The sequence below is a fragment of the Diabrotica virgifera genome, chromosome 7 (genome assembly GCF_917563875.1).
Source record: "Diabrotica virgifera virgifera chromosome 7, PGI_DIABVI_V3a".
Classification (NCBI taxonomy): Eukaryota; Metazoa; Arthropoda; class Insecta; order Coleoptera; family Chrysomelidae; genus Diabrotica; species Diabrotica virgifera.
This window is the reverse complement of record NC_065449.1, coordinates 80,597,178-80,885,535: the sequence shown is the minus strand read 5'-3', so window position 1 is coordinate 80,885,535 and position 288,358 is coordinate 80,597,178. Positions and strand designations below refer to the sequence as shown.

General features: G+C 33.1%; 5 protein-coding genes across 6 annotated transcripts; 3 read left to right on the top strand and 2 right to left on the bottom strand.

Moving 5' to 3' along the window:
* The first annotated feature begins 4,989 nt into the window (after positions 1-4,989).
* Positions 4,990-28,381, top strand: LOC126888193 (V-type proton ATPase subunit e 2-like). The gene is made up of 4 exons (XM_050656247.1): positions 4,990-5,285; positions 5,341-5,388; positions 10,048-10,135; positions 28,125-28,381. The coding sequence occupies exons 1-4, from the start codon at positions 5,188-5,190 to the stop codon at positions 28,149-28,151; spliced, it is 261 nt and encodes an 86-aa protein (XP_050512204.1). The 5' UTR covers positions 4,990-5,187; the 3' UTR covers positions 28,152-28,381.
* Positions 28,382-38,442: 10,061 nt separating this feature from the next.
* Positions 38,443-124,873, top strand: LOC126888190 (protein Spindly-like). The gene is made up of 9 exons (XM_050656243.1): positions 38,443-38,606; positions 53,112-53,354; positions 60,206-60,475; positions 84,242-84,435; positions 93,696-93,881; positions 103,482-103,610; positions 106,148-106,517; positions 114,755-114,901; positions 124,106-124,873. Exons 2-9 carry the CDS (start codon positions 53,136-53,138, stop codon positions 124,208-124,210), a joined length of 1,620 nt encoding a protein of 539 aa, XP_050512200.1. The 5' UTR covers positions 38,443-38,606; positions 53,112-53,135; the 3' UTR covers positions 124,211-124,873.
* A 14,277-nt stretch (positions 124,874-139,150) lies between these two features.
* LOC126888189 (3,6-anhydro-alpha-L-galactose dehydrogenase-like) lies at positions 139,151-182,535 on the bottom strand. Its single transcript, XM_050656242.1, has 11 exons — positions 182,311-182,535; positions 178,051-178,268; positions 177,670-177,839; positions 168,961-169,117; positions 162,195-162,349; positions 157,414-157,511; positions 150,911-151,345; positions 148,456-148,555; positions 144,993-145,194; positions 140,994-141,460; positions 139,151-139,959 (listed from the first exon to the last, which is right to left on the bottom strand). Exons 1-11 carry the CDS (start codon positions 182,398-182,400, stop codon positions 139,634-139,636), a joined length of 2,418 nt encoding a protein of 805 aa, XP_050512199.1. The 5' UTR covers positions 182,401-182,535; the 3' UTR covers positions 139,151-139,633.
* A 320-nt stretch (positions 182,536-182,855) lies between these two features.
* Positions 182,856-264,793, top strand: LOC126888191 (cytochrome c oxidase assembly protein COX15 homolog). Of its 2 annotated transcripts, XM_050656245.1 has the most exons (8): positions 182,856-183,087; positions 183,155-183,284; positions 192,027-192,159; positions 243,558-243,744; positions 249,913-250,180; positions 251,823-252,091; positions 258,876-259,012; positions 264,675-264,793. In XM_050656245.1, exons 1-7 carry the CDS (start codon positions 182,932-182,934, stop codon positions 259,005-259,007), a joined length of 1,275 nt encoding a protein of 424 aa, XP_050512202.1. In that variant the 5' UTR covers positions 182,856-182,931; the 3' UTR covers positions 259,008-259,012; positions 264,675-264,793. The 2 variants fall into 2 exon arrangements, with proteins under 2 accessions (XP_050512202.1, XP_050512201.1); XM_050656244.1 differs by lacking the exon at positions 264,675-264,793 and having other exon boundaries at positions 258,876-259,060.
* On the bottom strand, positions 195,026-235,622 carry LOC126888192 (tektin-1). Its single transcript, XM_050656246.1, has 5 exons — positions 235,225-235,622; positions 206,241-206,474; positions 197,583-197,784; positions 197,013-197,277; positions 195,026-195,435 (listed from the first exon to the last, which is right to left on the bottom strand). Exons 1-5 carry the CDS (start codon positions 235,528-235,530, stop codon positions 195,174-195,176), a joined length of 1,269 nt encoding a protein of 422 aa, XP_050512203.1. The 5' UTR covers positions 235,531-235,622; the 3' UTR covers positions 195,026-195,173.
* Positions 264,794-288,358: the final 23,565 nt, after the last annotated feature.

Here is a 288,358-nt window from a genome sequence, read left to right as displayed (position 1 = left end):
TTAGACATTGTGGGTAGCAGTGATATTGGTCTATAGGAAGAGGTTATATGTGGTGGTTTGCCTGGTTTTGGTATCATTACTATTTCCGCCACTTTCCACAATGAAGGAATATATTTTAATCTGATCGCAGCATTAATTAAATAGGTCAACTTGACAATTGCTTTTCTTGGGAGCTGTTTTAATATTTGTCCTGTTATTAAATCAAAGCCAGGAGCTTTTCTCGGGTTTAAATTATACTTGATTTCTTTTATTACTTCTTCTACAGTTACTGGCATTATGTTCTCTTCTTCTTGCAAATGGTTGCTCTGTAATGCTTCTTCTTCTTGTTGTTGTTGATGCGGTTGAAATATTTTTTCTAGATGTGTAGCAAAGCATTCTGCTTTTTGTTCGCTGCTTCTAGCCCAAGTGCCGTCTTCTTTTTTTATGGGTGGTATTTGCATCATTGGTCTTTTTAATCCATTGGTTGCCTTCCATAGTGAGTATTCTGTGGATCTTTCATTCGTTAGGTTGTTTAAGTATGTCCTAATGGATTCTTCTTTAAATTCTTTTATCTCTCTTTTTAGTTGTTGGGTGAGATTATTTAATATTTGCCTTCAATTTTAAGAGAGGAGACTATGTTGCTCTTAATATGTATCTTGCTAGTATCTCCTGGGAGAATTTTTTAGGTATTTGCAGTGATATTAACGAGGCCACGGAACTGTTCTACTCCATATTGCAGTTTGGCATCCATTGTTCAATACCACGTGTAAGATTAAAAAATCCCAAATTTCCTCGTTGGATGACTAATGACCTAAAATCATTAATATTTAGGAAAAAAATTGCTCGTAAGATATATAAACAAACAAATTCTTGGGACGATTATCTACTTTTCTCTTCCTTGAGAACCAAATGCAAAGAATTAAGCAGGTCATGTCATGATATTTATATAAGTCAAACTGAATCTAGAATTAGTTCAAACGTAAAGCACTTTTGGAAGTTTGTTAACAGCAGACGCAAAAATAATGGTCTACCAAACACTATGTTTCTTGGAAACACAGTGCTTAATAATGGTGCGGATATTGTTAATAATTTTGCGCAATGGTTTCAAAATATTTACAGAGTAAATGATGATTTAATACAGCCCACCTTAGAATATGAAAAAACAGTGAATCTGAATTCTTGTAATGTATCTATTGAAATCATATTTGAAAAATTAGCCAATTTAGACATTTTTAAAGGCTCTGGACCAGATGGAATTCCACCCATACTATTAAAAAATTGTAGATGTACTTTAACCCGTCCCTTATATTTTCTGTTTTCTCATTCACTTGATTCAGGTATTTGTCCAAGTTTGTGGAAATCTAGTTTTATTGTTCCTATTCATAAATCAGGTGACAGGAGTAATATAGCTAACTACAGACCAATAAGCATTCTTTCTTCTATTCCTAAAATTCTAGAGAGTATAATATGCGACTCTATTAAAACACCGTTATGCAATGTACTAATTGAAGAGCAACATGGTTTTCTTTCAGCTAGATCAACTTCTACAAATCTTTTACTTGTCACGCAATACATATCTGATGCTTTGGAAAGGAGACTACAGGTGGATGCTATTTATACAGATTTCTCCAAAGCTTTTGACACTGTGAATCATAAATTGTTGTGTAACAAGCTTAAAGCTATTGGATTTACGGGCAATCTGTATAATTGGTTATGTAGTTACCTAACTAGCAGAATACAACTTGTTAAAATTAAACACTTTCAATCTAGTGAAATTTCCGTAACATCTGGTGTTCCACAAGGAAGCCACTTAGGGCCTTTCCTTTTTTAATATCTTTGTTAATGACATTAAATCTCAAATTAACTCTAAATTTCTGCTAGGTATTTGCTGATGATTTAAAAATCTATAGAATTATCGAATCCGTCTCAGATTGTGAAAAACTTCAAGATGATATTAACAAAATTATGGCATGGTGCAATTGGAACCAAATGAGCATTAATGTTGGAAAATGTCACTTTATTAGTTTCTGTAGAAGAATTAACAACCTCTTTTATAATTACAAATTAGCTGAAGAACCACTGAAGGCTGTATCAACTGTAAGAGATCTAGGTGTTCAATTAGATTCCAAACTAAATTTTTGCGCTCATTTTGATTATGTGAATAACCAGGCATTTAAAATGTTAGACTTCATTATTAGAACTTCTAGATGTTTGCATAACATTAGTTCCATCAGACTGATTTACATTTCCCTAGTTAGATCTGTTCTTGAGTATTGCTCAGTTGTTTGGTCACCCACTTATGAAGTCCATATAGCCAAGCTTGAAAAAGTCCAAAATAAATTCATTAGGTACTTAAGTTTTAAATTACACAAACCTTTAAGTGACCATTCCTACTCAGAAATTAGAAATAAATTAAACCTTCCTAGGCTATCTTCCAGACGGATGTATGCTGATGTTTTGTTTCTTCATAAAATACTGAATTCAAAAATTAATTGCAATGATTTACTGTCTCTAATTGACTTTAATGTTCCCTCTAGAGTTACTAGAACATCCCAAAATTTTGCAATTAAATTTCATCGCTGCAACTTTGGTAGGCATTCTCCGCTGAGTAGAATCATTCTAAATGGAAATAGAATAGACCTGGATTTGTTGCTGTGGGCTTCGGAAAATGTTTGTAGACAGTGTTTAAAAAAATTTTGTAATCTTATGTGATTTATATTTGTTATTTACTTTGTATTATTTTAATATTTGTTTTTTCTATATAGCCACATCGCCAATTTTTGTCATACATATTTAATTTACTATATCTTTATATTTATTGTATCACTAGATAATTATAATATTTTGTGTATATATTAAATTGGGTGGTATCCCGTTAATAAATAAATAAATAAATAAATAAAAAAATTTAAAATTCTGGTGCAGCTATTTCTATTAAATAATTAATATATTTATTTTTAAACTCCAGATTTAGCCATATGCGGATCCAGATTTTTAATATTATTATTAAATTATATTTAGGAACCGGAAAATTATGTAGTGCCTCGGGCCCGATTTGAAGTAGAATAGGCTCTGTCTCCCGAAGTTATATTTTGTTGCTACCTGTTGATCGCTACTGTTTACTGTTAAGATTATATACCGATGAAAATAAAACTTTATTTACAATACATGGAATAAATTTTGGAGCTAACTTAACAGAAAAGTTCTCTGCAGCTTTTGAAACATATGTTTTTTGCTTCCAGACTGTGTCGCCAATCTACATAGAATCTGCTATATTTATTCCATTTTGGCAACAGTGAAAATAGTATCTGAAAATTGCACAAGTAATTGTGATGTAAGCAAATCAGCTAGGCAAGGGATATCCCATGAAAGAAGGACTTACATGGCCTAGACACAGCATAGAAAACGTCTAGTTTATTATGCTGTGGCCTAGATGTAAAGTTACTTTAGAGCCCCGCAGACTTTTTATCGGCCGGTAGTTTGGTCGGCTTCTTAATCAGTACAGAGAGGTATGCATATGCGCACATTACACCGATTCAGTATCGGCCGATAAAAAAGTTTGATGGGCTTCCCAATTGCCTTCAAACTAATTTGTCGGCCGACGGTTTAATCAGTGTTAGCTAACTAGGGCTTGCGCACACACGACGATTGCTTATCGGCCGATAGCTCAATTCTCTAGTTTTGGTGTCCAATACTCGCGCCGTGTGAATATTTTTTGAATATTTTTCGAAAAAAAATGGCATCGTCTAATTCAAAATCGTTAATTGTAGAAGCCTGCATGGTCCAATTAGCATGACTAGTTCATTGAAGCTGGCTATGATCAGTGGTGTCATGGTGCCGGAACGCCGTTTCGGCACTGGTTAAGAAAAGAAAAAAAATAAATAGAGAATTTAGGTTTTGTAAATAAAACACGGATTATAGAAAACGCTCTCTATATTTCGATACAGTACAAGCAAATGCATACACATTTTGAAATATGCAGACGTAACTTATATTAAAAACATGTAATATTTTACTTAAAAAGTTAAGAAAAGTGCGTTCCGGCACTGCTAATTTTGCCATGACAAAACTGGCTATGATCATCCGATAAAAAGCAAAAAAATTTTTGGATTATCAAGTAATTTAGAATAGGTACATTGTATCGAATTTTCCACTATATCTGTCACTGAGAATTCAGCATCATCAACCGCTACTCCATCCATCGCCAGAAGGAAGCCTCCGTTAGGTGAATCCATTTTTCCATTTATTTCACGCGCATCCAATCGTGACCAGCCATTTACTTGATTCCATCAGTCCATCTTATTTGAGGTCTGCCTCTACTTCTTTTGCTTGTCCTTGTGCGCCATTCAAGAATTCGCTTCGTTAAACGGTTGTCTTCGATTCTTCCTATGTGTCCTGCCCAGTTCCATTTTAACATGGCAATCTTCTGGATCACATCTGCTGTTATTTTTTACCGTTTTCTTATTTCTTCCACTGTGAATTGGATGCACTCAATACTCTCGGAATCACTTCTTGGTTTTCCTACTCCGTTGTATGAGAGCGATAGTAACATTTCTGGATAATTTTTGCATTGTGCGACTACTCAGTTCAACAGTCAAATACGAACTTATTAGTACTAAATCGTTTGAGAATAGCGGTCGGCTGTTGCTACTTAGTGTGCGCCCTATTCACCAAACCGACCGTTTAGTTGGCTCGGTATACGCACTAACAGCCCAACCCGACTAAACGACTAAACTATCGGCCGATAAACAGTCTGCAGTATGCGGGGGCCTTTAGGAAATTATTAAAACTCTGGTATTACTAATAACAGTAGAATAATGAACTGTAAATTGCCTACATTTGGCGTATCTCAGTGGTAATGCAATTCATCATCAACAAATTTGGACTATTCATATAGGGTGCATAATTTTATAGGGTAAATTATGGTAAATTTTTAAATCTCCAACATCCCTTCGACATTTTGCTTATCAAAAAAATTGTTTTTGGCTTTTAAGCCACAGAATAAGTTTTATGTCTCTGAATGAGTTTAAATGTTACCAACTGCGCACTAGTTACACTTCATTCAAGGAGTGGTTAGATTGTATGCACTGAATTTCTGAAGTCATATGATTTTGACAGATTTTAGTTTACTCTACTTGTAAAGTGAAAATCTATTCACGTGAATTATTTTACACTTACACCCTTCAAAAACTCATTTATAAACTAAAAATGGGTGCATCTGTAATTCCTTTCATAGTTTTCACTGTATTATGGGGAGGAGTTGGAGCTGTTCTACCCATTTTTGTACCTAAAGGACCCAATAGAGGGTAAGGAATATAGTTTCTGTTTGACCAAGTTTAATTCTTTTTATTTTTGTTTTAGAATTATCCAAGTTATTCTTATGATAACAGGTGTGTCGTGCTGGTTGTTGTAAGTATTTGTATCTAGTCCTTTTATATAAAATCAGCTTTTTAAATGATATTTCTCATGGCCCTTATTATTCTTTGTGACTCCCATTTAATCCCTACACTAACAGAGCTATTTAATAATTGTTTCCATAATAGCAAGATCCCCAAAGACTGGAACGAAAGTCTAGTAATACTCTTACATAAAAAAGGGGACAAATGTGACCTACAGAATTTTAGACCTATATTGTTGCTCAGTCAAGTATACAAACTGTTTATGAGAATTATTAACAACCGGTTGACCTACAAAATGGACACTTACCAACTGGTGGAACAGGCTGGCTTCCGCAAAGGATATAGTACACCAGACCTTCTGCTGACAATGAGAACATTGATAGAGAAGGCAAATGAATACCAACTAAACGTATTTCTTGCCTTCGTAGACTATGAAAAGGCGTTTGATAGTATAGAGATGTGGGCCATAGAACAAGCTACAGTAGACTCCTTCTATAACAATTATAACTCCTTCAATTATATCAGACAGCAATAATATTGAAATGTTTTGATGCCTCTTGCGTAGTTTATTAGGGGTCGATGGTGAACAATGAGATGTCGCCATCGTAAATTGTAAATTTTGTACAATATTCAATATCGGTTGATACACAGGAAGAAGTTTATAGCAGGCGGCGAAGCACATTACAGCACTTGTCTGGATAATAACACAGATGTTGGGAATTTATATGTACAGGCAGTTGGGGTGTTTATTTATAGCCATTACTGCCCTAAAAACAGGTAAAAAACATATTCTTTGGTTTCATTTTTCCTTGTTATAACCAAGAATTTCATAGGACACCTAATGTACCTCTTTATAAGCGAAACCTCGTAATATCCGTATTTATTATAGAGGGAGTTTGTTATAGAGTATTAATAATTGTAGAATAGATTCGAGATATAGACAACTAATACATAATAATATATATAAAAATGCAACTATGATAGTCCAACTAGATGAAAATACAAATCTCATCCCCATTAAGAGAGGCGTGAGACAAGGAGACGTAATATCGCCAAAGCTTTTCAACCTAGCCCTAGAAGACGTCTTCAAAACGACAAATTGGTCAACCTATAGCATTAACGTTAATGGCAAGAAGCTAACCACCTCAGATTCACTGACGACATTGTGATTATAGCGAGCTCATTTGAGGAACTGCAAATTATGATGGAGGAACTCGCAGGCAGCTCCCAATAAGTTGGCCTAAAAATGAACATGGGAAAAACAAAAATAATGACAAACACAGATGACCCCAGACATATAACTATAAATGGCAGTGAGATAGAAAAAGTCCAGGAATATATCATCATCATCAGTGACCGCTGACAGCCCATGGAGGGCCATGGTCGCCCGTTGGGGTTTCTAGGCTCTAAAGTTTTACATGGTGTGGAGGCCAGCTACATGCATAACTCCTCAAAAGTTCTAAACGATATTTATCTAAAATATTACTTTCTTGTTTCTTTTTTTTTTTGAGGAGGTCTTTTCGGCCTTATGTGTGTTTTTCTTGTTTGACTATAGCTGCCCAGGTTTTTCTTTCCTTTGCTTGTTTTTCCCATTCTCGTATTCCTAGGTCTTTCAGATCCTGGTTAATACCATCAATCCATCTCTTTCTAGGCCTACCTCTCGGTCTCTTCCCATTTAATTCTTTTCTAAGTACTTTTTTTGTATTTCTCTTATCATGCATCCTTTCTATGTGTCCTAACCAACTCAGTCGTTTACTTCGTATTTCTTTTATTATAGTCGGTCTGTTAAACACTCTATTTATTTCGTGGTTCATTCTTATACGCTTCTCCATTCTCCTGTATAGGTCCATATATTTTCCTTAAGATTTTTCTTTCCCGTCTAAGAAGTTGTTCCTCTTGTTCACTAGTCAAGGTCCATGTTTCTGATGCATACATTACTACAGGTCTCATTACTGTTGTGTATATTTTTACTTTTGAATTAATAGATACTGATTTTGACTTTATGATATTTTGTAGGCTGTATAAGCATTTGTTTCCAAGCGAAATTCTTGCTGTTTCCTCATCACTGTTTTTATTTCCTTCTGTTATTGTTGATCCTAAATATTTGAAATGGTCCACTCTTTCAAATATTTGCCCGCTCAGAGATATGTTGCCTTTAGTTTGTACCTTTTCCCGAGTTGTTATCATGTACTTTGACTTTGAGACATTAACTTCTAGACTCATAGTCTGTGCGGCTTCTTTAAAATATGTATAAGTTTTTTCTAGGTCGTTTAATGTCCAGCTGATTATGTCTATATCATCTGCGTAGGCAATTACCTGATTGAGCTTTGTAAATATTGTACCATCCCTATCTATAGGAGTTTTCCTGATTACTTGTTCCAACGCAAGGTTAAAAAGTGTTGTTGACAGTGCATCCCCTTGTGTTAGACCTTCATTAATGTTAAATTCATCGGACAGTTGATTTTGGATCCTTACTTTTGCTTTGGTGTTGGTTAGGCATAGTTTTACTAATCTGATTAGTTTTTTTGGTACATTTAACTCTTGCATTGCGCTATATAATTCCTTTCTAATTATTGAGTCATACGCTTGTTTGAAATCTACAAATAGATGATGTAGTTCGGTATTCCGCTCGTAGAATTTTTCCAGCGTTTGTCTTACTGTAAATATTATTTGGTCTATAGTTGACCTACCTTTCCTGAAACCTCCTTGGTAATCCCCTGTTGTTTGTTCCATTATATTATTTAGTCTTCCTTCCAATATTTTGCTAAATATTTTATATCCAACGTTTAGTAGTGATATTCCCCAGTGATTATTGCAATCTAACTTATCTCCCTTTTTATGTATAGGGCATATCACTGCAATTTGCCATTGCTCCGGCATTATTTCTGTGGTCCACATTTCTAGTATTAACTTTGATATTTCACTCTGTATTCTATGTCCTCCATATTTTAACATTTCTACAGTTATTGTATCGCATCCTGGGGCCTTGTTATTTTTCATTTTTTTTATTACCTTTTTTATTTCTGCTTCTGTTGGAGCATATTGGTCTACTTCAGCCTCTCCTACTAATCTTAGCTCTTCTATTTCGTAACGTTGATTTTGTTTATTCAACAGTTCAATAAAATGTTCTCTCCACCGTTTTAACACTCCTTTTTCGTCTGTTATTAAGTCCCCATTTTTGTCTTTGCATAATTTTGTTCTTGGTTGGAAACCTTTTTTTTTTTCAAGATTTATTTCCTTATAAAATAGTTTTATTTCATGTTTTTGTTCATGTTCTTCTAGCCTTTCAATCTTATCTTTATTGTGTTTCCTCTTTTTAAATCTTAGATGTTTTTTTAATTGTCGTCTTCTTGTAGTATATTCCTCTTTGGTTTCTTCCGTACTGTTATTCAGCATTTTAAGCCTAGCTTGGTTTTTTTGTTCCATTAGTCTCTGACAGTCTTTGTCATACCATCTTTTTTGGCTAGGTTCTTTGCTTTCCCCCACTACTTCTTTTGCAGCTGTTATCACTGCTTCTTTTAAGACCCTCCATTTATCTTCGATATTTCTGACCTGATTTTCATTTACTTGATTATATTGTTCAATTATGTTTTCTATTTTCGTTTCATATCTTGCTCTCTTTTCCTCATTAGAGGCCAATATATCTGAAGCGTATTTGATCTTTTTTTCACCTTTCTCTGTTTCTTTGGCGGTAATTTTTTGTTTATATTTAATTAGCACAAGGTGGTGATCGGAGCTGCTGTTTGCCCCTCTATGACTTCTCACATCTGAAATGTCTGAAGCATGTCTTACTTCTATTAAGAAGTGGTCGATCTGGTTTCTTGTTTTCATATCGGGAGAAACCCATGTTTCTTTGTGGATATTTTTATGTGGAAATTTTGTACTGCTTATCACCATTTTTTTGTCTGTTGCAAAATCAGTGATTCTTTGCCCGTTGTCATTACTTATTTCGTGCAGGCTATGTGCATCTATTGTTCCCTGGTATAATTCCTCTCTTCCTATTTTTGTGTTTAAATCTCCTAAAATTATTTTAACGCTATCATTGTTTATATTTGACACTTCTTGGTCTAATCTGGCATAAAAATTTTCTTTTTCTTCTGCTTCTTTGTCCTCTGTAGGTGCGTGCACATTAATGAAATTAATATCAAAAAACTTACCTTTCATTTTCAGAATAGCTATCCTTTCATTTATGTTAGTAAAGCTTTTTACCGCATGCTTGTATCTTTCACTTATTATGAAGCCCATCCCACCTTGTCCACCTCTTGAATTACCATGACATATTAGATATTTTCCATATTCCCAGATATCTTCGTTGTAATGAACGCAACCTGTATCAGCAGCCAGATGGCCGGTACAGTGTTCGAGGAAGCATAGGAAACAATATATTAAAGAATCAGCTGTCTTAAAATACTTTCTCGAAAACGTTGCTAGCTCTTAGACCATTATGATGTATCTTTCCTCCTCTATTACATCGGACTGAGAGCGTTTTTTTAGTATTTTTTGTGGTTTAAAGGGACGGTACTGGTCGGGTAACTATGTTAATACCATAAAAACTGAATTTCGATTTTTTTTGGACTAAAAGCGTTTTCCGCGTGACCCTTCAATTATTATTAGTGTTTTATGCTGTTAAAACTTTGCTACATCTTTATCTAATCAACTTGTTTTTTAGCTGGCTGTGTTGTTACGTAGCTCAAATGAATCCTCTGATCGGTCCTAAACTAGAACAAAACATCGTGCTGATTATGGCAAAACAATGGGTAAGTATTTTTTTAATAAATGCCAATGGAACTTTATTATTTTTATTTTTTTAACTTGTTTCCTGTAACTTTTTTTAATACTCTTGTCTTACTTATGCTTTGATATTTGCACTCGTTCTTCTATACAGTGATGGGCACGCTAATAACCGGCAAAATAACGCAAAATATCGAAAACATATTAAGTTGTGAGATAAACAGAAATGAAACTAGTGGAGGTGTTTTTTTAAATCCAAAACGTTCGTCCCTTATAATAATTAAATGTTCCGATTATATTTCTGGTCGTAATATTTTGTAACAAACAAAACTAAAACCTATAATTTTTTAATATTTTAGATTCATAACAAAGAAGAAAGAAGAAAACTTAAAAATAAACAAAACTTTTAGTAATAAAAGTAAGAGTAACTAAAACCTATTTTTATAAACAATTTAAACATGCTTATTAATAATACTTAATTATTTGTCTTGACACGTGATCAATTTCAGTTTGAAACTAAATAAACTGATTATGAGCTATACAAGAACACAAATAATACCTTAGAATTTCCAATTAAATACGATGAAAATGGAATTAATATAATCCCCAAAACAACCTTTTTTTTTTGAATTTTTATTTTATATAATCGACTTTTATCTAGGAGTTTTAAGTGAATGTGAATGAATTTGTAAATCATATTTTCGAAATATCCTAGCGGTTTTGTTGTCGATGTCAGGTAGAGCCTGGGTCGTGACGTCAGACCCGTGTAAGCGTCTCTGAAGAAATTTGAATTTTATAGCATTTTCAAAGCCGCCTAATAAGCGTATGAGTTAAAAATATTTGTTTTTTTTTGCATGCATGCGTTTTCAGATCACGTTACCTAATATTTTTTAATATTATTTTAACATTTAAAAACATATGCAAGTTCCCTATTCCTCGTGAATTTCCTGTAAACCAAAACCGGCCTCTTTCATGTCTACAATGCGTCCTTTTCGAAGTCACTTAAATGACGAAATTTCCGACGACCGCAAACTTCTGGCATTTTAACTTTTTGGGTAAATCAAAAACAATCCAAAATGACTAAAAATTACAAATAAACTAAAGTTAAATATACAGAAATAAACATCTTTTTTGTTCGAAAAAGCAAAAGAAAAAAAATTAAGATAAAAGCAAAGATAGTGAGGTAAAAACTTGATCACATATACCGGGTGGTGAATCGTCAAATGGGCCATAGGTAGGCTTACCATAATTACGAAGAGCCAAACCGAGACGCAGAAGAGCAAGATGCTCATTTTCGTTTTCCTTTTCGTTTAATTTGTGTTTTTCATATTTGAAATGCAGTCACTGCATTGAAATAAATGACTTGTTAATAGGTAATTCTTTCTGGTATCAACCGAGAAACGAAAAATATACATACGTAGCAGAAGAAAGAAATGCGAGAAGCATAATTGACTACATAGTATATCCTCGAGACGCAGAACTAACGAGACAGAATATAAAAACAGAGAGCGAAACCGAACTCGGTACCCAACATAGACTAGTGACAGCAGAGATAAACATGAAACTAATGGAAATAATAGAGAGTCCTCAATATACAAGAATAGCAATATATAAGATGAAAAATATGGAAATGAGGAAGTTGTACCAAAGAGAGACAGATAAAATACTGGAACAGTATGAAAACAATGAGGAAATATGGAATATGGAAGAGAGATGGAAAAAATTGAGAGACACGTTATGGAACACTGCGAAACAAGTATGTGGAATAAGAAAGAATAGTAAGAATAATAAAAGAACTGGATGGTGGAATAAGGAGATAAAACAAGCTGTAAAAAGGAAGAAAGAAATGTGGAAGCGATACATAAACACAAATGAAGAGCAAGACAGAGACGAATACAGAAGACAGAGAAATATAGTGAAAGAACTAGTAAAAGATGCGAAGAAGAAGAGCTGGAAGGAATTCGGTGAAGAATTGAACGAAGGTTTTGGGAATAACAATAAACAGTTTTGGAATAAAATAAGAAGCATGAAAGGAACAAAAAGGAAACAAATAAGAGGAATTAGAAATGAGCGAAATGAATTGAAAACAAACATACAAGACATACTAACCATATGGAATAAGCACTATAAAGAAAAATTCGAGGCAAGCAACCAACAAGATGAGGAGAGAGGACAGCAGGCAAGAGAAGTGGATAGAGACAATCGAGTAGACGAAATTCATATCAAAGATATTGAAGAAGGATTGGCAAGAATAAAGATTGGAAAAGCGGGAGGTGCCGATGACATAGATACGGAGATGATGAAGTACGTGGGAGAACGAGGCAAGCTTTGGCTGCTGGAAATAATGAGGGAAGCATGGAGAACAGAAAAGATACCGGAAGACTGAGAAGAAAATTTATTGATACCAATACACAAGAAAGGAGATGAAGCGGAATGTGATAACTATAGGGCTATATGCTTATCATCAGTGGCATATAAAGTCTACACCGGGATAATAGAAAGGAAGCTCAGGAAAGAACTGGAAGGAAAACTAGAAGAAGAACAAGCGGCATTTAGGAAGGAAAGAGGAACAACAGATAATATATACATACTGAGAAATATAATTGAAAGGAATAACGAAATAGGAGAAGACTTATATATTACGTTTATAGATATTAAAGCTGCTTTTGATTCTATAAATAGAGAAGTAATATGGTCAGTAATGGAAGATCTGCAAATCCCGCAAAAGATAGTAAGCGTGGTAAAAAGTATGTATAGAAACGTACTTGCTAAAGTACAAATAAATGGAAACAGATCGCCAAAAATAAACCTAAGGAGAGGAATAAAACAGGGGGACAGTCTCAGCCCAGTTTTGTTTATATTAGTAATGGATAGAGTAATGAAGAGCGCCAAAAGAAGGTCAAGGCAATTACAGTCAATAATAGGGTACAGGAATTTAGTACCAGTGAGAATGGAGGGATTACTATATGCAGATGACTTGGTAATAATAGCAGACAATAAAGAGAAAATGCAAAATCTAATCAATATATGGGTGGAGGAAATAGAAAATTTGAAAATGGAGGTAAATGTAAAGAAAACTAAGACCATGATAGTAACCCAAAAGAAAAGGGAAGAAATAAACCAAACGATATTTAGGTGCAAAAACGAAATAATAGAAACAGTTTCGACGTTTGAATACCTTGGAGTAATAATATCATAGGATGGAAAGATAGATCAAGAAATCTCATACAGAGCGAAAAAAGCAAATCAGATCTACTATGCACTAAATAAAACAATATTTGGAAAGGAAGAAATAGATAAAGAAATAAAACTGAAGGTATACAACGCAATCTCTGTGCCAACTTTAATATATGCAAGTGAGACATGGGTAAACAATGCAAAAATAGACAGTACAATAAACGCAGCGGAGATGAAGCAGCTAAGAAAAATAGCAGGAAAAACGAAATTGGACAGAATAAGAAATGAAGATATTAGACAAAGACTGAAACAGGAATCGATAATAACCAAGATACAAAAAAGAAAATTAAAATGGTATGGACACATTAACAGAATGGACCAGGAAAGACTACCAAAGCAGGTGATGGAATCGAAAAGATATGGAAAAAGAAGGAAAGGGAGGCCAAGGAAGAGATGGATCGATCAGATTATAGAAATTGGACAGGAAAAAGGAAAAACACATCAACAAATGAAAGAGTTAGCAAAGGACCGCAAGAAATGGAAGAGATGGATAGAAGATGAATAAAACCTCCGACGCCCCTAAGGAGCATAAGGAGTTTCGAGAAAGAAGAAGAAGAAATGCAGGCACAATTATTAAGAACTGAAAACATATTAATATATGAGAATATATTTTTTATTGAAAAGAAAAAGAGACAGCACTATTAATACAAACAACACTAAAATTTTTCCCAGTTTTAATATTCGCTCACGCTTGCTTAATATTTTTCACTGGAGTGCACTTTTGCAGAATATTTTTGTCGTGCTTAATTTTGTCATTAAATTCACTGCATGACATGTTCAAGTTGAATTTACATGTAAGCAAGGCATCCACAATGGATTCTTCCATCCTCTCCCGATCGTCAGATCACATTTTTTTCATCCGTGAAATGCATTTTTTCCGCTAGTACTGAAGTACCGGGTAGCAAACATAGCAAACTCCACTTTTTTTAATTTGGCACCCCAATAGGCTGCTTGTGAAAATAGGTGAATACCTGGACCTATTTCTCGGAGTAACTAGCTTCATAAATAGCAGATATTAATCGAAAAAGCTAACGAATATCATATCCCGCTATACATGGCATTTATTGACTTCGAAAAAGCATTTGATAGTGTGGAACACTGGGCAGTAAAGAATTCCCTACAAAACAGCAGAATAGACTACAGATATACCGACTTAATTACAAATATATATGATAAGGCAACAACAACTATCAAGCTAATGAAACAAACGGAGCCTATTAAAATAAACCGAGGAGTAAGACAAGGAGATACCATCTCGCCCAAGCTATTCAACCAAGCGCTAGAAGATGTGTTCAAACAACTGCACTGGGATGGTTTGGGTATAAACATAAACGGGCAATATCTGAATCACTTACGATATGCTGATGGTATTGTATTAATAGCAGAAAGAAGTGAAGAATTACAAAAAATGATGGAAGAACTAGATAGAGAATCGACAAAGATAGGACTGAAGATGAATTACAGTAAAACAAAAACCATGACCAATCAACAAGAAGAACTAGTAATTACAGTGGCACAAACAAGAATAGAACAAGTAAAAGAATATATATATCTAGGACAAATCACTAGATTAAATAAAGAAAATCAGACCGAAGAAATAAAGAGAAGAATAAGGTTGGCCTGGGCATCATTCGGAAAACTGTCTTATATTCTAAAGAACAGAAAATACCCGCAATACCTAAAAACAAAAGTCTTCAATCAATGTATACTCCCTGTTTTAATATATGGCTCTCAGACATGGACGTTTACAAAAGAGAATATGGAAAAAATAGCAAAGACAGAAAGAGCCATGGAAAGACAAATGCTGAACATTAAATTATCAGACAGGAAAAGAAACGAATAGATCCGTAACAAAACAAAAGTGAAAGACGTCTCTACCCAAGTAGCAAAGCTTAAATGGAAGTTCGCCGGACACACCCTACGGCAGAAGGATGAAAGATGGACTAAGATGGTAATACATTGGAGACCATGGAACCACAAACGAAAAAGGGGAAGGCCACAGATGCGATGGTCAGATGACCTGAAGAAACACACTGGGTCAAAATGGATGCAAATTGCCCAAGATAGAGAGGCATGGAAGAAGGAAGAGGAGGCCTATATCCAAGGATGGATGTTTAGGGCTGATTAGATAGATAGAACTAGCTTCATTAGAATTTTGGAAGAATCGTTTTGCCAATAACACCTCATCAAATAGCTCACTAATATTTGGGTTTTCGATTGAGGTTTTTGTATTTTATTTATATTTTCTGCTGCTTTTTCGATTTCACTCCAGTTAATAGGGGAGTGCAATTAGAACGAAAAGATGCAGAAAAAAAAGATTGTTTCGGAAAAATTCAAACAAGCTTATATTTTTCTAAAACTTTTTTTGTTAGTTTATATACATGTTAAAACAATAACAATAACAATTGTTTTGTATAAATAATTTTAAACATAGTTAAATTCATCATTTTACTTTGATCAAATATGTTTCTATTTTGTTTTTGATTATGCTGAATCCGAATATGGCATTGCAATTTGAAAATTCTTATACAAAAGCTCTTATACAGTATGTCTGCGTAGCTAGGAACCACATAGAAAACTTTTTTATTATCAATTTTACGAAAAAAAGTTATTCTTCATAAAATGATCTGAATAGTCAAAAATCTAAAACTCGACCATCAGATATCAAATTTTATCAATTTTATACGAGTTATGTCAAAAATATGAATTTCGTTAAAGAGTAAAGTACCTTTATATTCCAGAATATCAAAAAATGCTATTATGAAAAGTTGTTTGAAATTAAAAACTACGTTTAAATATACAATTACATCATTGTAATCGAAAAAAAAAAAAATCAATTTTTTCTCAAATTACGGATACTCATCATCATTTTATTACGATTATGATAACTATTTTATTATCACTTTTACGAAAAAAAAATTATTCTTCATAAAATCCCATTGGTCTAAAATCTAAGATACAACCATCAGATATCAAACTTTTTAAATTGTATACGAGGTATGTAAAAAATATGAATTTTCTTAAGAGTTAAGTGCCTTTATTATTAACAATATTTTAATTAGAAGGATGTAATTGAAGACTAAAACAAATTTTTTAAATCCAAACAACTTTTCTTTATAACAATTTTCGATATTGTGAAATGTAACGGTACTTTACTCTTGAGTGAAATTCATATTTTTTGACATACCTCGTATAAAATTAATTAAATTTGATATTTGATGATTGCATCTTAGATTATATACGATGCAGAATATTTTATATAGAATAACTTTTTTTCGTAAAACTGATAATAAAAAAAGAATGTGTGTGTACTATGTACGCACGTAAGAAGATATTCTTCTATTATATAATAGGTAATTTAAACGAAGTAAATATACTTAAAAGGTTATTTGTATTTTATTTAAAAATCAAACTAACTTTCTTATCTACCACTTTCAAAAAATTTTTATTAAAACAACCAAAAATAAAAAAATATATGAATCGCCGGGGAATTGAACCCGCAACCTTCCAATCTCAGTGCTAACGCATTTCTAACTACTCCATCGAGGCACTAGAAATAAATATGTAAGTTTCGGATATAATTACACAACACAACAATTATAATAAATAATACATTTCCTAAAACCACTAATATATTCTTTTAATGACTTATTTGCACGGTTACAGATACATACATACCTATCTTGAAAGATTAGCAATGAACTACATACTGTCAGAACTACATACTGTCAGTGTGCGCAGGCGCGCGGTAAATGTACAATTTTACCCTCAATCGATTCGCCGCTAAAGAAGAATATCTTCAAAAAGTTATCAATAGGTTCCAAGTTACGCAGACATACTGTATAAGAGCAAAAAATTTTTTTGCTGAACATTTATTATTGTTAAACTTATTATTAAATGTATTTTAGGTAAGTTTTACAAAAAAAAGTTTTGATCACTTTGTATAAACATTTTTTTAGCTGGTAATTTTCGGTTTTTGTATTACATTTTTGTTATCTTTCTTAATTTTCTCAAATATAAATAGTCTATTTCATTTCTGAAGTAAAATAATTTAGTGCATTTTAAAGATTACATCCTAATCTTTAAAAAAGCATTTATAAAACTGTAATAGATCTGTTCAAACTTGAGTAATACCGTCTTAAAGTGGTGGTAATTCTATAAAACTACGAAGATTTCAAAAATTACATTTTTTGAGACGTCATATCATTTGAATTAAATTTTTGAGATTTTTTTTGAATGAAACATCATTTAGTAAGATTCTTGAAAGGCAAGTTTTGCAAAATTGAGGGTTTTATAAGAAAAATTGTATTAGTTACACATTTTTAAATCATTTTTAAACAAAATTTATGTAAGGCTCACTTTCCGCCCCCACCGTACTTATGCCCATACATTTTATATCTTTTTATTATAACCATAATATAGCTTAATTATTCTTCTTTCATGTACAATTTGTAAAATTTCATTTGATCCGTTAGTTAACGAATTACATTAAAATAACTCAACCATGCACTTCGCCGTACGCTAGTTTACAGTGCGCCAATGTTTGTGAGAAGGGTAACTTTAGCGTCATAAATAAAAAATTATAGAAGATACAGATTTAATTTTAGAAAATTCTTTATATAAGGTTTTTTTTTTTGTAAAATTTTGTTTAATAAAAAATGAAGCACCCACTTCTCGAGTAGAACTGTTTGATATGTTGTTTATTAAACATTTCTTAATGAAATTACAAAAAGTTCTATCTTGTTTCATTTTTTCCGAAGTGAAAATCTATATGCACTCCCCTATAATTCTAAAGCGCTCATAAAACACACATACAAGAGTTGTTTAGCTGCTTGTGGAAGAAATTTGTTTCGCTTCCTGTTTTGAAGATTAGTTTTTAAATTTGTCAAGTCCATATCTGCATCTGTCGCAGTTGAGTTAGTCTTCTCCATATACTCAATGGTTTTGTTGAATACATTTAACTGTCTGAGGACAAACCAAAAGTAAAGTTCTCCAATTTCTGTTGTGAAGAACTGTCGAAATGCGAGAGAGCAGGTTACCTGAGCAAGAAAATTACATTTCAGACGTTTCTCCGGCGACTGATCGAAAATCACTTTACAGATGCTCTCTCAGATAATAGTTATTTATCGCCAACCGTCACTGAAGTCATTCATTATTGTACTCATTTGCCCTCATTTGCGGCAGTAAAGTAGCACTTTATTGTACTGAAAGAAGAATTTTACTTTATTTGCCGCGATTAATCAAATTAACCGAGATTGAATGTAAATGGTCGATGCCAGTAATCGAATAGCGAGTATTTGAGTGGACTTTAATTTATTTACTTTAATTATTAAAAATATTGAACGCAATTTGCTATATTATCAATTAAATTTATGTCGAAAAGTGAAATTCTGTAGTATTTTGTAATTATATTCATATAAAATAAATTAAAACTTTACCTATTTAGTAATTATTCAATATTGATAATTATCGATTAAATATCGAAAGCGGCCATCTTGCAAGTTATCTGTCATCACTGTCATGTGATTATTTATTAAGACGTCTAAAATTTGAAAAGTTCTTAAATTGTAAATTGCAAGTAAGTGTTAAAACCAATATCAAATTATGTTGGCAAATATTATTTACATCAATAAAACATATCTTAACCGATTGTCAAATATACCAGCAAACGAGAAGTAAACTCAACCTTCCCAGGGACATATCTGAGCTTCTTAGAGACAATACAATAAACAATATCATAATACAGTTTTTAACGGAAATAGTCATAAAAGACATTTAATTGTATCACAAATTTTTCAGGTATACTTTTTGTTAGTACATTATGTCTATTTACTTAATATCATAATCTCTTTTTATTTTTAATATGTATTTTCCATTGTTGTCGTTTATAACCCCAGTTGGTGGGGTATATGTTGGTGATAAAATTTTGTATGCACCACGTCAGTAAAGACTCCTTATCGAACTCGTCTGTTACTCGCCTCGCTCGCTACGCTTGCTCTTCTCATAAAATCAGACTCGTTCGATAAAGAGTGACTTTACTGACTTGGTACATAAATAACTATTATGTACCAAGTCAGTAAGGTGACTCTTTATCGAACGAGTCTGATATTATGAGCCGAGCGAGCGTAGCGAGCAAGGCGAATAACAGACGAATCTTTACTGACGTGGTGCATACAAAATTTTATCGCCAATCATAAAAAACATTAACACTTACTTAACACTTACTTAATTATATCCTTCTAATGAAAAAAGAGTGTGTGTACTTAGTCCTTATAATAGTCTAAGTATGTCAATAACCATTAATATTAAACAAAAAAGTTTTCCTTACGGGGGATTCGAACCAAGTACTGACACGTCCGTAACTAGATACACATACCGCTAGCCTACGCAACCACTTGCTAGACACGGCCGATATTAGGTATAAAAAAGAACAAATAGGCAAGTAAAAAATGTAAATAAAATAATTGACATCAAATGAAAAGACATTATACATAAATCATGGTAGATTCAAGGATATGAAAAAGAACTTTACGTACAATATAATATGTAATAGTAATTTTATTTTTGTTGAATTACCTTCATCATTAAAAATAATGGTTATCAGGTGCATTTAATAAGAAATTTAGCACTTCTTCTTGCGGCAGGGTTTTTGATTTTTTGGGAATGTAATTCCTTCCTTTTTGTTTCAAAAAAGCTGTAAGTTTTTTATAATTGCTTATATCTATGTCTTTATTTGTGGTCAAAGTTGCCTTTAACAATGAATAATAGGACCACATAGTCGATGGAGAATATTCTTTAGGCAATTCAGAGAAATATGCTAGTAAAACACTTTCACTATAATTTGTAATACAATTTTTTTCACGCCATGCTTCAAATATGTCATATTGCCTATTGTATTTTTCGATGGATTTTGCTGGGAGAAGCTCTGAAACTGCCTCTAACGATTTCTTGCGTACTTCAGGTGGCGTTCATGTAATTTCTTCCATTTCCAAAGCAGCACTACTGTACTATAATTTGATATTCGTTTTAACACTTTTATTACAATAAATACAATTTTCAATTTAAATTTTTTAAATATGACAGTGATGAAAGGTGACTTCTGCATGCCGCTTTCGATTTTTAATCGATAGATAGTTATCAATATTGAATAATTACTAAATCGGTAAAATTTTGATTAATTTTATATGAATATAATTGCAAAATACTACAGAATTTCACTTTTTGGCATAAATTTAATTAAAAATAACGTAAATTGTGTGCAATATTTTCAATAATTAAAGTAAATAAATTTTAAGTTTACTCAAATAAATAATCGATTACTGCCATCGACCACTTACATTCAATCTCGGTTAATTTGATTAATCGCGGCAGGTAAAGTAAAATTTTTCTTTCAGTAGAATAAAGTGTTACTTTACTGCCGCAAATGGCGTCAAATGAGTACAATAATGAATGACTTTAGTGACGGTTGGCGATAAAATAAGTTGTACAAAGTACCTACATAACAACTATCGGGGACAATTTAACATCATGTCTGTTTGATGTATCTGCTGAAATGCTCAAAAAATTGCATCCTTTTAGCTCGTTGTGTAGTAGTGTAGTTCATCTCTTAATATATCGGTGCGATCACTCCCGTGATGATAGCTTCGCACTTGGTACGCGCAGACCCTAAATTGAACTCAAACAGCTTCGATATTAATTTTGAGGCGCAATCAGATGTTTTAAACTTATATCGTGCATTGCTGTATGCAATGCAAAAGTAGCTTCTTTAGCAGTAATGGAAAGTTCAATTTCTGCGGGTTCGGCATTTTTGAAAAATGATGTTATGGTAGATGAGCTTGCAATGGCACTTGCGCTGCCCTTGTGTTTCGAGCACTTTAGATGGTTCTTGATCAATGGCCAGGGTGCCGGTGTTGTTCAAGTTTGACCGGGACGCTAATGCAAACCTGCCGGGACAGGGATCTTAAACCGGGACCGTCCCGGTCAAACCTGGACGTAAGCCTAGCCATGTTGAATGTTACTGTTAAACCAAGTTGAATGTTACTGAAAATATCAATTTTGGAACCCCAAAAAGATGCAAAAAATTGTGCCACTTCTATCCCCGGGATTCCCCGCAAAACCCCCATAAGAATTTGTAAAAATGGCAAAAATCGGTCAATTTCTATTTATTTAACAGCTGTAAAGAAACTGGCTCCATTTGGCAACAAAAGACAAAAATTGCATACGAAAGCTGTCCTTTTTACCTTTAAAATGCATTTCGATTTTTGTCGATAGGACACTCTGACCAAAAGATATCGAATTTTTACCGTCGAGTTGATATACATTTTATTTAAAAAATTGATTTCGAGTGCGTAAATGTGTATTGTCTCGACGGTAAAAATTCGATATCTTTTGATTGGAGTGTCCTATCGACAAAAATCAAAATGAGTTTTAAGGCCATGGGTACATAATTCGCAAATATTTTACGGCTATCCCTACCTTTTCTGTCTTTATATGGCAAATTACGTGTAGTAAAATTCACACTGGTATGGATATGTACATATTACTAGAATGTCATTCTACTTGACAATGTCATAACTAGCTTAAAGAGATGGCTTTTGAATGTTCTTGGATAACTGTTATTTTTTGTATAATTGCAAATTATTAATTCAGTTAATAAATGTGATAATTTTTTCACTAGCTATATATTCAGTGATTGTAATAATTTATATGTACCTACAACAAAAACTAATACTCAATCGAGAAAAGAGGAAAAGTGTTGAAAGTGATTTTTTAATATACGGAATAACTTTTAACGGAAAATTTTTTAATAAATGGAACGCTTACAATTTTAAACATCTTTAACAACAAAATACTTGGATCACAGAATATATCTTGATGTATTCTCTGCTTCTATCTTCCATAAATAATACACAATACATAACTTTTTATAAATATCAATTATTTATCAAATACACTATATATCAATATTATTTAATCAACAACTCAAAATATTCCCGATTCATGTCAAATAATTATTTAAAATTGTCACTGATTGTCAGTGTCTGACTGACAATATTCTATTCGACTGAGTGCGTTGTATGACAAAGATAGATTTGGAAAATTACCACGGACATTGTGTTCATTTTTTTCGAATCCTGAAAAAAACCAATAAATATTTTTGAAAAATCTAAACGCAGAATGAAAGACTACATTATTACCGAGGGCCGAAAGTTCCTTAGAATAAATAAAAAGTTTATTTTGAATGAGATATTTGAAATTAAAAATAACACTAAATTTTCTCTTAAGTTTTTCACCCCTGTAACTTATTAAAATAAACATTATAGAAGTTCTCAGGGACTTTCGGCCCTCGCTAATAACGCAATCTTTCATTCTGCGTTTAAATTTTTTAAAAATACTTTATTTATTTATTTATTTATTACGGGATGTCCCCATTTTTACAAATAACAAAAATAAAGTATCCTAACCATAACACAAATACTAAACTAAGTATTAAATAATTAATAAATATTGTTAAACAAATGATTATAATTTAAGTAAATTAAACTTCCTGAAAATATTATTAAAATGAAAATCTCTGACATTTAAAATCAAATGAAATGAAGACTCCAAGGTAAAGGTCACTTATCTTCGATTCCTTACATACTCAGTCAGGCAGTGCTTAAATCTTACAAATCTTGTATCCACCAGATCATAAGATTGACTAAAGTCATTTCCCAGTGTCTGAATCCTGTTAATTGGAGAGAATTTGCCATAGTTGGTGTGATAGTGTTTTATAGAAAATACGGGCATGTCTCTAAGAATTCTAGTGCTACATCTAAAGTTGATAAGACTTAATAAATCAGAACACTCAGTGGTATGATCAAGTAGTTTATAGAGAAAAATTAAATCACATTTAGTTCTATAGTCTTCTAAGGAACTGATATTTAGCCTTGACCTTAATTCTACCGAAGACATGTTCTTTAAATTTAATCTATAAGCACAAATCCGGAGAAACTTATTTTGAATTTTTTCAAGGGTGTAAATATGGTTAAAATAGTATGGTGACCATACTATAGAAGCATAAGACAGGATGCTACGGACGAAAGTAAGATATAAAATTCTATATGTAGGTACAGAAAGATCTCGAGAGTTTCTTGTGATAAAACCTAGATTACGGTATGCTTTATTTGATAAATTGTTAATGTGTGGGATAAATGACAAGGAACTGTCAAATAACACCCCCAAATCTTTTATTTCAGTCACTCTTGATAGAACGCTTGTATTAATGTGATAGTCAAACACAACATTATTTTTAGATTTGCTAAAGGATATAATAACAAAACACTTATCTTTATTTAACTGGAGACAATTGGAAAGAGACCAATTGTATAGAGAAGTCAAGTCTTCCTGGATCCTTAGACAATCAGACAGATTTGAAACTTTGAAATATAGCTTAAGGTCTTCGGCAAATAGAAAAAACTGACAAACTTTTATTACCTCAGAAATATCATTAATAAACAAGTTAAAGAGAAGAGGACCCACATGTGAGCCTTGTGGGACCCCTGAACTGACCAAGATAGGAATCGAAAGTGAACCCTTTATAAAAACAAACTGAACTCTTTCATCAAGATAACTACTCAACCATGAAAGAAACCATTCAGGAAAACCAATACATCTTAATTTAAAGATGAGTAAAGAATGGATCACTGTGTCAAAGGCCTTCGAGAAATCAGTATAAATAGAGTCCACTTGGTACCCATCTTCGAAAGCCCTGACAATGTAATCATGATATAAGACAAGATTCGTAGACGTAGATTTGCCCTGCCTAAATCCATGTTGCTCATTAATCAAGAGATTTCTACAGTGCCAAGTAAGATATTTGTTTAAAATTAATTCAAAAAGTTTGGGGATGGCAGATAACATAACAACAGGCCTATAATTTTTTATATTGTCTCTGTCACCGTTTTTAAATACCGAAGTTATATAACTGTCACGCCACTTACTAGAGAAGGTATGTAGTCTCAAAGATAAATTAAATAATACATGTAAAGGTTTAGATAAACTGTACACACATCTTTTTAAAAAATATGTTGGAATGTTATCAGGGCCATAACTAAGTTTATCCTTAAGACCATTTATAGACTCAAAAGACTTCAGAAAGTGAAAATTGAATAAACGGAATGTCGACTGAATTTTTTAATTTAAAATCGTAGTTACTTAAATTAACTTTGTCTGAGCGATAGACACTGGAGAAATGGCTCGCAAACAAGTTTGCTATTTCCTCACTTGATTCTGCTGACAAGTCATTAAAATGCATAACACTTGGAATTCCATGGCTTTTATTCAATGAGTTAACATGATTCCAAAATTGTTTTGAATCTAAGTGAATAGATTCCTCAATGTTGGAGATATAAGATCTATAGGATTGATTTGTTAATGTTTTGCATTGTGTTCTAAGATCTGAAAATAAGGTATAATCAGCAGCAGACTGAGTGTGTTTGAATCTAGTATGAGCAGTTTTTTTTTAAATACCAAATTTTTTTAAATCTGGAGAAAACCAACGAGGAAATTTTGAAGGTTTATATATTTTTCTCGGAACAAAAAGTGATGTTGCCTCAGAGACTACTTCATAGAAATTATTTACTGAGATATTAATATTTGCATCATCAAAAACAATATTCCAGTCAACAGAAGAAAAATAATTATTTAGACCCACAAAATTTGCATTACGATAGTCAAAATATGTAGTATTATAATCTAATTGTTTAACATTACCACTAAAACTAAGATCACAAGTAATTGCCACATGATGAAAATTATTGGGAAGCAAAATGTCAACTGCTTCATAGACATTACAGTTTCTGAAAATCTTCAATACTGTGGAAAATGAGATCCAAAAATACTCCACGTTGATTTGGTATGATATTTGATTGCCTCAGGTTTAGGTAAGAGAAGCATTCACATATCAGCTTTGCTGGATAGTTTTGTGGGCAGTCAACGAGCAAGCCCTCTTCATTTGAGTGAGCCCAAGAAGCCAGTGGTAAATTGTAGTCGCCAAATAAATATACCGGTATGTCTGGCCTGTTGTTTCTAATAGTTTCAACTGCTGAGCATTGACCAAGGTAGATATCTTCTGATGAGTTCGGAGGAATGTATACTCCACCCAAGACAACTGATGCACTTTCACAATCCACTTGAACAAACAGATGCTCAACATTATCAATGTCAGATTTGATTTGTTTAGCTTTAAAATGGTTTCGTAACAAAATTAAAACTCCTCCTCCACGCTGCTTAGTACTAGTTCTTAAGTTACGATCCAATCTGAAAACGTGGTAGCCAGAGTTTAACAATTCATTATCCAAATAATCTTGATTTAGCCAAGTTTCTACTAGAATGATGACATCGTAGTTGCATTGAGAGATGGAGGTTCGAAGTTCATCTAGACGAGTACGTATTCCTCCAAGATTCTGATAATATATAGACATGGGGTTTATTGCGTTTGGTTTTTTGAAGGTTTTTTAGCAACTGTCGGAAGTCCATTTATAAATTTAATAGTTAAGTCAGATTCTCCCTTCTGTTCACGAGCACGCAACTCTGCCAAAACAGTTTTAAACTGTTCCTGTTGAAGTTTCGTTCTATCATAGCCTATTTTTATGCCATCCTCAATGCGATTGCGGTTATTAATTGCGTTTTTGACTATATGGCGGTTTTTGGTTATAACTTTTATTGGACTGTTTTTGCCATCAGATGTCTGCCCCACACGTAATATCTTCACCACATCGTTCTGAACAAGACCAATATTGTTGAAGATAGGAGTAAGTGCACTGTTATCAGCATTTATTCTTTCTTGAATATTATTACTTGGTGATTCAGGGATGCCATACACCATCAAATTATTAGCACGATCCTCAACCTCATGCAATAATGTTTCCACATTAGTTGTACCACCAACACACTGCTGTTGCTTAATTGCGTCTAGCTCCTCCTTTAAGGACTTGATTTGCTCCTCTAGTTGAATGAACTTGTTAGTTAAAACAGGTATTTTTTTGAAGGAAAGCACACAGTCTTCGCAGAAGAACAAAATTATCCGTTTTTGAACAACAATGGCTCTTTGCTCACTTGCACAAAGTCCTGAGCATTTCTCCTCCAAGTGGAAAACCGCACGGCAGCTATCACATCTAGGAGCTTTCTCCATTTGCTCGTCATTGATTGGTTTTGCACATTTATTACAAGATTTCATTTTCATAAAATAACCTCAAAAATTTTGATTCAAAAAAATGAAGTCCCAATGATAATATATGTCAAACTAACAACTTTGATCCAAAGAACTTTATCAATCTTCACTTTTTAGTATGAAAATAGTTATTTTTAATCACTTATTTTAGTTACATTAGGGAAATTAAATCACAAGCATAACAAACACATGTGGTCAACTTTGAGGTTAGTCTAAGTCGAAGTAAGGTTTTTTTAAGTTTTCTCAGGATTCGAAAAAAATGAATCCCCATTTGAATAGCATTGCAGCCGAAAAAACGTACCGATCCTCTTAATGGTGAAGAGGACAGCTTTCGTATCCAATTTTTGTATTTTGTTGCAAATGAAGTCAATTTCTATGCAGCTATTAAATAAATGAAAATTGCGCGATTTTTTGAATTTTTTATGATTTTTATGGGGTGATTTTAGGGGAAGCCCGGGGGTAGGAGTGGAAAACTTTTGCATCTTTTTGGGGGTTCGAAAATTGATATTCTCAGCAAAATTCAACTTGTTCGTATAATTTTTAGAGGTTAAATCTCTCGCGATTGGACTAATACTAATATTATTCTGGGAAATGTATTATATTTTTGCAAAATTTTGGAATATGTTTAATTCGTAGAACAAATGTAACATTTGTTTTTAATAGGGATTTCAGTTCTCTACAAATAATTTTTCATGACTTTTGATGTACAATAATTAGGGAAGCAGGAACTCTACAATTTAGAATTTTCCATTGATTTTCCTATGGCCCGTTTGATGTTTCACCACCCGGTATACAGGGTGTTTGGTAGGTCGATGGAAATTTTTTAAGGGATAATAGGGGACGCCATTTGCAACATTTTTTGCTAATAATGTATCGCTCAAACTGTTAAGGTTTCCGAAATAAAGTTAAATTTGTCAATATTCGACAACCGCCTATTTCACGTTTAAAAATTATCTAGGCGTACTACCTCTCTGTTTTACGAATGGAATAAAAATGCAATCCTACAACACTGACTCTTCGCATACAATTTCCATCAGCTATCGTCATTCTCCGAACGCATAACAAACAAAAAACAATCTACCTGCTATGAAGTGGTTTATTTTGGTTTATAAACATGGGCATTTATACACAAAGGTGCGTTTTACTGTTTTGACATCCGAATTGTGTTTGGAGTTGCATTAACAACGAGGGGTTTTTGCAATCTGAGCAAGTAATACGTAAGGCATTTTGTATGCCAGGGAAGTATCTCGCTTAGATAATTATTTTTAAAAATAAAATAGACGAGCAGCCTTATTTTCGAATATTGACAAATTAACTTTATTTCGGAAACCTTAACAGTTTGAGCGATACATTATTAGCAAAAAATGTTGCAAATGGCGTCCCCTATTATCGCTTAAAAAATTTCCATCGACCTACCAAACACCCTGTATACTTACAAAGAAATACTTTTGAACCAAATAAATAACCTGATACAAAATGTTGCATTTTTTTGGCCATCAGTGTACTATAATATGTTCTATTCTTATTTTCAGTTACTAAATAAATTGCATTTTTTTAAATTTCAGAAATATGCATTACCATCGTCAGCTTGAATGAAGGTGTGAGTGACCATTCCATCTGGATAGTGTGTAGAAATTTCAAATTGCACAGCTATTGCATTGTATTATATTTATTATTAATTTCCTTTTTGTGATCATCCAATATCTGTATGTAGTATGTTTTAAAGTGATGTGTATAATATTGATTATTGTTTATATACTATCATCAAAACCAACCATTAATTGTAAAAAAAATATTGTTGAATTAAATTAATTTGTCAGTTCTTTGTGTTTTGTAATTTTTTAAGATAGACAAAAAGTTCCAGTACAATAAACTACACTTGAGAGCAAAATAATCGACTCACTCGCTGAATTGTACACGTTAGATGTCCCGAATTTCCTAAACCTGTTGTCCGATTTGAGTGATTTTTTTAGTACATATGTTATAGCCTTATTATTTAAGAAAATCGATGTAATAATAATGTTGCTAGACAGGTAAATGTCATTTTATACCGGGTGTAACAATCATACTGTGTTTTTTCTTAAAGTTCGAAACACCCTGTGGAATATTCTAGCAATTTAGCATATAGAAAATATTTAAATTAAAACTCAATTGTAGCCTTAGTCTTTCTTAACATTTTATTTTTTTATTCATTCAGGTTCTAGGAGGTGGCAAACGCTGTCGTAGTCTTCTGCCAATTATGTCCCACAAATGTTCGATCCGGTTAAGATCTGGACTATGCAATGGCCAATCCAAAGTCCGAAGATTTACCTGTTGTAAATATTCGGTTACAGTTCATGAACGTCAGATTTGTCGTTTATTAGCAAAAAATTAGCTCCAATATAAGGAGCCGATGGCATGGTAGCTAAGTCCTTCGCTATGTAAGATCACTGCTTGAACATCTTGAACATGCTTGATCACTAATTGAATAACATTTTTTGGAAGAATTTTTAAAAGATAAATTTTGAAAAATTAGTGGAGCATGCATTATAACCCTCTAGTGCCCTAGTCCGCCTCAAGGCGGACCGTAATAAAAGTTTCCAGGCTTACTATTTAAGTATTTTATAGCTGCAATACTCAAACCAGCCTCTGGACTAGATCGGATAATCATCCAGCTTTTAAAAGTTTGGGCGATCAGACAGATTTTTACCCTATAATTTTCAGTTTAGCGTGATATTTGGTAGTGGTACTAAAGAAACTCGGGCACTAGAAGGTTAATGCTATCGACTCGTTCAGGAGCTCATTTGATAGATATTTCTAAGTACTTTGACAAATGTTTAATAAGTTTTTGTTATAAATTGCATCATTGTCCAGTTATTTAAGCTTGTATACTTAGATTTGCCGAAAAAATATACATTCAATTAGCTATAACTCAATTTTAGTTAACATTAAAAGGTTTTCTAGTAAGGACTTTATTTCATTTTTTATTAGCTTCAATTTTGGTAATAATTTTTTTTGTAAAAACTTATAGTTTTTGAGTTATCTGTGAAAAATCGGTTAAGGACATGCATTTTTCTCACGAAAAATTAAAATCTTTGATCTTTAATAACTTAAAAAGTTTTGATATATTTTAATAACTTTATAGAACAAATTTTGATTAGCATTTGTCGCTCTATCGACTTTATCGACCGGTATTATTTTTAATAAAATAATTTTCACCCCCGAAAAGGGGTGGCATCCACCCCAGGGTAAAAGCGCAAGTTGGCACCACGTCACCTTTGTTCCTTGAGATATCCTCTAACGACTCACCAATTTTCTTACTATAAGTCGAGCATGCAACACATGAGGTATTTATGTTATCCATATACAACATTTCCATTAGGAGAAGATCCATAAAAAATGTTAACAAGCACACTGATATGAGAGGTCTATTGGGACCGTGCAAGTTCGGCAAAGCGACCTCTATTTCTACGCTATGTACTTTTATTCGCACTTTTAATTATATTGGCCAATTATATTAGTCCTGGTTGTTGGATAATTGTCAAGGCCATAGTCCAAAAAAATAATAAGAAGAAAAAATAAGATGCAGGTTATGTTATGCAAATTTAAACAATTGTATGTTGTAAATAAAATTAGTTATTAAAATGCAGTACTGCAAGCAAAATACAATTAATTAAATCTACCTTTATATAATAATTGCATATCATATCAATATTGTGGAGCAATATATAATTTTTCTGCTTCAATGACAGAAGGTATGAAATAAACGTCAATTTGACCAATTTCAATTGACAATATGAATTATTTAAGATAGCTGCAATATTTCTCCGCGACTCGCGCACGGTCGTTTCTCGTTTCCCTGCATTTTTAGTAAATAACTGTACTAATTTTAATGTGGTATCAACCCCTAAGTGATTTTTTACCGCTATTTCGCGATTTATTAGTTTTAAATTTAAAAAGTTTAAAATAAATAAATTTTATTCGCTACACTTATTTGAAAAATCAAGACCGGTGCTGCAACATCTATTTAAGCAAAGCCGGATCTGACCCCTTGCCCGAAAAAATGGCGCAAGGTCACAGAATCTTTGTCTTCTTCTTCTCCTTTAGTTTATTGACCTCCACCTACGTGGGTATTTGGCCAGCTCATCGTCGCGGAATAACGAAAAAATCCCTTATTTATTTACAATTTGGAGTTAGAACATTGTACAATTTTCTTCTTCTTCTTCTTTAGTTAACTGGCAATTTTGGTTGGTGTGGGACAAACATGACAAGATAAAAAAACTTCACGCTAGGTGCAACTGTCTATTAATACACAATCTTCTTTTTCTTCTTTGATTTAGTAGAAATTTTGAGTTGGCATGGGACAAATACAACAACTAAACTTTTTTTTCAACGACATTTAACTTTTTTCTCTCTTACCGACCTATCTCCTTGTCTTCATGTCTTTTAAAAACATTCGAAAGAATAATTAAAAATAGATTTGAACATTGGTTAGAACACGATGGTATACTTCCAAGATCCCAATAAGGTTTTCGCAAGTTAGTGCCCGTATTCATAGTCGGTACTCAAGTCTGAGTCGATGCTTAAGGTCGACCTTAAACAAATTCTTATACAAATTTGTATACAAATTTTTTCAAGGTCGACCTTAAGCATCGACTCATACTTGAGTACCGACTATGAATACGGGGCTTAGTCTACTCAAGATGCAACTGCAGCTCTAGTTACGTCAATTCAACTTAACTTTACAAGAAATAAGTCTACAGCAGCTGCGTTCCTTGACATTTCCGCTGCTTTTGATAATGTTAATTTAGACATTCTTTACAAAAAAATGTTGTATATTGGAATCCCTAATTCATTTACTCTCTTTTTAAAATCTTTATATTCCAACAGATTAACTTATTTAAAAATTAATAATGATGAATTTTCATATCCTCGACTAACTAATATTGGATTGCCACAGGGGAGTATTTTAAGCCCGATTTTATACATCCTGTACAACATAGATCTTTAAGTTAGTATACCCAACAATACAAAAATTCCTCAATATGCTGATGATGTTGTTTTATATACAGAAGGAAAATTGTTAAGTAGATGTGAGGATAATTTAAAAGTCGCATTAGAAATCGTAAATCAGTGCTACGAAGAAGTAGGATTATCAATTTCTGACACAAAAACTGAGGTGTGTTACTTTACAAAAAAGCGTAGAGTTCCACAAGGCAATCTTAACGTTGGAAAATTTAATTTTCCAATTAAAAGCTGTGTTAAGTATCTTGGTACCTATCTAAACAGGAAATTGTCTTGGAAAGATCACATTCATCATATTGTTAAAAAATCAGAAAACTCAATAAATATTTTAAGAGCTTTCTGTAAAACAAATTGGGGAGCAGACCCAAATATTGCTTTGATGTTTTACCGTAACATGATCAGACCCATTCTCGACTATAGCTGTCATTTATTTGGATCAGCGACCAATACACTTCTAAATAAACTTGAAATTCAAAAAAATAAATGCTTAAGATTATGCCTAGGTTATTTAAAATCCACTCCAGTCCAAATAATGGAAAATGAAGCAGTGGGACCTCCATTGCATTTACGCCGCCAATTTCTCAGTGATAAATTTACAACTCGAATTCTGTCCAAAAAATGTAAATACCTTCAAGATCTACATGAGCTATCCGTTTTAGACCTCACTCATAGGTACTGGAGAACTAAAAAATCTATACCTTTGGTAGAAAGTTATCTAAGTACGGTAAAGTAGAGTAAAGTTATCTATAAAAGCCAAATTCCGCCTTACTACAGTGCAATGACAAAAACATTATTTTCTAACAAGGTTAAAACATGTTATTTAAACTCACATTTACCGCCAAATATGTTTGATATACTTATTAGAGAAAAATGGTCAAATTTTCAGTACATATTTACCGATGGGTCAAAAGACGCAAATGGAACGGGCTGTGCAGTATTCCACGAAAATAAAAATTACCATCATCAATATAGCCTACCCATTGAATGCTCAATATACACAGCAGAAATGATAGCAGTAATGTTTGCTGTTCAGTATGTACTACTGAATCCAACTAGTAATTATGTTATATTTACTGACAGTAAAAGCGTGGTGGACAGATTAAGTAACATTCAAACAGTCAAACACATAAACCACATTGAATTGAATATACTTAAAACTCTGTTTGAAATTACACAATTAGGAGTAAATGTAACAATTGCTTGGATTAAGGGTCATTCGGGAATAAAAGGCAATGAAATAGTTGACAATTTTGCTAAATCAGCTTATGTAATCGGAGAAAAAATAAACAAAAATTTAATTCCAGCTTCAGATATTGATACTTTTAGCAGACAAAAACTTAAAATTAATTGGCAATTGCATTACAGAGAATGTAATACTGGCTCAAATTTTGCTCATTGTAACCCTAGGATATTCTCAAAAAGATGGTTTTACACAGAATATAACAGACATTTTATAAAGACCATTAATCGGCTGAGAGCCAATCATGCTCTTACGCCATATTACATGCATGGAATCGGCTTGTCAGATACTCCCAATTGTACTTGTGGCAAAATCGGAGATCTAACACATGTCATATTAGAATGTCATTTAAACATAAATAACATAAACGACCTTTATAAGGAATTAAAAGATTTAAAATGTTTTTCCCAATAAACCTTAATACTTTAATATTTACAAATGATATGGAAATTCTTCATCTCATTTATAAACATGTTAAATTATGTAAATACAAGTTGTAAACGTAATATAATAGGCATAATTTGTTAATGTGGTTTGAAAAAATTAAAAAAAGATAATATATAAAAAAACACATAATAAAATAATAACAAAAAAATAATAAATAAAAAAAAAGAAACAAAAATAAAAAAGAATAAAAAAAAAGAAGTAAAAAAAAGTGTTTCGCACAAATTAAAATATATATTAAAAAAACAGTAAAATAATTAAAAAAAAGCTACACAATGTACCAATGTATCTATAAAAATAATATTGTAGAATGTACTTATGTTTATAAGAAATTTATGACTATGAATCTGCAATCAATCACAAACAAGTCTGGCTAATTGGCTCTGCCAAAGCCATTTAAAAAAAAAAACTTTTTTCTCTCAGGGGCAACTGCCGACTACTACACAATCTTATTCTTCTACTTCTTTTTTAGTTCACTGGCAATTTTGAGTTGGCATGGGACAAATACAACAAAGACACAAACTTTTTGCTTTTAGGGTCAACTACCGACCATTACACAATCTTATTCTTCTACTTTTTTGAGTTTACTGGCAATTTTGAATTTGCATGGGACAAATACAACAAAGACACAAACTTTTGCACTGAGGAGCAACTATGCCGACCACTACACAATCTTATTCTTCTCCTTTTTTTGAGTTTACTGGCAATTTTGAGTTGGCAAGGGACAAATACAACAAAGACACAAACTTTTGCACTCAGGAGCAACTGCCGACCATTACACAATCTTATTCTTCTCCTTTTTTTGAGTTTGCTGGCAATTTTGAGTTGGCATGGGAAAATACAACAAAGACACAAACTTTTTTCTCAGGGGTAACTGCCGACCATTATACAATCTTATTCTTCTATGTCTTTTTTAGTTTATACACACACACACACATGCTCGTATCAACCCCAGCCCCGGGGAACATGTGTGTTCCAATGGAAAAGTGGAACCCACATGTCCGAAGATCAAACCGGTCACACCCCGTAATGGAGTGGTACCTATCTGACCCCCAAGCTATACCTCCACCCCTCCCCATCGAAGGACATACCGAATGGGGAGGCGTTGATCTTAATGTTACTTTGGATGCCCTGGGTAATGGGACATCCTTTGTATTACTTCATGTGGTTAAGCCACCTGGTTTTAGGGGTAGCTAGAAGAGCTTCTCTCCCTATTAATGACTAAGTTAATTTTTTACTTTACTTTGGACTTGTGTCCTAAAAAAAATGTGTTCCGAACATCAAGGCACCAATCTAAATCGGTGTCTTGCTGTCCAGACCGTGTGTGCTCGGTCACTCAGCCGGCGAATTGGCAAAATAAATTTTGTTCTCCTCGACGGCTGAGCGCCCGAAAGGTGTGGCCATCAAGCCCACGTCTGTCGGTACGTGACCTTGATGCTCACATTCCGCGGCTATGGTCCATTTGACCTACCTGAAGGGTACTTAGTGCCTGAAGGGCGACATTTGTGTTTCGATATTCTGTGGTTATCTCAATTTTTCATTCTTAAGGGTTTCCTCTATATCCAGCTAACTGCTGTCTAGGCCGTCTATGTACCGTTCTTTGGTTTTCGTCGTAGTTAGTCAATTCTCTAGGATGGTTTCTGATATTATTAAATATTTCATGTGCTCTTTCGTCTATCATTCTCAGGACTTTCTTTTGTTGCATATGTCCAAATACGTATCTTAATGGGACATATGTAGGTATATTCAGAGCTTCCCTGATCATGTGATTTTGGATGGTTTGTATTTTTTTCTTGTTGGTTTTACACGTGTGCCCCCATGCGGCTGAGGCGTATGTTAGTGTTGGCAAAATTATACAATTGGCCATCCTAATCTTTGTCTTAAATCTCAGTTTACTCTTTCGACCTATTAGCGATGACAGTTGACTCCTAAGGGCTTTAGCTTTGTTGACCGTTTGTTTTACGTGTTCTGTAAAGGTCAGCCTTTTGTCCAACATTACGCCTAGGTATTTGGCTTGATTTGACCATTCAATTTGGATATCAAATAGGGATAGTACCTCATTTGGTCTGCCTCTTCTTTTTTGGTACATAACGGCCTGTGATTTGTCAGGATTGACAGCTATTTTCCACTGCACACACCATTCTTGTAGTTCGTCAAGAGCTCTTTGTAGATGTCTTGTTGCAAAATCTGGGTGGGTACTGCTAAAAGCTATCGCTGTATCATCTGCGTATAGACTTAGCAACGATCTGGGTTCAGTTGGGATGTCTGCCGTATATATGGTATATAGATATGGCAACAACACTGCCCCCTGTGGCACACCAGCCTCCATAGTCCCAACTTCGGACAGGGTTGGCCCTATCCGAACTCTGAACCTCCTGTTGGCTAGGTATGACGAGAGAAGACACGTCATCGCCTCACTATAACCATATTGGTTCATTTTATACAGCAGGCCGTCGTGCCAGACCCTGTCAAATGCTTTACTGACGTCTAGAAAGGCGGCCGCTGTATATTTCTTTTCGTTGAACCCTTTCGTGATATATTCTGTTAACCTCTTCACTTGAAGTTCACACGAGTGCTCGGATCTGAATCCGAACTGTGCTTCAGGTATTGTTCCGATTGCTTCAGATTCTTCTTTTAGCCTAACTAATATGACCCGCTCTGCGATTTTGCTTAATGCTGATAATAAGCTTATCGGTCGATAATTCTGTGGAAATATACCATTTTTTCCTGGTTTTTCAATCATGATTACGTGAGCCTCTTTCCATCTGTCAGGAAAATGTCTTAGTCTTAAGATGTTGTTTATTAAATTTGTTATGTACACTATTGCTTTTCCTGGCAGATTTTTCAGAGCTCTGTTTGTAATCTTGTCCGGTCCTGGAGCTTTTTTAGCATTAGTACGCCTGATCAGCTGTCTGACCTCTTCAGGGGAGGTGTATGTAATACATATAATGCCCTTTCTTCTTTTTAGAATTCTACATCTTCGTTCGACTTCTTCTGTGAAGTCTAGATCTTCATCGGGATGATAGTTTTCCCTACATTCTCTTTCTAGCGTGTTTTTCATTACTTCCGCTTTGTCTTCTTCTGTGTACACAATTCCATTTTCACCGTGTAAAGGAGGGATTGGTTTTTTATCTTTTCTTAGTATTTTAGATAGCTTCCAGAACGCGGATTTATTTGGGTTTAGTTGCTGGATATAGTTGTCCCAGTTTTCATTTCGATGATCGTCTAATTGTTTTTTGACTTCCCTATTCAGTTCATTAGCAATTCTTTTGTCCTCTGGGTTTCTTGTTCTGTTGGCTCTTCTTCTTTTCCTGTTTTTCTCGTTTATCAGTTCTTTCAGCTCATTTCTGATTTCCCTGAATCTTCCTTTTGTTGTTGGAGTTTTTTCTTCTGTGGTGCTGGCCTCGATAGCGTTTTGTATCGTTTTTTTCTAGATGTTTAACGCATTCCTCTAGTTCTTCTTTTGTATTTATTGTTGGTATTGCACCAATAGTTTCACTTACTATTCTTTTGTAGTTTGGCCAATTTGTTCGTTTTTTCTTATAGGTTTGCAAGTTTATAGGCAATTTTGAGTTGGCATGGGAAAAATACAACAAAGACACAAACTTTTTCTCAGGGATAACTGCCGACCATTATCCAATCTTATTCTTCTATGTCTTTGTGAGTTGGCATGCGCATGAGATATGGGATAAATACAACAAATAAAAGACAGATCACAGAATCTGTCTGACAGCTAAACAATGTAAATTTATTAAAGTGAACCTTCGGGGTGTTTGGTGCCTATATGCACTCCGAGTAGAGTAGGCCCGATAGTAACTCGGATAGAGTACTCGTAAATATAAAGGTGATTTAGGGCCGTTTACACCGACTAGGCTAGCTTAAGATTAAGACCCTCTTAAAGTAAATATTTTTGTTTCACCCTATGTCAAACTCAATTTAAACATGATTTAAACCTCACTTAGGCCCGGTACTTTATGTCTCCGTTAACAGCCGGTTAGTAAACCGGGGTTTAATCGGGACAGAAATATATGCATAACATAGACATAAACGCAATTATACTTATTATTATATTCATAAATAATTATAATAATAATTATAATTCGATGGCTTAGTGTGAAAACCTCGTATCTCATTTTTTTTTCGAAAATGACATTTTGGTGGTTTTAGTTTGAAAACCTTGTATCTCACGATTTACAACTGTTAAAATAAATCCAAATATACTAGACTATTTTCTACAGCCGAAAAAAGAAACCACGTATATCAATTGCTCTCTTGATTTAGTGTGAATACCACGTATATTTATAACCAAGACTTTAGTATCTAATTTGGAGTATTTGTTTGAGAGATTCGACTTGGAAAAATGTTTTTTGTAAACAGTAAAAGGTAGTCCTGCGTACAGAAACATTTTATGAACCTTAAATCAAAAGATTTGTACTGTATCAACCTAGTATTTGGAGGTGTGCAATAAGCTATGAAAAATGAAAACCTTGTAAATAATAATAAACACAACCTCATTTAAGATGAAAAACACGTATATCAAGATATACGAGGTTATCATAGTTACTTGGGCAAAGGCTCTATGTACTGCAAGGATATTTACATGTTTTTCATAGTTAATATTTGTATTTCCAACTTAATAGCAACATTTAACACTTCTAGCTCTAGGCCAATATCAGATATTTGTCTCAATGTGCTCGAATTAAAAATATGTAGCAGTAATTTTTGTTTTTAGGCTATATTATGCAGAAAATAAGTTTTTTGCCTCTCCTGTAAAATTGTAATTTAATGAGATACGAGGTTTTCACACTAAGCCATCGAATTGCTTTTATTACAACGCAAGAGGCCCTATGAGGTACTTTTCTGTCCCGATTAAACCCCGGTTAGCTAACCGAGGTTTAACCGGGACATAAAGTACCGGCCCTTAATTTAAGTTTTCTTAAGCCGCCGAATTTGGCGGCTTAAATTAAGTGAGGTTTAAATCGAGTTTGACATACGGTGCAGCGAATATATTTACTTTAAACGGGCCTTAATCTTAAGCTAGCCTTAATATAGTCGGTGCAAACGGCCCTTAAGTTATACTGTACCACCCATATGATTTATCTGAACAGGTATGAAAATCAGAGACCACTGTAAAGAAGAAAGTGACATGTAAATTGTCATTCATTCGTTGACAACTATTGACAGTGACAGTTAATTACTAACGATCTTTTTTAATTTAAAGTTTGAAAGTTTGTGTTGTATTGTTTTTAAAAAAGATCTGTAAATTGTTAGGTATTTTTCACATTTTATCTTACGAGTGTACTGTTCTTCGAGCTTTTCATAATAAACGAACATAAAGCGAATTTAAAAGTAAGCCAAGGTAGGTACAATTTAATTTACTTGCACGTTTTTTTTTTCAAATTTTACTGCTTACTTTTTTCAAACCTATTTTAATTAATTATTTCTATTTTTTGATAATTATATCAGTTTGGTGTTGGTATTTGTTGGAAGTAAGTTTTTTTCTTTTGATCAAAGTAAGTATGTATGTTTTTGTATTTTACTTGTATTAAAGTTACCTACGTCTATTTCGCAACCACAGTAATTCCTTTTTGTTGTGGTTCTTTCCAAAATTTCAATCTCCAGTTCTAGTATGTCTCCATTTTTTGAAAATCACCTAATTCATAATTTCAATACCTATTATTAGGATATTTTAGTAGCAATCTGATTCTCGAAGCGTGAACATATACCCTCATTCAAAGCGCTAGAGAACTTTCTTATCGTAAAACTACCCAATTCACTATTAATTATCTTATCAGCATCAAAAAATTGTTTAAGTGAAAAGTAACAAAAACTAAGTGATTAGTGAAACAAACAAAAGAAATATGTTCCCTTTGGGGAACTTATTAGAATTTGATAATAATGCCAACTTATCAACATATGAATACTATACAGGATGTCCCAACAATAAATAACCAGGACCAGTCAAGCCCAACAGCAGTAAAGCCGCAAGTACCATTTATGTATTTTAATCGAACACCATGTAACCAGATAACAAATCAAATGTCATGCCCAAACCAAATACCTATTCCAACCCAAATAGCTATACCAGACCAAGTACAATTTCCTAGGCAAACAACTACACAAAACACTCATTACCCTATTCAGTCACAATACACAACAGTATCCACAAACCCTCAATGCTCACTCTCATCACAAAACACCAATAACTACACATAGCGATAGTGACATAGAACTTAACGAAACAGAAAACCAAAATAAACATTCTTGGCAAGAAGTTCGTAAGAGAAAAAGTGTGAAAAGACAAACAACTTCAGAAATTCCCAACCAAATCCAAACACAAAACAGATTTGATTCCCTCTCAAAAGAAAATCTAGATGAACAAACAGACAATTTATCAAATACACAAAACACAAACATTTATTACCAAAAAAGACCCAGCTCCTCCATCAATCACTACAACTGCAGCAGAAACCTATTTTCTACACCAAAACCATTTCAAATAATACAGTAAAAATTAACCCTACAAACTCAAACACCTACAGGAAACTCATTCAGCAGAGAGGGCCTATAGAGTTGCTATAAGAGGATTACACCATTTGATACCCACAGGAGATATCTGGTATGAATTAAATAATAAGGGTTTTAAAGTTCTCAATATAATTAATATTGTCCTGAAGCTATTTTCTTGTGGCATTTTTGTACTTAAAATTAATGTTAGACATAGAGCTAGCAAAGAACCAGCCTTTATTCTTTGTCGATAGTCCTACAAAACTGCAAAATAACAGTAGAACCACCTAGAATAAAAAATACAATAATACAATGCACAAGGTGTCAAAAATACAGGCACTCAAAAAGTTACTGCCTGAGCCCATTCACCTGTGTTAAATGCGGTGGATCACATGACATAAAAACCTGCAAATAAGCACGCGACACACCAGCAACATGTGCCTTATGTAATGGCAGTCATCCAGCAAACTATAAAGGATGTGCTATACAGTAAGAGCCACCATACTAGATACGTGGGTAGGTACCTAATTGCTATGCTTATGGTCTAATTCGGTCCGTTCTCAGATGTGACTTTCATCCCTGTCATGTTACTGACAAGAAACTATTCATAATAATTGTTTTTCGATACAAAAAATACATTAGTTACAGTAGAACCTCGATTATCCGTCAGGGCACAGGACCAAGGGTATGACGGATAATCGAAAAGACGGTTAACAGAACATTAAAAAAAGTTTAAAATTGATATCACAACTCTCAAATTGTATTTGTATGTTTTGTTTGATAATATAAGAGGAATTTGTGTTCGTGTTATTTTTAAATGTGGTTTAAAATATTCTGAAATCTTTGTTTGTTTAACTGATGCTTCACATTTTGCAAGGGCTGAATTTCTTAACCTGCGTAAGATCATGCAATCTACCTTATTGGATTCTTCTTGTCGAGAATACCACTCGATGAATGGTTGTATGTGCGATGCAGCTTCTCTAGCTTCTTTAGGCAAATCTTTGTCAGTTGCAAAAGCTTCATCGACAACGCCACTGTCAAATTCCAAGTTTGTGTCAGCTTCTAAACCTGTTTCGTCAGCCTCTGTTTTGCAATTTCAACGATTTCATCATCCGTCAGCAATCGATAGCCGTTTGCTTTCTCGTCACAAATTAACCATTGGTTTATGTCATCTTTAGGCAATGAAAACAAAACAGTTGATTCAGCCATAACTTCATTTGTTACCGCAACCACACTGTACATTTCAGCGAATTTCGTTTGGCTTATCGCAATGCTAAAAAAAAATTAATTGACGACTCAATTTTTTGCTTATGTACTCAATACAACTTATGTACGGACCCTGACGGTTAACAGAGGTGACGGTTAATGGAGAGATGGATAATCGAGGTTCCACTGTAATAGTATTATTACTCTGTTTTAAAATAACTTTATTCAAACACCAAGAATATTACAATACTTTAAGGCTATGGGAACATAATTCGCAAATATTTTACGGCTATCCCTACCTTTTCTGTCTTTACATGGCAAATTACGTGTAGTAAAATTCACACTGGTATGGATATGTACATATTACTAGAATGTCATTCTACTTGACAATGTCATAACTAGCTTAAAGAGATGGCTTTTGAATGTTCTTGGATAACTGTTATTTTTTGTATAATTGCAAATTATTAATTCAGTTAATAAATGTGATAATTTTTTCACTAGTTATGTATCCAGTGATTGTAATAATTTATATGTACCTACAACAAAAACTAATACTCAATCGAGAAAAGATGAAAAGTGTTAAAGTGATTTTTTAATAATATATTGTTACTATAGAACGCTTAAAATTTTGAACATCTTTAACAACAAAATACTTGGATCACAGAATATATCTTTATGTATTCTCTGCTTCTATCTTCCATAAATAATACACAATAAATAACTTTTTATAAAGTTCACCTCTTAAATCAATTATTTATCAAATACACTATATATCAATATTATTTAATCAACAACTAAAAATATTCCCGATTCATGTCAAATAATTATTTAAAATTGTCACTGATTGTCAGTGTCTGACTGACAATATTCTATTCGACTAAGTGCGTTGTATGACAAAGATAGATTTTGAAAATATTACCACAGACATTGTGTTCATTTTTTTCGAATCCTGAAAAAACCAATAAATATTTTTGAAACATCTAAACGCAGAATGAAAGAATAAATTATTACCGAGGGCCGAAAGTCCCTTAGAATAAATAAAAAGTTTATTTTGGATGAGATATTTGAAATTAAAAATAACACTAAATTTTCTCTTAGTTTTTCACCCCTGTAACTTATTAAAATAAACATTATAGAAGTTCTCATTATTTTTACTAGACTGCGTTCAGAATGCAAAAAAGTTCGGGAGGTTTGTTGGTCTCAGTATATCTCATTGATGGATATAGAATTCAAATCAAATCCTAGATACTTTTGGAGGTACATAAAGGACTTAAAGACCAACCATTCTCTTCCCCAAACAATAATATACGGCGAGGATAGAGCAAATGATGGGCAAGAGATTGTTGATTTGTTCAAAAAGTACTTCTAAACAGTGTACACCCCAAGTAACCCAGAGAACAAACTAGACCTTGGTACACCCACAAATATTTACCAAAACTATAAGTTTTCGGGTATTTCTACAAAAGAAATATATGAAAAAATATCTCTTTTACCTAGTAAAAATACCCTTGGTCCCGACGGTGTAAGTAGCCTGTTAAAATATTGTGTATGTACCCTTGTGGTTCCACTAAGTTTATTATTTAATAAGTCTTTAAGATCCTCAATTTTTCCTGAAAAATGGAAGGATAGTTTTATCACGCCCATCTTTAAAAGTGGGAACAAAAACGATGTTACGAACTACAGGAGTGTATGCATTCAATCATCACTTCCAAAATTGTTTGACAGTATTATCAGCGACCAATTAAACTGGATGTGTCGTGGGCTAATAAATAAGAATCAGCATGGCTTCTGTTCAGGTCGTTCAACTCTAACTAATCTGTTACCGTATCAATCAAAAATAATTAAAGCTATGGAAGAATTCAAGCAAGTTGATGCAGTTTACACAGATTTTTCAAAGGCTTTCGATCAAGTAGACCATAATATGTTTCTCAGGAGATTATTTGATATAGGGTTTGATGTTACGGCTGTAGGTTGGATCAAAAGTTTATTGTCAGAGCGTAGACAGATGGTCAAAATAGGTGCTTTTAAATCGGATGCAATATGTGTAACTTCTGGTGTTCCCCAAGGGGGGCACTGTTCCCCAATGTTTTTCAATCTGTTTGTGGACTCAATTTTTGATTGTTTTGAAAACAGTGAAGGTCTCGCTTTTGCTGATGATTTCAAAGCCTACAGAATAATGAATTGCCAAACTGATCAACAACTGCTGCAGGACGATCTTGACAGATTAACGCGGTGGTGTCACATTAATAAATTAAACCTAAATATATCAAAATGTTGTCTAATTAGTTTTTTTAAGGGTTCCAGAAAATATGACACTTCTTACGAACTGTGTGGGCAACCATTAAAAACTGTATCAAAAATAAAAGACTTGAGAGTAATTTTCGACAAAAATTTAACATTTGTCGATCATATTAACTCTGTCACAATACAGTCATCCAAAATGTTGGGTTTCATCGTGAGAAATTGTAGACATTTTTCTGTTGACACTGTCAGAAGCCTTTACTCTTCATTAGTCAGATCTAAACTTGAGTATGGATCAGTGGTGTGGTCTCCTTACCAAGCTGTCCATAAATATACTGTAGAAAAGGTTCAGCATAAGTTTCTACGATTTTGTGGATTCAAATTATATATTGGGATCTCTGATCATAATTATTCAATTCTGGAAAAACAACTGAATTTGAAAACACTTTCAGAAAGGAGAATCTGTGCTGGATTAAATTTTTTGCATAAAATTGTTACAGGGAAAATTGATAGTGCTGAATTGTTGGAGTCGGTTAACATTGAGATTGTCACACGAAATAGGAGACATAACTACTCTTCTTTTCATATACCCTATCATCGAACAAATTATGGTATGAATTTGCCTATAGAAAGATACTCGAGATATGTTAACCAACTTCATGTGGAAATATTTGATATGTCTGAGAGTGGGTTCAGGGCTCAATTTAATAGAATCAATTTCATAGAATAATTAATACTTTAGTTTAGTGTAAAACTTTAATTATAAATTTAGGGTTGTAATGTTAATTGTTGGTTGTTTGAACATTGTTGCAGGTTGAATTATTTTTGTTGTTTTTTGATTATATTTTTTTCTCAATCTATTACATACATCTTACATTTTACTATTTGTTAATTGTAACTGTTAATGGGGTTTTCCCGTAATATTAATAAATAAATAAATAAATAAATAAATAAGTTCTCAGGGACTTTCGGCACTCGCTAATAATGTAGTCTTTCATTCTGCGTTTAAATTTTTAAAAAGTACTTATTAGTTTTCTCAGGATTCGAAAAAAATGAATCCCCATTTGAATAGCATTGCAGCCGAAAAAACGTACCGATCCTCTTAAAACTTTTACAACTTTAACAAAATGACAGCTCTAAACGTCAAAATCATATCAGCTGTATTTAATACAGCTGATCTATTATTTTTTAACTTTCTACGTTAATATTCAGTTTTTATACATTTTCTGACATTCTGAATGTCACTAGACATAAAAATAAACATTGCAACAAGTTAATAGTCCTGTCGCCAGGGGGGGTACAACGGCCTCCTGTATTCAGATGGACTTACCCAAGTTTTTTTTATGTATTTTGACCTGTAGAACACGAATTTTTTGGGTAACAGTTGATCCGGATGTCGATAAGATTGTTATAAACCAAGAAGTTGAGGAATCACATAACAGCGATTTCTCGCAAAACAAAACATTTTTTTGTATTTTTTGGGCCATTCTAACCAAAAAATGTTCCTACAAATTTTTTCGTAGGATGCATAGTTTTCGAGATAAACGCGGTTGAACTTTCAAAAAATCGAAAAATTGCAATTTTTGAACCCGAATAACTTTTGATTAAAAAATAAAATAGCAATTCTGCTTACCGCATTTGAAAGTTCAAGTCAAATTATATCGGTTTTAATTATTTGTATTGCTAAAAATTTATTATTTTATTGGTAAAAAAAGCTACAAACACCTAGTGTTTGAGTGATGTTTTCAATGATTTCTCATTTAAAATCGAACGAGTAGGTAGAATAGGTAAAAGTGCAAACGGGTCTATTTCTACGTAGCATGCATTAAAACGCATGTATTAGGCACGGGAAACACTATGTGTTTATACCTTTTTTTAACAATCAAAAAATAAATTTTTAGCAATACAAATATTCAAAACAGATATAATTTGACTCAAACTTTTAAAGGCGGTAAGCAGAATTGCTATTTTATTTTTTATTCAAAGGTTATTCGGGTTCAAAAATTGCAATTTTTCGATTTTTTGAAAGTTCAACCGCGTTTATCTCGAAAACTATGCATCCTACGAAAAAATTTGTAGGAACATTTTTTGGTTAGAATGGCCCAAAAAATACAAAAAAATGTTTTGTTTTGCGAGAAATCGCTGTTATGTAATTCCTCAACTTCTTTGTTTATAACAATCTTATCGACATCCGGATCAACTGTTACCCAAAAAATTCGTGTTCTACGGGCCAAAATACATAAAAAAAACTTGGGTAAGTCCATCTGAATTAAGAAGGCCGTTGTACCCCCCCTGGCGACAGGACTATAAGGGTCCAGGACAGTAATAGCTCAATGTTCCTATGTGTCTAGTATTTTGGCGCTTACTGTATATAAAGAACTAGTAAATTCGAAAAACAAAAATATAACAAGCAGCATTCCTATACCTAGAGTTGCTAGCCTAAATACCTAAATAATAATAACACTAATGCTCACCACATACATCAATCACATGTAACTTAAATATTCTCAAGTTGCAGAAACTAATACTTCTTCACAAGACAACAACAATAATTCAGACCTTTCAAAAAACTTACAGAATTTCTCAACGAATTTAAAAATATGTTTCCACAATTGATAAACCAAAACAGCATGATACTAAGCATGCTTACAACAGTGATAAATACACTCACCGATACACAAAAAACGGGCTTTGCCAAAAAATGGGTCATTTTTAATGTCTTGTATTTAGTAAACCTGATGTCTGATTTAAGTAATTTTTTTAATATGTTATAGCCTTATTCTTTAACAATATCGCTGTAATAATATTGTTGCTAGAGAGGTACATTGTCATTGTATACAGGGTGTACGAATCAAACTGTGTTTTTCTCTCAAATTCTGGAACATCCTGTGGAATGTTCTAGCTTTTATAAAATACTGAAATTAAAACCCAACTATAGCCTCAGGTTTTCTTAACATTCTGTTATTTGATTCATTCACTTATGTTGGATAATGAAAAAGGTAGGTACTTTAACAACTACCCCTGTTTTTCGTCAATACAGGGTGTTTTTAAATAAGTACGGCAAACTTTAAGGGGTAATTCTGCATGATAAAATAATGACAGTTTGCTTTATAAACGTATGCTCGCAAATGCTTCGTTTCCGAGATAGGGGGTGTTGAAATTGTTCTTACAAACTGACGATTTATTTATTGCTCTAAAACGGCTTGTGATATGCAAATGAAATTTGGTAGATTTTAAGAGGTAGTTATTGCGCATATGCACGCCAATGGTGAATATATAATTCTTAATTATATGCCAAAAATGGGCAATAACTGCCTCTTAAAATCTACCTTTCAACAACCCTTATCTCGGAAACGAAGCATTTGCGGGCATACGTTTATAAAGCAAACTGACATTATTTTATCATGCAGAATTACCCCTTAAAGTTTGCCGTACTTATTCAAAAACACCCTGTATTGACGAAAAACAGGGGTAGTCGTTAAAGTGCCTAACTTTTTTATTATCCAACATAAGCGAATGAATCAAAAAACAGAATGTTAAGAAAGCCTGAGGCTATAGTTGGGTTTTAATTTCAGTATTTTATAAAAGCTAGAACATTCCACAGGGTGTTCCAAAGTTTGAGAAAAAAACACAGTTCGATTCGTACACCCTGTATACAATGACAATGTACCTGTCTAGCAACAATATTATTACAGCGATATTGTTAAAGAATAAGTCGGCGCACACAGTGGAGGCGGTTTCCGCTTACGGTTAAACCGCGCGGACCCGCTTTTAAACGTTTTCAAAAAGAATGCACGTCTTTAAATGTACACGAACATAGTAAAAGCAGGTCCGCGCGGGCCAACCGCTTTAACCCGCCTGACCGCTTTTACTAGAATGAGAATTTAGTTTTTTCCGCGCGGTTTTAATGTTTACTCGAATGAGAATTTAGTTTATTCCCTCTTTTATAATAAGAATTAATAGTTTTCCATGGATTAATTTTATAAATTGTACATTATAATAAACAAAAGTAATAAAGTCAATCTTATTTAGACCATAATTTTGTGTGACTTAGGTATTTCTAAAATCATTCCAGTATTAACTAGCTATTAGCTAAATAAGTACTTGAAAAATAAATTTACAACAAAACTACTTACCTCAATGTTATAACAAGCCTTTGTTCCGGAAGGATAACCTGCTTATGTAAATTACACCAGTTTTTAATTAAACGATACTCCTTCTTCTTCTTAAAGTGCCTATCCATTCCGGATGTTGGCGATCATCATGGCTATCTTGACTTTGTTTACCGCAGCGCGGAACAGTTCAGTGGTAGTGGTGTTATACCACTTTCGTAAATTTTGAAGCCAGGAAAGGCGTCTTCTTCCCGGTCCTCTTTTACCATTTACCTTCGCTTGGAGAATCAGTTGGAGAAGGCCGTAACGTTCTTGATTTCTCATTACATGTCCTAGATATTCTAAATTTTTTGTTTTGATGGTTATGAGAATTTCACACTCTTTCTCCATTCTACGCAGGAATTCCACATTAGTAATTCGGTCAATCCAGGATATACGTAAGATGCGCCGATTCATTGATGCAACAGTTAGTGTCCACGCTTCCATTCCGTAAAGCAGAACTGTGAATATGTAGCATTTCAACAGACGGTATTTTGTTTTTAATGATATGTCTCGACTGTTGAAAATGGGTCTCATTCTAACGTATGCTGCTTTCGCTTTTATTATTCGCTGTTTAATTTCTGTTGAGTAGTCCCATTGGTTATTTAAATTCGTACCCAGATATGTATATTGCTCAACTCCTTCGATATTCTGTTGGTTGACTAAGTTGAGCGTTTAATATTGGTTTTAACGATACTCCACTTTCTCCAAAATATATTTAAAAGTCTCTTGAGTCATTCTCATATACTGGAAGAATCGTTTAATTTTTGAAATAGATGATGATATTCTTGATAAATTAATCTTTCTCGATTAATAGGATGTACATCAACTCTCTTTCTTTTCAGTTTAGTCAAAACAGAATCTAAAGCAATTATATCGTCATCGGAAGACGACATTTTGCTGCAAGTAGTAGACGCAACTGCCAAATTTGAATGATATCTCTCGCTTTTACCCGTCTTCACTGTGTTACCATACACGCGCGCGAGAACCGCGCGGTTTGCCCGTAAGCAGGAACCCGCTTCCACTATGTGTGCCGCCTAAGGCTATATTAAAAAAATTACTCAAATCGGACATCAGGTTTAGGAAATACAAGACATTTAAAATGACCCATTTTTTGGGGTGCCCGTTTTTTGTGCCGGTGAGTTTAGAATGTCATAATGGCTAATTCACTTAGGATAGCAGAGTGGAACGCAAATGGTCTAACAAACCATGTGCAAGAAATTATACCATTTCTAAAATTAAACAAAATAGACATCCTACTTATCTCTGAGAGTCACACAACTGGGAGGTCTTTTATAAAAATTCTACACTACTCTGTCTATTATGCAAACCATTCAGATGGAACAGCCCATGCTGGTTCAGGTATAATAATTCGTACAGCTATAAAACACTACGAACTTGCTCCATATATCACCAACAAAATTCAAAGTACTATTATAAAAGTACATGCGCTCACCAATCCATTAACAATAGCTTCTATCTACAGCCCACCACGCCACACCATCAATCTGGAGGAATACAGAGAGTTTTTTGAACAACTTGGCTCACATTTCCTAGTGGCAGGGGACTGGAATGCAAAACATACAACCTAGGAAGCAAGACTGATATCTTCAAAAGGCAGAAACCTATTAAAGATCATACAAGATAATAACCTGAAATACCTAACAACTGGTACCCCCACATATTGACCCACTGATAACAAAATTTCTCATCTGTTAGACTTCGCTGTAACTAAGGGAATACCTTAAATACACAGTGACATCACCCCCAGTTTTGATCTACATTTGGACCACAGTCCCATCTTGATTACATTAAGTAATAATATAATTTGGAAAACTCTTGCACTAAGGCTATGTTCCAGTAACACGAATTGGGTTCAATTCAAAGAAGAAATCAATGAAAAAAATATCTCTAGACATTCGTCTCAAACACAAAAACAATATTGAAGAAGCTGTAAAATATCTAATGGAACAAATACAACAGGCCGCTTGGAAAGCTACTCCTGTAAAGGAAAAAACCATTGATGAAAGTTATAGTATACCTCTCCACATCAGAATATTAGTAGAAGAGAGAAGAAGAGCCCGTTGCAAATGGCAAAGAACAAGAAAAGCGATAGATATAACAAATCTAAACAGGCTCACACACAGACTTCATTTGGCCAAACAGCCAAAAACGAATCCTTTGAAAGATATGTCACAAACCTTTCTCTTGACGACAACTCTCTTTCTAAAGCCACAAAGGAATTCAAAAAACCGATAGTAATGAAATCACCAATTAGGAAAAATGACGGAACCTGGGCTTGATCAAATATAGAAAAATCCAACAGATTGCAGAACATCTATCAACCGTCTGCTCCACCCCACAGGTCAACGATATTAACGAGGAGAAAATTAGAGACTTCCTTAATGCACCCTGTGAGTTATCAGTACCACTAAAATACTTCTCACCAAACGAAGTCTGTAACAAAATCAACCTGCTTAACCCTCATAAAGCTCCAGGATTTGACCTTATAACTGGCGAAATCTTAAAAAATCTCCCAAGGAAAGGTGTTGTCTTAATAACCATTATTTTTAATAGCCTCCTGAGGCTATGCTATTATCGAGTGCAATGGAAGTATGCACAAATTATAAGGATACCTAAACCTGGTAAACCTCTAACTGAAACCAGTTTGTACAGACCAATAAGTCTCCTTCGGACTTTATCAAAAGTCTTCGAAAGTTTAATCTTTAACAGAATAGAAACAACAATACCTATAGAAAACCTGATCCCAGATCCTCAGTTTGGTTTTCGCTCAAATCACTCAACCATACAACTGTGCCATAGATTAGTCAACAAAATAAAAGAGAGCCTAGAAGGGAAACAAATCTGTCTACCAGCATTTCTCGATATACAGCACACATTTGATAGAGTGTGGCACGAGGGTCTTCTCTTCAAAATAAAAACTCAGCTAACTGACCAAATCTATCTCCTCCTTAAATCATACTTGTCCGACAGATACTTCCAAGTTAAATATGAAGGTATTCTATCCAACTACCACCAAATAAAATCCGGAGTACCTCAAGGCAATGTACCTACATGGCCCATTCCTTTACCAAATCTTCACTGCTGATATTCCTATTAGCGAAAATACACTAATGGCAACATTTGCGGATGACACTGGTATACTAGCAGCAGACATCAACGAAATATTAGCATTTAACAAATTGCAAAATCATCTCAATGAACTAGAAGGCTGGCTTCGATGCTGGAAAATAAACACCAACACAAACAAATCTTGTCAAATAAATTTCACAAATCGAAGAATTAGATCCACAACTACACCTAAATAATTCACCTATGCCAATAAAAGCAGAAGTAAAGTACCTGGGCCTTCATCTAGATGAAAAACTTACTTGGAAATCACATATTGCAGCCAAACGGCGACACCTTGACCTAAAAGTTAAAAATATGAGCTGGATAATCAACAGAAAATCACAACTTTCATTAGAAAACAAACTGACCATCTATAAAACAATACTCAAACCAGTGTGGACATACGTAATCGAGCTGTGGGGCTGTAGGAAACCATCCAACACCAAAATACTACAGACATTCCAGTCACGTATGTTAGCTAAAGCCCCATGATACGTGTCAAACCAAACCTTTCATGCAGACCTCAATATTCCCTTCATCAATGATGTGATTGCTGACCACTCCAGAAGATACATGAATTGCAGCGCAGACCATCAAAACCATCTCATAGACGAATTATTCAACCCTCCAATGATTCACATACGCCTAAAAAGACTTTGGCCAGAAGACCTAGCTGCTAGGTAAATTCCAGAGAGTCGTCAATGGACGACACCTGCCACAAGCCAAGAACCTACATCATAATACTTACTTATTACTTTATTGAAGTAGATTGTAAATTAGCAATGAATAAATAAATAAATAAACCTAGGTTATTGGGTATTCTACATGTAACCCATCTACCAAGAGAAATGTATAGAGGAATTAGAGATGCAATCTTACAAAAATCTCTGGTATTGCCTTGTTATATATTAGATCTATATGCAGATTGAAGGACATATTTCTCTGAAAAACCCCATACCTAGTTCCCTCAATAAAAATATCCTTTAATTGTAATTAAAAACCATAGGCTCAAGAAGTTAATAAAACAGGATCATTTGACAGTTTTCATGATTACTGTGGTGTCAGGGTTTAGCCATTTTACACGATGCAACTAATTACGCAATTAATTGCACAATTTCTTGCAGCAATAGAAATTGCATCGTGTCATACGAAAATTGCACAGAAAAGCAGCAACTTCTTGCAGCAATTTCTTGCTGCAACTAGTTGCAGCTAAACAGAACATGTCCTAATTTTCATGCAATTTTTTTCTACAATTTGGTTATATTTTTAGTTACTTTTAAGGCTACACTGTTTGTTTTTACTCTTTTTTTTACTACATTGACATTCTGTCATCCTAAATTTCAAACTAAACTAGTTTTTAACAAAACTAGAGGAACTTTTTACCAATTTCACGCTGCACAGATAACATTATTCTGGTGGATAACTTTAATTATGCAACATAGGGATTAAAAAAACTATTTTCTATTTGTATTTCTTACAACTTATTTCCTTTTGTAAACGAATAATGTACTATAGGTATACTTGCATTAGGTATTAATTGATTTTGTTATAATACATATTATTATAATTTTCTCGAATTATAATCTAACATAATCTAATATCTGATAACTATACTCAAAAATTACATTTGTTATTTATTTTGTCAAAGTTTCTATCTATTTCATGTTCATGTCAGTTTATGCAATTGTTTGCAGGGTGTAATCACTTTATTGCAGAAAGTTAGTTGCCACTTATTGCAGAAGTTCTTGCGCAAGAAATTGTGCAATTAATTGCACAATTACTTGCATCGTGTAAAGTGGCTATAAAAGTTCTTAAGTCAAGTTTTGGCAATTGGCAAGTTCTATGGCCTTGACAATTATCCAGCAACCAGGACTAATGTAATTGGCCAATATAATTAAAAGTGCGAAAATTTTTGCTGAGCTATGAAACCAGGTGTCGCTTTTCCGAACTTGCACGGTCCCAATTGGCAGTTACAACGTTGTTCCAACATAGCATTCAATTGCTACCTGAATAATTGGGTCGTTATTACATTTTTCAAGAGCAATCATGAGTATTGTCCTTTTCATGAGCATTTTTCAGTGCGTAACAAATGATAGGAAAAAGGGTAAGTCCGTGATAATACACATTTATGACATTTATTCTAACATGACATTTTAGTTAAATCTGACAGTTGTCACATTTTATTTTCAATTTGGAATAAAAACAAATCAAATGTGTTTCTTGCATTTATAAAATGGTATTTTCTTTGATCTGTATAGTCTTATAAATTATACAGATTATATTTGTAATATTATTATCTGATTAAAAAATATATTTTTTTTATTATGGCGCCATCTATCGACAACTAGAATAACTAGAATAAATGTAAATGCCTGTAATCACGGACGTGCCTTTTTTTCTGTCACATACAATTTAATGCGTTAGAAAGAAATCGAAAAACTGTGACGCACTGAAAGATGATCATGAGAAAAAGAATATATGAGCTTACAAACTCTCCATACTCAAGGACTATGTATTCTTAAAATAGTATCCTTAGCACTGCAATTTAAGGCGTTTAGAGATTTTTTGTTTTGTACTTAAGTATTTACCAAACAAAGGATTCTTTAATGTAGTTGTTTTCATCGTAGGTAATACAATCTTCCTATTAGAAAATGGAATATGACTCTGATACATTTGAACAAATAAAGAATGAAAATGTTGTACTTAAACAAGATTTGGAAATCCTAAATCAAGAATTACATGAATGTAAGAAAAATGTTAGACTTTTACAAGCAGTTCAGGTTGAATGTCAAAATGAAATTGATATACTGCAATCAGAAGAAATTAAACAAAAGCAGAAATACCAAGAAATAATTAAGCAGTTGGAACAGGTGAGTAGAAGTGTATAGTCAGTAGTAAGTAATTTCAGTCAGGTTCGTTCCTAGAGTATCTGCCGCCCGGGTGCGAGAGTAATTTGGCCGCCCTCCCCAAAAGTCAATACGCATATGTAAATCAAAAAGTTAACGTCTGAGTTTTCGTCTTTCAGAATTCGTTAAACTTCAAAGAGTTCGATGTGTTCGGCTTGCAGTGAGAATGGAGGCCGAAAGATTGCCGAAAACAGCCTAGATACTAAAATGCAGGGCGAGAGACCAAAGGAAAGGCCAAGCAAAAGGTGGGAGGATGCAGATGCGCAAAATTTCCTATACCTGAGAACCTGGAAAATATCGGCACGGGACCGACAGAGAGAGAGAGAGAGAGAGAGAGAGAGAGAGAGAGAGAGAGAGAGAGAGAGAGAGAGAGAGAGAGAGAGAAAGTGAGATATTATATTTGGTATTGTACCCTCGGAGATCGCTGGGAAAATTTACACTCAAAATAACAAAATTCAGTTTGGCAACACTGTGTGAATGTTGATAGTAACATAAAAATGAGATTTTTCAGCCAAATAATGTTTCAAAATATGATGTGCAAAATAATTTTTTATTGGGTTCTGTTAATAAGCTTGCTTTTTTTGTCATTAACCTTCCGATGACCGACCTTTTTTTGTTACAAGGGTGACCAACGGGGGTAAAAAATGACCCCAGGTCAAAAATGACCTGGACTGAATATTTTCAGCATTTAAATCTTCATCTAACAATACATCCTCGTTTTCTGATACTATTTCATCTTCTATATCATCATAAAAATCGCTAGCAGTAACAATTTCCTGTAACTCAGCCTCAGTAAGATATTTGCGGGCCATATTTTATATGTACAAAAAATACTAAGAAACTATAATAATATACGCCAGGAAATAATAATAATGACTAACTGTAGCAGACAGGAATGTCATGATTCGTACATAACAGGCACCACAGTCTAAAAATAGATTTTGATAACGCGCAGTGTAAAACTACTTGGAATTCCACATAATAGACGGTATTTTACTAAACATCAACTTCAGAATATATTTTTTATTCGTAAAATATAGGGAATTTTTTTTATTTCAAAATATGAGGATATCTAGAATGATATTAAAGTCAAATAAAAAATAATGAGTTAAAAATTGAAAATACTTTTGAATTTATTAAAGAAAAACATACGCTGGGGTCCAAATTTACCTCCCTTGGTCATCCGAAGGTTAAAGTGGAAAAAACTTTAAATCTCACTCATTAAATCATTATCGTCCAGTTATCGTCTTAATTATTTTAACTGTACTAATATCCGTCGACTAATTCTAAATGATTAATGGGTTGTTAAAACATTTTATCTGTAGCGGCTTCTGGAATGTCTTAAAAATATCGAAGATCCCACCGATCTTCGCTTCGATCATAACTTCATGATTCATGAAACGGTTTTCAGAAAAACTGTTTACCTTATTGTCAATTCTTCACTCCAAAAATTGCATAAGCTCCTTTGCGTAAGTTTTCTATGATTTCTCGGGCTTTCACTTTCCTGTCATTATTTTTGCTCGTATATTTATTTCAGGTGGTGTTAAATCTTCAATATCCCTATCTAGTGGAGTCACTGAAGGTGGCTATGAGCTATTACCTCCGATTTCGTTGAACCTCCATCGATTTGCATGAAAATTGGTGAGTGGTTAGAGGATATCTCGAGGAACAAAGTTGACATAGTGCCAACTTGCGCTTTTACCCTGGGGGTGGATGACACCCCTTCTCGGGGGTGAAAATTATTTTAATAAAAATAACCCCATAATTCGATAGAGGGACAAATTTCAAGCAAATCTTATTAATAAAGTTATTAAAATAAATCAAAACTTTTTGAATTATTAAAGATCAAAGGTTTTAATTTTTCTTGAGAAAAATGCATGTTTTTAACCAATTTTTCATCGATAACTCAAAAAGTGTAAGTTTTTACAAAAAAGTTATTATTATCAAAATTGAAGCTAATAAAAAACGAAATAAACCCCTTACTAGAAAAACCTTTTATCGTTAACTAAAAGTGAGTTATAGGTAATTGAATGTATATTTTTTTCGGCGAGTAAAAAACTCTCAAGTATTCAAGCTGAAATAACGGGAAATTGATGCATTTTATAACATAAACTTATTAAACATTTGTTAAAGTACTTAAGAATATCTATTAAATGAGCCCCCAAACATGTTGATAGCGTTAAAATTTATGTTCCAAAATTTTTTCAAAATTTATCTTTTAAAAATTTTTCCAAAAAATGTTTTTATTATTATTTTTTTAATAATTAAGTTCGTGTTTACGATATCAGGTTAATCTAAAAACTGTTTGAAAGTTAATTCCAAGTGCTATTTAAGCACGTTGAACCTAATCTTTTAAACCCCTTACTTTTTTAAAAATAAAAGGTTAAATGACCTCGATTGCATGGTTCCCGCAGCAAAATTTAAGATTTAAACGTTTCTATCTCGGTTAATTTTCACCCTATAGAAATAGTAAACAGGTAAAATATTTGGCACAGAAAAAACTAAAATTTGGTTATATATAATTTTTTACGTATATTGAGTATTTTTGGAGTTACATATTATCAAAAGAATATGAGAATTACAATAATTTTAAAAATTATGATTTTTTTTAAATTATATCTTTTTTTTTTCAAAAATATGCATTCTAAACAGGTCAAAATCATCGAACACATTACTTATGCTAATATAAAGAAGTTCTTGTAAGGATTACTATAAATCTTAATTTTTGTGAAAATGGCGTATATTTTATTTTTCACTTTTTCCTAAAAAATTCGAAACGGTTCTTTTATTTTCATTATAACTTACTTAATTTTGACCCTATTACCTTGTTCTGAAGCTCATTTGATAGGTATTCCGAAGTACTTTGACAAATGTTTAGCAAGAATATTTTATACATTGCATCGTTTTCCCGTTATTTAAGCTTGAATACTTCGATTTGAATACTCGTCGAAAAAAATACACATTCAATTGCCAGTAACTCACTTTGAACTAAAATTAGTTTAGTTTTTTATGTGAGGAATGTATTCAATTTTTTATTATCTTCAATTTCAGTAATAATAACTTTTTTGTAAAAGATTTTGATTTATACGTGAAAAACCGATTTAAAACATGCATTTTTTACGAAAAAATAAAATCTTTGGTCTTTAATAACACACAAAAAGTATTGATTTATTTTAACTTTATATAACAAATTTTGCTTATAATTTTTCCCTCTATCGACGTATGGTATTATTTTTATTAAAATAATTTTCATCCCCGAGAAGGGGTGGCATCCACCCCCAGGGTAAAAGCGCAAGTTGGCATCATGTCACCTTTGTTCCTTGAGGTATCCTCTAATTACTCACCAATGTTCATGAAAATCGATGGAGGTTCAACGAAATCGGAGGTGAAAACCTCCAGTGACTGCACTAATCGTCTTCAAACTTTTTTTTAAGATTTAATCTTGAATGGAATTTACATGAATAGATTCGTCTGGAAATTTCAATAATTTCATATCAGTGCGCCAACTCTGAATTTTGATTAATAACGGCGTAAATTGTAATCAACGTGTATGGAAGTCACATTTTTGGAGTCCATAAAACTGTCATTCATAAATATTATTAGTCTAGTCCTAGTCGGTATTGAAAACATCTTAACACAGCGTGAGCTAAGACCAGTTAGATCGGCTAACCCTTATTTTGCAGTAACTCACTGGTCGCACCTTACTTTGGTACGACTGAGAAATTATAACTACTTTATTATCTATATGATAAGAGTAAGATAACGGAGAATTCTTAAATTCCCGTGGACTGGCCGGGTCACAAATGTCCTTAGAAGAATGGGGAAGAACCGGGAGGTACCGACCACTATCAAATGTCGAAAGTTGGAATCCAGATATGACCTTATAATAACCTTAGAACCTGGTTCAACACTATCTGTGCAGCTTTTTCGCGTTGCTGCAGATAAAATAAAGATTGCCATGATGATGGCCAACATTTGTCACGGATATGCACATCTAGAAGATGAAGAAGAAGAGTAAGCCTCTGCTTAATACCTGCAGAATGATTTATGAACGGCCAATACACAAATTTTCTTTTCTCTCTAACTTGTAGGTACAGTTGAGTCCCCGAGTCTTTACCCGTGCGTCATCATTTAAAGCATACGAAATAAGTCGGAAATTTACTAAACGCAACAGAAAGTGGGTATTATTCCAATCACGGGTTATAGTATAGTATAAAATTTGACGTTATCAAATAAATAGAATGTCAAATTTAAGTTTTGCTTTAAAATTTTGGTGCATAATTACAGCTAGATTTGAAGTAGCTTAATAAATTCTTTTGTTATCATTGATTAATAAATAAATAAACAATTTATAAAAAAATCGATAACATATTTTATTTTTGTTATTTTATTCACTTTGGCGGAACGTTAAACACAAGCATTATTTGTACGTTGTCAAAATTTATCGTAAAATAACATAAACTTATTAAATTTCTAAGTCAAATATAAAATTAGTTGTGAAAACAACTGTTTGTATACTATAAAAAACTTCAAAATGCAAAAATTCGACAAAATAACAGCAAAAAATTCAACAAACTGACAGCCACAAAAGTAAACAAACCAAAACGTCGGAAATTGTACTTAAAATATGTGAAAGCATCCCCAATCGTCTTTCTTTGTACCTATCTCTTTTCAATGCACTGAGTCTAGATCGTTCATAAAAATAACATGTGTTTTTACTTAATAACAGGCGGCAGCTGGTTTGTCATTAGTTTCATGCGTGGAAGAGAATGATGCTAGATAAAAAGTATGTGTTTTATCTCGCCAGGTATTAATGACGCACGGGTAAAGACTCGCGGACTCAACTGTATGGTGCTTCTCAGGGGCTTTTTCAGTGCGTCACAAGTGACAGATAAAAGGCACATCTGTGATTATACACATTTACAACATTTATTCTAGTTGTTGATAGATGGCGCTATAATCGGAAACAAATTATTTATTATAATAATTATTTATTAATTATAATATATAAAATCAAATCAATCGTGTTTATTGCATTTATAAAAAGGTATGTTCTTTGATTTGTATAGTCGTATAAATTGTACAGATTATAGTAGTATAGATAATACGTAAATCATTTTTTTATTATAGCACCATCTGTCAACAACTAGAATAAATGTTATAAATGAGTATAATCACCGACGTATATTTTTTCTGTCACGTCCAACTTAATGCGTTAGAAAGAAATCGAAAAACTGTGGCGCACTGAAAAAAGCCTCTGAGAAGCACCATACAAACCCACTTGATTTTAGATTTATTTATATCAATTTACGCCGTTATTATATTGACATTATATTTTCCATAAGATGCGTGTGCGGTGTCCTTTGTCAGTCTATTTAAATATTGTGAACTGTCAAAGTGTATGCATTTGACTTCACATTGCTCATTGTGTATGTACCACCTTCAATACACAACGTCATCTTGCGATTCTATTCGCAAAATTAAATTAAAACAGAGGGCGCTCAAAATTTCAAAGATGGACGACAACGCTAGGAAAACAATTCATTTTGTCATTTGAATTCACAGTTCTAAAACGTTAAATTAAAATCATTTACAGGAGTGTTTTGCCAAAGTAACCACTAAGTTTTGCAACTAAAACATCTTATAAGTTAAAGACGATTCAAAATTATGTTTAATCTGTATGCATTCATTAAAATTTGATGCTAACTACTGATTTGTTTTTACCTTTTTTTCATAAAAAAATCTGGCCCCCGATAATCACACAGCGTTCTAAAAATTATTAATCTATCTTAGGATTTCTAATTTTGTTTTTAATTTAATTAATAGGTGCACTACAGTTTATTTTACACCGACAGATAACAATTTTTAATTAAATAAAAACTGGAAACTTGGAAACTAAGTAGGTGAATTTATTTTATAATAATTGTGTTCTGGAAATTACGAAGTGGTCGGGATATTTTTCATAACAATGTACATTATATGTACAGAATATATACTACATTTTATTCATTTATTTAATTTTGCAGTCGCTTAAACATTAAAGAATACTACGTTTAGTACAAACGTTAAATTAACAAAATGTGTGATTTGGCATTGGTTAATTTAGGTCATTACGTAGAGTATAATAGGAATGAATACTGAGGAACACTGCAATAGTTTTTTTAAGTCGAAATTATTGTTAATTACAACATAAACTGACCGCAAATATGTACACAAGTTAATGGCAAAGTTAATGTTTTCCTTGAGTTGATGCTTTTCAATTTCGCCACCAGGCGTCGCCCACTTTGCGGTTCCTCGCCAATTGGTTAACAATCTGTATCATAATGAAGGGGGCGACGCAAAACATCAACAACTTTGAACTGTGAAACGTCACTTATAATAAATATAATGGCATGGCATCATTAATTCAATTTCTAAATATAATCTATATATTTATTTGTAATAATATTATGTATACGAGTTGCTGTGTATAGGGTCGTATCCACCTTGGTGCCTATGCATTTTGGATGTACATATCAAAGTTGAGCGTGAAGTTAGGCTTGTTGATGTCAATTGAGATTTTGGGGTCAACCCCATAATGAAAATCAGGGCCCGGATTACGTACACTCGATACGCATCGTATCCGCCATGTTTTACTGTAGCGCCTTATGGGAAAACATGGCGGATACGATGCGTATCGAGTGTACGTAATCCGGGCCCTGTATGATACAGGCCCTTAATGAAGCCCTTTATGATACAGGTAATATTGAAATTGTATTTGATATATTAAAGTATGACAGTAGAAAAAATATATTATCATTTTGTTTTATGTTCAGAGTATTCATAACATGCGTGCTAGTCACAATGATGAGAAATTGGCGTTTGAAAACGTTATCATGAAAATGGAAGAAAAAAATGAGCGGATGCAAGCAGAACTAGAGGTTTTTAAAGAAACTGGTATTAATACAACTAATTTCGTTGGAGATACCAGTTTACTAATTAAAGAGATCCTTTATGATCCACCAGAGATCTATGAAAACCAAGAGTTAAAAAAGACTTTAAGCCATTTACAAGAAACAAATGAAATGTTACAAAAAAAGACGGAGGTAAGTATTATTGTAAAATAATATTCTCAAATATAGACCAGGGCGCATCTGTAAAAATATTAGTACATTTGGACGTTGAGAGGTGACTCAAATTTTTGTGCAGAAATTGCTTGAAAATAAATCAAATAATAATAATTGAGTTATCCTCCCTCTCAAAAAGGTCCGGAACATTGTTTAAATAATCAAAATGTCAAAAAATTAAGGAAAAATTCGATTTTTTTCTTGGTTTTTTCATTATAACTTTAAAAGTACAGTGGAACCTTGATAAGTCGGCCTCCGATAACCCGAAACTCCGGCTAACCCGGACCGATTTTCATCAGACAAAACAAACATTTTTTCACTTTGACTGAGTTTTTTACCAAGAAATAAACAATAGGTACTGTATACAAATGTACGTAATTTAGATGTAGGAACTGTGCATTTGTATTATTGTATTTCATGTTTTTGCAATTATAATAGAGTTTATCTGTAAGTATACCGTTCTCTATTAATTTTTACCATATTCTCCGGCTAACCCGGATTTTCGATAACCCGGATCGGTCGCGGTTCCGATTAATCCAACTTATCAAAGTGCCACTGTATTCATTTCCGAGAAAAGTTGTACTGACATAAAAGTTGCATAATTAAATTTCCTAGAATATAGAATTGGTTAAAAATTTAAAAAATAGTCACACTTGTTGCAAAATAGCAATAATTGCGAAAAAACCATACAAAAACAAGTATTCGCAATTTACGTTTTTCAACCATTTATGCTACACTTAGGACCTTCATATTTCACCCAGAAAAACTTTATGATACAGCAAAATAATATTGTAAATTTCATTAAGATCGGTTCAATAGATTTTGCAAAATAAATTTTGCTATCCAGCTTTCGTAAAAAAAATTCAGTTTTTCAAAATGTTACAGGACTGAAATTAAAGCAGATAGCAAGTTGAAATTTTATTTGCATGTAGAAGTCTACTGTACCTTTCATTTTCAATGTTGCAAAATTAAAATCAATTAACACCATGGCGTCAGGAATTTTTTTAAATAAACATTAATTATTGTTGCTACGCGCAGGACAGCGGATAGTTTGCTCTGATTGGGCATTCCAATGACCTTTGATAATGATTGATACATTTTAATTTTTATTAAATTTCGATATAAATAAATTTGTTTATTGCAAAATAAAAACACATACTCTATCCTTTGAAATAACACTTTTATTAGCAAAAACTTTCTTTGTTCATATATTTTAACTTAAAAAATAAAAGTTTATTATTTTTAAACATATGCAATTGTTTAAACAATATTTCACAAACAATAATAAAATAAGTTTGATTTTTGTGGAATTAAAATATTAAAATACAACAAAATATAGAGTAAGAAAATAATATATTAGATAAAGTTTGGAAGAAATTTTGGTGGAAATCAACTTGTGTGAATCGAACACCGCTGTCCTGCGCGTAGCACCAAAAATTATTGTTTATTTAAAAAATTTCCCGACACCGTGGTAATTAATCGATTTTAATTTTGCAAATTGCAAATGAAAGGTACAGTACACTTCTATAAACAAAAAAAATTAAACTTGCTATCTGCTTTATTTTTAGTCCTGTAACATTTTGAAAAAATAATTTTTTTTTGCGAAAGCTGGATTGCAAAATTTATTTTGCAAAATCTATTGAACCGATCTTAATGAAATTAACAGCATTGTTTTACTGTATCATAAAGTTTTTCTGGGTGAAATATGAAGGTCCTAAGTGTAGCATAAATGGTTCAAAAACGTAAAATGCGAATGCTTGTTTTTGTATGGTTTGTTCACAATTGTTGCTATTTTTCAACTAGGGTGACTATTTTTTAAATTTTTAACCAATTCTATATTGTAGGAAATTTAATTGAGCAACTTTTATGTGAGTACAACTTTTCTCGGAAATGAATACTTTTAAAGTTATAATCAAAAAATCAAGAAAAAAATAAAATTTTTCCTTAATTTTTTGACATTTTGATTATTTAAACAATGTTCCGGACCTTTTTGAGAGGGAGGATAACTCAAATATTATTATTTGATTTATTTTCAAGCAATTTCTGCAAAAAAATTTGAGTCACCTCTCAACGTCCATCTCAAAACAGATGCAAATATAAATAGATGCTTTTCAAATATGTAAGCTACATCAAGCACACATCAAAAATGTCTGAGCAACACAAAGTTTTTTTCTCATATATATTCATCAATTTTGATTGGATTTGACATACCGTTGGAATACCTGGTTAGTCAGTAATGAATTGATCCTAATTTCAGTGTAATACGACAAGAATAACAAACCGCTAAACGCCGTAAAAATGAGTGGCGCATACAATATTCCAGCTACAAAAGAGCTGATATAACTATTATGTGGCGCGAAAATGTATTTTCATTTTGATGGAAAATAAAATTCTAGTTTTATTTTGAAACATTTTTTCCATGATATTTGCTTAATTTGAAGTAAAACGCGCCACAAAAGAGTAACTTTGATAGTTTGCATTTTGAGGCTCTTTTGTGGCGCGTTTTACTTCAAATTTAGCAAATATTATGAAAAAATCTTTCAAAATAAAACTAGAATTTTATTTTCCATCAAAATGAAAATACATTTTCGCGCCACGTAATATTCATATCAGCTTTTTTGTAGCTGGAATATTGTATGCGCCACTCATTTTTACGGCATTTAGCGGTTTTTTTATTCTTGTATCTAGTGTTGCCCAAAATCGGTCTTGGTCTTGCAGTCTTGGTCTTGTTCTTGCGTTTTCGCAAGACCAAGACCGCCTTATTTTAGCAAGAACAAGACTTAGCCTGCGAGACTCTTGCATCTTGCAGTTAGAACTGAGGGTCGTTTTAGGGAGTATGTATATTAGTTCGGCTATATTCTTACATACTTTATGAGAAACAAAAAAAAAAATTGTAACAAAAATTTTGAAAATTGGACTTATGTTCACTACGAACAATACCATAAACATACATAGCGAGTCAAAATATCCATTTAAAGAACACTTGACACATTTGACACGTACTCAAGCCATTATTACAATGTAAAAATAAAATATTTTGTACTTTCCTTCCCATCAGACGACTTCTCTGAAATTAGTTGTCCGGCTTATAGGTCTGGATCCCGCGTATGAAAAAAAAGTTGATTAATAGCAAGCTGAAAATTTGTTAATAGCTTAAGGGTGTCTAGTCAGACAAACTTTGATATATGGGAACACTGGAACAGAGGAAGTTTTAATTGTGGAACAGTTTAAAAATTTCGAACGGTCAGACCACGAAAACGTCACATGTATTTTGTCCGACAGAACTTCCAATTGATTTTTTACCCTTTCATTAAACTCTCATGCAAAAATCAGGCTGCTATTTATCACCAAATGGGCATGATAATGAGTGGAACACGTAGAACATGTCAAATGACAGGAATTATAACAGGTGATAAATAGCAGTCTAATTTTTGCATGAGTTTAATGAAAGGGTAACAAATAAATTAGAAGCTCTGTCGGACAAAATACATGTGACGTTTTCGTGGTCTGACCGTTCCAAATTTTTAACCTGTTCCACAATTAAAACTTCCCCTGTTCAAGTGTTCCCATATATCAAAGTTTCTCCGACTAGACACCCTTAAACTCTTAACAAATTTTCAGCTTGCTATTAATCAACTTTTTTTTCATACGCGGGATCCAGACCTATTATGAGAATAGTCGCCTTCTAATCATAACATAACATTCTTGCTTTGCGACGCCGATAGTAATATCAAATATCGTATCCAAACTTTTTAAAAATATGTCACCTTGCTGATAAAAAATATACCTAAAAAGTAATTAATTTTTGTCATTATTATTTTTCTAGGAATTTAAACACCACAAATTTAATCTTATCGGTATATAGAATAGTAAGACTATTATGTATTGCTTTTGCTGAATGTGCTATGACTATGACCTATGCTATGAGATCACTAGGTTACAGAAAATTTGCCGAAACAGCACGACTATTATTTAAAAGTATGATAACGAGACAAAGGAACAGTGTAAATAAAATACCGAAATTAACGATATACACTTCTCCAAAAAATTTACTCACCACCTTAAAAACAGGTCATTGTTAATGTCTTGAATTTTCTAAGCCTGTTGTTCGATTTAAGTGATTTTTTTAATATGTTGTCTTATTTTTATAAATATCGCTGTAATATTATTGTTGCTAGACAGGTCAATTATTATTGTCACTGTAGACCAGGTGTACCAATAAAAGTGTGTTTTTTTCACAGAGTGAAATCACTCTGTGAAATATTCTAGCATTTATAAAATACTGAAATTACAACGATAACCACATATTTTCGCTTATATTGGACATTACATTCGCTTATATTGGATAATAATACACTACTACTACTATTACTATCGGTTTACAGCGTTCTTCGACGCCTTACGACTCCTAACCGCCATTCTTCTCCGATTAACCATAGACCTGGAGGGATTTCTCTTTCCTCTAGTTCTTTTTCAATTCCCTCCCTCCAGCTTCTTCTCGGCCTTCCTCCTATATTCTTCTCCCTTGTGGTGTCCATGCCAAAATCTGCTTAGGGATCCTGTCATCTGGCAATCTCTGTACATGGCCGTACCATACTAGTTGTTTTGTTTTTATGTCATCAATTATTGTATGTGTGACTCTCATCATTTCTCGTATTCTCTCATTTGGTATCCGATCTCTTCTTGATTTGCCTGCTGCTCTTCTCCAGAAGTCCATTTCTGTTACTAGTAGCATTTTCTCCGTTCTTTGTTTCAGTGGCCAAACTTCACTGCCATATGTAATTATACTTTTAAGTATGCTATTGTATATGAGCTGTTTGTTCACTTTAGATATTGTCTGGTCCCACAGAATGCCGTTCATCATGGATATGGCTTTTCTACACTGTATTAATATAATAAAATATATAAGTTTCTAATAAACTTTAGTTAGTTAGAACATAGGCACGGATCACTTAGATCATGGGTTCAAACTCCACCCGGTATCAGTTGTCTAGATCAGTAATTCTCAATCTTTTTGAGTCATGAACCACAAAATACTTTTTATATTTTTGTTACCAACTAACTGAAATAGGTATCTAGCTAGGTAATCTAATTAAGTATAATAATAATTGTGGTGCTGATTTTAGCTGTGTTTGCGTTTTGTGTATCACCGCAAATAATGATATGTACCACCAGTGGTACATGCACCCAAAATTGAGAACCGCTGGTCTAGATATTTATTAATTTGGCTGATCTTTACTATGGCTATGATATTCTAGCTTAAAATGTACATCTCTGTCACGTTGTTCAAATATATGCAATAGGCTAATAGGCAACTGCGAGACTTGCAAGACTCTTGCTGCAAGACCAAGACCGGGAGCGCAATACCAAGACCAAGACCAGGTGTACTGGCGCAAGACCAAGACTGTCTAAGTCTCGTCTTGGTCTTGCATTTGGGCAACACTACTTGTATCAGGAGTTCTTCAAAGTTTTTTATAAATTAAATGTATGAAGTTGAATGTAATTTTCTCGATTACACGTTTAGCGTTATAAAATGTCGCATTCTCTCCCAAGTGATCTAGTAGTTACGATACCAGACTTATGATGAGACAATCCGAGTTCATATCCCAGCCATCCTAATAATTGTGGCAGGCAAATTAACTCGGATTGCCCGATCAATCTTAGCATCGTAACCACTACAACCACATAAACCATTTCGGCGATAATGGTTAAATGGATTATACTTTTGGAGCTCGATTACTTCTGAACGGCATAACCGATTTTGATCATTAATCATGATTGAATGAAGTAAAAGACAGACGTACTCTCAATCATTTATTGTAACTTCCGACGACCGGTTTCGCTTTTTAAAGTATGTAGAGAATCTTCAGGTCAACGGTTACAAGTCACTAAATGATTCGGATACAAGGAGCTACTACCTCAGTATTCATTAACAGGCACAGATTTGGTGGTTGTCTTCCAACAACTATCTCTTCACCCTCAAGAATTCCCAATTCCCATAAACTTGTTTACCTTTGCAACATTCTCCGTCTATTCCACCATATCCCGTTAGCACAACTTAAGCAAAAACATCATGTCAATGAATACTGAGGTAGTAGCTCCTTGTATCCGAATCATTTAGTGACTTGTAACCGTTGACCTGAAGATGCTCTACATACTCTTAAAGAGCGAAACCGGTCGTCGGAAGTTACAATAAATGATTGACAGTACGTCTGTCTTTTACTTAATTTAAAATGAACTCTCACATGCAACCCATTCAACATTAATCGTGAGTTTGAAACGTATTGACAAGTAGTATCTGATGCATCCAAGGTCAAGTATGATAACTGAAGGTATTGTAGGAATTATTGAACTTGAAAAACTGTTTTCCCCATAAGAAATAGATTTGATCATACTTATGAAGCCTATAACTTAAAAATTCGAATTTTCCCAGATATGAGATATAGGGTAAGGAAAGGTATATTGGTGATACAAGTAATTTGGTGATAATTTTTAATCAGATTACCACACAGTTCCCTATGCAAGAACATTCATGACACAGAGCTAGTAAGTTGTTACGAGTGTAAGCAGGACAAAAATATATTACGATTTCGCTATGCGTGCACCCGCTTTTAGTAAACAGACTATTTTGACCGTTGCGTTGTACGACAGTCGACAATGGAGCCATTTCTTATTGAATGCGAGAGACGGTTCCATATTTTTTGGAATTATTGCTGTTTTCTTTATAAAACTTTATAAAACCATTCAATAAACTAATTATTAATAAAAATTCATTGAATTCACGATTTAGCCAAGGTATGTTAAATTCCTTAAATTGCGGTTATTTCACTAACCACTATTACCAATACACCTTACCGTGTCACCAACTTACCTAACATAAGTTTGTATGTCAATTTGAGATTTACTATCGTTATTATTCATTTTTTGTTAAATTAACTCTTCTAAACATTGACTTCAAATAATAAGTAACATAATAAAGCAAAACTTGTTTGTTGCTTAGTTGTCAAATTCCTATATTATTAGTATTTTTCGTATTTATCACCAACATACCTTTCCTTACGCTATACCGTTAGAAGCGTCTAGAGTCCTCCTACAAACGCTCAGTTATTGGCGTAATTCGTAGGTTGAAATTTTGAGTAATTGTCAAAAAACCAAAATTTTCAAAGTTTACTTTTTCAGTTTTAGGCTATACTGAGCCGTGTGTATGTCTGATCCTAACCGCTTAGGCACCATTTGAAAGCTAATGTATTTGCGGTTTTCCTGTCTCTCCTTGAACCTAAGATATATACGCCCAAAAGATATGCAATTTTGTATCTACCAAGCCCTATAGCTGGCTTATGGGTGGTCAAAAGTCATAAACTACACCGGTTCTGAATCGGCCCTAACCCCCTCTTGAAACACAGAAAAAAAATTCAGATCGGTGTAACTTTTCCACATACATACATACATACATATCCACAAACATTTTCCCCTTTTTAAATAAAAATTGAGTCATATGTAGTTCTGAGCTCGGTAACTTTTGAATGGTATAACCGATTTTCAAAATTAGACATGCGTTGGAAAGTAATGATCAGTACTATCAGAAGCCGCAAAGGCCGGACTGAAATTATTGAAATTTTTGGGAGTTTTGGGGACGAGAACGAAAAACAGACCCTAAATGGGAAGGGCCGTAAAATCCACACCCTTGGACCAAAATAGAGATTTGACATATGGATGGGCGAGTCTTTTCCTAAACTTTAAGATGGGATTTGGTCCGATTTATAATTCAGTCAGATTTAGAAAATCGAAAATTTCGTGTATATACACACTGACGAGAACTGCCGTTCTCTGGTAATTTCTCTATGATGAAATAATCAAACAAAAGTTAAGAAGTGTACTAATTTAATGGAAATTTTTAACGTAAATGTCAATATGAAATATAAAAACCTAACAACAAATGTATTTAATAAAATCTGCGTTTCCTTCAGCAGCATTAATTACAGCTTGACATCGCCTTGCCATGCTTAAAATTACATACAGTCGGAAAAATGAAAGAATACCCATGAACGATCACATCAATCACTTATTTTGTATTTGCTGTCGTTTTCTATAAATGACAAACGTTCGTTATAAAAAAGACAGCAAATACAAAATAAGTGATTGATGTGATCGTTCATGGGTATTCTTTCATTTTTCCGACTGTAATAAGTTTTGTTTTAAGACATAGGATCCATTCCTGTGTAAGATGATATTGAAGAGCTTGTTTAATATGAACGTTGTGCAGATTCAGCAATCAGGTTCTGTAGCATCTTCTATACATGGTCGATGGGATTAAGATCTGGTGATTGAGCTGGCCATTGTAAAAGTGTAATATCCTCGTTATGAAACAAATCTCTTACTGTTGCTGCAGTATGTGACCCTGTATTATCATGCATGTAACATAAATCATGACCTGTAGCAGTGGCAAATGGAAGAACAATAGGTTCTAAGATACTGTCACGGTCCCAGGCCGGTCCTGTCAACGCCAGAACTCTCTGGCGCCGAAGTGTCTGAAACCCTGTTCGTCGGCGAGACAGCTATTTACGTATCGGCATATCTAGAAGATCACCGAATACACCTTTTTTTATTGCTTTGTAAATAATACATGTCTTTCGATTTTTTCTGGAAATCGGTAGAATAATTTTTATAACTATATAAAGAGACATTTTTGAAATTAGAGTTAGTTATAAATTTGTAGTCGTCGGTCGAGTAACATTTTCGATGTTCGGACGCGAAATAAATGTAAATGTAAATTGTACATATTAGACATTTAGATAAATTGTTGTTTTAGTGTAATCTTTAATAAAGCCGTGGTTATTTTGTAACGAATAAAAATAATGCAGTATTTTAATGTTAAGTTTGTAAATTAGTGTTATTAAAGGATATAAATTCAGTGTTCTTTATTTCTTTAAGTGTAAGTTATTAAAAATAAATAAAGTCAATTAAATTAAACTTAGTGCCTAAAAACATAAATAATAAAATAGTAGAGTCAACCACGTAAAAAGACAATTACGTCACAATACAATCAACATATTAATATGAATTCAAAGTGTCTTCCATAAAAACGGGAACAGTTCGATGATGAAAAAATATTCCAGCCCACATCATAATTTGTAGACCACTGTTTTAACTAACACCTCCATGTCTGTCAGTGACATTACCATAGGCGTAGCGTGACCTAATAATTTGGGGGGGCACGGGGTCTACGGGGGGGCGGGAGTGGTGGTCCCGTGGAAACTTTTTTGAAAACTACCACTTAAGAACTAAAGTAAAGTATATGTGTATTTTTGTTAAACATTGGTTTTAATCAATTTTTACTATATTGATGGATTGTAAAAAGACTCAATTTCAAAATATACAAGTATATTCTATTCTAGACATAACTGCATGGACATTTATAACACAAAAACAAATTTGTGTACAAGACAAAGTTTTAAGGTGAACAGAACTACAGTAATGGTTTTCAACGAACCAATTTTCGTTAGTTCTAATGAAGCATTAGCCTCCTATCGGCTAGATTTGAAAATCTGTCAACTAACAGATCTAGTTTTTTATCTTTCATGTATTCAGACGTCAATTCTTGCTCAATAGACATCAGGGCAAGCCCACTTAAGCGGTCTTCTGTCATGGTGCTTCGAAGAAATGTCTTTAGCCTTCGTAGTGTAGAAAACGATCTTTCTGCGCTTGCTGTTGTGATAGGCCACGAAAGTGATATTTCTAGTAGCTGCCAAACATCTGGTGCACTGGCTTGAAGATCATTCTCAATAAAAAAATCAGCCAACTCTTGGAACGTTACTCTTGTGGTTGCTTTGTCTGTTTTGACAAAATTGTTCTTTGCATAACAGTGAAAAAACTAAGGATGTGCAGAGAAACTTAAAGACAAGTTATAAAACTTTTGGATTGCCATAACAGCGTTGTTGTCAATTTCGGTCCAATTAAATAGTAACTGGGCAATGCAGTTGATTTTATCATAATCGTTCTTGGAAAAACGAGATTGCAAGTTTACAATTACTGTGTCTAAAGCAGCAAAGTAAATGTCAGTCTTGAACATCTGTTCAGGTGATTGATGAAATGCAGCGTCTGAAGAGCTACTACTAGCTTCAAGTTTTTTCGGAATCTTCCGTTTGCGTGGTAGTGAAGGCCTTTCAACTGACAAACCTTTCATACCATATTTGTTACACTGTTCTTCTGACTCATTCCACATCTGAATAAAGCCATCATCATTTCTGTCCAGTTTTAAACAGTCAATGACTGATTCAACTTTTGCAAAAACCTTAGAAATGTCAAGAGATTCACTCTGCAATTCTTTGGAGAGTATATCAGTCTGACTCAAAACGCTGTGCAATAGTTTTAAACTGAATACAAATTCAAATGTGCTGATTTGTTTGGCTAGACCTTCAGCTTCGGCTGCAATTTTACGATTTGATACATCGTTTGCAATAACTTCCAAAGTTTCGTACACTTCAGGGAGCTGCTCTAGAATTACATGGATTGCTTTGTGTCGAACTGTCCATCTAGTTCGAGACAAGCTCACCAGTCTTTTCATTTTTGTTTCTCCGCTTTGCTTACATATTGATTCAAATATTGAAAACCTGTTAGCTGATGCATTAATTAAGTTATACAGGTTATTTACTATGGATAAGCAATTCCGAAGCTGTCTTATTTCTTCACAAAATCTCTGAACAGCCAGATCAAGCAAGTGGGCATGGCAGTGTGTGTACAAAGCTTTAGGCTCTTCTTCTTGGAACCTTGAGGCAACACCTTTGAATTTGCCGCTCATGTTACTAGCTCCATCATATGCCTGGCCGTGCATTTTATTTAAGCTTATACCCAACTGCTGCAGATACTGTTTAATAGTGTGATGTAAATTTTCACCAGTAGTGTCTGACACATCAACGAAGCCCAAAAACCTTTCATTGATTTTAATGTGTCCATCTATTTTAGTAATGTATCGAATGCAAATGCTAAGCTGTTCACGGGTTGAAATATCCGTAGTTTCATCACAAATAATTGAGTAGGCCAAAGCCTCACTCACCTCTTGGACAATTTGTTGAAGCATTTCACTTTTTATGCAATCTATTATCTCATTTTGTACCTGGGCACTTTTGTATGAATGGACTGGGGATTTAATTAATGTTTGGATTCCTTCCTCCATTTTCGGTAGATCTCAGTTCTAGCAGTTCTATAAAGTTCCCCCTGTTAAATGAAGCAGTACTCTCATCATGTCCTCTTAAGGCAAGATTCTGTTTTCCAAGGAATAGGATGTTTTCAATTATGAATTTTAAATACCTCCTATTCATCTCAACCATTTTAGTATGTGCCGAGGACAACGAATCTGCTACCGTGCTTCCTGCTTTTCTATACTCATTGAGAAACTTTAGATTTTTGATGCATTTCACTCTTCTCATGTTTCCTGAATTTTTCCAAAGCTTTCTTCCAATTGTTCATGCCCAGTTTAGTGAATGACTCCTCCCCGCGACCAGACTTATGTTGACAAAATAGTCGGCATGGGTAACAAAATGCAGCGTCTGTAATGGGGCTATATTCGACCCAATTAAATTCACTGTACCAGGATTCTTTGAACTGCCTCGATTTGGATTGAATCTTGCTTACCTTAAAACAATCAACAGGCTGAAATGCTCCTTTTGCAATATCTGCACTTTGTACTCCCAATGAAGGATCTCTACTTTCGCCCTGGAATGTAGCATCACGATCTGGGCGTAAAAAAGATGGCGATTCATCACCAACGCTACCTCCAGTGCTACTTCCCGCTAAATGTCTATCTTCATTTACACTTTCACTTGAATTTCCAAGTTTTTTAAAGAATGTTAGTACAGAGGACTGTTTCTTAGACATGATAACAAACGAACATCCGCAAAAATTACACAAACAATAGCAGCTCAGCTAGTAACAATAAGCTTATTGAACGAATAAAACGTGGCGACCACCTACACAACACAACACACGCGCACTGAGCTGGTATGATATCCCTTCGCCAGGCGTCGGCTGGGCTCGGGTGCATTCGATCGGCTGCTCCAGCTCGGGCGCAACCGGCCAGAGTCGGCTCACCGGCACTTGTAAATTTAGTTGTAACACGCGCATACTTTACACACACAGAATCAAATTAGATGCATACAGAAAAATAGACTAACGGGGGATCTATATTAGTTATTCATTCGTAACTTTTAGTGTATACATATACGTAAATTAAAGATAATTTATATTATTTTTTTCTTTTTTTGCATAATGTTGGGAGGGCACGTGCCCCCCCGGCCCGACGCCACTGGACATTACCAAATTGTTCATTTCGACACCACAATCGCGAAATAATGCTTCGAGACACGTAAAAATAAACGTACAAGATCAGCTAGTAAAAGACCAGACTAAATCATATTCACAGCATTTAGGGGAGTGCAATTAGAACGAAAACATGCATTGTTTCGGAAAAATTCAAACAAGCTTATATTTTCCTAAAACTTTTTTTGTTAGTTTATATACATATTAAAGTAAAAAGTTCTACTCGCAGATTTTACCGCAGAATAACAATTGTTTTGTATAAATAATTTTAAAAATATCGATAAATTCATTATTTTACTTTGATCAAATATGTTTCTATTTTGTTTTTGATTATGCTGAATCCGAATATGGCATTGCAATTTGAAAATTCTTATACAGAAGCTCTTATACAGTGTGTCTGCGTAGCTTGGACCACATGGAAAACTTTTTTATTATCAATTTTACAAAAAAAAGTTATTCTTAATAAAATGCTCTGGATAGTCAAATATCTAAAACTCAACCATCAGATATCAAATTTTATCAATTTTATACGAGTTATGTCAAAAGTATGAATTTCGTTAAAGAGTAAAGTACCTTTATATTTCAAAATATCAAAAAATGCTATTATGAAAAGTTGTTTGAAATTAGAAACTATGTCTAAATATACAATTAAGTACATCATTCAAATCGAAAAAAAAATCAATATTTTCTCAAATTACGGATACTTATCATCATTTTATTACAATTATGATAAGTATTTTATTATCACTTTTACGAAAAAAAGTTATTCTTCATAAAATGCTCTCCTTGGTCTAAAATCTAAGATACAATCATCAGATATCAAACTTTTTTAATTTTATACGAGGTATGTAAAAAATATGAATTTTTCTTAAGAGTTAAGGGCCTTTATTATTCACAATATTTTAGTTAGAAGGATGTTATTGAATACTAAAACACATTTTTTTAATTCCAAACAACTTTTCTTAACAATTTTCGATATTGTGAAATGTAAAGGTACTTTACTCTTGAGTGAAATTCATATTTTTTGACATACCTCGTATAACATTAATTAAAATTGATATTTGATGATTGCGTCTTAGATTATATAAGATGCAGAGCATTTTATAAAGAATAAGTTTTTTTCGTAAAACTGATAATAAAAAAGTTATGAATAGGTTCCAAGTTAGACAGACATACTGTATAAGAGCTAAAAAAAATTTTTTTGCTGAACATTTATTATTGTTGAAGCTTATTATTAACTATATTTTAGGTAAGTTTTACAGAAAAAAGTTTTGATCACTTTGTATAAACATTTTTTTAGCTGGTAATTTTCGGTTTTTGTATTACATTTTTGTTATCTTTCTTAAAAAGAAAGTTTATTTCATTTTTATTGTAAAATAATTTAGTGCATTTTAAAGATTATGTCCTAATCTTTAAAAAAGCACTTATAAAACTGTAATAGATATGTTCAAACTTGAGTAATACGATCTTAAGATGTTGGTAATTCTATAAAACTACGAAGATTTAAAAAATTACAATTTTTGAGACGTCATATCATTTGAATTAAATTTTTGAGATTTTTTTTAATGAAACATCATTTAGCAAGATGCTTGAAAGGTAAGTTGTGCAAAATTGAGAGTTTTATAAGAAAAAGTGTATTAGTTACACATTTTTAAATCATTTTTAAACAAAATTCATGTAAGGCTCACTTTCCGCCTACACCGTACTTATGCCCATACATTTTATTTCTTTCTATTATAACCACAAGATAGCTTAATTATTCTTCTTTCATGTTCAATTTGTAAAATTTTATTTGATCAATTAGTTAAAGAATTACATTAAAATAACTCAGCCGTGCACATCGCCGTATGTTAGTTTACAGTGCGCCAATGTTTGTGATAAGGGTGACTTTAGCGTTATAAATAAAAAATTATAGAAGATACAGATTTAATTTTAGAAAATTCTTTATATAAAGTTTTTTTTGTAAATTTTTCTGAATTTTTCAATGATTAAGTCAGTTTTTTTCTAAAATTTATATTTTCGTAGTTATTTAAAAAAACATCTAATTTCGTAGTTCATTTGTTTAATAGGTGCCACTAAATATTATAAATAATCTACCCAACAGAAACAAAGAAATATTAAATTACAACAACTTAAAATTTGACATTAAAGATTTTGATTGGACTGAATATTATAACTTAAAAGATATTAATGATTTAACGGAATACTTAATAAAGATATTAACGTCTTACATAAATAAACATACTGACACCATTAAAATAAAACGTTATAATTTTAAAAGAAAAAATGGATTACAGCAGGATTAGTAAACTCCATCAATAAAAAAAATAAACTATACAAACAACATATAAATATGCCAGGTAACAAAGAGATAAAGGAAACTTATATCAGATACCGTAAACACTTGAATATAGTTATTAAAGCTGCAAAGAAAGATTATTTCAGACAAGAAATTATTAAAAATAATAAATGTTCCAAAAATCTGTGGAAAATAGTTAATAACTGTAATAACGAACAAAATAATACCAAAAAGTTCAAAGAAATAGTTACTGAAAGTAACCAATCTCTTACGAACATTGATGAGATAGCTGAAGAATTTAATGATTATTTTTCCACAGTCGGAGAAAAATACGCGCAAAAAATAATAAAACCTTTATCTCAACCTCCAAAAAGATGTACTACATTGAATTCCTTCTTTTTAGCAGATGTTAATGAAAATTACATTAAAATTATAATAAACTCACTGAAATCCAACAAAGCGCCAGGAATGGATAACATAAAATCAGAAGTACTAAAAGAACTGGGGCATATTTTAACTCGCCCCATTACACATTTAGTAAATAGCATTTTTGCTGTAGGAAAATGGCCCGAACAGTTAAAGCAAACCGTAGTTGTCCCCATACACAAGAAAGGTGATCCTAAATTAACAAAAAACTATAGACCAATTTCCATAATTAGTTCACTTTGTAAGATTTTAGAAAAAGCTTTAAAGAACCAGCTAGTAAAATACCTAGAAAAATTCAAATTAATATCAAATAAACAGTATGGTTTCAGAGAAGGGTTCTCCACGGAAAATGCCATATCATATCTATCAAATAAAATATATAACTTAGTTGATAACAACATACCAACGGCTTGTGTATTCCTAGACTTGGCAAAGGCTTTTGATACAGTAAGTCACACACAATTACTAGATACTCTGATAGACACAGGTATAAGAGGGAAAGCATATAATTTGATGGACAGTTATTTAAAGGACAGGCAACAAGTAGTGAGAATAGAAGGGACACAAAGTAGTACAAGGAACATTAACTTTGGTATACCACAGGGAACGGTATTAGGACCAATTTTATTTATTATATATATAAATAACATACTGACTTTCCAAACTAAAGGCGACATTTTAAGCTTTGCAGACGACACTGCGATCCTATACTCTGCTGACACTTGGACCAATTTAAAGCTTAAAATGGAAAGGGACCTAGGAAATATTATAGATATATTCAGTCATAAAATACTCACGGTAAATATTGAAAAAACACTGTATGTCCCATTTACCAGTTATAAAAGTGGCTTACCCGATTATAACTCGTTAATTATAGGAAATCTGATGATTAACAGTGCAAGTAGTACAAAGTATTTAGGAATTCAGATTGATTCATATCTTCGCTGGGATAAGCACATAAATCAAACTTGCAAAACTTTAAGATGTCTTTTATATAAATTTAGATATCTACAAAGTATATTAGATATTCATCATTTAAAAATTATTTATTTCTCCTTAGTAGAGTCACGTCTAAGGTATGGAATTCTTAGTTGGGGTGGCATTGCAAATACGCACCTAAAGCAAATGAACATTATACAAAGAAAAATATTAAAAATTATTTACAATAAAAAACTAGGGCACAGTACTGACGATCTGTTTATTGAAGCTCAAGTGTTAGATATAAGGCAATTGTTTGTACTTGCAATGTTCACTAATCTATATAAAAATAAACAGTTACTTGTACCACTAGAACACACATACGATACCAGAAGTAGATCTCAGTCCTTTATTAGAACAAACTTAACAAAGAAAGTAGTTGAACAAAGAAACTTTGAATACCTTCAAATAAAAATATATAATTTGCTTCCTCAAACATACAAAACCTACTTAATTACTATAAATTCCTTTAAATTAATAAAGTGCATATTTCAGACGTATCTAAAAATAAATAATAGAAAAATGTTTAACCATCTTTTTGAATAAATAAATAAATAATATAAACCTGTAAACCTATAATTAAACACAAAAAAAAATAAATAAAAAATAAACGCTCAAAAATTGATGAACTTCATACCATGTTCTTTTTGTTTATATTAATTTGTATTGTTCTTGCATGTAAAAATTTTACTTCTTAAAAATAATTATTATTATATCCAACATAATAAAATAATTGTTATGTTGTATATCTAACACAACTATACTAAAATGGCCCATGCACAACTTAATTGTTTTAATGGGTTCTATGGTTTGTTTGCGTTGAATACATAACAACATATCTAAAACACATAGATATTATATTGCATCATAATAATTATATATTTTTTTTATATGTGTATATTTTTCAAGTGAATAAACGTTATTATTATTATTATTATTATTAATAAAAAATGAAGCACCCACTTCTCGAGTAGAACTTTTTGATATGTTGTTTATTAAACATTTCTTAATGAAATTGCAAAAAGTTCTATCTTGTTTGATTTTTTCCGAGGTGAAAATCTATATGCACTCCCCTAATTTGCACATACATAATATGTTGTTTTAGTAAAATTTTAAAGTAAATGCTAGAATATTCCACAGGGTGTGGTGAATACCTATAAAAAATATGTAAAAAAATTAGACATTTAAAGAAAAACGAGCCATGTCACTAACTTATTCTAATCTACACCTCTCATTACTGTCGTTCATTCCTTCCTCGTCTTTGTCATAGAATTGAGTACTATTTTGGCAGTTAATACCTGCACATCCGTTAGCGGTAGCGTTACAAAAATGTCCGATCTTTCTGCTGGTGCATGACGGGCTGCATGCTATTTTGCAGTTGCAAAAAATTATACTTTTATTAATTCCTGCGGCGCAGTTGATTTATGCATTTTTGTAATATCCATTAGCAATATTCCATCCTTGATCTGTCACTTTTTCCGTAATAAAACAGTGTGACTGACAGATTATAGGGGAGTGCATATAGATTTTCACTTCGGAAAAAATCAAACACGATAGAACATTTCATTGATAAATGTTTAATAAACAACATATCAAAAAGTTCTACTCGAGAAGTGGGTGCTTCATTTTTTATTAAACAAATGAACTGCGAAATTATATGTTTTTTTTTAATAACTCCGAAAATATAAATTTTAGAAAAAAACTGACCATTGTAAAATTCAGAAAATTTGACAAAAAAAACCTTATACATATAAAGATTTTTCTAAAATTGAATCTATAGCTTCTATATATTTTATTTTTAACGCTAAAGTCACCCTTCTTGCAAACATTGGCGCACTATAAATTAGCGTTCGGCGAAGTGCACGGTTGAGTTATTTTAATGTAATTTTTTAACTAATGGATCAAAAGGAAATAAAATATATGGGTATAAGTACGGTGTGGATCGAAAGTGAAACTTACATGAATTTTGTTTAAAAATGATTTAAAAATGTGTAACTAATACAATTTTACTTATAAAACTCTCAAATTTGCACAACTTACCTTTAAAACATCTTACTAAACGAGGCTTTATTCAAAAAAATCTCAAAAATTTAATTCAAATGATACGGCGGCGTCTCAAAAAATGTAATTTTTGAAAACTTCGTAGTTTTACAGAATTATTACCATTATAAGACGATATTACTGAAGTTTGAACAGATTTATTACAATTTTATAAGCGTTTCTTTAAAGCTTAGGATGTAGTCTTTAAAGTGCAGTAAATTATTTTAATTTAAAAATAAAATAAACAATTTCTTTTTGAGAAAATTAAGAAAGCTAAAAAAATGTAATACAAAAACCGAAAATTACCTGCTAAAAAAATGTTTATACAAAGTGATCAATACTTTTTTACGGTTTTGTACTTTTGTACCTAAGATACATTTAATAATAAGCTTCAGCAATAATAAATGTTCAACAAAAAAGTTTTTTGTGCTCTTATACAGTATGTGGGCGTAAATTGGAACCTATTGATAACTTTTTTATTATCAGTTTTACGAAAAAAAGATATTCTTTATAAAATACTCTGCATCGTATAGAATTACATAATCGAAGATGCAACCATGAGATATCAAATTTTATTAATTATATACGAGGTATGTCAAAAAGTATGAATTTCATTCAAGATTAAAGTACCTTTAAATTTCACAATATCGAAAGTTGTTATTAAGAAAAGTTGTTTGGAATTAAAAACTAAGTTTCAAAGTTCAATTATATCCTTCTAATTGAAATATTGTGCACTATAAGGACACAACTGTTAAGCGAAATTCATATTTTTTTTACATACCTCGTATAAAATTGAAAAAGTTTGATATCTGATGGTTGTATCTTAGATTTTAGATCAGATAGAGCATTTTATGAAGAATAACTTTTGTTCGTAAAATTGATAATAATAATAATAATATACGTTTATTCAAATTAATAGTTAGTACAATAATTTACAATTTCGGTTTACTTACACTAAAATAAACGTAAAAAAAAGTCTTGAAAGCATAAACATGCTTGTTGACTTAATCTGTCTAATATTGACAAGTTTATGTTTATTGTTTTTTTTTACAAATCATTATTTTATTTTACAGTTTCTAATCTAATTTCTATGTTTTTTGTTTATCTAGTATAATTTAAATTTATTAAATTGTTACACAACTCCCTGTTTTCTTTTACCCAAGAAGTAACTAATTTTTTATACAAACAAAAATTTTTGATATTTTTAAAATTTATGCGCAATTGATTGTATATTCTTGGAGCAAAATATTTAATTGACCGTTGTGTGATTGTTTTTAAAGTGTGAAGACATTCGACATTCAATTTTCTTCTTGTTTCATAATTGGACACTTTTACTTTAAGAGAAATTTTATCTTTATAAATATTTTTAAGTAACTCTAAGCAGTACAATTGCCGAACATCAAGAACCTGAGTTTCATGAAAAAGTTGGTCTGAGGGATATGTTTTTCGTTTTCCATATATTAGTTTAAGGAACCATTTCTGAGTATTTTGAAGGGTCACCAGATGGCAATCAGCTACTCCACCCCATCCTAAAATCCCATATACAAGATGAGATTGTACTAGAGACAGGTAAAGCATTTTAAGCTGTTCAACATCCAAAAACTCTTTTAAATAGCGGAATTTTGGTAGCAGTCCTCGTATTTTTCTTACAATATTTTTTATTTGTAAGTCCCATTTAAGGTGACTGTCAATTAAAACTCCTAAATATTTTATGTACTCTGCTTTAGATATTTGTTGTTTTTTATTTATTTTTAATGAATTAAAAGTTGGCAGAGAATTTTTATATATTGCAAAATGTATATATTTAGTAAGTCTTGTTCTGCTATAATTTTAAGATCTTCCCAATTATCTGCCTTATAAAAAATGGCAGTGTCATCAGCAAAACTAATTATGTTTCCAACAGTTTTTAGTTTGAGCATGTCATTAACATAGAGTGTAAAAAGTAGAGGGCCTAAAACGGTCCCTTGCGGTACGCCATAATTAATTACTTCAGGATCACTTTTGACACCATTAATTTCTACAAATTGTTTTCTGTCAGTTAAGTAGCTTTTTAGTAATGTCAAAACCCTTCCTCTCAGACCACACTTCTCAAGTTTTTTAAACAAGATCTCGTGTGATATCGTGTCAAACGCCTTAGAGAGATCGACGAATATGATAATAAAATAGTTATCATAATTGTAATAAAATGATGATGGGTATCGCGTAAATTTTTTTTAGAAGAATGTAATTGTATTTTAAAACATAGTTTTTATTCCAAATAACTTTTCATAATAACAATTTTTAATATTCTGGAATATAAAGGTACTTTACTCATTAACGAAATTCATATTTTTGACATACCTCATATAAAATTGATAAAATTATGATATCTGATGGTTGAGTTTTAGATTTTAGACTATGCAGAGCATTTTATACAGAATAACTTTTTTTTCGTAAAATTGATACCTAATAAAAAATTTTCCGATATGGTTCCTAGCTACGCACACATACTGTATAAGAGCTTATGTATAAGAAGTTTCAAATAATTGAAATGCCATATTCGGATTCAGCATAAGCAAAAACGATAAAACGAAAAGTCAACGATATTTTTAAAATTATTTATACAAAACAATTGTTATTGTTTAAACAATTAAGTATAACAATAAACATTGACAGATTAAACGTGGTTCAATGAAGACCTAACAACAAAAAAAAATTAATGTAAAGCAGTAGAGCATCCTGTTGCTGGAAGTAATCCATTGGCATACACTTTAAGCCAAATTCTTTTATACCTTTTACTATGTAGTTGAAACATATAACTTAACCAGTGTTTGGCATTGTGGCTATTTAGCAAGGACAGGGAGTTCTCTGATGATGGACTGATAAGTCCGAAAACATTTTGAACGTCATCCTTTTGGATTTTAAAATTTTTTAAATTTCTATTAAAATATACCAACTACAATCAACTATTTATAATGGGAAATAAGCCACAATTTTACCAAAAAAATATTTTATTAACGTTTCGCCCAAATCGGGTTTCGTTGTCAAAATATAAAATACTACTATTTTATATTTTATATTACTAAATCAGTAGTATTTTATATTTTGACAACGAAACCCGATTTGGGCTTTGAAACGTTAATAAAATATTTTTTTGGTAAAATTGTGGCTTATTTCCCATTATAAATAGTTGATTATAAAAATGCCACAAGGAAATAGCTTCAGTACAATACCAGCTACACCAGGGAGTGTTTTACTTCACGTTAAATTTTAATTAATTAACAATTAGCTGCAAAATCTGTGAGTAGAACTTTTTACTTTAACATGTATATAAACTAACAAAAAAAGTTTTAGAAAAATATAAGCTTGTTTGAATTATTCCGAAACAATGCATGTTTTCGTTCTATACCCTATTCCACGAACATACGCCTGTTTTGGATTACTTCGACAACGAATATTTTACTGTGCAAAATAAGAATAACGAAAGTAAATTGCAAATTACATTGTTGTCTATTTGAATAATTATTAGCGCCATTTACTTTCGTACTTCTTATGTTGCACAGTAAAATATTCGTTGTCGAAGTAATCCAAAACAGGCGTATGTTCGTGGAATGGCCCTTATCTTGATTCCCCTATTAATTTTCACGGCATACCTTGATTTGTAGAGAATAAGTTTTCAAATCGAATGGTACGTATTGACAAAACATTGTTAAAGATTTTATTGAAAAAAAAAATTGGAATAATCGTGCTGTTCCTTAAACACTTTTGATGTGTGTATTAACCCATTCGCTGCCGATCGAAGAGGATGGAACTCGGATATGTAGTCCAGGAACCGAAACTTTTCACCTCACAATTTTTACAGAATGGATCGATTTGCTTGAAAATTTGAGAATAAATAGTGGATAGTCCAATGATTTAAATCTATATGATGCCGAAAGGCGCTTTTACCATGGGGGTGGTTGCCACCCCATCTCGGGGGTGAAAATTTTTTATTATATTTTGACCGCAAAAGTTGATAAAAACATTCATTCTAAGCAAAAAATGTTCTATACATTCTTTTGATAAAATTAATAGTTTTCGATTTATTCGCTATCGAAAGTTAGTTTTATATCGAAAAAATCCTTCACTCAATTTTTGCCGTAGAAAAAATGTTTTCAACCCAAGTTCTTGGGAATTAAATACCCTACAATTTAATATTTAAACATTTTTTCGTATCTCGGATGCTAATCTTTCTATTCTGAAGAAAATTGCATTTTTTACCAAACTACAAAAATTCGTTATTCACTTTTAACTCCAGTTTTTTTAAAACTAATCATTCTGAGCCAGTCAAATTTCTAGAATCTATTAATTATACATAAATAAAGAAAATGAATAAGGCCAATGACTAAAAACACCGCTAACTTACATTATTATACTTATAATTGGATTTCTCCTTTTTTTTTTCAAAAAAATATATTGATTTTTTAACAGTAACTTTTTTATTTTTTATCTTAGAAAGTTTGGTAAAAAATAATTTTGTAGGTTATTACAAGATCTATAAGCTTATTAATATTAAATCTTTTTAAAATCCTCAGTTGCAAAAAGAGGTGACTTTTGAAAGGGTTAGTAAAGGTGGTTTTTGCATGTTATTACAAGTTTTAATTGTCAATAGCTCACTCAATTTTTGCTGTAGACAAAATTTTTGCAAAGCAGTTTCTTGGGAATTAAATACGCTACAATTTCATATTCAAACATTTTTCCGTATCTCTGATGGTAATCTTTCTATTCTGAAGAAAACTCCATTTTTTCCAAACTAAAAAAATTCGTTATTCGCTTTTAACTCAATTTTTTTAAAAACTAATCATTCTAAGTCGTTCAGACTTCTAGAACCTATTAATAATACATAAATAAAGAAGACCAAATAAGGTCAATGACTAATTTTAATTAAGGGTTGCTTCCCATCATTTTTTCGCTGAAAAAAATAGGGACGGACATTCTTTTTATTATAAGTCACTTAATTTTTGAGCTAGAGACTATTTTTTTATTTCTGGAGATAGATATTTGACTTTTGAAACTACAATATTTAGCATTTTACGAAGAAGAGCTAATAAAGTATAGCTCGATTACTGTTGGTCTTAAAGAAAACTTAAAAAAATGTTTTTTATTTTTTCAAAAGGTAAATTTTTGTTAAGTAAAGTTGTTTTGATAATACGAAAACTTCTAGAGTCATTAGCAGAAAACTTATTAAAAACATTGATTTTTTTCGATATAAAACTAACACTTTCGATAGCGAATAAACCGAAAACTATTAATTTTATCAAAAAAATGTATAGAACGTTTTTTGCTTAGATTGAATGTTTTTATCAACTTTTGTGGTCAAAATATAATAAAAAATTTTCACCCCCGAGATGGAGTGGCAACCAACCCCATGGTAAAAGCGCCTTTCGGCATCATATAGATTTTGATCCTTGGACTATCCACTATTTATTCTCAAATTTTCAAGCAAATCGATCCATTCTGTAAAAATTGCGAGGTTTTGTCCCATTTTAAGTTTCATTACTTGGACTAAGGTGCCATTTTGTTGAACGGCACCTAACTGAAGTGACCGTATCACTCGCTGGCGCGTTATCATCAGCGAATGAGTTAAAAAAGGCTACATAATATGAGAAGCTCTTGAAATTTTATTATGAGTGCACTTACACATTTTTTATTTATATTGTTGTTGATAGGCGTACGAGACAGAACTTGAAGATTTGAAAGAGTGTTATGCTTGCACAAAAAGCGATCTACAAGAGGCTAATATAACAATACAATTTTTAAACGATGAAGTGTGCGGATTGAAAAGTGAAATAGATTCCATAAAAAATCAACCTCTTAACCAAGATAGTAAAGGAAATTCTTTATTTGCGGAAGTTGATGACAGGTGAGTAGATACATTAGGTAAAATTATACAGTGAGCACCTAAAGGTTGGAATAAATTCATTTTCTCGAAAATGGACGATTTTGGAAAAAAATCCCGAAACAGGTCAATTTTTATTTTTAAATTAGGACTTTTTGACATATATATCATACTAGTGACGTCACCCATTTGGGCATAATGACGTCATCGATGATTTTTTTAAATGAGAATAGGGGTCGTGTGATAGTTCATTTGAAAGGTGATTTAATTATCTATTCAGTAATGTAAACATTAACATAATTATTTATCCAGGGTGTCGAAAAAAAACATTTTTTTATTAAATTTTTTGACATAAAAAGAAGAATAATGTGTAATTTATTTAATTCAAAATACATTTTACTGCTCTCACAAAACAGAAAAAAAATTTTATTTGAAAAAAATCAGGGCTTTTCGATTAAATTAAATGCTCAAATTGTCAAAAGGCAGGTGGGTGGCTGCTTTAATATTGAATTTGCAAAAAACAATATTTATTTGTCAAATAAACATTTTTTCCTGTTTTATGATAGCAGTAAAATGTATTTGGAAATAAATAAATTACACAGATTCTTCTTTTTATGTCAATAAATTTAATTCAAAAAACTTTTTTTGGACACCCTGTATAAATAATTATGTTAATGTTTATATTACTGAATAGAGAATTAAATTACCTTTCAAATGAGCTATAACACCACCCCTATTCTCATTTAAAAAAATCATCAATGACGTCATCACGCCCAAATGGGTGACGTCACTAGTATGATATATATGCCAAAAAGTCCTAATTTAAAAATAAAAATCGACCTATTTCTGGATTTTTTTCCAAAATTGTCCATTCTTGAGAAAATGAATTTATTCCAACCTTTACGTGCTCTCTGTATATTATATTAGGTTGGAGATAGTATAATATGATAATATGCGCCAAAAAATGACATCAAGATTATAATGGGTGATGTGAATGCTAAAATAGTCGCAGTTCTATGGCACAATAGGAAAACTCTCACTGCACAATTAAACAAGCGAGAATGGGGTATTTTTGATAAATTTTGCCACCAGTAAAAACATGGTTATAAGTTCCACATGCTTCCCACATAAAGACATACACAAAATGACATGGATTTCACCAGATTATGGAACCACAACCAATCAAATTGACCATGTGCTGATAGACAAAAGGGCAGCCAGTAGTATCTCCGATGTGAGGAGCGTGCTGTGGATCACACAATATTTTACTACAAACCAAATTTAGATGCAGAGTTAACAGGGAAAGAAACTAAAGACAACAAAGAACAAACAAACTGGACCTGGAAAAACTGAAGATTCAGGAATGTAAAGAGAAGTTTGAACAAGAAGTCGCAAATGAGTTAAGGACGCTAGAACTGCACTCCATAGAGGGCAAATGGAGTAATATTAAAACAGCAGTAATGACAGCCGCAGCGTCCACCCTGGGAAACAAGAAAAAGGAGAGAAGAGGAGAATGGTTTGATGACGAGTGCAGACAAGCAATAGAGGAAAGAAATGAAGCACACAAAATGTACATAACAAGAAGAACACGGGAAAGACGAACATTATTTGAAGTCGCAAGACGGAAAGCAGACAAGATATGTAGAAATAAAAAGAGCCTATGAAAATGAACAAATAGAAAAAATGGAAGAAAATTTCAAAAACAACGAAATTTGAGGGGCTTACGAATACCTAAAAAAGATAAAAAGTGGGCAAATATTCAGTGACCAACAGAAAGTCAGAGAAACCTGGAAGCATTATTTTCAGACCCTACTTAGAACACAAGTAGACATGGAAGATGGAAATGGCTATGAACTACGTAGAAGAGAATGGCGTAGAAGCTTCAACCATAGACGAAGTTCTCGAAGCTATTAAGGCCCAGAAAAAGAATAAAGCTCCGGGAGTTGACGAAATACCAGCAGAACTGTATAAGGTAGGTGGCGACCACCTAGCAAGTCACATATACGCGCTCATCAAAGACATATGACAAGAAGAGAAAATACCCGACGACTGGAAGAAAAGTATAGTATGCCCGATCAGGAGACAAACTCCAATGCAAAAACTACCGTGGAATCTCTCTACTATGTAATACTATGTACAGCATATAAAGTCCTCACGTATATTATAAACCGGCGGTTCCAACCATCAGCAGAAAATATTATTGGAGAGTATCAGGGCTTCCGACGGGGAAAATCGACACTGGATCAAATATTTACAGTCAAACAGATCTTGAGCAAATCATGGGAATACGATATTGATGTTCACAACGTGTTTGTAGACTTCAAACAGACATACGTCTCAGTCAAAAGGAACAAACTATACTATATATTGGCTGAATTGGCAATACCACACAAGCTAATAAGACTTATTAAAGCCACAATTGATGAAACTCAGGCATGTGTACGAATAAAAAACCACTGGACAGACTTTTTCAAAATTTCGCAGGGACTAAAGCAGAGAGATGGGCTGGCCCCAACATTGTTTAGCCTGGCACTGGACTATGCGGTTAGGCAAATGCAAACTGGACGAGGAATCCTACTGACCAACCGAACGGTTTAACTGGGCGCTTATGCCGATGATATTAATATTATAAGTAGAACATCAACAGGAGCACAGGAAACATACGCAGAGTTAAAAATACAAACAAAAATGAAATTGACACAGTCTTGAAATTAACACAGAAAAAACAAAAATAATAACTCAGACGAAAAGAAATATAGTCCCACAAAACATTATACATGAAGATGACATTGAAACGGTTGGAAAGTTTACATACCTGGAAGTAGAAATATATGCCGACGGATCAGAAGATGGAGACGGACATATATTTCGGTCTAAAAGTGTCCACCGAAATACAAAGATGAGAATCTATAAAACCTTAATTCGGCCAATAACATGCTATGGCAGTGAAACTTGGGTCCTGAAAGAAACATCCAAAAACAAACTCGACACATTCGAAAGGAAAGTATTGAGGAGAATACTAGGACCTGTGAGGGAAAACGGAATCTTCAGAAGTCGATACAAGAACGAGCTTTATCAACTTTATAGGGAAACACCCCTGTCAGACTTCATTAGAATACAAAGATTGCAATGGGCCGGACATGTGATAAGAATGGGAGAGGATAGGCTACCAAAAGGAGCACTGAATGCTAGAATGCAGGGAAAGAGACCGGTTGGAAAGCCAAGAAAGCGCTGGGAAGACACAGTAAACATCGACGCACAAGTCCTTTTAGGAGTCCGTGTATGGAGAAGAGCAGCCACTGATAAGCAAGGTTGGAGGCAAAAAATAAAGGAGGCCAAGGCTCAATTTGGGCTGTAGTGCCGTAGAAGATATTAGGTTGGACGTGAAAGTATTCAATCAAAATTGTCTTCCTACCGTTGTAAGTGCTTACTCACCTTAAACGCTTTCGTATGCAGTATACAATAAGTGCCACGCTACTAGATACATGGATAGGTACATAATTACTATGCTTATGGGCTAAAACGGTCCGTTCTCAGATGAATGAAACTTTTCAAAATAATTGTTTTTCCATACCAAAAATACATTAATAGTATTGTTACTCTGCTTTAAAATAACTTCAAAACCCAAGACTATTACTATACTTTAAAACTTTTACAACTTCAACAAAATGACAACTATAAGCGTCAAATACAGCTGATCTATTAATTGTCAACTTTCTATGTTAATATTCAGTTTCTATACATTTTCTGACGTTCTAAACGTCACTAGACATAAAAATAAACATTGCAACAAGTGAAGAGTCCAGGTGTGGAGTCCAGTGAGGAGTCCAGCTCAATGTGTCTAGTAGGGTGGCTGTTACTGTATATGATTTGATAACTACATTTCCTCATGTGTGATATTAAAAGAATGTGGTTGGTATGCAGCGATGCCTTTTGGGCTTTAAGTAAATGAATTTATAGAGTGTTTTCAATTTATTTTATTAGTTTATTCGTTAGTTTCTTCTTACGAATGGTAACGAATTTGTTTATATATAATACTTGACAACAATAACATACCACTGACCATCGATAACAGCTGCGAAACAATATTTAATATAATTGATGCTCCTAATTCTGTACTGGGATTTATACACATAAATAATATATTGAGAAGTAACGTCTCTCCACGGTCAGCTAATGTTTTATATTTATATATGGTGGCCATCAGTGGCGGCTGGTCAGAGGAGGCAAGGGAGGCTTAGCCTCCCCAAATGTTTTACACATGCTACACTGTTTTGTTTACTTTGCTATTTTGCTTCGCGGTAGAGATATCCTAAAAAGTTATTTGAACAAGTTAATCCAAATAATATTCTAACCCCACATACCAAATTTCATCACAAAATTCGTACTTTTAGTTTTTTCATTATTTGTAGTCAGAATCCTAAAATCGCAGAGGAGGCTGCTGGCCGGAAAATATCACTTGCTAATGCTCCGCGCAGCCCAGCAGCGTTTAAGGATGGTTTAAGGAGACCCGGTCTCCTTAGAGCTGCATTATCGCTTAACGCACACGCTGCCCGGAGATTGGGCAAGGGCGGCTAATCGGCCAGCAGCCTCCTCTGCGATTTTAGGATCCTGACTACAAATAAAGAAAAAACTAAAAGTGCGAATTTTGTGATGAAATTTGGTATGTGGGATTAGAATAATATTTGGAACAACTTGTTCAAATAACTTTTTCCGATGTCTGTAATGCAAAGCAAAATACCGGTAATTTACCGTGTTTTTGGATTCGCAGTAGGCCGCTTTTAGAATTAAAAAAATTCAGTTGAGTATCTTAAAAAATGTGAACCTTCAACCTATATGGACTGCAAAACTTCAAATCTGTATTTATTTTGATATGCATATCTACTTACAGAGATCGAATTGTTAACAAATAAACGACACAAACTTTGGTAATACACTTTTACAATTATTAGACTAACTATTTTTAAAATGATATGATATTATGGAATTGTGAATTATGATGATATTATAAAATGTAAATAAAAAATGGTCAAAAAGTGGGGCCTTAAATTAGATTTTTTTCGCGGATTTTTTTTTTGCTAGTGCAAATTTTTCTAGAAATTTTACAGTTAGGTATAGCCTCCCCTATTGTAAAAATCACGAGCCGGCACTTGTGGCCATTGACTCTTTGACATATACATAATAAGAATTGACAAGGCATACTGAGCAAAATAGCGTAACGCGCGGGAATTTGATCGGTGGTCTATCTATCTCTTTTTATCGAGCGATCTTGCGCATGTGACAGATAAAAATGGATATACCACTTTAAGTGAATATTGGCCAATGACGTCCTTGATATTGGCGTTACGCCTCTATTCACAGAGCGGCCCATACCTTACCTCGTCTATTCTTATTATGTCTATGTTCTTTGATGGTCAACTAAGGGCCGGTTGTTCGAACGCTAATCAAGAAGTTGATTATAATCAAGTCTCCTGAACAACCATCAAATAACAAAATCCGTTGTTCGTACGCCAATCAGTGATTGTAATCAATTATGTTAATTATCATTATGATAATTAACATAACTGATTGATTAATTAATTATTAATTAACATAACAATTTTTAACATAATTGATTAATTAATCTCATATCGTAATCGATAACCTGACACACAACAATGACGACCAAGGCAATGAATGGGAAAAGCGATAGGGAAAAAGATGATGCACAGGTAAACAAGGATGAAAATAAAAAGAAGGGGAAAGCTAGATTGCAGAAAAAAGGAGAGATAAAAATGGGAACATGGAATGTGAGAAGCATCAACGGAAAAGAGGAAGAACTGGTAGAAGAAATGATAAAACAAAAAATAGAAATACTAGGAATAACGGAAACGAAGATGAAAGGAAAAGGTCTTAAGAAAATACACAAAGGATATTGGTTACTTTGGGTAGGAGCGGATACAAAAGAGAGAGCAAAAGAAGGAGTCGGGATAATAATTGCACCGAATAGACTACAACACGTTATAGAAGAAACATATGTTAACCAGAGAATATTATCGGTGAAAATGAAACTGATGGACGAAGAAATATGGACAATAATAACAGCCTACGGAGTAAATGAAGATGCAAGAAAGGAAGAGAAAGATACATTTTTCGAGGAGCTCCAAATGCAAATTGATAATGGGGAAGAAAACATAATGGTAATGGGAGATCTAAACGGTAGAGTCGGAAACAACAACAGCGGAATAGAGAAGTGCATGGGAAAAGAAGGAGAAGAAATACTAAACAAAAATGGTGAAAGAATAATAGAAATATGTATGGAGAACAAACTAGTTATAACAAATACAAAGTTTAAACATAAAGAAGTACACAAATACACGAGAGTACAAGACAGCAGAAACGAAAAATCAATCATAGATTACTTTTTGGTAAGCAGCAACAAATGGAAAAGAGTACAGGATACGAAAGTGAAAAGAGGCTTAGAGGTTGGCAGTGATCCAGTAATAATGAGAATTAGAACAACAGACGAAAAAGAAGAAAAGAGAAGAAAGGTAGTAAACGAAAAAATAAAAAGTTACAAATTAAAAGAGGAAAGATATAAGAAGAAATTCCAAGAAAAATTAGATAATACTCTGAAAGGTAGGGCAAAAAATACAAATATAGAAGAAAAATGGGAATATCTAAAAACCAGCATAATCAAAGCAGCTGAGGAAACTTGTGGGAAAGCAAAAAGGCAAATACTAACATGAGGAGAACGGAATGGTGGACGGAAGAAATACGAGAGAAAATAAAGAACAAAAAAGAAAAATGGAAGAGCAAGTACAAAACACCCGGAAGATTACGAGGCATATAAAGAAAAAAGGAAAGAGGTTAAAATAGCGGTGAAAGCAGGAAAGGAGAGGTCATAGGAGAGATTTGGACAAAAAATGACAAAAAATTATAGGGAAAACCAAAAACTCTTCTACGGCGCATTAAAACAACTCAGACAAAAGAAAGAGCACACGATGCCGAATATAAAAGACAAGAATGGAAACGTACTAACAGAAGAAAAACAAATAATGGAAAGATGGAGAGAACATTTCAAAGAGCTAACTCATGCAGACACGGACAACAAGTGGAATCCATAACAAGAGAGGAATTAGAGAAAGCAATAGAAAGAATAAAATTGGGCAAAGCACCAGGCAAGGATCATATCACCCCGGAAATGATAAAATTCATGGGGACAGAGGGAATGGATAGCGTGAAAGAGCTAATGAATGATATCATAAATAGAGCAGAATTACCAAAGGACTGGAAGAAAGACATTATACTACCAATACACAAAAAAGGAGACAAGAGAAACTGTAATAATTACCGAGGTATCACCATATCAAGTATCCGTGGGAAGGTATTCGCAAGAATAATAGAGACTCAAATACCCAAATAGAAACCCAAATAGAAACAACTATGGAAGACACACAGTGTGGATTCAGGAAGGACAGAAGCAAGCAACACCTAATATTCACATTAAGACAAGTAAGTGAGAAGGTAATCAAGAAGAATAGAGAGATACATATGTGCTTCATTGACCTGGAAAAGGCGTTTGACAGAATCCGAAGAAAGGACGTATGGAAGACACTAAAAGAAAGGGGAGTAGACAGACACATAATAGAAGTAATAAAGGATATGTACAAAAATAATACAAATACAATAAGAACCAATAACGAGGAATCCAGAGAATTTACTACTAGTCAAGGCGTCAAACAGGGATGCGTGCTGAGTCCACTGCTATTCTCAGTGGTACTGGATGAAGCGATAAAGAAAGCCAAGAGAAGAATGAGAAAACTAACATTAGGATACTGGCAAATGAAACGGACTCAACTATCGGAGCTACTATTCGCAGACGACATGGTATTGATAGCAGAAAACAGAGAAGACCTACAGAACAATCTTGAAATCCTAGAAGAAGAACTATCAAAGATAAATATGAAAATTAATACAGAGGAAACAAAAACAATGATAATTTCAAATACGAAGAAGACACACGCAATAGAATTAGACGGGAAACAACTAGAGCAAGTGGAATATTTTAAATACCTAGTAGTAATAATCGAAGCAAATGGTAAACAAGACATGGAAATAAACGAGAAAATGGGACGAACAGGAAGCTTATTTAACGCTATGAAAACAACATTTTTGGGGAAAAAAGAGATACCGGAGAAAGTAAAAACGGCAGTCGTTAAATCAGTAGTTAGACCAACAATCATGTATAGCAGTGAGCCATGGACATTGACGGGGAGACAAAAATCCAGAGTCAATGCTATGGAAATGAGGTTCCTGAGGAAAATAACAAACAGAAAGAGGACAGACAAAATACGAAACGAAACAATTAGACAAAACCTAAAACTGAAACCAATCAATGAAAAAATAGTGGAGGGACAACTTAGATGATTCGGGCACGTGTGTAGAATGTCGAACGAGAGGCTTACAAAACGAGTGTTCGAAACGAGAGTGCAGGGGAAAAACAAAAGAGGAAGACCAAGAGTTATGTGGGTAGATGAAATGAGGAAAGAAGTCGAGAAGAAGGGATTGACATTGGAAAGTGCAAGAAACCTAACGCAAGATCGGAAAGCATGGAGACTACAATGCCAAACTCAACTCCACCAACTACACCTAAAGGTAGAAAGGCTTAGGACTAAGTAAGTAAGTAATTGTAATCGATTATGTTTTCAGCAACCCAATCAAAGTTGACATTGACAGTAATTAAATATTTGATAATGATCCTCAGTTGATTCCATTTTTAATTAGCGTTCGAACAACCGGCCCTAAGGTTATCAATACAGTCAAACCTGCCATATCCGGATCAATGTAGCGACAGACCGATCCGGATATGAAAAAATCCGGATATCAAGACCACTACTTCTTTTATAGTCTCTGAACCGTTTTCTCCTTCATACATTCCAGTAATCAACGCCGTCAATAACTTTCGTCGATAGACACGTTTTATAGATTATATAATACATTATTTCGCCATCTTCTAGTTCTTCTTTTAGTGCGTTGTTCAACAGCAGGACTACCTTTCTCGGTAGATTTCGGTAGATCCGGACGGCGCAGAACCATCCGGATATGGGGAGGTACGGATATGACAGGTCCGGATATGGCAGGTTGTACTGTACTTGCGAATTATAGTTTACATTATTAGTTATATTAAGGGTGGTTTAAACTTTACCACATCATTATCATCATTCGTCAATTCTTCATGTTTCTCATTTTTTCTATTATATAATGGCATTTGAGATATTTTTTAACAGTTTGATTCCTTTTAGGAGAGTATATCTGCAAGACAAAATTGATAAAATGAAGTCAAGCTATATAGCAAAGACGCAAGAAAACGCTCAACTCAAAAATGCAGCACATCAGTTACGATTAGAAAATATGAGACTTCTGGAAAAATGGAAATCGGATGTGGAAGAAAAAGACGAAGACCAATATGGAGTAATTGTGACTCTAAAGTAAGGCTTTTTTTTTCAACATTTTTGTTGTTCAGACAAGTTCATTTAGTTACTAAATTACTCGCTATTTGATTAAAATTTAGCATAGTGCAAACTAGGCATAAAGGTAAACCTCCAGAACGGGTAGTAAATCATATGAATTGTTTGCGCAATTATAATAAATGATGCCCAAATACCATATGCATCTTCTGCAAAATATTTAGGTATCACACTTGATGCAACGCTTCGCTGGAAAGTCCACATTAAAAAGAAAAGGGAAGAATTAGGTATCCGTTACAAAAAAATGTATTGGCTGATGGGAAGAAACTCTGCATTGTCCACATATAACAAAATACTTTAATACAAACAAATACTTAGACCAGTATGGATGTATGGTTGCCAACTCTGGGGCTGTGCCAATTCAAGTAATATTCAGATTATCCAGAGATTCCAGAATAAAGTATTACGGAACATCGTTGATGCTCCTTGGTATATCCGAAATGTCGACCTACACAAGGATCTTGAGATGGAAGATGTAGGCAAAGTTATCAAGAAGATGGCAGGTAGTCACGAACAAAGGCTCCATAGTCATGTAAACATCGACGCCATCCAGCTCATCGATAATACTGGGCTAGAAAGAAGACTCAAACGAAGAAAACCATTTGAGTTAGTGTAAAGTGTTAGTGTAAAGTGTTAGTGTAAAAGCAGAGCATAGTGTTGTATTGTGTGTTAGTTTTAGTTTTAAAATGCATACTTGTTAAAAAAATAAGAGGACACCATAGGGTTAAGATCTTAGATTATGTATCATTTAGTAATATAAGTTAAAGAAGAACTGATAATTGGTCAATCATTATGACCAGATTTCAGTAGTCTAAACACAAAAAAAATGAGACTTCTGGAAAAATGGAAATCGGATGTGGAAGAAAAAGAAGAAGACCAATATGGAGTAATTGTGACTCTAAAGTAAGGCTTTTTTTTCAACATTTTTGTAGTTCAGACAAGTTCATTTAGATACTAAATTACTCGCTATTTGATTAAAATTTAGCATACTGCAAACTAGGCATAAAGGTAAACCTCCAGAACGGGTAGTAAATCATATGAATTGTTTGCGCACGAAACACACACATCAAAATAGTCTAGGGCCTAGGGGACAAAGTGATCAAAGAATAATTAAATGGTAATTTGACACTTATTGAAATTCAATAAATCTGGACGCTGCTTAACGATAATTTGTGAATAACACAACAACCGGTTTGTTTGGTACAGAGGGTTTAAAAATCGTAAAGAAATAATTAAAGAAAAATTCTCAACCAATATTTAATACTAAATAGTCTAGTGAAATAAAATTACACTACATGTAAATCAAGATGTAAATTCGTACAGGTTGAAACAAATTTTATATCAAAGTTTAGGTGGGTACAAAAGATATTTTCAAGAAATTATCCAAATCATACAAGGGGATCATTGTTTAAATAATTAAAAAGGGGTCATTTTTGTAAAAAATGACTTTTTTAACTGCTGAGGTCATTCAATTACCAATGAAGGTCTATAGGATTGTTTTCTGCAAAGTTAAAGGGTAAATCTTTCACATAAGACATACTAAATTAAATTTGACCCCCTATTTATTTAAATAATTATACATAAAACGTTAAAAACAAATTTGCAAAAAATTATTTTTAGCGTTTTAATTAAGCACTATAAAATATCTTATTTTACAGAAGAACTTGCGCTATGTTAGCAGTATCAATAAAAAAAAATTGGTCCAAAAATATTTAATATTTTTTGAGATATTGAATTTGTTTATTAAATGTTACTCTATTTTCAATTGCAAAAACGCGGTTGTTGCCAAAGAAATATTTACCTGTATTAAATCTTATTATTTTTATGTATATTTTTGATAAATGTATTGATAAATTCAAATTTAAATTAAACTTCCCCCTAAAATGGCATTTGAAAATTATTCAAATTTGGAACTTTACCAAGATGCAGACGGGGGATGTGAATTGCATAGTGTAGAATTCCTTCCCTTTGTCTTCACTGCAGCATCCATGTGCTTGCAAATTGTAGAAGCCTTGGAGGTGTCACCAGGAAAGTGTACCAATAAGTTTTCAATTTAAAAATCTTTTAGTAATGTTTTTAATATTTTCAATATTATTAATTTTGCTATTAGGATTGAAAACTACTTCATCTTTCAATTGCCAGATGACGCTAGTCACCTAATACCGTCACTTCGGTTGCAATGGGTGGGAAAGACTCTCGGTGCTGGTCAGTTAGGATATGGAGAACAGTGCCTACGTTCTCTCAGATGAGGCTCCAATAAGAGCCGAAAATCGCGATTCAGAGGACTGGACTGCGCTCCGAATTCTAATTGAAAAGTAAGATTGTTTTGCCTTCGCATTGCAACTGAATAAAAATGGTATACATTTTTATTTTATTCAAATTTGTTTATAATTTGTTTTTTTAATAACGTCGCGGGGATTAAGTATTTTGAAATGCCGTTTCGATAATTGGGTTTCTGGGAATTTTTCACTAATTAACAAATTTGTTTGTCTTTTTTCCTCTTCTTTTTTTTCTTGGAGTTTTATTACTACCGGCCCTTGTAGGGTTAAGTTTCATTAAGAATGTCGAATCTCTAAGTTATATTTTCTAGACCTAAAAATAGTAAGATTGGTCTAAAATCACTTAAATAAAATGTGGCTACTTACTGAGTTACAGGGTGTTTTATTTAAAAATTTAAAAATTATTTTTACCAAGCACTTTTTAACTATTTGACGTATCCTTATCATACTTGGCAGAAAGTGTGGGTACTATACAGTCTACTGAATTGTGATAAATAAAAGTTTCTAGCTACTACCAGAGCCGTACGACAGGGGATAGTTAATGGTTGACCCTTCCCAAATTCTACGCCACTGAGGAAATTACTGCTTTAGCGAAATTTTTCGGTTTTCCAATACTTTCTATGTAAATAATATACTCTTTACTTTTAACGATTAAGTCATTAGTTTTCGAGATATTGGACGTTAAAACTGAAACGGCACATAGTTATTTTGATTCATTCATTCATTCATTTTAAACTTCCAATATATCTCAAACTGATGACTTTATCGATACCAATAAAGTTATTTACATACAAAGTATTGGAGAATCGAAAAATTTCACTAAAATAGTAATTCACTCAGTGGCGTAAAATTTGGGAAGGGTCAATCATCCACTACCCCCTGTCGTACGCCTCTGGCACTAGCTAGAAACGTTTATTAATCACAATTTAGTAGGGTGTATAATAGCCACACTTTCTGCCAAGTATGATAAGGATACGTCAAATAGTTTTAAAGTGCTTGGTAACAATAATTTTTAAATTTTTAAATAAAACACCCTGTAACTCAGTAAGTAGCCACATTTTATTTAAGAGATTTTAGTTAAATCTTAATATTTTTAGGTCTAGAATATACAACTCAGAGATTCGACATTCTTAATAAAATTTAACCCTAAAAGGGCCCGTAGTAATATAACTAAAAGAAAAAAAGAAGAAGAAAAAACGACAAAAAAATTTTGTTAATTAGTAAAAAATTCCCAGGAACCCAATTATCGAAACGGCATTTCAAAATACTTACTCCCCACGACGTTATTAAAAAAACAAATTATAAAAAAATTTGAATAATTTTCAAATGCCATTTTAGGAGGGAGTTTAATTGAAATTTGAATTTACCAATACATTTATCGAAAATATACATAAAAATAAAAATAATGAGATCTTAAGCAGGTGAATATTTATTTGGCAACAACCGCGTTTTTGCAATTGAAAATATAGTAACATTTAATAAACAAATTCAATATCTCAAAAAATATTAAATATTTTTCGACCAATTTTTTTTCTTAATACTTGTAACATAGCGCAACTTAGTCTATAAAATAAGATATTTTATAGTGCTTATTTAAAACGCTAAAAATATTTTTTTGCAAATTTGTTTTTAAAGTTTTATATACAATTATTTAAATAAATAGGGGGTCAAGTTTAATTTAGTAAGTCTTATGTGAAAGATTTACCCTTCAACTTTGCAGAAAAAAATCCCATAGACCTTCATTAATAAGTGAATTACCTCAGCACTTAAAAAAGTATTTTTTTGCAAAAATGACCCCTTTTTAATTATTTAAACAATGATCCCCTTGTATGATTTGGATACTTTCTTGAAAATATCTTTTGTACCCACCTAAACTTTGATATAAAATTTGTTTTAACCTGTACGAATTTACATTTTGACTTTTTTTTATTTTATTAGGCTAAAAGTCGTATGCTCTTGTTAGTAGAGTGTATGACCACCTCTATTATCTATTAATGACAGCTCGACATCGATCTGGCATACTTCTTATCAAATTGGTAACATCGTCTTGCTCAATTTGTTGCAATTGCTTTTGCATACAGTTTAGAAGCTATTTCCTTTTCTGGAACACTAATCCTTGCAGTTGTACACGTCTTTTTTGCATATCTCAAACGTGCTCGATGGGATTCAAGTCAGGAGATTGAGTAGGCAAAGGCAATACCTGAAGATTGTTCTGCTCTAAAAAATTTCTTACGATTCATGCAACATGCGCACGTGCATTGTTGTGCATCAACACAACATTTTTCCCGAATTGTGCAGCATATGGAGGAACAATAGGTTCAACGAATTGTGCAGCACATGGAAGAACAATAGGTTCAAGAATATGATCTCTATATTAATTCGCTGTTAAAAATCCTTCAATATGAACAAGATCAGTTTGAAAACCTATTAAAACTCCGGTCCAAATCATCAATGTTCCTCCTTGATATCTGTCAACTTTAAAACAAGTAGGCGATGGACTACCCCATCTAATTGAAATACCATTCGAAAATGATATTTCAACCAACCAAGATAGCCATCGCTACACCCTTAGCTTAGGTCAGTCTCTCAAGGTGTAGCGATGGCTATCTTGGTTGGTTGAAATATCATTTTCGAATGGTATTTCAATTAGCTGCGGTAGTCCATCGCCTACTTGTTTCATTTGCGCCCCACGTTGGGCACAAAGGTTATTGGCTAACTCAGCCTGGCGTAGGTCCTGTGCTGTGCAACAATAAATCACTTTTCCAAGCATCTAAGGGAGGTTAATCAATTAAATTCAAAAGTTTTACATATTCATTTATTGACCCTAGTAAATCAGTCAGATACACATTATTGCTATTTAAAATACTGAAGAAAGGAAATTGAAGATTATTAACAAAAAGAAAATTGTCAAAACTAATTTGTTCAGTAGCACTTTGCTAATACCTGACTACAAGAGGACTACTTATCTTTTGCGTCTGTCGAGGGATCTCTGTTGCCGTCCTCAGGTTTTGGAGGGACTTCAGCTCCACGTAGCCTCTGTTGACTGGAGGTGGAGGTGTTCGGATGCAGGCCCTTATTGTAGTTGCATGGGCACCGGTGCAGAACGGCGGCGGCTAGATGGTACTTGATTCATACAGCATGGAAATAGGTTCTCCCCAGCGACCCAAATAAGTTATTAAAAACTTCTTGTTGTAGATAATATTATTTCATGGGTTTTGCTTCTTTCAAGTTTAATTCGGAAGAGAACAGATTATATGACGGCACTCATTTTTAAGTGATTAACATATTGGAGAAAAACTAGTACTGACGAATATTTGATGCTCGCTAATTACAATAAATGGTTCGGGTTTCAGAAAATTATTGTTTGAAGTACGTTAAGGGAATAAGACAGGAGCTAGAACAACTGAAGTGCTGAACTTAATTTTTGAATAGCGAATGGGAACTTAATTTGAATGGAAAGACTACAGAATGAAATGTTAACTAAAGCGAAAAGGCTTGGAACGAAAATTAACTCAAATGTCAAAGAAACAAAATAAAATGAAAATCTATATATGAGAACTAATACACAAAGGAAGACAATAGGATAAATTATAGAAATGAGATGGAACATTGTAACGTTACAACTTCTTGAACGGTTTGCAAGCGAGATGCGTCGTCAGTTCCTCTCCACACCCTCGATCTTCGTGAATCGGGTCGTAAACCAAATCTGGATTCATCGGTGAAATGAATATTTGGTCATTCTCGTTCTTGTCAAATTTGATGTTCTTCGGCCAATTCTAATCTCCTTGATGCAACCTATTCCTGACAGTTTGAGCAGAAACATTAATGCCATGAATGTTTTGAAGCTCACTTTCTAGATGGCTAGCAGTAACATTGGGGTTCCTTAATGCCTGACGGCAAACCTGTCTGTAATAGCCTATGGCTAACAAACCTGTCATATACCGGTTGTGTTGCTCTTTTTTGACTAATTTGTCTTTCCCTTACATCACTAGTTTTTTTGAAAACGCTGCTATAACCGTCATACAGTACTTTTCGTAGAATGCACAGTTTCTGCGACGTCGCATGTTCATACCACCCTGCATCATACCAATAGATTGTAGCTCTGTTTCACGATCAAGTGATTTCTTTGCATATTAACTTGGTTAAAACCACAATAACAACAAATTTTACCTACACTTACAGCAAAAATTGTACTGAATATACTTGTAAGTTGAATAGATAAACTTATTTTAAGATTAACAAAAACACGAACCGATATAGTAAATTGTGGTAAGTCCCAACGATAATAAACAAATTTTATTTTAACAGAACAAAAAAATATTGCTTCTTGAAAGTAAGCGACTTTTATTTCTTGTCCCCTAGACCATTTTGATGTATATGCTTTAAAATTTCTATTCTGAAGAATCTATCGTTACAGTGAAACACTATAAGTTGACTATATTCTGTGCAAATTGAAAAACAGTGTTGTTTTTATGTTTTGTTTTATTACTGAACCTGAAAGTCAGTACTGATTGCTTACAAATTAGAGATGGTACAGAATAGCATTTTTCGGTAAAAGGTTGGAACCGAACCTATTCCAAACAAATACCGACCTATTCCAGAAACCTTATGATTCTATATATTAATAATATAGGTATGCAAAGTCCGCAGATAGTGTGCTACTTTTTTTATAAACAAAATAGCGCCCGAAAATCTTGTTTTTTTTTTCAATTTTTGCTCTATAACTCCAAAGATTGTAACTTTACACCAGAAACACCCAAATAAAAATTTCACCGTAATTAAATTCTGCATAGAGACGTGTTTTTCCCGATTTACTTCGACGAAAATTTTCCCCGGAAAATGCGGGTATTTGCAACAAAATCTTTAATTTTCAACTAAAATTTTAGCTAAGTAATTGTTTATCAATAATTAAATAACTTGGTAATCTAAAAGGTCTTTCCATAGCTCACAACACAAAATATAGTAATACTATAGTAATATATAGTAATACAAAAGCTCTTTACGTATTGATTATAATTCCAGAAGCCGATGGAAATTGAATGAACAGTTTAGCAGCAATTGAATTGTTAATTAAAAATTTACGGTCGCTATAATAACATAATAACCACAATAATTATAACACATAAGAATAACTATGATTTTTGTATAAAAAGACACTGTACCTATCTAATATACTTTACAGAATTGAAATTGGACTATTTAAGCGGTCTAAGGAATATTTTAAAATTATAAACAATTTTTTGGCTTATAAACAAATAGAATATCTCGGGAAATATTCAATTAAATCATGAAAACGGTATTGGAAAAAAGCGGCAGGACGCTTCTTTTAAAAGAAAAAGCGTTTAATTGTGATGAGTGGTTCCTGAGATACAACCGGTCAAAGTTTGCCGGCATTTACGGCAAAGATATAAACAATAGGATGATAATTTTCGAACCATCACCCTTTTATTTTTGTCCTCTTCCTCCACACCAATTTTCATATCTTTAAAATACTCCATAACATTTATTATTATAATAAAAACTATCGATATTACGAGTGAAAATTGCCAAAAACAGCAAAATTCCAATCAAAAATTAGGTTGGAGAAAATGTAATCTCAAATTTGAAAATCGGTATACGTTAAAAAAATGCATAAACTCGTTTTCCCATTGAGCAATTTTCTTCATTCTTTTTTTGTCCTCAAGTAACTCGAGTAGAGCCATCTAACTAACGCATTATTAAATGTCAAAGTTGCTTTTGTTTTGTTATAATAATTAATTTATTTATTATAACAAAAATTTTGAATTTGTTTAAATAAAGATTGTTTAAATAATTATACAGCTTACAAATGAGAATATTTGTATTTTTAACGTTAAAAGGTACACCTGTAGTAAGTTTATCTAAAAAAGTCTACAACTAGAAGAAATATGTAGTTTTCTTTTCTTATAAATAAATTAATCTATTATAACAAAACAAAAGCAAGTTTGACTTTTAGTAATCCGTTAGTTAAATGGATCTACTCGAGTTACTTAGGAACAAAAAAAGAATGAAGAAAATTGCTCCATGAGAAGCCGAGAAAGTGCATTTTTTTTAACGTATACCGATTTTGAACTTTGAGATTACATTTTCTTCAACCTAATTTTTGATTCGAATTTTGCTATTTTTGGCAATTTTCACTCGTAATATCGATAGTTTTTATTATAATAATATATGTTATGAGTATTTTAAAGATATGAAAATTGGTGTGGAGAAAGAGGACAAAAATAGAAAGGTGATGGTTCGAAAACTATGAGCCTATTGTTTATATCTTTGCCGTAAATGCCGCTCAACTTTGACTGGTTGTATCTCAGGAACCACTCATTACAATTAAACGTTTTTTCTTTTAAAAGAAGCGTCCTGCCGCTTTTTTTCCAACACCGTTTTCAAGATTTAATTTAATTTAATATTTCCCGAGATATTCTATTTGTTTATAAGCCAAAATATTGTTTATAATTTTAAAATATTCCCGAGGCCGCTTAAATAGTCCAATTACAATTCTGTAAATTACATTAGATAGGTACAGTGTCTTTTTATACAAAAAGTTATTCTTATGTATCATAATTATTGTGGTTATTTTAGCTACCGTAAATTTTTAATTAACAATTCAATTGTTGCTAAACTGTTCATTCAATTTCCAACGGCTTCTGGAATTAGAATCTATACGAAAAGAGCTTTTATATTTCCAAATTATTTAATTATTAATAAACAATTACTTATCTAAAATATTAGTTGAAAATTAAAGATTTTGTTGGAAAAACTCGCATTTCCCGGGAAAAATTTTCGTCGGACTAAATCGAGAAAAACATGCCTCTGTGCAGAATTTAATTACGTGAATTTTTATTTGGGTGTTTTTGGTATAAAGTCTTTGGAGTTATAGAGCAAAATTTGAAAAAAACACGATTTTCGGGCGCCATGTTGTTTATAAATGAAGTAGCACACTATCTACGGACTTTGCATACCTATATTAATAATATATACAATCATAAGATTCGATTCCAGCAATAAAATTGCTGGAGAGTATTAAGGACCAGGTGGAAGACGACTTATGAGTATAAAGAGTACGAAATTAGAAAACCAAGGCGAATGATAGGAAGGAATGGAAGCTGATTCTGGAACAAGCCAAGAACTACCATGGGTTGCAGAGCCAATGAAGATGATGTGCTAACGCCAACAAAAACTTAATTTTTTATTTTATTTTGTTGAGACAATTCTATTTTTATATTTTTATTTATTAAAAGATTGACAATTGGTTATTTTATTGCAGATCTAGAATTGATACGCTGGAAAAGCTCATTGAAAAGTATAAGAAGGAGTTATCGGAGAAACCTCTAATTATATCAAGTAACAGTTTTGAAGAATTAGAGTATTATAGCTTAACACTGAATGAGAAAAAGTAGGTTTATTTTGATATTTTCCATAAAACTTTTACAATATCATGTTTTGAGTTCGAATTTACTAAAATATACTATAAGCGATCTTTAGCCCAGATTCACACACTAATAATTTAAACGTGCGGTCGCTAGAATGCATGACGACATTCCAATGGTGGCTCGAGAAATCCCCTGGTAACTTTCACATTACACGGCGACTTCACCAAACGTTCCAACCGCCGTATAATGAAATAATAAAACTCACGTATAATAAAACTCACCTCAACCAACGCCGTATAATAAAACTCACACAGCTCAATCATTTTCCCTTCCAAATCTTGAAAGTCGTAAACGATTACTTCGTTAATGTGAGTAAAAATATAACATCAACTACATAAAATCCTTTATAAAAGGTATATTTGTTAAAATCCCTATACAGGGCTACATCAAAGACATAACTAGTTTTCGATCGGTTGACCGATCATCATCAGTGCAATCTTAGAATCTACATGCTAACCACCAAAGTAAAAATATATGGGTAAAAACCCTTTACAATTGATCCGTCATCGGAACATATGACAAAGATGTGAATTATAACATGGATGAATAAAATATCGAATGTTTTTCGCCCGAGGTACCAATGAGCTCTATCTGACAAGTTCACATCATGGCTGTATGGAAGCAAGTCACGAAAAACATTGGATATTTTATTCATCCATGTTATAATTCACATCTTTGTCATATGTTCCGATGACGGATCAATTGTAAAGGGTTTTTACCCATATATTTTTACTTTGGTGGTTAGCATGTAGATTCTAAGATTGCACTGATGATGATCGGTCAACCGATCGAAAACTAGTTCTGTCTCTGATGTAGCCCTGTATAGGGATTTTAACAAATATACCTTTTATAAATGATTTTATGTTTTTGTAATGGTATACAGCCAACTACAGGAAATTTTTCCCCGTGGATAACATCAACTATTTTGCCGCAACAAGATCCCATTTCCTATCTCCCTAATTCAAGAAAGGTCTCGAATTCATTATTTTTAAGACCAGTCGATAACTCTGAACTGATCCAAACAATCAATAGTATCAAAAGCAAATCATCCTGTAGTACTGATGGACTATCTATAAAAAATTTCTCTAATCTCACAGAAAATGTGTTGGAAATCCTCGTCTCACTAATTAATGATTCCTTCGGAAAAGGTAAATTTCCAGAGTGCCTAAAGACAGCCATTATTATTCCTCTTCATAAGGGTGGTGAAAAATCTGATGCCTGCAACTATAGACCTATTGCCTTACTACCGGTACTCTCCAAAATTATTGAGAGACTCATTAAAACTCGACTTATATGTCCTTTATCGTTGATAACAACATTTTATCACAAAATCAGTTCGGCTTTTTAACTAATAAATGTACCACTGATGCCATGTTTTCTGTACTACATGAGGTTTACCAAGCACTAAACAATAATCGTTATGTTATACTGCCACTGTTTTCTGTGACTATGCCAAAGCTTTTGATTGTGTAAATCACGACATCTTGATTAAAAAACTAAATTTCTATGGAATTAGAAGTATTTCTTTGAATTGGTTCCAATCCTACTTGAATAATAGGAAACAACTAGTTAGAGCAAATGATACTGACTCTAGTCTCAAAAACATTGTATGTGGAGTACCGCAAGGTTCAGTATTGGGTCCTCTTCTGTTCCTTATCTTTATAAATGACATCACTAATTTAAAAATCGATAGGAAAATTTTTCTTTTTGCTGATGATACCAGTATCACTTGGAGCAACTCAACTATTGCATCTCTTCATGAAACTATAACTTCGGATCTACTGACGATAAAGACCTGGTCTGACTCTAATTTACTCTCTTTTAATATAGACAAAACAGTAGCATTATCCTATTGGGGCCGTGCAAGTTCGGCAAAGCGATCCCTATTTCTACGCTCTGTACTTTTATTCGCACTTTTAATTATATTGGCCAATTATATTAGTCCTGGTTACTGGATAATTGTCAAGGCCATAGTCCAAAAAAATAATAAGAAAAAATAAGATGCAGGTTATGTTATGCAAACGTAAACAATTGTATGTAGTAAATAAAATTAGTTATTAAAATGCAGTACTGCAAGCAAAATACAATTAATTAAATTTACCTTTATATAATAATTGCATATCATATCGATATTGTGGAGCAATATATAATTTTTCTGCTTCAATGACAGAAGGTATGAAATATACGTCAATTTGACAATTTCAGTTGACAATATGAATTATTTAAGACAGTTGCAATATTTCTCCGCGACTCGCGCACGGTCATTTCTCGTTTCCCTTCCAAGTACTTGCACACCGCGAATAAAGGAGCTCTTCAACCTTAATAACAGCCTCTTAATAACAGCCAGATCAGTACCGTTGATTCTGTAAAATTTCTTGGTATTTTTTTAGACAGCAACCTCAAATGGTTTCTTTATATCGATTCGTTAAGTAAGAAACTCCCCTCAGCTTGCTATCTTGAGCTATTGTAAATTTGATTTATTTTTTAATTATCTTTACAGCAAAGAAATACAAGCGTTAAAAGAAGAAATGAATTCAAAATCCTTACAGAGATTTATGCTTTCATCAGAATTAAGGGAATCAAACGAAGAAAAACGAAAATGGAGATTAGAAGCTATGTCCAAACAACATGAACTTGACATACTTAAGAGAGAATTATCAAAAGAAACGGAAAGTAGCACAAAACAAGTACAACAAGAAAAATTAAGTTTTATAACGTCAGCGAGGAAAGATGTTAGCCGTAGTAGTACTGAGACTAAAAAAGACAGTGCTTGTGAAAAAAAATTAGAAGACAGTGTTGAAAGACTTACATTAACTGAACAGTCCCCTGACGTACAAAGGGCGTATTTAGATCTCTCGGATGACCAAAAGGTATTTTATGTAATATTTTCACTGTTTTATCTACATAATTTTGTAATTTTTATAATGGGGCATAACTCCACATTAAAAATCTATTTGATCTTCCTGCTTTCACAGATTTTTATTTAGCGTATGGTGTAACGTTACTTTAACCCTTTTCTTGACAAACCAATATAAAAATGTGGAAAGTGTGTTTTCTTTCTATTAATGCCCTTCTAGAAGTATTTAAAAATTTATGAAATATAAATTGTACCTTTAATTTATTGCTAAGTACCAAATTTGAATTACAAATTTGTTACATTTCTAAATATGCGACGATTTTTTATAATTCAATAAACAAAAAACAACTAAAATATACACTTTCTATTTATAGGATAATTGGACAATATAAAACAATCACCAAAATATAAAAAAACTCACTATTTCTTACAGAAAATTAGAAGTTACTAAAAGCAGTCAAGAACATTTTCAAAAATTACATATAGGAAAAGTCAAACGGGACAAATACATATAGGAAAAGTCAAACAATAAGGAATGCACGTATTTTTCTTGTTGCCATATTCTAAATTTGAAAAAAATATATAAGACATAATCAGATTTTTTTGACATGCTATTCATATTACAGCGATCATTTCATTGGCTAGAATTAGTGACGAGTTTATATGACGTCATATTATATTTGATGAGATTGTAAATGGTAACTGACATCTATCATAATATCGGAAGTTAAATATAATGTCAAATTATTGTTTTCAAATTATATTTTATTTATTTATTTTATATTTTAACGACAGTTTATTTTTTAACCAACTTTACTTTCCCTTCCCTATCCCTGATTGGTCGGGTAGGCTCGTAATAGTTTTGTTGTATGGTAGGTTTAGTTAGGCGTTAATTTTAAGAAAAGCTGCTGGCTAAATGAGCACGGCTCCCAAAGGTCCTATAAGAAGAAGAAAAAAATAAACAAACATCTTACATAACCTTCTATAGGAAAACGTGACTTTGACACTTATATTACAGACATTTATCTTTAATAGTTATTTTTAATAAAATAATTTTCACTCCCGAGAATTGGTGGTATCCACCCTCAGGGTAAAAGCTTAAGGTTGCACAATGTCACTTTTGTTTCTTGAGGTATCCTCTAATCACTCACCAATTTTCATGAAAATCGATGGAGGCTCACTGAAATCGAAGGCAATAGTTTATTTTTACCTTCAGTGACTGCACTATACAAAAGAAATTGCAATTCAATGATCTAAATGCGCGTATTTTGTGAGCTCTAAAATTATTAAAATATGTAGTCGCCAAATAATTAATTTAATTCATTTTAAATACAATTCTCTCTTAAGCCGGGAAGATGGGGTAGTTTTCTTGCGAAGGGGTAGTAGCTTAATAATCGAATTATGCGTGATTTAAGAGTTTATTCTTAGAGTGTATACGTTATACGAATTATATCCGCGATACGATATATTTTATTTTTTCTCAGCACTTTTCTCTTAAGTTGAATCAATTAAAGGGTTGTTTGGGGGTAAAGTTGAATCAATTAAAGGGTTGTTTGGGGGGATGAACTCAAAAATCGAAACTATATCACTTCGAAAGCTCATAAATAGCTCGTAATTCTGCCGCAAATATCGATTCCATATCCCTATTTTTAAGTAGTTAGCTGACTCAGCCCCCCCCCCAATAAAATATTAAATTCCTGCCCAGTGCAACGAGCTCAAAATTTTTAATTTGCGGAATATGAAAGCTCATAAATCGGCGCTATTTTTTTTTAAATTTTTGCAAAAAGGGGGGTAGCTCAACAGGGGTCTTTGTTTCACACTCTTAAAGACAAAGAGAAACTTTGTAGCCGGTAGTTGCTGTGGTAAATACATATGAGGAAAAATTTGTTGAATTTGGTTGCCGTCTAGTTTGTACCGGTGGGTTATGATATCCTTAATTCTATGACGTGCATGCCTAATTGTTTAACTTTTAGTTTACTTATATTTGACACATGAGCTCTGAGATAAATAATAGCAATATTCTCATTTTGTAATCTACCTTCAATTTTGTGTTCGTATGTTACACTTGAAAAAACATTGAAACTCAAATTATAAAAATACTAACGTTGTAGCATGTGTGAAATCCCCCCTTTACAATCCCCCTCAAAATTTCTCTAGCTACGCCTGGAGTAGTACTTTCCTTCTAACAATAAATTTTGCTTCTTTTGTTCACTCAAAACTAAAATTTCTACGAAGCATTAAGGAACCGTTAGCGGATATAAGGATGTTCGCTTAGCAAGAGAAAGTTGTGAGTTTCATAAATGTCTCTTCTTCCAGATGTCATTACGGACTATATTTGCCTAATACCCCTTCTTTCGCGTTCATCCCTAAAAATTGGATCTAGCTCACAAGTCAATTACAATTTCATTTTCCTTCTGTCGTCGTGTGAGAGATGTGCGCCCATGAAGTAGCGGTGAGTACAATTAATTTATTGCATTTCTTGATTCCTCTCTAATCTCTAACAAGTGGAGCATATTCTAAAAGAAATTCTTTTCTGTGGTTACAGACCCTGTCAATTCTGTTTGCTACTTAATCCTGGGTTCCGTACTACTGTTTTCTAATTCGTTGTCGACTGACGCCTGTACCTATTTCGTTGCTGGTGGTGTAGCCGTTTGCGGCATCATTCACTGCTGAGTTTTGTACGAGTATTTCATCATCCCTTTACCTGGTACCGTAATCATCACTGGAACCATTTGAGCTGCGATTTGTTTGGCAATAAAGCCGATCTTCCTGGTTTGACACGTGCCGATTCTGTAAGTAACCACTTTATTGCTGTTATTTACCTTCAACCACAAAGACCGCAGTGTTATTCATAAAAGACTATTCAAATCAATTGCCGTTAAGTAATTTACGATAGGCTATTACTCCCATCTTGAGGACAAAATAATTTATGGTGCGATACGAATTATTATTACTTTATTTTTTGTGTATTATAACTTCTTCTTCTTCAGGTGCCATCTCCGCTACGGAGGTTGGCAATCATCATAGCTATTTTAATTTTTGAGGCAGTAGCTCTAAATAGTTGTTTCGAGCTGCATCCAAACCACTCTCTCAGGTTCTTCAACCATGAAATTCGTCTTCTTCCGATGCTTCTTCTGCCATCTATCTTTCCCTGCATTATGAGTCGTAGGATGCCATACTTCTCGCCCCGCATCACATGTCCGAGATACTGTAGCTTCTTTTCTTTAATTGTAAGTTCAACTTCCTTTTCTTTACCTATTCTTCTCAGTACTTCATTGTTTGTAACTCTATCTACCCAGGAAACCCTCATAATTTTTCTATAGGTCCACATTTCAAAGGCGTTAAGTCGTCTCATTGTCTCTACATTTAACGTCCATGATTCCACTCCATAGTATAGAACACTGTAGACGTAACATTTTGTTAGGCGTACTTTAAGAGCTAATGTTAAATCTTTGCTACATAGGACCTTTTTCATTTTTATAAAATTAGAACGTGCTTTTTCGATTCTGACTTTTATTTCTGCAGTGTAGTCATTATTTTCTGTTATAAGTGTTCCTAGGTAAGTGTACTTTTTTACTCTTTCGATCTGCTGGCCCTCTACTATCAAGATTTCGTTAGTATTATGGTTGTTTTTACTAATTTTCATGAACTTCGTCTTTTTGATATTGAGAGAGAGTCCGTACTCCCTACTACACCTTACTATTTTACTCATGAGTCTTTGCAGGTCTTGTAAACTATCGGCTATTATTACTGTATCATCTGCATATCTGATGTTGTTAACTAAGACTCCATTTACTCTTATGCCGACTGTTTCATCTTCCAGAGTTTCTCGCATTACCTCTTCAGAATAAGCGTTAAATAATAGAGGTGATAGTATGCAGCCTTGCCTGACTCCTCTCTTTATTTCCATTTCTTCAGATGTTTCTTTTTCAATTCTTACTATTGCTCGCTGATTGTAATAGAGGTGTGTTATTAGTCTTAAATCTCTTTCATCTAGGTTTTTATTTTTGAAGATTTCCATGAGTCGATCATGTTTTACTTTATCAAACGCCTTATTGTAGTCTATAAAACAGACGTAAAGAGGATGGTTAACATCCAAACATCTCTGTGTCAGCACGTTGAAGGAGAATAATGCCTCTCTGGTACCCATACCATTGCGGAACCCATATTGAGTGTCACTAATATCCAGCTCCAGTTTAGAGTGTATTCTGGCGTGGATAATTTTCAATAGAATTTTCAAGGTAGGTGACATTAAGCTTATGGTTCGGTAGTCACTGCATTCTTTTGCATTCACCTTCTTTGGCAAACACACAAAGGCTGATGTCAACATTTCTCTGGGGATGATTCCTGTAGTATAGATAGCGTTGAACAGTTCTACTATTATGTCCAGGTTTTTCTCGTTGACCAACTTTATCAGCTCGCTAGGCAATTCATCTGGACCAGCAGATTTATTGGTTTTCATAGAGTTTATTGCCTGACTAACCTCTGATTTGGTTATCTCTGGGCCTACATCTCCCGTTTGGCTATCTACGGATGTACTAGCTTCTCTCTGGTCATGAAATAGTTCCTCGATATACTCTTTCCATCGTCGTAGTTTTCGTTTTGTCTCCATTATAATATTTCCATTTTTGTCGAGCAATATATTTGAGGTTCTTCTATTTCCTATTCCGGCTAGTTCTTTGACTTTTTTATGTAGGTTGAAGTTGTCATATGTGTTTTGCAGTTCTTCTATTTCTTTACATTTTTCAGAGAAGTAGGTTTCTTTAGCCTCCCTAATTTTTCTTCTTATTTGGTTTTGAAGCTGTTTATAGCGGGTCTTATTAATGGTTTTGTTTTTTCTTCTTTCATTCATCAACTCTAGAATTTCCTCCGTCATCCATTCTTCTTTCTTACATTTGGTTGTAGTAAGTACTTTCTTACTTGGTTCTAATATAGAGGTTTTGAAGAATTGCCACTGCTGTTCTACGTTGCAATAATTTCCTGGGTTTCTGTCTAGATTTGTGTTGATTTCGTGTTTCAGATTTTCTTTTGTTTCTTCTGACTTTAGTTTCTGTATGTTAAGTTTATTGTTGTTGCGGCTTTTTTGCGTCTTTTTTAGTTGAAGTTGAAACCTAGCAATAAGAAGACTGTGATCAGAGTATACGTGATTATTATATGTTATTATATGTGATTATAACTAGGTACATAATATAGAAACATTTCTTTATAAAAGAATATTGATCATTCGTTCTTTACATGTGTTCTCAAGGTTCACTAATTAATTAGTAAATGTCTTAAATACCAGCCAAAATATGTTTACAATCTTCACTTTGTCATAACTTGCCTCACTTTTCTTTTTATCAGTGCTTGAGAATATACCACTACGATTTAGTTTTTTTTTGAATATCTTTTACTAAAAATTTAAATATTTTGTTGCTACGCATTTTTATCTTATTAATATAACTGTTTCAATCAAATATTCCCCTATTTTTATTTCATTACCTTTCTTTTATTATTTATTTTGCTGCATGTACATTTGTGTTTCTCTTTCAGGTATTGTATTGTTTTTTTTTACTTTTATATGCCTGTATATGTGTTTTGATATCTAGTGATTACCGCGCGACATAAATATCCGCTATTCTCTCCTCTGTAAATCTATTTTACAACCGCGTATTATTCATATCCTATCTCCTTCGCCTCATATGTATTATCTTTTCTTGTCGTTTTAGTACCGTTTAACTTTCCCTATTCCTTATAATTCCTATCCAGCGATAGGTGGCGCCCAAAATTCTCTTCTCTTTCTCTTTCGTACCTCACCCTCTTATCTCTTATAATTGAGCCCTAGAACCCCGACCAAGACACCTCTAACCGACTGAAGCCCGAGCCCAGTGCCGTTCAATGTGTAGCCCTCCACTCTGTTGTTAAAGAGGGTACAACGTTAGTTGCTATTTCGGATGATTTTATTAAGAAAATCAATTACTCATACAGCATGTTTAGTTTTAAATTAGATATCTTCTTCTTCTTCACGTGCCATATCAGAATTATCCGACGTTGGCGATCACCATTGCTAAGGCTTCTCGATCTTCTGCAATATGGAATAGTTGTCCTGCATTTGATATCTAGAGTCCATTCACTAATGTTTTTTAACCAAGAAACTTGTTTTCTTCCTACACCTCTACGGCCCTCTATTTTGCCTTTAAGGATCAGTTGTAATATTTTATATCGACTTCCCCTCACTATATGTCCCAGATAAGACATTTTTCGATGTTTAACAGTCTTTAGCAGTTCTCTATCTTTGTTGACGTTCCTTAGTACTTCTTCATTAGTTTTTCTTGCTGTCCAGGGCATCTTCAGCATCCGTCTATGAATCCACATTTCCAATGCTTCAATTCTGTTCATAATCGATACTTTTAGCGTCCACACTTCTGCACTATACAAAAGTACGGACCAAACATAGCACTTGACCATTCTTTGCCTTAGTTCTAAACTGAGATGATTATTGCAAAGAAATGACTTCATTTTCGTAAAAATGGTTTTAGTCATTGCTATTCTACGTTTTATTTCTATGTCTGGATCTAGTTGGTCCGTTATCACAGTTCCCAGATATTTCATTTTGTGAACTTTCTCAACTTGGACTCCGTTTAATTGAAGCTTTGCATCGGGATATGGGTCACGACTAAACACTAAAAATTTGGTTTTGTTTGAGTTTATTTTAATACCCATTTCCTCTCCTACCTCGTGAATACGATCAAGCAGAATTTGGAGACCTTCAATATTATCTGACAGAATTACTGTATCGTCTGCATATCTTATCACATTAAGGTACTAGTACACTTTACAGGACCAAAAATAATCATTTTTTTCAAGAATTTTTTTCTCAGAAACTTTATTACACATGAACATAAAACTTTTTACATATTAATCTCTAACTCTTAGAGAGTAAAAAAAATATATCTTTTTTTATTTATGCACGTACACTAATATTGTAGAGGGCGCAAAAGTCGAGGCCTCGAAAAATGATGGCGGACAGTTAATCTCAGGATTGGGATATCCGAAACAAAAAAATCGTACGGCATTTGAAAAATGAAGGTTTCTTACGTGGCAATTTACCACAATTTAACCAAAAAATAAAAGATAAATATTTTTTATCCGTGAAAAACTGAACAAAAACGGGCGATTTTTTCACAAACATTTTTCAAATTTCCGTAAAATCTTTCTTTTGAGGAATTCTTCACTAACGGTGGTAAATTGTCATGTAAGAATCCTTCCTTTTTCAAATGCCTTATTTTTCTTTCAGAGATCCCAATCCCGAGATTAACTGTCCGCCATCGGAGCTACTTTTTTTCGAGGCCTCGACTTTGGCGCGCTCTACAATATTAGTGTAAGTCCACAAATAAAAAAGATATATTTTTTTTATTCTTTACAAAATAGATATTAATATGTAAAAAGTTTTATGTTCATTTTTAATAAAGGTTCTGAGAAAAAAAATCTTAAAAAAATGCTTATTTTTGGTCTTCTAAAGTGTACTAGTACCTTAAGTAGTTCTCCGTTGATTTTTATTCCATATGGCTGTCTCTCAAGTGACTTTTTAAATAACTGGTCCGAGTAAACATTAAACAATGTTGGTGACAAAATGCAACCTTGTCTGACGCCTCGTTGTATGGAGATTTCATCGGTGTAGTCATCTCCAATTTTGACCGTAGCAGTTTGATTCCAGTACAAATTTTTAATGACACGAATATTTTTGTCATCTATTCCGATATTTTTCAGTATTTGCATTAATTTTACATGCTGTACTTTATCGAATGCCTTTTCGACGTCCACGAAACATGCAAATACATATTTTCTTTGATCACGGCATTTTTGTAATAGGATGTTAAGCGCAAAAAGTGCCTCCCTAGTACCCATAGCATTTCTAAAACCAAATTGGGTATCTTCGAGATCTTCTTCGCATTTGTGTCTAATTCTGTTGTGAAGTATTCTTAGGAAAATCTTAAGAAAAAATTAAATATACATACTATAAATGGCAACACTGCGCGCCGTCAAGTACGAGACGGACGCCTCTTCCCACGCTAATGCACCTAATATTCGCCGATTCTAACTCCGTCGCCCCGTCCTCCGCCGTCATTCGTCGTAACGATAGTGGAATAAGCAATGTTGCCGATTTTAGCCAATCGCCTATATCTAATCGAAAACTAAACGTATTGTATAATATAACATATCGGGACATGTGTTTCTATTTGTTGTTAAAAAATTGTTTTAATTTTTTAGGAAAGTGACGATTTCGAAACCTCTGCACTAAGTAAAGAATACCATTGTGTTGACCACAGTGTTACAAATAGAAGAGACACAATATTAATAGATAAGGAACACAACAATAAAGAAAATAAGCCTGACAACGATGTAACTACCAATCAAGTAAGTCTTTCCCGATATATGAAAATTTTTTTAAAAGTAAAAGTAGTGGTAAGGGGTACATACTCGTATGTTATGTCAACAAAAAATTAAAAATCTTATACTAGCTGACCTGAAAGGCTTTGTCCTTTCTTAACCATATGAGACAAAAAATTAATATAATCTGGCCTGTTTTCGGAAACTAATATATGGCGTAATTTTTGAAATATCGTACCTTAGAATAGAATAGAAATATGCTTTATTGTCACTGAAAATTTTTACAATTTTATAGACAAAGCTTACATACAGTCAAAAGAAAAATAATATCAATAACAAATAACAACTACAATTTCCTAAAATTAGATAAATCGTCAATATACAGTATATAAGATATAAAAGCAACGACAAAAACAATTTATTGCAAAATTTATATAAATTGCAAATTGAACATACAACAAATAAATAAATAAATAAAATACAACATTAGGAACTGACAAGTTTAAGCTACTGCGTATGAAACATAATTTTCTTAGTTATTCATTAAGAAATTCGTCTATTGAATAGTATGGTCTTTTAGATAGATAGGCTTTTGTCACTTAACGGAACTTTGGGAAAGATGTTAGAGATTTAAGTTGTAAAGGGAGATGGTTGTAAACTTTTTTTTGGGGAATATAGTATAGATTTCTTTACTAACTCAGTGGATGGGATCGGTAAATAAATATCAAAGATTGAATTTCTGGTGGAGTAAAGATGATTGGGCCTTGCTGGAAAGACATGAGGGTGTTTACGAATTAAACAAACCGTTTCTAGAATATATAAGGATGGAAGTGTTAAAATTCCGTGATCTCTGAAGTAACTTCTGCAATGTGTAGATCTTCTGAGGCCAAACAGATATCTTATTGCTCTTTTTTGCAAATTAAAAATAACATCAAATTGAGCAGCTGTACTAGAACCCCAAAAAAGAAGACCATATCGAAGATGAGACTCGAACAACGAAAAATATGATATTTTAGAAGATGTTAAATTGAGTTCCCTTGAGACAGATCTTATTGCATAGCAAGCTGAGGCGAGTTTCTTACTTAAATAATCGATATGAACGGACCATTTGAGGTTGCTGTCTAAAAAAATACCAAGAAATTTTACAGAATCAACGGTACTGATCTGGCTGTTATTAAGGGGCAAAGGTTGAAGAGTTCCTTTATAGGATAATGTTACTGTTTTATCTACGTTAAAAGAGAGTAAATTAGAGTCAGACCAGGTCTTTATCGTCAGTAGATCCGAAGTTATAGTTTCACGAAGAGATGCAATAGTTGAGTTGTTCCAAATGATACTGGTATCATCAGCAAAAAGAAAAATTTTCCCATCGATTTTTAAATTAGTGATGTCATTTATAAAGATAAGGAACAGAAGAGGACCCAATACTGAACCTTGCGGTACTCCACATACAATGTTTTTGAGACTAGAGTCAGTATCATTTGCTCTAACTAGTTGTTTCCTATTATTCAAGTAGGATTGGAACCAATTCAAAGAAATACCTCGAATTCCATAGAAATTTAGTTTTTTAATCATGATGTCGTGATTTACACAATCAAAAGCTTTGGCATAGTCACAGAAAACAGTGGCAGTATAACGAATATTGTTTAGTGCTTGGTAAACCTCATGTAGGACAGAAAGCATGCCATCAGTGGTACATTTATTAGTTAAAAAGCCGAACTGATTTTGTGATAAAATGTTGTTATCAACGATAAATGACATAAGTCGCGTTTTAATGAGTCTCTCAACAATTTTGGAGAGTACCGGTAGTAAGGTAATAGGTCTATAGTTGCAGGCATTAGATTTTTCACCCCCCCTATGAAGAGGAATAATAATGGCTGTCTTTAGGCACTCTGGAAATTTACCTTTTTCGGAATCATTAATTAGTGAGAAGAGGATTTCCAACACATTTTCTGCGAGATTAGAGAAAATTTTTATAGATAGTCCATCAGTACTACAGGATGATTTGCTTTTGTTACTATTGATTGTTTGGATCAGTTCAGAGTTATCGATTGGTCTTAAAAATAATGAATTCGAGACTTTTCTTAAATAAGGGAGATAGGAAATAGGATCTTGTTGCGGTAAAACACTTGATGTTATATTTTTACTCACATTAACGAAGTAATCGTTTATTCAGGATTTGGAAGGGAAAATGATTGAGCTGTGTGTTTTATTTCGAAGATCGTTTATTATAGACCAAGTTTCTTTTGCAACACTTTTAGAGCTTTCCAGACGATTTTGATAATAGGCTTTTTTAGCTGATTTGATAAGTTTTAGATATGTTGTCCTGTACTTTGTTATATATTGAGTGACAGAAACATTGGTATTAGTAAATTTCTTAATGTATAGTAGTGAACGCATATTCTTGGCTGATATGCGGATACCTTTTGTAACCCAAGGTTTCGGATGTTTTGGCTTAATAGGAATTAAAGGAAATGCCTTATTGAAGATGCGGAGAAGCTTATCTAGAAAAACACTGATATTATAGTCCATGTCTATAGAAGGAAAGTGCCACTCAGAAGTTAAGCATAAATTTTGGAATTTACGAAAATTCTGGACGGAAAAAATCCTACCTAAACGTTGGATTTTTAAGGAGGGTTTGCTGAAGATGTTAAACTTCGTATAAATGTTACTTCATGATCAGATAGTCCCGCATTAATAACTGTAGAGTAGACATCAAGGGGTGAGAAATCTGAGACAATATAATCGATTGTGGTAGATGTACACTTCGCGTCAAAAAAAAAACTGGTACAACTCTTATAACCGAAAATCGTGTTTTTCAAGTTGTGTAAGTTGATCTTGTCACAAGTGTCATTCTAATTTCTAGGGCAACGTTGCCAGTTCAACGAAAATATTATATCAAACTAGGTAAAAACGGGGCTGAGCGACAGACCGCATTTTTTAATATACTAAAAACTAAAACAATGGTAATTTTCCGTCATTTCAGTTAAGTATCCATACATTGATTCGTGTTTTATTATAATTTATGAAAATATTTCAATTCAAAAATAATGATAGATTTAAATCTTGACATGACTTTAAATTATTATGTTTAATGTCAAATCAAGAGGTGTGATTGGTTTCTCGTAAATTGTAGGACAAAACTGCATTGTTGTGTAGAATAAATAAAACACACTGGAAAAATTAAAAATTTAATTTGAAATTAATACAAAATAAATGCCTTTTACAGTGAGCAAGTATGGAATTTAAATATATGTATTACAATTCGAAATATACATTTTAAACGTTATTTTTTTGTATTTAGATTTAGTGCAATTCCGTTATCTGTGATGGCAACAACGAAGTGATTCACGAACAATAATTGTCAGTCTGAACACAGGTTTACATTGGGAAAAAAAAGTGTACCAGTTTTATTTGACGCGAAGTGTACGAGTAAAAACGCCAATACAATACGCCATGTAATAAATAGTGTGATGTTACTGTCTTTTTGGTCCCAATTAATTAAAACTCTGTTGTTTGGATAACTTTATATTTACATCGTGTAAACGGTGATTCAACCATAATTGTTTACAAATACAAATCATTACCTATACCACACATTTGTACATATCAAGTACCTAATTATAACAACTCTTGAATTTACCTACACTGCATTTTTATACACGACATAATATGTAAACCTCACGTATTAATTCACGGTCAGGAGTCATTGTCTTCGAGCATGGCTAATACACTACATTATATTTTGATAAAGATATTTACAACTTAATTTATATAGGTTGTCCCAACTATATTACATCTCCCTGTTTTAAAATGAGATCTATTTCTCTTTCCCTTTTACAAAAAGGTTATGGTTACCTAATACTATTTTCAAAAATTAAATTTCCTAACTATGCTAACTAACTGTAACATGGTACATTTCAGATCAATCAATTTTTCCCTAAACATGTATATTCTTTTTCCTATTTTACACAAAAGTTCATATTTTCCCTATACTAAAACTGGTATTTTATAACCTGTTACTAGTTCACGTACTTTCACGTCGTGTCTTTTCGTCCTTTTTTTTTCGTTCACTAATTCACTTCATCAAAACAGTGTCCACAGTGAATGAAATTGATCCTAACTTTTAAATAGTCTTTTAGTGCCTATAAGCCGTAACTAATCTAATTGTAATAAAATCTCGACTTTAATACTTCCTAAGCTAAGCTAAATATTACCTAAACTTCTATTAAATGGTATATAAAAAAAATTTAACGTTACTTTACTATTTCATCTTATTATTTCAGTCTTATTTTGATTTATTTATATACGCCTTACTAACTTTAAAATATTGTACCTATAATAAAAATGTAATCTCTCTAAAACTTTTAATATGTGTCTCTAAAAAACTTCTAATAACTCTCTTGTACCTATAATAAAGATTTAATCTCTCTAAGAACTTCACTTTTTGTGTCCCTTTGCTTACTATCTACTAACACTATTGTAAGATATTGTCTATCCTTAATTCAAACACTTCCATTTTCCGCGAAAATTTAACCTGAATTCATTATATACATTTAAAAATAAGTTATTTATAGTTTACGTTACTTTAGAGAAAAAAAATTTCAACTTTAATTCTTAGACAAAAATTCAATGATTAGCTACTTATTTGCTTAGTATCTTCTTAATTTTGCTTTTTATTTTGGCATTTTTTATGTTTCTTCTTTCATTTTTCCCACATATTTTATTAAAAATTCTCTTTTTTTTCTCTTCTTCTTCTTGTCTGGTACTACAACTCATATAATTCATTTTTCTTCATATAATAGCACTTCTACAGTGTACATAATTCATCTTCATATACATATTTCATATAACAATCATATATCATTTATCTCATATATCATTTCATATAACATCATAATCATCACTTCATATACTAGCTCCGATACCTTCGTTTTACCTTAATAAAAGAGGTTTCACTCGGATGCCTTAGTTCTCCGCCAATATTAACCCGAATTTTCGCCCTGATCTGTACGCACCATTAAGGTGGTATAGTTAACTCAAAACACGAAATAGGTATTTTATGCGGTTCAAATTCTTCTAAAAATATCACAACCTCAATCTCTTGCTTTGAGGCCGTTGTTTATTCACGAATAATCATGAATAAAATAGGTACTCTCAAAACACAGAGTGGGTCTCTAATAAGCTTTCAAGCTTCTATAAATCACTTAGTACCTTCCCAATTTGACAAGAGCAGTGGGTTTCTTATTGTCTCAAGTTGTCTCATAATATTTAGCTAATACTATGGTTAGTTCTTCTTCTTATCTATATAGTTCTTCTCCAAATTCCTTATCTCGACGCATCAGGTCGGTTCGTTAAAAATAAATCTCTTGCTTATAGCAATGTTTATCAACGTATGTCATCACTAATCATTATTCATTAAAAAAATATCATTTATCACTCAAAAAATGTTAATTCAGGTTCATATCATACAAAATTTAACACAAAATCGATTAAAATGTATCTATAGAATCAATAAATATCAATAATAAAAACAACTGGCTAATAAAAATTCAATAATAGTATACATATTCGACAAAAATTCAAGAAAAAATAGCATATGCAAAAGTTAGATAAAAATATTCAAAATAAGTTTATATCTCAAACTTCGATAGAAATTTTTGGAAAAAATTCGATATTCCATAAAATATTCAAAAATAACCGTACTAAAAATCGAAATCGGATAGAGATTTTTCAAATAAATTCAATAAAGATTTAAAATTCAATAAAAATTCAAGAATAGCATATATAATAAACTTTGATAAAAATATTCTCAAAAATCACTTCATATTTCAAAATTCATAGATATTCTTAAAAAAAAAATCGATACTTCATAAATTATTCAAAAATCAGCAAAGATAAATATTCAATGTTCAATAATAATATAAAACGAGGGAAGCATTTTTAATAAAGATAGACATTCTTACTTACATTTTATCACTTTGTCTTTTTACTGGGTTTCCTGTCCATCTTCGTCCTGGTCCATCTTCGCCGTCTCCGTTTCCAAGCTGGTGCCGCCATCCCTGCTCCTTTCAGAAGACCTCCTCTAGTCTGCAGGATCGCCATGTAATAAATAGTGTGATGTTACTGTCTTTTTGGTCCCAATTAATTAAAACTCTGTTGTTTGGATAACTTTATATTTACATCGTGTAAACGGTGATTCAACCATAATTGTTTACAAATACAAATCATTACCTATACCACACATTTGTACATATCAAGTACCTAATTATAACAACTCTTGAATTTACCTACACTGCATTTTTATACACGACATAATATGTAAACCTCACGTATTAATTCACGGTCAGGAGTCATTGTCTTCGAGCATGGCTAATACACTACATTATATTTTGATAAAGATATTTACAACTTAATTTATATAGGTTGTCCCAACTATATTACAGCCATACAATAATACGAGTAAAAACGCCATTTCTATTCACACCTAACGAATACGTGTAGATATGTTGTTGGTTTTCTTCTTCTAGTGCCTATCCGTTATTGAATGTTGGCAAGCATTGTGGAAATGATAATTTTATTTGAATGGTCCCTTCTTCTTCTTATGGTGCCGTGCACCTATAGTGCGTTGGTGAATTATCTTAATATGTCTTTTGCGACATGCAAAAGTTCTCCAGTGTTAGTTATGCCTGTCCAGTTCTTTATATTTCGCAGCAACATTTGTTTGCGACCTACTCCTCTCCTGCCCTCAATCTTTCCTTGGATGAATAGTTGAGGTATTGCGTATTTTTCCCCTCTCAGGATATGGCCAGGTATCCAATTTTTCGAGCCTTGATCAAGTTTGGCGATTTTCTCTCAGCATTTGCTTTTCTTAAGACTTCCTCGTTCCTCACCCTATCTGTCCATGGTATGCCGAACATTCTTAGGTTCACATTTCGAAGGCCTCCAACTTATTATTAATGGAGAATATTTTCAAAGTCCATATCTCCATGCCGTATAACAATATGGATCATAGATAGCACTTAACCATTCTGTAACGGAGATTGAAGAAAACATTGAGGTTACAAAGTAGCGGTTTAAATGTAATTAAAGCTTGTCTTGATTGTTCGGTACGGCATTTTATTTCTTGTTGAGGATCCCATTGGTTATTCACCATAATGGCAGCTAATCTGGAAAGCTCAACGTAGGTGGCGCTTGTGTAGTTGGAGGTCACGTCAACTTAGGTCAACTATTCAAATCAATCTTTTAATTTGAGTCTTTGAATTTAATTTGAGAAAATAAAATGCCTCAATGTTGTGTTGTGCCTTTGTACTTATCGAGAATATCATGATACAGGTTTCCCAAAGATATTCTGATGAGAAAAAATTGGATTGTAGCAACAAGAAGGGATAAATATCTGCCGATAATAAATGCACGTATCTGCAATAAACATTTTGTTTAAACAGATTACGTATTGCCCCTGGATTCGACTGTAAAACATCGAATACTTCACTATAAAACTCAGATTAACGTAAATATTTTTATTTTGGTCTGAACTATAGAAATAAAATATTAAGAAGATTATTAATATAGCTTACCCTTCGATAAGGATATCGAAAGAAAATGGAAGAACTGAAACTTATTAATGAAAAGGCGCTTCAAGATATTAATCAATTACGAAATGAATTAAAGATCTCAAACGAAAGAATACAAAAATTAGAAAGAGAGGGAAGAAAAATATTGTGATTCAAGGAGTGCAGATTGACACCGATGAACCACTCTTGCTAGGGAATGAGGTAGAAAAATTCATAGAAAAGGAAATGCGAGTAAAAGTAAACATTAATGAAGCAAGAAAGCTGGGAGACAAAATATATTTGGTAGAGATGGATAGCAAGACAGAAAAGACCAAAGTAATGCAAAATAAGATGAAACTAAAATAACTGAGAGAAAGAATATACATAAATGATGATCTGACGAAGGACGGAAAGGGAAATAATGGCCAAAATAAGAAGAATTGCTAAGGAAGAGAAAATCAAAAGAAATAGCACAAAAACAGGGTACCAAAGACTGACAATAAACAATGAATTATGGAAATGGAAGAAAGAAAAGGAGCAGCTGGAAAGAATAGAGGAAGGAAGACATGGCAAAATACTAGAATTGAATGCAGTATTAGGAGACCCAACAAAGATGACCCGGCAAAGGAAACTGAAACGAAAATAGCGACGTGGAATATTAGAGGATCATCCAAGGAAGGAAAACTGAAGCATCTAGTAAACGAAGCCAAAAAAATATAAATTTGATCTTGTGGCAACAAGAGACTAAGCAACTGGGACAGGGTAGTTAGGAAATAGATATGGCTATATAAACGGTGGAGGCTGTTAGAGGGCTTCCTTTTTTCCAGTAACTCTCGCATTCCTTCTCCTTAATTCGTTTTTCAACATACAAACAGTTCAAGATCCGTATTTTTTTGCCCTAATTTATTATTTATTAAATAGTAAACAAAGACACCATATACAAACTTCACGAATTGTCAAAACGTTGACCCCCCAACTACACTAGCGCCACCATAGCTGCCATTTCCAAGTATTTGAATATTTTCATATGCTCGATTGGAGCATTATCTACTTGCAGTTGTACTCTGAGAAGTGCGCCCTTTCTTATTGCCATGCGTTTGGTTTTTACAGCATTTATCTTTCTGTTTTTCCTGCGGTATTTATTTTATTTAGCATTAACTGCATATCATGTTCATTATCTTTGATTATCACGATGTCTTCGGCGAAACGAATGTTATTTATCGGGTACCCATTGACCTTTATACCATGCTTTAAGCATTCTACACATAGAGGTTAAACAGCACAGGAGACAAAAACACCCCTGTCGCACCCCTATTAAAATTTCAAATTCATGTGTTCGTTGATTTGTTCAGTCTCACTCCTGCTTAACTTTTTGATTTTATTGCTCCCACCATTCACTTAATACTGTGCCAGATATATCTGATGGCATTCCTTCTGCCATTTTCTCATTGATAGTAAATAGTACTTCTCCAACTCGCTTTGTTATAAAATTATCATTTTTTTTTTGGTGTTAACATCTAGAGGTAATATTTCTTAATAATTTCAGCTACTTTGTTCATTAAAAGCTGTAATCCTTAAACATTGTCGACAAAAATTTTAGTATGATCTAGTTTTTTTTTTATTTTACTGTGGGTATTTATTACGTTATTTTGTAGTGTTTACATATTTTGTTTTATTTTAGGCAAAGAGAGTTACATTTGCTGTAAATACCCTATCTCCTAAAAAGACTGAAAGACGTGGAGGACGAAGAATTTTTGTAGGAAAACCAATTCATTTTAAAGACTGAAGTTAAAATTGGGCATATAGACCAGGGCGCATCTGTAAAAATATTAATACATTTGGATGTTGAGAGGTGACTCATATTTTTTTGCAGAAATTGCTTGGAAATTACTCATATAATAATATTTGAGCTATCCTCCCACTCAAAAAGGTCCATAAAGTTTTTCTGGGTAAAACATGAAGGTCCTAAGTGTAGCACAAATGGTTGAAAAACTTGTTTCTTATGGTTTTTTCGAAAATTATTGCTATTTTGCAACAAGGGTGACAATTTTTAAAATGTTTCACCAATCCTATCTTGTAGTAAATTTAATTACGCAACTTTTATGTCAGTGCAACTTTTCTCGAAAATGAATACTTCTAAAGTTATAATTCAAAAACTAATAAAAAAATCGAATTTTTCCTTTATTTTTGACATTTTGATTATTTAAACAATGTTCCGGATCTTTTTCAGTGGGAGGATAACTCAATTATTATTATATGAGTTATTTCTGCAAAAAATATGAGTCACCTCTCAATATCCATCTCAAAACAGATGCGCCCTGGACTAATACCAACTGGCTTTATTTTAATATCTAATATGTTTTATGTTTAAATTAAGATAATGGCATATTTTTTATATTTTCTGCGCATTGTTGTAAATATTTTAATGTAATAAAATGTTTAGTTTTAATCATTTTTAAATTTTAATGTCTTGATTTTACGTCACCTAAATCGTTTGACGCAACAGTTTGACTACAGAGATGATGAGTTACTAGATGCACTCAGTTTCGAGCCTTTTGCAGTATCGATACGCAGTATAATGTACATCACTCGCTAGATTGATAGAATAAGGGTTTAAATTAGAAGAGAAGGATGATTTCTATGAGCAGCTCCAAGCAACGTAAGACAATGTAAATAATAAATACAAAAGAGGTATAAAAATAGTAATTGGAGATATGAACGCCAAGGTAGTGAATGATAATACAAGGCATAAAAGTTATGGGAAAGGAAGGATTAGGAGAAAGAAATGATAATGGAAGTTATGGGATGGGAAGGATTAGGAGAAAGAAATGATAATCGAAGTCGACTAATACAGTTTTGTGGACAAAACGAGATTATAATAGGTGGCAGTTTGTTTAGGCACAAAAAGATACACAAAGAAACGTGGAGCTTTTCAGGAGGAAGATACAGAAATCAAATCGACGATGTACTGATCCAGTCAAAATGGGAAAGTTGGCTACAAGATGTTAGGAGTCTACGAGGAGGAGATGTGGGATCTGACCACATGCTAGTAGCGGCCAAAATAAAGATGAAATTCGCCAAAGACAAAAACAGGAAGATAGACAGAAAAAGAATATACAATGTTGAAGCCCTTGAACAAGAAAACACAAGAATTTAATTCATAGAAAGACTGAAAATCAACCGACCAGCAGCGCCCAAAAATGAGGAAACAGTGGAAGAAATATGGAAGAACTTTAAGGACATAATTTTAAAAACTGCAAACGAAACGATTGGGATGAAAAAAAGGGAAAACAAAAAATGGATAACCCGAGATACATTACAACTGATAGAAGAAAGAAACTCAAAGAAGAAATGTTACAAAAGGAAGCAGCCGAAGAGAGAAAAGCTCAGAAAAGAAAATACAAAGAAAAAATATAGCAGTTAAAAACAAAGTCAGGAAAGATAAAAGAAATTACAAATGATATGTTAAAAATGTCAGAAAAAGCTGTACAAGAAAACGACCTGAGAATACATAATACACCACCATCCGAAATGTGACAGGGAAAATACTATAAAGTAATAAACAAAGAAATAGAGTTAAAGCAGAACACGAAATAATACAAAGATGGAAAGAACACTTCGAAAAAATATACTCCAAACACGAGAAAACACCAACACGAGATATAGACGAAGAAAATGTAATACATTAGTATTACACATTAGCACAGATGAAATTACGAAACACACTGAAACAACTACAAAATGGCAAAGCCGGTGGAAGTGATAACCTATCGATAGATTTAATAAAGGCCGACGCCAACGAATCTATTGAAATGTTAGACAAACTTTTTAACGAGATATTGACCGACTAGGAGCACCCAAAGGAATGCAATGAGGGTGTAATCATTAAAATACTAAAAAAGGCGATCTAAGTAAATGCAAGAATTGGCGAACAATAACACTGCTAAGTGCCACATCCAAAATAATGACCAAGATCATATCCCAGCATAGAAAACGCAACAGTAGTGACACACTAGAAGGCGGGAAAAGTTCGCGCACTATTACTGCGCAGATCGTCGGCCATTATTCGCGTGTACCAGACAGTGTAGAAAATCGGCAGTGTTGCCGATTTGTACATAATTATCAGATTTAATTAACTTTTATGGCATTCTGATAATAAATATTTTTTAACATAATTTTATACGTATGCCTGTGGGAATTATGTCAATAATTGGGACATAACACAAAATATTGACGATGAATGGCGATTGTATTATTAATCTTTTGCAGAAATTCCAGAAAATATTCAAAAGGAATCTCTTACGGGTAATAAAGTTAGGGAGCGTTCAAGTATTACCCTCCCCCCCTCCCCCCTACGTAACGCACTTTAATGGGGCGTCCACGTATTACGTAACGCAATTTTTGAAAATTTTTTACCGCCCGCCACCAACCTGCGAAGAACCTTGAATTTTTCACCGCAATCTGACGTAATTCATCGCAGTGCTACGGTCGCAGTTTGTCGGTGCCGCTTTCGAGGAAACCCAGGCTTTAGTGCAATAACTGATACTGCACCTGCAGCAATGCTGAAATAAAAAAATCACGTTTTCTTAGATATCGTTGTTTGTCGACGTTTAAATGCGATCTGTGAGCAAATATTAAATTGGTGTTAGCAAGTATCGGGCCCTTCAAGTATAACGTAACGCAGGTTGGGGGAGGGGGGGGGTCAAAAATCTTCAAAAATTGCGTTACGTAATACTTGAACGCCCCATTACGGTGCGTTGCATAGAGGGGAGGGGGTCAAAAATCGCGTTACGTAATACTTGAACGCCCCCTGAAGGAGTAAAAGAATGTTACTCCTTTCAAACAGACAAAAAATGTTAAATTATTTTACATTATTTTAATTTTCTTAATGTATTTTTATTACCCTTAGAAACTACCAAGATAAAAAATTTTAACATAATTTTTGGCAAAATCTGATCATTTTAGCAGTGGCTTAATATAATTTCATATAGTGACATCGGCAACACTGATGAACGAACACATCACATCACCACTGAGATGTACACTCGATCAATGTCGGCTCCGTATTTTTTAACTTCAAAAGCGGCATCGTAGTGTGTCCTTGCTGGTTTCGTTTATTATGCTGTGATCATATTGAATGGACTGAAGCCAGAGCTAGACCAGAAACTAAGAAGCAATCAAGCAGGCTTTCGCCCTAAACGCTCCACTATCGACCACATTTGTACTCTAAGAATTAGGTATCTTGAACAAGCTAGCGAATGGTAAAAAAGTATAAACATAATGTTTATTGACATTGAAAAGGCCTTCGATATATATATATATATATATATATATATATATATATATATATATATATATATATATAGTATAAACAGAGAACAAATGTGAAGGATTCTAAAACTATATGGACTATCAATGAATAACAGGGTGTTTCAAAAAGGTATGTCATAAATTAAATTACGCATTCCGGGGACAAAAATAAATTGATTGAATCCAACTTACCTTAGTACAAAAGTGTACACAAAAAAAGTTACAGCCCTTTGAAGTTACAAAATGAAAATCGATTTTTTTTCATATATTGAAATATCTTAGAGATTTTTCATTGAAAATGGACATGTGGCATTAAAAAAAAATTAAACTGAAATTTGTGCACCCCATAAAAATTTTTGCTCCCTTAAACCCCCCCCCCCTCCCCCACCCCAAACTTTTGTACGTTCCAATTAAATTAATATTGTGGCACCATTAGTTAAACACAGTGTTTTTAAAACTTTTTTGCCTCTTAGTACTTTTTCGTAAAGCCAGTGTTTATCGAGATATTTTGAACATTTGTCGAATCCACCACATATTTGTATATGGTTAAGTACCTATGATATACCTATTAATAATCTGAAATTTTATTTATGATTTACATTTTTAGGTATATTTTGAAGAAGAAGCCACATCTCGATAAAAGGTGACTTATCAAAAAAAGACTAAGAGGCAAAAAAGTTTTAAAAACACTGTGCTTACCAAATGGTACCACAATAATAGTTTAATTGGAACGTACACGAATATTTGGGGGGTTTAAAGGAACAAAACCCCCATAGAATTTTTATGTAAACATATTAAAAAAGAAGCCGCATCTCGGTAAAAATTGGCTTATAGAAAAAATACTAAGAGGCAAAAAAGTTTTAAAAACGTTGTGTTTAACTAATGGCACCACAATAATGAATTAATTGGAACGTACACAAAAGTTTGGGGGCGTTTAAGGGAGCAAAACTCCCATAAAATTTTTATGGGGTGCACAAATTTCACTTTAATTTTTTTGAAGATGTTGCTGCCATAAGAATGCCACATGTCCATTTTTAATGAAATATCTCCTAAGAGATTTCGATATATGAAAAAAAATCAATTTTCATTTTGTAACTTCAAAGGGCTGTAACTTTTTTTGTATACACTTTTGTACTAAGGTAAGTTGGATTCCATCAATTTATTTTTGTCCCCGGAATGCGTGATTTAATTTATGACATACCTTTTTGAAACACCCTGTATATCGACTTAATATTTATTTGATCAGACTATTCTACAAGAAATACATGCGGGAGAAGTGGTAGAAGATATAGCTATACAAAGCGGAGTTAAGGAATGAACAGATTGCTGCGATTAATCGGTGCGTCAACGATAACATTGCAATGCGAAATTTTCGCGAGACGAACGGCCACGGCGATTAACGAGAACCAACACATCGATGCGACGATATCGTTAGTGCTGCGTTATATTTTGTTAACGCAGCCGGCTGCGTTTTCTGTCGTCGTTGCGAATTTACAATGGTTCCAACAGAGAAATTCATAGAATTGGTTAAAAATTATCCAATTCTTTATGATTTGGCATACCAGGATTATAAAAACATCAGAAAGAAGGATAATTTTAGACTACAGGCCCATGTCCAAAATGGATGGGTCATATGAACCACAAGGTGACGTATATAGGACGATATAAGAGCATAAAATAATAAGATTCAGCGCTATGCCGTCACTTGTAAGCAGTCCAACTGAGTGCTGGTGAGAATTCAAAAGTGCAGGTAGAGTGGGTACATTTTGGTCATATATTTTTGTACGGCATTTTTACCATAGATAGATCCATGAAAAATAATAAGAAAGCGCGCAGTGACGTACAAAGATGGCGAGCCACAAATTTGGTAAATTTTTTTGATTTTCTGACAATTTCCAGGGTAAATTTGGTCTTTTGATTCTGTACGGCATCAGTTTCATACTGTTTCAATACAACTTCTAATCCATTATTCCGCAACGCCGTACAAAAATCACGCGACAAGGGGAAACATCGAGGGTTGCAATCCTCTCTCTTTCCGTGGTCCGGGGGGTGATTTGAAACAACATAAAATTAATTTATTTTAAAAGTATTTTATGCATAGATAACATTATTTTACATGCCGTACACTTTTGTTGGTCCAAAGGTTTGTAGGAAAAAAAACTCAAGGAAAAATCCACAGAATGAAATGTACGAAAAATCCATATAACGAAATGTAAGGTGAAATTTATGACGATATTTTTTTATGTGGCATTTAGATAGTTCATTTGTACTTAATGCAATAATTTATAAAAAGTTAACGCCGTACAAATCTGAAAGTTCATATTGATAAAAAAGTAATAAAAATATTAAATAAATATAATTTATATATTATATTTATATCGCTTAAGGAGCAACGTTATGTTACGACGTTTAGCATTTGTAGGCATATTATCTACACCTGCCTATAATACTGTACTGTGTGCTAAGTAGTCGTTTTCTAGTAGTAATTTTTCTAAAAAATAGTAGTTGTTTTATTTATTCACATCATTACAATGAAACAAATCAATTATATACATGTAACAATAATGCATGAAGTATATATTAAACCAAAAAGTATACAAAACTGTTGATACTGGGATTTACAGTTTCAATTCTTGGATATTATACACCAACACACCCTTTCACTTCAGTTAGACGTCATAATGATTTTATCATATATTATCAATAAAAATTGTTCTCTTCAAAAATATGTTAATACCGTACAGTATCAAATGACCATAAAATACTATGTACCTTTAAAATGGTAGCGTCATTATCATCAACCTAAAAGATATGGTATGCATTAAAATGTACGGCATCATTTTTTCCTAATTTATTTACCTTAATACTATTTAAAACAAAGGATAAATGTATAAAATTGCTATATTTTATTAATCTATGAATATTTAAACTGTGGCAATATTTTAAAAAATTTCTGTTTTTGTATTTCTCTATAATTTTTTTTAGAACAGTTTCTTTTGAACGGCAATACGATATAACAATTATATTTTACAATATAATGTTAAAGAAAAAGTTGCCGTACAGAGTCAAATGATTTTTTTAGCTTTATAAATCAAGTATACCATGAAATTAACATAAGTATTAATATACATTCAAATGAACAATAATTTTTTGACGGCATTATTTTTAATAGTACTTTTGAGTGCTAAATAATGTTTTGGAACCGAAGCCGTACTTTTTCAAATCACCCCCCGGACCACGGAAAGAGAGGGGATTGCAACCCTCGATTTTTCCCCTTGTCGCATGATTTTTTTACGGCGTTGCGGAATAATGGATTAGAAGTTGTATTAAAACAGTATGAAACTGATGCCGTACAGAATCAGATGACCAAATTTACCCTGGAAATTGTCAGAAAATCAAAAAAATTTACCAACTTTGTGGCTCGCCATTTTTGTACGGCACTGCGTGCTTTCTTATTATTTTTCATGGATCTATCTATGGTAAAAATGCCGTACAAAAATATATGACCAAAATGTACCCACTCTACCTGCACTTTTGAATTCTCACCAGCACTCAGTTGGACTGCTTACAAGTGACGGCATAGTGCTGAATTTTTTTATTTTATGCTCTTATATGGTCCTATATACGTCACCTGGTGGTTCATATGACCCATCCATTTTGGACATGGGCCTGTAGTCTATTTATGGGATGAAATAGGCCAAGAGATAAAAGAATCTCGTATTTTGCCAAGTATTTTAATTTGGAGTTTTTATTCACTTCAATTATTTTATTATTGTAGTAAAGAAAAGAGAGACGTTCTCACAAACAATTTATTTTACAACTGACGACCGGTTTCGCTGTCTACAATATGCACAGCATCCTCAGGTCCGGTTTTATTTTATTATTATTTATTATGCTAAAGCAACTATGAGCAATATCAAATCTTCCTCCGATTCTGAGGAACCCATTCCAGACTTATGTAGTCGTCGCCGTCGGTTCAACGTGATAAATTAGACCTGACACGTTGTCGTCAGTCGTCACAGCGACTATCGCAGTAATGTGTTCATGACATGAAAAAGCGATGTCGCTTATTAGACCAGGGCGGATCTGGTTTGAAGTGGATGTGAGAGGTGACATTCGGATTTTTGCAGATAAAATTAGGTGACAACTTCAGTAATTATAATTGACTTATGCTCCTTCTCAAATTATTTTAAAACAACAAACATTAATAAAAAATTAAAATACACTCGCGATCATAAAAAGCGGGTCACTCGATGAGTTATTCAAGTTAGATCTCTCGAATTTTCTAAATCTGTTGTCCGATTTGAGTGATTTTTTTAGTATGTTATAGCCTTATTCTTTAGCAATATCGCTATAATAATATTGTTGCTAGACCGGTAAATTGTCATTGTATACCGGGTGTAACAATCATACTGTGTTTATTCCTAAAAGTTCGGAACACCCTGTGGAATGTTTTAGCATAGATAAAATATTGAAATTCTAAATTGTAGCCTTAGGCTCTCTTAACATTTTCTTTTTTGATTTATTTGTTTATGTTGGATAATAAAAAAAGGTAAGCACGTTAATAACTAGCCATGTTCTTCATCAATACAGGGTGTTTCTAAATAAGTGCGACAAACTTTAAGGGGTAATTCTGTATGAAAAAATAATGATAGTTTGCTTTATAAACATATGTCCGCAAATGCTTCGTTTCCGAGATACGGGATGTTAAAATTTTTCTTACAAACTGACGATTTATTTATTACTCTAAAACCAATAGAGATATGCAAATGAAATTTGGTAGGTTTTAAGAGGCAGTTATTGTGGATTTTTTGACATACAACTAATAATTCTATATTCACCATTGGCGTGCATACGGGTATAAATATTTTAGATACATCCCGTATTTACGCTAATGGTGAATACAAAATTCTTAATTGTATGTCAAAAATGCGCCATAACTACCTCTTAACATCTACCAAATTTCATTTGCATATCTCAACCGGTTTTAGAGCAATAAATAAATCGTCAGTTTGTAAGAAAAATTTCAACATACCGTATCTCGAAACCGAAGAATTTGCGGTCATACGTTTATAAAGCAAACGGTCATTATTTTTTCATGCAGAATTGCCCCTTAAAGTTTGTCGCACTTATTTAGAAACACCCTATATTGATGAAAAACATGGTTAGTTATTAAGGTGCCTAACTTTTTTATTATCCAACATAAACAAATAAATCAAAAAAGAAAATGTTAAGAAAGCCTAAGGCTACAATCGAGTTTTAATTTCAATATTTTATCTATGCTAAAACATTCCACGGGGTGTTTCGAACTTTGAGGAATAAACACAGTATGATTGTTACACCCGGTATACAATGATAATTTACCTGTCTAGCAACAATATTATTATGGAGATATTGTTAAAGAATAAGGCTATAACATACTAAAAAAATCACTCAAATCGGACAAAAAGTTTAGAAAATTCGAGAAATCTAACTTGAATAACTCATCGAGTGACCCGCTTTTTATGATCGCGAGTGTATTTAAAAATTTCGAAAAACATCGATTTTTTTCTACTTTCATCGCTTATAACTTTAAAACGATTCATTTTGGAACAAAGTCGTACGGAAATAAAATAAAGATAATTGAATTTTGTTTCATATACGACTGGCTTAAAATGTCTTAAATTATTACCCTTTCTGCAAAATAGCAATAAATACAAAATAAGGGGGCAAAATAAGCCTGTTTTTTTTCAATGTTTTTCAACCACTTTGGTTGCACATAGAACCTTCGTAATTCGCTTAGAAAATTCTTACAATATACTTAATCCGTCCACCAAATTTCATTAAAATCGACATAATAGATTTTGCATAATAATTTTGCAATCTAAATTTTTTTAAAAAAGTTCAAATTTTTTAAAAATTTTCTAAACAAAAAGTAGACCATTGAGAAGTTTGCTAATTTTTTTTACATATCAAGAGGCGCACTACCTATCTAATACACTTTACAGAATTAAAATCGGGTTATTTAAGCGGCCTCATTTTTAGCCCAGTAAATGAAAGGGAAATACCGCGATACCGTGTAATTTTCAGGGGCTTCTCCGAATTGCATGAAAATTTGGATTTAGGTTCTACTTACCCTCCACTTCAAAGTTGAAATTGTGCCGTTGGTTGCTTTTCCTTGGGGGGTGACAGTCAGCCCTTCTCGGGGGTGAAAAAATGTACGTTCAAGATAAGACCGGAAATGAATAAACTGACTGATTTTAACCAACTTTTGTTCTATAGTTTTTTATGTAAGTCAATCATTTTCGAGTTATTTACGATTGAAAATTTTTATTTTTCGACAAGAAATTACGTTTTCAGACGGTTTTTCGCAAATAACTCAAAAAGTAAATATTTGATCGAAAAAAATATCCTTAGCAAAAGTGTAGCTTATAAAAAAGCGAAAAAAATGGTGTATCAGCAAAGTCTATCAATCGAGTAAAAACAAAGTTGTGGCTAAGTTGTAGCTCATGAAAAATACGTTCTTATTCGTCTAATTCCAAATCGAATATTTCAAGGTGCAATCACCGAAAAATTCAAACATTTTTTAAAAGTGTAAAAAGCTTTATTTTAATTGTTTATAAAAGTTTCTAGCATTAAAAATAAGCGAGTTAACGTTCAAAATAAAGTTGGCCCTTTTTTTTGTAGAAAAATTAATCGCTACCGCTTTACAAACAATTTACTTACTTTTTTATTTTTTATTTGATCCGTCAGTCTCACCGGTTTAAAGTGCTTATTTTTAAAAGGGTTATAGTTGAAAGGGCTTGAACGGGTCACTAATCACGAGTGTATGCAAATTTTGAACAGCCATATCTTAACCAATTTTTGTCTTACGGAAAAACAAAATGAAACTAGCATATTTATAATAGCAAAACCTAACCAATTTTTTTACTCCTTAAGATTTTTCTTTTCGTTAATACTTTTTAAGTTATTTTGAAAAAAGAAAATTTTTCATTTGAAAAAAGAAAATTTTTCAAAAATTTTTTTACTATAAAACCAATTTTTTTTTTTATAAAATAAGCACTTCAAACCAATCAAACTTACAGATCATATAAACAATACACATACAGTTAAAATAAATGTTAAAGCGGTAACGATTAATTTTATTTAGGGTGCTAAATAGAGGGAGGTTTTCACGATTTTTTTTACCAAAAAAAAGGGGCCAACTTTTTCTTTCAGTGTAACTCATTTATTTTTGATGCTAGAAACTTTTGTAAAAAACAATTATAAAGCTTTTTTAGATACTTTAAAAATGTTAAGCTTTTCCCGAAAAGTGCTTAATTTTTCGGTGATTTCGCGTTGACTTATTCGATTTGGAATTAGACGAATAAGAACGTATTTTTCATGAGCTACAACTTTGCTTTGACTCAATTTATAAACTTTACTGATACACCATTTTTTTCGTTTTGTTATAAGATACACTTTTGCTAAGAATATTTTTTTCGATAAAATATTTACTTTTTGACTTATTTGTGAAAAACCGTCTGAAACGTAGTTTTTTTGTCGAAAAATCAACATTTTCAATCGCGAATAACTCGAAAAATATTGACTTATTGGAACGAAAGTCGCCTATAATCTGTCAATTTATCCATTTCCGGGCTTATTTTATACACGCGTTTTTCACCCCTCAAGAAGGGGTGACTGTCACCCCCCAAGTAAAAGCAACCAACGGCACAAATTCAACTTTGAAGTGAAGGGTAAGTAGAACCTAAATCCAAATTTTCATGCAATTCGGAGTTGCCCCTGAAAATTACACTTCAAAACGGTCATTTATTGGGCTATTTAAAGTTATAAACAAATATAGTGATGACGTTTGAGTTGGAATAAATTCATTTTCTCGAGAATGGGTGACTCGGAGATAAATCCTGAAACAGGTCGATTTTTATATTTAAATTATAATTTTTTGGCGTATATATCATACTAGTGACGTCATCCATTTGGGTGTGATGACGTAATCGATGATTTTTGTAAATAAGAATAGGGGTCGCGTGCTAGCTTATTCGAAAGGTTATTCAATTCTCTATTCATTAATATAGACATTAATATAATTATTTATACAGGGTGCCCAAAAAATTTTTTTTAATTTGAGACAAAAAGAAGAAAGTATATAATTTATTTAAATCGAAATACATTTTACTGTTGTCCTAAAACAGAAAAATATGTTTATTTGATAAATAACTGAAAAATGAATTTATTCCAACTCAAACGTCCTCCCTGTATTTGTTTATAATAGCCCAATAAATGACCGTTTTGGAGTGTAAATTTCAGGGGCAACTCCGAATTGCATGAAAATTCGGATTTAGGTTCTACTTACCCTCCACTTCAAAGTTGAATTTGTGCCGTTGGTTGCTTTTACCTGGGGGGTGAAAGGCACCCCTTCTCGCGGGGTGAAAAACGCGTGTCTAAAATAAGCCCGGAAATGGATAAACTGACAGATTATAAGCAACTTTCGTTCTATAAAGTTTTTTACGTAAGTCAATACTTTTCGAGTTATTCGCGATTGAAAATGTTGATTTTTCGACAAAAAACTACGTTTTCAGACGGTTTTTCGCAAATAACTCAAAAAGTAAATTTTTATCGAAAAAAATATTCCTATCAAAACTGTAGCTTATAAAAAAACGAAAAATATGTTGTATCAGTAAAGTCTATAAATTGAGTAAAAGCAAAGTTGTAGCTCATGGTAAATACGTTCTTATTCGTCTAATTCCAAATAAAATAATTCAACGCGAAATCACCGAAAAATTAAGCACTTTTCAGGAAAAGCTTATTAACATTTTTAAAGTATCTAAAAAAAGCTTTACATTTGTTTCTTATCTTACAAAAGTTTCTAGCATAAAAAAATAACAGAGTTACACTGAAAAAAAAAGTTGGCCCCTTTTTTTGGTAAAAAAATCGTGGAAACCTCCCTCTATTTATCACCCTAAATAAAATTAATCGTTAACGCTTTACCATTTATTTTAACTGTACGTGTATTGTTTATATGATCTATAAGTTTGATTGGTTTAAAGTGCACATTTTTGAAAAAAATTGGTTTTATGGTAAAAAAAATTTTTCTAAAAATTTTTGAACAATTTACTTTTTTCAAAATAACTGAGAAAGTATTAGTGATAAGAAGAATCTTAAACAGTAAAGAAATGTAGGTTTTGCTATTATAAATATGATAGTTTTATTTTGTTTTTCCGTAAGACAAGAATTGGTTAAGATATGGCTGTTCAAAATTTTCATACACTCGTGATTATAGTGACCCGTTCAAGCTTTTTCAACTATAACCCTTTCAAAAATAAGCACTTTAAACCGGCGAGACTGACAGATCATATAAAAAATAGATAAGTAAGTAAATTGTTTGTAAAGCGGTAGCGATTAATTTCATTTGGGGAGCTAAACACGGGGAGATTTTCATGATTTGTTTACCAAAAAAAAAAGAGGGCCAACTTTATTTTGAGCGTAACTCGCTTATTTTAATGCTAGAAACTTTTGTAAACAATTAAAATAAAGCATTCCATAAACACTTTAAAAAAGTTCGAAAGGATTTTTCCCGAAAAGTGCTTAATTTTTCGGTGATTTCACCTTGAAATATTCGATTTGGAATTAGACGAATAAGAACGTATTTTCATGAGCTACAACTTTGTTTTTACTTGATTGATAGACTTTACTGATACACCATTTTTTTCGGTTTTTTATAAGCTACACTTTTGCTAAGGATATCTTTTTCGAATAAATATTTACTTTTTGAGTTATTCGCGAAAAACCGTCTGAAAACGTAGTTTTTTTGTCGAAAAATACACATTTTTAATCGCAGATAACTCGAAAAGTATTGACTTACATAAAAAACATTATAGAACAAAAAATGCTTACAATCAGTTAATTTATCCATTTCCGGTCTTATCTTGAACGTATGTTTTTTTCTCCCCCTCGAAGGGGTGACTGTCACCCCCCAAGTAAAAGCAACCAACGGCACAATTTCAACTTTGAAGTGGAGGGTAAGTAGAACCTAAATCCAAATTTTCATGCAATTCGGAGTTGCCCCTGAAAATTACACGGTATCGCCGTATTTCCCGTTCATTTAGTGGGCTATAAGCCAAAAAATTGTTTATAATTTTAAAACATTGCTGAGGCCGCTTAAATAATCCAATTTTACTTCTGTAAAGTGTATTACATAGGTAGATCACCTCTTTATATGCAAAAAAATTAGCAAACTTCTAAATGGTCTACTTTTTGTTCAGTTTTTAAAAAATTTGAACTTTTTTAAAAAAATTTAGGTTGGAAAATTATTAAACAAAATCTATTAAGTCGATTTTAATGAAATTTGGTGGACGATTTAAGCATGTAAGAATTTTTAAGTGAATTACGAAGGTTCTAAGTGCAACGAAAGTGGTTGAAAAACATTGAATAAAAACAGGCTTATTTTGCCCCATTATTTTGTATTTATTGCTATTTTGCAGAAAGGTTAATAATTTAAGACATTTTTAACCGTACGTATATGATACAAAATTCAATTATCTTTATTTTATTTCCCCACGACTTTTTTTCAAAATGAATCGTTTTAAAGTTATAAGCAAAGAAAGTAGAAAAAAATCGATGTTTTTCGAAATTTTTACATACTTTAATTTTTTCTTTATTAAGGTTCCGGGCATATTTGAGAAGGAGCATAAGTCAAATATTATTATTGAAGCTGTCACCTAACTTTATCTGCAAAAATCCGAATGCCACCGCACATCCAAAAATAGACGTTCTTTCACAGATCCGCCCTAGTCTATATATTGCGAGATAAATTGTGTCGTCGACACACCGATGAAATCGCAGCAATCTGTTCATTCCTTTAATCAAGGATGCGTGCTGTCCCCGATATTATTCCTAACAATAACGGATTGAATCATGCAAAAAGTAAACGATAAAAAAAATAGGTATTAGGTGGAACTTGCATGACCAGTTGGAGGACTTGGAGTTTGCAGACATTTGTCTCTTAACCGAACATAACAGCCATATGCAAAAGAAGATCGAAAAGCTTGCAAAACACTTCAACGTATAAGGGGCCTGAAGATAAATACAAAAAAAAACTCTTAAAACAGCAACCAAGAAACTAAAACTGAAATAAATAGAAGACAAATAGAAGAGATAGATCACTTTAGATATCTGGGATTAATCATGGAAAAAAAAGGCGGTAGTGGATCAGATGCATAAAAAAGAATAGTACATTCACAACATGCATATAATCATTAAAGAAAATCTTGAACACACGGTATATATCAGAATTAACCGAAATAATAAATTTAACAGCATTTTTTGATAATTTTTCCAAGATATTTGTAGCGTGTGGTATTATGTTGAGTACTCAATTTGGCAGTTTACTACTAAGGAGAGTGAGTCAGAGAGAGAATGTTCAGAAAATAAAAATAAATTATGAAACACAAGACTAAAAAAATATATATTTCGTTTTTACAAATTAAAATGTAATAAAAACGGCATGTACTGGATTTTTCAATGTCACTCAAAATATTCTTTATAATCAATGTTTTGCTTTTTAAGTCTTTCGTCTGCATTCGAACGTTCGTACATATACTTTTTTGAATCCTTCAGTGGCAAGGAAGCAAATATTTTCTGACAATCGTCTCCAAAATATCAATTTATTTTTTCATTTTTTGATAATTTTTCTATTCGGGGTGTGCAAGTACTTGGAGGGGATACGAGAAACGGTCGTGCGAGAATAGCGGAGAAATATTGCAACTTTCTTAAATAATTCATATTGTCAAATTGACGTATATTTTATACCTACTGTCATTGAAGAAGAAAAATTATATATTGCTCCACAATATTGATATGATATGCAATTATTATATAAAGGTAAATTTAATTAATTGTATTTTGCTTGCTGTACTGCATTTTAATATCTAATTTTATTTACTACATACAATTGTTTACGTTTTAATAACATAACCTGAATCTTATTTTTCTTCTTATTATTTTTTTGGACTATGGCCTTGACAATTATCCAGTAACGAGGACTAATATAATTAAAAGTGCGAATAATGTTGCTGAGCGTAGAAACCAGGTGTCGCTTTGCCGAACTTGCACGGTCCCAATATGTTGAGTACTCCATTTGGAGTATTATGTTGAGTAATACATTTGGCAGCTTTTGACACGAATAAGCGTCTTTTTTCCGGTCTGATAAAATGTGTACTGAAGAAAATTTAATATATTGGATGGAAACTAAAACAATAGTAATCAGTAAAAAAACAATCAGAAATAAAATAGAAATTGGTGGCATCAGTATTGAACAAATAATGGAAATAAAATACCTTGGAATTACATTGTCAAGCGAAGGAGACCTGGACAAAGAAGTGAGAAATCAAGTACAAAATGCAACTAATAGACTGGCAGGATGTCTTAATAACACTATATGGCGAAACCGGCAAATTAACACCGAGTTGAAGTCAAGAATGTATAAAGCCAGTGTACGACCAATAATGACATATGCATCAGAAACAAGATCCGATACAGCCACAACACAAAGACTACTGGAAACGAGACTAGGATATTGAACGCTAGGCTTCGAGAATGGTAGGTAAACGGAACGGAAAGTGGGCATATAGGTACTATATGATTTGTATTTAATAATTTATGGAAACGGAATGCCACGGATATGGAAAGTAAACGGAAGGTATTCGCGGTGTGTAAGTACTTGGAAGGGATACGTGAAACGATCGTGCGCTAATAGCGGAGAAATATTGCAACTTTCTTAAATAATTCATATTGTCAATTGAAATTGTCAAATTGACGTACATTTCATATCTACTGTCATTGAAGAAGAAAAATGATATGATATGCAATTATTATATAAAGGTAAATTTAATTAATTGTATTTTGCTTGCAGTACTGCATTTTAATAACTAATTTTATTTACTACATACAATTGTTTACGTTTTAATAACATAACCTGAATCTTATTTTTTCTTTTTATTATTTTTTTGGGCTATGGCCTTGACAATTATCCAATAACCAGGACTAATATAATTGGCCAATATAATTAAAAGTGCGAATAAAGTTGCAGAGCGTAGAAATAGGTGTCGCTTTGCCTACCTTGCACAGTCCCAATAGTGAGAATCGACCTTAAGTGTGTGAGAGAGAGAGAATGTTCAGAAAATAAAAATAAATTATGAAACACAAGACTATAAATGTAGTAAATAAAAATACATATTATATTTCGTTTTTACATATTAAAATGTATTAAAAACTGCACGTACTGGATTTTCCAATATCACTCAAAATGTTCTTTATAATCCCTGTTTTGGTTTTAAAGTCTTTCATCTGTACTGGAACGTTCATATACTTTTTTGAATCCCTCAGTGGCAAGGAAGCAAATATTTTCTGACAATCGTCTCCAAAATAACAATTTATTTTTTCATTTTTTGACAATTTTTCCAAGATATTTGTACCATGTGGTATTATGTTGAGGACTCCATTTGGCAGTTTGCTGCTAAGTAGTTTTATTTCTGAATCGCTGCTATCATCATGTAAAATGATTAATGCATTCCCTTCATATATGGAAGCCATAATTAGTTCGGCATTTTTACATTGACAAACGTCGATAACAATAAGTCCTCGGGGTTCTCTAATTGAAGTTAAGTTATATCCACAAATAGTAGATGTGACATTGTTGCTTGATGAATTATGGATTGATTTATAAACGCATTTCAGTAAATCATTTACCCTAAAAATAAAAAAGAGTATATTCACATTTGGATACGCCAAAATAAACATTCAACAATAGAACGTGGAGTAGTTACCCATATAGGTACACACATCAAAATGGTATAGGGCAGTGGTTCTCAATCTTTTTGAGTCATGTACCACAAAATTCTTTTAAATTATTTTTGGTAACACCTAACTGAAATACCTATCTAGCTAGGTAATCTAATTAAATACAAATATTAAGCTGGATTTTGGCTGTGTTTTTGTGTTTTGTGTACCACCGCCAATAATGATATGTACCATCAGTGGTACATGTATCACAGAATGAGAACCCCTGGTCTAGGGGACAAGAAATGAAGTCGTTTAATTTGAAGTAGCAATATTTTTCTGTTAAAATAAAATTTGTTTATTATTGTTTGGACATATCTTATCACAATTTACTATATTACTCTGGGCTAGTTAGCAAAATACAAGGAAAAGTTATTTACCAGCAATTTTTTTGCTGGAATCGAACCTTATGAGTCTATATATTAATAATATAAATGAAACAAATTAATAAATTAATAATTAATAAATAATAAATTTTTATAAACAAAATGGCGCCCGAAAATCGTGTTTTTTTCAATTTTTTCTCTATAACTCCAAAGATTACTTTACACCAAAAACACCCAAATAAAAATTCACCGTAATTAAATGCTGCATAGAGACCTGTTCTTCCCGATTTACTACGACGAAAATTTACCCCGAAAAATGCGGGTTTTTCCAACAAAATCTTTAATTTTCAACTAAAAGTTTAAATAAGTAATTGTTTATCAATAATTAAATAACTTAATAGTATAAAAGCTCTTTTCGTATAGATTAAAATTCCAGAAGCCGATGGAAATTGAATGAACAGTTTAGCAACAATTGAATTTTTATGGAGCAATTTTCTTCATTATTTTTTTGTTCCCAAGTAACTCGAGTAGAGCCATCTAACTAACGCATTATTAAATGTCAAACTTGCTTTTGTTTTGATATAATAGATTAATTTATTTATAAGACAAGAAAACTACATATTTTTTCCAGCTGTAGACTTTTTTTAGATAAACTTACTACAAGTGTACCTTTTAAAGTTAAAAACACAAATATTATCATTTGAAAGCTGTATAATTACTTGAACAATCTTTATTTAAACAAATTAAAATTTTTGTTATAATAAATAAATAAATTTATAACAAAACAAAAGCAACTTTGACATTTAATAATGCGTTAGTTAGATGGCTCTACTCGAGTTACTTGGGAACAAAAAAATAATGAAGAAAATTGCTTCCTGGGAAGCCGAAATAATGCATTTTTTCAACGTATACCGATTTTGAACTTTGAGATTATATTTTCTCCAACCTAATTTTTGATTGGAATTTTGCTATTTTTGGCAATTTTCACTCGTAATATCGATGGTTTTTATTATAATAATATATGTTATGATTATTTTAAAGATATGAAAATTGGTGTAAAGAAAGAAGATAAAAATAAAAAGGTGATGGGTCGAAAATTATGATCCTATTGTTTATATCTTTGCCGTAAATGCCGGTCAACTTTAATCGGTTGTATCTCAGGAACCACTCATTACAATTTAATGTTTTTTCTTTTGAAAGAAGCGTCCTGCCACTTTATTTCCCATGCCTTTTTCATAATTTAATTTAATATTTCCCGAGATATTCTATTTGATTATAAGCCAAAAAATTGTTTATAATTTTAAAACATTCCTGAGCCCGCTTAAATTGTTCAATTTCAATTCTGTAAAGTACATTCGATAGGTACAGTGTCTTTTTATACAATAATCATAGTTGTTCTTATGTATCATAATTATTGTGGTTATTATTATAGCGACCGTAAATTTTTAAATAAAAAGTCGATTGTTGCTAAACTGTTCATTCAATTTCCATCAGCTTCTGGAATTATAATCCATACGAAAAGAGCTTTTATACTACCAAGTTATTTAATTATTGATAAACAATTACTTATCTAAACTTTTAGTTGAAAATTAAAGATTTTGTTGGAAAAACCCGCATTTTCCGGGGAAAATTTTCGTCGTAGTAAATCAAGAAAAACACGTCTGTATGAATAATTTAATTATGGTGAATTTTTATTTGGGTGTTTTTCGGTTGGGTGTTTAAAAAAACACGATTTTCGGGCGCCATCTTGTTTATAAAAAAAGTATCACACTGTCTGCGGACTTTGCATACTTATATTATTAATATATAGAATCATAAGATTCGATTCCAGCAATAAAATTGCTGGTAAATAACTTTTCCCAAAAATGGCCTGTTCTCCGATATAATCTGCCCAGACTATATAGGTTTGTATTTTTATTGAACTTCTTCTTCTTCTTCCTGCTTCCTTAATAGGCTTGCGCCTGTTCCATCTTCGGATGCCTCCTCATCAGATATCCAGGTTGTCACTCCATCTCTTCCTTGGCCTTCCTATAGTCCTTCGGCCATTTGGTGATCTGTCTCGTGCTATCTTTACCAGTCTTCCTTCTCCCATTCTGCTTATATGGCTATACCATTCTTTTTTCTTTTCAGTGTCCAGTCATTTATGTTCTCTATATTACAGCTTTGCCTGAGGTCTTTGCTACGTTATCTGTTCCATAATAATTTTCCTGTGATATCTCGGACTATTTTCATTTCACATGTTTCCAGTTTCTATCAGTCTTTTTGTCCTTGTGGTGTCAGTTGTTAGTTGCGTCGTCTGAACATTACCAAAGTCTTTCTTAGACTATTCTCCCTTATTCTTTTCGTAAGTATAACTAATATCTATTTATTCGTTATGATTTCTTATTTATTTAACACGACCGTGAATTATAACAGCTTTTCTGTTTACTTTGCAGTTTTCGGTGCGTGTCCAAGTTACACAATATTCAATGCCACATACCTAATATAATCAAAACATTGAGTAATAATGTTGTTATTAGGATTTAAAATTTAAACTGATATATTATTTGCTAATGAATTAAATAACTCTTATTTTCTGGATGCTTATTTAAATTCCTTTACAGCAGGAAAAATTGATTTTTATAATTTATTTAAAAATAATTGTTTAAATAATAAACGTAGCAATAACAGAAATTATGGCATTTATGTATAGGGAATATTACATAAAAAATAATCAGTAATTTTTACGGACTTCAAAACGCAAAAAATGTACAGAAGTGTTCCATTTGAAATAAGAAAGTTCATTAGATTTCCAGAAAAAACTGAAGATTTGGCAACAATGTAAATACCACCATAATATCGACCGCATCACAAGATCCTTCCACACCAAAATATTTATAAATCGTGCAAGACGGTTTTGAAATATGTAATTAAAGCGTTCCATATAAAAAAACTCGCTCTGCATTTGTCAACTAAATTTTTGGTTTTAAAAATTAATTATTGTTATTTACTGTTGGTAATTTATTGTTCCCTTTATTTATACACAAAAACTCAACTGTGATGTAGCCATACGCTAAATAAATAAATAAATTGGCCATTTTTCCAAATAAATAATGGCCAATAAGTAGGTTATCTTACCATTCGCTACTTTTTAACGTAGATAAATTTTCAGCAAAATCTTGTAGTATTTTTTGTTTCTGAATACTTGGTATCTTTTGCCAACTCTCTTGTGCTTTTTTAGCAGTATTAACAATTGAATCAACATTAGCAACTGAGTCGCTACGTTCTAATTTAGTACAACATGTCGGCACAATTGGTCCTGATAAATACTCCATGAAACCTGCAAATAAAAATTGTATTAATTGGAGAATTACGGGATTAATATTGTATTATTCCCTCAATGAAGTTTTCTTCGGGATTCACTGTTACAAACTTCATTATAATAGTTTACTCACGGTTTTGATGTAATTTTTTTAAAGAACCGTTTGGATTGACATCAAATTTGGCATACACACAGCTAACATGTCAATGAAAAAAAGTGATATTATGCAGATGTGTGTTCTTCCCCGGGGGTGAGTTTCATCCCTTCTCGGATGTGAAAAACATACGTTCCAAATAACTCCGGAATTGGACAAACTGACTAATAGAGTTTTTTGCAACTTTCGTTCTATAGAGTTTTTCACTAAGTCAATACTTTTTGAGTTATTTGTGAATGAATATGTTAATTTTTCGACAAAAAAGCATGTTTTAGACGGTTTTTCGCAAATAACTCAAAAAGTAAGTATTTTATCAAAAAAATATAGCTTATCAAAAAGTGACAAATGGTGTATATATTCAGTCTGTAGACCCCGTAGAAGCAGAGTTCTAGCTAGTGAAAAGTAGGTTCTTATTTATTAAATTCCAAATATTTCAACGTGAAATAACCAAAAAAATGAAGCACTTTTCGGGGAAAACTCGTCATAATTTTTAAAATGTTGAATGAGTTGCATATGTGCGTTCATTTTAAATGAAGTAAAGAAACACAGACGTACTAACAATCATTTAATTTACTTCGACGACCGGTTTCGATCTCTACAATGCACAGATCATCTTCTGGTCGGCGTTACAAGTGATTAAATGATGCCGTTACAAGGGATGATTTGTAAGTTCATCCGTAACATATTTAAACGTCCAGATTTGCTAGTAGGATAACTAGGTGAAGGATTGGGTAGGCGGACATGCTTCGTAGGTCAAAACACAATGTATTGGAATGGATCCTGAAGGCAGATGTGTGTTGTGAAACAAAAGATAGATGTATTAGTTATGAGAAAGACAACGTTCGCATAGAACTGTTCGTAAATGCAGCTAAAGTGTTAATTAACCCTGTGTACGAACTTGTACGATTGTAAAGGTCTTTGCTCTTAGGTGTTTTGAGCTGAGGGCAAAGGTCGAAGTAAAGAAAAAAGACAAATATGAATCAATTGTTAGATTGTATTGTTCCCAGTGAAAGGACTAAGAGATGTCAGTTAGTTTGTATCACTGTAGGCCTGACACTAGAAAATCTTTTAAATGCAGAGAAATACAGGACAAATTAATTAGTTAGATAAAGGGAAGTATAATATTGGTTAAAAACTGGAAATTAATAAAGGTGCTCTGAAAAAGGGGGGGTTGTTCAAGCTATTGGATGATGGTGTATGTTCAGAAAAGTAATGAATTAATAATTACAGGGTGCAGGCACTTACATTGAGAAATTTAAAATAAATAAATAAATTAACATGATATAAAACACAAAACACATAAGATCACAACTACACAGACGAGACAATAAATGGTTTAAAATTGGTAAGGAGTAGCACTACATTTGTTAAATTCATTGAAATAATTGATTTTTTAAGATCTCAAACTTGTTTTTTGTGTTTAATTTTGAGAGGGAACACTGACAGTGTTCAGACAGACTCTTTTATTTTTTGGTAAAAGAAATCATAAAAATCACCCCCTAATTTACATCCAAAATGAAATTAATCGTTACATCTTCACAAGGTATTTTACTTACAGTCAGAAAAATGAAAGAATACCCATGAACGATCACATCAATCACATATTATTCAGATTATTAATAATCTATCTCTCTCGTTTGTTATTTATGAAAAAAAAACAGCAAACACAAAATATGTGATTGATGTGATCGTTCATGGGTATTCTTTCATTTTTCCGACTGTATGTATTGTTTATGTGATCTGTAAGTTTCATCGGTTCAAAGTGGTTATTTTTGAAAAAATTGGTTTTTAAAGTAAAATTTTTTTAGTTTGAAAAAAATTCTTTTTTCAAGTTTCTTAAAAATTATTAGTGATATTAAAAACTGGTTTTTTATTTATTTATAATTTAAAAATTAAAAGTGGTTTTTTGTTTTATTGTAAGACAAAAATTGGTGAAGATATGCCTGTTCAAAATTTGCACACTCGTGAGTAGTGGTTCGTTCAAACCCTTTTAACTATAGCCTTTTCAAAAATAAGCACTTTGAACCGATAAAACAGATCACATAAACAATACATAAGTAAAGTAACTTACGAAGCGGTAACGATTAATTTCATTTAGAATGCTAATTAAGGGGTGATTTTTACGACTTTTTTTACCAAAAAATAAAAGGGACCAACATTATTTTGAGCGTAACTTACTTACTTTTGATGTTGGAAAGTTTTTTAAAAAACAAAAATAAACCTTTTTTTTAACACTTGAAGAAAGTTGTAATGAGTTTTCCCCGAAAAACGCTTGATATTTTGGTTATTTCACATTGAAATATTCTCCTTGGAATTTGACTAATACTAACCTACATTTCATGAGCTACAACTCCGCTTCTTCTGGGTCTACAGACTTTATGTCGTATACACCATGTTTTTACTTTTTTATATCCTATATTTTTGCTAAGAATATTTTTTGGATAAACTCCTCACTTTTTGAGTTATTTGCGAAAAACCGACTAAAACGTGTTTTCTTTTGTTAAAAAATGAATATATTCACTCGCAAAAAAATCGTAAAATATTAACTTAGTGAAAAACCTCTATAGAACAACAGTTGCTTAGAATTAGTCAGTTTATCTAATTCCGGACTTATTTTTAACGTGTGTTTTTCACCCCCAACAAAGGGTGAAACTCATCCCCAGGGCAAAATCATACATCGGCACAATATCACTTTTTTATTTGACATTTTAGCTACAGTCGGAAAAATGAAAGAATACCCATGAACAATCACATCAATCACTTATTTTGTATTTGCTATCTTCTTCTATAACAAATGCTTGTTATTTATCGAAAAAGACAGCAAACACAAAATAAGTGATTGATGTGATCGTTCATGGGTATTCTTTCATTTTTCCGACTGTATGTATTCCAAATTTCATGTCAATCCGAGCGGTTCTGTAAAATTTGGAGGTTTTGCAATATTTTACCATCAGTGAATAGAATAGTATAGTGAAGTGTGTAACGGTAAACTAAGTTGGCGAGTAGGGAGTCTAATGCCCGGAAATTCTGGTGAAAGTGCCAAAAGAGAGTCGGAAGCTCGACTTTTTAACCATAATCTCAATTATAGTATAGTTAAAAATACTTATTCTTATAAAAATATTTACCTTCTCTTCCTCCGAAGAATCCCATTCCGCTGTCCTTAGTAGGAGATATAACAACTTCTGGTGAAAGTTCATAGCTACCATTTACAGATATATTGCTAACCTAAAAATAGAAATATTATGTTTACTTGATGTTTAATATTGTATTATGATGTTTAAAATTTTAAATGTAAAGAATTGTATTCACTACTATAACTATTTTATGTACTAGGAATACTAGGAAAGGAGCCAAAGCAGACTCGGACCACTACTTTGTGGAAAGTTGAATAAGAGCTAGAACAACCAAAAAAGAAATATATAGGATCCACAAATAAATGTTCTGAACCTGTTTTCTCGAGGCATGTTTAATTTTAAGTATTAATTTTATATGGGGTTGAGAGACAATTATGGGTGTAATAAAAATTACATTTTTAATTAACTAATGTTTGACGTGAAATTAGGCATACTGTGTCCACTTCAGAAAAAAGGAGACATGATGTAATCACTCTACTTAATATAGCATATAAAGTACTGTCCACCGTATTGTACAAAATAATGCTCCCCTACGCCGAACTAATATTGGGAGGATATCAGTGCGGCTTCCGACCTAATAAATTCAACAATAGACTAAATCTTTGCAGTACGGCAGATTCTTCAAAACATCCTAGTTCCGGTCAATAGCTACCACATATTCGTGGATTTCAAAGCCACATATGACTCGTTAATAAATATAAGCTTGAAACGATGTCAAAGACGCGACAGTTTCACCTTAATAAAAGACCAGTAATTTTTATTTTTATGTAAAATATTTTCGTCCCACCCTGTATTTTCAATCTGTATTTTGGTTCGTCCCACCCTATATTCCGGTTCAATGGATAGGATACGTTTGTATGGTAGAAATAATATATCTCTGTCTCGAACTAAAACCGTTAATTTTCTCACAGTTCATATCTGAGTTCACTTTCTTGTGAATCGGGATGTTTATATTAACGTTCAAATCTTATCTTGGAGTGTTTGTTAGGCAGTCCTCCGACAGAGGATTTGTAATTTTTTTGGCGACTGTAATCCTGAATCCTGAGTTGATGGGAAGCTCTGGATTGCGTCAAGTGTTCCACACGTGCATTTTTGTTAAGGGGCGAAAAAAATTTTAAATGTGATTTTTGCATAATGGGACCCTAAAACAATACAATGCTAAAACGAAATTATCATGGGTTGAGGATTTCTTAGCTTGGGTTAAAGAGGGTTAATAATTGTAGTAAATGTTTTTTGATTAAGTTAAAGTAGTCTACTGAAGAAATTTGGAAGTTTCTTTGTTATAAAAGTCAATATGAGTAGTTCATTTGGAAGTTTGTGAAAAAAGCCGAGTATTGGCCAGTTATATTTTTTTGTGAGTTTTACTGAAACTTTTCATGGCGATAACGAAGATTATACTATCTATGTTTACTACTACTACTACCGGTTTACAGCATTCTCCGACGCCTTCCGACTCCTAGCCGCCATTCTTCTCTGTTTAACCATAGACCTGGAGGGATTTCTCTTTCCTCTAGTTCTTTTTCAATTCCCTCTCTCCAGCTTCTTCTCTGCCTTCCTCTTTTTCTTCTTCCTTGTGTTTTCCATGCCAAAATCTGCTTAGGGATCCTGTCATCTGGCATTCTCTGTACATGGCCGTACCATACTAGTTGTTTTGTTTTTATGTCATCAATTATTGTATGTGTGACTCCAATCATTTCTCGTATTCTCTCATTTGGTATCGGATCTCTTCTTGATTTGCCTGCTGCTCTTCTCCTGAAGTCCATTTCTGTTACTAGTAACATTTTCTCCGTTCTTTGTTTCAGTGGCCAAACTTCACTGACATATGTGATTATACTTTTAAGTATGCTATTGTATATGAGCTGTTTGTTCGCTTTCTATACTTTTGTACTGTAAACTGAGTGATTAGTGAGTGCCTTGGATAGTTCCAACGAAGAAAAAGGACAGGACTATCTCTAACAAACAAGGTGTTTAAAAAATGTAAACATTTTTTTTATTTTTATTTTATAATAATTGGACACTCTTAGTTGTAACATCTTAGAGAGGTCCATATTATTTTCTTATTTTCTCATTTTTATTTTCTTATTTTTTCAATAAATTGAGATCCATTTGCAATAATGCTTTTGTTATTAATTATTATCTCATTTCCTTCTCTTGTTTCTCTTGATCGACAACAGCGTAAGAAAGAATAAGGTAGGTGACATTTATCTTAAGAAACAGAAGAATAGAATGGAATGACCACATAAGCCGAATGACAACAAATAGAGTAGTAAGGACGACGAGAGACGGTTCCCGAAAAGGAAGACGATCAGTGGGAAGACCACGAAAATGATGGAACGACAACTTACTGGAGCCACATTGAAAAAACAGACAGTCATGTACATAAAAAAAGAAGAAGTGGAACTTATTTTAAACAACATGGATTTAAATTAAATTTAAATATACTTACCTTTAGTTTTCTTGTTACTTCATTAATGAGGTTTGCATTATCAGACCAAACTGAAGCCCATAATCCTTGGTTGGAATTATTCGCTAAACTAACGGCCTCGTCAATAGACCTAAATGCCACGACAGTGATAACATTAGATTGGCCGTCTTTAGAACCCAGAGCATTATGGTTAATTTTGCCTCCTACAAAGACAGTTGGATTCCAGACGTCAGACTTATCTGTGGATTGAAAAACTTCAATTCCTTGAAGTCTTGCTTGTTTTATACTATTATTCAAGTCATTCAACTGTGACGTATTATTTAAATTGATAGATATACGTGCTGACTTGTTATCTGCAGTAGATACTTCTAATGTTTTAAGTTTTGATTTTAGTTTGGCTAGAAATGTTGGAAAAATATTTTCTTGTACTAAGATAGTATTCGTTGACCATGGCAACTAAAAACATTAAATCACAAATATTAACCAAATTTAAAAAAAACAAAATTGATTTAAGTAAACAAGAATTAGTAGTATGAATATTAGTTTTGCTTTCAAAGTGCACTTGAGTGGCACTCAAATTTATCTGTTTGTCCTTCGTGTAGTGTACGTTAAGTATTTGTTATATTATGTTAATTCAAGTTGCCACCACTAGACAATTAATGACATTCGAGGATACCTCGGAATGGGACGTTTCATCGCCAGTTGGTCAGTTGTTTTTGTATTATGGGAGATGACACGACGTTAAATTCAGTTCAAAACTTATCTTATGATAATTAAAAAGATAAAAAATATTATATTTACTGTTCTATTTCTACTTCCCCTAAATTTTATACTAAATAGTACTAAATTTGTAGTGTTAAATGGCCTTTGTAGAAATATGTATATATGTTCAAATTTATGTAGTGTTAGGTTAAGTTAGGGCATTTCCTAGAATTCCTAATTAATATTAAAAATAAATAATAAATTATGTAACTGTCGAAAATTGGTAGAAAATTCGGAAATAAATCAGTGACCGATTAACAGACTGGCGACGAATCGGCCGGCGATGAATCGACCGACGATTGGCGGTATCGAAAGGGCGGCGATGAAATGTCCTAGACCCATAATACCTTCCCCTTTTTTACGAAATGCTCCTGAAGATGCTCTAGGAGCGAAAGTATACTTGGGCAAGATTAAATAAAACTAGGTGCTCGATATTTGCCTTTTATTTCGTTAAATTAATATATTGGAGCATTCAACCACTTCATATTTTTAAGGTACTAGTACACTTTAGAAGACCAAAAATAATCATTTTTTTCAAGAATTTTTTTCTCAGAACCTTTATGAAAAATTAACATAAAACTTTTTACATATTAATATCTAATTCTTAGAGAGTACAAAAATATACCTTTTTTCATTTATGCACGTACGATAATATTATAGAGGGCGCAAAAGTCGAGGCCTCGAAAAACGATGGCGGACAGTTAATCTCAGGAGAGGGATATCTGAAACAAAAAAATCGTACTGCATTTGAAAAAGGAAGGTTTCTTACGTGACAATTTACCACAATTTGACCAAAAAATAAAAAAATTTTAACCATGAAAAAGTGAAACAAAACGGGCGATTTTTTAACAAAAATTTTTCAAATTTCCGTAAAATCTTTGTTTTGCGTAATTTTCACTAACGGTGGTAAATTGTCAAGTAAGAAACCTTCCTTTTTCAAATGCCGTACGATTTTTTTGTTTCAAAGATCCCAATACTGAGATTAACTGTCCGCCATCCGAACTACTTTTTTTTGAGGCCTCGACTTTAGCGCCCTCTACAATATTAGTGTACGTGCATAAATAAAAAAAGATATATTTTTGGAATTCTCTAAGAGTTAGATATTAATATGTAAAAAGTTTTATGTTCAATTTTAATAAAGTTTCTGAGAAAAAAAAATCTTGAAAAAATGCTTATTTTTGGTCTTTTAAAGTGTACTATTAGCTTAAGTAATTTTTGTTTTTCAAAGTATATTAATGAAATATATTATTACTGCCAAAGTGCTTGCAAAGAGACCTCCGTCTATTATCTGAGTTGTGCGCTTCGCCACGCTTTCCAATGCTGTTCACACAGAAGAATATTATCTCATAGTTAGTGTTGCCAGGTCCGATTTGTTTTTAATCGGTACATAGGCAAAAACAAATCGGGATTTAGGGTTGTAGATCGGGACAAATAAACAACAATTGCCCAGTAAATGACCGTTTTGGCAGTTGGAGTGTAATTTTCAGAGTCAACTCCGAATTGCATGAAAATCTGGTTTTAGGTTCTACTTACTGTCTACTTCAAAGTTGAAGTTGTACCGTTGGTTGCTTTTACTTGAGGGGTTGCATTCACCCCTGCTTGGGGGTGAAAAAATGCGCGTTTAAAGTAAGTCCCAAAATGGATTAACTGACTGACTCTAAAAAACTTTTGTTCTATATAATTTTTAAACTAAGTTAATACTTTTTGAGTAATTTTATCGAAAAAAATATTCTTAGCAAAAATGTAGCTTTTAAAAAAGCAAAAAAAAATGTATCTTCAGAAAGTCTATAAAACCAGTAAAAGCAAAGTTGTAGCTCATGAAAAATACGTTCTTATTCGTCAAATTCCAAATCGAATTTTTTAACTTGAAATAACCAAAAAAATAAACATTCGGGCAAAACCTATTAAAATTTTAAGTGTTTAGAAAATCTTTAATTTTGTTTTATATAAAAGTATCTAGCATTAAAACTAAGCGAGCTACGCTCAAAATAAAGTTGGTCCCTTTTTTTGGTAAAAAAAAATCGTGAAAATCTCCCCCTATTTAGCACCGTAAATAAAATTAATCGTTACCGCTTTACCATTTACTTTATATGTGCATTGTTTATACGATCTGTAAGGTTTACCGGTTGGGAGTGCTTAGTTTAAAAAAAAATTGGTTTTATAGTAAAAAAAATTTCCTAAAATATTGGAAAGTGCCCTTTTTCCAAAATAACTTAAAAAGTATTAGGGATACTAAAAATCTCAAGGAGTAAAAAGTAGGTAGGTTTTGCTTTTATAAATATGATAGATTCATTTTGTTTTTCTGTAAGACAAAAATTGGTTAAAATATGGCTGTTCATATTTTGCATACACTCGTGATTAGTGACTCATTCAGGCCCTTTCAATCATGTATAAAATACATAAGTAAATTAAATTGTTTGTAAAGCGGTAACGATTAATTTCATTTGGGGTGCTAAGTAGGGGGAGATTTTCACGATTTTTCTTACCAAAAAAAAAGGAGTCCACTTGATTTTGAGCATAACTCGCTTAGTTTTAAAGCTAGAAACTTTTTTAAAACATAAAAATAAAGCTTTATTAAACAAGTTTTAATCGGTTTTTCCCGAAAAATGCTTCATTTCTTGGTTATTTCACGTTGAAATATTTGATTTGGAATTTGACGAATAATAACGTATTTTTCATGAGCTACAACTTTGCTTTTGTTGGGTCTATAGACTCTAGGAGTTCACAATTTTTTTCATTTTTTTATATTATGCTACATTTTTGCTAATAATATTTTTTTCGCAAATACCTACTTACTTTTTGAGTTATTTATGAAAATCGCCTGAAACGTGATTTTTTTGTCAAAAAATAAACATTTTCAATCGTAAATAACTCGAAAAGTATTAACTAATACTAACTAATAATCGAACGAAATTACAAAAAAAATCGTAGATTAAATATATTATTTATTTTTTATTAAAATTATATTTTTCATTCGATTTTGCCTGTTTTAGGAGTGTCTTGTTTTTATAACAGTTATAAAATTCACTGCCAGTCCTCCTGAAACTGGTTTTCGTGGATGAAAATCGGGACATTTAGTGTCCCGATCACGTACTAAATCGGTACGCGTCACCAGACCCCTGAAAATCGGGACGTCCCGCGCAAATCGGGACACCTGGTAACGCTACTCATAGTAGACATATGTATACAGCAACCGCCACGGTAGTAAACACACGGGCAAATACTGTCCTGGACCCTTCACTTTTTGCCATCCTTTTATGCAGAGCAGTATCCTACATAGAAAAAGTCCCTTGACGTAAAAGAAGTATTAAGTTGAACAAGCTGAAAATGCGAGCATTATCATAACGAAAACTTTGTTTATTTAATTCATAATATGGAAAATTGCTATTATGAAAAGTAGTTTAGAATTAATAATTATGTTTTAATGTGCAATTATATCATTCTAATTTAAATGATATGAACTATAAAGGTAGTTTACTCTTTCTAAATTTTATATATGATGGTTGCATCATAAATCTTAGAACATGAAGAGCTTTTTATGAAGAATAACTTTTCTTCGTCAAATTAAAAATAAAAGAGTTATAAATGAAAATGTTGTTGGTATCCATAATTTGAGAAAAATCTTCAAATATTTTTTTCCATTAGAAGGATGTAATTGCACATATCAGACCATAATTTTTTATACCAAACAATATTATTTCATATACTGTCGGTTCGCTAAACTCAGACACAACTGGCTAGTGATTTTAGTCAATAATTTTGCCAATTTGACAAAAAAAAATTACTAATTAGTTAATAATTACTAAATAATTAGTAATTTTGCCAATTTTTACAAAATTCGCAAAACACAAAAAAATTACCTACTAAAATCACTAGCCAGTTTAGCTTAGTTTTAGTGTCGAGTTTAGCGAACCGACTATATTTTAATTTCATAACAAATGGAAAAGTCCATTTTTCATAAAGGGGAGGCCGTATACTCGTATAAACCTTTCTAAAGCTGTTAATAAATTATGGCTTTTAAAATATACTCAAATTGTATTTTTGAACATATTATTTATTTTACATAATAATTAAATTCACTATCAAATGTCATTGATGTTTTATTAATACTTAATTTAAAATTTAGTTTGGCATTCACGAAGTGTCAAACTCAAATGTAAATAACCTATGCTTTGCTTAACAAATCAAGATTAAAAAACTAGCCTACTTACTAGCAACCATTTCAGCTGGACGTGTAGTGTGTCGGCAGAAAATAAAACGATTGTGACGTCACATTTTAGAATTTGAGGACGATTATCTCGAAGACGGATAGAAATATCGAAATGCCGTTTTCAGATTTGGATTCAGAAGAGAAAACTACATAAGAATCCATCGATAAATCTGATCTGAGTATTTCAGGAGCGGCAACGCAATAACACACAGACTTTGCGAATTTATAAACGAAATTTTTTCGTTGAAAATATTTGAGATGTCATGGAATAACCCAGAAATGTTCAGTAACGTCTAGAACGTCATAAAATGTATATAAATTGAGAGAGTTGGCAGTCTATAGAACAATTATTTTTGAAGTTTATAGTTGTCATGTGTTAAAGTTGTAAAGTATTGTAATATGTGAATAAAGTTATTTTAAATCATAGTAACAATACTACTGTACCTTCGCAAAAGGCGGCCATTATTGTTATCATGGTTATATAAATTATTATCAATTATCATGACAGTCACAAATGACATGACAGACATCCAAAGTCACATGTGAGAACGGACAGGATTAGCCCAAAAGCCTAGCAATTAGGTACCCGTATGTCGACTAGTTCTTGTTCAATACATATTCAGAACACATTATGAACCTAGCGCTAACGGACATAGACGAGGGAATACTTATAAACGGAGAACGATTGAACAACATAAGATACGCTGATGATACTGTCATTTTTGCAGACAGTCTTGAAGGTCTGCAGACACTTGTCTCCAGGGTGGCAGAAGTAAGTAGCAGGTTTGGGCTTGATTTTAACATCAAAAAAACCAAATACATGGTTATAAGCAAAAATAGGATACCACCTGGTCAACTACTAGTTAATCAACAACCTATAACACAAATCACCAACTTTTGTTATTTGGGTGCAAACTTAAATGAACAGTGGGACCAATCGACGGAAATTAAGATAAGGATCGAGAAAGCAAGATCAGCCTTCGTCAAAATGAAAAAAATCTTTAACAGTCACGATATAAAATTGGAAATAAAAATTCGTTTACTAAAGTGCTACGTATTCTCCGTTCTTTTATATGGTGTGGAGTCATGGACCTTAACTGAAGCATCACTGAAGAGACTCAAAGCATTTGAGATGTGGTGCTATAGACGCATTTTGAGGATTTCCTGGATAGACAGAGTTACCAACGAAGAAGTTCTACATAGAATGGGTAAAGAGCGCGAACTAGTCGTAACCATAAAACGTCGCAAACTGGAATACCTGGGCCATGTAATGCGCAATGAACAACGATATGACCTACTTCGGACCATACTTCAAGGTAAAGTGCATGGGAAAAGAGGTCCAGGACGAAGAAGAATATCCTGGCTGCATAACCTGCGAAAATGGTTTAACTTAACCACTACCGGACTTTTCAGGACAGCAGTCAACAAAGTTAGAATAGCCATGTTAGTGTCCAACATCCGTAACGGATAGGCACCATAAGAAGAAGAATGTCGACTAGCGTGGTGCTTACTGTATAATACAGAATAACTAAAAATAAAAAATATATATTACCATACTCTGGTAACTCCACGATGAATCTATTATACCCTCAGATGCTGCATCTAAATCAGCACTATCAAAAATTACAGCGGGTGTCTTATATGTTGATACTGAAAAAAAAAAAATAAGGTCAAGAATAATGCTTATAAGCTGTAATAATGCTCATAATACTGGCAATAAAAAGCCGTCGAAAAAAATCGTGTTGTGTATTTTACATTTAAATGACAATGGTTGAACTTCAGCCATTTTGCAAATGTCCCAATAATGCTATAAATGTCACTGCGTCACATTTATGGCATCCTCGTTGTTAATAATAGGTTTGTACTAGCAAATAGTCAAACTAGTCAGAAACCGTCAGCAAACAGTTGGTCAGTGAGAGAACATAATACAGTCACCAGTGATATCCCCTCTATTCGCGTTGGTCCACTATTCGCTGATGGTTTTAAACCGTTTGAAACTGACGCTAAGCGTTCGTTGTTTATAAATAAATTGTATGCACGATGTTGTCACAATAACGAGATGACCTCTCGTGGATTTCGGTGGAACTAGCTTTGAAGGTGTTTTCAATGTCAAACGCTGAGCACACATGCATTTGAAACAAGTAGGTAATATTCATTATTTATTTTTACATGTTTTAAATTAATTAATGGGTAATATAAAATGATTAACATGAACTCTTCACGTTTCAATAAAAGTTGGTATATAAAACTGGTAAAAAAAACATGTAAAGATAAACAATGAATATTACCTACTTGTTTCAAATGCATGTGCGCTCAGCGTTTGACATTGAAAACCATTGACATATTAAGCGTAGACTCGGCATACTCACCAAAAAAGCGTAACGCGGAAACATCATGGAAACAGTTGATCGGTGGTCTATCTATCTCTTTTAACCAAACGATCCCGCGCATGTGACTGACAAAGATGGCTAGACCACTCAATCCTATGTCGACGTTACACCCCGATGCATTGAATGGCATATCCCTAGCCAAGTCTATCCTTTTACATGTCTCTGTTGAAAACACCCTCAAAGCTAGTTCAGCCGAAATCCACGAGAGGTCGTCGTTATGACTTAACATCGCAAATAAATTTTTTTTTTAAATTATAAACAATATGTAAGTTAGGTACAGTACAGTGTTAGGTTTTGTACAGTGTATGTAAGAAGCTAAAATCCCAACCCTAAAAGAATAAAATGACTTTGGCAATTGTTAATTTTTAATAATTTGTGGTAACAACAACGAAAGTTGTCATACATTTTATACGCTGTGAGCTCGTACGTAGAGGGGATATTTAAAAGTTCGTAAGCGCCAGTAGTGACAAGTCCTTTCCTGGAAATTTGACATAAATGTCAAAGTGATTAATTTAAAATTGAAATTAAAAACATAATTAGAAAAAATATTAGTTGGTCAAAGCTGTGGTATATATTTTTACCTTAAATATACTTACGTTTTAAATACTGAATTTAAGTTTTTTTAATATTCCGTAATATGTAATTATAAATTATTAATCTATTAATCTTAGCGCCATCTACACGATAGTTGTGAAAGTATCCGAAGTAAGAAATTAATATTTCATCAAAAGATTACAATTGAATTACTTTTTTGCGTTGCAAATATTAAGCGATAACAATTAAATGATAAATTTAAAAATTACCGGCGAAAGTTACATTAGTAATCCGCTAGTGGCGACACCAGCGAAGCTCAGAGCGTATAGCGTCGCTGTTGGTAATACTTCTTGTAACTTCGTGTCTACTACTATGGTTCATTTTTTAAACAGGAGGAGTAAACCCGAAAGACAGATCACACCCAATAATGCCACTAGAAAAGAAACTAGATTCATCTTCTTTTTTGGTTGATCATGTCAGCCCTCGACGGTAATCCATAAATATTATATTATACTAATACATCGGTAAAGAGTTCTAAAAACAACTATTTTTTTATATAAATGAAGACTAATCTAAAAATTAAAGGAATATCACAGAAAACGAATTTTAAATGCCATTAGTGTCAAAATTTCATAATTTAGTGGAATAAGCTTGCGTACCTGCGGTTGGACCAATTACAAACATCCATTACGGCGCGGTAAATTTGAATTACTCCTCCTATTTAAAAAATGAACCATAGTTAATTGAAGAGTCTCAGATGCAGAATCCACAAATTTAATAAAAATTAAAATGGTAAATAGTAATTTAAACCTGAGACTTTTGAAAGTTCTTTCTGGTACATCCTTAATCTGCGACTTTTTCAATTAATACGACCGCAGACGACGAATATAGAAAACGAAAAGGAAACGATCACATTCCGCTTTCATTTGTCTAGGAAAAAAGGACAGAAGAGGAACTTTCAGTACTCAAATCCGAGTAAAGAAAATAAAAATAATAAATGATGGTTTTGCTTGTTTTCGATTCAGAGGGTTGCACACCCGCTGGACAGGCTGTTTCTACCATTTCAGGCGTCATCAGCAGCGTTCGTTAGCGTGCATTCCTCTGAATCGAAAAACAGCAGAGGGTGTGCAACCCTCTGAATCGAAAACAAGCAAAACCATCATTATTTATTTTTGAACCATAGTTATTGATTTCTTAAATTTAATCGTGAAAGAAACTGGAAAACGATGAATAGAAAAATATGTCAAAAGAAGAAAAGGAGTCAAACAGCTTGCAAAATAAATTTTACATAACGTTGACAGAAGAGAAAACAGAACAGGCAGGTAAGAGCCGTGTCGGTCTGAGACTGTGAGTCTGAGCTTCCTTCCCAGTTCTTCGCGCAGGACATACTGGGTGAGGAAGAAAATAAATTTCCAAAAACTGTTGAATGCAAGAATGCGGTGAGTAGACTTATTGGAAGACCAAGAAAGCAATGGGAGGATGATATGAATGAAGACGCAAGAAATATTATTGGCAGTCGATGGAGGAGAATGGCTAGAGACCGTAACGAATGGGGGGAGACTTGCAATTTAAAAAATAAAAAATACTTAAGTACTCTAAAAGTACTTAAGTACTCAAACCCTTCACGACAAGTTCTTAACTATTGCGGATTACTGCAAATCTTCTTCAATGTTTTCGATTTACTTAGTGTGGTGTGCGGTAATCATGTTTCGACAAATATTTTCTTGAATTATTCCTGTATCCGACAAATAAATATTATTATAATAAAATATTCCCATTACTCTGAGTATCTTCATTTATTTTTCTTTTGACAAAATTATTGTAATTTATTTATATGTTCATGTTTTAAACATCCAGCTCTCAATTTCCTACAACAGTGCTGCAAATATCTAATATTTAAGTGTTTAACCTTAATTTCAATGAAATGTTCCTGTTATATATGAGTTTCACTTTTACAAAAGTACTTGTACTTGAACTCGATATTTAAGCACAAAATATTTTAAATGTAGTTACTTAAGTACACAAATCGGTTACTTAATACTTAAATTTACTGTTTTCAAGTACTACTTAACCGAAATACTTAAGAACTTATTTATTCTCGGTACTGGTACTTATACTTAGGTCCACTTTGGTACTTAAGACTTCCGTACTTATTGTCGGTACTTACAACAGCTGTAAAAAGGGCTAGTGTTCTGCCTTGGTATTTTACGTATATAATAACTTTTCCTCAAGTAGTGGCAAAATACATTAAGGGAGACGATTTACAAAATCTCATGAACCTGACTCACTTATTTGGTGAGACTCCTGAAATAATTTAATTGTCTGTAGTGCGTTTTTACAGCACGAACCAGTTTTTCCAGTAGTAAAATTGTTGGAGTATTGTTTTTCGGCTAAGAGTTGGTTGTAAGAGTAAGTTAAATTATGTTGATTTTAATATTTGTAAACTTTTTTTTTTCATAAGCATGATTGATATTTAACCTTTTCACTGCGGGGACCGGCTAAATACGCGTAACCTTTTTCGACATTCGTTGCGAAAACCGTATAAATCAGATATTGTTTGCGTATTGTATGTTGCCCATAGAAAAGAGTTAGGCATGTTATATCAAAATTTACAATACTTTAAAAATTGTATACATTACTGCGTGAGCCGTAAAAATCCGCACCTTTTTACACAGGCATGCACTCTCCAGGATTTACGTGTAAAATCTTACGATTCCCCTTCGCCGTATTATTTATGTAGGATAGTTTTTATCGACTTATTTCATTTCAGTTTAATAATTCAATTGTGTAAATTACAGCTGCTGTAGTAAATGTCATAAAACTGATATAAAATTTCATAGAATGGCTCAGGTAGGAAATATAAGCATTCATATCGATGGTATAGTGCACAAATGTGGTAAGTACAACTTTTTACAAAATTTATAAGTACACATAGTTCATTATTTGGACCCAAAGTTTATTGTGCACAAATGTGGTAAGCAAATAATGAAACGTGTAAGAAATACAAGTTGACATAATGTGGTAACTGCTAAATATAAGAAAAATTAAATAAGCCAAATGTTGTATGTGCCCTTACCACAAATGGTTTCTCTTCAATGTTCTAATATTATGATACTTCTGATGATGAATAAATATTTGTATTCATTCTTTTTGCGAATTAAACAATTTTTCCTTGATATTTGTTATTTAATTTCATTTAGAAGCTTGTAGTATATACCTGTCAAATGGGGTATGTATAATATAAGAAACTCCACATGTGGTAAGTACATACCTATAACTTTCAAATGGCTGTACTGTAAAATGTTAGTTTTTGCACTACACAATTGTGCACTATGCCATCGATATCATAATATGATATTATTATAAGATATCTTATTATAAGATAAAGCATTATTTGTGTGATACTTACAGACAATTAGATGTTTGTTATGATTATGACATCCACGATATTTATCATTATTTAAATCCACAAATAATGAAATAACTTTAACATTATCCATGGTGAAATATGGTACAAGTTCTCCATCGTCGGAAGGAATGATTTTCAAAGTACCCTCTGGTAGGCTAAAATTAAAACCAAATCAAACCAATTACTGTGTATATTCGACTTTCTCAAATAGTTTTTGGCCAAAATTTGGGAAAATTTGGGCAAAAAATATTTGAGAAAGCTGAATATACACTTAAATAATTATATTAAATTATTATAATTATTAAAATGCAGTCACTCTGCTAAATTTTGCTAAAAATTTTAATTTAGGCTTATCTTATACCTCTCTACAAAAGTTATATACAGTGCTAGTCAAAAGTCCGTACCCCCCCCCCCCCCTCTTATCTTTTGAACGGCTATAACTATAATAGTGAAATTTGGAGAGAGGAAATAAACGGACGTAAGCTTCTTAACTAGTCATGAGAGGTGACGTAATAGTGACAGATGACGTTACAGAGCCACTGTGACCGATAATTTTAAATGGGACCTTATAGCAAGTGATACCTCATTTGAAAGGTATTCAAAATACCTATTCAGTCATACTAATTTTTTTGGGTTTAAGTTGATTTTGATTTTGGTGAATATATTAAATAAATATAATATTGTAGTTTCGCATTTAATTAATAAAAATTCAAATGTCCGCCTATGGTTTTTTTTGTCAAAAAAGTTGACTTTTTCAATTCTCTAGTAGTTTTTATGTCAACGTAAACCTTTTTGACAAGTAATCATAGGCGGAATTTTTAATTTTTATTAATTAACTGCGAAACTACAATTTTATATTTATTTATTTATTTATCAAAATTAGCTTAAATTCAAACAAAATTAGTATGACTGAATAGGTATTTTCAATACCTTTCAAACGAGGTATCACTTGCCATAAGGTCTCATTTAAAATTATCTGTCACAGTGGCGCTGTAAAGTCATCTGTCACTATTACGTCACTTGTCATGACTAGTAAGAAGCTTACGTCCGTTTATTTCCTCCCTCCAAATTTCACTATTATAGGTATAACCGTTCAAAAGATACCAGGGGGGGGGGTACGGACTTTTGACTAGCACTGTATATGCGAATATGCGCTAGGTGAGCTTTTTATTTTTAAGGGGTGAAAGCCAACCCTTATTAAAAAAAAATAATATGAAAGCATTTTATGGATTTAATCATGTTAAATTGTGCAATTTAAACATTTTCAAATATAAAAATGGATTTTGAAAAAATAAATGTAAAAAATCATATAACAGGTTCAAACGTTATTCTAGTCCATTTATATCATCTACAATGTAATTGTCTGATTATATAAAATAATTTTCGTAATAATAAAATAACTGAAACACTTCAACCATTAAAAACTACCCCTATGTCAAAAATATGTATAAAAATTTTTTCAACAACTTCAAAACTTTAAAATGTACATTTATATTCAAAAATTCCTTTCTTGCCAATAATAAGTTATTTATGTACCAAGTCAGTAAAGTCACTCTTTATCGAACAAGTCTGATATTACGAGAAGAGCGAGGCGAGTAACAGACGAGTTCAATAAGGAGTCTTTACTGACGTAGTGCATACAAAATTTTATCGCCAACATATATTTTTTAAATTTAATGTCGTCCGAATCACTGGGGTTGTAAACGACAACAATGGAAAATACATATTAAAAATAAAAAGAGATTGTAATACCATTAAATGTCTTTTATTCATATTTCCGTTAAAAACTGTATGATATTGTGGATATTTGTATTGTCTCTAAGAAGCTCAGATATGTCCCTGGGAAGGTTGAGTTTACTTCTCGTTTGCTGGTATATTTGACATAATCGGTTAAGATATGTTTTATTGATATAAAATAATATTTGCCAACATAATTTGATATTTTTAAATTTTTAAATGTTTAAATTTTAGACGTCATAATAATTTCATGACAGTGATAACAGATAACTTGCAAGATGGCCGCTTTCGATTTTTAATCGATAGTTATCAATATTGAATAATTACTAAATCGGTAAAGTTTTAGTTTACTTTATATGAATATAATTACAAAATACTACAGAATTTCACTTTTTGACATAAATTTAATTGATAATGTCGCAAATTGCGTACAATATTTTTAATAATTAAAGTAAATAAATTGTAAGTCCACTCAAATACTCGCCATTCGATTACTGCCATCGACCACTTACATTCAATCTCGGTTAATTTGACTAATCGCGGCAGGTAAAGTAAAATTCTTCCTTCAGTACAATAAAGTGTTACTTTACTGCCGCAAATGAGGGCAAATGAGTACAATAATGAATGACTTTAGTGACGGTTGGCGATAAAATATTTTTTGATTGATTGCATATTTTCAACTCTTAAAAACACCCCTTGTGTAAAAATGTCAAAAATTGCGACACTTTCAAACGCTATAATCTTGTATTTTTCTGTGAGAAAAAAATTAATTTTCTGTTCTAAAATTTTCAACCCTTAAAAACCACCTCTATGCTCACGAAACTAAGTTCTCTTTAAAAAAATGTTTAATAAAAAATTAAGCATAATTACTATTTTTTAACTAATTTATTACCCACTGTAAAAATGTCACATTTCTCGGTAGGTACAGTTATAAAAAAAATACAGGGAAAATGTCACAGTAAGTGGACTAATATTGCTACTGGCTTACAGTCCGTCCAATATACTTACCGTTGCACGTCATCCGCGTTATAGCCCGTGACGTCACATGATACCAACACGAAATATTTAGGCAGTAGGTCTGTTCCTTTTTAGAATCATTTAGCCGAGTACACGGGAATTACAGCCACTAGGCATATTTTATTATATACGCGTAGAAATAATATTGGAAGATTTCTGTTAAGAGTAAACAGTAGCGATCAACAGGTAGCAACAAAATATAACTTCAGGATATAGTATCATAAACTTTGGCAACTAGTCGCGCTAAATGGAAGTAATAGAAAACGATTTTATTATTAATAAATAGATTTTTATAAAAATAAACCAAAATGGGTGAAAATTTTATGTTAAGATAGGTATTTAGAAAGGTATTTGCATGAAATATCTAATTATTAAAGCAATAATAAATAATCATTTTTTGTTGTGAAGCGAAACAAATTTCGATTTTCGCATAATTTTGGTACGGTTTTTAATCGACTTTTCCTTGGAAGGTTTCACTTTATTTTTCGTTTGATTTACTTTTTCCATTTTTTTTAAGTACCTATTGATAATATTTTTAGAATAAAAAATCCTCCTAAAACTTTATATACTCGCATTAGAATTCGAAATATTTTTACGTAAAATATACTTACATACCTACATATAACTAAAACTCACAATTAACAACAATCTATTCTTTCAAAGAGGCCAACAACTTATACAACAACAAATATATAATAAATTAACTATCAATAAACCCAGAGCCGTGCGGTACATCTTTTCAATATGATGCAAGTCTTGGAAATGCCGCCCCCTAAATATTATTGAAACTTAATACTAGTATTTATTTTTATTAAATGAAATATGTATTAAAGTTAAATAACATTTATGAAAATTACAATTTTATCCTTTCGATTTTAATTTTGGCAAACTCGTCAATCAGATTGGTGTAGTCTAAAGTAGCAGCTAGTGAGGACTCGTATCGAAATAAGTGCTAATTTTTTTAGTTTTGTTTGTCTTATGGAGCTTCGTAAATAGTTTTTAAACATTTTTAATTTTGAAAAACTTCTTTCCTCAAGCTGCCGAGACAGAGAGTGTTAATAAGATTCTTAGGGCCGGTACTTTCTGCACCTCACATGACAAAATGCCTTTAACCGGGGTTTAATCGGGACAGATAATACCGGCCCTTAGTGATACAACTATATTTGGGTATAAAGAAATTAGGTTATTTGGGCACAAATAGTTCAAAACCTCTAAAGGTTTTATGGAGTATGGTATCATTTGGGATAAATCATGCAATAATTCTTCTAGAAAATCATTTGCCTCTATATCTGATTCTTTTTCTATGAAAAGTATTGAGAGAAGAAAAAAGATTTTCTAGTATTTTATCATCTTTTCCTTTTCCCTTTTCATATATTTTCCTTAATTTCAAAATATATAAAATTTTTAAATTTTTATTATGGGTTTCTAAAAGCGAAAATCGATCAATCAAAGAATTAAAGGCAATGTCTAAAATATAGATAAAAAATTTACTTTAAATTTATCTTCCTCTGTTCAGAGCTGATCCACAGATCAAATTGACGCATTTTTCTCTTGCCTCAATATTTATTTTCAGCAGGAAATTCGGAACTTACTTACAAGATTTTCTGCAATTTCATTATCATTAATTTTCATTTGGTCATAGCCAAATTGTCAGTAAATTTTCATTTTTTTTATAGTTTCTGACAACATTTTTACACAATCTGACAAATTTATAGTTACATGTTGCAACATCTTCGAGACTGAATTTATATGAAATAAAATATCATGCCAAAGAACTACACCGCATATAAATTTCTAATTTTTAATATTTTTGAAATTATACTTCTTTACGATCGAGAGTGAAATTTTATAATGCCTGACGCATGCGCACACAGACAGTATGTAGTTCGTTGCTAATCTTTCAAGATATGTATGTATTATCAGCGCTGTCAGCGCAAATAAGTCATTAAAACGATATATTAGTGTTTTTAATAAATGTAATTATTTATTATAATTTTTGTGTCTTTGGATTTGTCTTCCTCGGGAATTAGATATTTATAATAATAGTAAGTATATTTAAAGTATTTTTGTATACTTCACTTGGTCTATTAAATTTGTCAGTATGTATGAGAAATCTTGTAACCTGTCAAAGCAAAGGGAATATAGCTCAGTGGTAGAGCGTGTGATCAGAGATCGAGAGGTCCCGGGTTCAAATACCGGACGATTCATAATTTTTTTTTATAAATTTTTGGTATCATTTTACTAAAAAATTTTTAAAAGTGGTAGGTAAGAAAGTTAGTTTAATATTTAAATAAAATACAAATAACCTGTTAAGTATATAAATTTCGTTAAAATCATAATAATAGAAGTATAACTTCTTACGTGCGTACAAAGTACACACACACATTCTTTTTTTACTAATCCTCGTGCTTTGATTTTAGTTTTTGAATCATTGTTGACGTCTTCTATTATTTCGAATAAGGCATTATATTATTATATTTCACAAAATTAAAATCTTAGAGGTTTCAATGCATCTATTCGACTAACTATCTAGTAGTACTCACCGGTTTTAGTATTAGTTGTGAAACATATTTTTTTCAGAACTTCCTAACGCTTTGTAAAACCAGAAAAAAGTGTACAGTTCTTGTGTAATACAAAAAAAGGTTGTTGTTTCTGTAGAAGAAGACGCTGCGTCATTTATGACTAAGGTGGCATGCGCAGGGCACGTAAAACGCCCTCGGATATTTTTCAAATTTCTGTTTTGCACACTCCTTCTTATTCCTTTCATAGTAAACCCGTTATCATAGCCTTGTCCTCTGATCTGAGCCGTTTTAAATCAAGAACAAATTTTTCCCAATTTGTCAAAATAAGTTCTGTTAAACCTTCACCAGTTAAATATTTTCGGCTGACACTTGGTCCTATATATATTTTTAATTATTAAATGGCTCAATTTGTATTTTGATTTTACCGATTATGCCGCCCCCTTGTGATGCCGCCTGATGCGGCTGCCTCACCGCATCATAGCACCGCACGGCCCTGAATAAACCCTACTTTCCTATGAAACAACAATAACGAATTCTTAAATTAACACACTACTGCACTGAACAGATATCGATAAAGATAACAGAACAGATTAGAGAAAATCTGATGCAGGTTTGTCAAAATGACAGTGATAATTTCTCTATGTTGCCTAATTAGTTATTTAGTTATAATATGTTCGATTTCTTGTTAGAAATAAAAAATTTTAGTAGTTCCAAGATTACACAAAATCTAGGCATGAGATAAAAAAGTTTATTTGAAGAAAGTTTATTTTTTTTTGTTCTTAATGGCGGTACAGGCTCCTTTTTTCAATATTTTATTTAGTTATAGAGTAATTTCCACGTCCTAACATATTTCTGAAATTGGGCTCTGTACCGCCATTCTTTATTATATTACGAATATGTGTGCCAAATATCTCGACAAAATATTCAAAATTAGAGCCGCAATCTTAGAACGCGTTTGTTGCTACCTGTTGATCGCTACTGTAGCCTCTTAATGTACATTTAAAGAAACATACCCTAACTTGTTTCATTTAATTTGTATAAGTGGAATATAAAGTGTTTTTATAAAGCTCGGATTACACTCTAACTGCGTTCGAACAAAGGTGACATTTTGGCATAAATTGCTAACATTTATTCGACAGTTGCGATGATGACACTTCATATTTGTTTTTATTCTTTACTATAAGTATTTGTTTTATATCAAATTTACTGTTTTTATGATTTACTTTAACGTAAGATTATAACTTAATTCTTGATTTTTATTTCTAAAGATTTTATTTATTTACATTGAATATTAATTTGTTCTGTTGTATAATCCACTTCCGCAAAAATTATGTGATATATTTGATTTAAAATGAATTCAAGAATTTTTTGTAATTGGGCAACAATGTCAACTTAGATCTCTGCCGTAGATAATGACGTGCAACTGTAAGTATATTGGACGGACTGTAGATATAAATTAAATTATAAAAAATTAGATATAAAAATATTACCCAACTAATAATGCAATCTCTTGAAGCAAAAAAGCAGCAGGTGCTAATAGAGATCCAATTTGTAAAACAACATTATGTCCAGCAGCCAAAGCAGGGGCGACGAATAGACCTAAATGAGCTAAATAATTTTCATTTGATATGACTCCAACTGCAATACCTAAAAAGAAAATGTTTTTAATTAAAACGCACATACACACAGTGGGCTGGTCACTCCGTTCGGTCAATACCGCAATGCTGTAATCTTTCGTTCACAATTCTTGCACAGTGGGGACGCGCATTATCGTCTATATGGACAGAACTGTCTCCGATTACACTCGCAAATGGTACAATAATAATTGGTTCTACAACCATATCTCTATATCTCTGAGCTGTCATCGTAGCGTTTGTTAAAACCACTAATTGGTGCGGCCATCAAAACAAATACCACCCCTAACGCAAATAGAGCCTCCCCCAAAAACAGATGTAGGCAGGGCCCCCGCAAGGCTGAGCGGCGCCCGCGTGCGGCACATATTTTAGCGCCATTTAAATGTACTATATCCACTTATGAAATAAATCTATAATTTTTTATTTTTGACGAGCTCTTGCTATATAGCTAATATTGCCAAACCAGATAATCTTTCCTCTGCCATAGTAAACCTCAAATTATTTTTAATTAACTTTAATTTTGAAAATGATCTCTCACAGAAGCAACAGACACAGTTAAAGTGAAAAGAATTCTTAATGAAATAGTGATATTTGGTAAAGATGAAGTTAGATATTTTCAAATATCTATTGAAGATTATTAAGAGGATTTGATGAGTCAAGTAATGAAAATAATTTTTAAAGCGTTTATCTCACTAAATAAATCTGTTGCACCAATATTCGCCTCCGTTTTTACTGGATCAGTTAGGTTTTGTTGAAGAGAAAGACCGTTTTTCAACGTCACTTAATGTAAAATATCATCGTCACTTAATGTAAAAATATCACTGAAAAACTAAAAGCTTTATCATAACCAGGCATTATGTCAAATCTACTATTTAACGAGCTTAGTACTTGATCATTATTCTAATACTGTCTATTTTCTATGTTAAAGGTATCATTATCTGCTATAAGATTCTCACAAATTTTAATTATATGAAATTTGAATAGCTTTATAGCTTTTATTCTACTCGACTATTTTGTATCACTTAGAGGTTTTAGATTTAATTCAGGAACATCAATTTTATAATACTCCTTCTATTTGTGGACGAAAAGAAACATACGTAAAATTCTTGTACAATATTAAAAAAGTTTACTATTTCATTTTTTACACTTTAGCAACATCATTCACTACTTTTAAGCTATGTGCAGTGCGTGGAACAAAAAAAGCTCGAGGGTTATTCTACCCTTATCATACACGCATATTGGCACCGTTATCATACCCTTGACCTCTCGTGTCTTTTATACTTAAGGGCGTAGGAGCAAAAATTCGCGACAATGTGTTTTCAATGCATTAATTTTTTCGAATCCTGAGGAAAATAATAGGTATTTTTGAAAAATTTAAACGTAGAATGAAAGATTACGTGATTATCGAGGGTCAAAAGTCCTTTAGAATAACAAAAAAGTTTTTTATGAGATATTTGAAATTAAAAATCACACTAAATTTTCACTTTTTTTTCTTCACCCCTGTAACTTATTCAAACAAACATAGAAATTTTCAGGGACTTTCGACCCTCGGTAATATTGCAATCTTTCATTCTGCGTTTAATTTTTTCAAAAATACTTATTAGTTTTCTCAGGATTCGAAAAAAAAATGAATGCATTTAAAAGACATTTGCGCGAAATTTTGAGCCCTTAAATTTAAATTTTGTAATGGTTCAACTACAAAATTAAATAGTCCTTCCCCTGTAGTGTCAAATATTATTACTTACGCTTGTTTGCGTTTTATGACAGGAATATGGGATACAGTCCATAATTACTTACAGTAGAACCCCGAAAATCCGAACTAATTTGGGGGCATCCTGTTCGGATTCCAAAAAGTTCAGATTATCCGAAAGTTAGCCTAACGAGCCTAACTAGTAATTCAAAGCTTTCATTGTTGTTGATTTTGAGTCGCAAAACGTTCTCGCAAGAATGTGGACAATATTTTTGGACTCAAGTTGACTACAAGAGAACCAAAGTAAGTTTATGTTTAGCCTTCATAAGCACCACACATTAAAGTATGTATTTATTTTTAAGAAATTTCAAATGTCAAAGTCATATTAATCCTACACTGTTCAACTTTCTGGTTTTACTCTGTATATTAAACATGTTTTTAAAATTTTGTCTTGAATTTTTAAATTTTGTTCACTTTCCGTTGGTTCGGATTAGCGGGGTTCGGATTTGCGGGCTTCTACTGAATAATATGCGGAACTATGCACCATACCGTAAATACCCAATATTATTTTTTACTTTAGAAGACATTAATTCTATCATTTACGGATAGTGCAAAATAGGTATTCGGATATTACATTATTTTAAATATAAAATAGTAGTTATAATTATTAACACCAAATATAAAATGAAATTTTAATTATTTTTTCAGTAATAACACAATATTTAATTTTTGAGATTTGAAATTATGAAAAAAAAATTGAAATTAAAATTGTATAAAAAATCATTATCTCATTTAAAATAAATATTTCTTAGTTGCCAAACCTTCGGCTTGGCGCCCCTTTGGGTTTGCGCCCGGTTAAGGGGGCCCTGGATGTAGGCACCCTATAATGTTCATTGTACCTCTCTCCTCGTTCCCTCCCATAAACATATGAGGCTACACCATTTGTGACAGAATGATTCCAAGCTCAAGTTGATATGGTATGGTACATCGGGGCAGAGCCCACTTATGAGCCCTTCAGACACCTAGACCTCCTACGGCGGTCCATTGTATCACCCCTATTTTACGGACCAGGTCAATAAGAACCTGGTCTTCGGCGTTTCTGGGACCCAGGCTGCATCGGGTTCCCATGCCTGTCAGATCAACAGGGTCTGCAAATCTGTGCTCCTCCTGTCGATGCCACCCTGAACGTCTAAAAGCCGCAAGTCTCTTAAAAGGCAACTCCCTCACTAGCTCGGCTGCATAGATGCCGATCCCAGGATCTGCCACCTTTGATAGGCTAATGTCGGGCATTCCCAGAGGACATAAGGTTTCCTCCTCCTTATTACATAGAAGGAAGGGTGAGCCATCCGCCAGTCCTAACACAAGAGTAGGTGCCGTCCAAGTATACAGTGGCTGTTGAGCATACTGACCACCAGGTAGCATCTTCTACGATCTAGAAGAAGCAGTAGGGCTGTGAGACTTTTGGATGACCCCACTATGTGGAGCCTAGGCTATCTCAAACCTCCACAACAGGCCCATGAGTCCTGGAACCTCCGCAGAAGAAGCACCCTGAGACTACCCTGACCAGTACTAAGGGCAGCCCAATCACAGGTTCGGGTCCCACAGGCAGAGTGGATGAGCCCCGTCTTGCCAGGGCATCAGCCCGTTCGTTGCCTTTCACACCTGTGTGTCCCGGTAGCGAATTTACAAAAGCTATACTAATTCAGTCATGGGGGCGACTGAATTCGAGTAGGTTTTGTATGCAGAATTTTAGTTACATATTCTATACTATACTATTACGTCCACAAATTAACTGTATTGGTGTAGGATTTGTAAGCGAAATTTTTGATTATTATTGAGTAAATGTCCTGTAAATTGAGTAAATACTGTTTCAGTCATGAACGTGTAACTAAATAAAGATTTATACGTTTATGTAAAGACTAATATACAATCATCAGATATCAAATTTTATTAATAGTATACGAGGTATGTCAAAAAATATGATTTTCTCTCAAGAGTAAAGCACCTTTATATTCCACAACATGGACGTATAAATAAAGACGTATCTTTATTTATACGTCCATGTTCCACAATATTGAAAATTGTCATTATCGAAAGTTGTTTGGAATTAAAAATTATGTTCTAATGCTTAATTACATTCTTCTAATTGAAAATTTTTTTTAAGATACAAAACATCGTTTTTATTTAAGAGGATGGGTATGTATTTTCGGCTGCAATGCTATTCAAATGGGGATTCATTTTTTTTCGAATCCTGAGAAAACTAATAAGTATTTTTGAAAAATTTAAACGCAGAATGAAAGATTACGTTATTGGCGAGGGCCGAAAGTCCCTGATAACTTCTATAATGTTTATTTTAATAAGTTACAAGGGTGAAAAACTAAGAGAAAATTTAGTGTGATATTTAATTTAAAATATCTCATTCGAAATAAACTTTTTATTTATTCTAAGGGACTTTCGGCCCTCGGTAATAATATATAGTCTTTCATTCTGCGTTTAAATTTTTTAAAAATATTTATTGGTTTTTTTCAGGATTCGAAAAAATGAACACAATGTCCGTGGTAATATTTCCAAATCTATCTTTGTCATACAACGCACTCAGTCGAATAGAATATTGTCAGCATACTGTCAGTCAGACAGTGACAATCAGTGACAATTTTAAATATAGACATGGCATGGCATCGGGAATATTTTGAGTTGTTGGATAAATAATATTGATATATAGTGTATTTGATAAATAATTGATTTAAGACGTGAACTTAATAAAAAGTTATTTATTATGTATGATTTGTGGAAGATCCAAGCAAAGAATACATCAGGATAATTATATTCTGTGATCCAAGTATTTTGTTGTTAAAGATGTTCAAAATTGTAAGCGTTCCATAGTAACAATATATTATTAAAAAATCACTTTGACACCTTTCCTATTTTCTCGATTCAGTATTAGTTTTTGTTGTACATATAAATTATTACAATCACTGAATACATAGTTAGTGAAAAAATTATCACATTTATTAACTGAATTAATAGTTTGCAATTATAAAAATAACAGTTATTAGTCCTGTCGCCAGGGGGGGTACAACGGCCTTCTTAATTCAGATGGACTTACCCAAGTTTTTTTATGTATTTTGGCCCGCAGAATACGAATTTTTTGGGTAACAGTTGATCCGGATGTCGATAAGATTGTTATAAACAAAGAAGTTGAGGAATTACATAACAGCGATTTCTCGCAAAACAAAACAATTTTTTGTATTTTTTGGGTCATTTTAACCAAAAAATGTTCCTACAAGTTTTTTCGTAGGATGCATAGTTTTCGAGATAAACGCGGTTGAACTTTCAAAAAATCGAAAAATTGCAATTTTTGAACCCGAATAACCTTTGAATAAAAAATAAAATAGCAATTCTGCTTACCGCCTTTAAAACTTTAAGTCAAATTTTATCTGTTTTGAATATTTGCATTGCTAAAAATTTATTTTTTGATTGTTAAAAAAAGCTATAAACACATAGTGTTTCCCGTGCCTAATACATGCGTTTTAATGCATGCTACGTAGCAATAGCCCCGCTTGCACTATCACCTCCTCTACCTACTCATTCGATTTTAAATGAGAAATCATTGAAAACATCACTCAAGCACTAGGTGTTTATAGCTTTGTTTTAACAATAAAATAATAAATTTTTAGCAATACAAATAATTAAAACCGATAAAATTTGACTTGAATTTTCAAATGCGGTAAGCAGAATTGCTATTTTATTTTTTAATCAAAAGTTATTCGGGTTCAAAAATTGCAATTTTTCGATTTTTCGAAAGTTCAACCGCGTTTATCTCGAAAACTATGCATCCTACGAAAAAATTTGTAGGAACATTTTTTGGTTAGAATGGCCCAAAAAATACAAGAAAATGTTTTCTTTTGCAAGAAATCGCTGTTACGTGATTCCTCAACTTCTTGGTTTATAACAACCTTATCGACATCCGGATCAAGTGTTACCCAAAAAATTCGTGTTCTACAGGTCAAAATACATAAAAAACTTGAGTAAGTCCATCTGAATACAGGAGGCCGTTGTACCCCCCCTGGCGACAGGACTATTATCCACCTCTTTAAATTAATGATGACATTTTCAAGTAGAATGACATTCTAGTAATGTTTACATATTCATACCAGTGTGAATTTTACTACACGTAATTTGCCGTGTAAAGGCAGAAAAAGTTGGGACACCCGTAAAATTATGTTGTGTATCTGTAATTTGAGAAAAAAAATTCTTTCAATTAAAAGAATGTAATTGCATAGGTATTAGAACATTATTTTTAAGTCCAAACAAATTTTCGTAATAATAATTTCAATCTTGTGAAATATATGTATAAAGGTACTTTACTCTTGAAATAAATTCATATTTTTTTACATTCCACGTATACTATTGATAAAACTTGATATAAGATGATTGCATCTTAGGTTTTAGACCACGCAGAACTTTTTATGAAGATTCGTAAAATCAATAATAAAAAAGTTTCCATGTGGTTCCAACTTACAGGGACATACTGTATATACTCGTACATTAGTAGTTATTCATTTGTTTTTAATTTTTAATAATATCCAAATACATATTATTCATTTTAATTTTCAAAATATATCTAAATTTTATGATATAATAATAAATCCACTTAAGTAAATACTTGATTAGTTTTACTTACATGACTGAAATAATAATCAAAAATTTCGTTTAAAAATCCTACACTAATACAGTTAATTTGTGGACCGTAATAGTATAGAATATGTAACTAATATTCTGCATACAAAACATACTCGAATTCAGTCGACCCCATGAATGAATCAGTATAGCTTTTGTAAATTCGCGTCCCGGTACCCATACCAACCTAACCCTGTTGGTCCGAGCAACATCTAGTGCCCTCTTGCACTCAAGAACCAGCTTAGAGCTAATCTTGGGCGCTTCCAAAGCTCTTAGTTCTGCCTGGCTGTCAGAGCAGATAGATATGGTCCTGCCTGAGTAAGTCCTGTCTGTAATCTCGTGAGCACATACCAGGATCGCAAAGATCTCGGCCTGAAAGACTGATGCATGGCGCACCACCATACACTCCAGCACCTGCCCTCTCGTCCATTCAAGCTCAAGTTACAACACTATGTGAAAACTCCAAACGTTGAGCTACTTCACATTGCGTTAACCCTTCGTTGATCCACCTCACAACCTGTTACATTTGGACAATATCTAAATGTCATCGAGGTATAGTTTATAACTAATTAATAAAAATACTCCACTACTTAAAACAACTGAACCCAAACTGTATTAATGAAATTATATAACTTTAACATTCAACTATTTGCTGACGACAGTAAAAAAAAAGGAAAAAACCGGATGGTCACAATAACAAAAATTATTTGGTTTAAAATTGATAACAAAGTCGTGGTATTAATATTATTTTGATTGTATTAAATTTTTACAAACTTTCGACTATTTTTGGCATACAATATTACTTTGATACTTATCAATTGTTGTATTGTTGAGCACTGTAGTATTATTAATTATTTACCAGGGACCGGAGAGCTCAGGTGGTAGGATGTCTGATTTCCACGTAGGTAGGCTGGAAATTGAATCACAGTGCCGGCAAGAACATCTAGACATTTAAAAAAAATGTCTATGGGCCCCAGGTCGACTCAGCCTGAATAAAATGAGTACCTTGGGTAAAACTGGGGGTAATAATAGGTGGTTGAAGCGTAGCACTGGCCCTGGTACCTTTCCTGTGTACCGTTGGCTCTAGAGATAGCAGACTACCCTGCTATAACCCCACAGCCACGTTAGCGCGGTATAAAAAGGGAGACTATTATATGATATCCAGATTTGGACATACGGCTCACACTCCATCTAAGGGGAAAATTGACTCATCCCAGATACCTACGGTATCAAAAGGATTGAGCTCTGATGGAACTCTTTCCGTGTTATCGACCCCTAGGTGACTTGGTATGCTGGAGTATCTCCCAAATATTTTCGTACACATCTGGCCGTAGAGAGTAGTACAGCTTTCTGCACGGTCTTGTAAAGATGTCCATTTAGACCCAAGCTTTGTTATGCTTTCGAGGAGGTTCTTCGGAATGAATGAGTAGTATACATAATAATAGGTAGTGTCTGGGTACTTTGCATTCTCCATTGTCTTAGAATTTGAATTTCCAGATCTCTGTACTTAGCGATCTTTTCAGTAAATTTAGTATGTAGATTATTGTTGTTAGGTATCGCCACATCAATTAGTGTTGTTTGTCTTGTTAATTTATTAACTATAAATAGTACGAGATCTGGTCTATTATGTGCTATTGTTTGATCTGTGAGTACAGTGCGGTCCCAGTATAGCTTGTAGTTGTCATTCTCAAGCATACTCTCAGGGACGTATTGATAACATGGGAAATGGTCCGTTTGCAGAAGTCCCAGTGTCATAGCTATCTCTTGATGAAGGATCTTTCCTACTGAGTCATGCCCATGCCGCTCCTTGTATTCAGTTGCAGAAAATACCTGACAGCCCCCTGTTAAATGCTGGATGGTTTCTTGGACTTGAGATCCATACTGGCATTTGTCGTTTTGGACCTGAGGGTCTGTGACGATATACATTTCAGGTATACATATTTCAGGTAATTTTTGGTTGATATAACCTGATCCTGAATGGTCGACATAGTCCTGGCTGACCTCATTGGGATGTCGCCCGTGCTGAGGTTTTCCCATTCAGGTGCGCATTTTTTCTTCTTTAGTGAGGTGGTTTATGTGCATTTATGGTTTCCTGTTTGATCGGTGTTGTGTCATCTACTGCGCAAATAGCGCGATGTAAAGTAGATGTCTCTTATATGATATTATTATTACATTATATTATATTATTTACTTACCACGCTCTTTACATTCTGCTTCACAGCGAAGTGCAAATGCTGAATAATATTGAAAGTATTGAGCTAACAGGGTTACAGCTTTACTTTTGGTATGTTTTGATAGAATTCCTCTAGTTAATATCTCCAACTGGGCAAAAAGTTCGGCCTTTTTTTCAATCCCTAATCCAATTCTAAAAATAAGCGATTTTAATACAGATTAGTTGGAATCATAATGTAAAATAATGACAAAATAATCAAATAATTTCCAAAAAGTACTTTTAGTGAAGGTATGTGTTTTAAGTTCCTAAGTATAAATATGATATTTGGCACTTAAACCATTGATAAATAAATAATTTACCTACTTAATGACCAATTTGTCTAAGACCTAAGAAATAAACCTACTTGTTGATTATTTTTATTTTCTCCAATGGATTTACCCCTTTCCATGATTTTTCTTCTTGTTCCAAAATTTTTTTAACAGTATCAATATCTGGCACATTTATTGTACAAAGTTGTTCTTGATTAATTGTACTTAATAAAGGTAATGGTGTCCCATTCAATTCCTCTGTTGGTTTTTTTATATATGCGAAAAAGGAAGATTTTTTAGTCTTTAACCATTCCTAAAAACACAATAAAGATCTAATATATTGTTTGTATACAGGGTGTCCAGAAACTCTACCGACAAACGAAGACAGGAGATTCCTCAAATTAATTTAAGACATTTTAACCCAATTCTTCTAGTCCAAAAATGCTTCCTGAGGGAGCTAGAGCTCTTTGAAGATGGCGTCTTGGAATTAGTTTTTCTTAAATAACTCCAGAACGCTTTTATTTAGAAAAATGAAAATTGGTACGCATATTTATCGTCCAGAGATAAATCGACTTTATTTATTGTGAATTTCTAGTACCGTTCATAGGCGTCCGTTTTGGGTAGGGCAACGGTTATTTTATCGCATAACTTTTAAGTCTTTAACTTTTAAGCATCTCTAACACTGGATTATTAAATTATGAGGCATGCTAGTACTAAAAGGTACTCTTTAAGTCGGTAAAACACACCGTTTTCTAGAAAAACCGATTTGAAAATTTCTCGTTTTTTAAATTTCCAAAAAAAAAATTTCAAAAAAAAAACCATTTAGAAAAACGAAAACTGGTACGTTTATTTATATTCCAGAGACGAATCGATTTCAATAATTGCGAATTTCTAGTACCGGTCATATGCGTCCAATTTGGGTAGGTCAAGGGTTATTTTATCGCATAACTTTTTTGTATTTAATTTTTAAGAATTTTTGACTTTAGATTATTAAATTGTGAGGTATTCTAGTACTAAAAGTTACTCCTACTATAAGTTGGTAAAATACACCGTTTTTTTTTAAATATTTCAATTTTTTTTTCAAATTTAAAAAACGAAAAATTTTCAAATCGATTGTTATAGAAAACGCTGTGTCCTACCAACTTAAATTAAGAGTAACTTTTAGTACTAGAATATCTCATAATATAATAATCCAGTATCAAAAATGCTTATAAACAAAAAAGTTATGCGATAAAATAACCGTTGCCCTACCCAAAACGGGCGCCTATGACCGGCGTACTAGAAATTCACAATGGATGAAATCGATTTATCTCTGGAAGATACATATGCGTACCAATTTTTGTTTTTCTAAATAGAAGCGTTGTGGAGGTATTTAAGAAAAACTAATTACAAGATGCCATCTTCAAAGAGCTCTAGCTCCCCTAGGAAGCATTTTCGGACTAGATGAATTGGACGAAAAGTCTTAAAATTAAATGAGGAATCTCCTGTCTTCGTTTGTCGGTGAGTTTCTGGACACCCTGTATATTAAGCATTAGTAATTGGCAATTTGTATTAAAATTACTGAAAAACATTAAGCTGAAAATATTTTAAAGAAAATGAGTGCATCATACAGATAATTTTTCACTGTATACTGTAAATGGGAGCTCCTCAGTACTCAGCTCCTCTAATCAATGTTCTATTCAATCTGTTCTCTAGGTTATGCTTTTGACCTGTATCTCTATGTTAGGTTTAGTATTCTTCTCTTCTTCAGATGCAAATTCACTAATGGATGTTAGCGATCACATTTTCCATTAACTATCTGTTTTTTGCAATATGTATCAGATGTATGCTTTTAATCCCTGTCCATTACAGACGTTACACCGTTTTCCTTTTTTTGATGGTTTCAAAAAGTTGCGTTCTTGGTTCTTTTTTAAGGACATCTACATTTGTGACTTTCACCGTCCATGGTATCTTTAGGATACGGCGATAAAGCCACATTTCTAAAGCTTACAATATGTGTATATCCCTCGTTTTGAGTGTCCAGCCCTCTGCGCCGTATAGCAGCACTGACCACACGAAGCTTTTAGTAAATCTTAAGTTGAAGATCAAACCCTGAACAGGTCAATACTTTCCTGAATTTTATGAAAGCTTGGTTTAGTATTGCACAATGTTTTCTCTGTGATATCTACACTATCGTTGGCTTAGTGTGAAAACCTCGTATCTCATTTTTTTTCGAAAATGACATTTTGGTGGTTTTAGTTTGAAAACCTTGTTTCTCACGATTTACAACTGTTAGAAAAATTCCAAATACACTAGACTATTTTCTACAGCCGAAAAAAGAAACCACATATATCAATTGCTCTCTTGATTTAGTGTGAATACCACGTATATTTATAACCAAGACTTTGGTACTTAATTTGGAGTGTTTGTCTGAGCGATTCGACTTGCAGAAATGTTTTTGTGAACAACAAAAGGTAGTCCGGCATATAGGAACATTTTATGAACCTTAAATCAAAAGATTTGTATTGTATCAACCTAATATTTGGAGGTGTGCAATAAGGTATGAAAACCTCGTAAATAAGAATAAACACAACCTCATTTGAGATGAAAAACACGTATATTAAGATATACGAAGCTATCATAGTTACTTGGGCAAAGACTCTATATACTGCAAGGATATTTACGTGTTTTTCATAGTTAATATTTGTATTTCCAATTTAATAGCAACATTTAACACTTTTAGCTCTGTGCCAATATCAGATATTTGTCTCAATGTGCTCGAATTAAAAATACGTAACATAATTTTTGTTTTTAGGTTATATTATTTATGGAGAAAATCAGTTTTTTGCCTCTCCTGTAAAATTGTAATTTAATGAGATACGAGGTTTTCACACTAAGTCATCGTTATATTAATTTCACTGATTTTAATTTTTTCGTTTCCTTGGTATTAGGTCTTAGCTCTCTAGCATAGGATATAATTGAACTCATTGCTGCCTTATATCTTGTGTATGTAGATATTTATTGTGCCACGTTATTAATTCAAAACCTCCAGATATTTTATTGGACAATTTCTGCTTCTGTATGTCCCTAGCTGTGCATGAGTATTCCAAAGTAGTTCAAATTCCTTTTCTGTTGAATTATTTTGCTATCCACTTCTAGTTATTTGAGGTTTATTTTGGATTCTTTGGACTTTGTCATAGAAAACCTCCTTTTTGTTTTTGGTATACAATCTTTAGGGCATTATATACATATTTTATTTATATTCATACACACTGTATGTTTAGTTTTTGAATACAGATAAGTATGTGACTGAAGGAAACGCTAAAATCAGCAATGTTGCTTATGAGAATGAGCTGCATTGCCATTGTAGAATAGAGGAATGGCTGAATAAATTTGCATGACATTACTAGGGTGTGGGAAGCGGGGAAGCAGTGTTGGCATGTATTGGGTGTACCTACTCCTATATCTGGTTTAAAAGTAAACACACTGTATTACAATTGTATGTGTAATATTCTTTCTAAGAAATGATGATATTTCCCTCTGTCTTTGATTGTTTTGTGAATGAATACAAGTACTCTAACTTTTGCACATTTGTGACATCCCAATGAAATCAGCCACAACTATATCTAGAATATAGCATCAAACTTCAAACTGTTGATTGACATCAGTAAATAGAACGTCCTGAAACAAAACGTTCTCTACTTGCCACTCAGGATCAGGTTATAGCAACCAAAAATTACCTGAAATATATTGTCAAAGACACTAAGATCCAAAACAACAAATACCAATATAGGTGTCAAACCCAAGAAACTATCCAACATTTTACTGGGGACTGGCAGGCATTTGTTGCAACTGAATATAAGGAATGACCTGACTCAGTACTAAAGATTGTTTGTTAACTCATTCACGAACATGACTGCATATGCAGACACATTCAAAGGGACATGACTGTGTGAATATGAAGATGTGTCTTCGAATGTGTAAAGAGATAGCTAACAAACTAAGACATCTTAAAACCATTCATATACTTTGTACCTATGCATATTGTCCCTGACAATATGCTTGAAAATTGAGAATATTGAGAATGATATTCAATGTGCCCTGGTATGTAAGCAAAACTACATGAGAACTCAACTACACTTTTCTTAGAGGAGGAAATTCGAAGAATCACAAAGAGCTACATATTTAATAAATTAAATCTATTATGATCTAATGTAAAAAATATAATAGGAGGGCTGCCACAGGGCAGCTTCTTCCTCATGTATTTAACACTCAAACTATTTACTTATAGCTTCCATGAAGCAGATTCGAAGCTAAAATAAATATGTAATCTTATAGAAAAATGTATTTGATAGATTTCAAGAATTATTACTCACAATTGCAAGTTTTGTATCTTCAAAGTTAGGTCCATAAGCCATATTACTAAAAATGTCACCAATCTTGTTCTTAACTTTGGCAGGTTCCATTTTTAAGAAAGTTTAGGAATAAATATTAAAATCATTTATACTTAAGTAATCCTTATCAATTTTTATCTTTTTAACCTTCTTACTTGAGTAATACCTATACTTAACCTCTTGTAGAATCTTGGATTATTGGATACCTAACAAACAAAACAAGTGTACCTGACCTGCACAATAATATCTTTTGAAAAATAAATTATTGGAAACAAGAAACAAGTTAGATGATTATTTTTATTTAATGATTTATTGATTATTGAAAATTTAAGCACAATAACATTAAGAATTTAAGAATTATTCTTCTGTGGTTCACTAAATAGTAGTAAATAGATAGTTATTTTAAATATTTTCATCAAAATTTCTATATTTTTAAGATTTTCAAATATTTTCTAATTCTTCAACTAGATATGCTGAGAAGCAAAAGACCAGTACAGTAAAAAGAAGTTGAAAATAACCTTAACGTGACAGACGTCAAACAGAAAACAAGGACATAAATGAATGATAAATAATAAGTTTCAAAAATAAAATACATACACCGAAATGATAAATTTGTGTAGACATTGTCGTTCTTCATCATTAATTCCTACAGCAAAACAGTTGTTTAAAGTTAATACCAATAGCCTCGTGAGGAATGGCCAGCATAGATTGTATAACAAATCTTTTTTAAAACCCCAATCTTTTTCTAGAAACATGCTTGTAAGTATTATTATATCCAACACCCAGAAACCTTACTGTTACCATTTAAACGATGTTTTTGTTTTAGCTATCTAGTTTCTTACGAGGAAGTGGAACAGTTTCAGTTCAATTGAGTTCGAGTGCTCCAAAAGGTCAAAATGCTGTAGGTTACTGGCTGTTGACATGCAGTGGAATGGTCTTTGTAGCTGTTGTGTTAGGTAGTACCATTATAGTTTATTATTTGGTTTTAGTGAGTATTTGCATTGTATTAGATGAGGTTATCAAAAAAACTGTTAAGTAATAATGACAATAAAATTTAAATAATTGTAGCTGTGATACTAATAAAGAGATATTCTAATGTAACATTGTGTTTTTGATACCCTCAACTTTTGTGCTTTAATCCAACTGTATCCATCCTGTGTTGTAGATAACTTTACAGTCAATAACTATGAATTATTCCAGTAACATCAGCCCCAACAGTTTTTTCTTGAATGTTAGCCTTTGCTCTTTATTCCCCAGAGAGTTATAACCTGTAGATGTGTTCCCATATTGTCCAGGAAGCATTTTGCTGTGTCATAAATATAGAATTTATTAATATAACTCTGTTTTACCTAACTTTTGCCTAACACTTGCTTGACTCGCTAGCTTTTAATTTTGTAGCTGATGATCAGGTCTTACTTCAAATATATTAGGTATTAGGCAGTTGAAGGGCATCTTAATACACTACAAAAACTATTAAGTTCTCTATTGTTCTGACTAACCCTAATTTTCATGGAAATATCATATTCAGCAATGAGACCTATTTTTGGATGAATGGGTACCTACATCAACAAACAGGATTGTTGAATTTGGTAAGATATTAACCTTTAACTACCTGCGCATCAAGTTATAACATAACTACACGTGTGGCATACTTTATACGCCACAAGAAAATACACTTAAAAACAGCGGATTTTCGTTATTTTTTTTTGAAAACATACACGTAGTTGTTTGTTATATTACCTTATTCGGCATCAGCGAATACTTGGAGTTCCTTCTCAGTAAGCCAATTGGGATTTACAATTGGAATCTGATTCCATGATAAATAAAATTACTAATAAAAAATTTTTTGAAATGTGATTTTATAAATGAGAAAAGGTATTGTTTATAAAGAAAAATATATTGTGTGCCATAATGACTAAAAAACAATTGAAATATGTACTTATATTACTACTTATATTACTATAACTGTGGCGTATATTGTCCAGCACCGGAAACAACAAATAATAAAAAACTGTAAATTACGATCTTCCCAGAATGCCGATTATAATGAAACTAAAACTAAAAAATTGAAAAGCACATTCCAGTGATAGCTAAGATAGATAAACAAGGTCAAAAATTAAATTTTTAAATATATTTGCAGTAGAATTCTTATATCTGGCATACAAAATACGCCAGCGTGTGTAGTTAAAGGTTAATCAAAATAAGATCCAAGAGCATGCAATGCATCCCAAATAAGTCATGGTTTGGTATGGATTTTGAATTGGCAGCGTTATCGGTTTATAGTTTTGAAATGGAAATGAGAGCTATGTTGGTCAGACCATCACTGTTAATGGCAAGCATATAGATTGTTATAGGTGGATGATTACCAACTTCTTTTGACCTGATCTGGATATGGAAACCAACGATGTGTTTTTAGTCCAAGACTGCATTACATCCTAGATAGCTCATGTCACATTACACATTCTGCATAAACAATTTGAGGGCATGATCATCTCAAGTGTGGAATAATCTGGGCAGATTATCGGAAAATAGGCCATTTTTGGGAAAAGTTATTTACCAGCAATTTTATTACTGGAATCGAATCTTATGATTGTATATATTAATAATATAGGTATGCAAAGTCCGCACATTGTGTGCTACTTTTTTTATAAACAAAATGGCGCCCGAAAATCGTGTTTTTTTTTCAATTTTTGCTCTATAACTCCAAAGATTTTAACTTTACACCAAAAACATCCAAATAAAAATTCACCGTAATTAAATTCTGCATAGAGATGTGTTTTTTCCGATTTACTTCGACGAAAATTCGGGTTTTTCCAACAAAATCTTTAATTTTCAACTAAACTTTTAGATAAGTAATTGTTTATCAATAATTAAATAACTTGGCAGTATAAAAGCTCTTTTCGTACAGATTATAATTCCAGAAGCCGATGGAAATTGAATGAACAGTTTAGCAACAATTGAATTGTTAATTAAAAATTTACGGTCGCTATAATAACCACAATAATTATGATACATAAAAATAACTATGATTTTTGTATAGAAAGACACTGTACCTATCTAGTGTACTTTACAGAATTGAAATTGGACTATTTAAGCGACCTCAGGAATATTTTAAAATTATAAACAATTTTTTGGCTCATAAACAAATAGAATATCTCGGGAAATATTAAATAAAATTAAATCATGAAAACGGTATTGGAAAAAAAGCGGCAAGGCGCTTCTTTCAAAAGAAAAAACGGTTCATTTTGATGAGTGGTTCATGAGATACAACCGGTCAAAGTTGACCGGCATTTCCGGCAAAGATATAAACAATAGGATCATAATTTTTGAACCATCACCTTTTCATTTTTGTCCTCTTTATCCACACCAATATTCTTATCTTTAAAATACTCATAACATATATTATTATAATAAAAACTATCGATATTACGAGTGAAAATTGACAAAAATAGCAAAATTCCAATAAAAATTAGGTTGGAAAAAATGTAATCTCAAAGTTCAAAATCGGTATACGTTAAAAAAAATGTATTTTCTCGGCTTCCAATGGAACAATTTTCTTCATTCTTTTTTGTTTCCAAGTAACTCGAGTAGAGCCATCTATCTAACGCATTATTAAATAGCAAAGTTGCTTTTGTTTTGTTATAATAAATTAATTTATTTATTATAACAAAACTTTTTGATTTGTTTAAATAAAGATTGTTTAAATAATTATACAGCTTTCAAATGAGAATGTTTGTGTTTTTAACGTTAAAAGGTACACTTGTAGTAAGTTTATCTAAAAAAAGTCTACAACTGGAAAAAATATGTAGTTTTCTTTTCTTATAAATAAATTAATCTATTATAACAAAGTAAAAGCAAGTTTGACATTTAATAATGCGTTAGTACATGGCTCTACTCGAGTTACTTGGAAACAAAAAAGAATGAAGAAAATTGTTCCATGGGAAGCCGAGAAAATTAATTTTTTTTACTGTATACCGATTTTGAACTATGAGATTACATTTTCTCCAACCTAATTTTTGATTAGAATTTTGCTATTTTTGGCAATTTTCACTCGTCGTAATATCGATAGTTTTTATTATAATAATATATTTTATGAGTATTTTAAAGATATGAAAATTGGTGTGGAGAAAGAGAACAAAAATGAAAAGGTGATGGTTCAAAAATTATGATCCTATTTTTTATATCTTTGCCGTAAATACCGGTCAACTTGTTGTATCTCAGGAACCACTCATCGCAATTAAACATTTTTTCTTTTATAAGAAGCGCCTTGCCGCTTTTTTCCAATACCGTTTTCATGATTTAATTTTATTTAATATTTCCCGAGATATTCTATTTGTCTATAAGCCAAAAAATTATTTATAATTTTAAAATATTCCTGAGGCCGCTTAAATAGTCCAATTTCAATTCTGTAAAGTACACTAGATAGATACAGTGTCTGTCTATACAAAAATCATAGTTATTCTTATGTAGCATAATTATTGTGGTTATTATAGCGACGGTAAATTTTTAATTAACAATTCAATTGTTGCTAAACTGTTCATTCAATTTCCATAGGCTTCTGGAATTATAATCTGTACGAAAAGAGCTTTTATACTACCAAGTTATTTAATTATTGATAAACAATTATTACTTATCTAAAATTTTAGTTGAAAATTAAAGATTTTGTTGGAAAAACCCGCATTTTCCGGGGAAAATGTTCGTCGAAGTAAATCAGAAAAACACGTCTGTATGCAGAATTTAATTACGGTGAATTTTTATTTGAGTGTTTTTGGTGTAAAGTTATCTTTGGAGTTATAGAGCAAAATTGAAAAAAAAACACGATTTTCGGGCGCCATTTTGTTTATAAAAAAAGTAGCACACTATGTGCGGACTTTGCATACCTATATTATTAATATATACAATCATAAGATTCGATTCCAGCAATAAAATTGCTGGTAAATAACTTTTCCTTGTATTTTGCTTATTAGCCCAGAGTAGAAGTGATTTAAACGGGTTACTGACATTGTGCGCTTTGACATCGTTAGACTCTTTCTTACGCTTTAGTTTTATTGCTCTTAAAGGTCTGTTACTTTGATAGATATTTTTCTCTACTAGATCAGGCTGAAAGCTATATTTTTAAAATTTGGGACATTAATTTTTTTCCACTGCCTAGCCATTTGCTTCTAATCTTCCTCTGTATCTTTTCCATTTTTCACTTGTTTTTATAATTTTCTTCTCTGTGTATTCTTTTATTATAATTTAACAGGTTAATGCTAGGCGTTTTTTCCATAAACTCATTCGCGGATCGAATTTTATAATATACCTAAATAAAAAGCATTTGGTACTATGTGTCAATAAGTCAGCAAATCGATTAATAAAAAAATAAAATTGACCTTATTACAACTACACCTAGATTAAGTTTCCAAAAGCTATCAGCAGTTTCTTTGAGGTAACCCGCTGTCGCCGTCGGCGGTGTTTTTGAGACTGTAAACAATGAGAATGTTTAAGTAAAATAAAACTATTACTCAAAACATAGAGTCAGTGCCGGATTTATCACTAGGCCGACTAGGCCGCGGCCTAGGGCCGCAAGCAAAAGGGGGCCGCAGCGTTTTGTAAAAAAAACTTTTACTAATTGAATTGGAATCAGTAAAAAATTTTTCATATAAGATAATGGCTATTCTACTAAATCCGTGGTACCTACGACATTTTACAACGTTTTGACAACAGTAGCAAAACATTGCAAAAACAGACTTGAATGTGACTTGCAACATACAAATCTCTAAAGGAGTACGCATTGAGTCTGACCTATAAAAGAAGAGGAAAAGAATTGTCTAAAAATGAAACCTATATTCTTGAAATAAAAAGACGCCCGAAAAGAAAAGCTCTCCCAGGCTAAGACAAAGAAGATGAATCCACTGAACCCCACTTTAATGACAAAGAAAACTTAAAGATTAATACATTCAATGTTGTAATTGACACGCTTTATTCAGAATTGAATGAAAAGTCGTAAGTTTATTTCAGTCTTAATGAAGAATTTGGATTTTTAAACAACTTATCGTCAATTTCCAATGAAGAAATCAGGGTAAAAGTTTCTATATTGACTAAAAGTATCGAATCAACATAGATGGTGACCTTGGAGAAGAGTGTGTACAGTTCGATCAAAGGCTTTGTTGAAGGTATATTTGATGAAGAAAGAGAACCTCATGACAACAAGATTGCCAAGCCTCCGAGAAATACACTTTTGGAGTATCTGAAAATCATTCATGAAAAACAGTTAACAACATTATTTCCGAATATGGACACGGCTTTGCGCATTCTACTATGCATGATGACATCTAATGCATCTGGAGAAAGATCATTCAGCGTGTTGAAAAGAATCAAAAACTACTTGAGGAACTCGACTTCTGACAAAGATTCTAGATTGTCTAGTTTGGCTAGTTTTGTTTCAAATGCTGAGCTTTTTCAAGCCTTAGACTTTAAAAATTTGATTAAAGATTTTGCAGCCAAAAAGCTACAAAAGTGAGTGTTTAGATATGATATTTATTATGAGTATGGAGTGGAGTGAGTGTCAATGTTAATCACTAATCCAACTTTATCCAAATTAACAACATGACATTGACGTTTTTCAGTATAAGAGAATAATGAATAATGAATTGAACGATCTAGAAATTTATTTGCTGTATTCTTAAATATTTTGATTTTTCAGTACCGTAGGCGGTTACTAGTACAGTTCATATATTATTTTGCTGGTTCTTTTACTTATGTCTTTTCAACTCGGCTTTTTTTAGTCTTTTGTTGTCATCAGTACTTTTCTCTCCGAATCAAACAAATGGTATTTCAATTTAACAATAAACTACAATACTAATTTATAATATAATAATTTTAGCAATATTAATAATTTTACAAATAACTGCTGTTTGCTTACAAACAAATATCATTTTGAATTATATATTTTCTATCTTCTTCTTAAGGTGCTTTCTCCATTACTGAAGGTTGGCTATAACTACAGCAAATTGCTCTCTATCTTGAGAGGTTCTTAGTATCGAATGTGTGTCCATGCCTGTCCAGTCTTTCACGTTCTTCAGCCAGGAGCATTTACTTCTTCCTGAACCTCTTCTTCCTTCCACTTTCCCTTCCATTATGAGTCGTAAAAAGTTGTATCTTTCTCCTTTGTAAATTATGTCCTAGATAACTCGTTTTTCTGTTTTTTACAATATTTAGGAGTTCTCTCTCAGTTTCCATTCTTCTCAGTACCTCGTTGTTGGTCACGTGATCTGTCCAAGAGATCTTCAGCATCCTTCGAAAAACCAACATCTCAATGGCTTCTATAAATATAGAATTCTTTTTATAAATTTTCTTTTTCCAAATTTCTATAAATATAGAAATTGTTGTTAGAGCTGTTTTGGGGTTTTAGCCAAATTTGCAAACCAAGATTATTTAATAATTAGTGAATACATTTCAACCTATTTATGTACGTATTCAAATAGAACATTAGAGGCATGTCTATTCATTTATTTTATACTTTGTATTACGAATTTTAAAAAGTAAATTTAAAATAAACGTTTTAATTATTATTATTATATTATAATAATCGTGAAGTTATCGGGGGCCGCTCGGGGTAATTTGGCCTAGGGCCGCAAGTACCCTAAATCCGGCACTGCATAGAGTATTAAGTTCTACCGCAATCGCAGGTTCCATGCTTTGGTAAGAGTCGCATTGCGTGTTTATTGTTTTACTTTTCCATTCCCTACAAAAATTGTAATTAAGTAACACTTCCTCTATCTTTCTAATTTATAATGTTGACTAAAAAAAAAAAATGAAAAACGGGTTTCGATCCGAAAAAAATCAGTTTTATTACTTTAAGTGAAAATAGAAATGCTTGATTGTAAACATAAAAGAATCATTACAAGAACTGAAACCATACACATTGAAATCATACTGGAAAAAACTGTGGCATGTTCTGAGTGCGAGAAATGCGGAAAAATCTGTGTAAGTACAAACTTTAACTGCAAACATTGCCGAAATTGCGGGAGGGATAGAGAACGAGATGGGTTCGAACAGTTAGAATCAAGTGACGTCCAGGAGTTTCTTGAACCAGACTTGGAGGAAATGTTAAATTCACAACCCATTGAAGAAGAGGCTTCAACAGTCACTGAAAACGTGAAATATATTTTAAAAATCTTAGTGAAGGTTTAAGAATGGCAAATGAGATTTGTGATTTCTTTATGAAAATTGATCCGTTTATGGAACGAAGTCTTATTTTTAAGAGGCAAATTGCTAATACCACTGCTGAATATCATTCTGAATTGAAGCAATTTTTAAAAACTACCAAGCAAGAGTTTCCTAAATTCTTTAAACCATTGCCTAAAGCTGAAGATAATATGTAATTAATCAATCTGTATGGTCAGAACTTCAATCAAACTGATTTTTTTAGGTATTTACTTTTTTATTTCGTCACCCAGGAACGTATCCCCTATAACCCCATATAAATTACCATTCCATATTCACGGTTTCAGCATTCGCGGTTTATTTACGGAACGTGTACCCCGCGAATAAAGAGCTTCTACTGTAATTTATTACTTAACTTACTAAGAAGACATCTCCGATTGAAATCAAAAAATATGAACTGTAATTATTACAGATGCTTGTGATACGTTTGGACCTAATGCCTAGGTAAAAAGGAAATGTAATAACAGAAATCTGCGTTACCAAAAAAACCTTAATTTTAAAGGAGAGTGTACACCCATATGGGTGGGCAGTAAAGAACTTTATTTTGCTGTAGCATTTATGATTAGTACCGGTTAGCTAAATATTAGTGGTTTATTTAGATATTTATGCATAAATAAAATAAAATAGAATGAGAAAGTATAAGTTAGGTTTTAAGAGAAGTAGAAAGTGGAGAAAAAAAGTTAAATATACAAATTGGAAGAAATAGCAATGAGATGAGCCATTTCAAGAATTAGAGAGTCAGTTTTTAACCAGAGATTCTGATCAATATTAGGTATTCACCAGAAGGTGATGAAACCATTGAACAGATAAATGACAATGACCAAAGTGTTTGGTCTTAGGATATGGATGGCTGCTATATATAAAGTTTGTTTAGCAGTAAATCGTTGACTTCAATTAGTGCGGTCGTAAATATTATTATGTAAATTTATCTGACTCTGCCCATTGTTAAGACCGGTCCGGAGCGATAAGCAATCGAGGTAGATAGAGTTGGTCTTTTAACAATTAACACTGACTAGACGGTACTCCTATAATAAAGCAAAGGATCCACAAAATTTACAATAATTACGACGACAAAAACAAAAAAAAAGGATGTAAAATATATTGCTTTGCCTTATATAAACGAAATTAATGTTTTAAAATAAATTTTAAAATAAATTAAATCTATTTTAATTTCTAAGATTATAGGAAAACCAACATTCAAACATATTTAAATTTTACATATTTAAATGGACTTCTGAAGTGATGACGCCATGCCTATACTCGGACGCCAGAGCCTCGTTGGTTATCTATATCAGGGTGCACCGTGTGACCAATGGTCACTGCTCGAGTAGGTGAGGTTGACATTTAGGTCAAGGTGTTATTGATGTTGGTACACTCCCAATGTAAAAATTAGAAACAAAAATTCCATTTGAACTACTTGCTTTGCCCCGTTTGATATTTGTAGATCTGTTTTGTCTCCATTTATATGCAGATGAAAAAATGTCTTGCAGGTGGTGTTACACGACTTACAGAATCAGGACTGTCGATGGTTACATGGAAATTATTAGGTGAAAAAATGCCAAGAACTGAAGTAGAATGGCAAGAGGAATTTGAGAGGTATAAGCAGTATCCAGAATTTAAAATGTAAGTATTGTATTAATATTCTTTTTGCAAAATCCATTTTGCAGTCATTTATACAATAGTTAGGTACTGTAAAAAATTGTTCAAGTTAGTCATTTTTTCGGTTATACCTACCTGTTTATTGTTGAAACTATATTCATCGTAATGGATCTGTAATGAGACGAAGTAATTACATTTATGGGGTTTAAAAAAATAACAAGCTAAACTTATAAAAATAAAAATAAGCTTTTTTTCTCGAAACCCATTAGAGTGTCTAAAAGTGGTTGTCTGGGAAAATTACGAGAAATAAACTTCAACCTAACAACTTTTTAGTTAGTTTTAAATAAACTAGTTTATTCTATTTAAAAAGAGTAACTAGTAGTCCAAACTCGAGAAAGACGAGATATTGACAATCAGAACAGAACTGAATATATCAGCTGTAATGAAACTCATCATCATTATCTTTGCCTTTATTCCTATGCGAGGTCGGCTTCCCTAATTACATGTCTCCATAAGTTTGTATCTTGGGTCATATCAATATCAATCCCCTTTACCGACATGCCCTGCCTAAGCGTCTCCCCCAGGTCTTCTTTGGTGTTCCTCTCCTACTCTTCCCCTAATATACTCATTCTTAATGTTATCCTTTTTTGTCACTCCACTCATCCATATAAGCATTCTTATTTCGTCACATGCATTCTTTGTTCCTCTTTAACTGCCCAATATTCAATTCCATACATCACAGGACTATTTTCTAGATTTTCCCTTCAGTTTCATTTCAATTTTTCTGGCATACAACACTAAATCGACTCGTTCAATGCAGACTGTACTAACTCAATTTTTGGCGTTTTTGAGTTATACCCCTGAAAAATTAGATAACCGTGATGCCTTTCAACGAACAAAGTTCTATATTATTTTGTTCACGTTTAGGCAACCAATTTTGCACTTCGATATTGTACTAACTTGTATATCTTTAGTATCGTTCGCGGTAACGATTCCGTACTTGTTCAGGACAACTTCGCATGCGCACTTTAAAAATCGCATGCGCACTTTAAAAAAGAGAATGCTCTTTTTTAAAGTGCGCATGCGAAGTTGTCCTGGACAAGTACGGAATCGTTACCGCGAACGATACTTTTTACATTATCCGACGAAAACTATCCTATCTCCTATCTCAATCAAAGCATAATCAAAGTTAGTATAGTCTTCCTCGGCATTCCGAACGGAAGCGTCATTGTCTCGTGTGTTAGAATAGTTTTCGCATTTTAAGGTTAAGTAAAGTACGCCTACATGAACAACATTGTTTACGATATAAAAGTTGTACAGCGTATAAATTTCTATTAGATAAAAATAATACATGTGAATAGAAGGTGCATTTTATAAGTATAAATAAGTATCCAGGATGTACTATCCAGGATTTTCCCGATTTTTTCCAGCGAATACTGTACTAACTCATTCAAAAACCATATAAAGAAAAAAAATTCACATGTTCAAAAGAACAAATAGAACAATACGGTAAACACAATGGATAAATATAAAAACAATTTAGTAAATAAAAACCCCTGTTTTTTGCATTAATCAAAACTTTATCTTGCTTTATTCGAAAACTTAAAAAAATGAGTTAGTACAGTCTTCGCTGAATGAGTCGAAATATTCTTCTGCATGCATCTCCATCTACTTCCCAATTACTCTATAATACCGATTCTAGATATTTAAAACTATTACTTTTCACAATCATTTCACCATCCAAATATATCATTTTATGTGTAGGAACTCCACATTTAAATCAACATTCCAAATACTCTGTTTTGGTCATACTAAGTTTTAAACCTTTTTACTTCAGAGCTTGTCTTCACTGTTCCATTCTAAGTCGCTTTCACTATTTCCTATTAACACTAAAGCATCAGCATACATTAAGCACCAGGGATTGTTACAGGTTTTAGCTGTCCTACTCCCTGAGTTTAGGTATTCGCGGTGTGCAAGTACTTGGAAAGGGAAACGAGAAAGGACCGTGCGCGAGTCGCGGAGAAATATTGCAACTATCTTAAATAATTCATATTGTCAATTGAAATTGTCAAATTGACGTATATTTCATACCTTCTGTCATTGACGCAGAAAAATTATATATTACTCCACAATATTGATATGATATGCAATTATTATATAAAGGTAAATTTAATTAATTGTATTTTGCTTGCAGTACTGCATTTTAATAACTGATTTTATTTACTACATACAATTGTTTACGTTTGCTAAACATAACCTGCATCTTATTTTTTCTTCTTATTATTTTTTTGGACTATGGTCTTGACAATTATCCAGCAACCAGGACTAATATAATTGGCCAATATAATTAAAAGTGCGAATAAAAGTACAGAGCGTAGAAATAGAGGTCGCTTTGCCGAACTTGCACGGTCCCAATAATAATTGACAGGTTTTAAGACTAAGTTAGTTTTAGCATCCGTTATGGCTTGCAAATTGTAGAAGCCTCGGAGGTGTAACCAGAGAAGGTTCCCATTGTTTTTAATCTGGTGGGATGCAGAGTAATATTTTTGGTATTATTTTGTGTGCTATATAGATTGAAAACTTTTGCTAGCAATTGCCGCTACGGCATCCCTGCCATTTCGTTCGTTGCAATCTGTGACTGCACGCCGGGTTGTCCTGGTTGGGTCAGAGAGAGCAGCATATGTGCCTCCTGATGAGAGACGAATAAGTTTCGAAACTGGTAGGGGTGCTTGCTGCACTCTCTGATTGGACTAGGATATGGTGCGGTTGTAGTTTCGTGTTGCAATGATATTGAAAATGGTTATTCATTTTTGTTTGACAGGTTTTAGTCGCCTGCAAAGGTTTAGAGAAAAAGAATAAAAACCACAATCTGGAGTCATTGATATTACTGTTATTGTATATTCAATATATTTAAACTAAAACTGAAAATTTGACACTGACAAATGTTTATGAATACTTGTATGTGCACTGGATATAATTTTAGTCGAACGTGTAAATACAAACACTATTACATATCACCACAACACATTAAATAGCTTCTAAAAACTATGATAGTCCATTCCTTGTCTCAGACTCATGCAGTCCACTTCGTCAATTTTTAAAGAATTTGTCTTTATATTGATGTCCTCTTCTAGTTGTATCTGCGTTTTTAAGAGATAACGTAGAGAAGCTTGCGATTCTGCCAATTTCTGTTGTAATGTGGCACAATTACCTCTTAATTCTGCAACTTCGTTAACAAGCGCAATTTCAACTAAATCCTTACAGAGTTCTACTCCTGGCCTCTGCGCTCTATGACCTAACCTAAAATGAAATTTGCAGATTATATTTACAGTTCTTTAAAATTGGCGAGCGATTTACCCCGATAAGCAGAACTGCCTGTATAAACCTACTATTTTTTTGAATTTCTACTGCATCGAGTCTTTTTTATGTGATATGGACGAAATTAAGAGAACTTGGATGATGCACTTTAAGGAATTATTAAACGAAAGGGTACAACTACCACTACAACAGCAGCAACAGCAGGCACAGCACGAAATACAACAAGTACTGGGGGAAGATGGAGAAGAGAATGAATTAACTAGACCTCCAACGCTAGAGGAGGTTTGAACGGCAATCCAAATACAAAAGCCATAAAGCGCCGGGAATAGGTAAAATATCGGCAGAACTATTCAAGCAAGGAGGAAAAGATTTGACATAACAGATGTACCAGTTAATACAAGATATATGGAGAGAAGAAAAAATCCCCTAACAAATATTCATAAAAAAGGAGATAAACTATTAGGTATGTCAGAATTATAGAGACATCTCTTTACTTTGTTCGGGATACATAGTACTCATAAACATTCGTAATCGATGACTTCAACCTCCCACTAAAAAAATCATCGGGGAATATCTAGCAGGGTTTATGCAAAATAGATCTACCATCGACCAACTATTTACAGTTAAACAATTACTAGCCAAAGCATGGGAATATGACATAGACGTTTACAATATTTTTGTAGATTTTAAGAAAGCCTATGATTCAATAGATATAACAATACTACCCAATATATTGCAAGAATTTGGCATACCATCAAAATTAATACGACCAGTGCAAATGACAATGACAGAAACAGACTGAAACAAGGCGACGGACTGGCTCCAACCCTTTTTAATCTTGTTCTTAATTATGTAATAAGACGGTTGACAATGAGCGGAAATAACATACTTATAAACAAATCTACTCAATTAGCAGCATACGCAGATGATACAACATAATGAGCAGAACAATGAATGAGGCGGAAGAAACCTACTTGGAGTTGAAACAGAGTGCAAAGTTGTAGTCTGATCAATCAAATATAAAAACTGTACATCAGAATAATAACTTAATAACCATTCGATTGAAAACACAATTTGAACTGTATCAGCCAAGAGAACAGGCTGCTTTTCTGAAATGACCGCCTCCAGTGCATAAAAGTCTTGATATACAGAATAAGTCAAAATAAAACGGGACATATCCATCAAATACACACATTTGAACTACATTTGAAATAGTCGAACAATATAAAAGTTCGACAAATTAACACCATAAATCATAGGCAAGGTTAGATCGGCATGTAGGAAATATCGTTCAACTATTTCTCCCATTTTTCGAGCGAGCCCAGCCGAAAGTAACCGGTCGCGTCCGGAGTTGCCAATTTAGTAGATTTTCTACTAGATCTATAATATAATTAGTAGAATTTATTCTTATTTTTTAGTTATGACCGAAAGTTTGGCAAAAATGACTGAAACTTAGTGAATATAGATATTAGATATATGAACCCAGTAAATAACAGAATTTCGGCTCTAAACCGGAAATTGACATTATATTGAATAAATAAATCTTTTTATCTACTTACCTGGTGTGAGCTAGAGCCATGTATCCTTCTTTTTCAACTAGAGCTTTTTCAAGTTTGGTAATACTTCTAGTCATTTCATTGGACTGTCTCATAATTTCGGAATGCTGGATTTCCAGTCTTGTTTTAATGTGTTTCAGTTCTTCTATTCTTCTTCTAAAAGCATTATTTGTAGCATTACATTGCATGTCCATGTCGTCAATAGCTTGTTTTAACAAAATGTCTACATAAGACCGTAGCTGTCTGGCACACGCAATTTCTTTTGCAGCTGGAAACGTAACATTTGTTTTAAAATAAGAGTAATGTAATGAGATCTTTACTTTATTTATATTTTTAACTCTTTATTTATTAACCTTATTTTAACTGAAAACCTTAAGGGCATAGGCGCAAAATGTCGCCTGTCAAAATGTTCAATGTGTTTTAAATGTACCTATTCATTATTTTCGAATTCTGAGAAAACTAATAAATATTTTTGAAAAATTTACACACAGAATGAAAGATTACAAAGTGTTGTAAATTCTCGCAAAAGTAAATAATATTTTAACTAAATTATTAATTATGTTAATAATATACCTTTAGCTATGCTATCGGCTGTAAATTTTTCCCATTCTTGAAGAGTGATATTAGCAGGATCCAATGGGGTGAAACCATGGTATATGCTAAGGTTCAAACTTGTGTTTGTAAGTGAACTATTCAGAAGATCAATTTTATGCGTTGTACTTTTGTCTGTCAAATCTCGATCCATGAAGTAAAATGTCGATCTCAGTCGTCGAATCTTAAACGAAAATCTTTAGTCAAAATTTATAAACTAAAAGCTGGAGTAAAATATTCTATTGCTTTAGTTGATTTTTTCCCAAGTGCTTTTCTATAAATTCTTCATAAAATATAATAAAATTTTATAAACCTAATAAATAAACATCGAGACTATATTTAACACCGACAGGAAAATCTTATCTATATTACCACCCGTAAAATAAAAAATTGCTATTGAATTTGCCTTGGGCTATTAGAAAATCAATAGCCCAAGAGCCCGTAGCCCCCAGGCATTCCATATTTTATAAAAAGCTGAAAGTTTCTCTGCGCATGTCCCCAATAGAGATACAAAAGATCAGCGAGTATGGACTTTCGATCGTGGTTATTTGAGTAGATACAAGGTAGCAAAGGTGTGTAAAATATTGTATTACTTCCCTTAAAGTATAAAAGCTAAATTTTATATATGTTACTTAAACTACCATCAAAAGATGCCTATTCTGTAACTCATTTCGATGATAGAAGTTAGTAAAATCGAATAGAAGTGGCCAAGTCGAATAGAACTAGTCCAAATCCGTATTCCATAACTACTTCGGAATCTCTACAATTCGCGGTGTGCAAGTACTTGGAAGGGATACGTGAAACGATCGTGCGCGAATAGCGGAGAAATATTGCAACTTTCTTAAATAATTCATATTGTCAATTGAAATTGTCAAATTGACGTACATTTCATATCTACTGTCAGTGAAAGAGAAAAATTATATGTTGCTCCACAATATTGATATGATATGCAATTATTATATAAAGGTAAATTTAATTAATTGTATTTTGCTTGCAGTACTGCATTTTAATAACTAATTTTATTTACTACATACAATTGTTTACGTTTTCATCACATAACCTGAATCTTATTTTTTCTTCTTATTATTTTTTTGGGCTATGGCCTTGACAATTATCCAGCAACCAGGACTAACGTAATTGGTCAATACAATTAAAAGTGCGAATAAAAGTGCAGAGCGTAGAAATAGGTGTCGCTTTGCGCAACTTGCACGGTCCCAATAGTAATAGTGAATAGAAATCACTTCGACAGCATTTACCCTGTCGAGATGAGATTTCGATTATCGGAATTGTGGTTGACGCAAGCGCATTTTGTTTTGTTTTGTTTATATTTTATATATAAAAATAATTGATTACTACTTATTTATAATTATTTGTAGTATTTGTACCTTTTTTTAGCTGCTTAATTTTTAGTCTGTGGTTTTATTTGTTTAGATAATTATATATTTAATTTAGACATGTTGTAGGAGTATGAATAATTGGACCTAACCTTATTTATTTGCTATGTGACATCTAAGCCCCGTATTCATAGTCGGTACTCAAGTCTGAGTCGATGCTTAAGGTCGACCTTGAAAAAATTTGTATACAAATTTGTATAAGAATTTGTTCAAGGTCGACCTTAAGCATCGACTCAAACTTGAGTACCGACTATGAATACGGGCCTAAATGTTTGCCGCTCGCAGTGTTGCCATACTTTTTTTGCTTCTATTTCTTGTACAATTTCAATCAATGGTATAATGCATGTATAATGTACGAGAATAGCATACAATATACAATAGACTTCTTATGCGTTGATTGATCAATATATATATTTGTATATTATACCAGTATACTTGTATATTTATCAGTCAACGCTCATAGTCTGAACAAATTATAGAAAAGATGCCATTTTTGGGAAAAGTTGTTTAGCAGTTATTTCAACTGGAATCGAATCTTAAAGATTGCATATTATTAGTAATATCAATTTTAAATAATTTATTAATAATAATGAATTAATAACATCAATTTAAATATCTTTGATTTAAAAGCATTTATACTTCTATCTTCACTTATCTTTTTTATTTATCAGTTTATCTTCTTTTTTTATATCAATTTTAATTAACTCTAATTTAAAACCATTTATCTTTTGAGCTTTTTGCATCCAGTATTTACACTAATATTTTATTTACTTTTCAAAACTTTGAGGATAGTATGAAAACATTGAGGATATGGCAACGGTGTCATATTTCAAGTAACAAACAGGTCACAGAACACTAATTTCGCTGGTTAATGCGCGGTTGCCACCTCCTCAGAACCGCGTGAAATAGAAGTCAGAGATTTTGATTACGATATGAGTTACAGAATACCAATCCAAACACAAAAATGACGCGATAGATATCAAACATTCCGATTTTGGGTAATTACGATTCGACTTGGTCATTTCTATTCGATTTGTTAAAAGTTACAGAATAGGGCTAAATATCTCAGTAGCCAGACAGTTTCAATGGTTTCTTCACCTTGCCGGACGCATTGAAAGTCTACTGTAGGTACAAGCGCGAGATAATATGAGGAGCAGACTTTCAAATCGCACTTTGTCCATTTTTCACATTATGAGTTAGAGGTGGCGTTGTATTCGTCGAAACATCATTTATTAGGTTACATACTCTTAAACATGCTAAGCGTACTATTTCACGTATATTTTTGGCTTCAAAAATCACGTAGACAAACAAAACGCATTTTGTCCACTACCAAGAGACAAACAAATAGCACTATTTTGGACAAAGTGCGATTCGTTTGTCTTGCAATGCTTGTTTTAACATGTAACGACTTTATTTTGCATTTTGTGTGACAGATATTTTAACAAAAACAAGTTGTTTTTTTATATATGGCTTTAGCATGAAGCAGGAAGACGTGTGATAGAAATAAGTTCCGCGTTGACTGACTTTCAAAAACAGACTGATTTAAGAAAGGACAAGTCCGCAGGCTAGGCTTTGATTAGACTTTCAGAGTCTTGTATAGAACTATTGACTTTTCTAAAATGTTTTCAAGTTTACTTCAGTCAAAGTAACATAGTACTGCCGGAATTGCCAATGAAGCCTGTTAAAAAAACTGGATAGCTTATCACAATTTTTAGTTAGTTTGTCTGGCAAATAATGGGCGTTAGATTCAGAGTTAAGATGGTTAGATCCAATTTTAAAAGACCGTGAAAATATAATCGAACAATACCAGACCTGCGATCAATCTGAAGATAAAGAAGAATGTTGCTGCCTTCTGGTGAACGACATCCATGCCATATGATTTTTTTTTCATTTTCTATATTGCTTTCCAAACATGCAGAAATGCATCTTTTGTTCATACACACACCGGCAAAATTAGCCGAACACGTTAAAAATGGGACATGTTTGATGTCTCGTATTTCATAAACCAGTGGTCCGATTTGACTGATTCTTTTAGTATGTTGTAGCCTTATTATTTAAGAATATTGTTGTAATAATATTGTTGCTAGACAGTTAAATACCATTTTATACCGGGTGTACCAATCATACTGTGTTTTTTTCTGAAAGTTTGGAACACCCTGTGGAATATTCTAGCATATGTAAGCTATTAGAATTAATACTCGATTGTAGACTTAGGCTTGCTTAACATTTTCCTTTTCGATTTATTTACTTATGTTATATAATAAAAAAGTTATGTGCGTTAACAGCTATCCATGTTTTTCATCAATAAATCCTCATAGTAGGGGAGGAAAGTATACTAAATTTTCAGTTACTCGAGCGTTATGGGGACCTATTGGATTGTGAAGAGTATGTGCTAAAATCAGAAAAAGGTTAAGTTAAGTTTTCCATAAAGCGGGGGACTTTTCATTTTTTAATTTAATTCCATTTGAAGGAATCATGTTTCTCCGATTATAGCGCTATCTATCCATAATTCGAAAAAATATGTCGAATAAAAGTTGCTTATTTTTACGTAAAGAATCCAAATCTGCAATAAAAATTGGGGGCTCCTATTTAAGATTTTAAATTAAATCCCCCACCCCACCTCCGTGGGGGCTCGTGACACCCCACGGAGAGGGGTGGGGGTAAATTGAAAATTATAAATACGAACCCTGTGATATTTTGCGAAATGAACATCAGATCGTAAAACTGCAAAATACACCTATTCAGTATTTTTCAAAAATCTACCGAATGGCACCAAACACGACCCCCCACGGAGGTGGGGTGGGGGTTACATAAAAATATTAAATAGAAGCTCCCAATTTTTATTGCAGATTTGGATCCTTGACGTAAAAATAAGCAACTTTTATTGGCAACATTTTTTCCTATTATGGATAAATGGCGCTATAATCGGAAAAACGATTGGTGAAAATGGAAAACTAAATTGAAAAATGGAGAGTCCCACACTTTATGAAAAACTTAACTTAACTTTTTTTGGTTGTAGCACCCACTCTTCACAATCCACTTCAGGTCCCAAGAACGCTCGAGTAATTGCAAATTTAGCATACTTTTCTCCCCTACTATGAGGATTTATTGATAAAAACATGGCTAGTTGTTAAAGCACATAACTTTTTTTATTTTCCAACATAAGCAAATGAATCAAAAAAGAAAATGTTTAGAAAGCATAATTCTACAATCGAGTTTTAATTTTAATATTTTATATATGCTGGAATATTCCACAGGGTGTTCCGAACTTTAAGAAAAAAACACAGTATGGTTGTTACACCCGGTATAAAATGACATTCACCTGTCTATCAACAATATTATTACACCGATATTCTTAAATAATCAGGCTATAACATACTAAAAGAATCACTCAAATCGGACCACTGGTTTATGAAATACGAGATATCAAACATGTCCCATTTTTAACGTGTTCGGCTAATTTTGCCGGTGTGTGTATTTCTATTGTGTAATCATTTAGGGACAATCAAACTACATTTTGTCCTTTAAAGACAATCAAATAGCGTTTTGTCCATCAAAAAAAAATTTTTTTTGAAAAAACTAAAAAAGTTTGTTGTTACTTATAAACAGGTCAAATTGGTAATAAAAAAGTACATTTTGTCATATTCTGTGTATTTTTTTAACTTGATTAATAACGGAGTGGCAGTTTTTCTCATTTCCTGAAAAATGTAAAAAATGGACAAAGTGCAATTTGAAAGTCTGCTCCTCATATATGGACTCTAGTGTATACGAACGAGTGAGATAGTGAGTTCCGTCTACTACGATCTTTTACTGCGCATCATCAGTCGTATTGTTTATATTTATATATTATATATTATTATACAGGATGAACGGATTACACAGGGCGTTAATGAACGTCGGATCGAAAAACTGAAAAATACGTGTTCAATATTTTTCTAAAAGTCTATCGAATGGTATCAAACACGGCACACCACTCCACCTCCTGGTGGTGGGGCGAGGATAACTTTAAAATCTTAAATAGGAACTCACATTTTTTATTGCTGATTTGAATATCTCACAAAAAAGTAAGTAACATTTATTTGAGACATTTTTTAGATTTGTTGATAGATGGCGCTAATAAATCCTATTTTTCCAATTACAGCATTACCAAATACAACTATAAACAATTCTAAAAAATGTCTCGAATAAATATTCCTTATTTTTTCATGAGCAATCCAAATCTGCAATATAAAACGGGGGTTCCTATTTAAAATTTTAAAGTTACCCCCGCTCCACCTTCAGGAGGTGGAGTGGGGGGAGGTTATTAGCGCCATCTATCAACAAATCTAAAAAATGTCTCAAATAAATGTTACTTACTTTTTTGTGAGATATTCAAATCAGCAATAAAAAATGTGAGTTCCTATTTAAGATTTTAAAGTTACCCCCGCTCCACCTTCAGGAGGTGGAGTGGGGGGGGGCGTGTTTGATACCATTCGATAGACTTTTAAAAAATATTGAACACGTATTTTTCCGTTTTTCGATCCGATGTTCATTTCGCTAAATATTCGGCCGTCCCGCTACTTTTGGGACACCGTGTATAATTATATATAATATATAAATATAAATAATACGACTGATGATGCGCAGTAAAAGATTGCAGTAGGCGGAACTCTTTATCTCACTCGTTCGTATACACTAGAGTCCATATATTGTCTCGCGCTTGTACCTACAGTCGTAGACTTTCAATGCGTCCAGCAAGGTGGAGAAACCATTGAAACTGTCCGGCTACTGAGATATTATCTTTTGATAATATTCCAAGTAACATATATAAAATTCAGCTTTTATACTTTAAGGAAGTAATACAATATTTTACACACCTTTGCTACGTTGTATCTACTCAAGCAACCACGATGCAAAGTCCATACTTCTACCTAACATTTAACGTAGGACCAAACGTGTAATCAAGCAAGCAATAGAAACTGAAAAAGATTCAAAGAATTTAAATACAAGATAATGATTACAACTGTATGGAAACCAATTCTACACAAAAATGTAGAAATTAAATTTGCGACTAAGACTCATCGCAGTAACTTATTTAAACACAGCACATAACAGCCTAGAAATTATTCCTGATGAGTACTTGGATATCCTTGAAATAATCCCCCTAAAATATAGCAGGCAATAGCCTGCAATTGCCACAAATGCTGATCCAAGAGCCGTTCCTAACAAAACAACTTGTAGAAATAGTAACTGTAGAGTACAATAAGTAACTGGCCATAGCACAACTTCTGACTTTTAACAAATCTTACTGTATCTTGTCCTTTATTTAATTAATTAATATATCATCATTTCTCCCGATTCTCCATGTGCCGTCTTCCTCTTGAGTCAAATGTCTTAAGTTGCGCTTCATCTTTTGTTGTCATTACCAAGGTCTCACAACCCTAAATTATTACGGGTTTAATAAATAATTAATGTTCTATAGATAGTCATTTTGATTCTTTTGTCTAATAATTTCAATCATTTATTAGCATAGGTATCTTTTATTAGCATAGTATGTAGGATTCAAACTGGAAATACGTGCATTAATTTCGCTACTTTCGGAATTACTTTGACTGATTTCTGTGCCCAGATGTATGATGGCATCCACACTTTTGATGATATTGTTGTGTATTGTGATATTATTTTTATTGTCCTGTGTTATTTTGACGTTCATGTATTTTGTTTTAGGTTCGCTTATTTTAAACCCTCTTTTTCGTGCTTCAAGTTCAGTTTCTTTGAACGCTTCCATTAGTCGTTGTTAGTTCCTACTAATGATAACTAGGTACATCATCTCTATAAGCAGTAATTTGTACTGATTTAGTATTTATAAGGCCGGTTACATTGGTTTTTTGATGACTGCCTCAAGAACAAGGTTGAACAGCATGGTTGAAAGAACGTCTCCCTGCCAGATTTATGTCAAATTGGGGAATCTGTTCTCCACCTACTCTAACTACAGTGTTTGAACCCTGCAACGTCATTTTTATGAGGCTGATATCTTTGTTAAATATACCTAGATTACGATTGTCTTCCAGCATCTTCTTTCTTTTCTCACCCTTAAAAGCTTGTTTAAAGCCTATATACATATTTTATATGGTTCTATAACGTATTCATAAGCTTGCTTTTGAATCGTTCTTATTATGAATATATTGTCTGTAATGGCTCTATTTGGTCTGAATCCATTTTGGTAATCACCGATTATATTCTCGGAGTATTCTAACAATCTATTGTAGATATTATCAGAGAGAGTTTTGTATACTACATTTTGCACTGTAATTGATCTACATATAATTCTGACATTTCCTCTTACCTCTTAGATATTAGCTGTATAAGGCCAACTGCCCATTCCTCCGGCATTTACTCTTTGGTCCATATTAATGTTATTAGATAATGAATTCTTCTACAGAGTTCGGATCCTCCATGTTTTAATAATTCTGACGAAATTCCGTCCATCCCTGGCGCTTTATTGTTTTTAGTTCCTTTATTATCTGATCTTCATTTTTTATCATCTGACGTTTTTATTTATCTTTAGATAATTAACTTCATCGATTTATCAATGATTAGGGATGGACTCGAGCTGGACAAGCTGCAGGTTAAGCTCGTAACCCGTTTCGGCTGGGCTCGAATAGTTCGAGCCGAGCCAAGCTCGAAAACATAATAATGAATGTAAAATATAACATTCGTAGTAATTTACAGACACATTGTATATTTAAAATACATATTTATAGTCTAAATTACTTATTCTCAAACAAAAGCATCAGTCGTAGCAGAAATAAATGAATTAGAAAAGTATTAGAGTATAAGCTAATACATTGACAAGCTCGTTAAGGAAAGATCAGCTTGTTACGAATTCAGCTCGGCTCGGCTCGAAAAAAGTTGATTCGGCTTGAAGCTCGGCTCGCAGAAACAACCGGCTTGAGCTCTAAACTCGGATCGCCAAACGAGCCGAGCTTCGAGCCGATACGGGCTAAGCTCGAGCTTGGGACCATCCCTACCAATGATTATAATTCCAATGAGAAGAATTTCAATTTATTTTGCGAAGCTACATGAGAGCCTCAACAGAAAGCAAAAACCATTCCAATTGGGATATAATATAGTACAAAACCTGAATATGACCGAACATCATATTACCAAAATATGCTAGACCATAAGATGCTTCTAGCTAAAATTGAAAGGGACAAAAAATACCTGTCTTCAGAGAAGCATTAAAAATAATTATAAAATACGTTACCTGTTCGTTGGATTCTTCTAAAGTTCTCTTTAACAAACTGATACCTCCGTCTAGAACAGATAATTCTTTTCTTAATTCCTTATCAACATCATCGAAACACAAATCGATTCCTATTCTTCCTTCTCGTAAAATTATACATTTTCTTACAATTTCCAAACCGTGCTTTTGGCATGCTTCCAAACAGTCTTTTATTCTCTCCATGTATGTTTGAAGATTTTCTTCTTCTCTGCATACCTGTGAAATATTATAAATGTGGAACTCATATCATTCTTGTAGTAATTTGGTATTAGAAGAGACTAAGTTTTCAATCTAATAGCACATAAAACAACATCAAAAAATGTTACTCTACATCCTACCAGATTGAAAACAGTGGGTACCTTCTCTGGTAACACCTCCGAGGCTTCTACAATTTGCAAGCCATAACGGATGCTGAGACTAAGGAAGATGAGGGAATTTTACAATTTATAATTCACGTCCCATCTGCTCAGCGCGGTAAAGTTCCAACGAGAATGGTTCCCTTTGTACTCCAATCAGAGTAAACATGTAAATAAAAAATGAATAACCATTTTCAATTTCGTTGCAACACGAAACTACTGCCTCATCATTATTCCCGTCCAATCAGAGATTGCAGCAAGCACCTCTACCGGTTTCGAAACTTATTAGTTTTTCATCAGGAGGCACATATGCTATTAGATTGAAAACTTAGTCTTTTGCTAGCAGTTGCCGCTAGGGCATCCCTGCCATTTCGTTCGTTGCAATCCGTGACTGCACGCCGGCTTTGTCCTAGTTGGGTCAGAGAGCTATATGTGCCTCCTGATGAGAGGCTAATAAGTTTCGAAACCGGTAGAGGTGCTTGCTGCATTCTCTGATTGGACTGGAATAATGATGCGGCTGTAGTTTCGTGTTGCAACGAAATTGAAAATAGTTATTCATTTTTAATCTGGTATTCTTGTAATAACTTGCTTGTGTAAAATTATATAAGTAGTGCGGCAGATTCGTGCAAATATTATAAGAATTGTGCATTTAATGATAGAAGCATATAATTTGGACCGCATATACTACACATACAAAGGTTCTAATTTAGATGAGAGGTCATGTCAGATTCTGTCTTTTACAAAAATGGCGGGATTCAAAATGGCGACTATACATATGTGACTAATAGCACGATAACTTTTGAACGAGACTTCAGATTTCAACCAAATTTGGTATATAGGTTCTTTTTTTGATATATAATATCGAGGCCTTGAACCGGAAGAATTGGTTTACCAAAATTTGTGTTTGTACTGTTTTTTTTTTGTAAAAATATGTTGTTTCTTTTTCAGTTCTTTCACCCTGTATATATTAATTTTCAAAAAGGTAATACCGGCGTTGAAAACAGCGTAAAAATGTTTTTTAGGAAATATTTTGAACTCTTTAGTTATATTAATTACCATTTAATAAATGCATAACCTATCTTTACATGTAGGTATCTATGTGTGGCAGATTCGTGCAAATTATAATATAAGAATTATTGTGTATTTAATGGTTGAAGCATATAATTTGGACCACACATACTACATATACAAAGATTCAAATTTAGATATGAGGCCATCTCAGATTTAGTCTTTTACAAAAATGGCGGGCATTCAAAATGAATCTGCCGCCCATAGATACATGTGAACAAACGTTATGCATTTATTAAATTGTAATTAACACAACTGAAAAGTTCAAAATATTTCCTAAAAAATATATTTACACTATTATCAATGGCGGTATTACCTTTTTGAAAAATTTATAGGTATATACAGGGTGAAAGAATTGAAAAAGATACAATATATTTTTACATTAAAAACAGTAAAAACACAAATTCCGGTAAACCGATTCTTCCGGTTCAAGACCTCGATATTATTCATAAAAAAAGAAGAACTTATATACCAAATTTCGTTGAAATCTGACGTCTCGTTCAAAAGCTAACGTGCTATTAGTCACATATGTATAGTGGCCATTTTGAATGCCCGCTATTTTTGTAAAAGGAACAAAAATTGAGATGGCCTCGTATCTAAATTTGAACCTTTATATGTGTAGTATATGTGGTCCGAATTATATGCTTCTACCATTAAATGCACAATAATTCTTATAATATTTGTACGAATCTGCCGCATATAGGTACATGTGAAGATATGTTTTGCATTTATTAAATGGTAATTAATATAACTAAAAAGTTAAAAATATTTCCTAAAAAATATTTTTACGCTCTTTTCAATAGTGGTATTAACTTTTTGAAAAATTAATACATACAGGGTGAGAGAATTGAAAGAAAGAACAGCATATTTTTACATAAAAACCAGGAAAAACACAACTTCTGGTAAACCGATTCTTCCGGTTCAAGACCTCGATCTTATACAGCAAAAAAAGAACCTATATACCAAATTTGGCTGAAATCTGAAGTCTCGTTTAAAAGTTATTGTGCTGTTAGTCATATATGTATAGTCGCCATTTTGAATCTCCGCCATTTTTGTAAAAGGCAGAATCTGAGATGGCCTCCCATCTAAATTAGAACCTTTGTATGTGTAGTATATGTGGTCCAAATTATATGCTTCTATCATTAAATGAACAATTGTTTCACATATCGGCTGCACTAAAGGACTTGTTTTTATTTACACTGATTACAGAAATATATTAGAAACCACAAATCATAACATTCGTCTTCTTGCGTGGCCTTACCGCTGGTGTTGAGTCTTATCTGCATCAAACATCTCTCCATCTTTTACCATCTTGTGCTTCCATTCCCCATCATTGTCGCCGCATTCCTGGTAGCCGCAAAAGATATAGTACATCTTTTGACAATGAGAACACTGATAGAAAATTCAATTCTTCTCTATGAAGATATTTCTAGCCTTCGTAGACTATGAAAAAGCATTTGACCAGCTATTATGAATTGTAGAATAGATTCGAAATATACCTAGGTAACTAATACATAAATGAAAACGCAACTAGGATAGTACAATTAGATGAAAATACAAATTCCATTTTCATTAAGTGAAGAGTTCGTCAAGGAGACGTAATATCGCCAAAATAGTTTAATCTAGTCCTAGAAGCAGCTGTGTTTCGTTGGCAACATCGTGATTTTAGCGAGATCATTTGATAAATAATTACAAACTATGGTATAGAAACTCGCAGACAGCTCCCAATACGTCGACTTAATGAATATGGCAAAAATCAAAAATAAAAACAATGACAAACACAGACGATCCCAGACGTACAGCTGGTTCCTAAAAAAACTGATACGACTCTTAGTAAGATTTGATCATTTTGAGCAGTGTATGATTGGTCTGACATTATATTATATTTATTATGACAGACAAATAATAAAATAAACAAACAAACAGCCATTTTTTATACGAAGATGTTCCTGCTAATATATATTTAAAAAAATTGAGGCTTTAACATATATATTTCATATACGTCAAAATAATTGTCAAAGTTAATTTAAATTTGGAAATTTCTCCGAAAAATATTAATTTTTGGCGGATTATTTGATTTATACCGTTCTAATTTAGTTTGTTTAGTTTTGTTAAACTTTTCCTTATTTAGTTTACATTTTGAAAGTGTTCATAAGTTAAACGTTACTTGAAAACTCCTCTATGGAGTCATCTAGTGGAGGCGAACCGCCTGATATTGAGAATTCGATGGATAGTAGCTGTGATTTACAAGATTTAAATGGATTTCTACCCAACCAGCCTCAAAATAAGATAAGTAGTAGTATTAATCTTAACAATATTAATGAAAAACAAAATACTTTAGTAAACTCAGATCAACCAGAAAAAACCAGGCCTGTTTATTTATACGAAAAAATTGATTTAGGACCTTTTTACATTTTCATTGAAAACTCCAGTTTAAATTTTACAGGAAAATTAAACGCTGTTAAAATAGGCGAGATCCTATTTACGTTACATCCAGAAATTGACAATTATATAAAAAAAATTGACTCAATCGGACGCAACCGAGTTAGGGTCTCATTTAAAAATTATAGTAGCGCAAATGCTTTAGTTACTTCCAAATTCCTTATTCAAAAAAATCTGACCGCATACATTCCAAAATTTCAATTGTTTAAACTAGGTGTAGTAAGGGATATAGATTCAGATATATCGGAAGAATATCTTAAAAATAGAATAAAGGAATTTGATCACCATTGCAAATTCTCGGTTGAGTATGTGAAACGAATAACAAGAAAAATAGTAGCAGATGACAAAGTAATATTTAATCCAACAAAATCAGTTATTGTGTCTTTTAAATGCCAGAATATACCAAAGTATGTAGTAATTAATCATGTCTTACACACTGTTGAAAAATACCAGCAAAAGGTAATTATCTGTTACCACTGCTATAGGTATGGGCACATGAGTAAGCAGTGTAAAAGTAATCCTCGCTGTTTTAAGTGTCATGAATCTCACCTTTCCGATTCTTGTCCTTTATCATCGTTTAACAAAAAATGTCTATCCTGTGAAGGTGAACACTTCACTAATGAATGGGAGATATGCCCAGAATTTGATCGCCAAAAGAAAATAAAACATTATATGTCTGAAAACAGCTTATCTTTTAAGGAAACAATTAAACTCTTTCCTAAGATAACTTATGCATCTATAGCAGCCAATAATTCCTCAATAAATTCTCATCAAACTCCAAATATGAATGCACCATCCTCTTCATATTCCTTTACTCAATTGTCCACGTCTCAAACATCTTCCAATCAGTTCGCTCTACCTTCAGTTTCAAATAGATATACAATAATAAAACCACCAAAATACAAACGACCTATCTCTTCCTCGCCAGACCAAGTAACAATGGAACATCAAAAAATAATAAAGTTAAACCCCATGTCCAACAGACCTGGTGGTATTATCACCTCTTCTTCGTATCAATCTACATTTAATCCAGAACAAGGATCTAAAATACATGAACCATCAAAAGAATTAACAGAATTAATATCAAATATAGTTACAAGTATTATCTCGAATATAAATCACAAAAATTTTGAAATTCCAGAAAAATCAGTTCTAGTAAATTCAATTCAATCAGTTTTGAGTTCTCTCTTATATAATAATGAATAGATTGGTAATTTGTCAATGGAATTGTAGATCGGCTAACTCTAATAGAGAAAACCTTATCCACCTATTAGAAGACCAGAAAGTTGATATCGCATTATTATCAGAAACTAGATTTAAACCAGAAAAGTATTATAACTTTCACGGGTACAATATTGTCAGAGACGACCGCTTTTCAGTAACTGTTGGCGGTGGCTCAGCAATTTTAATAAATTCAAACCTATATTACGAGGAAGTCACCATGAAAGTAGATTTAATAAACGTCAATAAAGTAGCAATAAAAATAAAGTTTAAGTCATATACTGTCACATTTATATCTATGTATGTTCCCCCAGGAACCAAGTTATTGTTACAACAATGGAACAATTTCATAACATCTATAGAAAGACCATTTATAATAGGAGGTGACCTTAATGCTCACCACATTGCCTGGGGCCTAGACAACCAAACAGATATGAAAGGTAAAATCTTGATGGACTGTATAGACGATAATAATTTAATATTCAAAAATGATGGCTCTCCTACTTTCTTTAGGAACTTCTCGAAATCGGCAATAGACCTGACCATTTGTACTCCTGACTTAAACCACCTGATCACTTGGAAAACACTTCAAGACCTATTTGGTTCAGACCATACACCTATAAGAGTAGAGTTAGGGATCAACCAACTCATACATATAATCCATATTCACAAAAGTGGAATTTAAAGAATGCCGACTGGAAATTATATGAACAGTATTCGGAAGATGTATTCTCTCAATTTAAAGATATAAATTCTTATGAACAAATTTTGCACAATATAAATACAACTGCATCCTACTGCATCCCCAAATTTAAAATAAAAAAACCGACTTCCAGAGGAAAATACTGGTGGGATTTAGAATGTGAAGAAGCAGTCAGAAGAAGACAGGAAAGTTTTTGTATATTCAAAGAAAATCCAAACCATGAAAACCTACTTAAGTATAAAAAAGATGATGCACATGTCAAGAAGATCACTAAACAAACTAAAAGAAATAGCTGGAGAGATTATGTCGGATCCCTAAATAGGTCAGTCCCTATTAAAGATGTATGGTCAAAAGTTAACCGAATAAAAAATAGGAAAACAAAGAACAAAGTCCCTGTTATTCTGTCGGAAGCTTCGTGGATAGAAGAGTTCCATCAAAATATCACACCGCCGTCTGTAGAATTAGTAATTCCTGATTTACAACTAAATGCTCTGTACGACTATCCAGAACCAATCCGTTTCCTAGTCAAACCATTTTCTGCCACTGAACTAAACTTTGCGTTGAAGAAAAACTCAAATTCAGCACCAGGTGCCGATAATATCCATTACTCGATGCTATCAAATCTTTCAAGAATTGGTAAGGCTGCACTACTAAATATATATAATGAAATTTGGATGCGCCGCATAAAGATTCCTGACGATTGGCACGTTTACACTATTATTCCGGTTTTAAAACCAGGAAAATCATCAAAGAATTGGGATTCTTACCGTCCAATCGGTCTGGCTTCCTGTATACTAAAAACATATGAGAGACTTATTAAAAACCGTCTGGAATTTTGGCTAGAAAAGAACGACCTATTACCAAGAAGTCAGTTTGGTTTTAGAAAAGGTAAATCCACACAAGATAGCCTCTGCCACTTTTTAATAGACATTTATAGTTCCTTTACTTATAATAAAGCAGTTAGTGCTTTGTTCTTAGATATAAAAGGGGCTTACGACAACGTTAATCTTCACATACTATACGCGAAAATGTTGGAAATAGGAATACCCGAGATAGTAACATGGAACATCATTAACTTATACATTAATCGAGCAGTTCACGTTAGATTAAATGGAGATCAATCTAACTCCCGATACACATCTTTGGGACTACCTCAGGGTAGCATCCTAAGTCCTATATTATATATACTGTATACTGCTGACTTAGAAACTAAACTTCCTCAACACATAAAAATCCTACAGTACGCTGATGATGTTGCGATATATGCAGAAAATAAGTCAATAGATAGATGTAATAACTACCTTAAATCGACATTGAATATTATAAAAAAATGGGCTACCGATAATAACTTAACAATATCAGAGAGTAAATCAACCATTGTTACCTTTACTAAAAAACGATATGTTCCTCAAAGCCATCTACAATTTGATAATACTAGTATTCCTTATAAAACTTCAATAAAATTTCTTGGCGTATTTTTAGACTCCAAATTAAATTGGAAAGAACACACAAATTACATATTACGAAGAATGGAAAATGCTATGAATATCATGAAGACTGTAAGTGTCAGTAACTGGGGAGCTGATCCAAACATATCAATATTACTATACAGAAATTTGATAAGATCAATCTTAGACTATGGATCTATTTTTTATGGCTCAGCATCAAACTCTGTACTCCAAAAAATCGAGAGGATCAAAAATAAGGCACTTAGGTTATGCACTGGTTATCTTCGTAGCACACCTATATTGGTCATGGAATGTGAGCTTAATGAACCTCCACTTTCATTACGCAGGGAATACCTAAGTGAGAAATTTATAGTTAAAACAGCGGTTAACGATAAACTACTATTAAATAAAATTGTTCATTTAACCACCTCATACCTAACTCATTATTACTGGGAAAAAAAGAAACTGCTTTTAGTTGTGGAAAGCTTCCTCAACGTTTCTAATTCCATTGGCGACATACACCAAATTGAACAAAGCTCGTCTCGAAAGCTAAATTATGAAGATTATTTATCTCCAGTTAACTGTCATTTAAGTAATATTCGTGCGACAGACTTCCTTACTAAAATAGACCACCTTCAGTGTGTACAAAAAAACTGGGGGAGTTATCAGAAATTATATACGGATGGTTCAAAAATGGAAGGAAAAGTTGGATATGCTATATATTACCCACAAAAAAGTATAAAAATAAACAACAGATTACCTGATAAAATGACAATTTTCACAGCTGAACTCATTGCAATCAAAGAAGCATACAAAATATGTATTAATCAAAAAGAACTCAATTATGTTATATTTACAGACTGCCAAAGCATTGTAAAGACATTGAAATATAATGTACATAATTTTGCAGAAAATTATATCATCAGTGACATCATAGCAATGAACAGTGAAGCTTTGAAATCGGGCAAAAATATAATATTGTGTTGGATAAAAGCACACATTGGTATAAAAAACAACGAAATAGTAGATGATCTGGCTAAAAAAGCAACAACGAAGGAATCCACTCTGCATACTTATCAACTTCCTATGGGAGACATAATTTCTATTATGAGATCTATCAAACGGACGAAATGGCAGGAACAATACAATAATTCAGACAAAGGAAATTATTACAAAAAAATCCAGCCTACACTTCCCATCAAGACATGGTTTAATCAAGTTTCCAACAAAGGCTTTATCAAAACTATTTGTCGAATAAGAAGTAATCACTGTCTGACTCCAGCCTACAAAAGAGAAATAGGACTTGTAGATAATGATGAATGTTTATGTGGAGAGCTAGCTGATCTACAACATATGCTATTAGAATGTCCTTTACATTTTATTGAAATATCAAACTTTTTTGCCAATCTAGTTCAAGTTAATGTACAATTTCCTTTTAATCTTATATACCTTTTACAATCAAACAATCTAGATGTTTATAAAATTTTGTACAACCATGTTAATTGTTTAAAATTAAAGCTCTGAGAAAAAAAATAAAAAAAAAATAAAAAAAAAATAATTAAATAAAATAAAAAGTTACTAAGATCTAAACCTCCGCGAGGTTAAATCGGGTTTAGGTCTTAGCGCGATATAAAAATAAAAAAAAAAAAAAAACTAAAAAAAAAATAAAAAATGTAATAAAAAAAAAATGTTAAAAAATATAATAAAAAAAATAATAAAAAAAAAACAGAGTAAAAAAAAAACAGTAAAAAAAAAACAGTAGTACTAATAGTTTTAAATTTAGATACTAAGCATATATTTTGTAAAAGAGAGAATTCAAAACACATTGACTGGCCAGTTGGTTGCTTAAACCAGTGCCAATAAAACATAAACACACACACAACATATATATTTGGAAATATTCGACTGCCCAGAGCAAGACAAGAGTATTTCCCTGGTGTAAGCTGGGCGAATTATCCCGAGGGATATAACCCAATAAAGGAAGAAGAAGAAGAAGAACAGCCATTTTTTGAGGTTGAAGTTATCTGACAAATTTTAAGATTTGGAAGTGACAGTGACAGTATGTAAATAATAAGTTTATCCTTCAAAATATAAGAAATTAAATATAATTAAACTCATATTCATTATATCACACTATCAAAAGCTTTTTACAAGAACATAGTCAGAGATTTTGATATGGCTTAGAGCCAGACTACATCAAGATCGCCTATAAATCTTGCTGGTAATTGCCTTGCAGCGAGACCAAAAACAAAAAGAAGAAGAAGAAGAAAATACACTGCTCAATTTTCTATAAAATACGCTTTAAGAGTCGTATCAGTTTTTTTTGGAACCAGCTGTACATCTAAAAAGAAACTTTGTAAAGAGACCCAAAGTGCGAAAATAAATAAAAGAGCAAGGTGGCATGGACAGGATTTGGAACACTCAATTGGATACTTAAAAACCGGAAAATACCTCAACACTTAAGGATAAAAAGTTAAGCCAGTGCATCCTTCCTATCATCACATATGGATATCAAACCTGGACTCTAAGACAAATATGAACAAACTAGTCACCAAATAAAGGACAATGGAGAGGACAATGCTAGATATACGACTATTAGATAGGACGAGAAACCAAAGTCGAGTATATCGCGACAAAAATTGCCAAAATGAAATGGAGTTTCGCAGGCTACAATGCTAGACAAAAGGCCCCTGGTTGGAATGCCGCAATACAAAATTAGAGACCTACAAAGGTAGATGATCAAGAGGAAGACCACAGATGAGATGGGTAGATGATACAGGGTGTTTCATTGGGAAAGTAACATACGTTAACTGTAGAAAGAGGACACTTATGCGGTCTTAAAAATACCATACTTAATGGGTCTTGCTTCATTAATAACAAAGATACTGGGTGCTTTATCTATTTTGCCATTTTTTTTTATTTGGTTCATAACTTTTTAACCACATTGTATGTTCATTTTATATTTGGCACGCAAATATTCTTTAAGGTGTGCAATAAATTAATTTATTTACAATTGTAAAAAATCCAGGTCAGCATTAAAAAATATTGGAAAAATGTTCCGACCCAAAAAACACCCTGTATATTAACTTTTTTTAAAATGGATTTTGTATTTGAAAAGGAGATGAAAAACTAAATTTAGTGGTATACCTTGAATTTTCAGCAAAATGATTTTTATGGTAAAATTTTGGACTTGAATTCTGAAATTATGTGAATTAGTGTGCTCGAAGTAAAAAAAAAATAAAATACCTATTAGGTCTGGATCCCGCGTATGAAAAAAAAAGTTGATTAATAGCAAGCTGAAAATTTGTTAATAGCTTAAGGGTGTCTAGTCGGATAAACTTTGATATATGGGAACACTGGAATAGGGGCAGTTTTAATTGTGGAACAGGTTAAAAATTTGGAACGGTCAGACCACGAAAACGGCACATTTATTTTGTCCGACAAAACAGACTTAAACTCTCCGAACAGAGATTAAACTCTCATGCAAAAATCAGACTGGTATTTATCACCAAATGGGCGTTTTAATGAGTGGAACATGTAGAATATGTCAAATGACAGGAATTATGACAGGTGATAAATAGCAGTCTGATTTTTGCATGAGAGTTTAATCTCTGTTCGGAGAGTTTAAGTCTGTTCTGTCGGACAAAATAAATGTGCCGTTTTCGTGGTCTGACCGTTCCAAATTTTTAACCTGTTCCACAATTAAAACTGCCCCTGTTCCAGTGTTCCCATATATCAAAGTTTATCCGACTAGTCACCCTTAAGCTATTAACAAATTTTCAGCTTGCTATTAATCAACTTTTTTTTCATACGCGGGATCCAGACCTATATGACTTAATTTTAATTGATACCATTATTTATTTAATCTAAATTGGTAAAATATTAACATTTTGACACATAACAATAATTTTTAATGGTGGTAATTTTGAATAAGTACTTTAGTTTTGCCTAGTTATTACCCTGCAAATTTTTGCTGTTTTGTTTTAATTTTTAGATACTTTGTTGATTAAAGTGATGTATTTTTTATTAACTCTTTATTATTTATTCATTATTTAAAGTTGTATATTCGCTATAATAGGTCTGGATCCCACGTATGAAAACAAAGTTGATTAATAGCAAGCTGAAAATTTGTTAATAGCTTAAGGGTGTCTAGTCGGACAAACTTTGATATATGGGAACACTGGAACAGGGGAAGTTTTAATTGTGGTGCAGGATAAAAATTTGGAACGGTCAGACCAAGAAAACGGCACATGTATTTTGTCCGACAGAACAGACTTAAACTCCCGAACAGAGATTAAACTTTCATGCAAAAATCAGACTGCTATTTATCACCAAATGGGCGTTTTAATGAGTGGAACATGTAGATGTCAAATGACAGGAATTATGACAGGTGATAAATAGCAGCCTGGTTTTTGCATGAGGGTTTAATCTCTGTTCGGAGAGTTTAAGTCTGTTCTGTCGGACAAAATAAATGTGCCGTTTTCGTGGTCTGACCGTTCCAAATTTTTAACCTGTTCCACAATTAAAACTGCCCCTGTTCCAGTGTTCCCATATATCAAAGTTTATCCGACTAGACACCCTTAAGCTATTAACACATTTTCAGCTTGCTATTAATCAAGTTTTTTATACGCGGGGTCCAGACCTATAAACTATTTGTCACACACAATAAAAAAACACTGAAATGTTAACATTTTACCAATTTAGATTAAATAATGGTGTTAATTAAAATTAAGCGCATTTTAATTGTTTTCTACTTAGAGCTCTCGCAATTCACATAATTTCAGAATTCAAATTCAAAATTTTACCAGAAAAATAATTTTGCCGAAAATTCAAAGTATACCACTAAATTTAGTTTTTCATCCCATTTTCAAATGCAAAATCCATTTTTTAAAAATTTAATGTACAGGGTGTTTTTTTTGGTAGCAACATTTTTCCAATATTTTTTAATCCGGACCTGGATTTTTTTATAATTGTAAATAAATTAATTTATTTTACAGATTAGAGAATATTCGCGTGGTATATATAAAATAAATATACAGTATGGTTAACAAGTTGTAAGTTGTAATTCAATTTTTTTCTACATAGAACTCTCGCGATTCACATAATTTCAGAGTTCAAATTCAAAATTTTACCCAAAAAATCATGTTGCCAAAAATTCAAAGTATACCACTAAGTTTAGTTTTTCATCCTATTTTCAAATGCAAAATTCATTTTAAAAAAATTTAATGTACAGGGTGTTGTTTTTGGGTCGGTACATTTTTCCAATATTTCTTAATCCGGACCTGGATTTTTTACAATTATAAATAAATTAATTTATTGTACACCTTAAAGAATATTTGCATGCCAAATATATAATGAATATACAGTGTGGTTAAAACGTTATGAACCAAATAAGAAAATGGTAAAATAGATAAAACACCCAGTATCTTGGTTATTAATGAAGTAAGACCCATTAAGTAAGGTATTTTTGATATCGCCTAAGTCTCCTCTTTCCACAGTTAACGTATGTTACTTCCCAATGAAACACCCTGTATAAAAAAATAACCGAAACAAATTGGAAGTACCTATGTTGCACAGGATAGAGATTGATGGAAGGAATTGGGAGAGATAAGTCCAAAAATAAACAATAGAAGGCTAAGAAGAAGACTCTGTGTATAGTTCCAATTTGTTACAGACTAGCACATTACATATTTCAGAGTATTCAGTGCAGCTTGGCCGCCGGAAGCAATAAATATTTTCTTCGAATTGAGTCACTTTTCAGGCTCACATAAGAACAACAATCTGTTGCTATCTAGTTAGTTCTGGAATATTTCCTAGAGCCGTTGATGGTTTATCTTTTGGAACCATTAACCCCCATTCCGTCTTGGAGCTTTGGTCCATCTATCTTTAAAATTTAAATGCCAGTATTCCGGAAGACATATATATCTCAAAAATTTTAATTTCTAGTGGCAGAAAAAATAGTAATTAACTTGTTCTGAGTAATTTTTGAAGAAGCATTACTATCTGAAAGTAAAGGAATAATAATTAACAGAAGATCTATTAACAACATAAGATATGCAGATGACACCGTGATTATGGCAAGCTCTGCTGAACAACTCCAATTAATTACTTACTTACTTAGTCCTAAGCCTTTCTACCTTTAGGTGTAAGGCTGGTGTAGTTGAGTTTGGCATTGTAGTCTCCATGCTTTCCGATCTTGCGTTAGGTTTCTTGCACTTTCCAATGTCAATCCCTTCTTCTCGACTTCTTTCCTGATTTCATCTACCCACATAACTCTTGGTCTTCCTCATTTGTTTTTCCCCTGCACTCTCGTTTCGAACACTCGTTTTGTAAGCCTCTCGTTCGACATTCTACACACGTGCCCGAACTATCTAAGTTGTCCCTCCACTATTTTTTCATTGATTGGTTCGAGTTTGAGGTTTTGTCTAATTGTTTCGTTTCGTATTTTGTCTGTCCTCTTTCTGTTTGCTATTTTCCTCAGGAACTTCATTTCCATAACATGATTGTTGGTCTTTACTACTGATTTACCGACTGCCGTTTTTATTTTCTCCGGTATCTCTTTTTTCTAGGTTTTTAAAAGACCTATCGTTATCGATAATCGTTAAAGTTAAAAAGTGTACTTGTAGTGTAGGAAACAGAGGTTGAACCTTGCAAAATGGACACAAGTCCGATTTTATTTTTTTCTCTGTTATATCAAGGGGTGCTTATTATAAGACTAACTTTTTCTGCAAAAATTTCTCCCCGGAACTCCCCTTTTCACCCCTTTAAAGGGGGTAATTTGTGGTTTTTGCGGAACGTAGCCCTTCCTGTACCTTTTACAAAAAATTTTTTTTATAGAAATATGAAGAGGACTATATTTTCTACGATTTATTTCCCGACAGCATATGTCTATCATCCACCGTTTAGCGGGGGTGGCGCCCCAAAGTTGACAACTTTTTAAAAAAGATGTTTTAAAAAAATATATATTTTTCTCTAACTTTAACGGAAATTAAGAAGAAATCCTGCGACAATTATTCACAAATAAGTGACTGATTTTTTGGTATAGGTTTGGCTTAAGGGTAATTAACCTATTTTTAATTACAGGGTGTTACATTTTAAAAAACCCCTTTTTATACCATCTGAACCGTTTATGCTAGAGTAAAGAGACTTTCAGCCATTACCCATATACTGGTGCTATTTACAAATTTGAATAATGCACCCCCATTTTTTCCCCGGAACAACCCCAAAAAAAAAGAAGAATTAATAAATAAAGTGATTTTCTTGGAATCTCTCACACACAATGCCCTCTATTAATATTCTTCATATATAATTTTGTGCACGTTATTATTACCCATGCATGGACATCAAAGCGATTTCCTAGTGCAACCACTGTAGCCAAAAAAAAATAAATAAATTGGGGGGTTGAAATTTTTTTTTTGTTTTTTGCTTTTTGATCCATATGGGCATATGCTTTATCAATAGTGCTTTTCAAAAATATATATGGTTATTGCAACATCCCTGCGGAAACCACCCCTATCCTTGAAAATATACTGCAGAAACTACCCCTATCCCTTGGCGAGCATGTTTTTACGATTTTCTCATTACCTATGCATTATTTTTAAACAAAACTTATACAAGGTTAAAGACCACTATATACTCTAAAATTAGGTCCTATTCATTTTTTTCGTATAAGCAACCGTTACGGCACAGTGGCGCCGTAAACCTAAGATATGCTATGGCGGGCTCCAGTTTTTTTTTCGTCACCTGTTCGTTTTATTAATAAAGTACTTATGTAAAATAAAACAACACAGTGTAACCTACAAATTATGACTTATGCACATTTTACATTCTTTGCGCCCCAAAGCCAGTGGTGGCCCAAAATCAATTTTTGCATCTTTTCGCCACCTACACGTATTTTATTGTATTAATGCTACCTTAATAGCACAATATTCACCCTTAAGTGGTCGCTAAGCAGTGGCGGATCCAGGGAGGGGTGATCGGGGCGATTACCCCCCTCTCAAACCAAGTGATATTCTATTTAGAGATTATAAAAATATTCATTTATATTATATTTTTATTTTTATAAGAATGGCGTACTTTTTATGCTTTAGCGACAGTGGCGGATCCAGCATCGTTAAGAGGGGAATGCCAATTGGCTAAATTTTTATAAAAATAAATGAATATTTTTATAATCTTTAAATATTATATCACTTGGTTTAAGAGGGAGGGTGATCGCCCCCATCACCCCTCCCTGGATCCGCCACTGCTTAGTGACCATTTAAGGGTGAATATTGTGCTATTAAAGTAGCATTAATTCAATAAAATGCGTGTAGGTGGCGAAAATATGCAAAAATTGATTATGGGCCACCACTGTGGCTTTGGGGCGCAAAGAATGTAAAATGTGCATAGGTCATAATTTGTAGGTTACACTGTGTTGTTTTATGTTACATAAGTACTTTATCAATAAAACGAACAGATGACGAAATAAAAAACAAAAACTGGAGCCCGCCAAAGCATATTTATATGAGGTTTACGGTGCCACTGTGCCGTAACGGTTGCATATACGAAAAAAATGAATAGGACCTAATTTTTAGAGTAAATAGTGGTCTTTAACCTTGTATAAGTTTTGTTTAAAAAGAATGCATAGTTAATGAGAAAATCCTAAAAACATATTCGCCAAGGGCTAGGGGTAGTTTCTGCAGTATATTTTCAAGGATAAGGGTGGTTTCCGCAGGGATGTTGCAATAACCATATATATTTTTGAAAAGCCCTATTGATGAAGCATATGCCCATATGGATCAAAAAGCAAAAAACAAAAAAAAAATTTTCAACCCCCCATTTTTTTTTTTTTTTGGCTACAGGGGTTGCACTAGGAAATCGCTTTTGGTGTCCATGCATGGGTAATAATAACGTTCACAAAATGATATATCAACCATATTAATAAAGGGCATTGTGTGTGAAGGATTCCAAGAAAATCACTTCATTTATTAATTCTTCTTTTTTTTTGGGTGGTTCCGGGGAAAAAATGGGGGTGCATTATACAAATTTGTAAATAGCACCAGTACATGGGTAATCGCTGAAAGTTTTTTTACTCTAGCATAAACGGTTCAGATGGTATAAAAAGGGGTTTTTTAAAATGTAACACCATGTAATTAAAAAAAGGGCTATTACCCCTAAGTGAAACCTATACCAAAAAATCAATAAATTATTTGTGAATAATTGCCGCAGGATTTCTTCTTCATTTCCGTTACAGTTAGGGAAAAATATATATTTTTTAAAAACATCTTTTTTAAAAACTTGCCAACTTTGGGGAGCTACCCCCGCTAAACGGTGGATGATAGACAGATGCTGTCGGGAAATAAATCGTAGGAAATATAGTCCTCTTCATATTTCTATAAAATAAATTTTTTGTAAAAAGTACAGGAAGGGCTACGTTCCGCAACAACCACAAATTACCCCTTTTAAAGGGGTGAAAATGGGGGTTCCGGGGCGAAATTTTTTCAGAAAAAGTTAGTCTTATAATAAGCACCCCTTGATATACCAGAAAAAAAAAAATAAAACCTGACTTGTGTTCATTTTGCAAGGTTCAACCTTTGTTTCCTACACTATTGTGCGAAATCCAATTAATATTAAACAAAACAAACAGTTTCTGTGAAAAATATGGACTAAAAATTAATATAAAAAAGACTAAACCTATGATAATAACTAAAAAACAAATATACAAATGGATGGTGTAAACGCCAAAGGGCGTAACCCTCAATTTATGAATTTTACAGGAGGCTGAATTACTTATAGGTCTGGATCCCGCGTATGAAAAAAAGTTGATTAATAGCAAGCTGAAAATTTGTTAGTAGCTTAAGGGTGTCTAGTCGGACAAACTTTGATATATGGGAACACTGGAACAGGGGAAGTTTTAATTGTGGAACAGGTTAAAAATTTGAAACGGTAAGACCACGAAAACGGCACATGTATTTTGTCCGACAGAACAGACTTAAACTCTCCGAACAGAGATTAAATTCTCATACAAAAATCAGACTGCTATTTATCACCAAATGGGCATTTTAATGAGTGGAACATGTAGAATATGGGCGATTCCACGAACATACGCCTGCTCTGGATTACTTCGACAACGAATATTTTACTGTGCAACATAAGAAGTACGAAAGTAAATGACGCTAATAATTATTCCAATAAACAAAAATGTAATTTGCAATTTACTTTCGTTCTTCTTATTTTGCACAGTAAAATATTCGTTGTCGAAGTAATCCAAAACAGGCGTATGTTCGTGGAATAGGGTATATGTCAAATGACAGGAATTATGGCAGGTGATAAATAGCAGTCTGATTTTTGCACGAGAGTTTAATCTATGTTCGGAGAGTTTAAGTCTGTTCTGTCCGACAAAATAAATGTGCCGTTTTCGTGGTCTGACCGTTCCAAATTTTTAACCCGTTCCACAATTAAAACTGCCCCTGTTACAGTGTTCCCATATATCAAAGTTTATCCGACTAGACACCCTTAAGCTATTAAAAAATTTTCAGCTTGCTATTAATCAACTTTTTTTTCATACGCGGGATCCAGACCTATTATTGTACTATGTAGCTAGTTTCAATATTCTTTTACTATTTACATGTAGCACTTCATCTCCTGAATTAAATAAATACCACAAAAATTTATATTATTACTTACAAATACAAGAACAAATAATTTTATATCATATTTTGTGGCAGGCTTGTTTAAATATTTTGGTACGACTGTTGATGAGGGTTACGCTGTAAATGTCAGAATCCCCTTTATGTTGGTTGGTAGTACTTAGGAAGCTCTCAGACCAAATGCAACACATACAATAAAATTCATACGTAAAATGTTGCACAGTTCATAATAGCGTACATCTGTTTATACTCAACAGAGATAACGTCCCATAACACATTTTATCATTATGTAGAATACAGGAGCGTGCCAATTTTGGAACTTCCGAATATCAATCAGTATTTGAAATGTCTTCAAGCGAAAAAGATGTTATTGTAGCTTGGCAATTTTTAAGAAGATGTCAGAGAAAAGAAAGAAAAATGCGTCGATGACGCACCCACTGAATGCATTTAACATTATTCATAGTCCAGCAATTGTTTTACATGAACAGACATGAACATTTTTGCTAGGAGTGTTTTTTTTTGATAAAATTACTTACTTTTTGAGTTATTTGCAAGAAACCGTATAAAAATGTGTTTTTTTTAATGAACATATTTACTCTCAAAAACTCGAAAAGTTTTAACTTAGTGAAAAAATGCTATAGAACAAAAATTGCTCAAAATTACGCAGTTTATCCATTTCCGGCCTTATTTTGAACGTATAATTTTCACCCTCGGGAAGGGATGAAACTCGCCCCACATTCTACCTACTTACATATGTCTATGCCAGATTTTCATGTTATTTTAAAGGGTTCTTTACAAATGTATAGGTTTTGCAATATTTTACCGTCAGCATTAACTTTAAAAATATCACAAATTTTTATTTATATAAAAATTGTTTTTTTTTTTATATTATTAAAGAAAGAAATATGAAAATAAACATGGAGAAAACAAAGATAATGGTCATGGGAAATGAGGATAAACAAGTAAATATAGAGATAAATAACCAGAAATTATAACAAGTAAAACATATAAATACCTGGGTGTGAAAATATAAAATGGAGGAAGATCAGAAGAAGAAGTCAACGAAAGGATAACCATGCCGTTCAGAATCTACTACAGCTTAAACAGAGCATTCATTGGAAAAAAGGAGTAAGCAGCAGGATGAGGCAAGGATGAGGCAAGATGAGGACAATGATAGAGGTATATAAAACGATCTTCAGGCCAATCCTTACCTATGGTAATGACAGCTGGGTGCTAACACAATCATCGAAAAGTAGAATAAACTCAATGGACATGAAGTACCCAAGAAAAGTAAAAGGAATTACAAGACGCGATAGAATAAGAAACAGCATTGTAAGAGAAGAACACAACTTGGACTGAAGCGAAGCGAAGGGCTAAGAATAAACAAAGTGGAGACGATTTGTATATGATATAGATACATGAAATGTATTTTTTAAACACCTTGCACCGTTAAGTAGAAAGATTTAGATTATGTTATTATGAACATATAAAATTATTTACTACTTGGACTAAAGAAAAATGGGATCTGTGTAACAATTTAATAAATTTAAATTATACTAGAAAATAACATGTTTTTTTTTCTCTGATTCTGGCCTTGATTTAGAACTAGAACCTTTAGCCACGTAATTGGATAACTTATCACTAACTCAGATGTAATGTGTAGTGTGTGTGTTGAGTAAATGTCTTGTTACTTTGCAAAGTCGACGTCATTGTCTTTGCAAAGAGACGCTAATTGTATCCGAACGTCTGCGGTCCAACATAGTTAGAATCTCTAAAAAAATGATTTGTCAAAAAACTGTAAAAAGGTATTAATCTGTAAACATTAGATAGATAAGTCAACAAGCACGTTTATCCTTTTAAGACTTTTTTACGTTTATTTTGTAAGTAAACAAATCATTGTAAAAAATTGAATTAAATAAACGTATTATTATCTCAAAACTTAAATAAATTTATCCTATTATCCCTAATTATATTCTACGCCCTAATTCCAAACACACACATTTGCACATCTGGGCACTCTTTACTGCCCTTTTCTTGAGAATCCGATCGCCGTTGCATCGGAATTCTAGGAATTTTAGTTTAAGTGCGTTCAAGGGATGCCTGTTAACCGTTGAAACATATTAGACCAGACTATGTCATCGTCCCCGTGAGGTAAATTATTCCGATTCGTATTTTTGTACAAACCTACTCAAAAACAGGTCCTTATAACAAATCCACAGGGTGGCGGGAAGTGGCGCGGTCGGAAAATTGTTTAAATAATTTTTTAAAACAAATTCAAAAAATCAATTTTTTCACTTCGTAGGTATAATTTTTTTAGACTCTTTGGGTCCTTATAAGCAAAAAAGGTCGGTTGTATTTTTCTCCAAAATTGATTGTTGTCGAGTTATACGCGATTTAAAAGTTAAAAAACGAGAGAAAATGGCCATTTTTAAGGCTTAATAACTTGTTTAATAGTACATTGTGTACCTAGTAGGAAAAGTTTAACATTCCCGGACGATGTAAAGATTGCTGTCGAGGCGCAAGCCGAAACAAGGGAATACAGAGTCCGGGAATGTTGCTTTTCCTGCAAGGTATACATACTATTTTTTCGAAAATCTAACATTTAAATTATATTAAAATAAATATGTTAAAATTTTCAAATAGACATATTCTGACTCAAATATTCGTGATGCCACCAAGTACATGTTTTGTAACTATAGAAACAAAAATATTGAATTGTCAAATTTGACGTATTTGTGTATTTTTGACAGTACTTATAATACATTTGTTCTGAATCTGCTGTAAGGAAAAAATATTTTTCTATGGATGTTATACAATGTGCAACTGTCTCACTACTTACATACATTCAAAACGAACAATTTCTCATGCAGTGAGAAAAGTCGGCCATTGCAGTGGGAAATATTTTTTCTCACGGGTTCTCGTACGGTTTTCCATATCGTCGTCTTAATACTATAACTTGATAACACGAAATTAGTAGTTTTGAGATAAACGAGTTTAAAGATTTTAAAGATATTTGTGCTGCTACCATGATGTTGGTAAATACGGAATTCACTCTGCGGCTCTCAAATACTGTTCCTTAACTTTTTGGCAACTGATCTATTTGGGAATACGGTGCAAATTTGTTTTCCAATATGGAAAAAACTATGAAAAATTAAAGTTATCAACTTTTAGCATTACCATAATGTTAACATTTGGTAATGTCGCATGTTGTGTCAAGTTGCATATAAGTGAACTTTTTAACACAACTAATATTTTATACATTATTTTGTTGAAAATTAGCCCCCTGCCATGGGGGTTACCAGATCTGCTAACAATTCTCGAATTCTTGCATTAAAATGAACCGAATAAACAGATAGCAATTATGTGGTAAGCTCAATGGTTTCAGAAAAACATGTGCTACAACTAGATAACTCGAGTTATCTAGTTATAGCATTCAGTGTATGTCGTATTCACGATTATTTCGATTAAATAATAGCTTGATAACTTATCTTTGTCAACTTTTAGCACTGAATGTTAGGGGCATTTGAGTTTTATCAACTTTCGTCAATCATAAATAAATACTTAACCCGTTTGGAGCGAGCTATTAAGTTTTTACACAATATGGAGGCAAATAAAATACATCTTGTGAACTAGTTATCTCAAAAACATCAATTTTGGAGTTATTAAGTTATAGTACTAAGGCGACGATATATGATCGATGTTTCCATGGTAACATGCACAATACAAGCACAATTTAATATTGTCAAATAAAATGTGTTGGAGCAAAACTTACCAGGAATTACCTTTCAAAACTGTTCGAAAATAACTGTTAATTAGAATTTTAAATAAATAAGGTAAATATATAAATTTTAAGAATATTAAATAACTACATGTATATGTATTTTATTTCAATTTATGTATATAATATACGTAAAAGCACCTAAATTATTCAATTTTGAAGTTTAAACTCATGACGTCATGACACAACCGCATCCATAGAAAAAGTACAGTATACACATGAGAAAATGACATATTTCTCCCTGTTGTACAATATACTATTCCTTATGTATAGTAAGGAATAGCTATTTGTATAACAAGGGAGGAAAGTGCTACTTTTCCTCCCGAGAATGAAGTTTACTGCCCGACGCGTAGCGGAGGGCAGTAATCATTCAAGGGAGGAAAAGGCACTTTACTCCCATGTTATACATATGGTTTTTCCACCTTCCTCAAATAACAAGTCATTTTTTCATTTTTACTTAATTTATTTATGTAACTAACCAATAAAATTTATTAAAACTAAAACTAACAAGTAGGTACAATATAACTGTCAACTGTCAAATATAAGTAAAATTATTAATGTAAACATTGTTAAATCAAAATAACAATTTACTGTTTTTTACCATTCTGCAAACTACTGGGTGTTTTATAAATAAACGTTAAAATGTATAGATACTTAAATAATAAAAAAAGATATTGCACAGGGCGTCAATAAGTTATATTTCATGAATGAAATACTATGACGTCACTTTTACTTTTCCTCCCTAGGGAGGAAAAATATTTTTCTCCCTAGGGAGGAAAAGTACAACTTTGCTCCCTACAATCAGGTCCGGAAAAGTATACTTTCGGTAGAGGTGGGTGGAAAATAACATTTTCGTACAGTTATTTTTCATTTCCAGGCAATGGCTAAGTATAAGGAAATATCGAACGTTTCTTTCAAAAATATCTACATTCCTGACCGATTTTCGGAAAAAATTATTATTATGAAAATTAGAAAGTGAAAAAATAAAAGTTTAAAGTCCCCCTACATGATCCTGAAAAAATTTGTGTCATTAATTTATTACTAAGTTGTTATTTTTAATTATTAACAATGAGCGCTGAAAGCGTATTTAGGCGGCTGTCAATGTGAGTGCGAAAAAGATGCACCATTCCGGCAGTCCAATGGTGAATCTTACTCGTACCCACATTGATGGCCGCCTCAATACGCTGTTAGCGCTCATTGTTAATAATTAAAAATAACAGCTTTTTAATACATTAATGTCACAAAATTCTTCAGGATCATGTAAGGGGGCTTTAAACTTTGATTTAGTCACTTTCTGACTTTCATAATAATAATTTTTAACAGAGTTAAAGCCTTGAATATAACTATTTTCGCGTTTTTCAAATTTTAAATCGCGTATAACTCGACAACAATTAATTCTAGAGAAAAATCATAAGAGATTTTTTGCTCATAATGTCCCAAAGAATCTAAAAAAATTGGTACGAAGTGAAAAAATTTATTTTTTAAATTTGTTTAAAAAAATTGTTTAAACAATTATCCGACCGCAGCACCTCCCGGCACCGTGTATTTGTTATAAGGACCTTTTTTTAAGTAAAAACGTTTGTGCAAAAAAAGACGGATCGAAATAATTTACCTAACGGGGGCGACGATACAGTCTGGACTATATGGGAAGTTGCGTGTTACATATATCGATCGGATATCGCTTTTGGTATGAGAGCTTCCTTAAGTACTTATTACTGTAATGTGATATTTGTTGTGTAAAATGATCTGATAGGTATACAATAATAAATAATAGTAATTCTAAATAATGCTATATTACATATTAGGGAGCGTTCAAGTATTACGTAACGCGGTTTTTGAAGATTTTTGACCCCCCCTCCCCCCCTACGTAACGCACCTTAATGGGGCGTTCACGTATTACGTAACGCAATTTTTGAAGATTTTTAACCTCCCCCCCCCCTCCCAACCTGCGTTACGTAATACTTGAACGGTCCCTTATATTAATATTAACCAATTAATTATTAAATAATAAACAAAATACAGAGTGGGTCAAAGAAAAGAGTCCATCTCGATATTTGGCAGTATTTATTAGATTTTAAGGAAATGAAGAAATAGGTCGGGGGGACACATTTTTACGGTACATACATCTGTCATTTGTGAACCCCCTCCCTTCCATTTCCCCACCCCTTATTTTTAAATAGGGAATAGGGTTCGTGTGCTACCTCATTTGAAAGATCATTCAATTCTCTATTCAGTAATATTAACATTGACATAATTATTTATACAGGGTGTCCAAGAAAAATTATTTTGAATTAAATTAATTGACACAAAAAGAAGAATGTATGCAATTTATTTAACTCAAAATACATTCTACTACTGACAGAAAACGGAGAAAAATGTTTATTTGACAAATAAATATTGTTTTTTGCTTAAATGCAATATTCAACCTACCAAGAGGCAGATGGAACAGCTTGAACATTGAAATTAAGCGAAAAGCAATTATTTATCAAAAAACATGTTTTTCTGTTTTGTGACAGCAGTAGAATGTATTTTGAATTAAATAAATTACATACATTCTTCTTTTTGTGTCAATTAATTTATTTAAATTTTTTTCTTGGACACCCTGTATAAATAATAATGTTAATGTTTATATTACTGAATAGTGAACTGAATAACCTTTCTGTGAGCTAGCACACGATCCCTATTACCTATTTAAAAATAAGGGGTGGGGAAATGGAAGGGAGGGGGTTCACAAATGACAGATGTATGTACCTCAAAAAGTGTCCCTCTTAGATCAAAAATCGACCTGTTTCGTAATTTCCTTAAAATCTCATAAATACTGCTAAATATCGAGGTGGACTGTTTTTTTTGGCCCACTCTGTATACAAAAATTAGTCTTCCTCATCAGTTCATCTAGCTCCGAGGTGTCTGATCTCATTTTGATATATTCTTCCTGGTACCGATTTGGAATAACATTATTTTTAATTAAATTCTTTAGATTCTCGTATTTTTTAGATGATTATTAGTGAAGGTGAAGTAATGGTTGATCGCCTTGTCTTGTGCCCTTTCACACAAATTCTTATTTCAAAAATGAATAACCATTTTCAATTTCGTTGCAACACAAAACTACAGCCGCATCATTATTCCAGTTCAATCAGAGAGTGCAGCAAGCACCTCTACCGGTTTCGAAACTTATTAGTCTCTCATCAGGAGGCACATATGCTGCTTTCTCTGACCCAACTAGGACAAACCCCGGCGTGCAGTCACGGATTGCAACGAACTAAATGGCAGGGATGCCCTAGCGGCAACTGCTAGCAAAAAACTAAGTTTTCAATCTAATAGCACATAAAACAACATTCTTATTTCTTCACTTTCCGGATCTAATGATGCTTTTGCTGTGGAAGAATTTTGATCAGGTGATGCCAAGGAAAAGTTAGGCTTACGCCAATTAACCGGTACGTGATATTAGCTGTTCTGGGTTACGCTATGAGGGTTACGCCAAACGTTGGGATGAAATTGTGAAACCGCCAAATGTGCATAATGCATAATGACATTATTCTGATATTCTATAGGTTTATAGTAATAGGTGGGGTACGACCTTTGTCCGGGAGTTGTATTTCTGGTCGGTCTTTCAGAAAAATAAAAAATCTCAATTTCAAATTTTTGAGGGTTACGCCCTTTGGCCTTTACACGATCAAACATACATTTGGGAAATGTACCGATAGAAATGGTTGATAAATACAAATACATACCTATACTCTGACAATTTTTACAAGCCGGTGATTCATTGTCATTCGCCAGTAAATAATGAGGAGTGACAATGAATCACCGTCTTGTAAAAAGAGTATAGGAACCCGGATTTCAGAAAATAATGATCAAACAACAAAAATAAAGGCCAGGATAGAAATATCAAGAAATGCCTTGTAAAAAGGAAAACAATTCTCTGCAGAAAAGAGCTTAGATTAAGAGAGTTATGCCTGGTTGCACCAACAGATGTTAAGCTCCAGCTTAGCTAAGCTCTACTTATAGATAGGGCCTCCTTGAGTATCACTTACGTTGCACCATAATTTTCGATTCTTACCTCATTATCAATTATATCTATTACTATATTATGATATTTTTATTCTAATATATTATACAGGGTGTAACGAAAATACAGGTCATAAATTTAACCACATATTCTGGGACCAAAAATAGTTTGATTGAACCTAACTTACCTTAGTACAAATGTGCATATAAAAAAAGTTACAACCCTTTGAAGTTACAAAATGAAAATCGATTTTTTTCAATATATCGAAAACTATTAAAGTTTTTTTATTGAAAATCGACATATAACATTCTTATGACAGTAGCATCTCAAGAAAAAATTATAGGGAAATTTGGACACCCTATAAAAATTTTATGGGGGTTTAGTTCCTTTAAACCCCCCAAACTTTTGTGTACGTTCCAATTAAATTATTATTGTAGTACCATTACTTAAACACAATATTTCTAAAACTTTTTTGGCTCTTAGTACTTTTTCGAAAAGTCAGTTTTTATCGAGATATTTTGAATATTTGTCAAATCCACCACATATTTGTATATTATTATGGTTAAGTACGATTATGGATACTTGGTAATAATATGAAAAATTATTGTATGATTTATATTTTTAGGTATATTTTGAACCGTATTAAAAAAGAAGCCATATCTCGATAAAAGGTGCCTTCTCGAAAAAATACAAAGAGGCAAAAAAGTTTTAAAAACATTTTGTTTAACTAATGGTATCGCAGTAATAGTTTAATTGGAGCGTACACAAACATTTGGGGGGTTTAAAGGAACAAAACCCCCATAAAATTTTTATGTAAACATATTAAAAAAGAAGCTGCAACTCGATAAAAACTGCCTTATCGAAAAAATACGAAGAGCCAAAAAGTTTTAAAAATATTGAATTTAACTAATGGTATCACAATAATAATTTAATTGAAACGTACAGAAAAGTTTGGGGGGTTTAAGGGAACAAAACCCCCATAAAATGTTTATGGGGAGCACAAATTGAACTATAATTTTTCTTTAAGATGATCCTGTCATAAGAATGCCACATATCTATTTTCGATAAAAAATCTCTAATAGTTTTCGATATATTCGAAAAAATCGATTTTTATTTTGTAACTTCAAAGGGCTATAACTTTTTTTCTGTGCATATTTGTACTAAGGTAAGTTAGGTCCATTCGAACTATTTTGGGTCCCAGAATATGTGATTTAATTTATGACCTGTATTTTTGTTACACCCTGTAATTATATTATTTTAACTCTTATGTTATTCTCGTCTTAAGCTTAAGATATGTTGGTGCAACCGGGCATAAGAGATGCTACGTATTTTCTATACTGCAATATGGACTTGAAAGCTGGACCTTGAAGCAAAAACACATAAATAAGCTACAGTCACGAAAAAAAAAAACAAGCTAAGACCCCAAAAAACGAACACGGAAGTATTGCGAGAAATGGTCAAAGCATACGAAATAATAAACACATTAGTATGATAGAATTGATTCAAAAAATGACATAATAGTATGATAGAATTGATTCAAAAAATGACGTAACCCAGACATCCAAAGTGAAAGTTATCCTCCAACACCAAATTGTTCTATATGGTCCATATAATGTTCATAAAAAAGTCACACCTTTTTGAGTGTCGGGTTTGGTGGGGAGAGGGGGGAGAAGTCGGTAAGTTCGTAGTTTTTTACGTTTTTCGTCAATATTTCTAAAACTACGAGGTTTAGCATGAACAACCTTCTATACAAAAATGTTCTACATTAAATTTTAAATAAAAAAGGCCCTATACATAATCCTTCTAAAATGAACGGTTCCAAAGTTACGAAGGTAGTATAGTATAATTGGTTCAAAAAAAGGCCCAACCAGACATCCCAAGCAAAAGTTTTCCTCCAACACCAAATTGTTCTATATGGTCCACATATTGTTCAGTAAAAAGTTACACCATTTTGAGCGTCCGGTTTGGGGGGTGAAGTCAGTAAATTAGTAGTTTGTTTAAGTTTTTCGTCAATATTTCTAAAACTATCTTTAAGCGTAAACAATGTTCTATACAAAAACGTTCTACATGATATTTAAAAAAAATAGTCCTATCCATAATTCTTATAAAATCAACGGTTCCAGAGTTACGGAGGGTGAAATGTGGAGGTTTTCGATACTTTTTATATTTTTTGGGCAATTGATGATGATTTTGGGTGTTGAGGTTGACTTTTCTTCAAAGGCTTATCACTAACAGACCATCGGCCACTGAAATAGCAAATCCTGTTAAAGAAAATTTCTTTCAATCAGTAAAAATGTTATAAATTGCCCAACAAATATAAAAAGTATAGAAAACCTCCACTTTTCACCCTCCGTAACTCTGGAGTCGTTGATTTTATAACAATTATGTATCGGACCTTTTTTATTTTAAATTTGATTTAGAACATTTTTGTATAGAACATTGTTTACGCTAAAGCATATTTTTAGAAATATTGACAAAAAACATAAAAAAACTACTAATTTACCGATTTCTCCCCCATGTCCCCCCCAAACCGGACGCTCAAAATGGTGTAACTTTTTACTGAACAATATCTGGACCATATAGAACATTTGGTGTTGGAGGAAAACTTTTGCTTTTAATGTCGGGGTTAGGCCTTTTTTGGACCAATTATACTATACTACCTCCGTAACTTTGGAACCGTTCATTTTAGAAGGATTATGCATAGGTGCTTTTTTGTTTCAAATTTAATGTAGAATATTTTTGTATAAGAGGTTGTTCATGCTAAACCGCATAGTTTTAGAAATATTGACGAAAAACTTAAAAAACTACGAATTTACCGATTTCTCCCCCCTCTCCCCACCAAACCCGACGCTCAAAATGGTGTGACTTTTTTCTGAACATTATGTGGACCATATAGAACAATTTGGTGTTGGAGGATAACTTTCACTTTGGATGTCTGGGTTTGGATCTAGTTATACCATACTAAATAAGAAAGTTACAATATCTGGGACACATAATGAGAGGACATCGATGTGAAATGCTAAGACTGATAATACAGGGAAAGATAAGAGATGGAAGGAGTACAGCAAGAAGGTCATGGTTGTAAAATTTAAGGAACGGATTTAAATGCAGTTCTATATAACCCTTCAGAGCATCGGTAGATAGAGTAAAGATAGTGATGATGATATCCAACCTCCGATTCGGAGATGCCACTTAAAGAAGAAGAACTTGTACGAGCTCTTGTTTCTAAAGACAAATCCCTGAATCACTTTACGTAAAAGAACAATTTAAACTTAAGTTGTATAAAGCAAAAAAGAAAAAATTGGTTCTTTACCTCTTTTCTTTGCTTTTCGATTTCTGACTGAATAAATTCGACATCAGTAAGTTTTTCTTTTAAATGATGATCAACCTCCCTTTTATTTAAGTCGGTTCTATCCTGGACTTCATCGATAGCTCTATCATTTTCAGCTATAATAGAATCCGCCAACTTCTGCTGATCTAAACAAATTCTATCTCTAAAAATGTTATTTAAATGCCATTCGCTGAGACTGAACTTCGATGGAGGAGGCGGAATAACCACCAAAGATTGATGATACAAATTAGTTTGTCTCCGTTGATTAAATCGCTGCGAGGAGTTCATTTTTGCTAAGAAAATTAAAGCACCGTTTGAATATATCCGATTTGGTTTGAAGGTATTGTTTGATCAATATTTTGAAAGCGGTTGTCAGTAGTGTCACATCTTAGAGTGTTTTGTTGTCATGGAAGGATTTATTTACCGTATTCGTTCCGTGAATGACTGACGCGACACCTAGCGTCGCCACTTGATATTTTTGGCGACCACCATTTGAAGTTAAGCATATGATAAGTACATATTGTGAAGTTGTAAATTATTAATAATTAGTTTTTTAACAATATTTGTCCAGTTTATGTATAAAATGGATGTAGTATTAAGAACTGGGTTTCTAAAAATTCATCACAATTTATTTTTTCAACCCCAAACGGACCAGAAAAGGAAAAATCTATCCTCGTTTTTAAACTAGGAGGAGTAATTGAAACTTACCGCGTGTTGTATTTTCATTTAAATTTGAATTAACTTATTTACACGAGGAAGGCAAATAGTCCCAACTCTAGTTATTTTGCCTTTTATCGCGATAGAAAAGAGGTTTGCTTTAATGAGTGCAAAAACTGGAGCCTAGTAGTGTTCGTCAAAAGTAAGAGAAGCTAGTGCCTCTACAATAAATGGCTCGCAAGTTGTTCTACAATCAACAGCTCGTAAGTTGCCACTCAACCAACGGCTCGCTAGTTTGCCGGTGTAACAGCCTATCTGGTAAGGCTTTTTTTGTGTACGGACTTAATGCAGTGTTAAATGCAGGTGAGGGCCCTCTTGAAGACCAAATGCAGGGATTGAATTGGTAAGTGGACCTCTTTGCGCCTCATTTAATTTATTATTTTATTCCTTTTTTGCTCATGTTTAAGTTTTCTTATTGAACCGGTGTCAAAACTCCTTTAGAAAACAAAGAATCAGCCCCTATTTGAGATCGTAACATCAAAGATCGCACACCGCGATAGTGCTTGTTTGTAATTGGTCCAACCGCAGGCAAGTATATTAGTCCATGAAATTATGAAATTTTGACACAATTTATGAAATTTGGACACTATTGACTTTTAAATTTCTTAGGTTCTTCTTAGCCTTCTATCGTCCACGTTTGGACATAGGCCTCTCCCAACTCCTTCCATCGGTCTCTATCCTGAGCAACATATTTCCAATTCGTTCCGGCTACTCTTTTAATATCATCAACCCATCTCATCTGTGGTCTTCCTCTCGGTCGTTTACTTTGGTAAGGTCTCCAATGTTGTATCGTGGCATTCCAACGTTGGTCTTTTTGTCTAACAGTGTGGCCTGCAAAGCTCCATTTAAGTTTGGCAACTTTTGTTGTTATGTCCTCGACTTTTGTTTTTGATCTTACCCAGTCGCTCCTCTTTTTATCTGACAGTCGTATACCTAACATTGCTCTTTCCATAGCTCTTTCTGTTGTAGCTAGTTTATTCATATTTGCCTTGGTTAGGGTCCAGGTTTGACACCCATATGTCATGATAGGAAGGATGCACTGGTTGAACACTTTGGTCCTCAAATATTGAGGTATTTTACGGTTCTTAAGTATCCAACCAAGTTTTCCAAATCCTGCCCATGCTAGTCTTGCTCTCCTATTAATTTCCGCACTTTGGTTTTCTTTGTCAAGTTTCAGGATTTGGCCTAGGTAGATATATTCCTGGACTTTTTCTATCTCACTGCCATTTATAGTTATGCGTCTGGGGTCATCTGTGTTTGTCATTATTTTTGTTTTCTTCATGTTCATTTTTAGACCGACGTATTGGCAGCTGCCTGCGAGTTCCTCTATCATAATTTGCAGTTCCTCGAATGAGCTCGCTATAATCACAATGTCGTCAGCGAATCTGAGGTGATTTAGCTTCTTGCCATTAACGTTAATGCCATAGGTTGACCAATTTGTCGTTTTGAAGACGTCTTCTAGTGCTAGGTTGAAAAGCTTTGGCGATATTACGTCTCCTTGTCTCACGCCTCTCTTAATAGGGATGGGATTTGTATTTTCGTCTAGTTGTACTATCATAGTTGCATTTTCATATATATTATGTATTAGTTGTCTATATCTCGAATCTATTCTACAATTATTAATAGCTTGTTCTATGGCCCACATCTCGATACTATCAAACGCCTTTTCATAGTCTACGAAGGCAAGAAATACGGGTAGTTGGTATTCATTTGCCTTCTCTATCAATGTTCTCATTGTCAGCAGATGGTCTGATGTACTATATCCTTTGCGGTGATATTGGTGATTTTTATGCCTTTTAAGTTATTCCTTTAATTTTTTGATTTTTAGTCTGCACTTATCTAAGAAAACTGTTGTTTTTAGAACTCTTTAGCGACGTATTATTGTTACCTACTAGTCTTATAAGTTGTCCGATACTGATTACTGGATTACCGTAGAAGGCCGACTTGGTCAACCAAAAAAAGAAGATAAATCTGGTGATTTTTATGACATTATTGGGTGCGAATCTCTCTTTTGAGTTTACTCCTAGTTTAAACCCTTTCTCTAATTTATATGTAATTATTGGAGATCTATAAAAACTACACTTACTATTTTGGCTAATAGTAGCACAATTAGGTAAATATGCAACTTATTTACCATTTTTGATAAAATTTCTTATACACACAATGAAACTGACATTATAAAGAATCGCCAACATTGTCACATTTCGCCGCTTCTCTCGCTGGTATCGTTTCGTGTATCCCCACCATGGTCACGCACGGAGCGAATATGTTCAGTAATTTGTTTTTAAGGAATTAGAAATCTTGGTTTAGGCATTGTGTTTTAGGCCTTATTTATTGTAAATAGGGGGTGGCGTAATTTCATGACGGCCTGCAGCCAACAGTTTGGCTGTAGACCTTTCGAAGAACATGTTGCAGGCGAAGGATATGTCGACCGCCTGAAGTTACGAATGAACAACATTCATGAACTTGCCCGACAACACATCTAGATAGCCAGTGATAGAATGAAAGATCAATATTATTCTCGATTCAAGAAAGAAAGCTTCGAAGTAGGTTATCTTGTCTGGCTTTTTAATCCAAAACGTCGTCGAGGCTTGTCTCCTTAACTACAAAGACAATGGGAAGGTCCGTATGAAGTTAAGAAGAAAATAAATGACGTAATGTACCGAATTAAGAAGTTGCCAAACGGCAAAACAAACGTTGTTCATATAAATTGTCTTGCACCACATGCTGGCTCAAATAAAACGGAAGAAGCACGAGCTCTCCAATATGAGATGCAAGATGCCGGACAGCCAAGTTTTAAGGAATTTATGTTAAATTACGCAGAAAGAAAGAGTGCTAGATTCGGCGTGACCACAGAAGTTCAGCAAGATCTTTTTAGTGTTCCGGAAAACGCCTCTGCTCACTGTGTTGCCCAAGACCTCGAGATGACTAAAGGAATCTCGTCCGTATTCAATAAGAAGTTCGGTCGCTTGGACGAGTTAACATTAAGAAATCAGCAGCCTAAATTTGGAAGAGTACTGCGATTAGAAGATGGTCCTTAATGTTTGCTGTATATGGTGACCAGGAAGTATTATATAGACAAGGCAAGCTACGAGAACATATCGCGTGTTCTAACTAATTTGAAGCAAATCGTGTGTAATTATGACATCAAAAATTTGATTTTACCAAAGATAGGCTAGGCACTAGAACATCTGGAATGGAAGATTGTGACAAGCATGCTTGAAGTGATATTCTGAAATTCCGGCGTACGAATTAATGCGTGTTGCATTAACTCAAAGATGTCGTACCCTTCAAAGACAGTAAACTGTTATTTCTTTTTGAAGTGTATATGCAGAGATCACAGATGGAGAGTCCTGTAAACTCCGCCATCCTGGAACTGCCCATTCTGTCCTGGACTTCATCGATAGCTCTATCATTTTCAGCTATAATAGAATCCGCCAACTTCTGCTGATCTACACAAATTCTATCTCTGAAAACGCCATTCGCTGAGACTGAACTTCGACGGAGGAGGCGGAATAACCACCAACGATTCATGATACAAATTAGTTTGTCTTCGTTGATTAAATCGCTGCGAGGAGTTCATTTTTGGTAAGAAAATTAAAGCACCGTTTGAATATATTCGATTTGGTTTGAAGGTATTGTTTGATCAATATTTTGAAAGCGGTTGTCAGTAGTGTCACATCTTAAGAGTGTTTTGTTGTTATGGAAGGATTTATTTACCGCATTTAAAGGATAGACATCTTGGTTTACGCTTTATTTATTATAAATAGGGACTGACGTAATTTCCTGACGGCCAAATTCTCCAGCATTACCTTGACAACGGGCACCACTTGAATTTTTGATACAATTCTCGAACCACACTTTATTATGTTGTGATATAGGGTTTTAAGGTATGTTTAAGATAGAAAATGCTTACGAAAAACTTTTAAAGTTTTTAAACTATACAAACAAATTAATACAGAAAAAAAATAAACAAATTAGTACCTATTAAATTATGTATCTTCAGAAACAAAATAAAAATAACAAAAAAACTTATACAAATTATAGGTCTGGATCTCGCGTAAGAAAAAAAATTTGGCTGAAAATTTGTTAATAGCTTAAGGGTGTCTAGTCGGATAAACTTTGATATATGGGAACACTGTAACAGAGGCAGTTTTAATCGTGGAACAGGTTAAAAATTTGGAACGGTCAGACCACGAAAACGGCACATTTATTTTGTCTGACAGAACAGACTTAAACTCTCCGAACAGAGATTAAACTCTCATTCAAAAATCAGACTGCTATTTATCACCTGTCATAATTCATGTCATTTGACATATTCTATATGTTCCACTCATTAAAACGCCCATTTGGTGATAAATAGCAGTCTGATTTTTGCATGAGAGTTTAATATCTGTTCGGAGAGTTTAAGTCTGTTCTGTCGGACAAAATACATGTGCCGTTTTCGTGGTGTGACCGTTCCAAATTTTTAATCTGTTCCACAAGTAAAACCCCCTGTTCCAGTGTTCCCATATATCAAAGTTTGTCCGACTAGACACCCTTAAGCTATTAACAAATTTTGAGCTTGCTATTAATCAACTTTTTTTTCATACGCGGGATCCAGACCTATTACTTATCGATGTCATCAATATCTCGTATTATCTCCACAAGCCTGTATAACGACATTCATTTTTCTGGGCATACTGTTAATTAAGATAAGAACTTCGTTCTGTGAAATTGCTTCCCATTCCTCGAGTTGATTTAAGATAAGAGGATCAGGTATTCGGCTTCGAATACTTATACCAAGCTTTTTCCAAACATGCTTAATAGGAAATAAACTGCTCAACTAAGATGAACTACAAAATGTTTTTATTAAAACAATTAAAGGTTAAAATATTGGACGCGTTTCGGCCCCAACACGAGCAATCATCAGCAATTACAGGAACCAAACTGACCAACGGGAAGGAGGAATACTCTATTAGGCTCATAGTCTAAAAGCTAGTGAACCCTCCGACTAACGGTCTTCCTGTAAGGCTAGAAATTTCTATAGTGATAATTCATAGCACACCAAGGCTAAAAACCATGACCTGGCAGGCATCAGCCCTGCACGTGTATCTACCAGGTGAATCGAAAAGTGCATAGTTTAGGGGAAAATAAACTTTCTCCTGTAAAGTTAAAATTTAAGTATGTGTTTGAGTAAGTCATTTAGAATAAATGTTTACAATGCCAGGCGATTCTGAACAGCATAAGACCTTTCCAGGCGAGGGGAAAGATTAGGGTTTTTTCCTAAAATTATTTTTTTTGCATCGAACAAAGTTTTTTTTATGTTTTTTGAATCATTCCAAATCGAAAATGTCTTTAGTGACTTTTCTCTTAGGTTAATAGTTTTTGACATATTATAAGCGATTAAAAAATTTAAAAATCGCGAAATCGGCCATTTTTTAACCCTAAATCGGACATTTAACTAAAAATTTCAATGTTGCCAAGGTAGGTAGATATTCTTTAAACATTGATTGATGAAATCCCGAAGAGTTTTTTGCAGTACAATATCGAAAACCCCCTTGTTTTTTAATTGCTAATCAAGCGGTCGCGACACTGTAGTATAAGTGAGGACGTTTGAGTTTGCATAAATTCATTATCTCGAAAATGGACAAATTTGAAGAGAAATCCTCGGACAGGTCGATTTTTATTTTTAAATTAAGACTTTTTGGCATATATATAATACTAGTGACGTCATTCATCTGGGCGTGATGACGTAATCGATGATTTTTTTGAATGGGAGTAGGGGTCGTGTGATAGCTCATTTGAAAGGTTATTTAATTCTCTATTCAGAAATATAAACATTAACAGAATTATTTACAGACGATGTACAAAAAAATTTTTTTATTAAATTAATTTACACAAAAAGAAGAAAAATTTTTTGCACACCATTTGTATAAATAATTAGTTTAAGGTTTATATTACTGAATAGAAAATTAAATAACCTTTCAAATGAGCTATCACACGACCCGTACTCCTATTAAAAAAATCATCGATTACGTGATCACGCCCAGATGGATGACGTCACTAGTATTATATATATGCCAAAAGGTCCTAATTTAAAAATAAAAATCGACCTGTCCGAGGATTTCTCTTCAAATTTGCCCATTCTCGGGATAATGAATTTATGCAAACTCAAACGTCCTCACTTATACTATAGTGTCGCGTCCGCTTGATTAGCAATTAAAAAACAAATGGGTTTTCGATATTGTATTACAAAAAACTTTTCGGTATTTCATCAATCGACGTTTAAAGAATATCTACCTACCTTAGCAACATTGAAATTTTCAGTTAAATGTCCGATTCAGGGTTAAAAATGGTCGATTTAGCAATTTTTAAATTTTTTAATCGGTGATATGTCCAAAACTATTAACCTAAGAGAAAAGTCACTAAAGACCTTTTCTGTTTGGAATGATTTAAGAAATCTAAAAATCTTTGTTCGGTGCAAAAAAAAATAATTTTAGGAAAAAAGCCTAATCTTTCCCCTCGCCTGGCAAGGTCTTGTGCTGTTCAGAATCGCCTGGCATTGTGCACATTTCTTCTAAATGACTTACTTAAACACATCCTTAAATTTAAACTTTACAGGAGAAAGTTTATTTTTTCCCTAAAACTATGCACTTTTCGATTCACTTGGTAGATACACGTGCAGGGCTGATGCCTGCCAGGTTATGGTTTTTAGCCTTGGTGTGCTATGAATATTATCACTAGACAAATTTCTAGCCTTAAAGGAAAACCGTTAGTCGGAGGGTTAACTAGATCTTAGACTATCAATCAAGATGACATACTTATATTTTCACACGATAGATCCTCCAGAAGATCACGTTCTTAAATTATTTCTCTACCAATCACTTTTCCAGAATCACAAAATGTAAACCAGCACAACAATTTTAACTAAATAATGTGTTTGTGTATGTTGATTTTATTTGATCGCCACTTTATTCCTGGACCCGCATACCAAAAAAAGTTGATTAATAGCAAGCTGAAAATTTGTTAATAGCTTAACGGTGTCTAGGCGGACAAACTTTGATGCACGGGAACACTGGAACAGGGGAAGTTTTAATTGTAGAACAGTTTAAAAATTTGGAACATCAGATTACGAAAACGCCCCATTTATTTTGTCGGACAGAACTTCCAATTGATTTGTTACCGTTTCATTAACTCTCATGCAAAAATCAGACTGCTATTTATCACCAATATAATTTCTGTCATTTGACATGTTCTTCGTGTTGGACTTAGTAAAATTCCCAGTTGGTGATAAATACCAGTCTGATTTTTGCATGAGAGTTTAATGAAATGGTAACAAATCAATTGAAAGTTCTGTCCCACAAAATACATGGAACGTTTTCGTAATCTGACGTTCCAAATTTTTAACCTGTTCCACAATTAAAACTTCCCCTGTTCCAGTGTTCCCATACATCAAAATTTGTCCGACTGGACACCGTTAAGCTATTAACAGTTTTTCAGCTTGCTATTAACCAACTTTTTTTTGGTACGCGGGATCCAGGCCTATTTGATTGATTGTTCCATTTATTGCGCTTCGTAATTTTCTCCCCAAAATTAATAGTATATTTCGTTTTTAGAAAAAACAAAGATATGACCTTAAAAGAGTTTAAATTTATTTGGTTTATGGAATATTCGCATAGGCAGTGGGGTAGAGCCATAGGAGCAATGTTTTTAATCCCAGCAGCTTATTTCTGGACCAGGGGCAGACTCAGTCCCGGCATGAAAAAAAGAATTTTAGCCTTTGGGACTTTAATTGGAGCACAGGTAAGATAACTTGATAATTCAAATCTTTATAAACAATTCTGCTTGTTCATTGACGGATTCATACCTCTATAGAAGGTTGTCACTCTATCTTTTACGTGATTGTCCAATACTTCTTCTGCCGGTTGGTGATTTATCTTTTGCTACGTTGAACACACATGTCTCCTCCATTCTGCTTAAGTGGTTATTCCATTCTTTTTTTCTCACACAATAAACTGAAAACTATTTCACATAAATAGATGGTTTGCCTTGGTTTTGCTTCAGTGGTGTGCACGCTAGCTCTGCCGAAGAAGTCTGTAAGACAGAAATAGCTGTCAAGGGATTGTGCATCCATCTGAATCGAAAGCAAGCAAAAACCGCCTTTTTCTTTTTTTTTCTATTTAGTGTCCATTCGGTTATACACTGTACGTTATATTTTCATCTAATGTCTTCATTCCTCTGTAATTCTCTGTAATTACTGTAATTCTCCTCATACTCTGGGCTAATTAGCAAAATACAAGGAAAAGTTATTTACCAGCAATTTTGTTGCTGGAATCGAATCTTATGATTGTATATATTAATAATATAGGTATGCAAAGTCCGCAGATAGTGTGCTACTTTTTTTATACACAAAATGGCGCCGGAAAATCGTGTTTTTTTCAATTTTTGCTCTATAACTCCAAAGATTTTAACTTTACACCAAAAACACTCAAATAAAAATTCAACGTGATTAAATTCTGCATAGAGATGTGCTTTTCCCGATTTACTTAGACGAAAATTTTCCCCGGAAAATGCGGGTTTTTCCAACAAAATCTTTAATTTTCAACTAAAATTTTAGATAAGTAATTGTTTATGAATAATTTAAAAGCTTGGTAATATAAAAGCTCTTTTCGTATAGATTATAATTCCAGAAGCCGATGGAAATTGAATGAACAGTAGTAACAATTGAATTGTTAATTAAAAATTTACGGTCGCTTTAATAACCACAATAATTACGATACATAAGAATAACTACGATTTTTGTATAAAAAGACACTGTACCTATCTAATGTACTTACAGAATTGAAATTGAACTATTTAGGCGGCCTCAGGAATATTTTAAATTTATAAACAATTTTTTGGCTTATAAACAAATAGAATATCTCGGGAAATATTAAATTAAATTAAATCATGAAAACAGTATTGAAAAAAAAGCGACAGAACGCTTCTTTTAAAAGAAAAAACGTTTAATTGTTATTAGTGGTTCCTGAGATACAACCGGTCAAATTTGACCGGTATTTACAGCAAAGATATAAACAATAGGATCATAATTTTCCAACCATCACCTTTTTATTTTTGTTCTCTTTCTTCACACCAATTTTCATATCTTTAAAATACTCATAACATATATTATTATAATAAAAACTATCGATATTACGAGTGAATTTTGCCAAAAATAGCAAAATTCCAATCAAAAATTAGGTTGAGAAAATGTAATCGCAAAGTTCAAAATCAGTAGACGTTAAAAAAATGCATTCTCTCGGCTTCCCATGGAGCAATTTTCCTCATTCTTTTTTTGTTCCCAAGTATCTCGAGTAGAGCCATCTAACTAACGCATTATTAAATGTCAAACTTGCTTTTGTTTTGTTATAATAGATTAATTTATTTATAAGAAAAGAAAATTACATATTTATTCCAGTTGTAGACTTTTTTTAGATAAACTTACTACAAGTGTACCTTTTAACGTTAAAAACACAAATATTCTCATTTGAAAGCTGTATAATTATTTAAACAATCTTTATTTAAACAAATTAAAAATTTTTGTTATAATAAATAAATAAATTTATTATAACAAAACAAAAGCAGCTTTGACATTTAATAATGCGTTAGTTAGACGGCTCTACTCGAGATACTTAAGAACAAAAAAAAAGAATGAAGAAAATTGCTCCATGGGAAGCCGAGAAAATGCATTTTTTAACGTATACCGATTTTGAACTTTGAGATTACATTTTCTTCAACCAAATTTTTGATTGGAATTTTGCTATTTTTGGCAATTTTCACTCGTAATATCGATAGTTTTTATTATAATAATATATGTTATGATTATTTTCAAGATATGAAAATTGGTGTGATGAAAGAGGATAAAAATAAAAAGGTGATGGTTCGAAAAAAGTACACCACCACCACAAGTTAACCCCACTTGATCAAATTTACGATCACTTCGATAAACTTCATAGTTACCCGGAAATAATTCACTAGAATTTACTTCCGGTTTCAACCAGGTTTCACTTAACCCTTTCAGTCACACACCTAGAAAGAGGCATCCAAAAATTATAAAATTTGGTAGATATGCTTGAGAGAGGTAACTAAAACAATACGTAACAAAAAAATACTCCCCCTCCATCTGTTTTTCTTGTTACCACCTGTACCTCACAAGGTACATGTTGCCTTTAAGGATGTTACAAAAAAAAACAAAATCAACTAATTAGTATTTAATTTATTCTAATACTAGAAATAAATTTATTATTATCATCTAAAAAAATACAAAAAAGAGTAGTTGTTTAGAGTATTACTTAAGAGCCTATCTATTATAAAAATCAGCAAAACAATCCCTGCCATTTATTTCATCTTCTATCTTGGACGTTGTTTGGCTCTTGCTCCAAATCATCCTCTACGTCTTGAGAATTAGCTTCTTATTCATCTGAACGAGCACTTTCATTCAAAAATTGAACTATTTCATCATTAGTTTCCATTTGAGTATCATCCTCCCATCCATCATCTTCCTCGTCAAGATTCGGATTATCTGAATCATCGTCATTTTCAAGATAATATGGTAACTCCTCATTTGTAAGTGGTTTTTTACTATATTAGCAATATCTGAATATAAATATTTCATGAAATAACATGTTTTTCACGAAAATATATATTATTCGTTCTATCACAAAAACATCCTTAGAAGCAGTTTGTACCTCATAAGGTACATCTAATTGAGGTGCCTAGATTACTACTTTGTATCATCTACATTTTAGAAACTAATACATACTATGATAAATTACAGTGTTTACTTACCTATCAATCATATATCCGCGTTTATTCTCGAAAATAAACAGTAAAAACAACATACACAAACAGACTGTCCTAACATATTGCAAATGTTACTCAAACGAACTAATTTCAAATCAAGTTATAACTGTCAAGCAAAAACAATATCGCGCGCAGAATGCAGGCGTCTACGAATTAAACATGATATTTGATCTGTAAAATATTTTCTTGGATATAAGTCGATTCCCATTGATGTTTAAAATCATACATAATAAATGTACCTCTTGAGGTACAGTGTGACTGAAAGGGTTAATGCTACAACACTATATTCGCAATCACTCACACTTGAAGAGAACATGTCTATTTTACTGTTAAGTCCTCTGACGTTTTGATAGTAAACTTTGATTTCTTCGTTACAGATACTGTTGGGTTGACTTAGTTTAAAGATACTATTTTTGGAACATCGTTGATATATTTTATCCGACAGTTAGTATCACCAGAGTTTTTCCTATCGTATAGCTCTTGTTTAACTTTTTTATAATATTCTAATTGCCGTCTAGTACGATCCGCAGAAATCCCTATATTTTTGTAATTTTTCTTTGCTTTAAGTTTATTAGAGTTTATTAATATTTTACTCGCAATATCTTCATTTTCAACTGTAATCTTAATTGGCCTATTTTTTGACTTATCGGCAGTACCCAGTCTAACGATACTCATATTAATGTTTGACAGCTCTGGAGACAATGAAGTTAGTATACTTGAAATAACTTCTTTATCGTAATTAGCTTGTTCTTGGGACGGTGTATTTTGTTCCGGTTCAGCAACATTAAAGAACATTACATTTTTCTTACGCTTTTGTCTATCGGTTACTTCCGATACCAAATCTTCAAAATCTACAGAAGTTTCGGTTTTAGCTTTTTCTGCATTTAATTCTTTTATGTCTTTCTGGAGTTGAATAATAAGGGCCTTTAATTCATTGAGATCTTTACCAATACCTCTACAACCCACGCATGTCCAATCACATCCTTTATTACCATTTAGAATACGTACTTCATTTGAAGTAATATCAACACAGGAATGTTTATAGGTATCCTTACAAACACAGCATGTAACCATAAGGTGGCCATCAAATGATAATTCACAACATTTACAAGCAATTTTTGAAGGCATCTTGGATATACAAATCAGTTAGGTAGATAGCAAGAGATACGCCACTGGTAAATTATCAAAGCAATTAATTGCTAATTGATAAGAAATCGTGGAAATCGAAGTTGAATTGTTGAGGTTATATTTGAAATTCGCACAAAATACTCGATAACAGAAACATTAACTATGCGTTCAAAATGCTGCAGTGATAAATAAACTGTTTATAAATACCTTGATATACTCGAAACAAATTAAACTTGAGCACTTTATACTAAAACTAGTATTTAATTCGGACACAACTGAAACAGGTATAATATCACACAGTGCCGTAGTAGTCTCTAATCTTTAAAATAATCTTTAAAATAATCTTTAAAAGTAGTAATCTTTAAAATAATCATAACATATATTATTATAATAAAAACTATCGATATTACGAGACTAAAATTGACAAAAATAGCAAAATTCCAATCAAAAATTAGGTTGAAGAAAATGTAATCTCAAAGCTCAAAATCGGTATACGTTAAAAAATGCATTTTCTCGGCTTCCCATGGAGCAATTTTCTTCATTCTTTTGAGAGCCATCTAACTAACGTATTATTAAAGTCAAAGTTGCTTTTGTTTTGTTATAATAGATTAATTTATTTATAAGAAAAGAAAACTACATATGTTTTCCAGTTGTAGACTTTTTTTAGATAAACTTACTACCAGTTTACCTTGTAACGTTAAAAACACAAATATTCTCATTTGAAAGCTGTATAATTATTTAGACAATCTATATTTAAAAAAAAAAAAATATAATAAATAAATTAATTTATTATAACAAAACAAAAGCAAATTTGACATTTAATAATGCGTTAGTTAGATGGCTCTACTCGAGTTACTTGGGAACAAAAAAGAATGAAGAAAATTGCTCCATGGGAATATGGGAAGCCAAGAAAATGCATTTTTTTAACGTATACCGATTTTGAACTTTGAGATTACATTTTCTTCAACCTAATTTTTGATTGGAATTTTGCTATTTTTGGCAATTTTCACTTGTAATATCGATAGTTTTTATTATAATAATATATGTTATGACAATTTTAAAGATATAAAAATTGGTGTGGAGAAAAAGGACAAAAATAAAAAGGTGATGGTTCAAAAATTATGATCATATTGTTTATATCTTTGCCGTAAATGCCGGTCAACTTGACCGGTTTTATCTCAGGAACCACTCATCACAATTAAATGTTTTCTCTTTTAAAAGAAGCGTCCTGCCGCTTTTTTCCAATACCGTTTTCATGATTTAATTTAATTTAATATTTCCCGAGATATTCTATTTGTTTATGAACCAAAAATTGTTTATAATTTTAAAATATTCCTGAGGCCGCTTAAATAGTCCAATTTCAATTCTGTAAAGTACATTACATAGGTACATTGTCTTTTTCTAAAAAAATCATAATTATTCTTATGTATCATAATTATTGTGGTTATTATAGCGACCGTAAATTTTTAATTAACAATTCAATTGTTGCTAAGCTGTTCATTCAATTTCCATCGGCTTCTGGAATTTCCATCGGCTTCTGGAATTATAATCTATACGGAAAGAGCTTTTATATTACCCAGTTATTTAATTATTGATAAACAATTACTTATCTAAAATTTTAGTTGAAAATTAAAGATTTTGTTGGAAAAACCCGGATTTTCCGGGGACAATTTTCGTCTAAGTAAATCGGGAAAAACACGTCTCTATGCAGAATTTAATTACGGTGAATTTTTATTCGGGTGTTTTTGGTGTAAAGTTAAAATCTTTGGAGTTATAGAGCAAAAATTTAAAAAACACGATTTTCGGGCGCCATTTTGTTTATAAAAAAGTAGCACACTACCTGCGGACTTTGCATACCTATATTATTAATATATACAGTCATAGGATTCGATTCCAGCACTAAAATTGCTTTTAAATAACTTTTCCCTGTATTTTGCTAATTAGCCCAGAGTAATAATCTTTTTGGTGATTTTGGTGATAATTTGGTGATTAAATTTTCAGGGTCTAATGGGGTGGTACATGGTTAAATCTGGTTTAGAAGATCGTTTCCATGGAGAGAGTGATGTACCAAGAGTATCTCAGTATCGACTTGCGTCTCATCTTAGTTTGGCATTTATTCTCTATACATTATTCCTTTGGTCTGCTTTAGATATATTAGCACCAGCCAAACCAATCGTCATCGTAAGTCAAAGAATATTGAAAAAGTCTAGGAGGTTTAGGATGTTAGCACATACAGCTAAAGGGCTGGTGTTTCTAACGGCTGTGTCGGGTAAGGTAATATTTTTAACTAGAGATGTAACAATTTCTTAAAGATATACTTTTTAGTTTAGGTAGTATAAGATCTTTAACAAAGAATACTGTATAAGATCTATACAACGAATAACATAGAATAGAGAAAATGGGTCTTGGGTGGGCAGCATTTGGAAAACTGAGAGAAAATTTTAAAAGTGAGTTGCCCACATGCCTAAAGAGAAAGGTATTTGATCAGTGCGTCCTCCCAGTCTTGACGTATGGCTCAGAAACACTTACCTTAACTAAAGCCTCGGCTACCAAACTAAGAGTCACGCAGAGAAGAATGGAGCGGTCAATGTTATTAATAACTCTGCGAGACAAAATCAGAAACGAAGAAATCAGGAGAAGAACAAAGGTGACTGAAGTCATCGAGAGGATAGCCAGGTTGAAGTAGAGATGGGCGGGACACATAGCCAGAATGACAGATGGGCGATGGACGAAGAGGTTATTGGAATGGAGGCCAAGAGAAGACAAGAGAAGCGTCGGTCGACCTCCTAAAAGATGGACTGACGACTTAAGAAAGGTAAATAAAAACTGGATGAGAGCGGCTCAGGATAGATGGGGTTGGAAACGAGGGGAGGATACCTATGTTCTGCAGTAGACGTTTGAGGCTGGATGATGATGAGCAATGAATACTAAACAGCAGAGAGGAGAGGATTCAGCCTCACGCCCTTACTTGTTTTTTCTTGTTGTGTATATACACTGTTAAAGATTCTTAATTCTGCCTTTTGATTCCAGTGCAGCTTATAAATCATCCTCATATATTTTCCATCAAGACAAATCTCCCTTAACGCCTGTATTAACACATTATGTCTTACATTGTCAAAAGCTTTTTTGTAATCGACAAGGCAAATAAAGACATCCCTCTGGTCAGAGCATTTGTGCACTCATAAATGCATGCAAACAATGCCTCTCATGTTCATGTTCCTAAACCGTTTTTGAAACCAGTGTGTGGTTGTGAAACTGAGTGTCTCATGTTCCCTCTCTACATTTGTTATAAATCCGCATATGAACTACTTTTAAGAACGCTTTGAGTACGTCGCTCATTGAGATGATTAGTCAATGATCTTTGCAGCGATTGACGTTGTGCTTCTTTGGAATTGTTACGAAAGTTGACTTCAGCCAATCTGATGGTATTTTTTCCACTATTTAGGGTAAGGACAGAACAAGTGGGTCGCGGTGGAGGTGTAGGTCGCGGTCGATGTCGATATCCATGTAAAACAAACACATTGCGGTGAATGGAAGAGAACAGAGTAAAGTACATGGCAAAAAATCAGTAGGAAGACGCCAGAACTCGTGGCTGCAAGACTTGAGAAGATGGTTTGACCACGCATGCGCAGACATTTTTCGTGCAGCAGTTTCCAAAGCTACAATTGCCATTTGGATCGCCAACTTTCGAAAGGAGATGGCGCAATAAAAAGAAGAAGGCACTTACATTAAAGAGTTTAACTATTTCTGCATTTACGTTGTCGGGTCCTACAGCTTTATTATTTTTTCAACTGTCGATCGCATATTTCACTTCTGATTTTAATATTGGTGAGCTCGTTAAGTCTCTATTTTCACTCGTAATATGTTTATTTGTTTTCTGATTATTAAATAATAATTATTTTACTTTTTAGGCGCGTTTGTTGCTGGTTTAGATGCTGGATTAGTCTACAATTCGTTTCCCAAAATGGCCGATAGGTGGATTCCCTCTGACATAATGGCGTTCAGTCCAAAACTTACAAATTTCACTGAAAATCCAACAACTGTACAATTTGATCATAGACTGTTAGGAACAACTACGTTGGGTGTTATAACGGCACTTTGGTACTTATCTAAAAAAAGAGTATTGCCTCCAAAAGCTTACACTGCAGCAACTGTATTAGGGTTACTAGCTTACCTTCAAGTAAGTATATACTATATACATACGTTTTATGATTATTATCCCGGTTATTTATAGCGTTCTTCGCCTTCCGGTTCCCAGTTTCCAGCTTCGTCGATCGTTCCATTCGCCAGGGTAAAGATTCCTTTCCGACATTGCCTTCTGAATGCCGCCTAGCCAGGATTGTTTCGGCCTTCCTCTCTTCCTTCTTTCCCTTGGCGTCCATTTTAGAATTTGTTTTGGCAGTCTGTCGTCGTCCATTCTTTCTACATGACCATACCAGATCAGTTGTCTCCTTTGAATTTCGTCTATGATGGTTGACTTGACTCCCATTATATTTCTGATTTGGCCATTTTGTATTCTTTCAAGCCTTGATTTTCTAGCCGATCTTCTCCAGAAGTCCATTTCCAATGCAAGTAGGCGTCGTTCCAGGGATTTAATAAGTTGCCATGTTTCGCATCCATAGAGCACCATACTTTTAAAGATAGAGTTAAAGATAAGATGTTTTCTTTGATTAGATAGTTCTTTTGACCATAACATCGGGTTTAGGCATCCAATCACCCTTTTTCTTTTCACGATCCTTTGCTCTATCTCTTTTTCGGTGCGCCATCTCTTGTTGATTGTTGTTCCCAAATATACATATTCCTCACAGTTTTTGATTGTTTCTTGTTCGTTAACTATTAGATCTCCTACTTCAGTCCCGATGCATAAGTATTGCGTTTTGTTTCTATTTACAGAAAGGCCCCACTCTTCATTTGTTTGAAATAACCGTATAGTCATGAATTCTAAATCTTCCTTATCCGCTGCTACTACGACTTGGTCATCCGCGAAATGTAGAGTATACAAATACAATGTTGTATCATCGTCAAGTTGAATTCCCATCCCTGAACAAGATCGTCTCCAGTGTTTTAGTGCTTTATTTAAAAATATCTTTAATAGTACTGGGGAGAGGCAGCATCCTTGTCGTAATCCTTTTGTTACTGGAAATTCTTCTGATAAGGTGTTGTTTAGTTTGATTTTTGATGTGGCTTTATTGTATAGTTGTTTGACCGCGGCGATGATCGTGTTATTTAAGGAAGATCGTTCAAGAGACTGCCACAACTTTCTCACAGGAATCGTGTCATATGCTTTTGTCAGATCTACAAATAAAAGATGTATTTCCTGGCTTCTTGCAACTTTCTTTTCATGTGTTAGGGTAAAGTTGTGTTAGGGTAAATATGTGGTCTACGCAAGATCTTCCAGCTCTAAAACCTGCTTGCTGTTCAATTTCATGAGGTTCGTATTCTTGCTCAATCATGTTTTTAAAATTTTACCAAACAGCCTGCTAAAGGTACTAGTGACCGAGATACACCTGTAGTTTCCGCAGATATCTTTTGGACCTTTTTTGTGAATTGGAGTAAGCCATGCTTCTTTCCAACTATTCGGGATTTCTTCCCCCTTCAAGTATCTTGTGAATATCACTTTAAGATACCTTATAAGTTTTGGTGTTCCGTGTTTTAGAAGTTCTGCTGGTATGCTCTCCGGCCCGGATGCTTTGTTGTTCTTCATGGATTTAAGTGCTTGTTGTATTTGTTCTTCCACGTTTACATATTCGCCGTTTACTCGTATACGTTGGGGTGAATCAGTGTTATAGATATCTCTGTCTTCATTTGGTTCCCTTGCGTAATGCTCCTTCCATGCATCTATCTGGATGGGCTGTATTCGAATTTTGTTTGATGTGTCGGTTTTCAAGGATTTTATTAATTTCCAAGCCGCTGATGATCGCGCTCCTCCGATGTAACAGTCAACTTCTTTACATTTTGCATCCCATGTTTCGTTTTTGTTGTTCCTTGTCATTTCTTTAAATATTCTTTGTTGATCTTTGTATATCACTTTATCTTCGGGGTTCTTAGTGTTCAGCCATCTTTTGTACGCTTCCTGTTTCTTATTTCTTTGCTCTTCCAACTGTGTATTCCAAGTAATTTTTCCCGCTGATCTGTGGACTGTACTGGTCTCTTCGCCTAGGCCTAGAGCTTTTTGGGATGCGTTGTGAATACATTCCGTTATATGTTCGTATAATTCGTTGGTTTTAAACATACAAGTTTAATAAATAAATAATGAACATGAGTCATCCAAAATCACGCGGTTGAATTCACCAAAAGTAACTGGAATCACGTGATGATCAGGTGGAGTTTACTCGTCTTTCGGAAATAGTGAACTCATTAATAATTAACGGCGCGTATCAAAACGTTGATCACTTTAAACTATAACAAAGAATATTATATTTTATTATAATAAACATTATAATAAACAATATATTCAACGTTCTTGTTTATAAATTATTACTGGGGACCAATTTAAAATTGTTAGAATTTAGAAGTGTATAGAGCTCCTGTATTAAACGGAGTCTCTCCTCCTCAGGCAGGGGGTAGGATGTCTTTTTCCCCTATAATTTGCTACACACAGTCTTGAAACCCTGCCCCTAGATATTCCTTATGAGATCCTGAAGCAGGTTACTTCACCTTTATCTCTTCGATCATTTAATCTTATTTCTGTACTCATTCTGCATTCGCTTCAATTAATTCATTCTCCCTTCCATATTTCCTGCTTGCACTCTTATTAACCTCTTTCACTCCCTTCTTACTCCCATACAATTTGTTCTCAGATATTCAAGCCGCCCGTTAAACCAGAATGGTTGTTTCCTTTCATACCTCCCATTTGAACTCATCTACATCCTCGCATTTAGGAAAACATCCACAAAAACCTCATTTAAAAATCTCTTTAGATCGATAACTTCATTTCTCCGTTCCTCCCTTTTGTTCTTTAGTTCAAAACTCACATACTCGCTTAAGCTGAGCGATTTTTCTTCCAAAAAAGTCAAGCTGACGACCCTGTTTAGAAGTGACGTTGAAACCAGCGAGATGTCTAGAAAGGATTTACTATTCTCTCTTACGAACGTAGGTGCTTTACCGTCATTTAGCATGGTAAGCCCCACAGCGTAGATCCATTCTGCTAGGTATTTCCCTCTGCCATCTTGCACTCATGGGTTTCATGGACAATCGTTCACACTCAGGTCTCGGCTATGACGACCGATACACTCTCCGTCCTAGCCTCTTGCATAATCGAAGCAATGTACTCTTCATATACTTGAAGTGGGACGTTTAATGAAACATAGCAATTGTACACCACCATGTCTCCAACTTATACCTAAACATACCCATTTTTGACAGAGTGTCTGGTCATGCCAACTCCTCGGACCACGTATAGGGTCGCATCAGATCTCTCATCTTTAATGATTCTTTGTCGAGAGACCAAATGTCATAACCCTCCCTTCGTGCGACCCTTGCGAGTACCTTTGCAACGTTGTGAGCGCCCTTCCCACATTTATTTGAAGGAACTTCGTATTAGACGGTTCTTATCTCTCTAACTTACCCGTACGCTGTCTGATTTCAGGTCCCAAGTGCTTTCACCCACCCTTTCCTTATCTCTTGTGACAGGGTCTCTCTTGAGGAACTGTAAGCTGTCGGCTCTGTGACAGGACTCTTTACAATTGAGGCAAAAAGTCGCCTCACTACTGCATTCTCGTGCCTGGTGCACCCTTGGCACATTAGCAGTAGGAGTCCACCCTCTTTTCTCCCTTGCAGTCGGTTTTACTATGCCCTATCTCAAGCACCGCTGGACATGCCCCCTCTCTCGTACCTTGCATGAGTTTCAGCCAATGGGTATGTGTTCTCTTTCCAGTGTCTTCTTGGCTGGAAGGTTTACTCTTCTATTATATGGAGTTTTAGACCGCTCTAAAATGAAAAATTTCAAAAAGTGACTTCTACTGAACACCAATCATCATGATTTTTTTTAAATATTTTTGAACCAGTAGATTCTTCTGCGGAAGCAATCGAAAAATTACTCGCACTTTTCAAAAATTTGTATGGAGTTTTCAGAGAATACCGAAAAGTGTAATGGAGTACAAGGAATACTGGGAACCTGAAACTATATTTTCTATAATATATAAAAGTATATATAAGTAAATTCTAGTATATATAAAATATATTATTCCCAATAAAAATAGTAAATTACTCTATGGGTTTAAATTAAAATTAAGCTTAAAAAAATGCACAAGTAATATGGATTTACTTTACATGCATTAGGATTTCAAAAAAGTTTGATGTAAAAGCATAAGAGGGGGGTCTAGCGCCTTTGTTTAGAGATTAGGTTGGCGTCTTTTTTAGAATTTGAGTTGGCGCTTTTTTATGAGCCAGTCCGGCCCTTATTCCAATATTCTTCTAGTCCATCTATTGTCCACCCATCCAAGTATAATCCACCACACAATCATAATTGGGTACCGTTTATATTGATTATGTCACCAAAAGTGACTTAAATCCTTTAGCCAAAGTGACGCCTTTGGCTAAAGGATGGCTTAAATTAACATTAATGCATTACCTAAGACGGCCAACAGCAAGTACTACAAGGAATACAGAATTATTAGTTTAATGAGCCCTGTGTTTAAGATATGTCTGAAAATACTTCATTTCAGAATAATATGTATACTATATTGAAGAAAACATTGACAAGACTTAATTTGGCTTCAAAAGTAATTTCTGTACAAGAGAGACATTATTTGGTATCCAGGTTCTCATACAGAAATATCTAAATATCTAAAAAGATCAAAAATAAATCAAAATTTTCAGCACAAGTGAAAAATTTTTATGACCAGAGTTAACCAAGACATATAGTCGGAGAGATAGAAGCGGATTTTGTGCGTGATAAGTAATATGGAAAAACTATACGGGGATATGTTGAATTAGTTGTGTACATTACTTTCACCAACAGCCGGAAACCAGAGTGGGGGCCGAGGGTAGTTATAGGGGGTCAAAGTCGCGGTTTTTATTATTTTTTTTGTGACGCTCATGATCGAGATAGTGCACCAAAATTTGGGAATAAGTAGGTCATGACGTAACTAAGTAAAATCTGCAGGGGTGGCACGCTGCGTGGCCGACAAAGGGATGGGGCGCACCAAAACTTGGGAATATATAGACCATAACATAACTAATCAAAATCCTCAGAGCCGGAAACCCGAGGTGGGGGACGAGTGTAGTTATAAGGGGTCAAAGTTGCCGTTTTTATTATTTTTTTTGTGACGCTCATGATCGAGATAGTGCATTAACATTTGGGAATAAGTAGGTCATGAGGTAACTAAGTATAATCTCCAGGGATGAAACGCTGCGTGGCCGATAAAGGGGTGGGGGTAGGTGTGAATCTAAAAAATATAAGGAGTTTTTTGCGACGTTCTAGATTGAGATAGTGCACCAAAATTTGGGAATAAGTAGACCATGACTTAGCTAAGTAAAATTCCCAGAGCCGGAAACCAGAGTTGGGGATGAGGGTAGTTTTAAGGGGTCAAAGTCGCAGTGTGTATTATTTTTTTGTGACCTGGCACAACATTTGTCCCCCACGCAGCGTTCCCCCCTGGAGATTTTACTTAGTAATGTCACGATCTACTTATTCCCAAATTTTGGTGCACTCGATCATGAGCGTCACAAAAAAAATAATAAAAACGGCGACTTTGACCCCTTATAACTACCCTCGTCCCCCACTCTGGTTTCCGGCTCTGGGGATTTTACTTAGTAATGTCATGGTCTATTTATTCCCAAATTTTGGTCCACCATCTCAATCACAAACGTCGCAAAAACCCTTCATATTTTTTATATTCAATCCTACCCCTTTGTCGGCCACGCGGCGTTCCGCCCCTAGAGATTTTACTTAGTTACGTCATGATCTACTTATTCCCAAATTTTGGTGCACTATCTCGATTACGAACGTCGCAAAAAACCCCTTATATTTTTTGTATTCACCCCTGCCCCACCCCTTTGTCGGCCACGCAGCGTGCCACCCCTGGAGATTTTACTTAGTTACGTCATGACCTACTTATTCCCTTTTGGTGCACTCTCTCGATCATGAGCGTCACAAAAAAAAAATAATAAAAAACGGGACTTTGACCCCTTATAACCACCTTCCTCCCCCACTCTGGTTTCCGGCTCTGGGGATTTTACTTACTTATGTCATGGTCTACTTATACCCAAAATTTGGTGCACTATCTCAATCACGAACGGCGCAAAAAGCCCCTTATATTTTTTATATTCACCCCTACCCCCACCCCTTTGTCGGCCACGCAGTGTTGCGCCCCTAGAGATTTTACTTAGGTACGTCATGACCTACTTATTCCCAAATTTTGGTGCACTATCTCGATCATGAGCTTCATAAAAAAAAATAATAAAAACCGCGACTTTGACCCCTTATAACTACCCTCTGCCTCCACTCTGGTTTCCGGCCGTTGGTGAAAGTCATGTACACAACTAATTCAACATATCCACGTAGTTTTTCCATATTACTTATCACGCACAAAATCCGCTCCCAGCTCTTAGACTAATAGTTTTAGACGCATTTTTACCACGCTGATAACGAAACCATTATCAAAATGAGTGTAGTTAAAACCAGAAGTGAGTATTTCCATTTTGATAATTTTTACCCTAATAAGGGTAACACCCTTACTTTAGGTGCTGAACGGGAACCCATCGTGGCCGTCGTTAGTTTTTCTCTATATATTAGAGATTTTTCATTTTAATACTGACAGATAGACAAACGGAAAGACAAACAATCTATAGGACCGAAATTTTATTTTCGTTTTATTCTTTCATTCCAATGATGTTTTGCACATTAAAAATGCTTTTTTATTTTTTATTCATTTTTATTTATTTATTTATTTATTTTACGGATACACCATTTTTATAAATTTTTTATTTTTTTTTTCTGAGGACATTTTTTTTTGTTTTAGGTTACTTTAGGTATTACGACGTTACTAACTTACGTACCAACTAGTATAGCTGCCTCGCACCAAACGGGATCACTAGCCGTGCTTTCAGCAGCAGTTTGGCTAACTCATGAATTAAAGAGGTTGCCGAAATAGATTTTGTAAGAAAAAATGTATTTCTTGTAAATAAATGTTTTTTTATTTTTCAATATTCTTATAATTAATACATTAACATTCTTATTAAGATAAATCTGGTTTAAGAACAAAACGGAAATGATGTCTATAGGGCATTCCAACGTGCTGTCAAAATTAAGTCAATACGGCGCGGCGGCTGGGAGGCAAACGTAAATGTTCTGTAATAGCCCGTCCCAAACCATTTTTTCAATGCGTCACAGATTATCGAAGTCTCGTTAACGTATTACAGTTGGAAGCGACAGAAAAAACGTGATTATTATACATTGAACTTAGAAAATTATGTATTCCTTGACGGGTATATGCATATTAAAACGGATTTATACGCTCTGAGCTTCGCTGGTGGCGCTCCTAGCGGATTACTGGAATTATCTTTCACCGGTAATTTTTAAATTTATTATTTAATTGTTATCGCTTAACATTTACAACGCAAAAAATTAATTAAATTGTAATCGATTTTTTTAAGATTTTGCTAATCATTTTGACGTTCTATTGATAAAATATGAATTTCTTACTTCGGATACTTTCACAATTATCGTGTAGATGGCGCTAAGATTTTTAGATTAAATTATAATTACATATTACGGAACATTAAAAAAACTTAAATTCAGTATTTAGAACGTAAGTATATTTAAGGTAAAAATATATACCACAGCTTTGACCAACTAATATTTTTTATAATTAATGTTTTTAATTTTAATTTTACATTAATCACTTTGACATTTATGTCAAATTTCCGGTAAACGTTTACAGACTTGCCACTACTGGCGCTCGAGAATTTGTAAATATCCCCTCTACGTACGAGCTCACAGCGGATACGTACAGATGTATAATCAGTTGGCGATTACAATACTCTAAATAGATATCCAATCAATGAGGCGAGTAAGATAATTTGACACAAAAATAATCAATCATATGGTAAAATGACAATCGTAATTTCTAGGTTAGAAATTTGTCAACTACGTAAATACAAATATTTTTTGTTATTGGTATATAGGGCTTTTCATTCACAGTCATTTGTTTCGAGCTTTTGTCATGTGTCACATAATATTAATATATCTACGTCATACGTTATTGGCATATACATACCAATGATACAAACCAAAGAGGTATGACGTAGATATATTAATATTATGTGACACATGACAGAAGCTCGAAACAAATGACAATCGATGAAAAGCCCTATTCGGAGAATTTCCTTGGAGAACTTTCTCCACTTTAGGTTAATTCAGACTGCTTGAGGGAAAATGAATCTTGATATATTATTTATTTTGCCAATCTTTTGCTTATATCTATTAGCAACATCTGTATTGTCTACCAAAAACTGTTCTGAAAATACAACTAAAAACTATTAAAGGTGAAAAACTTACGAAACATAATGTGGTACACGGTACACCTATAAACAAATACAATGATTGATAGTTTGACTCCCAGCGGTGTGATAAACGTCAAAGTCGTGGAATGCCCTATTACTCTAGATCTCCCTCGATATTTATCCGTCTTTGTCTCATATAAATTAGACGAAAAAAAATTTTTCATATCAAAATAGGTATATATAGGAATATTCCTGGTATGAATTATTGATTATAGCGACAAATTTTTTCGCTGTCTGAAAGCAAAAGCTTCGATGTCTATCCACCTCAATGCCTAAATGCTTGTAGTCAAAGCACGATAAATATACCCATTAGCACAGCATCAGCTATTACCGACACTCCACTATCAACCACAGCTCAATCATTCTCTCAACCTATCGTTTGCGGTAAAAGAGGGTGCCTTAGTTCTCTAAAATCTGATTACATTGTTTGAACCGTTGTCAAAATAAGTGTATCTATCGCAAAGATCTTATACACATAGATTTGGCCAATTCGGAAAAATGGCGTAACGCGGAGCAGTTCGGGTCGGTGGTCTATCTATCTCCCTCTACCGGCGCTTAGCTTTCTCTCTCTAGCATATGATGGCCGCCGCCTGTGTGTCACTGTCGTTCCGTTACTCCCACCTCTTGGTAGATACGCTCACATTCGCACGACAGACAAAGATAGCTAAACCACCGTACTTGATATCGACGTTATCACCCCGATGCATTGAGTGGCATATCCCTAGCCAAGTCTATTTTCTTTACATGTTTCTGATCTATCGTCGTTTGCGAGTTATATATACTCCATCTAATTTACTTACCGTTGCACGTCATCCGCGTCATAGCCCGTGACATCACATGATACCAACTCGAAATATTTAGGCGGTAGTTGTGTTCTTTTTTAGAATCACTTTGCCGAGTACACTGGCATTACAGCCACTAGACATATTTTATTATAGACGTGTAGAAATAATATTTAAAGATTTCTATTAATGTTAACTTAAAGAAATACACAATAATATGTTTCGTTTAATTTGTATTAATGGATTATAAAGCGTTTTTATGAAGCACATTTGTTCGGAATACACTGTAACTTTAATCGAACGAAAGTGATATTTTGGCATAAATTGGTAACATTTATTTGACAGCTGCGGTGATGACACTTCATATTTGGTTATATTCTTTACTATAAGTATTTGTTTCATTATATTTACTGTTTTTATTATGTACTTTAACGTAAGATTATAACTTAATTCTTGTTTTCTAATTCTAAAGTTTTTATTTATTTACATTAAATATTAATCTGTTTTGCTATATAATCCACTTCCGCAAAAATTGTGTGATGTATTTGTTTTAAAATGAAGTCAAGAATTTTTTGTAATTGGGCAACAATGTCAACTTAGATCTCTAACGTAGATAATGACGTGCAACGGTAAGTAAATTAGACGGACTATAGTTTGTATTAATTTTCTTTAAGAGGATGGGTACGTATTTTCGGCTGCAATGCTATTCAAATGGGGATTCATTTATTTATTTATACGTTATTAGCGAGGGCCGAAAGCCCCAGAGAACTTCTTTAATGTTTATTTTAATAAGTTACAGGGATGAAAAACTAAGAGAAAATTTAGTGTGATATTTAATTTAAAATATCTCATTCAAAATAAACTTTTTATTCCAGATTCTACAATTTTACATTCTTAATTAATCGTCCTGCACAATATACAGGGTGATTAATTAATAATGTCCAATCTCTGAGTTGTAGATTCTAGACTAGAGCTCAAATTGTTAAGATTTAACCCCAACCACGTAAATAAAATGTGGACTCCTTACTAAGTTACAGGGTGTTTTATTTAAAAATTTAAAAATTATTTGTAGCCAGTACTTTAAAACTATTTGACATATCCTTATCACACTTAGCAGAAAATGTAGATGATATACACTCTCCTGAATTATGTTAAATAATCCTTTCTGGCTACTACCAGAGGCGTACCACAGGGGAAAATAAATGGTTGACCCTTCCCAAACTCTACGCCTCTGACGCAATTGCTATATTTTAGTGTAATTTTTAGATTCTCCAATACTGTCTATGTAAATAACTTAAAGTTTAAAAGTTAAAAATGAAGCGACACAATACATTATTCAAAATAACGGTGCCATTTCATTTTTCACCGCAAATATCTCGAAAACTAATAACTTTATCGTAACTAAGGAACATACATTATTTACATAAAAACTATTAAAGAATCGAAAAATTTACCACTGGATATCATAAAACTGATAGAAAACATATATGTAGGAAATAAAATAGAAACGAAAGTCAATGGCATAATAACAGAACCCATAGAAACAAACACAGGAATCACGCAAGGAGATTCACTAAGCCCTCTACTGTTTAACATAATCTTGGATGCAATAATAAAACAAGTGAAGAAAAAAAGAGGGTACAAAATGGGCAATAAAGAGATAAAAATACTCTGTTACGCTGATGACACCGTGTTAGTAGCAAAATGCGAAGACGACCTACAAAAATTATTGCACGAGTTCAACATTAACTCAAAAGAAATGAATATGAAAATATCAGCCCAAAAAACAGAAAGCTTAGTAATTGCCAAAGAACCAATAGGATGCAAATTGGAGTTAGACAATCAAATTATACAACAAGTAGTGACTTTTAAATATCTGGGAATTAATCTATCAGCCGACAACAATATCGAAGAAGAGGTAAAATACCAAATAATTAAAGCCAGTAGAACGACCGGATGCCTAAACGACATAATTTGGAAAAACAAACACCTAAGATTGGAAACAAAGGCCCGAATATATAAGTCAGTTATTAGGCCAGTTATGACTTACACGGCCGAAACAAGACCAGATACAAGCAAAACACGAAGACATAGGCGTAACCAGGGGGGGGTTTTGGGGGTTGTAACCCCCCCCCCCATTGGGATGTACTTTGAGCTCTATACGCTTAACACCATAGCCCTCAGAGACCTTCCAGTAGTTGTAACCCCCCCCCCCCTTTCAGGTAGTTGTAACCCCCCCTTAGGATCATCCTGGTTACGCCTATGCACGAAGACATCTGTAAACTAACGAAATGAAGATCTTAAGAAGGATTGCTGGAAAAGGACTACAGGATAGGGTAAGAAGTGAGGAAATCAGACGGATATGTGGGATAGACAATATAAATACCTGGGTAAAGAACAGAAAAGAAGAGTGGAATGAGCACATAAGCAGGATTTCTGAATCAAGAATAGTAAAAATAGCCAGGGACAAGTCACCGTTAGGCAGGAGAAGTATAAGATGCCTGTTTGAATTTACTCAACCATTTTATCTGGCAACAACGCTCATACCCCTGTCCCCTCGTAACGCCAACACTTGACTTGTTTTGGCCAACTTTTGAACTTACGATAGGCCTGCACGCTAAAAATTTGACCTCTTACACCTTCAATCGTCGACCGAAGCGGTCGACTTTCAGAGCACACACGACGTCAAACTGTAAATTGTACGTTTTTCATCACCACAGAGCAAATAAATGGTTCAAACATTGTTTAACATTGACATGTACCATTCGAAAATGTTTTGATAATAATAATACATTCATATTAAAACACTAGAAGTGTCTGACTCATTAAACAATAAATTTTAACCAGTACCCATAGAAATACAACCACTTTCGAAGGAATCACACATCATCTGAGAAAACATACAGTCATTTTCTGTACCCTGGCGCAAGAAATACGCCACACTGTGGACGACTAGAAGCCCTAGCGTTCAATGCCCAAGGAAAAGATGGAATGACAACTTAGGGGCAGAATGAAAGACACCGTTGAAGAAAAACAGGCAGTAGGTACTGCCTATATAAAAGAAGAAAAATTGCTCTTAAATTGTAATTCCGTCAGTAGCGTAGAATGTGGGAACAGTCAACCATTCACTTTCCCCTATCGTACGCCTCTGGTAGTAGCCAGAAACGTTTGTTTAACATAATTTAGTAGGGTGTACAATACGGTCACTTTTTGCGAAGTATTACAGCACTATGTGAAATAGTTTTAAGTTACTGGGTACAAATAGCTTTTAAATTTCTCAATAAAACCCTGTAACTCAGTAAGGAGCCGCATTTTATTTAAGTGATTTGTGTTAAATCTTAATATTTTGAGGTGTAGAATCTATAACTCAGAGATTGGATATTCTTAATGCATTACCCTGTATAGTTTCACACACACACACACACACATGCAAAAATGCATGTACTTTTTTTTCAACATTTTTTTCTGTTTTAGGTTACCTTAGGTATTACTACATTGTTAACTTACGTACCAACTAGTATAGCGGCTTCGCACCAAACGGGATCGCTAGCAGTGCTTTCAGCAGCAACTTGGCTATCTCATGAATTAAAAAGATTACCGAAATAGATTTTTAAGAAAAAATGTATTTTTTGTAAATAAATGTTTTTTTTTATTATTATCAAAGTACAAATTTTAAATAATAATTTAGTTTCTTTTTATTATGTAACTAATATTTTCCATTTTAGATGACTACCTTTCCTATCATCGACTTAATCACAATACCCCCAAAATACAAGATGCGATCATTTAATTGTTAATGGCAGTGCAAAGAAAAGTAAAAGATGGTTTTGCTTGTTTTCGATTCAGAAGGATGCACAATCGCTGGACAGCTGTTTCCACCATTGCAGGCTTCCTCAACAGCGCTAGCGTACACAACTCTAAATCGAAAAACAGCTCGACCATCTATTTAAGAGGAATTTCAAAGATCATTGAAATTCCCATTGGGCCGCGATCCAGCGACATCTCTTAATCAAATTGAAAAGTCTCAGATGCAGAATTCACCATTATAATAAAATTAAAATGGTAAATAGTTATTTCAATCTGAAACTTTTCTTGTTGAAAGTTCTTTCTGGTACATCCTTAATATGCGACTTTTACAATTTATAAGACCGCAGACGACGAATATAGAAAACAAAAAGGACTCCACTATATGCAATCACATTCCGTTTTCATTCGTCTAGGACAGTGTTTCCCAAACTTATCTAAAGCGCGACCCCTTTTTGTTAAAAAAATTGTTCACGACCCCCTACTCATCACCCAAACCAAAATAGCGACAAAAATAGCGTGCCTAATTTACAACTGATGGTTTCTCAAATTTTATTTTACTGTTTAAATTCAAACTAAATACATTTAAAAAATTCAACAATTATTTTAATAATTGCGATCTGTCCCACTAGTACACTAGTAGTACTTCTGCCAGACTAGCATTTACAATAAAAATAAATAATAAAAAGTCGACTGCACATTGTACACCGCGACATCTTTGTGTCTACATCGCAATACTTTTCCATGATATTCGTGAAGGCTCTACTCCTTACTTCGCTACTAGATGGCACTCTGGAACGTTCTCGTAGCCTCGTTTTGGCTTTATATAAGCGGCGATGTGCAATGAGACCTCAGTTCGAAACAGCACGTTGTGGCGAATGCAGCGGTATTAAGTAATGAGTAAATATTTTGCGACTTACGTATTCCCGTTTACGTATTTACGTCTACGATAAATTACAAATTATGGATAAGTTTTTAAAAAGAAGTGCAGAACCATCTACGTCTGAAAGTGGCAGTAATAAAAAGAAAAACAGACTTTACAGTGATGAATATCTTAAATATGGTTTTACCATTATTTCCAATAAACCACAATGTGTTATTTGTGGAGAAGTATTGTCAAACGAAGTATTTGATTTATATGTTACCCCATTAGTTCTGCTGCTGCTACTAGATCGGTTAGGATTTCCGCAGTTCTCGCCCTGGTTCTTGTTATAATGTCCACGTCATCTGCATATGCAAGAATTTGGACTGATCTATTAAATATTGTTCCTCTGCTATCTAAATTAGCGTCTCGTACAACTGTTTCTAAGGCTACATTAAAAAGCTGACACGCCAGCGCATCTCCCTGCCTTAACCCCTTATGTATTTCGAATGGGGTTGACGAGTCGTTTTGAATTTTTACTGCTGATAGCATCTTCGCCATTGTCACTTTTATCATAGATATGAGTTTTTTTGGAATTCCCAACTCATTCATAGCATTGTAAAGACTTGGTCTTAAGACACTGTCATATGCCGCTTTAAAATCGACAAAAATATGGTAGATATCTATGTTAAACTCTTGCGCTTTTTCGAGGATCTGTCGTAGTGTAAAGATCTGGTTAATGGTTGAACGTCCGCGCCTGAATCCTGCCTGATATTCTCCTAGAAACGTTTCGGTATAGGGCTTCAATCTCTCGTGTAAAATGTTTGACAATATCTTGTATGCTGTATTTAGGAGAGTTATTCCGCGGTAATTATTGCATTCCAGTTGGTTTCCCTTTTTGTGTAACGGGCATATTAAGCCTAAACTCCATTCTTCAGGCATTTGCTCCTCAGACCAAATTTTACAAACAATTTCTCGCATCACCTTGGTGATCTGCTCTCCACCGTGCTTAAATAACTCTGCTGGGATGCCATCGCTGCCTGGAGATTTGTGGTTCCTTAGTTTTTCAATAGATATTTTCACTTCTTCTACCGAGGGGGGTTCCACGAGCTCCTCATTTCGGTATTCCAGCTCTATGTTGTTAGTAGGTTCCCCTTCCAGCAACTCTTGAAAGTGCCCTACCAATCGTAACAGGATATCATCTTTGTTGGTAAGTAAGTTACCTTCCTTATCATTGCAATAATTGATTCTCGGTTTGAATCCTTTTCTAATAGTATTTATTTGATGGTAGAACTTTCTTGTTTCTCCGTGACTCATATGGCTTTCAAGCCGTTCTAATATGTCATTTTCTGAGTCTCGTTTCTTTTTTCGGTGTATGCGTTTTTCCTCTCTTCTTAAGTTTTTGTATCTATCTATTGTTTGTCCTAGTTTTCCGTTGTTGCATGGTCCTAAATGCCTCGTTGCCTCTGTTATTTTTTTGCAGTCTTGGTCGAACCAGTCGTTTCTTTCTTGGGTTCGGGATATTCCCAAGGTGCTTTCGGCTGCTAACTTCAGAGCTTCCTTGCAGTTGTTCCACATTTCCGTGCTTGACTGGTCGACTGCCCAGGTGTGTTCTAGGATTTCTTTTATATTTGACTGGAACTGTTCCTCTATGACTTCTATAGACAAGTAAAATATAATTTACATATGCTAAAAAATAAAAACATAGAGGAACAGTTCCAGTCAAATATAAAAGAAATCCTAGAACACAAATATCACTATTTACTTTTTTTTTCAGACGAACCGTTCGGTCTAAAGTGCAAGTTGAAAATTGCGAATTTTGAATGGTCTCTGCAAAACCCACTTTATTTTTTATTAGAATGCTGTCATTTGATAAATTTCTCCTAGTTTCTTATAAATACATAATACATTTCTACTACTTATAAATAAATAAGAATTATTTCCAATAATTCTTCTTTTTTTAATGACAGAGTAAGATTAATTAAGCTGTTAATAGCGTGAGGTCGTAAAAATTAGAATGATGTAAAAATGATTAACGCTTACTTGAAGAAAGTTGAAGAGGATAGGAAGCAAGTTCAAAGACGTTCTACTGCACCACCTTTTAATTTCAAAACTCAATGTTTTATGTGTGGTCTCGTCATAACACTTGAGTTTATAGAACAGCAAAGTAAAAAGACAACCAACCGCAATATGGTGTATCAGGTTCGAGTTTTAAAATTTAAAGAAACTGTTATAAAACGAGCAAAAGAACGTGATGATCAGTATGGCAAAGCCATAATCAAACGCCTTTTGCCTGTCTCAGACTTAGTAGCCTCTGATTGCCGGTATCATAGTTTATGCATGAGGAAACTGTACAATCGCCCAATCACTCAAAAAAAGATTAAAAAATCGGGTCCATTTGCCGATGATGTTGAAAGAGCAATGCAAGATGTTTACAATTATTTAGAGAATAGGGATGGGGAGTGCCAATTTTAAATATCGTCCTGACAAAAAGACAGCCAAAGCTAATCTACTCAAAAAATACGGAAGCGATATAATTATTACCATATCCCGAAACAAGAAGTCGGTCGTTTGTTTCAAAGACACAGGTTACAAAATCTTGAACGACGCTTGGTACCAACAAGCGTTAAAAAATGAAAAAGAGGAAAGACTACGGATTGTTCAGACGGCTGCTGCCATTATTGTTGAGGATTGAGGATGTCCGGAGCCAGGTTTATGAGATACAGGAATACCCCCCACCGGATAAGTTTTTAGAAGGAAATGAAGAACTAATTCCTGAAACACTACGTACATTTATGGAAAAGTTGTACTTCATAAACAACGTGGGGAGTATGATAACTGGAAGAAGAAAAGCAACGCGCTTGCTCATAGTCTTGTAGCGGCGGTAAGGCCTAGATCATTCGTCTCGCCAGTCCTTGTAGGGTTGGCTGTGTTGCTCTACAAAAAGTACGGATCAAGAAAATTGGTTGATGTAGTTTCCTCTTTGGGGTTTTGTTCATCCTATAAAGAAGCGATTTTTTTGAAAAAATCAGCAATCGCAGGCGATCCGCAGAAAATTGACCAGCCGTGCTTTACACAGCAGGTGTGCGATAACGCTGATTTTAAAGTACATACAATCGACGGATACAACACTTTTCACGTCATGGGTGGCATTTCTTGTATTGCACCAAAACATGCAGTAGCACTTAACCAATTCATTCCTCGGTTAAAAACGAAACTCACGCCTGAGATTTATGCAAGTCAGGAAGCTGTTCAACTAATTCATTTTGAAAGGACAAAACCTCAAGGTTTATCAGAAATCAAGATAATAGATCCGAAAGGAATGTTCACACCAACTGAAACTGTGACTCCATCTGTGCCTGATCTTCTGTGACTATGAGAAAAGTAGAGATATTCTCGGCCTCTTAAGGTGGAATGGATTCATGGAAGCTGTCACAAGAAACATGCCATATAAACTAACATTTATTGTTTACCAGCTATTTATCAACGCTCCTCCAGTGATTATGATACAATATTTACAGAATTGTTGAACAGAGTAGAGAAAACTAAATCCTTGAAGCAAGTTACATGTCTGGTGACATTTAACCAACCCCTCTACCTCAAGTCAAGAGACATCCTTGCTAGTCGTCCCGATGATCCTGATCTGTCAAATGTTGTTATAAGGCTCGGTGGATTTCACTATTTATGTCCTTCATGGGGGCAATTGGTTACATTATGCAAGGTGGTGGATTGGCTGAACTTTTCAATACCATATATGCGACAAAATCAACCGAAAAAATTATGTCTGGTCACGCTTACACAAGGGCAGTACGAGCTCATATGTTGGCTCACAGAACTCTGGCCAAAATAGTGATTAAGTCAATGGCCCTATCATCAACAATGGTGGATCAATTAGAGGAGATCTTGTTCAACTTAGACAGAAAAGTGATTCTTTCTAACGATGTAAAAAATATTGTAAAATATGTGCCAGAAGAATTTAAATCCAAGCTTCAACTGTTGGCAGAACGTGGCCCCCTGTCTGGCCTGTTGTGATACTAAATTTGTACAATTTCGACTTTTTTTTTCTTTTTAATTACTTGTGCAGAAAACTAGCAGAAATGTATCCAATGACAGCATTCTAATAAAAGATAAAGTTTTGGAATGTAAAAAGTGGGTTTTACAGAGACCGTTGAAAATTAGCTATTTTCAACTTGCACTTTAGACCGAACGGTTCATCTGAAAAAAAAGTAAATACTGATTTTTGTAGGGAATTTTATGTACTTTAATTTTTGTTAACACACCATTTACTAAAAGTTAATAGTTTTCGAGATTTAACCAAAAAAGCGGGGAAAAGCAGGAATTTTTCGCTTTTTTCGTGATTTTTTCAATGTTCCGTCACGAAATTTTGTCCGCAAACCTCAGATTCGGATTCAGCAGCCCAAAATCCATATATAATGAAAAAATCAAAACTACCCCAAAACTTTCCCACTAGGGGGCTCGTAGAGTACAAATTCGCTGAATCAAATGTGATTGTATATAGTGGAGTCCTTTTTGTTTTCTATATTTGTCGTCTGCGGTCTTATAAGTTGTAAAAGTCGCAGATTAAGGATGTACCAGGAAATAGACTTGTTTGTGAGACCTGTTTGTAAACACACGTTTTATAATTTACGGTCGATTTAAACAAATTACCGCTAAATAAAAGCCTTTTAATAGTTAAGTTTTACTAGTGCAGTGACATAAAATACCAAGAACAGCAACTGTGAGTAAATTTTTAATATTAACTGCATCCAGACGATTTTTGTTAGGCTGATTGAGGTTAGATATCAGATACAAAAGACTGAAAAGTAATTAGCTAGTAAAAACTCGCCTAGCGAAATAAAGAATTTTTAACAACAAAAGGCAGGGTCGGCCTGGGAAAAATGTTTTGGACAATAATTATATTTAACAAAATAACTTAGCAAATTTGAATATTTTAAATAAAATGTCACAACCAACATTTACAAATCAATCTTCATCCAGCAACACTCACCCAGATAATAATTTAAATAATATGAATACCTCCAACACATCTTATGCAAGCACTGTCTCAAAAAATATCTACAAGTATCCTAACAAAGACCAGGCACTTATCTTCGGCTCCATTCAGGGAGCAAAACTTCAAGATTATCTTCTCCAATTGGGACCTCTGGTAAAACCAATAAACATCATTTTCTGTAGCAGAATTTCACACAACAGAATATGTGTTTATCTAACCAATAAATCACTGGTTGATGAGTTTTTAACTAATCATGGTCAAATTGTTGTCAATAATGAAGTCATCAAAGCAAGACGTCTAATTTCACCAGCAGACAGACTAGTATTATCGAATGTAAGCCCAACGATCCCACACGAAACTCTTGTAACCTTACTGGAAAATATTGGATTAAAATTAGTTTCTCCAATAAACTTTCTTAGAATAGGTGCATCAAATCCAGAATACCAACACATACTCAGCTTTAGAAGACAGGTGTATATCGCTCCTTCCCCAGATATTACCATACCCGAATTCTTAGAAATAACACATGATAATCTATCATATCATATCTTTTTAGCCCTAGACAGTCACCGCTGCTTCACCTGCAAATTATCGGGTCATGTTGCATCCCAATGCCCTTCGGGCAATATTAACCCACATTCCCAACAATCATCACAACCCACACAAAATGTTCCAATCTCGTCAATATCTCAACCGGATAAAACATCTAATGACTTAAATTCCCACTCAATAAATAATATTCTACCCGAAAGTTCCTCAGTAGTAGAAAATTGTGCAAAAGTCGCCAATACTGCTTTGATCACATCCAATCTGGTAACAAATCCAGATCACACTGCTCAATCTGAAAATATCCCAACCTCGGACAAAACTACTAAGTCAACAACTTCATCCGCAACAAAACGAACAGCTGAAGATATGACCCCAGCCACTCCAGAAGAACAAATGCCACAAAATACTTCTACCTTCTCTCTTCCCCAAACAGTCGTTCAGAAAAACAAAAAACCCAAATCTAATACATCAGATAAAGAAATAGAACTTACTGAATCTATTATAAACTATATCGACTCTCATTCTCCTCACTTCATAATCAACAGCCATCAGCTTAAACAGCTCCTAGAAAATACATGCGGATCGAGGGATGTTCTTAGCATTGCGGAAGACTTCACAGAAGATATTCCAAAACTAATAGATATGTTAGAAGAACTTCATCCTCACGCAAACACTAAGAAACTAAAAACTCGTGTCACAAGGCTAAAAAAGAAATTACTAAAGCAATCCCAAGATTTAAGTGATACCCAATCTGATATCTCAAATACATCTCAAGATACCCAATAAATACATTCGAGTCATTACTCCAGTGGAACTTAAATGGGTACTATACCCGTTTAAATATGCTACAGCATATCATAGCCCTCCATTCTCTGGACATATTGTGTCTACAAGAAACTCACTTCCGAGACGAAAATGTCCACAAAATGAGGGGATACAATGAATTCGTTAAAAACCGAAATGTACAAGTTGCGAGTGGCGGCGTAGCCATTTACGTCTCGAAGAATCTACAAGCAACACAAATTAGAATAAATACAAACCTAGAAGCGATAGCCGTAAAAATTAAAGCACAACTAAATTATTTACACCATCTGCAACATATACATTCCTCCTGACCATTATTTAATTGAGGATGAACTGGAGTCTCTAGTTAATCAACTTCAAACTCCTTTCATTCTTCTAGGAGATTTTAATGCCCACAATTACTCCTGGGGTTCTCAAAAAACAGACAGAAGGGGACGAATTCTATCAAACATATTCAACACCATGAACATAAGTTTACTGAATGATGGCAGCAATACTAGATTCAATATAGCTACTGGCAATTCTTCTTATTGAATTCCCTCCCTACGGAATTCAAAGAGCTGGAAAACCTTAATTCTCTAAACAAGCCACTGACAAAAGAAGAAATGGAGGAATCTCTCTCATCACTAAAAGACAGTTCTTCTGGTCCCGATGACATCCCTCCAGTTTTTCTAAAAAATCTCCCAGAAACGGCGAAACAAATCCTGCTTAATATCTTTAATCACATGTGGAATAATAGTGACTTCCCCTTAATCTGGAAGAAAGCAACAATCATCCCCATACTTAAATCTAACAAATCTTCACTCTTGCCTGAATCTTACAGGCCAATCTCCCTAACCTGCTCCATGAGTAAATTGCTAGAAAAAATAATCAACAAGAGACTAATATGGTTTTTGGAAACTCACAAATTATTAATTCCCGAACAATCCGGATTTCGACCATCTAGAAGCACACTTGATAACATTATTGACCTAGAAAGTCATATTCACGAAGCATTTGCTACTAAAGATAAATGTCTAGCAATTTATTTTGACATTAATAAAGCCTTTGATTCTACATGCCATAAAATCATCCTAAATAAACTACATCACTGGGGATTGAAAGGCAATATAATAAATTTCATACGCAATTTTTTATCGCAAAGAGAATTCCAAGTCCGAATTTCTGGAACAATATCATCAACCAAGAAACAATTAAACGGCACTCCACAAGGATCAATTCTCAGCCCAACTTTATTTTTAATTGCTATGAATGATGTCTTAAAAGATTTAAAGAAACCAGTTGTAGCCAGACTTTACGCAGATGACATGATCGTGTTTATCAAGGGAAGATGTCTTAACACCATGGCTCAAAGCCTTCAGCAATGCATAACATCCTTCGAACGTTGGTCTATAATGTCTGGGTACAATTTCTCCCCAAACAAAACAAATTGCATATTATTCTCAAAAAGAAACATACCAGAGCAGCATCGACCATCAATATTCCTATACAACCAGAAACTAAGCTATACTCCACACATAAATTTTCTGGGCATGATATTCGACGAACGTCTGTCGTGGAAAAATCATATTAAAACACTAACTCTTTCTTGTCAAAAGGGCTTAAATTTATTAAGATGCTTAGCAAACAAGTCTTGGGGATCTGATGGTCTAATGCTGCTAAAAATATACAGAAGCCTTATTCGATCGAAAATTGATTATGGATGTATTGCATACACATCTGCTCGCCCTTCAATATTAAAATGCTTAGATACTATACACAATACCGCAATAAGAATAATTCTAGGGGCTTACAGGACAACGCCTGTAGAAAGCCTATACTGCGAAATGGACGAACCAGCTCTATCTTTCAGACGACAAATTCTTAGTTTATCCTATGCCTCCAGAATAGCATCAATACCATCAATTCCTGCTCACAAAAACACGTTCTGTAATCGTTTCAAATCAACTTTTCAACATAGCACCTCTCCACCACCCTTTTATGTTAGAATTCACCGGTATATATCAACGTTAAATCTCCAAAATTTCCCCAGAACGTGGTTAATGAATGAACACAGCATTCCTCCATGGATTATCAGAACCCCACATGTAAACACCCAATTGACGAAATATAATAAATACGATACCAATCCACGTCTTATATATCAAAATTATAAACAAATAATCGCAAAATATAAAAATTATACCCACTTATTCACTGATTCGTCTAAGCGTACGGCTCCACGGGCGAGAAATTGACGCTAGCAGTAGCCGTAAAGCGAACTTAAGGTTCCGCGCAACGGAAGAGGAATAGCCGAACTGAACCGACTACAGGATTTGTGCGTAGTCGGTTCAGTTCGGCTATTCCTTATCCGTTTCGCGGAACCTTAAGTTCGTTTTACGGCTACTGCTAGCGTCAATTTCCCGCCCGTGGAGCCGTAGCCTAAGTCTTCCCAAGGTGTAGGAGCAGCAGTATACATAAACAATGAAACCAAATATTTATTTAAGCTTCCCAGCTCCTACAGCATCTTAAATGGTGAACTTTATGCCATATTACAAGCGTTGAAGCACATTTCCAATGCACAAACCAAACACTCCTTAATAATATCTGACTCACTCAATTCACTGAGACTCATACAACAAACCTTCACGAAAAATTCTATAGTCATATTAATCAAAGAAATATTACACAGTCTGCATCAAACAGACTCAAAAATAGTTTTTCTATGGGTTCCCTCTCATTCTGGAATCGAGGGAAATGAAAACGCTGATCGTTGGGTTTACACAGCTGCGCAATTACCAACATTGGCAGAACAATCAATTCCAGCCGCAGATACAAAACAATTACTAAAATCAATGACTCTCAATTTATGGAGTGAAAAATGGAAAACATCCACGAGCAAGTTAAGAGACGTTAAAGAAGATACTGGTCCATGGAATCCACATACAACCAACAGATCGAACCAAGTCATCTTATCTCGTCTTCGGTTAGGACACTGTAAACTTACTCATGAGCATCTCATTACCCATACCGAAGCACCAAAATGCAGAAGGTGTAATATACCAGTATCAGTAAAACATGTGCTAACAGAATGTGATGAATTTGCCGCTTACAAACAATCTATATCTGGTTATTCAAACAATATGAAAGACATTCTTAACCTGCAAACCGACTGTAAACCTCTTTTTCAATTCCTTAATAAATGTAACCTAGCAAGTAAGATTTAATTGTACACAATTTCATACTTTTGTAAACTTATTAATTGTATTCTCGTTACCCCGCTGATGACCTTCGTGGTTAATGCGGTTATTTCTAAATAAAAAAAAAAAAAAAGAAGGATGTACCAGAAAACAAGAAAAGTTTCAGATTTAAATAACTATTTACCATTTTAATTTTATTATAATGGTGAATTCTGCATCTGAGACTTTTAAATTTGTGCAATGCAAAGAAATTACATATAACGAAATATCCCAACGCCCATTTAATATTCAGATGCCGTGAGAACAGAAATTTATCATACGGAATACTTTATTATAGTTTATACAAGAGCTATATTAGAGGCCCTAAATATCTCGCTCTCTCTCTATAAGCCCAGTCTCAGTGATATCTAACCCCGTGCGGAGACCTTTCTGCCATTACCAAAAGGTACCAAGACCAAAAGAAAGGAGTAGATATTATAAATCGCCTAAGAATCGGCTACACTGAATTAACATATCGACACTTAGTAGACAGTGAACCACCGCTGTTTTTGTGCTAAATATGGTGTTCAACTCACAATGAAAAATTTAGTAATTGACTTTTCCAGGCGCTGACGTTGAAAGGGTTCAAAGACAACTGAACGAAAATTTAATTTGGGAAAGTATCGGTGAGAATGTCGATGAGGGCTTAAATATAATTATAATAACAGTAAGACAGTAAAGAAAATCTGTGTGAGGTGTTTAAAATGCAGCTCAAAGCTTAAAAAGAGGGCTTGGGTGACAGAAACCATATTGGATTTGATGGAACGACGGCGACTAGCAAAAAAACAAAGAAACACTATAAAAGTGTACAAAAAGAAATTCGACGTAAAATACGGGAAGCAAAGAGTCAACACGCTTGAGTAATGACACGCTTAACATGTATAAAAAAGTGAAAGAAGTAGTTTACCTCCGGATATTACTAACTGCTACTTGTATACAGTGCTAGTCAAAAGTCCGTACCCCCCCTCGTATCTTTTGAACGGTTATACCTATAATAGTGAAATTTGGAGGGAGGAAATAAACGGACCTAAGCTCCTTAACTAGTCATGACAGGTGACGTAACAGTGACAAATGACGTTACAGAGCCACTGTGACCGATAATTTTAAATGGGACCTTATGGCAAGTGATACCTCGTTTGAACGGTATTCAAAATACCTATTCAGTCATACTAATTTTTTTGGGTTTAAGTTGATTTTCATTTTGGCGAATAAATTAAATAAATATAATATTGTAGTTTCGAATTTAATTAATAAAAATGCAAATGTCCGCCTATGGTTTTTTTTGTCAAAAAATTTGACGTTTTTTAATTCTCTAGTAGTTTTTACGTCAACGCCAACCTTTTTGACAAGTAATCATAGGCGGAATTTTGAATTTTTATTAAAATAATGCAAAACTAAAATTTTATATTTATTTCATTTATTCATCAAAATCAGCTTAAACTCAAACAAAATTAGTAAGACTGAATAGGTATTTTCAATACCTTTCAAAAGAGGTATCACTTGCTATAAGGTCCCATTTAAAATTATCTGTCACAGTGGCGCTGTAAAGTCATCTGTCACTATTACGTCACCTGACAGGACTAGTTAAGAAGCTTATGTCCGTTTATTTCCTCCGTCCAAATTTCACTATTATAGGTATAACCGTTCAAAAGATACGAGGGGGGGTACGGACTTTTTACTAGCACTGTATACACCGTTCTTAGGCGTCAACGCCCTTCGGTAGGGATCTATGGGGGAGTATCACCGAGCCGCAAGCCCTTATCCCTTGCCGTACTGCTCCCTCATAGGTCGATCAGATGCCCGCATATTCCAGTCTAAGCGCCAGATTCATATTTAGAATTTTATACTGACGCGTTAGCCTTTTTGTTTTTCCGATGGCCTGGCTTGGGCTTGAACTCTCGTACCTCACAGCGAAGTGAAGTGCGGGTCAGCCGCTAGTCGCACTGAGCTATCCGATCGACAATAACACTTACCCCTAATAATACACTCTGAGGTAATACAAGCCATAGGATCATCAATAAATAGGATAGCAATGTTTTAGACGCTATAACTTCGTGTTTCAATACCATTTATACCAACAGACACCTACATAATGGTATGACCAATTTCTTGTTCCTAGCTCTAACTATGAAGACTAAAGCAAAAACGTATGTTTATTACTTAACCATCAGTTTGTCAAGTCATTTATTGAAAATTTTTTTAAAGGTAATACATGGCCGTATAATAAATGTGAGGAATACCTAAGTGACACACAGTTTGGTTCCCGTAACGGGTTTGGAACGAGAGAGGCATTGTTTGGGATGAACGTACTTGCTCAAGGATGTGATATATCTGTATACATGTACCTACTATTGTTTTATTGACTTAAAAAGGCATTTGATCGTGTTAAGCACTCTATTTCGATCGAAGTTCTAAGATATATTGATAGAGATTACATCAGTTTTAATAGACGGTTTGGAATTACAGGCTCTTGGATTTAAGTTCTACTTACCCTCCACTTCAAAGTTGAATTTGTGCCGTTCGTTGCTTTTACTTGGGCGGTGACAGTCACCACTTCTCGGAGGTGAAAAAACATACGATCGAGATAAGCCAGGAAATGGATAAATTGACTGATTATAAGCCACTTTCGTTCTATAGAGTTTTTTATGAAGTCAATACTTTTCGAGATATTTGCGATTGAAAAAGTTTATTCTTCGAGAAAAAACCTACGTTATCAAACGGTTTTTCGCAGATAACTCAAAAAGTAAATATTTTATCGAAAAAATATTCTTAGCAAAAGTGTAGCTTATAAAAAGACTAAAAACATGGTGTATCAGTAAAGTCTATAAATCGAGAAAAAGCAAAGTTATAGCTCATGAAAAATACGTTGTTATTCGTCTAATTCCAAATCGAATATTTCAACGTTAAATCACCGAAAAATTAAGCACTTTTCGGGAAAACCCCATTTAAACTTTTTTAAAGTGTTTACAAAATCTTCATTTTAATTGTTTAGAAAAGTTTCTAGCATTAAACATAAAGCGAGTTACGCTCAAAATAAAGTTGGTCCCTCTTTTTTGGTAAAAAATCATGAAAATCTCCCCGTGTTTAGCTCCACAAACGAAATTACAGTGGAACCTCGATAAGTCGGATTAATCGGGACCGCGGCCGTTATCAAAAATCCGGGTTAGCCGGAGAATATGGTAAAAGTTAATAAATATGGTATACTTACAGATAAGCTCCATTAGGTATAATAATTGCAAAAAACATGAAATACATATGTACAGTACATCTAAATTACGTACAGTGGTAAACAGTATTGTTCATTTCATGGCAAAAAACTGAGTCAAACTGAAAAAATGTTTGTTTTGTCTGATGAAAATCGGTCCGGATTAGCCGGACTTCTGGGTTATCGGAGGCCGACTTATCTAATTTACTTAACTTTTCTATTTTTTACATGATCGGTCAGTTTCACCAGTTTCAAGTGCTTATTTTTGAAAAGGTTGTAGTTAAAAGGGCATGAACGAATCACTATAATACAAGAGTGTATGCAAACTTTGAATAGCCATATCTTAACCAATTTTTGTCTTACGGAAAAACAAAATCAAACTAGCATACCTATTTATAACAGCAAAACCTACATTTTTTTTACTCTTAGAGATTTTTCGTATCACTAATACTTTTTAAGTTATTTCGAAAAAAGTAAATTTTTCCAAAATTAAAAAAAATTACTATACAACCAACTTTTTTCAAAAATAAGCACTTCAAACCGGTCAAACTTACATATCATATAAACAATATACATACATTTAAAGTAAGTGGTAAAGCGGTAACCATTAATTTTATTTAGGGTGCTAAATAGAGGGAGATTATCACGTTTTTTGCCAAAAAAGGGCTCACTTTTTTGTCAATGTAATTCGTTTATTTTTGATGCTAGAAACTTTTGTAAAACATAAAAATAAAGCTTTTTTAAACACTTTAAAAAATGTTAATCAGTTTTTCCCGCGAATTGCTTAATTTTTCGGTGATTTTACGTTGAAATATATATTCGATTTGGAATTAGACGAATAAGAACGTATTTTTCATTAACTATAACTTTGTTTTTACTCGGTTTATAGACTTTACGGAGACACCCTGTTTTTAGTTTTTTTATAAGCTACACTTTTGCTAAGAATGTTTTTTCGATAAAATATTTACTTTTTGAGTTATCTGCCGAAAACCGTTTGAAATCGTAGTTTTTTTTGTCGAAAAATAAACATTTTCAATCGAAAATATCTCGAAAAGTATCGACTTACATCAAAAACTCTATAAAACGAAAGTTGCTTACAATTAGTCAATTTATCCATTTCCGGGCTTATCTTGAACGTATGTTTTTTCACCCCCGAGAAGGGGTGACTGTGACCCCCCAAGTAAAAGCAACTAACGGCACAAATTCAACTTTGAAGTGGAGGGTAAGTAGAACCTAAATTTAAATTTTCATGCAATTCGGAGTTGCCCCTGAAAATTACACTACAAAACGGTCATTTATTGGGCTATAGTTGTGAATGGTGAAGTCATCAATAATTTGCGATATGCGGACGACACAGTACCTAGCTTCTACTCAACAAGATCTGCAAACATTAATTCTTGATAGTATTGATTTGAGCTGTAAGGAAGCAGATCTAGATCTGAATATACGGAAAACTAAAATACTCTTAATAAGTATACAACACAATATTAAATAATCTATATTTGTAATTAATATCAAACTTGAGCAAGTTGATCAAATTGTTTACCTTGGATATAAGTTAAAATAAAACGCAGAGAGTCACGGTGAAATTAGATCCAAAACAGCAGGCCAGAGGCGCTTTTAGAAGAATGTCCAAGGTATTATGTAACAAAGACCGAAAATTGGCGTCGAGGATCCGCCTACTTCGCTGCTACGTGTTCTTGGTCTAACTTTATGATATGGAGTGTGGTGCTATAGAATTTTTTAAAATTTCTTGGGTGGAGAAGATTCGAAGCTCCACAATACTAGAACGTCTCAGCAAGACTACTGATATTATAAAAAGCATCAAGAAGAGAACACTGGAGTATTTCGGATATGTAATGAGAGGTCCCAAATATAGGTTGCTACAAAATATTATGCAAGCGAAAATAGCAGGCAAACGTAATCCAGGACGAAGGACTTCATGGTTGAATAACTTGCACAATTGGTATGGTATTGATACAAGCATGCTATTTAGGGTGGCAGTGAATAAAATTAAGATAGAAATTATGATAACCAACGTTCTAAAAAAAAACATGGTACATAAAAAAGACGAGACATTCAGTTTATTTTAAATTGAATCATATTATAGAATAAATTCACATTTTTTGGACAATTAAACCATATATACTTTGAACAGATTTTTTCTAAAAAGCTAGCAATGTTCAAAACAGTTTATTATTAATTTTGTTTCTCTTACTACTGATTAAAATTAAGCTGTTTCATATTATTTCTGAAGAAAATGGAGACATCTATAAAAGAAATAAAAAAACATCTGCAAATCCCCTTTTTCTTCTTTTATGGCCCTTTTTAGGAACTGCGCCCATTTAGCCATCAACATTTCTTAAAATTAACGCCTAACTAAACTTACCACATACCAGTGGCGAAGCGTGACTTTTTCTAAAGTGTTACCAAAACTAGATGTAAAAAAATCTTATTGCAAAATAGTTATTTATGAAACAGTTCGTGAAGTATGCTTTTTGCAAACGCACGCGATATTTAGAGCACGAGCGACAACGAAGCGAGTGCTATACATCGCGTAAGTTCGCAAAAAGTACTTCACGCACAGTTTCATACAATATTTTATCTACGATAAACAAATAAAAAAACTGTAACTCTTCGTCACTGGAATTCATTTCTATCCTACAATTTTTAGAACTTTGACACTTAAAAATCCTATCTACTTTCAAACCACAAAACTGTTAAAAATTGTATTGTAAGTTAGGGTGACCAGATCATAAACAAAAAAAAACGGGACACATCCAAGGAGCAGTAGCGTAAAATTTTCCTCTGGGGAGGGGGGTTGGCTTATTTTTTTGTATTGTTTGTGAAAGACAAGTTACATTTTCCTACTTTTTTTATATATTTTTCATATGCCCTGGGGGAAAGGGGGTTTAACCTCCAAGTCCCCTCTCAGGGGGGTTTAACCTTCAAAATCGCTTTTGATATAATCAGTCGGACGAAAATGATGGAGGAAGTAGAGAATGTTGGAATCCCAGAGTTAAGACAAATATGCTAACAGTAAGCCTAAAGAACACCAAAGCAAGGATCAGTTTCAACGAACAACTTCTAAGGAGATACTTTACTTAATCAGTAGACCCATTAGTACCTTTCGGTGTAGGGCCATTTATAATACAATTCATTAAATTACAATTCAATAAATTACAATATTTTACAATCTTCTGGATTGTCCTAGCTCTTAACGAACTTTCTCCATTCCTTCCTATTGGATGCCATCTGTGTTGCTTCCTGCCAAGTCTTACCCTTACTCTGCAGTATCTGCGAAATGTCACTGTTCCATTCTTTGATGGGCCTTCCTCTTCTATTCTTACCTATTGGTTTGGCTTCCCACACTCTTTTCACTTGTCTATCATTGTCCATCCGGGTTAGATGTCCGAACCATGCCAATTTTTTCTTCTTGATTGAGTCGAGTATCGGCTTGATTTTGAGTCTTTCTCTTATTTCTTCATTTCTGATTCTATCTGTTCTTTTTACTCCTATAGTTCTTCTGAGGTATTTCATCTCTGCTGCCTGTATTCTGCTCTGGTGTCTTTTGTTTAATATCCAATTTTCTGCTCCATATGTCACCGTAGGTCTATATATTGTTTTGTATATTGTCATCTTGGTCTTTGTTGATATTTCTTTGTTATTAAGGAATCCTCTATTTAGTGCTTGGAATAGTTTTCCTGTGTTTTCCATTCTGTTGTTAAGATCGTCCTCTATGTCTCCTTTGTTGTTGATTACTGTTCCTAAGTATTTGTATGAATTTGTCTGTATTAATTGATGTTGGTCTATCATTATTTCTATTTGATCTTCCGTCCCTTGTTTCCTTGATATTTTCATTATCTGAGTCTTCTCTTTGTTTACGTTTAAGTTGTATTTGCTTGCTTCTAGGTTCCATTTCTCTAAGTTGTATTTCAGTTTTTCTGCTGTTTCCGCAATTAATACTATGTCCTCTGCAAATATACACATCTCAGCGTTTATCATTTGCATTCTGTTCCAACCGATGCAGTATTTCTTGAAAGTTTTCTTACATTCTTTCACTATCTCATCTATTACATTTATGAATAGCACTGGGCTGAGACTTCCCCCTTGTCTAACTCCTTGAGTTGTTTCAAATGGTTCTGACTTTATATTTAACATTCTTACTGTATTTGTTGTTTTCATGTATATACTCTTTGTTGCTTCTATCAGTTCTTCGCTTACTTCCTTCTTCTTTAGGCTTTCCCATATATCTTTTCTTTTGACTGAGTCGAAGGCTTTTTCCATGTCTATAAAGCTCAGGTATATTTCTCTATTTTTCTTTAATGCTTTTTCTATTACTTGTTGCATGGTAAATATATGGTCTTGTGTGTTGTGTCCTTTCCTGAATCCACTTTGTACGTCCTCTAATTTATGTTCTATTTCTTTTCTGATTTTCCTTTCTATTATGGTTTCGTATACTTTTGCTGCTACACATAGTAGTGATATACCTCTATAGTTCTTACAGTCTCTTGTGTTTCCTTTTTTGTATATAGGTATAATTACTGCATTTGTCCATTCTCTGGGTATTACTTTTCTCTTCCATATTAGGTTATATATGTATAACAATTTTTCTTTTGCTTTTATTCCTATATATTTCATCATTTCTGGTGCTACTTCATCGCTTCCTGGTGCTTTTCCAATCTTTATCTTTCTTATTGCTTCTTCTAGTTCTTCTTTTTCTATAGTTTCTGGATTTTCCGTGTTTCTTATGGATACTCTGTTTATGTGGCTTTCCTTCTCCATTGTGTTCACTTGATTTCCATTCAGTAACAGCTGGAAATGTTCCCTCCATCTTTCCATTATTGTTTTATCGTCATTTATTATTATTCCTTCCTTGTTCATTATTTGTTTCAGTTTCGTTTCTTTGTTGCTTCTTAGGTTTTTCAGTGTTCTATAAAATAATTTTACGTTTTCTGTGCTGTTTTCTTCCATTTTTTCTCCGAATTTTTCCCAACTTTTCTTTTTCTCTTTCCTAACTATCTCTTTAACTTTTGTTCTTTTTCTCTTATAATTTTCATATTTTTGTTGTGTTTTGTCTTGTATGTATTCTTTCCATAATTTCTTCTTTTCTTTTATTTCTCTTTTCACTTCATCGTTCCACCAAGACGTTCGTTTCCCTCTGTTGTTATTTCTTGTGGTTCCACATATTGATTTAGCTGTTTTTATCATCGCATTTTTAAATTTTCCCCATTCTTCTTCTATTGTTTCTGTTATTATATGTTCATTGTCTATTTCTTTCTCTAGCCCTTCTGTGTATCTTATTTTCGTTGTTTCTTCCCTTAGTTTATAAATTTTTATTATTTCTTTGTATTCTCTGTTTATGTTCTCATTTCTTTTTATTTCTTTTCTTTTGCTTTTGAATGTGGTTTCTAGTAGATAGTGGTCACTACCAATTTCATAACTCCTTTTCACCCTTACGTCTCTTATCCAGTTCTTCTCTGTTTTTTGCACTATAGTATAGTCTATAATTGATTGTTCGTCTCTTGATTTGACTTCTCTTGTGATCTTGTGTATCCTTTTATGTTGGAAGTGTGTGTTCATAATCACCAGGTTATTGTCTAGACAGAATTCAAGTAGTAATTTTCCATTTTTGTTTATTTTTTCCTCCCCATACGGTCCGATGACATTGTTCCATTTTTCTGCTTCTTTCCCCACTCTACTGTTCATGTCTCCTGTGATCACCATTTTCTCTGTACAATCATTTATCACTTCTTGTAATTTGTCCCAGAACTCATTCTTTTCGTTTTTTGTTGCGTCTTCATCTGGTCCATAGCATATGATTAGGTTTGTATTGGTTTCCTCTGTATCCATATATATGTCTACTCTTAGTATACGTTCGTTGTAATATATCCAATTTTTTACTTTGTTGATACTATCCTTCTTAATCAGGCACGCTACTCCTGCCTGAGCTCTCTTCGTTTCTTCCACTCCACTGTATATTAGTAACATTCCGTTTTCTAATATTATTGATCCTCTTCCTTTTTTCTTTGTCTCTGTTATAGCTACTATTTCAATGTTCTTATCTCTAATTTCTTCCCCCAGTTCTATTTCTTTCCCATTTATACCTCTTACATTCCATGATGCCATTTTCAAAATTGTTCTGTTCTTTTCTATGTTTAAGTTGTACTTCAATTTGTTTTTCCTTACGTTTGTGTTATTATCTTTAAATCTGGTCATGTCCCTGTTCTTTGCCTGTTTTGTTTCTCGGTCCATCATTGTGTTTTCTACAGCTAGTTTTTTGAACAAGTTGGTTCTGTATTGTATGTTACTTTTTCTATCCGGCTTGTTTTTTGGTTCCATTTCCACTTAATGCCTTCAATAATTATGAATCCATATCCAATTTTTGTCCTTTTCCCATTAGTCTTTTCCTCTGCTGCTATCTTCCTAAGGTTTCTTTGTATTTCTATCTCTTTTAATGTTAGGTCACATTCTATATATACTCTATGTTGTTTATAGCTCATTAGTTTACCCTTGGCTTTCAGTATTTTCATTTTATCTTCGAATTTTTTACATTCTATAACACACATTGTTTCATTTATCTTTTGTACCCTATTTATTTCTGATTTTACTCCCATTTTTGCTTCTATGAAGTTCTCTATTTGCTCTGTTCCTATTGTGTCTAGTGGTAAGCATCTCATTATTAGGTTATTTTTCTTCTTTTCTTTCTGACATGCTTCCAAGGTTATTTCTATTTTATCTATTTTTTGTTTCATCGTAGCCATTTCTTTCTTTAGATTTTCATTTTCTCTTATTATTTCTTTCATTTGCAATTTGTATTCATTATTTTCCTTCCTAATTTCTTTTAGTTCCTCAATCATATTACCCATTGTATTTTTTATATCTTCCAGGTCCTTGTTTTTCTTTTTGTTATCGCTTGCTAATTGTCTCATTAGTTCCATCATTTCGTTCTGGCTGCTGGTTTCATTCGTTGATGGTTTCGACCTGTCTGGTGTTCGGTTCACTTTTCTACTCCTGCTAAATATATCTGGCTCCTCTTTGCTTTTTCTTTTACCGTCCTCATTAATGCTATCATTACCATCCGCCATCTTTCTTCCTATTCAAATTATTAAAGTAGGTATGTATTTATAAATACAAATATTAAATCAAATTAAAACCTACTTGATTAAATCAAATTAATTAAATTTTTTACTTTAATTACAAAATATTTATATATTATTCAATTTTTTACTTTATCTAAGGAGATAAATGTAAATAGATGAGTGAAATAAGGTGACTCTGTCTCCCCGGCACTATTATTTAATCTGATATTGAAAGGAGGACAAACTTGTATCCACCTTTAGCTACTTGGGAGTAACAATATGGAAAACCGGAAAAGAGAGAACAGAAGAAAGAATTCTGAAAGGCAGAAAAACATATGGAATGATTAGAAATCTGTTGAGAAACAAGACAAGTATAATATGAACCAATATAATACCTGTTGATACATATGTAATGGAAACAACGACGATTAATAAGAAAGAGGAACATAGCATTCCGAAATTTACCAAATTTACCACAATGGACCACAATGTAATAAAAGAGGGAGAAATAATAATGAAAACAAATGCAGAAATTGAAGAAACAATTGAAATTGAAGAAAAAATACGAGACATTTAGGCTTCCCGAGAGACTTTTTCGGGACACCGGGACAAATCGTTAAAAAACGGGAAAATCCCGTTTTTTCGGGACGTTCGGCCACCCTATTATAAGTCATTGCTCATATTGTCATAAATATGACAACGCGAAAGTTAAAGATACTTGATTATATGAAAGTGTGCCAAAAAACCCATTGAAAGTGTGCGAAAAAGTAAATCCCATTTAAAATACATTGTTACTTCACGCACACTTTAAACCCTTCACGCACTGCTATCTATAATGACAGTTTTCACAAACTAAAAACTTATACATAATATGACATAAAGTAGATAACAATTATTTTGAACCTCCCAAATATAAGTTTTTGTTTTCAATCATGTGAGATAAAATTAAACAAATCACTATTCAAAAATTATATGCATGTAATTATGTATACATGTATTATATGCATGTAATAGGTATAACAATAAATAATAAACAAACTAAACAGATTATTCTACAATAAAATTGACATAAAAAATAAACAAGTAGGGAACAGAACATATTTTGAAAACTGGTGTTTATAATTTAAATCTTCTATTTTCAATAATGTCATTTTTTTTTCAAAATTATATATAAAAAAATATACAAGGATAATGACTTTTCAAGTAGTTGATCGATTACGCAGCAACATTCTTCCATGTTCAAATGCACGAATAGCTACTAAACTAACGTCACCATTTTGTAAAATGGTGACAATACTGATATACACAGCGTGCCCGCGCCGTCTCTGGAGCCGTCATTTCTTCAAAATTTTCAGTCTCGACCGATAGCGAGAATCATCTTTCGTTACCAGAACTAGAAGTGGTAAAACGGAGTATAATAATAACGTGCAACGGATTCAAATGCATTCACATGTAATATCGCCAATATTTTCGTGCGTCTAGTTGGTTATTTACTGAATTAGGTAGGTACTACGTATTAACAAATATTTCTGTTGGTAAAAAATATAAATGGAAATATTTCATAGTAGTCATAAAATATTTATTTGCAAGATTTTTAACTGTTACCAATGGTAACAGTGGTTACATGGACGCTTCGCCAGTGCCACATACCAAGACTGCTCACCCTCTTCCATTCAACCGGTTTGCGGTTTATATGTAGGGGATCGCAGGCCGTATCCATTTGAGTAGCTACACCGAGCACGGAGCACCCTCGTATGGATACGTACCTTTACGAATCTAATCGAACAATAAATACAAGGATGGGAAAAAAACTTTTCGCACCCAGTGGTCGATCAGGGTGACTAACCATAGACTAAGTAGGGATAAGGGGTATTGTTACCAGGGAGAAAAGACAAAGGTAGCAAAGCTAGACCTAATCTTAAGTTTCAATTTACACGACTTAAGGCTATGGGTACATAATTCGCAAATATTTTACGGCTATCCCTACTGTTTCTCTCTTTACACGGCAAATTACGTGTAGTAAAATTCTCACTGGTATGGAAACTGCAGATGTAAACATTAGGTTGACAGTGACATTGTCATTAGAAAGGTAGAGATGGCTATTTCGGTTTCGTTCAGCTTTTGAATGTTCTTGGATAACCTTTACTTGTATAAATCAGAGGATTATTTTTTCACTAATTATGTATTCAGTGATTACCATTATTTATATACTATACAAATAGTCGAAAAAGAAAAAAAGTTGTAGAGTTACTTTAATAATGTCCTGTTACCATGGAAAGCTTAGATAAGGTTTGAAGATGTGAAGAACTGCGTTGTATAAATGTAATATTACTCAATTAATTTATAAAGACTTTATTTATTTCTTTATTTGCGCAAATTAAAATATGGGACGTTGTTACAAGAAATGTGTTACTGAAAAGCGAAGAAATAGACGGTTAGCTCAATTGAAGTAAGTACTTTTTTACATAAATCAAATGAATTACTTTTGTATTTTTCAAATTAATTTTAAATTTATAGTGAAAATATGATCTATAAAATCTATCGGTAAACCAATAATTTTCGCATTAAGTTTTATTCTCGTTTAAAGGAGTAAACTATTTATTACTACACAACAGAACTA

What these genes read in the sequence shown, in the direction of transcription:
- LOC126888193 (XM_050656247.1), top strand. Translation starts at nt 5,188, where the DNA reads ATGGGTGCATCTGTAATTCCTTTCATAGTTTTCACTGTATTATGGGGA. An exon ending in CCTAAAGGACCCAATAGAGG is followed by an intron (nt 5,286 to 5,340) that starts GTAAGGAATATA and finishes TTTTTGTTTTAG; the next exon opens with AATTATCCAAGTTATTCTTA. An exon ending in TGATTATGGCAAAACAATGG is followed by an intron (nt 10,136 to 28,124) that starts GTAAGTATTTTT and finishes TTTAAATTTCAG; the next exon opens with AAATATGCATTACCATCGTC.
- LOC126888190 (XM_050656243.1), top strand. Translation starts at nt 53,136, where the DNA reads ATGGAATATGACTCTGATACATTTGAACAAATAAAGAATGAAAATGTT. An exon ending in TAATTAAGCAGTTGGAACAG is followed by an intron (nt 53,355 to 60,205) that starts GTGAGTAGAAGT and finishes TTTTATGTTCAG; the next exon opens with AGTATTCATAACATGCGTGC. An exon ending in TGTTACAAAAAAAGACGGAG is followed by an intron (nt 60,476 to 84,241) that starts GTAAGTATTATT and finishes TGTTGTTGATAG; the next exon opens with GCGTACGAGACAGAACTTGA.
- LOC126888189 (XM_050656242.1), bottom strand. Translation starts at nt 182,400, where the DNA reads ATGGAACCTGCCAAAGTTAAGAACAAGATTGGTGACATTTTTAGTAAT. An exon ending in AAAATAAAAATAATCAACAA is followed by an intron (nt 177,840 to 178,050) that starts GTAGGTTTATTT and finishes GCTTATTTTTAG; the next exon opens with AATTGGATTAGGGATTGAAA. An exon ending in GAGATTGCATTATTAGTTGG is followed by an intron (nt 162,350 to 168,960) that starts GTAATATTTTTA and finishes TTTTAATTTTAG; the next exon opens with CCTACCAGAGGGTACTTTGA.
- LOC126888191 (XM_050656245.1), top strand. Translation starts at nt 182,932, where the DNA reads ATGATAAATTTGTGTAGACATTGTCGTTCTTCATCATTAATTCCTACA. An exon ending in CAGTATCCAGAATTTAAAAT is followed by an intron (nt 192,160 to 243,557) that starts GTAAGTATTGTA and finishes TTTCGTTTTTAG; the next exon opens with AAAAAACAAAGATATGACCT. An exon ending in GGACTTTAATTGGAGCACAG is followed by an intron (nt 243,745 to 249,912) that starts GTAAGATAACTT and finishes TTAAATTTTCAG; the next exon opens with GGTCTAATGGGGTGGTACAT.
- LOC126888192 (XM_050656246.1), bottom strand. Translation starts at nt 235,530, where the DNA reads ATGAACTCCTCGCAGCGATTTAATCAACGGAGACAAACTAATTTGTAT. An exon ending in TCGAAAAGCAAAGAAAAGAG is followed by an intron (nt 206,475 to 235,224) that starts GTAAAGAACCAA and finishes AATATTTCACAG; the next exon opens with GTATGCAGAGAAGAAGAAAA. An exon ending in ATGGCTCTAGCTCACACCAG is followed by an intron (nt 195,436 to 197,012) that starts GTAAGTAGATAA and finishes ATTTCATTTTAG; the next exon opens with GTTAGGTCATAGAGCGCAGA.